The sequence below is a fragment of the Syngnathus floridae genome, chromosome 2, assembly GCF_059516105.1.
Source record: "Syngnathus floridae isolate MCC-2025c chromosome 2, RoL_Sflo_1.0, whole genome shotgun sequence".
Lineage (NCBI taxonomy): Eukaryota > Metazoa > Chordata > Actinopteri > Syngnathiformes > Syngnathidae > Syngnathus > Syngnathus floridae.
The window spans coordinates 22,105,152-22,324,206 of NC_142414.1; the positions used below are offsets into that span (position 1 = coordinate 22,105,152).

Genomic DNA, 219,055 nt, shown 5'->3' on the forward strand with positions numbered 1-219,055 from the left:
CTTGGGTAAGGGTTTCAAATTATGGTCTCGAAATAGAATATTAAACTAGGGTTAGGTTTTCAATGAAGGGTTACACACTAAGATTAGGGTTTCGGTGTAGGGTTTCAAACTAGGGTTAGGGTTTCGAAGTAATAAACTAGGGTTATGTTTTCAAAGTAGGGTTTCACAATAGGGTTAGGGTTTCATTGTAGAATTTCAAACCAGGGTTAGGGTTTCACACTAGGTTTAGGGTTTCATTGTAGGGTATCAAACCAGAGTTAGGGTTTCAAACTAGGAATTCTAAATAGGGTATTAAAATAAGGTTAGGGCTTCAAACTAGGTTTAGGGTTTCAAAATAGGGTTTTAAATTAGGGTTAGGGGTTAGAGTTAGGGGAATAGGGTTAGGGTTAAGAATAGGGTAGGGTTACAATTAGGATTAAGAATAGGGTAGGGGTAGGGTTAGGTGTTAGGGTTAGAAGGGTGAGGGTTAGTAGGGTTAAAATTTAGTGTTAGGGGTTAGGGGTATAAGTTTAGGGATTTGCGGTTAGGGTGAGGTTTAAAGGTTAGTGTTCAAGGGTAATGGGGTTTGGTGGTTACAGCTCAGGGGTTAGAGTTAGGATTGGTGTTTGAGTTAGGGGTTAGGCGGTTAGGGTCAGGTTTATGGTTAAAGGTTAGGGCTTGAGGGTTCAGGTCAGGGTTAGGTGGGTTAGTGCAACCGTTTAGGGTGAGGGTTAAACAAACAAAAAAAATAATAATAATGCCAACACAATCATAACATTGTTTTCTATCTGACCTGCAAATATAGGATCGTATTAAGGATATGAATAATGTAGAAAAACAAACATTTTCCGGGTCCGCTGAATGCCGCAGCCGAAAGCAACAGACTCACAATAAAATAAATGATACAAACGGTGTTGATGCGATAAAACAATTGTTGCTATAAATAAATTAGCGAGTTGATGCAAAATTAATGCATTCAGTAAGAGCATTTTGCACTTCTTTTACAGTTTGCCGTATAGAAGTCCTGTAAACAGTTTTGTCCTACAAAAAAAGGCATTTGGGCTCCCCCTTCAGTTGTGAAGTGCTACTCAACTTTTATATCAGTGCTCAACCTTTTTTTTTTTTATCATTGCTAAAATGACAAACGGTCTTCACTTTTGAAAAATAGAGACAATGCTAGAATTGTTTTCCCATCCTATCATATAAGTGCCAATGTTGGGCTCACTTTAACCCTTTAAGCTTCTGTGGTGAGTACCGTGTTATGGTAGTCTAGTGTGCAAAGAATTAACAATGCTGACATTTATCTAAGGCGCCCTTGAATGGAGAACGACAAGTGGCCATGTCGGAGACGATAAGACGTATGCCAACAAAATATTGAGCACACCTGCAGCCTCCAAGAGGCAGACTAAAACTTTGCACACATTTTCCCAAACAAGCCATGTGATTTGAGTAAAAGAGTTGACCATTTTGTTGACAATTTTTGATAAATAGGCGAACTTTAAAGGCTTGCATTGTCTAATGAGTCTTTAGCACCCACATGCCCATATAGATCAAAAGCATTTAGATACACTTGATGCACCATAAAGTAAAAAGTGTTACCTGACTTTTTCTTTTTTTTTTTAAACAGACTACACTTACGTGCCAACTGATGTGAATTTTAGCGCACACTGAATCGGCACTTTAAACAAACCTTTTGGCCCAGAGTCTTACACCTCCTCCCTGTCTGATTTCCACACATTCAGATAAACACACGCAACAATTGCCATTTCTGAAGCTTTAACAATTGACATGAAAACACCACATTTTGGAGCATTTGCTTCCAAGCACCATTTAAGATTAAAATTGTTCCAGGCTTATTTGGGTCAGGGTAGGGGGGACACCTGAGAAGGAATTTAATTGAAACAGACAAATGTGTAGTCTTAAAAAAAAAAAAATACAAGCTGTAAAAAAGAAATTCTGCTTGCTGAGGCACTGCAACACAGAAATGTAAAACAAACAATTACCTCTCAGAGACATTACATTTTTGGGGCAGCACTCAAAGAATGAGAAAAGACAATTGCGAGAGTCAATCTTGGTAATGCTTTAAATAGAGGCCAATGTGACGATGATGCATTTCTGAAAGGGAAAAACCAAGCCATTAGATGTACATGTATCTTTCCCGCTTGATGGCTCTCTGACATGTGCAATTCTTTCAATCACCTTACCTCAACTTACATGCACTCGCGACTACAATTTGGGTATGAGCACGTTGTTGACCTTTTGCACACTTGCATGCTTTCAACTGAGTGAGAACAGCTTAAAGAAAGCCATTTTCTGGTCCAATGTGACTCAAGTAGTGACGTTTATAAAGGCATTGTAGGGGGGAATTTGGTACGGAAATACAGGTAGTATGTATGTACGCTTTGGGGAAGCATCCATTTAGTTTCTGTAGAGCTTATCCCTATGATTGCAGGTGAGCTTTAACTTTGAGCGAGAGGTGGGGGCAGGTAGTTTTTGCTATCCAACAACTTTGGGATGAACAAATTCAGAAATGGTCCACCCAAGGTCAGTGAAATTCAAGATCACAGACGAAAAACGAACAATTCTGACAGACATTCCAACTTTTTGCAACATTTCCCAAGAAAAGTGGAGGTTGTTACAGATGCAGATTGAGAGCTACCTTCCTTCATTCAAGACAAGTTTAATATAGTGAATCCTAGCAAGTTCAATGGCCTGGTTTTCAGCTACTTTTGCTAAAATATTGTGTATTTTGATGCATGGGACAAAAGTAAAATGTCTTGCGGGAAGATTTTGGCATGCTTTTACCACAGCTTTTCAAAAACGGGGGAGGCTATGTAAATACATTGAACCATTCAGCATCTTTAAGCTGTTTTACGTTTCTGAGGTGCTTCAATCACAGCATGCACTGGGAATGAGTTTGATCACGACTGAGGACGAGCATTCCCGGAATGCAGTAATTTGTCCATCATATTTTTAAGACGCAGCTAAAAAATGCGTCAAGTTGGCTAAATCTATAATTTGGCCGGAGAATCCTTCGGAGCCTGATCGCACAGTGTTGCTAAGCCTATGTGCTCCTGTCAAAGCTCTGGCGTACATTTACAACCGCTTGAACAGATGAGATTTGGGAGCACAGTCTGGAATCGAGATGTAAGATAAAAAAAAAATGCTTACAAGGAGCTTACTTCCTCCAAAAAAGCTGAAGGACACCCTGAGCTTTTCATTTTGTCAAATGCTTGAGTGTTGCTAACCGCCAATAAATGTTCCACAGGAGTAGTAAAGGCTTTCTTTTACCTTTCAAACTTGAGTTTCTTTCTCTACTTGAACACACCTGAAAAGTATTATTCGTATTATTGTCCTCCATTACTGGAATGTGTGTGTGGCAACAAAAGCATCCAGCCGATGATTTTAAGCCATGATTGAGCAAGTGTTCAAATGTGAAGACTTTAGTGAGGCTTCGGCCCTTGTTGGATTTTCTGATTCTGTGGTGGTAGTTTGTGATTCTGCTGAGCAGCCATGGCCTGCAGGTGGTGCCGCTGGGCCTGCCTGGCTTTGGTGTAAAGGAAAACCCCCACAAACACGAGGACGGTGCCGGTGGCGCTGAGCATGGTGATCTGATTGCTGAACACGATGACGCTCAGCCACACAGACACGGCGTGCTTCACGGTACTTGCGACGCTGAAGAAGGGAAGACATGAGAGATTCGTGAGCTCAGTGGAACACTTGCTCCTCAGATGGTACTACAAATTTTGATGGCTAAATTTGCACAAAACCTCAGCATACACTACAAGAGCTCAATTCAGTCAGGAGAATGTTAATTTACTTTGATTTGAGACTATATGCAATCAGAAAACATTACCGTAATTTCCGGACTATAAGCCGCGACTTTTTTCCAAAATTTTGGACCCTGCGGCTTATAGTCAGGCGCGGCTTATATAAGATTTTTTTCGTGATTTTTGTGATGACTTGATCACTTTTACTCTTAACACTATTATATACAGTAAAAGCTACAAAACAAACTGACAAATAACTCGTTTTCAAATCAGACGAGTAAAAACTGGTCAAATATTTTTTAAAAAAGTTATTATTAAAAGTGAAGACAATTTGTAATTCTAGTAATGACACACGAATTTGATGCACAAGTTGTCTTCGCGGGCCACATAGAATGATGTGGCGGGCCGTATCTGGCCCCCGGGCCTTGAGTTTGACACCTGTGCTCTAAACCCTTTCTCTTACTCTGCCATATCACTCAGAGATTACACAAAGCAGTGGCGCTGTTTGGACAATCTGCATTGTAATTTTACTAAGTTCATCTTGTTTTTCCTTTTTTTAATCACTTCACTGGTTTCTTTTAAATCAAACAAGTTGTTTGATAACTTGTTTGATATAAAAGAAACCAGTGAAGTAATCTGCATTGTATTAAAACCCAATCAATCAGCATTTAAATTCAATTCTTCTGACATTTTGCTCACCAAAAACAAGTTGTAATGAATGTGAACGTTTAATGCATTTTATTCAGAAGGTTACTTTGAACCTTAAACGGCGGCGTGGCGTACTTATGGATTTTTATGGCCTCCGGCCTCCAGGGGGCGCTCTAGCAGGAAGCAAGAGCGAGACAGGCGAAGAAGAGATAATGCGCCGAAGAAGACGCGCTAGTTTGTGTTTACATTTCGCGCATCACGCGATCAAGACGGACATTACTGAAAGGAAGCCTTTATACACAAACCGTCATCATAGGGGACAAAAGAAATGCCTATGATGCCGCTTTTAAGCCAAAGGCAGTCGATGTTGAGGACATTATCTTGTGTCTACTCTGGAGCGTACTTATGGATTTTTACGGCCTCCGGTCTCCAGGGGGCGCTCTAGCAGGAAGTAAGAGCGAGGCAGACGAAGAAGAGATAATGCGCCGAAGAAGACGAGATCGTCTCGCGCATCACGCACACACCCGCATTCACACAAAGACAGGAAGCTTTTATACACAAACCGTCATTATGGGGGATAAAAGAAATGCATATGATGCCGCTTTTAAGCAATACGTGTCGCTCGCTAGTTTAATATAATTTAGCGCTTCGTGCATGAATACAATTAGCATGAACAGAACCTCTTCACACTCGAAGAAATGCATAAAACCGACGACGAATGAGAGACTGAGAAAGTGTGAGGCGAAGGATATCTAACGCTATTCCAATCGGACACTAAGGAGGAAGACTTCGATGGTTTCAGTGCACAGGAGGAAGATGAAGACGGCTCTTTTTTTACTTTTACTGGTATGTTTTTTTTAACCAGCCCTGTTCGTGCTGTGCTACCGTGTTGCTCCTGTGTTGCTGCTGTGTTACCGCCGCGTCTCAGTGACTTTGCTGTGTTAATTCCGTGTTGCTGCAGTATTACTGCCGCGTCACAGGCAGTGTTTGGAAAGAAATGTTAAGGTATGTTATTAAAGCTTTAAAAAAACTTTCTGTCTCCAGTCTTTCTTCGCTAATAACTCGCGTGCACACTTCCGCGTTGCTGCGGTACTACTGTTGCGTCACAGGCAATGTTTAGAAAGACATGTTCAAGTATGTTATTAAAACGTTAAAAAGGCTTTCTATGTACTGTCTTTCTTTGTAAAAAACTCGTGTGCACGTGCGGCTTATAGTCCGGTGCGGCTTATGTAAGAAAAAAAATGAAATTTCCCTCAATTTTAGCTGGTGCGGCTTATAATCCGGTGCGGTTTATAGTCCAGCAACTACGGTACTTGTATATATCAAAAATACACATTAAGATTTTTGAAGGACTGATTTAAGTCCTTGCTTTTTAGATTCATGGTTTCAGTGCCTTTTAACACTTAAAATTATCCACAGGAACCCTTGTATGACAAAATACAAGCTTTTCACATGGTGGCCAAGAATGTCAAAACAGTTGACTTGGCTGGGGTACAAAAATGTGAAATATGGGGAGTGGAATAAAAATATTGTTTGAAAACTTTAAAGAGGAAGTCAACGCCCAAAATTTTCTTTTTAATTTTCTTTCTTTCCCGAGCCAGTTGAAACACAATGTTCTGATTAATGATTTTGTGAATGAAACAGGCAAAACCACCTGGTTTATCCACCGCTTGCTGTAGCCATTTTGCTACTTGCTGTCGACAAAAAATGACATCACAGTTGTCAGGTCAAACCAATCACGGCTCACCAGTTTTCTGAAGCTGAGTCTTGATTGGTTGTGGATGACAACTGGCAACTGTGATGTCATTTTCAGTCGACAGTAAGTGGCAAAATGGCCGCCGCTGAGATGTGTAAAAATAACTGAATTTTGCTGCTTAACTCGTATTCTACAAACGCAATATTGAACAGAATGCTGTGTTTAGGCTACAGGGGGCACATACAAGATATTAAGAAATGTTTGGAGCTGCCTTCTCCTTCAAAGCGGTTTGTGTGTAGATTTGTTCCTACAAAGGTGTCCAAGAGTAGTACATTTGAGAAGGCGGGAGGGTAAAATTGCATGATCCCAGAGCATGACGTGAGTAATAGGAACTAGAATGCATTGTACCTGAAAGTAACCGGAGAAATGCGTCCCATAAGAGCGTAGGCAGTGACACTCTGCAGGTGAAACATGCCGCCATTGAAGAGCAGCAACATGATGATGTCCCGACTGAAGGTGAAGGTTTGTCCACTCTTCTCAGTTACTGGCGTTTCCTGAAAACAGAGACAAGTGTCAGGACAAATTTCTTCTTGGGGAATAAGGATGGCATACATATTTATTGATTTTTGATCCTAAGGAGTTTGTCGGCAATCATTGTTTATTTAATTTGGAATATTAGTGATGCATGCATTTTCCTCATTTACTGTGGAGGGGGAAAAAAGAGGAAATGTAATGTGAATTAGAATTTTGTGATTGAAATATCAAATCCTCTTTGTACTGTAACTATTATTTGTTGCAATCGATAAATCAGTCTATTTTGTCTATAAATCTGATGAAACAACATCATGTTTTAACTTCCATTCTTTTATTCAAAACCAGGCCATTTCTTCAACTTGACAGAGCAGAAAATGTCGAAACATGAATTAATTCTGATTTAGTTACTTGTGTGGTCCCTAACATGCTGTAAAATAGGCAAAAATGTTGATCACTATTTTACAATGCAAAAGCAAATGTTTCATCTTCATTTAACAAAGAGATAATCAGTCTGCTTTCATGGAGGACTAGAAAAATCTAAGAATATTTGCTGTTGAAAACTGGAATTCCACTGATTTGAAGAATGTTTAATTTTAAAAAGTATCTAAAATAATTAATCAATTATGCAAAATAATGATTGATTAATTAGATAATTGATTACTCATTTACTTGCAATCATGAACAGAACAAAAAAATTTGTCAAGGAAGCTGTCTCACATTAGGTGTATAAAAAAGTGCAAATTCTGCACTCAAGTCAACAATGGTACGATCTTGAAAATTCTGCACTCAAGTCAAAAATTGGTACAATCTTGAGAGCTGACTTATATTGAAAGAGTTCACATTTAAGCAATTGATGCTGCTGGGTGGTCTCAGGATTTTTTCAAGTGCTGTGCACAAGAGTGTGACTACATACTGTACAGTTGCTAAACTACCTGTATATCATATCAGTTTACGACCAATTCACGACTTGACCTACCAAGAGGAAAATCCAGGCCGGGATGAGCATGATGATTGCTGCCGCACTTGTGTAAAACTGCAATTCTGGAGGGCTGACACATCACAAAAACAAACATAAAAAATTAAAAATATATCATTTCGCTTGGTTTTGCTGTTTACCTGAATTTGTAAGTGTCACCACTGAGTAGTTTCTTGGAGAAGACATTCTGTAAACTGAGATGGGAGGAAAAGGGTTGAGCGGTTTCGGTGAGGCCTTGTGGATTGACAGCAGTGTTACCATACCAGTCCATGATGTTGGTGGAGAGTGCGGCGGAGAAGCCGAGCAAGTTGAAGCTGAGTTCTGTGGCCGTGCAGAGCGCCAGTCCCGCCATGACGGGAAACAGGGAGAGGTTCACCCACAAGCCTGTATTAAAATTAGGGCAGGGTCAGTACATAATACTCATATTCAGTGAAATAAATTGATTTTTAAAGGAAAATTCAGTGGGGCATGGAATCCTTATCGATCCAGCATATAAAAATGAACCACCTGTGTACTCTCCAAGAATCAACCTGGACATGATGACAGTAAAAATGGGTGCAGAGCTTTTCACTGTCTCTGCAAAAGATACAGCCACATTCTTCAGGCTGACCAAGCCCAAGACCACAGTGGTGAACCTGTAAAACAGGCACAAAGACTCTAAAGACGAGGCTAAACGAGTGACATGAAGCTTCTTCTATGATATTCTCTCCACAACTTTTACCTATTTTTGGCTTGTGCTAACTCAGGCCAGCCACTACAAAGATTTCACTGTAGACAAATGGATCATATGAATATTCCCAGTGTAAAATGATTCAATCCAAATTGAAACCAAGACTTTATGTGCTGCTCAAGTACAGACCAGCAGTGGAAAGGCTGACTGAATCAAAACGTAGTTGCGGAACCATGGATAGAAGGCTCCATCTGATGCGAGCCATTTATTTATTCAAGTGGACAATGCTCTTGCGCAGGTCATCTATTGCAGCAGATGCCCCAAATTGTGGATGTACTGTGGAAGAGGATTAGAGCCAGTGAAGAAAAAAAAAAGTGGGGTGACAGGATTCTGACTTTTTTCTCAGAATTCTGACTTTAAAGTGAGAATTCTCACTGACTTTAAAATCAGAATTCTGACACAGTCAGTGGTGGATCGACAGCACTGTTACCATACCAGTCCATGATGTTGGTGGAGAGTGTGGCGGAGAAGCTGAGCAAGTTGAAGCTGAAGTTTAAACTACTCAGTGGTGACACGTACAAATTCAGGTAAACAGTAAAACCAAGTGAAATTGTATGTTTTTAATTTTTTGTGTTTGTTTTTGTTTCAGAATTCTGACTTTAAAGTGGGAATTCTCACTTTAAAGTCACAATTCGGAGGAAAAAAAGTCAGAATCCTGTCACCCCCTTTTTTTCTTCTTCACTGGCCCTAATACTCTACCATAACCGATTGCCACACGTGTGACTGTGAGTAATTGTTCGTCGACTCCACCTTCCATAATTATCAGCGCCGCTGGTAAAGGTGGTTTTCTTAAGCTTGTTATTAAGCTTCTCTCTGCTGCCACAAGACTGCAGATAGCACAATTGACCTTTGCATCTGTCAATTGCCATTCACACAACAGAATGAGTCATGGCTTCTTGCAAGAACCTGTTTATCACCTCTGTGTTCAAATAAACAGGTCTAGCCCAATTGCTGATACAGAAAAATGAGATCATCATTACTTGAGTATGAAATTTTGTTGTTGTTGACATTTTTATTTGGTCACGTAGCACAGGATTTTTCAAATGTAAAATAGCTGATTGGCTCTATGTCTATAAGTTGAGAAACACTGCACAAGGCTGTTCATCTTTTAATTAACTAAAATAAAACCAAGCTTTCTCTTGAACTTTAGAACAAAGATTTTGCAATTGGAGGAGCTCCGTCCTCTCGACATTGTTTTGCTTCATGAATTCACCTCATCAATCCAACGAAGAGCATGATCATGACGAAGTTAGGAGGGTATTCATTCCTGGCCTTGTGCTGGTACAGGCAGCAGGGCACAAACATCTTCAGGAAGCCAATGATGGTGGTGGAGAGCATTTGAACCGCACCTGGCCACAAAAAGTAAAGAGCCATGGGGAAACAGTGAAAGACAAATGGATAGATAGGCCTGAACATCATTAAATTCAAATCCTTACTGTAATGTAGCAGAATAAAATTTTCACATTCCAAAGGCTGCAATTCCTTAAAAGTCATAGTGAATGCTTTAAAGACTGCAAGTCAAAGTGAAGTAGAGAAACTGTCTTTTACAGTAATGAATGGTTCTTTTGCTTATTTTTTAGCTTAAGACTATAAGACCAACATATATGTATAAAAATTCTACATTGTTAGAATAAAAATAATTTACTGCTAGTGTTTAACACCAAACTCAAGAGAACTGACAAAATAATTACAATATAGAGAAGGGCAAGGGGGAATCCTATTAAATTATTTTTCATTTCTCAAATGGCTTTTTTTTTTATAACATTTCTTGGGTCAAAGCAATTAAGGTATTGCTTGTGGTATCCCGATGCCAAGGAATTATGCTGAAATTAGTTGATAAATTTCATTTCCACAAAAGTAGTTTTTACACAATCTTGTGCCATCTATTTTGTGCCTGCAGGAGAATAGGAAAAAATCCACACCTAATTGATGCCCATTATAAATGCATTGAAGAAGAAGAAAAATATGATCTGTTATTCTTTTTACCCACCAACATTTTTGGAGGACAAAAAAACCCAGATATTCCACCATTTTACATGAAAAACACTGATTGACTCCCTCATAAAAAAAGAAACATATAAAAGATTTTAAAAAAATAAAATAAAATAAAAAAAATTGCGAATTGGTAAATCCTTGGTGGCGAATTATAAGCATGCAGTAGACCCGTTTCCTAGAACAGATTGCATTCAAACTTGGAGGTTCCACAGGATGTGAGCCACCCTTACCCAGCATGCTCGGCTGCCCCTCCAGCAGGGAGAGGATGTATTTGTTGAGGAAGAGGTTGCAGAAGCTGAAGAAGTACCAGAGGGCCAGGTAGGTGAGTGAGCGACGGTTAAAGGCCCCCGAGCCGGCCTTGATCACCGTGGTCTCCGTGACGATGACCTTCAGCACCTGGTCACTGGGTAGGCTCTCACTGCGGGCCAACACCACTCGCTCCTGACGAATGTGAAGTGGGAACAGAAAGCGCCACAGTGATTGGCTGCTGGTTTTCTGCCTGGTGCCCAGCATTGCCCCTGTTGCCCAGGCCCCCTCAGGTTGGGAGGGGCTGGGAACCGGGAGATGAATGTTCTGAAATAATGACTGTATGACTAAGGCATCTTCCGATCAGTCATGTCATGTTCTGTGCTTCATCTTGCATTGAAGACATTCTGGCCTTGATGCCTGCAGCACCTGCACCACAGAACAGAGAAGACGGTGAACGCCTGCTGTGTCTCGGCTTTGAAGTGATAGTTGATTATGGCTTTTTACAGTATAGAAGAACGTCTGGATTAAATAGTTGGGACCGTGTAGAGTAAAAGTAAAATTCCTGTAATGCATTACATTTGTAGCGCATCAAGGCTGTTGAATAGAGTTGGATGTAGCCAGGTAGGTTACTGTTAGGGTTTACAGATTATCTTGATCGTATGATTATGTTGGAATGTAACCTGTAATTATAACTCATAATTACCAGCTTCTCCTGTCTTGACAAAAGTAGTAGAACAAAGTGCTAAGATCTTTTGAACTGATTGACTAGCTGCAGAGGAAGCAATCAAAGTTGTTTTGTTTACACAACATCGTAAAAGACCCCCTGCTATGCTTTGATCAGCAGGCCAGGGGCTTCAACCCCATCCTGTCCACTCTCACCCCCACTCTGTTTCTCTCAATAAAAAAATGCTCCTGCAATAGGCCTGGGTCAGACTTTATTCGATCATCGCTGTCCACACAGCGACAAATGGACTCTCCACCTGCAGGTGCTTAAAAGGACTTACTTGTCTCCCGTGTGGTTCTTGCAAAATAAGTTGGAGTGAGCATAACTCTAACATTTACAATTGGGGTTTCTACGAGCACAGATTTAACTGATTATACAGAGAAAGAATCTCCGACGGGTGTTTTTTGTTTTGTCTATTTGGTTATGGATAGTTATATGGCTTTTTACTTTATCAAGAAATCAAAGGACATATATTATTTCAAATGCAAAGACGATTTTGTTGGCTTTTACGCCAAGTTCATGTCAAAATTAAACATTAACCAGAAGTGTAGTGGACTGGACAAAGTATTGGACAAGTGCCTACAGCAATAACGAGCACACTAACAAGTTGGTCAACCACAATGCACGAGTATTAGTTTTATGCTTACATTTTATGAACAATGACGGAAAGTTAATGTAACTGTATCCACGATGGGGAACGATATCGCATCTGCCCTGCGATTGGCTGGCGACCAGTTCAGTGTCTCCCCCGCCTAAGTCAGCTGGGTAGGCTCAACCAATGCCACGACCCTCGTGGGACTAATGCGATTCGGAAAACTGACGGATGAATGGATGGACATATTTATTATTTTGATGGATGTATATTTATTGTATATCGTGACACACTTGAAACGATAAAGCAGGGGTGTCAAACTAATTTTTTTCGCGGGCCGCACGGTAGTCATAGTTTCTTTCAGAGGGCCATTATGACTGTCAACCCAAATAAATGTATGAGCACCTCATTATATACAGTATAAGCTACGAAACAAACTGACAAATAACTCGTTTTCAAATCAGACTGGTCAAATATTAAAAACAAATTTTTAAAAGTGAAGACAATTTGCAATTCTAGTAATGACACACGAATTTGATGCACAATTTGTCTTCGAGGGCCACATAAAATGATGTGGCGGGCCGTATCTGCCCCCCGGGCCTTGAGTTTGAAACCTGTGCGATAAAGGGAGCAACAAAAACCCACAGCGCTTCAGTGTGACATTATATTACGGCAGCCACGTCACATCTCAACATATACCTCATAGCACATTTTCTACTATCTGTTTACTGTTCATCGACTCTGCTCCTTCATTGAAACAACATAGATGCTGCAGTCTAACGTTGCAAACATCAATTCCAAGCCAGTGAGTTCAGAGTGCACCGAGAACAATAAACCGTATAAAGGGACAAATGCACGTTATTAAACAAGGAGGGAGAGAACAAAACCGTACCATGCACACCAACCGCTCCGTTATTGTTTTCACCCGATGGCCCTACAGCACAACACAAAGGGCAATCCAAGCAGGAAGTTGCACGTTGACATTAGCGAGCGTCTTGCTCGTAGGGCTCAAAGGTGCGGATATGAAATGCGTTCAAGGCGATAGTGTGAATGTGAAGCAACACTCACTGCAGGCAAACATTTTGTAATGTGTCACAGAGACTCCTATCAGCGCGCTTGACTTTTGGACGTGGCGGACAACAGTGTCAAGTGTATTTTTTTAAGGCAACTGCAGTACGCCTTCAAAATAAAACATTGAGCGTCAAACCTTTTATTTAACGCGATTTCTAAAGAAATTGGGAACATAATTCAACTGTAATTGTAGATGTGGCATTCAATTGATTATAATCTATTTTCCTCTTTTGTTAGACATAATTTGATTAGCTTTTATTTTCTCAATACATACGTGTATTTCTGTATTAGGTAAACTTGACCAAGCTGTCTCAGCTTCAACTCACGATGCGTTCAATGTCTATCGTAGATTTCAAGACACAATAGATCATCCTTCCGTCCGTCCATCCACCCATCTGAATTTCTAACCCTTCTCTACAAATTTGTACTTTCTGCTACAGTTTATGGGATTTACATGTATACATTTAACTAATGGCACGGTGCAGCACTGGTTAACATGTTCGCCTCACAGTTCATAGGTTGTGGGTTCGATTCTACCGTGTGTGGAGTTTGCATGTTCTCCCCGTGCAGGCGTGGGGTTTCCCCGGGAACTCCGGTTTCCTCCCACATCCCCAAAACATGCAGAATAGGCTGATTGAGCACTCTAATTTGCCCCGTAGATGTGAGTCCGTGTGCGATTGGTTGATCGTCTCTGTGTGCCCTGCGATTGGCTGGCAACCAGTTCAGGGTGTCCACCGCCCGCCTACTCCCCGATGACTTCTCCAGCACGCCCGCGAGTCCCATGGGGACAGGCAGTACGGCTCATGGATGAATGGATAACTAACTAAATTAACAAACTTCTTTCTTATTCCATTTTTTTGGTCAATCATGTTTTCAAAAATGTTTGGGTCTTATTTCTGGGGTGGTGTGCTATGTGCAGGTGAGATGTAATCTAGGGGAAAAAAAAGTCAAACAGTGGTGAAACTTTTAAACCACAACCCAATTTTTTATCTATTCATATATATTTTTTAAGAATTAGATTTTTCATAAAAGCATCTCATTTTTCAAAGCTAGATTAACGGATGAGAAAGTCTTTACCTATGCAAAATTGTGGAAAACATTGCCATCTACAGGCAACAAAGCACAATCGCAGTCTCTCAAGGTGGAACGATGAGCCGAATGAAGGGTCCACCATAGATTCAATAATGGGGTCAATAATCATCTCTGTCATGGCATCAGCAAAATCGGAATGCAATATATATTTATACAAGAATAAGTCGGTTGTTATGTTTCTGTACGGACAGAATCAGCATCAATGTTGGGCCCTCAACTATTTATTTTGTATATTGATACAATTTCTATGGTGTCAGAGGTATTGAAGGTGGTGTTTGTTGAAGACAGCAATTGTTTTTGACAGAAAATGAACAACTCCTTCGTAAGCTTAAATAAAACAAAAATAATGCAAGTCAGTCAGGAGGAACAGGACCCAGTTCACTCGTGACCGTAATGAGGAGTCAGTGTGAAATGGATGGAAGGCTGTTGATTTAACATGTCCATGTTCTGCACAGACACATTGAGAACTCCAAACACGTAAACAGGAAGTTGCCATCGTTCCATGAGTTTGTTTTTGTCAAAGTGAGCATTTCAATCATGCGTGAGCCACAAACTTGACATGCAAGTTACTCAAGGTGTCTATATTCTCTTGTCAAGGGTTTGACAGTTTGATGATAAAAATTGCTTTTCAGGTTAGGGTAGGGTCATCTGTTGGATGCCACTACATAAAACCTTTTCAAGATTTAAAATCTTCGATTATTTCACTGTATGCGTGTGTGACCATTTCACGACATTTTCCGCTTGACAAAATGATGTTCTGTGCGTGCGGCTTCTGTTAGACCTGCAGGCCCAGGGACTGCGATAATTATAATATTGCTCATGAATTACACACAAAATTTTGGGCTTTTTGTGAATTTTTACAATAAACATAAAAATTGCACTATAACCTTTTCAAGTGAACTCAATTTAACGTTCACTAAACTTTTGAATACACATATCTAACTGCTCAGTGTACATTTTACAACTTGCTGTTCTCCAACAAAGAACTGAACAACAAAACTGCCCAATTGTGTTATTTAGGGAAAACTGGGGGGTTAACTTCAAATTAATGGAGAGGAAATGCCTGGCTTGCTGCTCAACATAATGTACAGTAAGTGCTCAAGATAGAGACTGGGCAATATGTATTTAAAAAAAAAACCATTGTGCCACTGAGTCAAAAATGGATGCAATAGCAAACAGGAAAGTAGTACTGTGAAGCGGGGAATACTCAGTAATCGCGATCCAGTCGCCTCCACTCTTGGATTTGTACGGAGATGAAATTCCTTAATCATGTCTGTGTAGTGATCCAGTCGATACACATCAGAATTTTTCAGAATGTAGGCCAAGATTACATTGGGGATTTTTCTTTTTATGGTTTTAATCATGGTGTTCACACATATAGATGATTTATTACCAGCTGTTACTGCTCACAGCTCCTCACTGAGGAGCATTTTCACATAAGTCACACCTAACAAAGGAATGCAATTTGTGCAACTAACCCCTCACTACAAAAAAAAAAAAAAGAAAACCCAAACACTTCCTGGAAACATGAGGAGCACACACCTTTTTAAATTGACAAGCCTGCACACATTCCTTCCTTGAGGGAGGTTTTCAGGAGACTTCAATTCACTACGCTGGTTTAACCAGGTGTGTCGTCCTAGACATGTTTTTCGATAATTACTGACTGGACTTATACACTTCCTGATAGGCTAAGTTGGATGAATGATCCAGATCAGTTTAATGTCATCTTGGCCAAATATATATATATATTTTTAAACAAGGTCTGTATAGGCTCATTATGGTTTCAGGTGGTTAACTGACACCTCCTCCTGAGACCAGGTTGCCCGCTAAGGAGTTCAACATATGAAGCCCTCAGCGGCGATAAGACATTGTGATTTCCTAGGAATGTGGAATAAGTGATCATTAAAAAAATGTAAACAATTGAAGAGCAATTGTGTTGTACATTAATTCTTCTAACTTGGTAAATCACCGTCCTAATACAAACCACATACAAACTTGGTATTCACGCATAACATTTACAAATTCTGACATTGCTCTTACTTCACAGATGCAGAAATGGCACTTGTTGTTTTAGCGACCATGTAATTATTGCCAATTTAAAAAAATAATACACACCCAAAAAGATGTTGAGCTTTTTTCCTAACCCACTCGCAAGGTAAGCGTGGATTTTGAGCAGATTGGGTGAATTATTTTGACCCAGAAGATTGGGGTTTGCTAAAGCCGGTCGCCATTTTAGACACAGTATTGTCCCAAACATGGATAGGAAGAGGTGAGTTGAGAACCTGAATATCTCAACAAGAAGTCACACTCTTAACATTTATTAATAGAAACAAGAGTAGCAGACTAGCAGTCCTGTGCTGTGCAATCTTTGAGGCCAAAAGACTTTTCAGGTGTTTTTTGCGCTCTGAATTGCTAAAAATTAACCTTGTTTTCCTTTATCTGAACTACCTTTGGAAAAGTGTATACAAAAACATCTATCCTTTTTCTATACCAGATTGAAAATGAAGTTCAAAAAAGCAAAAAATAAAAAAAGTACCGGATTTATTTCCCCCTTTGATACAGTGTAAACGGGTTAATGAAAAACATGTTACAAAATACATCTTATTAAAGCGGCACATATATCCAGTACGTACTTTTCAGTTTAAGAGCTCAATTGGTCCTCTGCTTGTCTTTTCATTCTAGACTAACAGTCACGCGGAATGTTGCCATGCTGACAAGAGAAAGTATCTTGGGTTCGGCCAAACCGATGCTTTCACTATGGCTTACAGGTCTAAACAAACAAATTGAATTTATCATATAAAATAGGCTGCAACTACAATTGTGGTTGGCTACTGTCAAAATACATTGATATGATTGTTTTTGTTGTCGTTTTGTTACCCCCGCAAAAATACTCATGACATAAAAATGGAGAAATACTGTTTTCACATTTTCCACCATTAATCATTAGTGTAAGGCACTGTGTGCAATATTGTCTCACACATGAACGATATAAACAAGAGATTTGGCCACGAAGGTGCAACACCCTCACCTTGAAAGAAAACGTATAGTTTCTAACCAAGTAATAGGTTAAAAAAAAAAAAAAACACCCGTTCTTAGTGGTATCATAATAATAACCTTTGAGGTTGTGCATATTAGCACAAGAACATCCCAGAATCTTGATTTGGCGCCTTGGGAGAACAAAGAAAAAAGGATGATCCCGTGCCAACAGTCAGCAATTCAAGTCCATTCTTACATCTTTAGAATGGAACATCTATGCATTTATCAAACATCTGTCTTCCCATTCTAATACGATACAGAACTGGTGCTGGTCTTACAGTAAGAAGTTTTTCAATAATGCTCAAGACCTACTACCGTTTAAAAAAGGGGAACGTTAAAGAGAGCAAGGTGACGTTAAAACAAAAAGTCGGAGTCTCAGAACTCATCGTCTTCTGAGCTGAGGTAGTTCTGCTTCTTTCTCACGTTCCAGTGCAAACACTGGGCCAGGCTCTCGAACCAGTCGTTGACCGGGTTGCGGAAGCAGATACAAGGAACGGGGAAGCAGGAAGTTGTGATGGCAATACTGGAGCAACGAGAATAACAAAGAAAGAGATTCCGAGGTCACATGAGACTGCCAGACTTCTTTGTGAAGCAACACTGTGAATTTGTACAATGATTATGCAACAAGTCAAAGCAGCTAATTAACATCATGGGAGTTACACAAAAGAAGAGTTGCCATTCTTTGAATGTTCAGATTGGATTATGCAAATCAGTGCATTTGAGTGCAAAACTAGTTCCACTTCCAATTCCAAATGGTGTCTGTACACGGACCCACCTGTCTCCGTGACAGATCTCCTGTCGCTGTCTCCCGTCGAATGACACCCATGCCGTGTTTCTGGCATCATGTGACAGCATTATCTAGGACATGACACACGTCACATGAAAAATTAAGCACATACAACATTTGTTTGTCACATAAGAGAAATTATGTTTTTAATTGTTTAGTCATGCATATTTTAGATCAGGGATTGGCACACTTGTACAGTGTGTTTGGGCCATGTTTGATTTTTAAAAAGGCCAAACCATTCAAAGATGCAAAAAAATATATGTAAAAATTGTTTATCTAAAAATGAAAGAACCCATGCACATTTTAAAATCTAGAATTGATTAATTGTAAATATTCAAACAATTACCGAAAACATATTTAATGAGTGGCATATGTCAATTTTTTTTTTTTAAAGAAACACTTGAACCTACAGTTTACGATATCTCTATTAACCCATTATTCAATCTAATATGTACTTTGTTTGACCAAATTTAGTGGACGTAACTATACTTTGGCTAGCAAGTTGTATTGCATGTGCTCATGTCCACTTAAAAAAAATCTCGCAATTGGCTTGAGTCAATTGTGCACGTACTTTCAACTCCACTCCGGCAGGCACCACGATGGGTCTGAAAGAAAGGGAGTGCGGGCAGATGGGAGTGATCATAATAGCTGGCACGTTGGGGTGAATCATGGAGGCCCCCGCAGCCACGGCATACGCTGTACTGCCCGTAGGCGTGGACACGATCACGCCTATGGGAACAAGAAAGGACTTTCATTCACTGCATTGCAGGTTCAAGACTAATTTAAGACTTTGTTGAGCCACTTTGATCAAATAAAACTTTCATTTAGTCAAACATGACAATTAGGAGACTTCGCAATGCAGAAGTTAATTTTTAAGAACTGGTGATAGTTTCTTTTTACTACTTTGATATCCATTTACAAAAACCCCTGTTTACTGTTTACCCTATAGACACAACAGCCACATTATATACTTTACCCCCCCCCCCCCCACACACACACTTGAAATATACGTTAACCACTCTTTGGAGGGAAATCAACAAAGATCTAAGTGCAGGTATCCAACCCCCACGAAAACCTATCATCCAAAATGGACTGAATTGAAAACATGACTACATGCTTTACGTGACTTGTAAAACGACTGCATGTCAGACGCATTAACCTGTTTGAAGCAATTTTGTAATCGGCTCCATGCATTGCTGTTCGTCCATCTGATTGCATTTTCAACTCATTCCTAATGACATGGAGCAGCACATGGACTAATCGACTTGACAAACATCACTTCAGCAACATATATATTTTCATTCGTCAACAATTTTGCAAAGATTGCAATGGTCTGTCAGTGTATGTGTACCAGCTGTCACCCCACTGGAAGCATAGTTGTGACGTGATGTTTACTATGTTGACGAGTCCACGTGCTTTTTTGTGTGATTATGAATAAGTCAGAAGCAATGCGATCAGACCGACATGCGTATAGCGGTTATGCGTTTAGTCGTTCTCAGAGCAGATTACAATTTTGCTTCAACATGTTAATGCTTCTGTTTGACATCATTTTTTTATTACATACATATGTATATGCAAACTGGTTCTTGTTAGCCTTGATTTCGGCGCTTATGAGTCCAAGGGTGTGTCAGGTGTGACCTTTAAAACAATGTGATTGTGACGAGAACCCAGTTGACATGGGCGTGTATGTTGAACAATTAACGTGCCTTTGCTGGAGAACTTACCAAGAACATATTTGCACTTCTTGATTTGAGCCTCCTAAAGCGTAGTGGCAATGCTGCTGAGCTGAAGGTGTTTCTTTATTTCTTAGGGTGACGGTTTCAAATCCCACTCCGCTATTATGGTTTAATTTTTTTACTACATTTACAATTTCTTGCAGCTAGACTGAAGTTGTAAAGGAAGTTTTGTTTGTTTATTGAATAATTGACCTATTGATCAGTTGAAGAATTTTAACAGATAGCGTGTATATCAAACTTTGATGGATGTGTTTGACAAATAAAATAAATTCATGAAATATTGCAACACAGGACCATGATCATAATTAATTAAACAGAGAAATAATTAAATATATACATATTCGTACATACAATCAATGCTAATTTAACTAATGACACATTGACTTGTTTTATTCCCTATTTAATTACTAATAAATGAAACATTTGTTTAATTAATGATATTTTTAACTAAAATTTTAATGGCCAATTTATTTATTTTTAATTGTGGCCCTGTCAGTCCTCCACATTAAAATTTCTCTAATTAATTCAACATTTTTTCTATTTGAGTCTAACCTAAAAATAACAATTACTACTTCTTTGCAGGGTTTTACACATAGTAGTGTTGTCTTTTGATTATGTGATTATTGATGTTTGATTATGACGTATGCAAACGTTTGGGCACCCCAAATCATTTTCAAGATTTTCCTTTATAAATCATTGGTTGTTTGGATCAGCAATTCCAGTTAAATATATCATATAGCAGACAAACACAGTGATATTTGAGATGTGAAATGAAATTTATACACACTTTAGGGATGATGAAATGTGTCATTGCACCGTGTTGCAGCTCGGAAATGTTTTGAAATACCGGTGTCTCAAGAGAAAAAGTACATTGAGCAGACTTTACAGCGTCACGAAAAACACACATCCTTGTTAACTCTAACATAAGTGAAGAGGTATGAACAAAGGCCAAATTCTGTGTGGGAGACAAATTATGTGCTTGCTCACCATCTCCCTGTACGGTGGTGATAAGGTGGCCATCCAGGAAAAGGTCCACGTTGGAGAGGTAGGAGGAGGGGCCTCTGTCCACTACCACCTCATTCAACACCTCAAACATGTAGAGGGACAGCGTGCCATGACATTTCACATCTGTACCTCACGTCAGCGTCTATTAGCTCAAAATGTCAGCGTCTACTAGCTCAAAATGACTTTTGGTGAGGCTGCCACAACATGTGGATTTATTTCAAAAGTCACACTTCCACTGCAACTCAGCTCTGCTCATTAGCTTTCCACTTAGAAAAAGTAAACGGAGCTGTGGGAAACTACAACAACCCATTTAAGGGTAGACTGGGGGCAGCAAGAAAACAGACCCTCGCAGCAAAATGGAGACTCCCGTATTCATGAATAATTTCAATAAATCATTGAATATAACTGCTAAAAAAAACAACCCTGCAACAATTACTACTGGATTCTTGATAATGCGGGCCGAATTACAGAAAAGGGTGTGGGCTGTGTGTGGCTCGTATACCATATTTCACACCTGGGGTAAGATAAAGTCAGCATGTGCACGCATTTCATTTTTCAATTGTCTGTTTTCATGCTTAACGTTAGCCCTCCGGCATCAGATTGACACATTTGGAACAAAAAAAATACCTTAAGGCGTAATGTGCTTTTGTTAATGGAAAAGCCTGAACAGCAAGTTCATCTACAGTCAGCTAAGTACTGCAGGCAAGGTGCAGTGGAAAAAATGGAATGGAATGGAATTAAAGACAAAATGAATATAATAATTGTCAATGGAAATAAATTAAAAATAAACATAATAACTCGCATAACACAACCACAAATCTTATCGGATCATGTTGTAAACTGTTTTGGATGATTCATCAGTCAATACTCCCTGTAGCAGATAATTTTCCGATCACTCTCAAGGAAGCACATCTGAGATAACTTATTGCTCTTGCTTGGTATCGTTTTAAATCAAACCAAACATACCTGCTGGTTGATAATGTTGAGCTGCTGAACTCAAACGGACAGGTGTCACGCAAAGAGCTGACTCGATGTTATCAAGGGGAAGAACTGCTCTAGCAGCTTTGGATTCCAGGTATGTAAACAAGTTGGATTTGAGCTTGTAATGTATCGTGTCTATGATTGTGCAGAAGAGCGGTGTACAATGAGCAGTGCTGACATTACCTGATAGTTTGTGGCTTTGCGGCCAACGTCCATTTCGCCATTGGTCAGAATAACACCCCTTTCCCTCTCCCGGTGCACGCGCACTTTCAAGCGACTTCGTAGCACTATGGCTGCATTACCTAAAACAGTGCTTATTTTAGAAACGACTGTGTTTTTCAGCCTGTCTCTAAAGCTGTTTGTTGGAGCAGCATATGATACCTTCAATAATTTGAGTGACCTGAGATTGATAGGTGTCAAACTTGAAAGGTGTCAGGAAGCCAAGAGAGCCCAGATGGAAGGCCATCACTGGTGGAACGCTCTCCTGCATGGCGATGATAATGCATAAAAGATTGAAGAGTTGGGCTTCACAAAACTGACTGTGATAATACACATAGTAAGACATGTACCTGAAAAAGCGAAGATGCGTAGAGCAAAGTTCCGTCTCCACCAAGACAGATGATGAAGTCCACACGGTTGGAGATGTCATCAAGCTCTATGAAACACAAAGGTACACTATTAATAAGTGACGCGCGCGCGCTCACACACGCACATGCGCACACACGCACGCACACACACACGGTAACATATACAAAACAGGTGAGCCATGCAGTGTGATAGCTCAATTAATATTACACTCTTAAACATTTTAAAAATGTATTAAGGGTGGCGTCTACGTAACAAAAGGGACATAATTTTATGCATAAACATAAAAAAAAATGTATCAGAATTGTGAAGTTGATATTAGTTATTGCTGGTTGACTTTTCCTTTGAAGTGCATGGGACTGTTATATAAGTATAATAAGTATACATATATAATAAGTACAATATGTCAGTATAATATGTAAGTATAATAATATAATATAATAGCCTTCTGTATATTGGTAAAACAAAATAAGACACACACATATTTTGTCCTTATTAAAAACATCTTTTCATGATACATCTTTAGGTTTGGAAGTGCATGGTGCTATGTGGCCACCCAGCCACGCTGATGAAAAATTGTGGCTCGCTTCATTATTTAAAAGTTGTTTAAGGTCTTCATACCTTCTCTGAAAGTGCAGAAATTCTTTGTAAGGGTCTTAAAGTTGTCATCGCCAGAAATAGCTGGGTCGTCCAAAACTTTCTGTTCTACATAAACAACCATGTTTTTAACCTAAAACACAAAAACAGAGACACAAGAGGAGCCATTTAACATGTGCATAACACCAGTGCCAACTGTTCAGCATCCACCTCTCTGCCACACCTCAGTGAGGAATATGCAGAGCTCCTTGAAAGGCTGAAGGAGGGACGCGTCTCGAATCTTTTTGATGACGAGGACACTCTTGGGGGGCGTGTTCCAAGTCAGCCGTTGGGTGGCGGGATCTTGAATGTGCCTGGTAAACATGTAAACAAAACCTTTAACAACACATGAGCCTGGCCTCTTAGGCTGATGTAAGGCCTCTTAAGGAGCTGAAGCGTATGCAAACAGCAGTGTGTGGCCGCGATCCAATTAGGCTTAAGGTCTGCAGTAGAATCTCATGCGCCGTCTGCTGGGCTTCACCCTTTTGCAAACTCTTGACAGCGATTGACAGATATTTTGGGCATGACACAAACAAAGACAGGGCATAGTGACAGCATATGAATTAGAAAGAAGAGGATTACACAAAGCAAATAGGAATTCATTTTTTATTACAATTTTGGGATAAAATGTTGGAAAAAAGATCTGTAGGAACACCACGTTTCAAATTATTATGCAAATGTTTTTTCAGTTTTAGCGCCGCTGTTCCTCCACATTGAGAGGAGCCAGATTAGGTGGCTCGGGCATCTCACCAGGATGCCTCCTGGACGCCTCCCTGGGGAGGTGTTCCGGGCATGTCCCACCGTCAGGAGACCCCTTGGATGACCCAGGACACGCTGGAGAGAGTATGTCTCAGCTGGCCTGGGAACGCCTTGGGATGAGCTGGACGAAGTGACTGGGGAGAGGGAAGTCTGGGGGTCTCTCCTAGAGCTCCTGCCCCCGCGACCCGACCCCGGATAAGTGGAAGAAGATGGATGGATGGATGGATGGACGGACGGACGGATGGATGGATGGATCAACATCCGTTTTTTTTCCATCCTTTTTTTTATAGTGTATGCAAATGGTACTCAGCCTAAATTTTAAGTTTTTAAACAAACCTCCAAATGCAACAGTATTTAAAAAAAAACTATTGTGTGTCATTTGTTGAGTTTGCGGATGCATTATTTGGTATTTTACCAAAAATGTACAAGACCAAACACTATTTGTGATTTGGACAAGTCCTGCTTGAATTTCTTTCCACCCAACCTCAAACATCTTTGCTTGAGGATCCACCAAAGGTTTCTGAACAGGATTGAGGCATCGGACAACATAGGTTTGGACACTTTTATAGCCATAGCAGCCAATGATGCAAATGGACATGAAGAAAGAATTCTTGGTTTTGTTTATGATTTTGCTGGGAGCATCAAAAAAATATACATTCACTGAACATTAAGCCAAATATTTTGGGCAAATGAAATAAGGCCTCCACAAACTCAAAGTCAACAAGCAACTTGGCCTTATGTGATTAATATTTTGACTATCATTTGAAAGCTTAAATTAAACAGACCTCATACTTTCACCTAACACGTGCCTTTTTTTCTTAGCTCAAGGCCATTCGAGCTGTTGCACATTAGTTTCTGCACCCCACTGTGACATTTGGGCTAGTCACATGTGGAAGCTGGTGGGCTCATATCCAATTAAACCTGACTAGCAAAATCAATGAGAGGGTTGTTTTTTGATTTTACATATGCTATGCCTGTGCTGACAATTCCTGGCTCACACCCAAAATCAAATGGGACAGGCTCCAGCTCACCCGTGACCCCAATAAAGACAAGAAGAACGAAAAATGGACAGATGAACAGATGGATAAACAAAAGAAAAATCTCAAATTGCTGGATAATGATGTTTTTGGATACATTAACTTCTGTTCAGATACAGTATTTAAAATGGGGTTACAGCAGTTGTTGGTGTTTACTTGCTTAGGGGTCCTTCAATGAAGGACCCAGCCCAAATGGTCCTCACTTCGACGTGAACTCGACGTGAAGTGTGAAAAGAATGTTGGCTTAGGGCTCAATACAGAAAAAATTAAAAAATTGTTATGAGAGCTGTGGGAACGCATGCGTGCAAACTGTCTTTGTCATGAATCAGGATGCTTTAGAAGATTCTAACAGCTACGGTTTCTCTTAATTCATTCAGGTTGAGGGTCAATTCGACCCATTTCAAAACTTAAATAGCCAGATTTTTTATAATCTAAGAAGTGTGACAAACTCTTAATGCCACCATTCAACAACATTCACATGGGTTTGCGTTCTGATTCTGTTTAGTTTATATCAAAAATTTTATCAGAGGCATTTTCTATTGATATTGATCATGTGTCAATGGTGATTCATATTAATTTTGTGTTAAGCATGGACTTTGCAAGGAAAGATTTTTTTTTATATTGTTTTTCCTCAAAAGAAGAACTGATTCCTTCTCCACCCCAACCCCTCGATGGTGCAGGCACTTTCGAATGCAGAAGTTTAACAACTACAAAACATTTGGAGAACATTATTACGATATACAGTAGCAGTTACACAACTTCCCTTCATTGACCAATGGAAATAAGTAATCAATTAAAAAAATGCAGTTATTTATTTTTATTTATGTATTTAATTATTAATTTCATATTTTTAATATTAGTAAATTTCGTACTCATTTTAACCTTCTGCCACATTGTGCAAGGGTGTCGAACTCTTTTTTTGTCACAGGCCGCATTATAATCATAGTTTCCTTTGGAGGGCCATTATGACTGTCAATGATACATGATATACAGTAGGCTACAGGCTACACAACAAATTGATAACAGGTTTTGAAATGAGAGACAAGTAAAAACTGCTCAAGTATTTTAAAAAGATGCATGGTGATAGAAATTGAGCAATATCTCTAAAAAGTGAAGACAATTTGCAATTTTTATATTGACACATGAAGTCGATGCAAAATTTGTCTTCGCAGGCCACATAAAATGATGTGGCAGGCCATATCTGGGTTCCGGGCCTTGAGATTGACACCTATGTTATACAGTGTACACTCACTATCCACGGGGGGATATGGACTGGGTCGACCTGGGCCTAGTGAATACTTGCATATAATTGATACCTATTGAAATGCAACAATGAGGCAGGGGGGTGAAATAGAAAAATATATTTTTTTAAAGAAAGGGGGGCGGGGGATAATAATATGGGAATTCATGGCTGCCAACCCTTGAGTTTCTAATGGTCCACTCTATACTTCTAGCGCCCATTGGCTGTTGCCATAATTAACAGAGTTCATGCATTACAGATTTCCGGGGCATTGGCAATCTCAAGGTGCATGTGTTAAGAGAAACGGAATTCAATTTGGATCAAATAAAATAAGTGGATAAAATCAATACAGGATCAATGGACGCTACAGCTCATTGTTTACTTTTCAAACTTGCAGCAGACCTGTGCGACGTCATGCACACTGTGGTCATGACGCCTCTGATCCACTGATGAAATGAGACTGATTGTCTCATCTCTAACTGCTTCAAACAACAAGGCATGGGTAGGAATATTTGTTATAGTTGTATTATTATCATCAATATTTGTGATTTATTTTGTTGTGTTATGTTATGTTATACTGTATGCTCTGTAAAGCAACAGCTGTTGTGAAAGCACTATATAAATAATGATGTACTGTATGTGTGGCATATAAAAAGTTATGGTGCAAAGTTTAAGGACCGTATGGATGGAAGAATGGATCACACCACTCTCAACAATAATTGGTTCATCATTAAAAATGAAATGCTATGCGACAAATCACATTGGTAAAGTCACATTACTTTTATCACAAACCTTTTGAGACAGACGGGATCAACAGCGGCTCTGCTGTTGCCACTACTTAGTACATCTTTATTTTCAATTGCAGCACGATGCGATCAAAACCCCAAAATTCAAATTCGCCTTCAATTAGTAACACAGATAAATGATTATGCCAGTCCTTAAATGTAATGCAGCAACTGTTGGTAGTGAACCTCCACATGATTTAAAACAGCCAGATTGCATTGAAACCCAATCAAACGCTGACATCTGTAAACTGCCGCAATTTCAAATATTAGGACCTCAAACAGAGATAACCTATGATCTATTCATCAAGCTCCTCATTGAACACCTCAATACACGCCCCGCTTCAGCAAGCTAAACCAAAACCAGACAGTACCGAGTTGGATATTCCTCACTCACCACTGCAAGGGTTAATCTTTCACTCAGCCTACATATACTGACACAGCAAAGATGCTTAAATAGTCCTCTCACCATTTCCATACTTTGTTCTTCTTACTGCCCGCTGACTCCTGAAGTACCACCTTCATGGCTGTACACATGTGACACGCTTGGAAGTCACTTCAGTCTACAGACAAAGCTGGAGAATGGGGGGATCTCAGAACGGCAAAAACATCCTTGAAGCCGAGAGATGAGCTTCTGTCCACCGTGAGGGCCTCTGCGTATGCGATGAGGGGGTGTGTCGGGGGGCAGGGCGCAGCAAACAACCTTACGCGCTAGACTCACAAGTGCTATATTTGTCCCAGTGAGGACTTAACACTAAACCCTTCGAGTGCGTTCTCTTGCTGAATCAAACTTCTCACTTGTTTTAAGCTTCCTCTCAGCCATGCCCACTCAGCTCTCTGCTGGCCACACCCATTTCAGGGAAGTCTACATTCATTTATTTTTCAACAGGTGTGTTTAACAGAGCTCAGTTGAAGACTGCTTTTGCCCAGCAGCGCTTCATTCACTGTAATGATACGCCGCTTTCAAACAGGAAGAACAGTTCCCGACAGGTCTAATGTGTGCAAGAGCGTTTCAAAACAAATGAAACAAAGAGACAATAGGTTCTACTTTATGCTCTAGTTAAAGATGGAAAGGCTTTAGACCACCTCCCGGTAGGAGGAAGTAAATTACACAAAATGACCTTATGATGTATTTTTGGAGTTTATTATTGCACTTGCCCACTTTGTACTTAACCATTGTTTGTAACATTTAAATGTACCTTTCATGTTATACAAATGTTTGATATTCATGGTATGAAATGGAGTTGGAAATGGCTTGTCACCACTCCACAAAAACAAAAAATGTTATGTGTTTTGTGCTGTCAACAAAGTAGGTCAGGTGAAATCATCAGTCAAGGCGTGTGCGTGCTTTTGTGCGGTAGAACCGCAACAGTGGAAGCAGACCATAACTGAGAAGTCTGCGCATGTTGTAAATTATATTTGCCGCTGAAGGCTTTAAACTTTTCAAAGAACAGACAACAGACAAAACTACAAACTTGCAGCTACATGACCTACGGATGGCGTTGGCCTTGAGCAATGTTACAATTAGGACCATTTTCTACATCACGAGATTATGCAACATCAAGTTTCAAAATAATAAAATCAAAGTGGGAGATCATTTTAAAACTGATTCCGTCACGTAGGATTTCTGAATACTGTAATTTCTTGAGTATAAATGTCCCCCCCTAAAAGAAATCATGAAAAAAAAATCAAGATGGACGTATACATAGAGCTAGGGGGGGGGGAGCGAAAGGCTGAATCAATATGTTGCATCAATCACTGACTACCTGTTATCTTGCAAATGAGTGCCGAAGTAATGAGAAGATAATCGTTAAATTGTTGGGCATGGGTACCAGCTAACTGGAGGAGCATTATATTGCATATACATGAGTAGAGACAAAAAAAACCAACAAATTTTGAAGGGTGATTTGGGGGGGTTACATTTGTGAGCCTATTGTAATGGAGAAAGGACGATACACCTGCAAATGGTTTGTATGAAAACAGGTGAGGTCATGCTCACAACCGCTGTGGAACTTGGCATTATCGTGCATATAAAGCAGAGACAATGATAAAAGAAACAAAGCAGTCAAAAGATTTCATTCCACTGATGATGGGCACATTATTGAAATTCACTTCAGGGTGTGGGCAGGAGATCAAAGGAACCAAGATGAATGCTGGAGCACAAAGTGATGGTCAAAAAATAATAAAGAGGTGACATACAATATTGCCAGTATCACAACCGCACCCCTTCCGTAGAGAGTCAACAAGGGTTTATCATTTCCAGTTTGGCGAAGTGAACAATGCTTCATGAGCTTGACTGGTGCAATACTGAGTATGAAAACGATTTTAAAACATTGTACTGAATAATAATTTAGCCCTGCGAGAAATATTTGAATAGTTAAAAAAAAGTATATACCGTATTTTTGGGACTATAAGTCGCGTTTTTTTTTTCATAGTTTGGGTGGGGGGGGCGACTTATACTGAGGAGCGACTTATATGTGAATTTTTTCACAAATTTTCAAAAAAAAAAAAAAAAAAGTGAAACCGCGATAAACGAACCGTGATGTAGCAAGGGATTACTGTAATTTCAACTTCAAGTGACGTCAGCGGCGCGGTGCGGCGGTTGTTTACATACAGGACAAAGATTCGATCACGGGATGACGAAGATGACGAAGGGCCCCACGTACTACCGGCATCATTAGCGGCTTTGTTTGTAAGTGACACGAAGGACAAAGAGTTTGAAGGATGTAATAATTTGGAGTGACACAGAAGGTTTGAAAAACTATCATGGCTTTTATGCATGCCCGGTCCTACTCTACGGAGCTCTCTTTCGCCTCCGTGGATGGAAGTCGGGGGCTGGCGCTCGACTGGGTGGCTGTCTGGGGACGGTGGATGGGGCTTGGACATGGCTTTTACGCACGCCCGGTCCTACTCTATGGAGCTCTCTTTCACCTCCGTGGATGGAAGTCGGGGACCGGCGCTCGGCCGGGTGGCTGTCCGGGGACGGTGGATGGGGCTCGGACACTGCTCCTACGCACGCCCGGTCCTACTCTACGTTTTCACGTTATTGTGCATTTTATGGCTAATGCGACGTATATTCCGGAGCAACTTTTAGTCTGAAAAATACGGTATATAGATATACATGTTTGACTAGTTAAAACAAAGTATATATTTGTTTGACTAGTTAAAAAAAGCATAAATATATACAAAAAAGTGTTTAAGACATCAGAAAAAATATATATATATCGTTACATATATACGTATATATATCTCGTTACATATACATATATATATATATATATATATATATATATATATATATATATATATATATATATATATATATATATATATATATATATATATATATATATATATATTTTTTTTTTTTTTTCTGATAGCTTAAACAATTTTTTTTTGTAATTATTGGCTTTTTGGGCAAAACTCTTCACACAAATAAAATGTTTAAACAAATTTCCAAAATATCTTCGATCTGACAAAAGCAAATAAGTCTCGCTTAACTCCTTAAACCTTTGAAATTTTTATTTTTGTTGCTAACAATAAACAAATGGCACCAAATTAGCAAGCACACAATGTGCCAACTACACACTAATGGTAAGGATGAATAACACATCAGGCATTTGGTTTCTCTGTGAAGATAGGGTTAGGTCAGGTTGACGTCATTGTCGTTTAGCATAGTTCTGCAAACATTTCCATTGTAACGTCCAAATTTCTTGCTCAAGAATAATTCTTCTGAGGTCTCCCTCTAACTGCCTTCCCTCGGTTGTCCTCCTGACAGTTAACCTGTGGCTTATTTCTACAGACTGATTGGACTGATTAATTAGTTTTGTCCTGTAAAAGTGTGGCCAGCCAGTTGCAGAATAGAATAATAATGCGTACATGTGTCTTGTTTTTGCGAGGAGTGTGTTTACAAGTCTGCAAAATGAGTGTTGGGCAGTTACAAAATTGCAAATTCAGCGCAAAGCAGTGTTTGTGCTTAGAGTTTTCCAAACTTTGTGAGTGGTTTTGTGATAAATACTAATAGTTTTAGACATTGCGATACAAGCATCACTATTAGAGCTTAACCACTGAGAAAAAAATAGCTAATCTTACGTACAATACATTATTTATTACAAAAGAATTGTTGGATACCACAAATCTATTCTTGTAACCTTCTGAGAATAAAACATTTTTTTCTGAGAATAGCCATAATCTTGGACCAGTCATAGCCAAAATCGCCACACAAACAGTTTGTATTGTCGTAATTGAGCAGTAGGATTAACGAATATTTACATAGAAGATATAGAAGGATTTTCAGCATATTGTAATTTCTCTGTAACAGGCGCAACCATTTCCACATTCACAAACGGTAGAAGGTAAATAAAAAACTACTCAACTATTCAATCAACACTGAGATTGAACTCAACCAGCAATGCCTTATGTCAGCTGTTGTCACATGTCAAGGTTCATAGTTAGGATAGGCCCGCTAAATTCAAATGTTACAATAATGCCCTGCTGTACTTACATTACTGTGTGTGGATTCTGTAGCATGCATGCCTTTGGGCCAAATGTAGTCACAGGGCTTGGTCCATGTAGAGACTGGGACCTCCTGAAGGGAAAACAAAGAGCATCAGACAATACGATTATCTTGAAAGAATCAAATATAAAGACTTGATTGGACCTGCGGTATATTACAGCAGTGTTTCCCAACCTTTTTTCATTCACGGCACACTTTTTCGTTGGAAAAAAATCTCGAGGCACACCACCAACAAAAATCTGTTAAGTGTTACACCAGCTTCTATATTAAAATCAGTTATATTACAACGAAAGACGTAAAGTCCTATTCCTATATATGTATGAAGAGTCGAATAATTGAATAAAAATAAATACTAAATATTCTTTTAATTGTACTTTTTTTTTTAAATAAAAGTGAGTTTTTTAAAAATGTTTTAGAGTGTAAGGAATAAACTATTGAAAGTGATTGTGATTAAAATCCAAAAGAATCAACATGATTTTGTTTACTGTTTTAGACTAGCGCTATAAATATTACGACAATAAGAACAATGTCACTTCTAATGACGCTCTGCTGTTTTGACAGCAGCTGAGTGGCTATCACAGTCGAGGTGTCTCGACTTGAGTGTGTATTTTATGTTGGTGAAAAATTAACAATCCAGGTTCTCTGGTTGAACTGCATGCTCTGATTTCCATCGGACCACAAATGCACCACAACCGTCATAGTGTCTATCACTGTCAGCAAAAGCACACAAAACACACATAAACTGAATATGTGCCGATGCATTACAATCAGGCCGACACAACATGAAATCTCAAGATTCTCCGATTCTCCACGCATGCACGATTAGCAAGTGGCTGACCAGGCCTTGCGCGAACTGAGCAGTGGTTTGGCAATCCTGTTCAAAATGCGCTCCGTAATTAATATTGGACAATCTCACGGCACAGCTGAACATCTCTCACGGCACACCACAGTGGTTGGGAAACACTGTATTACAGGAAGAAAGCACAAGCTATCTGTCTTTTATGGAAGGTCAAAGAAGCATTAAAAAACATGAAAATGACAAAGTGAATGCTGCATCACAAAAGACAATCCTATTTATTCTTTCACAATGGGGGTTATTATGGGGCTGAAGAAGCATGCAACTACAGAAGCGCTATATATAATTTGAGTTGAGATACAGTGATATCTAGTGGGTTTTTTTTCGCATAACATTGCTCAGCCAAGAGGAAACTATGGCTCAATCAGCTTGAGTTCATTAAGTTTGCCACTACTCTTTTTGAGATCTTATGACCGAAAATATATTTAACCAAAAGGTTGAAAGGAAGCAAAAGATTTCACTTTTGCTTAACGCATAGTCTACAAAATCTTTTGCTTTACAACGTTTTTGACAAGGTGGGAACCTCCGGCCCTCCCTGTGTGGAGTTTGCATGTTCTCCCCGGGCCCGCGTGGGTTTTCTCCGGGCACTCCGGTTTCCTCCCACATCCCAAAAACATGCTTGGTAGGCCGATTGAGCACTCCAAATTGTCCCTGGGTGTGAGTGCGAGTGCGGATGGTTGTTTGTCTCTGTGTGCCCTGCGATTGGCTGGCAACCGGTTCAGGGTGTCCCCCGCCTACTGCCCGATGACGGCTGGGATAGGCTCCAGCACGCCCGCGACCCCCGTGGGGACTAAGCGGTTCAGAAAATGGATGGATGGCTATATATATATATATATACACACACACGTACATACACACACACGTACACCCACATACACGCACACACACGCTCCTAAAACACTATAACAATGTTGTCATATGCCACAGATGAGTGTCACTGAAAAGGGGTGAATATTGACAAAATGTCAACATTAAGTTATTCGAGTATACAGTAAAAGATGGAAAAATTCAGCTGGACATTGACAACATAGGAAAACAATGTCTTTCAATTTCACTTCCTACACAGAAAAATCCCATTGCAGTTGCTAAAGCACACCCGGATAGATTTTGCAACATTGATGGTGAACAAATGTCGATGACTACATGGGAATTTATGCAATGTGATGCAATTGAGCTCAGTTACTTGTGTTTTTGAAAATACCACAAATGAAAGACAAAAAAGGGTCTGACAGTGAAGCTGCTGCTCTAATTGTGTATCTGTACCACTCCCTTCCGTCATCATTAAATATCTCACCTGAGGACGGCAGACTTGAAAGCAGAAATTTACATACACTTAAAACATATGCTTGATAAGAAACCAGACAGATTAAAATCCCTGTTGTAGATGCAAAAAGATTACCAACATTATTTTGATTTTCTACATGCTGGAATAATAACAGAATCACATTTTTCATGGCTCTCTTTAAAGTTAGAAATCTAAATACATTTATTTAGCATTTGGTACCATAGCCCTTAAGAAGTTGGCAGGAATTTTGGTCCGTCCCCCTCCCAGAAACGATATAACTGAGCCAAGTTTGTAGGATGCCTTATAGCCACTCTAAAATGTTGCCTTTGTTATTCTTTCTAACCAGGTAGGCAGCATGCCTCAGGTCTTTGTCAGTTTGGAAAACCTATTTGCGGTCAGGTTTCAACTTCCTGGCTAATGTCTTGAGATGTTGCTTCAATATTTCTACATAATGTTCTTTCCTCATGATGCCACCCTACAGTGCGATGAAATAGTACACTTGGCTTATTTTTAAAATCTTCCTTTTTTACATACTTTCCCCACTTTATTGGTGAGAATTTATTCTAGAAAATATCACGCAAAGGTAACTCAAGTAATCACTTTATTGATGAGGATTTCTTCTAGAAAATGTCAGGCAAACATAACTCAAGGGTTTTAAATGTTTAAAGAAAAACCTAAAACATTCAGCACTACCAGTTGCTGTGTGAAAAAAATACTTGCCCTGCCTCTTAATATTAATGAAATAAAGGTCTGCTGTTATTTTTGTCACTGACCACACCCAAGCCTAATTACCCTGATATCTGTTCCATCAAGAAACCACTGAAATAGAATCATCCAATGAAATAAATTTGGCCAAAATATCCTATAATGTTTACAAAGGTGAGAACTATTAAAACATGAATGGGAAAAAACATCGAACTGTGCTGAACTTTTCCAGGAGTGGCCTGCTACAAAATGACCCGACCAGCGACAATTCATCAAGGTCACAAGGGACCCTAGACAAGAACTGCTGGCCTCTCTTGGCTCAGAGAAGATCAGGCAATACAAAATTTTGGAAAAAGAACATCGTACCAACTGTTAAACATGGTGGTAGTGTGATTTACTGGGGCTGCTAGACTTATTCGGGACTTGAACAACTTGCTGCGATTGATGGAACCATGAATTCTGCACTTTACCAGGAAATGCTGGGGGACAATGCTCGGCCATAAGTTTGTAACCTCAACCTGACCACGCCCCCTCATACTCTCCGCTGTATTAAAAACAAACCAATAATTAGAGTGATGGTAAAGGCATTTGGAATGGGACTTACTTGTACTCAGACGAGCTGGTGGCTGAGGAAGTGCTCAGGCTGCGGGTCTTCTTGCTGCGCCGGGCCAGGCGCCCAGTAATATTCCCTCCATCACGCGCAGACCAGCAGTAAGGAGCCGCTTTCACTCGCACCTCTTCTCCACCGTCCATCTCAATATCCAACGGGATACATTCATCATTCATAGTCTAACACTTAAAGATGGAGTCAACTTTTCATCGAAGCATCAATTACGTACCCCAAAGCGCTAATAAACCGCAATAATTTGCAAAACCTCAACCAAAAATGAGCTATCATGGGGTGCAATATATGTTCACCTTTGTGGTACTTCATTGGCTGGGTTAGCGATTTGAGCTGAACAAAAATAAGAAAAAAATGGCCATACGCTTAAAAAATACGTAGTTCCACACGAAGGGACTATATTATGTCGCTGGATGAACAAAGTTACATATATCTCCAGATCTACTTCATTATGTAAGTGCGGCTCAGGCAGCTCTGTTGTGACGTACGCTAGTTATATTGCTTAAAATACTTTGACACTGCTCAAACATATAATTGCTTGAATAAATAAGCAATTTGGGGGTGAAGCCTTAATGTTGATCATGAGACCTACTCAGATGTGAGCGATGAGCAACAAGTGACAATGATGACGGATCCAACTGCCCTCGTGCTAACAATGCTACCACGAAGCTATTTTGCAAAATACCGTTGACATACAGTGCAAAACCTAACAGCTTGCACTCTAATACCTGAATTTAGCTTGTCCTCACGATGTTAAAGTCGGCGACACAAATGCGGATCTTACTTCACCGTCGTAGAGTTTGACCCTCGCTCAATGGTCATTACCAATTCACCATCTTAACTTCGTCCACTATCAACAATCACCACTTCCGGGTAGGCACCGACCAATCAGGTAGCGTATAGTCGTGACGCAGCCGGTAATTCAAATTAATTCCAAATGTGGTAAAGGTAAATCACCTTATTGTAAATTGTATAATTCACACAATCTTTATAATTCAGCCGATATATTTGAGCTTTGCTGTAAACTTATCACTGTGTTCATTAACTCCAACATTACTAAACCGAACAAGCATTTTTGGGACGTGATCTCGTTAAACTTGAGCAAGGAGTTCATGTGACTGGTGCATGGACTGCACTGGGTACAATCGGCCGCAGGTCAAGTCATTTCACACTCTATCCATTAGATGGCGACCGAGATCCGAAGTCAGCAGGTTCAACAGGGGTTATGAGGCAGGTAGAAAAGGTGATTTATACTCTGGAACTTGAACAAAAATATTTGAACCCGAGCAGCAAGAATCAATTAAGTGTCACAGTTACACATCTGAAGACAATGCACAGTCAACATGTTCAGATGCTACAAATCACCAAGTAATGAAAAATAAGGACGCAAGTCAGAGGGCTAGGACAGTGAATAAGAAATTGTTTATTTATCGTGAACATAATTACAGGGAAAACCAACCTGCCTGTAACATTCTAGCTTCAGTGGGAACCACTCTAAGTGAATCACACTCAACACAGTATGTCATCTCAAACTGCTTTTTATTACATCTTAAATAACAGTACATTTTAATATAGTTTCTATCTTGCATCCAGCTTTCGGTTGTACACTGACTGACTTGAAAATGAAATACAAATGGTGAAAAGGGAATAGAAGGGGTGCAGAGCTCTATGGTTATTTGATTGAGAATGAGAGAAAAGCAAAGGTATTTAATGTTGCCATTTTTTAAATTCAGTTTTAATTTTTTTGCCAACTCCAGGCCTAACACACAATCACAGCACATCTTTTTGTACAGATTGTTGCAGAGAAAAAAACAATGGCACTACTGCTAAAAGGAAGAGCGTCTTAAATTTACAAGTGAACAAAAAAGTCTGTCATCCAGATGCTGCAAGTTTTTTTTTTTTATTATTAAAGAACAGAAAAAAACCTTTGTGAATTTTGTTTGCTACAGAAGGAATGAAAATTTGCCCCATTGGTATGTTTAGGTGATTAAATGTATTTATGCAAGTGTGTACAATTTACATTTGGATCTAAATAATTTGTGTAATCCCTCCCAAGTATGGACTAAGCAACCTTTCATAATGCAGAGTTTGCTTCTCGTGTGCATAGCTTTGACATTTTAGTTGTATTATGGTATGCACGGAGTAGCAAAAACAAAAGGAAGTCAAAACTGGGGGGAAAGAAAAATAAATACCATTGTATTTCTATATTCAACAGGTTCTTTTCTTAAAGAAAACATCAAAGGACTTAATTCCATATTATGCACCTTTAAGCAATTCTACAGCATGCGATTCTAAGAGATAACCCACCCATTGCAGACAACCAAAATCTTTTTTTTTAGTTTTTAACTTAAAAAGTTTCAATATTATTTTCAAACATTGATTTATACAACATGTCATTCACAGAGTAGTAACTGCATTTCCAAGCAAAGAATGGGCACCTGTTCGAGAAAAGTTCCGGAACGCAGTTTGGTTAAAATGGAGCAACTCCCTACCCGACCACATTCCCTGGTCCCAACCACAGCAACACAAAACTACAGGAGGGGAAACAAAATAAAATAATATATAGAAAGGGTTGGCTGGATTATGATCAAATAGGTTAATCTTCAATTCATTAGTCTAGACTGACGTGAGACCCAAAAAAAAAAAAAAAAAAAAAAAAGAGGTTCAAGAATTGTTAAATGGTTTTGTTTCTTTTTTGTGGTTTTTGCATTTGAAAAACGAGCATTCATTTATAACAGCATGTGCTTGGTTAGTTAATTTTTTTTTTCTTTTGACAATATTTCTATATATGCAAAGTTTACATTTTTGTGCAAACAAAGATTTGCGGACTACGCTGAGGGGGGAAAGAAAGATTTCATGGGTCTAAATATACAGCAGGGCCAGAAGTGGCTTGAGGACTCCCTGTTGAAGCAAAATTCTCTCGCTTTGTTCTCCTGTGGGATAAAGCTGAATTCCCAAGGGTATCTTCAAATTAAAACATTCTATCAAACATGTAAAGATTAGCAAAAAAACAAAGATTTGATCCTCATTTGATCCTCAACAGACAAGCTAAAGATCTACTTCGACAGAGATGAAGGGGGGAAAAAAAACAAAAATTGAAAGATGGCCTAGACGCTATGAAGCGTTAAATAGCTGTCGTGTAATAATCTTTACTCAAGCTGTGGTCATGAGTGGAATGAACAACTTTTCCATTCGTTCATTCAGAGACAACCAAATTCCTTGACCTGCACAGTTAGAGCTGAATGATTGACAGACAATTGTGCTCTTTTAAAGGGGAGGAGAAAGAGAGAGAGATTTTTGCCCTTACTAGTTTTTTGGGTGTTTTGAGTCAGTATCATGTTTTGAAAAGATTGGATATGCAATACAATTAAACATTGTGATGTTGGAATGGTCTTCCACGCAATTTTGGAGTCCGGATATAATCTGCAAATGAACAAACCACTGTTAGTTGCAGATAGAATTACTCAACAAAAGGCATGATGCTCAAATAGAGTGATATGACCACAATGTACTTTGCGACGGCTGCTAGTTAAAGCAGCCACAATTAGTGGGAGAGCGTGAAAACACAGGCCACCAAAATTCCCCAGATTATCAATGACAGCTATTCCTAAACGTGAAATGCAACACAATTCCTTCGGCATCACTGCAGAGTAATCACCTCTGCTCCGCACAAAACATAGCTCCCACACATAGCTCATTTTACAACATAGAAGACGACCGGTTTTATTTTAGGAACCCTTTATAGTTAGTTTTGGAGTTAGGAATCAAATTTGGGTCATTTGGAAAATTGGGGGGTGTTATGTATATAAATCTAATTTTAATGACTAATTATAATTATTCAATGTTTTTATTTCATTTTCTTTACAAGAAATTAGTTAACCAATTATTTTATTAGATAAATAAAACAATATTTTAACCAACACATTTGATAAAAAAATGGTCAAATGAATGCAATAAACCTGATCAAATGTGCTCATGTGGGCCAGGTCAGCAATAGATGGAAGTGGGAATAAAAGAAATAGCCTATTTTGTTAAATTAATGCATTTTCATTTTTAATCACATCATTACAATTAAGTGAATCATCATTAATCAACCTATTTAATTTAGAAAATGTCATGGCTTATTTGACCAATATTTTATTTTTTACAAGACATCCTTTAATCAATTATTTAAATGCTAAATGGATTAAAAACAGCAACACTGAAGACATTTTAGGGGGGGAAAACAGCTGCATGAATGAAACTACTATCATATTTGTGGACTCTTGAATGTAAATGATCAGTGGGCTGGATTACAGAATGGCACGAGGCCCCCGAGCCATTCTCTGCCTGATGTGAAAAAAGCCACAATGTGAACATCCTGGAACCTTTTCATACCTTCAGACTCTAGTTCCAGATCTTGAGGAAGCTATCCCAGGACCCTGTTGCCACTGCCATGCCATCGTCAGTCACACCCAAGCAGCTCACCCGGTTATCATGACCAGCCAGGACGCCTGTGGACACAGTGAATACTCAAGAAAAGCAGAGCCAACTCATCTGCAGCTATGTAAATAATTAGAGATGGCCTGGTCGAGGTCGAGTCTTTGGTTATAAGTATCTGTCAATACCTCAGCCACGCATTTAAAAGAGTGTGAGACCCGCATGCGCAGAAGAGATGGCAGCAGCTCGCAGAACCTAGTAAATGTGGTCCCGTGTGTATCGGCTCATCTTTTCATCATCTCATATCTACAGATGAGCCATGCAAGAGGTGTGAATAAATATTTGGGGGAAATGAAGCAAGATTTTTCTATCTCCAACTACACTTCCCCAGAGGTCTTCAAATTTAATTTAGGGCTTTAATATTCAAGATTTAATGATGGCAAAAAACTGACAAATTGTCTGATTCTATATCCTATGGTGTATTCCAATTGTAGTACAAACAATCCAGAATGTAATATTGTTAACCTTTAAGGTTCGACACACTACAGTCAAAATTGGGCTAAAAATAGCCACAAAACACACAGGTGTGTGTTTGAAGTGACCACAGAGTGGTCAATAGGTATAAAGTATGCATGCCTTCCTATGGGGCTCATCAGCTGCTGCAGGCAATATCTGGTGTTTTAACTAGAAAATGGAAAACTAACCTTCAATTTATGTCATTGCACACTAAAGCTATATTAAACAAATGTGACAAATTATGTCTAAATTTAAACCAACAAATGTTTGAGAAGAAACACTGAAAATCAATCAACAAAGTATTTAACGATCAACAAGTACTGCCTGGCAGAGAAGGCCTAACATCTTGATAGGTCACCTTTGAAATAAAAAAAACCCACAAAAAATTCAGTCTCTAACACAGTGGTAACTCAGCCTACGTGTGACCCAAATTATTCAAGATGACAATCCACAATTGCAAAACGCACTTGACGCGCGAACAAATCTCGCAATGAAATTTCCGCTACTTATAACTCTAAGTAACGGATATTTAAACAATCAGTAACAATAAGAAGAATCGCCTGTGTACAAAGACACAAACGTTTCTCATCGTTCCCTTGCTCTTACACACTCGCAAGTTACAATTTCTTTTTTTTTTTATTTTGCCATGCCAAGGAAACTCAAAAATAGCCGGGGATTTATGCGGCTTGAGAAGGTTCAGTTCTGGAAGAAAAAAAAAAAACTCTGTGCAAGAATGAATTCGCAACTGCCTAACAGTGAATGTGACCGTGCCCAAAAAAAAAAAAAAAAACCCAAAAAAGAAAAACCTCTGCGAACAAGAGAACTTGTGGGTGCTCAACTGCAAGTATGCAGGGGTCCACTGAACATCCACCAAGCTAGCTATATAAAAAAAAAGTCAGCAACATGGCAACATGCACTACGTCAAGCAAAGTTTACCTGCACGATCGGCCTTCAAGGTGTCCCAGACATTGCAATTGAAGTCATCGTAGCCAGCCAACAGTAGGCGGCCACTCTTGGAGAAAGCCACAGAGGTGATACCACAGATGATGTTGTCATGTGAGTACACCATCAGCTCCTGGTCGGCACGCAGGTCAAACAGCCGGCAGGTGGCATCGTCTGAGCCCGTGGCAAAGGCATTGCCATTGGGGAAAAACTGCAGACATTGGCAATTGTCATTTTCAAATAAAGTGTTGATTGTATGCAATGTGGATTATTGGCAGCACTGTTAGGAGAATAATGATTGAGAATATTTCAAAGAACAATTTGGGCCACCGCACATTGCACAATTCTGTCTAATCTGACTCAGACCCGACAATCGGAAAATACAACAGCTGGTAACATTTTGAACCGCCGCTAAGCCAGTGGCCAAGACTCAAATTATCATGGCGATCTTTAGTATGTGAATAATATGTATGAGTAAGGGAGCCTTACGCAAATGGCATTGATGTCAGACTCATGGCCAGTGAAGGTCTGTCGGCACATTCCTTCTCTGATGTCCCAGAGTTTGGCTGAGGCATCGCAGGCCCCAGACACAAACAGCCTCGTGTCGGGTGCCAGAGAGAGGCTCATGACATCACCGGTGTGGCCAGCAAATGTAGTTGTCTGCTGTCCAGTCTCAATGTCCCACAAAGCGCTAAAATGAAGTGAGAGGGACACAATCAAAACAAGGAAAATGGGCGAGTCAATCTCATCAGCTGCAAGAAGGCAAAAGAGATTGTAAGCGCCAGACTGAGGCCAACTTTTAGTCCTGAATCGAGGCGGTCAACTACAATCAGCAATGTAACTGCAAAGTGGAGACAAAATGACATTAAAAATAAGATTAAATGAGACAAATACTATAAAAAAAAGAATAATCTGAATTCCATAGTGTTGAATAAAAAAAACAAAACCAGATCACTAATAGAGTTAAGAAGTGCACAGTGTGTTCTATAATGCTTGAGGCAGAAGTTAATGTGCAAGCTGCATTGGGTGCAATGTAAGAACTCACCAGGTGGTGTCTCCAGAGCTGGTGACAATCTGGTTGTCATCCAGGAAGCGACAGCAGGACAGGTAACCTGGTAACAACAGCATCAAGACCCAGTGTTTATGGCTCCTTTCGACTTTTTCCCCGAAGGGGTCACCACAGCGAAACACCCGTTTTTGTCCAGATAATTCGCATGAGAAGTGTTTGGCACAGTTTTTACGCCGGATGCCCCTCCTGACGCAACCCTCTGCATTTACCCGGGCTTGGGACCAGTACAGGGGAGACACTGACATGTGCCCCCTCTATGGCTGCATATGGTTCCCTGACCGGGAATCGAACCCAGGCTGCGGGCGGTGAACGCTCCGCATCCTAAAACTGGACCATCAGTGACAAGACCCAGTGTTTATTACTGATAAAAACTTTTAAGTGAAAAATAAATCTTGCTTCCTTTATTCTTCTTAAGTTAATCAAGATTGTGCTTCCCTCCCTATGGTGAAGGAACAAGAACATAAATGCTGACACTTCCTGTGTCATGTGACACTGATCAGATGAATTCTTTCCTTCAAGCACAAAACTTTCATTGGTAAAGGCTGTATAGCTACAATATGTTCAACTGCTGCACAACACTCATTAGACCGTAGGATTAGAATATCCCTGATGTGAAAATCAACCAAGATAGCTAAATTATGAGTGAACACTTGGTCAATGTGTACGTATACGGAGAAAAAAAACTGCACTGGAAGTGTCCGCATGACACAGACATGGGACCTTTTGCCCTCTATTCTTGACTTCTTTTACAGTATTTTCCACACCATAAGGCGCTTTGGGTTATAAAGCGCATACTCAATTGCAGGGACTATTCTGTACTTAATCCACACAGGGCGCACCGCATTATAGGGCGCAGGTATGTCATGACTTACAGTAAACGAAGGAAAACGTCACGGAAGCAAGACTGAGTTCGGTTGCACTTTATTCGACTATCTAACCATGTACTGGTAAATTGATATTAATACGCAAATCTAAAGTCCTCATCTTCTCGACAATAAACATGCCAAGTTACGGGCTGTCATTGTCTCGTCGTTGTCACGTTGCTCTTCGGCAATGATCCCGGCTTTCTAGAAAGCTTGAATTGTCCCTCATAGGCATGTCTCTTTATCAATGTCATTTTAGAGGGTCCTTATGCTGTTTGCTTTGCACACACCGATAATATTCATTTATCAATCGCAGTGGAGGTACATACTTTAAGTATTACGTACAGTTCTCTGATTGGTTTACCGCCCCGGTCTATGCATTTTACATACAACATAATGTCCTCTGATTGGTTTATTGTGTCTACATATTACGTCCCCTGTGGTGGCAGCCACACAACATTTAAAGACTTTGGAATTCGGTCCACACAAAACATGCACCTAATAAAAAGGTGCACCTTCGGTTTTTGAGAAAATTAAAGGCTTTTAAGTGCGCCTTATGGTGTAAAAAATACAGTAATTGAGTCTTCGGATCCCTCAACAAAATTTCCAAGAGGAATTTTGACATTGTAAAGAGTAGTAAATTGGATTTTGCAAGGCTGTGGTGAATGGAGATTAAGCAAATCAATCTGGTGTGCAGCCTACCTGTGTGCCCAGCCAGCTCACGGCTAACACGCACATTTCCCTCACGGGTCTTCAGGTTGTAGATGGAGCAGATGTTGTCCAAGCCACCACATGCGACATAGTTGCCAGAAGGGGCGTAGGCGCACGTCATCACCCAAGAGGAGCGCAGCGGGATGGCATGGACCTGAAGAGAGGGACAATATTGAATGTTATAGAGCATACAATGACATATGTTTCAATGTTTACCATTTTGAGGGAACAATATTAGAGGAAATGCTTCTTCGATAAAGAATGAAAGACTCTGAAATTGGGCACGTGGCCTTAAGTACATGTGATTCTCGTCAGGTAGACATGAAATCCCAAATGCTTTATGTGCATTTGACGTCTTATCAATAATCATAGTAGTCACGTTCCCCCTCAGTTTGTGCTTAACATTAAAATGTGAACATACCAAATTTACTTAATTCATTTTAATACAAGCAGTCCTTCCTCACTTTATTAATACCCTTTGCACAAGTAAATAACAATTTAGGTTAAAACTGTGATGACCATACATTTTCACAGGTTATGGAAAAACACCTTTTCTCCATATCTATTTGCTTCCAAAATAACAGGCACTCAGGCCATTGTCAATGATATACACTTAATCAATTTACCTTGTTTGTGGTGTAGCTGTCCCAAATAATGAGTTTTCCATCCTGGGATGCACTGACCAAAAGCCTAAGGAGGGAGGAGTAAATATTGTTTAAATTATTTAGAATTTTGTCACTCACTCTCTTTATAACTGAGGGGAAAAAAAGTGGTTAGTACTGTACACAAATCGGTGGAAGTACGAACAGAGTTGGTCTTGTGCATTAAATTTTGATGATCGAAACACAAGCTCGAGCTCTATGTTCTTATTCGCCTTCTACTTCCTTTCTTCGTCTTGCCGGCAGCCACAAGGACCATTTACAACACCAATGTGTGCAATAATAACCGACCCAGTTTCTACCGTTGGCCACAATGCAACGTGAGATTCTACTTAAGTTGACCCATTTGGAACAAAAAAATAATAAATAAAAGACAACAATAACCCATAGTTGGAAAGTAATGGCTGCAATCTGAGAATTATACTACATTTTCTAATAACTGTATGCGTGGCTTTACAAAATGTTTTGTGCAACGTATGGTGTAAATAAAGTGCTGCACAAGTCGTCTGGAATTACTATTTAGGATTTTTTTCTGGGAAATGGATACACAGACGTTTTCTTTGAACAAAAATGGAAAGCTCTGGGTGACTGGGGCTGAGCTCTGTTGGGCAGGTGAATCCAACAAGTAACTACAGTGACAGCTCCAATGCACAGAGGAGCAGAAGAAGCAGTGAGAAAAGTACATCAAGGCCCACTGGGAGCCTGCTAATCTTAACTACCGTATTTCCGCACCATAAGGGGCACTGAAAAGCCTTTAATTTTCTCAAAAACCGAAGGTGCGCCTTTTGTGTGGACCAAATTCCAAAATCTGAAAAGTTGTTTTGTGTGGGTTCCGTAATATGAAGACCCGCTGAACAAATCAGAGGACATTATGTTTAACGTAGATCGGGGGGGGGGGATGGGAATTATACGTAGCACGGACAGGAGTACCTTCGCCGCCATATGTAAATAAATACTACCGTTTGTGCAAATCTGTAAAGTTGTTTTGTGTGGCTTCTGCCACACAGACGTAATATATACAGGCAACCGATGAATCAGAGGACATTACGTTTTACGTAGATCGGAGCGGTAAACCAATCAGACGACTGGATGTAACATGTAGTACCTACGTACCTCTGCCACCATTGGTAAATAAATACTATCGTTTGATACGAGGCACAATTTAAGCTTCCTGGAAAGCCAGGATCATTGCCAAAGAGCAACGTGACAACGTTGCGACAATGACGAGGGAACTTGGCATGTCAGATGGCGGACTTGCCCAACTGTTTAATTTGGATACAGAAGATGAGGACTTGGATGGATTTGTGTATGAATATCGACTAACAATAATGTGAGTACAGTAGAGTACATGGTTAAACAGTAGAATAAAGTACAACCAAACTCACTGTCTTGCTCCCATGACGTTTTTTTTTTTGTTTACGATAAGTCATGACATGCATGTGCCCTATAATGCGGTGAGCCCTTTGTGTGGATTAAATAAGAAAATAGACCCCGCAATTTAGTCTGCGCCTTTTAACCTGAAGCGCTTTATGGTGCGGAAAATACGATACTATGGCACACACAAAAAGGAACATGCTCAACAATAGCTGGGTTTACAGAGACCTTTTTGTGATTTCGATTGAAATCATTCCAACTGGAGATCTGTGGTCAACTGTTTACATGTGACATGAGCTATTTCTGCAGTGCTGTGCACGAATAAGTCGTAATTTGTTCACTCATTTGATTGGGCGTGGCTTATCGACTTATAATTTTGTAGACTTGGATGCGATGTGTGATGTCACTGGAACTAACATTTTGTTTACATGGCAACTGTTAGTAGCCCTTCTCATCTGTCAACTTGTGTGGGAACTAGCATTTGAGGCAAACATTTGCTTAATCCAAAGAAATATTTCTTCCTACTAATGTAGCGTATAGGAGTATGAGCCTTTGACACAGTAACTTCAGCAATTAAAGGGAATTCGATCACTTGTTAGATGCCCTGAGTGAGCCAACCGGTTAGCTTTGTTCTAATCAGCAAAAGGAACACCACAAGCGGATGGATTCAAAATTAGACCAAAACAATAACCAGTTCAGGAAATAGGTTAGTGTATGATAGGGGATCATGGAGGTTAAAGTTTATTTTTTGTTACCTTAAAACTAACATGTACGATGCAGGCAGGCTGCTGCCGGAACAGACATCAATACGTAGAGCTTTTACGACAATGATCTTTATGTTAACAGGGATGAGAATGGCAAATGTGAAAAAGCACAGAAAAGTAGAAGGGGGGGTGGGGGTAAACACTGTCGCGGCGGGCGGGGAATGCCCGCGAGAGTCGCCGAGGCTAACGTTGCTCGGACAGTTAGCCGGCCGCTCCCCCCCATATATAAAAAAATAATTTTCTCAACGGATTTACACGATTCACGAAAATACTTTTGACGGAAAAAAACACGGAAATCCGCGGATCCGCAGAAAATTCTCATCCCTGTGTTAAGGCCCCGATTATAATATGACACTTGGACGGAAATATGGCTCAAGAGAGATTGACATTTTAACCTGGACCTCAGAACTGTGGGGCAGAAATGCTAACCTAGCTGCTGCCAATATAACTATGTTGCTCAAAACATTTATTTTTAAACCAAAGATCAGTGGTACAATTTTTTAGATGTTTGTAAGGTTAACAATGTTCGCAGACATCCAACTTCACCATTTTGTGTCCAAGGGGCTAAAAGGCGGACACAATCGAGATGCTGGGTCAAAACATGTGACCTTTTTTCTTGGAGTCTAAATCTCAGCTGGTAGTCTAATAAATACCAAAGCCTTCAGGCAAACGCTAGCAGATGAATCAGAGGATAGCTGACACTTTCTCATGGAATTTAGACTGCTACGATGGTGGGGTAACAGTATTTTGTTTCGTTCCCGTCATGGGGCAGTGAAACAATCTTCGCAAAAGTTTACTTTTAAGTAAGAAATACTGTTCAATGAAACTCAATGACCTACCTCACCACCATCTTGGGTAGTTTCCCTACCCACATGCCCAACACCAAAACCATAAACAGGACCCATGACACATAAGACACACTCTAGAGGGGTGTGATTAATGCATGTCCAATAAGCATTCAACAAAAAAACCAAGGATTATACTGTTCAAATACATTACAGTTGACTTGTTAGAACACTTGGTTTATGTTAATCTAATCGACGGCTTTGGGCAGATGTTAAAAATAGAGGAGAGCTTGTGGATGCAAGCTGGAGCTATTGTGTAATTCTAGGACTTGACAAGAGCCCTAAGGAGAAGCACTCAACAAAAAGACATTCAAGTAAGCTTTTATATCTACTTCCTGCATTTAGGCATGGGGATGGGTCGATGGCATGAAATATTTAGTTAATGGACTGACTGCAACTGAATAGAGTACCTTGAATCGGTGCCCCAGTGCATGGCATAGATTTTAGCCAGATGCCCCCTCAGTGTCCGGCGAGTGCGCATCTGAATTCGGCCAACGGGGTCAATGTTAGCTGTGATCTAGACGGGATTAAGAGGAGACATTTTTACTAAAAGGCAACATATCACCATAACACTTAAAAACACTACTGTGTTTCAGAGTAAATTAATATGAAAGGCATTTATTAAATAAAATATCTTGACTACTGTATTTTCCACAGCACAAGGTGCATTAATAGCCTTTAATTTTCTTTAATTTTGAGTGCGCCCAATTCCAAAATCTGTAAATGTTGTTGTGTGACTTTGGTAAGTGCTCTGCTTGATTGACTGCCGGAACATTTCCTGCCAACACAGGGACATCCAATACGTACGCTGGAGCGCTAAACCAATCAGAGAACATTAATTAATACTTAGAGTACGTACTCAGTTCCGCCGTGCCGAGGTATACTGCCAGTATGTGCAAAATAATATGTTTGGCTAATGAGCCCCGAAAATGGCACCAGCGGATCGGTTGTACATGAAAATAGAGCAGTCATGAGTTCAATTTTGATACAGAAGACAAGGATGGATTTGTGGATGAAGATTCATCAAAATAATGTGAGTAGCGTGTACATTGTTAAATAGTAGAATAAAATACAGCCCAACTCACTTTTTGGATACCGTATGTTTTCGCATGTAAAATGCAATGTGCCGTATGGATGGGTTTAGTACAGAACTAGCCTCCGTAACTGACCTTTTGAACCGGAGCGCCTTCAGGTACAGAAAATACAGCAGTTTTACACAATAATTTGAGAAAGACATTTCATTACCTGAGACAGGGTAGCATCAGCACACGCTTTCCTGGCATCCTGAAACACAACACAAGTACATTTGAATTAAGGAAGACAATTGTTTCTATATTTGTAACCCACGCTACAAGTTTTACTGCAAGTTATGTACTGTTGAGCGCACCTTAATATAAGGTGCAACCACTAAATTGAAAAAAGAAAATAATCCTACATGAATAGGTCACACTTGATTTATAACCCTCAGGCGTCCATGTTGCGACATGGGATATTTACAGAAAATGACATTACAAGGACCAAGTTTTAAGAAAATAAACCATGTTACCCCTTCAAAATTACTGTTCAAAAGCAGTTTTTTCTCCGTGTTCATGTATTATGCACTCTCCTGATTTGCTCGTATCCATCCTCATAAAGTGAAGAATTATTGGGACTGGGATTATTGGGGCTGTCTAAACCTGTATTTTTTGTGTGCGCAACAATTTTCCCCCAATGTTCTCACCTCAGGCACACTGTAAACATTGGGGATGGAAGGTTTTTTTTATTTTATTATTATTATTGTTGTTATTTTATTATGATCTTTTGTGACCTCACATGAAAGGGCTTCATCCCACATCAGAATGTACCATGCTCACTCGCAGGATGTATCTAGGAGCTGTCACCACTTTCTGATGCGAGACAAAGCCCTCTGAGAATCGGAACACTTTTATTCTTGTCAATGCGCACAATCGAGGGCTTGGGGTTCAAAAGGAAGATGTAGAATTGGAATTGGCCCTTAAATGTATTGGCAGCAGGAAGCTTGTTATCCTGTAAAAATGCATATATTAGCCACATCATTGTTTAAGATGCAGGGTCTTAGTTCAAAGGATGTGGGGGAAAAAAGCACCCTGAGTTGGTGGCCAGCAAATTGCAGGGCACATATAGACAAACAACCATTCACTCTCATACACATACATAAGGTCAATTATAGAGTGCTCAATTAATCTACCATGCATGTTTTTTTTAGAATGCGGGAGGAAATTTAAGCACCCTTGGCAAAGCCACGTAGGCACAAGGAAAACATGCAAACTCTACACGAGAAGACCGGACCCCGGAATGGAACCCACAGTCACTGCACTGTGAGGTGGACATGCTAACCAGTGCTCCATTTTCCTGTCTAATCTAATTTACATTTAACAGCTTTTAATACTACTTTAAAAAATAAAAATAAAAAGTCCTGTAAAGCAAAAACCTGATGGCGGGTTGCAATTGACTTACTCGGATCTGGTTCTTCAGCTGCTCAGCCTCCTGTCGTAGCTGATCCAGTTCACTCATTTTCCTCTGCTAATGGTGTGCTTCGCTCCGCCGCCTAGATTCTTTCTGATCTGGAGGTGACAAGATAGCAGTAGTTAGTAACTTTAAAAGTTGTAATGTGGCTGTGCAGTAACAGTACTCGAATAGGAAGTGCAAACTTTGTGCAAATTCATCAGAGGATGTGTCCCAAATCCAGTCTGGAGGGGCTAAAGTTGCAGAGTCACACCAGGCAAACAATTTCAAGACAGCTCTTACCATCTTGAAACGATTACATAGTAACAGGCACTAGGCAGACACTCCAAACTTAATTTTGAGATTTACATTAAATGCATTTGTCTTCATAACAGCAAAACACAAGATAGCGGAAAGCCCTTAACACTACAACAGTAAGAAATTATTTCAACAAACAACAAAAACACAGGACTTAACATTACCCAACAAAAGGTCACCAAAAGCAGGCAAGGATCCAACTATTTAGAAAAACAGAAGGCTACACCACTGCAACACTACTTTGGCTTTTGCAGAACTACAGGTAAAACACCGGTGTTCACCGATTGGTGAGATGCAGCTGCTGAAAATGTTGCTGCTCTGGCCTGAAGACTCTCCAATGTCATTCCTGTAATCCTGGGACACAGTTGATTCAGCTCCTCAATCCAAATCCGTTTAAGACAAAACCTGCTGATGATCTGAACAGCAGTGGCTATCCAGTTGACCCCAATCCTTGGGTTGAGGCTCTTAGCATCAACACCTTCACTTTCCATACATACAAGTCATATTAAAAAGTAGAATGCAAACAGTGGGGACAGTGATAAACTACAGCTTTCAATAGACCCAACCACAACGAATGCAGGAGAAACTGTTTATTCACCTTGCTCATCCAAGTTGAAAACTAGCTCAAGGATGAACCAATATATCAAAGGCGACAAAAAGTCCATTTTTGAGACTACCTTGACAACTCCAACACTCAAACGGTCAAATTCTTTGGCGAAAAACAAACATTAGCTGATCCTACCTCAATGTTTCTCTGTACTGCTTTCCAGGTAGTGTTGATGAGTTCTAACGCAACACCTCCTTGAGTGAACAAGCCTCCAGCTACCAGTCAGCTGATTGGTCAGTGTTGGGTCTACATCTCGGCAAGGCGCCTTAACTACCTACGGTAATCTTCCCGCTGAAAGATGTTATCACAGGCTAATTCTCCTCTTATATATTGAGGGGATAAAGGTTAAAGTTGAATTGAAGATACAAATGGAAAAGATAAAAGAGTTCAGAGGACTATCATTCAATAGGTGAAATGTGATACGATATTTGTTCAATTGGAGTGCCGTACTGTGACATCGCACACAAGAACATTGACTCATATTTCTTCACAAATTATTTGCAACTTTTTACTTAGGTTAGTTCCTGTTTGTATTTTGAATGCATGTTTCGCATTTTCATTTTATGAAACCATGACAGCGATTGGTCTCGGAAACAGACTTCTCTATGTGTTGTTGCAACTTTGAGAATGAGAGACATGGGTTTAAGGGTCTCTCCTGGATTTGGGAGCAGAAAAGGGTCAAAATAGTGGGTGTACCTTGGGAACAACCCAGTCAAACAATGTACGACTACAAATATTTACAAGTGATTTTTCTAAACAAGAAGCCCAAAGCAACCGATGATATGCGGCCCTGGCAACCATGGCCTCACAGACCCTTCTACGGTTACAAGAGTATAAGTGCCAGCCCAAGCACAACAGAGATTGGACATAACCTGACCGAGGGATTGCTTCTCAACTGCTTGAACAGGCACATACACGGTGGCTGGTAAATGTATGCGTGTAAAGGAAGTACCGTGGTCCATTAGGGTGTATTGTACCGTGCAGAGCGAACCAAACGGTTCAATATTTTTGCCGTGTATCGTTTCACCACGAGTTGGGAAAATTGTTTTTAAAACTATTCGATCGTGTTTGACAGCCCTAACAAGAACATCAAACAACTACCTACTATTGGAGTTACAGGTGAATAACCTACTGATGTGTTTGAGCTTTTTGCCATTTATTTATTATATACGACTTATTGTGTGCAACAGAAACCCATCACACTTCAAAGGGACAATATACATACATACGGGGTACATTTTAAAAAAAGATAAAGGACCTCAAGGACCGGAACTGGACATGCAGTTTTCATGTCTCAAAATGATCAAATAATGTCAATAACTGATATCAGAATTAAGGCGTGACTGAGGACTTTTGCTGGTGTTGAGGCCACACTGTAGCAGCCGAATAGAAAATGCATTGACTTCAGTGCCTTCTCTTTCTGCCTGCTATTTTTAGAGGTAGAGGGGGAGGGGAAGAGAAAGAGGGGAGTGATGGAGGAAAGCAGACTTCACATTTTCCAGCCACTCCTATCAGTAACGACATCTCGTGCACAGCATAGGAACGAGTATGGAGGAAGTGCCATGCACACAGGAACATATCGGCATTTCTCCTAACTACAGAATAGACCACGTATATCTCTCTCCTTTTCACACAGAAAAAAAATAATAAATCAAGCTGAATCTACTACGGTAACCTAATTATGACCCCCCCCCCCCCACCTTTGGATAATATGGGTGTGTGCCTCCCCAGTAAAATACACATGGTGCAACACGAGTCAAGGAATGTTTATTTTAAATTGGAATTGATTCAGCAGGATTATGATACAATGTGGTACGGTTAAGTTTACAAAGGTATGTTGCAATGACTTTCTTGTCATTTTACAACATGAATGACCTTGTCAGTCGGCTACCGTAAATTAGTCATTTATCTCTGTTGTATCTCTCCATTACAAAATTATGTGATAAATACTTCGATACCCTATTTTAAAATAGAACCACTCTATTTGCGTCGATGCACCAACATCCTTTTGACCAAAACCATTTTTCCAACTCAAATAATTTTTGTTACACCTCTACTGAATATGTTACAATCCATCTTAACTAGTACATATAAAGAATAACACCTTTCAAGCATCCATAAAAACTGACAATCGTGCTTAACTAGTACATATAAAGAATAACACATTTCAAGCAGCCATTAAAAGAGTAAAGGGACTACAGTATTCTTTTCAGGTGCATTTCTTCATATGAGTGGTGTGCAGACGGAACATTTGGGGGTTCACAAGAGGCTTCTCTATGATGACATAAGGGGTGAGCAATGACCGTCTCCGATGCAAAAGAGGATCGAGGCAGAAGAATCAAAAACTGACAATCGTGCTTAACTAGTACATATAAAGAATAACACATTTCAAGCAGCCATTAAAAGAGTAAAGGGACTACAGTATTCTTTTCAGGTGCATTTCTTCATATGAGTGGTGTGCAGACGGAACATTTGGGGGTTCACAAGAGGCTTCTCTATGATGACATAAGGGGTGAGCAATGACCGTCTCCGATGCAAAAGAGGATCGAGGCAGAAGAATCAAGATGAAGGACAGGGCCATATTAAACTAATGCGAGGAAAGAAGGCGAGAGTCGAAACCTCAATTTAAGCCCCGGCTGCACAAATAAGTGTAATGCATCGTATGTATGCAGAGTGGGTTCAAAATGGGCTCCAAAAGAATGCAGGTTAGTACATACATTCATAAAAGACAAATCACAATTCCAACACAGCTTTATTAAATGTTCTTCGCCTTGTCGAGGTTAACTCATTATTTGTCAAATAATTCATTAACAAATATGTTTGCTATTAGCAGGGAATAGGGACCGGTTCGAGGGGGGACACTCCACATACACTGCCTCGCTAATGATGAGGTGAAATAAGGAGTGGTGTGGTAAAATATTCCCCACATTCACCAGTGGCCAATATGTCAGTTATAAATGACCTTATTTAAAGAAAAAAACAAATTGATAGTTACGGGTGTCACTATCAAATATTTTCACTCCAATAAAAGGAATCTAATTATTCACTTGAATGCAGCCGATACGGTACATAGCTCTCACTACATTTTGCCCACAAACTTTTAATTTGACATCAATCCATTCTCTGTAGTACTGACCCTAATCTGTCGGTACCAAATTAAGTACCAACTTCAGTTCCCATGCCTCCTATCCGATGAAAGTACCAAATTCCTTATACCTTGTTTTTAGGGGTGCACCCAAGCCCTAGTCTACCAGTTTGAAAAAAATAAAAAGCAAATCTAGACTGCATACAAATCCTTACACCACCACTGAGTGCTGATTGCAGATGATCTTTGCCAGAAGTATGTCAGCAGCTAACTGCAGTTTCTTCCTGGAATGATGTTTACAAGGTGCCGCAATCTTGAGGATGGAGCATCATGGAACAGGCGTTTCCCCCATTTTTCTGTTTCCTTTGTCAAAACATTCAGCGGATGTGGCGATAAGAGTATACAAGCACACGGTGGTTTCTCTTACTCCAAAAATGCTTGCCTGTGCTCATCCAGGCTTCAAAGAATCATACTGTATGACATTACCAGGTCACAGGATACATCCTGACGGAAGAACTGATGTCAACAGCCAAACATGGAGCTGAAAACATGCCACAGAGGTTTAGGGCTGTAGTCAACTCCCCAATTATTTGTCGACTTTCAGTCGTCAATATTTTCGACCATCCGATTGATTGGTCACTGGGGCATAAGAAAAAAATAATGTCCATTATCTCTAGATTAATTTAATGGGCTACAGTGCACTGACTGGTCCGTAACACAACGCTAAATCAGACCAAATAATGAAATGTGGCAACACACTAATTGGCATTGAATAAGACAAGATGAAAAAGGGGATTTAGCTGCGTTGCTCAGCATCATGACCGGGTTGCGCTGGTGCGACGAGGCACATGGGCCAGTTGACTGGTAGAACATATCAATCCAGACAGGCTCGTCACTCAGAATCGTTGGGTCACAATTTTAATCCCGATTGCCATCCAAATGTTGGCTGGGCTGCCAGCGCCAGCCAATGCATTGGTCTCTCCTGTCAGTTGAAGAGATCAAAACTGTGAAAACTGTGGGGCAGATGCTTTCATGCCTATGACTTTAAGACTGTTATATTTGTGAAGAAAAATACATCTCAATTTTACAGTCTAATTATGTCTCCCGCACCCATAACAATGGTTTAATTCAAAGTCATTTTCATCCCGTGAAACTGACATCAGCGATTGCTGAACTCATAAGAATTTGGCCGGAGAGTGCTTGTCAAACTATCATCCAAACAACCAACCAGCAGACATCAAACCTCGATGGGTTGCACACAGAAAACTCCCCGCGAGTGTGATGTGAGCAGAGGCTGATCATTCACCTGAATTAAGTCGTCGGATGTAGATTAGGCCATTGTCTTGTGCCAACAGAATCAGAATTGTCTTCATTTGCCAAGTGGGGAAAAAAAACAAGGATATTTTTTTTCTCCTGTAGTATGAGGCAAACTCGTATGGCAGTAACAAGATGTGACACAAAGGTGGAGGTACTTAACGTAATGTAAGGATACCATTAGTACTGTCATACTGAGCAACGACAGCTGTGCAAATGATGCGCAGAAACTAAATTGACCAGTTGTGTAAAAATTACACACGATGCAGGGAATCGTCTCATAGTTTAAAGTGACCAGTAGAGTTGTAATTATGATCAAGTCGAGAGTCAATAAAGGATGACTGATAGCAAGATGCTAAGTATAAACCAAAGCTAAAAGGTTTGGATAAATAATTTATGTAAAGGGATGTGGAAGTCATTTGAGATTCATACCAAGAATGGGCCATCACTAATGGCACTTCAATGTGACAAAAGATTTGAACCCTTTGCGCATGTGTCTTTTATCCTCCTCTTCCTCCTGGTTGTTGGGTGAAAGTCTCTCTAAGTGCTTTTAGGAACTGGTGCATATCAAATGTGGCTGAAAAGGAACCAGGTCACAAAGAATGCTGCTACAAGGGACTAGGGGTAGTAGAGAAAAATACTGAAGGGTATTTGCTCATGGGCATTTTATAAAATCATCATCAAGTCAGTCTGACATCCCTGGCAACACACAGCTTGTTGTTGGGACGCACATCATAGTGTAAAATTATTGTGCAATAATTTGACAGGTAAGGGAATTCCAGCTTGAGCTATGTTCATTTCATTTCACAAAAATCCCTAGACCTGCTGCAATGATAACTCATTGATTTCCCTGACGTTTATTCTATTAGTGTCCTACGATGTCCAATGACAGAATCAGACGTTTGAGACTCCGAGCTTAAACGGGTTTTGAGTAAAAAATAAACCACAAGTGTTTAAGGACAAGCCGAATTTTTGTGTCGAGTCCATCATTGTGGTAATGTGATGCTGATAATGTCTGATTACAGCAAAACCTACATGGATAAAGTTGGCAGCAGAAATTGATTGATTTGGGAAATGTTTCACGAGGCCATTAGCACTGACTAGACTGAGTGCAGTGTAGATAAATATGACCAATACATTTTGGCCTCGTTCAGACTGCCAGCCAAAATCAGATATTTAGCCCAACCAGATTGAAATTGACTTTTTTTAAATAATCTGAACAATCACAAGGCACATAAAATGCCATTTTTGCATTTGGATCGAAACCACATTCAGGATATGATTTTAAATCTGATTTGGACAGGATGCATCTCAGGCTGAGCAACTCCAAACATGCAAATTCATTTAGGCTCTCCGTAATGTCACTACACGACACAAGTCTCAACGCAGCAGAGCACTCCAAGCAAAGCAATGGGGTGTGAGTGCTAGTAAAGTAGGGGCAGGTGAGTACCGATACTAGCCTTATTTCAAGGTAACAGTACTCCCGGAAATTGCCATTAATTTCATCAAATCTGAAGGAAAATGACAATATTAGGGTGCATGCGTCTTCCTTCAAAATTATCTCATTGTCTTTGGGGTGGGGACATTTTATGTACAGTGCCGTGAAAAAGTTTGTGAACCCTTAGGATTTTACAATATATTTGCATTTTTTTAAAGAAATAACGGAGACAAGTTCACAATAGTGTTACAGAATGGTGACACATTGCCATTATGGCTGAATACAAATTAATAGGACTATATTTTAACTATAAACACACAAGAATAACAAAATAATGAAAACGCAGTTGTGAATAAGTTTGTGAACCCTTGCCAACAGTCAGAGTTAATAGCTTGTTGCACCTCCTTTAGCAGCAATGACTTCTTGCAATCTTTTCTTGTAAGTACTGACGAGTCTCTCACATCGAGCTGGGGAGATTTTGGGCCACTCCTCCCTGCAGAACTGCTTCAGTTGTCCAAGGTTTGATGGTTTTCTTTGGTGCACTGCTTTTTTCAGGTCCGACCACAACATTTCTATCGGATTTAAGTCTGGACTTTGACTGGGCCACTCCAGAACATTGAATTTTTTCTTTTTGAGCCATTCCGATGTTGATTTACTTGCATGCTTTGGATCATTGTCCTGTTGCAGCATCCAGTTTCTTCTTAACTTGAGCTTCTTTACAGACGGTTTAACGTTTTCTTCCAGAATATTTTGGTAAACCTCGGAATTCATGATTCCTTCTATGATGGTAAGTTGCCCTGGTCCTGCTGCTGCAAAGCAGCCCCATACGAGTACTCGTCCTCCTCCATGTTTTACAGTTGGGATGAGGTGCTTTTGTTGATAAGCTGTGCTTGGTCGTCTCCAAACAAATCTGTTTTGATTTTGGCCAAAAAGTTCTATTTTAGATTCATCAGTCCATAAAATGTTGTTCCAAAATTCTTGAGGCTTTCCTATGTGCTCTTGAGCAAATTTTAACCGAGCTGCAATATTCTTTTTTGATAGTAATGGCTTCTTCCTTGCTACCCTTCCATGAAGGTTATTCTGAGCCAGTCTTTTTCTGATGGTGCTGTCATGAACTTCAATTCCTTTGCTTGAGAGAGATTTCTGAAGGTCTCTAGAGGTAAGTCTGGGGTTATCAGTGACTTCTCTCACCATCTTTCTTTCTGCTCTGCCTGTTATCTTCCTTGGACGACCAGATCTTCGAAGTGAAGTAGTTACTCCATGTTCTTGGTACTTGTAAATCACTTGTCTTACAGTTGAAACATGTAGCTGCAGATCTTTGGCTATGGTTTTGTAACCTTTTCCAGATTTGTGAGCTGCAATTATTGCTCCTCTGTGGTCTGGAGACAGCTCTTTAGATCTTCCCATTGCTAGATTTGTAATGTTTGTGTCCACGCAGGTATAGCTCTACTAAATGACAAGTACATTCAGGTGAGTATACAACAAGTGTGGCTTTAAGGTCTGTCAAGTCACATGAAATTACCTGAAGTCATCTAGTATTGAAAGACATGTCACACAGTCAGTTTTAACTTCTATAGGTGGAAAGGTTCACAAACTTATTCACACCTGTGTTTTGATTTTTTTGCTATTTTCTTATGCTTCCTGTTAAAACAGGGTTTTGCAGATTTGTGTCAATGCTAACTAGCCTTGTGTCAATATCCTGTAACACTTTTGTAAACTTGTCACCGTCATTTCTTTAAAAAAAGTGCAAATATATTGTAAAATCCTAAGGGTTCACAAACTTTTTCACGGCACTGTACCAAAAGTGCCGGTTGACTCTCCAACTAAAAAGCGATCACGGACTTAAAAGGAGACGTACTTATTGCGTGTGAGTGTGTGTGTGTGTGTTTGCGTAAAAGCAAGTGGCGCACTCAGATCACTTGTGCTATGTAACAGATAGAGGCTTACTTCACCTATCTAAGCGCTGTGGGCTGGCTAACAATCTATAAAATTATGGGGGTGATATCACTTTGCTTTGATTACTTCATACTTTTTACAGTAATGTACGCATAGAAATAAAATTATGTGTGAAAGATGCTTGCATTGCTACCGATACATCGGGTCAATATTCCCTATTACTTAATTCATCGGCCGATATCCATGTTTAGTAGCGCTGATTTAAAGTCAGGAACGTCCTTGGGCAGCCTTGTGTAATTGGTGCGGAGGAATATGCTGTTGCCGGCTGCCTTAGTTAAAGAGCTTGAGACTAAACTTTTGGAATATTCATGTTTGTTCTTAACGTATTTCGTAAACTATACTTGTTCGAACAAACTTGAAAAAAACATTTCATGTAAATGATTGTCCTTTTTAATATTACCTGTTTTATACATTTCATACTTGGTCAATTTATTGATCGGTGTTCAATAAATGATGATTTTAAGTTCAGAAATGTTGGGCACCCACTTATTAGTGTAGCATTTTAGTGTGCAAATAAAGCACAAAATTTTGAGACTTCGGCCCTAACAATCGGCCAAAAAATCTGCACCTCATATTGGTCATCGGTTGACCCTGAACTCTAAATATCGGCATCGGCAATAGAAAACCCCACATCGGTTGATCCCTAATTGCTACTTTAGCTGCACCAATTAGTAGCCAATCTGTTATCCTGCTCATCAATTTGTACTGTAATCCATTGTCGATCAAGTCCACAAAATTGTAGTATACAGCAGCCATATGAGTATCGGATCGAAACACCCTTAATAGTGACAAAGTGGTGTGCACCGTAGGAGATTACATTATTTTTAACACTGTCAGCATGGTGTACTTCAAAGTTCCACTGGTCTTTGCCACGATCCGGCTGCTAAAAGAAGAGATTAGTTTCACTCCATAATCACCAGTGTTGCATACCCCCACTTTATTTTGCCTTGTCATCACGACTTCTTGGTTCATTGTCATCTTTATCACTTCCTGTGTGATTCATTCATTTAGATAGGAGACAGAAGATTCATTTTCCAAAGGGTCCATGAGATAAACTGGAATGGTTATCAAAAGCCGTACCAACATGCCAGCCTAAATAGTGATCAATATGAATGTGACACTATATTTTATTGTTATAATTAGGAAATGAAAATATTACAAATTTCATCCATGACAGCAAGTTGGCCAAGGGAGAGTGCTGTGACAGTCTGATTTTCAAATTTCCTTGGCTAGGAGTGCAATGCATTTGTCAAACATAGAGCACTAAAACTGGATTCTAGATGGGTGATAGAACATAATCTTTAGATGTGTGGTGTTCTGTGTTGAGATTATCTGAGCAAAACACAAACAACTTGGCCAAAACTGTTAAATGTCTGATTATCTATCTTTATATGTAAGGTCTGTCACAGATTAAAAAAAAAAAAAATTATGATTAAAATAATCACCATTTCTGTCATCAGTTTTAATGTACACAAAAGCATCCCACCACAACAGGATGATAACTACAAACAAAGTCGGTGCCTTATTCCATGATTATATACTCCAGATTTTTCAAAAATAAGAATAAACAAACCATTAAATGTAGCTAAAAACAGAATGTTGCTAGGGGAAAAAAATCTGAACGATTAACCGACCAAAGCCATATAATCCCACAGAGTGGAACACAGACTAAGAATATAATCCCATTTCTATCTAGCACTTGAAGATTAAAAATACACAATATGAAAATCCTTTTTTTTTTTTCTTTTAAACAAAAGACCCCCATTGCGCAAATGGCTAATAATACTAGCTAAAATAACAAAACGGAATGTTGCGGTGACGCTTGCCATAATAAACACTAAACACCCATGAAAGACAACCTCCTGACAAATACAAGTAGAAAAAGTCATTAAGCCACAAGATGTTGACCCAGGATAGCAATAGTATTGAGAATTGGGCAACGTTTTAGCGAAACACCCGGCCACTTGATTGACTGGAGATGACATTATTTTATTTGTGTCAGAGAAGGAGGAGCCCCTTCTCTTCTGTTGTGGCATTGTATATAGATGAAGCAGCTACGTTCCTATTTCGTAATCAAAGTTATGCAAGAAACGCAGGACCAAGTGACATTTCGACTGTGTTCTGAATGTAGCAAAAAAAGAATGCCTCCTAAAGTAAAAGATAATGTTAGAAAGTGCTTGTCGGGACAATAAGTGGAAGCATATGGTGCGCTTTCTCCTCACTCTGAATCAGTAAGGGAGTAACAAATACTGGATTTGAATTGAAAAGTTGAATTGAAGTTCAAATATGCTAGCGCATTGAATTCATGAACAGGCATCCAGGCTCTTGTGTTCAGTGCATGTTCATGATCCCACATATGCAAAAAATAATGCTAACAAGCTAGAAAGAGTGTTCTGTTTCAAACAAAATGAGATTGGTTAAGTTCAGCACAGCAATTAATTATGTTGAATTGTTACTCAAATTCTTGTCGGTCCTTTTTTTTTTTTTTAATTTATGGGGCCACTTTGGCAATGCAAATCGTTCCAAAAAGGAATGGATCTTGGATCCCATCTGAGGTTTGGTAAAATGAATTGTTAATAGAACAACAAAAAGGCCACAAATTACAAATAGTTATGTTGACACACATACTCTTGAATCTTGAATACTGTCCAACCAGAAATGGATTTGCAATTCTCACTGCTATTCATGCTCAGTCAATTCCCCCACCATGTTGTCATCTGACTGCATATGTCAGGAAACATGTTTCTGAAAACATACTTGATAAAATTAAAACGGGCTATTTTCTAAACAACAGTGTTTTATTGGAGGCTAGCAGGTCCCAGCTACAGGCCCTCCGACGCTCGGCAGCTGACTACGAGTAGGAGAAAAGGCGCTGATGAGGAAGGCTTTGAACGCCATCTTGTTGAGTGCAGCTACACGGGCCCTCAGTACAGGAACCCATTCATTGGAGGCGGTGGAGGGAGGGGACACACTGCCCAAATGAAGCACCACCGACAAAATTATGACGATTATTAGAAGACAAGAAAAAAAATGCACACAAAAATTAAATCGACAAAACGTTCGCGAGTTTCCGGCTCGACGCAGCCCGGCGGGAAGTTGCTCAAAGCGGCATCTTGTTGCCCCTTAGTTAGGGGGAGGCGCACGACTCAGCAACACGTCCAACTAGCCTCTTAACTTGCTAGGCACATTAACCTCCTAATATCATGCAAATGAGGCCACAATAGTGCTTTATCGTCAAGAGAAATAGCATTCGATCGGGTTCTATATCACGGTGAACGATAGAAACCATGAGTCGGCCGGGTATGGGACATGGCCGGTGGAGATGCTAACAGCTCGCCCCGCAACACATCCGAGGTCGAGATAACAGGATTGCACAGAGCCAATTAGGCTAATTTTCTCTATATTACAAAGAGAAGAGCAATCACGACCTAAAATGGAAAACATTTTACACATCAGGGCCCAGGGTTTAAATTTTAACTTGTGTGATTTTGGCTCGAGTCAACAATGTTGCCATAGGCTAATTAAGCTAGTATGAAGTGGTATCCCCGTAAAGCCTGGTCGCCGTTTATCTTGACAGTAAAAACTGATCTAATAGCACCTTCAGATCGGTTTTGCTAGGGACCACTGAACTAAGAAAAAAAAAAAAAGACGAATTTGACGAATATCCTCCGGCCACAACACTACGCAAATAACGCTTCACGCAAATAATCTAAGCGGAGCAAATATTAGCAACGCCCTCCAGGTTTAAACAAACACCGTTCCCAATAAAACCCCCCAAAATCTGGCCTAAATATGACACACGATCGAGCGAAACACACCCATGAGAGCCACGCCAGGCTGCGGCCACCGCTGGGCTAACTTGCTTGGACTCGCTAGAGAAAACAGGGGGTGGTGTCGGCGGTGGTTCGGGTTGGCGAAGAAGCCATTTTTAGACTCAATTCATGCATGATGCTACGATTTGCAGCACGACAGGAAGGAAACACAAATTCAGTAATTTTTAAAAGTGTTTCGCAAATGCCAGAAGTTGCATCAGTAATCTTACAGTTTTCAAGTTTCAAGGGGAAAACATTACCATACGATACGTGGATGAGTTTGGGATATAGCGTAGACATGGAAAATATGGGCCGACATCTCGACTTGTTGGCAACAACTGGGATAGGAATTTGCACTTTAAACTAGCCCCCGTGCTGTACAGGAAAATTGTCTTAAAAGGGTCAAGTTAGTTGGCAGCTAGGGGAACTCGTTAACATTGCAAACTCTTACCTAATCATCTGCTTTAACAGTAGCGCATAGTGGCCACTTGAGATGGGTACATTTAATTAAAAATCTAGACTAATGTCCCAATTACAATCTACTATTTCCTTTCTATACTGTCCTGGTTGGCGAGTGGCAGGCTAACGACAACCAAATAAACTAACTAGCTAGGTAATCAACTAACCAACATAGTTAACCTCTTGTTTTAGCTGAAACATATATGGATTACATCGAGTATGGGTAGAAAAAATATCCTTACCTGCTTTCAAATGAAATCAGCGCTTAGAATCACATTAGCTGGAAACAAGTAAGAGCTCGTCTCTCCTCTCTCCAGCCAAGCGCTCGGATTTAGCTCAGTGAAGCTAGCGAAGAGCGGCACTCCCCGAACACAGTTTTGACCCGCCGAGGAGGAGGGGGGGACACACCGGCACAGTAGAGCAGATGCGAGGTGGTGTTTCACCCCGAGATAGGCCTTCTGAGTCCCACGTGTGTGCTCTCCAGAGCCTCCACAAAATTCCACCTTCACGGCCAAAGAGATCCCCACGTCCTACGGCGTCGTCGTCCCTCTTTACTTCCTCGGCGTCAAGATCTCAGTGGCTTCTTCCTGCGGCCATCAAACAGCAGAGATGGGCGCGGTAACCCTGCACTCAGCTCCGGGAAACCCCACGCTCAGGAGGCGTCACAACGTACGGGCCAAGGGTCGGCGACCACTTCAAGAAATCAGGAAATACTACTATCTTTGGTTAATCCTGTCAGACAGGGTGGCCCAAAATCATTTCATTACAACTTCACGTCTTATAATTAGGTCCATTCAATATTTTTTCATCTTGTTTAGTCATACTGTTTCCAACCAAGATTCAGGTTCCTAATGTCCCTCCCTTGTTTCTTTCTTAAATAAGGAAATGCCTACTTTTTGCCTACTCTATGTAACTACAAAAACAATTTTTAAATACAAGTACCTCTCAAATAATATGCTGTACAGTATAGCATACACAAACTGCACACTTCATTACAAAATTGGCTCTGCCTGTTCCCCTAACGCTACTTACTGTTGCATATTTTCTCAATAATCAGACGTGTCAAAATTCTGTTATTTTAAATTTGTTAAATTAGATTAACAACTAATTGATAATCAAAATGATATATTTTTGATAATGGTTAATCATTTTGAGCCAGTATAAATTGCATCACTAGTCGTGTAAAAAACATGTCATTGAAATGCAGTCGAACCAGAAACTAGTATCCATTTGCATTACTAATCAGTAGCCAACAAGAAGTTGCTCTCAACTTTCAAAAAGGCTGGTGAGAACAACGTCCCTCGCTCTTGTGCAATACTGGCTCAATTGTTGTCTCTGCGGTTTGGTTGCATTTAATAATTAAACAATACTAAATGGAAAAAAACTCTGTTAATTAAGAGCAACCAGAAAAGTTGTATTTTGGTATAAACTAAATCCAGTTATTCAATTTATCACTTTATGAATAGAAAAGCAATGGCACTTGCATGATATTAGGCTAGCAAATGCAGTGGTACGTATCCAGCGTTATCAATTTCTCTGGCATTTCAGTTCAGTAAGAGTGTATCTCACCATTCAGATAGACATGCACACTTACCATGCAGGTCTGTAATTTTTTCTACACATTAGTGTGATTAGCACTGCTACACTAAAATTGTACATAACTGGCCATTCCGTGCAATTTGAATGTTTTTTTTTTGGTATGTGTTGTTTCCTCTCATGATTTGTTTGTCAATGTGATATGGTGAAGAAAAGGGTCAGCTATCTGATTTACATGACCGCAACAACCGTAACTTCCAGTACTATCTCATTTGCAAGCCAAAACAGATTGTGTGGCATACATTTAACGATACATAGAAAGGTTGGGAGGTAGTATTGATGAATGACTTACATTTTTGTGATTTTTTCCCCTCTAAATTTTAATTGCAATTTAAAATGTGAGCAATCAATATATTTGCGAGACGTTAATCTGTATTACAATGAATAATATCAGATGTATGAGACATAAATGCCTTGGCTTTAAACACTTTTACTTAATTTACTTCTTTTAACACTATGACAACTTTACAAAACTCTACCAAACAAGTGTGTCATAAACATGAGTGAGCAAATAATAAATCAGATTAAATCTGCTACTTTATTTTAAAAATGCCATTAAAACATTTGAATCCGAAAATTCTGCTTCGGTGTTTGTTTTTACTTCCTGCGCGTGTTTGTAGAATGGAGACAGAGACCCCTGAGTCATTTTGACCTATAGTGTTCCCAGGAGAGTTAATACTGCAAACTGAGTTGAAAGCGGTACTTGGGAAGATGTTGTCTTTCGGGAGTGTCTTAGTCCAATGGAGGACGGCAACTCAAGTTCGACCGGCTCTGGTTCGGATGTCTAGTGAGTAAAGTTGTGCCAAAGCCCAGTGCTTGAATTGTGAGAACTGCAGTCTTGTGATGTAATTTTAGATGCATATTGTCATGTTAACATGTTGGGGAGCTTTTATGATTTGGCACATTCTCAAAACATGCATTTTAGGTTAATTGGAGACTAAATTGTGCTCTAGTGTGAAGAGCGGTTTGATTATACGTGTCCTGCTAATGGCTGGCAACCAGTCCAGGGAATAGCACACCTGGGATAGGATCCAGCTCACCTGAGATTTGGCTGATTTGGGTGGTGTCGCCCTTTCTTTGCACTTTGTTTGTGGTTCTTGCAGGCTTTGTCTAAAATGTCTTTACTGTTCCCAAATGTGCCTTGCACTTTATTTTGCATCCATTGATAGATTATAGCTTTTAACAATGACAAAGTAAAAATCTTCCATAACTGCAGTAATATTCTAAAATGTGCAAGGTTAATGGAAAAGCTGAAATACCTTGTCATAATAATGTGAATGAACATGGAAGCTTGTTTTGTGCTAACCACTAATTTATGAAGCATTGTGTGCACATAAGCACCTTCTAATCAAGTCCCTGATCAAACCACGAGTTGGAAACACTAACCCAGTGTGTGTTTGCTTGTCATGCAGAGTCCCTGGGTGTGAGTTTCCATTGGGAGTCATCTGGCCGAGGTAACTGCTGCTGAGATTTAGTTGCCCCTGGATACGCTCCCTCCAGTCAACATGCATGTGTTGTGAAGCTGCTTAAGATGGGCTTCAGGCCACTCAGGGGAAAAGTTTATCGTCAGAATTGACACTTTTGATGAGCCGAATGCAAAGGAAGGAAAAGAAAACACATTTGACCATTTAAAAAACATGCATGCACTCACACATGCAATAGTAATCCTTATAATACAGGCAGTATGCTGAGCACATGCACGTACTTACAATATAAGCGTTATTAAACCATGGCCGGCTTTGGGTAAATTGAACATATCAATTCTAGGGTATTTCTTTATTATGGATTTTACTTACTGCTGGGGTTGTCTGGAACAAAACCACCGCGTTAGAGGGGGGATTATTGTACTTGGATTCATTTTATGGGTGCAAAAGGTTTCAGCTACCCCATGCCTATGATTCATTGCATATGAATTTTCTAATATTAATCCAGTGGGTGTTCAACATACAGACACACCACAGTCAGAGGTAATAAGTAGCATCATCGCTTAGCATTAGCGATAAGAGATCACTGCAAAGATTAGATTAGAAAAAGTGGCAAAATAACGCCACCAGTATTTGTCTAATATGATGTTGCACACGCTTCGTAAAAGCCATTGACATTACACGAGGCTAAGCTCATAATGACCTTGCCTTTTATAGGCAGGTTGGAGTGCATTAATCTGCTTTAGAATAATCTCCTACAATCTGTGATAACTGCTTACTACATGTATCTGAGAAGAGGCAACAGAGGTCAATGGACTCCTCTGAGCCATTGCTGACATCTGCTGTTCACATGTATAAACCAGAGGGGCATTTTGTGATGGCTTTGTGGAATTCATTGGGGCCAATTATGGTTTTTGTCAATAGGATTGAGATAAGGGCTTTGTGATGGCACTAACCCCCACTCCCCTCCCCATAAAAAAACAACAACTTTGTTATTTTAGTTCGGCCACTTTGTAACCAAATAAAAATGTCCCTACATAGTTGTTGGAGAAGACTTAAGACCCAAAAAGTTTTAAAAAGCTTGGCACTTGCTGGACTGATATGTCGATCAACCAAATCGCCTCTAGGAGTGAGTGTGAGTGCGGATGGTTGTTCGTTCCTGTGTGCCCTGCGATTGGGTTCAGGGTGTTCCCCGCCTACTGCCTCATGACAGCTGGGGATAGGCTCCAGCACTCCCGCGACCCCCGTGGGGACAAGCGGTACGGAAAATGGATGGATGGATAATTGAAAGAATATATGTATGGGGAAAAAAACCCACCAAAGAATTCGTTACTGTAAAAGCAAATATAAATATAGCAAACATAAAAAAATAAATAGCAGGGAAAAAAACACCAAAGAATTCGTTACTATAAAAGTAAATATAACAAACATAAAAAATAAATAGCAAAATGAATGTGGAAATACAAAAATAAATATATTAATATAATAGAATATCAATTTATATATATTTTAATGTATTTTTATAGATATTTTTTCAATATTACTTTTATTCAATTTTGATTTGGGCAATTTTGGTCCTTGATAATGTCATTGAACGTAGAATAAAGCTTTTGGTTTGATTTTGGACTGCATACAGAAAATGCCATAGAGAGTGGCCAAGACAGACACCAAGTCAAACATGCACTATTTTTGTTGCAAGGCCACAGTATTAAGCACTCAATGACTGTGCTGTTGTAACAATTTCCTTTTTCACAGCTGAAAAGGAATGTAGTTTGGGGCCAACGTTACACAGGCATTGCCCTGCACAGTAAAACTAAGTGCACTAAGTGTTGAGTCAACTTATTAGTCAGACAAATTTTCTGGAAGCAAGATGATACAAAGACTACTTAACTGATTTCTAAGAAGCCATTACTTGGTACAAAGGAAGATTTTTTTTTTTAATATTGCTTGGTCTGGATCTAGATAAAGGTGCAGCGTCAGGAATTTCCTACACATTTGTAAAAAAAAATAAATAAATAAAAATAAAAAAAAAACAATCGCAACTTGTGATGTCTGCTGTGACTAAATTGTTCTACAGGTTGTGCACATGATCATATCCAACAGAAGAGCTACTTCAACATTTACAATGATTTCTTAATGTTTATTATTTTTGTTTCAATCTGCAGTTGTGTAAGATGACACTCCATGGTATTAAAGATTTGTTTCCAATTTCTGGTGTAAAAACACAAGTTGGGGAACATATTGTGGTTTACCGCTGTTCTGACTTTCGCTTCGCCTTCGAAAACCGAGCTACTTCTTTGGAAAAAAAAAAATCCAAGGAATCAGTCCACATGAGTGGAGACTAAAGCCAAGAGAGTGACGCTGTACACACTCGTTTCATCACCTTTTAATGCGAGAGGCGCACACATCTTCACCACTTCATTAGGCTGAAACACAAATTGTTTATATCATTACTACACAATTTTGCTGAATCTGCAGCAAAAATTTGGAATTGTATTAACTTCACTTTGCTGTTGGATGATCACGTTTCATTTGTTAACACCACCCCCCTTTTTGTCTTTGTACTACATAACACAGAAGCAAAATGTGAAAAATGTCTTACCTTGTGTCCACTCTGCGGGGTCCAGGTGAGCTTGATGGTGCGCCTGGTGCCTGCCTCTACATTGCCTTTGCTGGGATCCACATAGAAGCCCTTCTGCTGCAGGGATCCCATGTTGTCCCAGTTAAATTCACTCCCCTGAATGAGTTGATCCAAATAAGCAATCAGGATACAATCAATGCATTGGTTTATTGTATCAAAAGCCAAAATGAAAATCCTCTTTTGTGCCAGAGTTTGGGTTTAGCCACAGGGGTCATTTCTTTTTTGGCACAGGTGCTTCTTTCTACTCAAGAGCAGGTTGGTTGAGTAGAAGCATCTGTAGCTAAAGCCAAAACCCGGCAGGGTTTACTTTCTGGCCAGGATTTCACACCTCTGTCATATCGGAAGATTTGCATTTTGCCTGTCAATATTCCATAATTATGATAATTATTTAACTTTTAAATGTTTTGACGTATGCCTTAAATGCTGCTCCATCAGGGTAATTACACACAGTAGAACAATTACAACAGTGAGGACAATCGTAAAGGCTCTTTATAACACAATACATTTTTAAAAGTTTCACATCAGCCTCATTACTACCTTCTTAGTGGCCCGTATGCAGCCTACTTCCAGCTCTCTAACTGCGGGTCTGATGGTCCCCTTGCTGTAGCTGGCCCGCAGGGTGACTAGTACAGGGATTTCCGTGTCCTCTGACTGTCCTGGTGAGGAAGAGCATGAAATGTTACCTTTCCCCAAAGTTGTGTTATGACAACTAAAGAATATACCAGCTGCTTAAATAAACATCAATTGTGGTATTTGCATATACAATTTGCATGAACAATGTCTTTGTCTCCTTTATGAGGCTTGCTGTGAAACATCATTCCATTGCTATCCACAGAGGAGCATGTACATGGACACCATTAATCGTTCCAGGGCATATTCTCCTGTTTGAGTCAGAAAAAGTGTGCTGCTGTGCTGAAAATGTGTCCCTACTATATTACAATGACAGCCGTATTATCTTAGAAATTGGTGGGGAAAAAGGATTGGCGCAAGCTGATGATTTTTTTTTTTCTTCAGATGTGAGGAGTATTTAACTGACTGAACGCTGATCACAAATACAGTGACAATCATTGTAATATAGTTTTTTTTGTATTTAGATTGTTATTTATGCGCGCATTGTGTTGCTTAGCAACCTGGTCAACACTCAACTTGCACCTTCTCTTAGGCGTTCAGTTATGAGCACGGTATTCTTATTAAATTGCTAGTACAGGACTGTATTGAATTTATTAAAAAGCTAATGCAAAAACATAAAAAAGTAGCTTGTTGATGAGTTATGCACACTGGTAAAGGTCAGTATAAGGGCTCATTTTCACATTTAATGCCTGACTACTTTCCAAATGAAGCTTTACTTAATTCACTTCACATGAAAACTCCACAATCGGGAAACTAGGTCAAACCTAAGCCTTCACCGAATCATGCCTTTTTGGTGGTCGAACTTATATTTGCAAGGTCAGATAAGGTGTATTAGAAGTCTGGATGGAAGAATTGCGGCACCTTGAAAGAGTGCCAACAATTTGACTTAAGCGCAAAAGGGAGAATATGCCCCCTAATGTATTTTATTATTACAGGCTGAGAACAGCAGAGATGAAAGCAGGTGATTACGTATATATATATATACCTTCGAGCTGAGTTTGACTGGTAATTAGTGGCGGAAGAAGGGATTCAATAGGAACTGTCAGTGGATCTCCTCCACACAGATACATATTGTGGGACGACGCTGCGCCTTTCAGATCCAGTACGCATAATTTTCTCTGGCAGACAGAAACAGAACCACACTTAGTTTGGTTTATTTGGTGCAAACTATCAAAATGGAGCACACAGGACCCCCAGGGATCCAAGAGCCGTAGCTTGAGGGTATACTAAATAATTGGTAATGCATAATTATGTTGTATCATTTTTTTAAAATAATTCAGAACCACATATGGACACCAGCATGTGAATTAAATAGTAAACAACTAGTCACTTTATTCATGAAATAATTCACTGGATTTTAAGCTAAGACGAAAGAAATTAAGTGGTCCACCTCACCACACAGCGAAAATCTGCTATTAATTGATAGCTACTATAATTGTCTTTAAAAACATGCAAAACAAAAAAGGAAATAAGTAGAGGTTTCGGTGAATAAGCAACCCATAGGGACCAAAACTACATTTAAATAGGTGAATTAGCAAATGCTTAGCTGCTAATATGGTATGTTTAAAAATACATCATATTTAGGTTACACATGGTAGTTACAGTTAAGATTTCTCCCTTCAAACTGATCTTGTGGCCTTTGTGTGCTGCTTTTACAGACCTTATTGACAAGCTCAATGGTGAGTTGATCAGAATAGTTGACGGAAGGGTGATCAGGGTGAAATGTGACTACAACGTCCTGGCTTTGTCTCGCGGCAATGCTTCCTTCCACTGGCAGAACACTGAAAACACTAAGCCCATTGTGGTTCTGCGTCCCTGCACATAGTCCAACAAAATGCATGTTTTTACCATTGCTGCTGGCTGTCTTTCAACTTATCACAGCATACACAATGTATATTTATACTACCGCGTTTAGCACTGCTATATCTGCTCATTTTACTGATACAGAAGGCTGATGGTAAAACACGTGATTACGTTTGTCGACCACAATTACACCAGATTCACATTTACAGGAAAACTATTACTTCTTTGTCTTGTGAAGTAATTTCACGCAGAAAAACTGAATGTCAGTATGCGATTGTGTATACCAGTTTCCATGCACAACCTTTAGCTTCTTCATCCGTCTTCCGCATGATACCTACTGACCTTCTTACCTACAACAGGCTGGATCTTGGAGTCCGTGTAACCACCCAAGAGGAGGGCCACGCCTTCATCAGCACCCTGAGTCTTGGAGGGTGAAAGGCTGTACAACATCGCCTTAAATCCCACTGCAACAGCTGAGCTGTTCTGGAGCTACAAGTTGTCACGGCGACAGACAAAACCTTACAGTTATGGCATTCAAAGTTGTTATGCAGACTATGCAATGCAAACATCAAAAGTAACCAACATATTCAGAATACCATTTGCTTAGACATTACTGGCAAAACCATTGAAAGAGTAACCCATTTCAGTTTCACATGTTTATTTTATGACCACCAAAATGGAAATTCAGTTTGTGCTGATGTAAATATGCTGGCTCACCTTCAGGACATGTGAGGTGCTCTCCTTCTCCAGCACATAATCAAAGTCCAAGAGCCCTCCAGGGTGGGAGGAGGTGATGGCCGGCACCACGCCCTCCCCACGCAGAGTCACAGCCAGGGTCATCTTCTGACAACGCACTTCCAAAATCTCACAGTACTAACAATCAGGGGACCATATTAGATTCGGCTCAACATATAAATCATTCCATAGAGAGACAACTGTGCTTAATTCACGTTAATCAACTGTGCAAATGACTGACCCAGCAATGAGCAGCTGTAATTTAAATGTGGCACCTTTTTCTCCAACGTAGGACAGAAGGCCAACACCAAGGTGTGTTGCTCTCCGGGTCCTATCCCTCTGAGAGCGTTAAGAAGTAAAAAGGGTCCATATATATCCAGCAATGATGACCTCAACTTGAAAACAAGCACAGAATTGTGGTGACATGATAACAGTGTTTAGGTCTCAACACCAGGAGTTTAAGATTGACGATACTATTTCAGAAAAATATGCATATTTAGTCAGTAGCTACAAATCTAAATAATAATAAAAAATAAATAAAAATAATATAAAAAAATAAATACATATTTGTCATAAGGATTTCATATTTCTTTTTATGTACAACGTCTGGTGTGTTGAATATATACGTAATACTACTAATACTGCTACTAATATTAATGATAATACAATTTTTTGAGTGTCTGTTAGAAGGATGTAAATCATAAAGCTGTATAAAGTATCATTTAGAAAAATCATATGCATTGGTTGACCATGAAAAGCTACCTCTAGAGATTCCGCCGAAATGTTCTTGACCGAAAACTTTTTCGTCACTCTCTCTCCTAAAAATCAGAGGCCGAAAAGCATGGATGAAGTTTAGTGCACAACTCTACGTAGGCCTGGCACATGGGCATTTTGTCCTCACCTACTGCCACTTGCTGGAAATCCAAGGCATAATTTCTAATATTGCTGGATACTACCACTAGAGGGGGCTGTACAGCAGGGCACTGGAGCTTTAAGTAGACTGTATTGAGAGGACTGTTGACATGTTGGATGGGAGATATAAAAGCGTTGACATGTTGGATGGGAGATATAAAAGCGTTACTTGTAAAATGCTTGGCGATGTCACAAACTTTGGACGCTATTTCTTTATTTTTACCTCCACGTTGGCTGAGCTTGCCTGTCCTCCTCGGGAGGGTCACCATCTGACACAAAACACGGGATGGTGTACTCACTGTAGCGTGAGGTGAAGGAGTGTAGCAGAGATGCCCTTGCTTCCTCAAACCTCTGACCTCTAGGAAAATAAATTTCAGCACAAATACATCAAGGAAGATGAGACTGACTTATGGTGAGCTTTATGAATGTATGAATTACAGCCAATTTAGACCCTCGAATTGTAGGGCCTATTTTGACAACGTGACCAAGTTGTAGACTTGGCCAAGCACTTCCCAGATGTGTAAGATGGTTCTTTTAAAAATAATGAATTGAACGTACTTTGGTAGAAGACACGCTTACCCTGCGTCGATGCTGTCGGTCGGTGACGTTGGGCTTGCAGTTTTGGCAGAAATTTTTGATAATTTGCTGCTCTTGGACAGTTTATTCCCTTTGCTGGGCTCCACCTCCCGTTTAGCCTTTTGAAACATCAGTAATATAAATGACATTATTGACATTGAAGTGAACCAAATATCAATGAGGTTTGCGTAGCACATTAGAGTGAACTTGCACCTCTTCTTCAAGTAATTTTTTAATGTCTGCTTCATTGGTCTGCTTGGCTCTGAGGAGACGCAAGGCCTCTTCCTTGATATTGCGGTCTTCAAGTTTGGGATTAAATGTGACCAGGACCAAACACCTCTGGAATAAAGGAACAAGAAGACAAACACTGGTTAATATTGTTGCATGATTAATAATATTTAGTTTTTTGCCAAATAATATGTTGGCACATATATTTTGAAACTCAATTTTCTACAGCACGTCCGTCCTTATTGTCATGGGTGAGGTGTAGCCTATCCAAGCTGACTTTGGGGTGTGAAGCTGGTAACAAACTAAAGCGCATTCAGATGCCACAGGAAGTCTTGAGCTTTGATTGGAAACCTGAACCTCAAAACTGTGAGGCAGGTGTTGTATTCTGCCTGCATTTTGAGAAAGATGTTCACTTCTGTCACAATTCCAGTAGAGGGAGTCCTAACCCCAAAGAAGAGTCATACCCAATGACCTAGCAGCATCCTTGTGGCGTACTAATTTGAGCATGTGCATGTATCTGTTTTTGAAATTCTATTAGCTTATTGACATAATTAAATTTAAAAAGAGAGAAAACTATGTGGTGCAAGAATAACAGAAATGACAAATGAAATTCAGATGACTGCACAAGCACACACACACACGCTATAAATTGCAAGCAGAAAATATGTCACCACTGAATCGGGTCCAAGTACTGATATCTTACTGCATTAAAATTGCCCGTTAAATGTCAGCCTGAACTTGTACGAGGTGCTCCTCTTCTCACCTTGCCAGGTAGCAGGCGTCCTGCAGCAGGAGTGATACTGATGCTGGAGTCTTGAGGTGGGGTGAAGGAAAACAGCAAGGCCCCAGCAGAGGGTCGTTGTTTGGACTGGTTTGGGACAGTTTGGTTATAGGTGAGGTAAAGGAGAGCGGTGGACTGGTCGCCAACTGCCGTGGGTCCAAACTGCACCAGGGAATGGGAGAGCGCCAACGTAGGGCAGACACCCATGGCACGGCAAGCCAGGGGAAAAACTCTGAAGACAATTACAAATGGATAGAATTTAATCATCCATTTGGTGACATTACAATCGAGGGCTACAAGGTCACCTGTTGATTCCTGATTTGCAGCTCAGATGGAAACGGTACTCTTTTGCTTTGCTAGCGCTAAAAATGATATCAATCTCCAGTGTTTCTTGCGGGAGAAGCGTGCCGAAGCCATCATTAGGTTGAACGTCAACAAACTGTAGAGTGAGCAGAATATAAAGTGCGCAAAAGTCTTTTCGTACTTTTGGATTAATTGAGCAATCATTCTTTGGATTTCAGCTTGTCAACAATTTAGATTCTCCATCAAAGTAGATGTGTGTTGAATCAAAATAAAACTTTTGCATTTACTTGGCAAACCAATTGTCAGCATATTCAACAAGTTTCCTAAATGTTACAAACCAAAACAGTAACTGAATCATATTTCAAGTTATTAGTGCAGACAACAGAAATTAAGGTTCTGTTTTTGAATATAGGGACAGAAACAAAAACATGTTTTTCTTCCGTTGTAATCGTAGGTTGTGGCCCTAAATAATTTTCAGACCAATTACAAAGTAAAATTGGATCATTATCCACAGCACATGATAGAACATTGATTGGGCATCACAGGTCTCACCTCTGGCAGGCCAACAAAACCAAACTCTTGAGGTAGAAGAGACATGTTGGTCAGGCGTACACTGCTTTTGAATGACTGGTAGATAGAACAATAGCCAAAATCCACCTCACTCTGGCCAAACTTCAAGTCGGACGAAGTCACAATGGCTTGGACCGTGTAAATGACAGGCTGCACCTAAAAACATCAACATTAACCGTTTTAAACTCTAACCGCTTTTGAAATTCATCTGACATCAGTAACATGCATACAGTATAGAAAGTATTAAGACACCTTAACAAGCGTGTTGTGATTTCAATATTTTAATTTTTTTTTGGGATATACCGTATTTCTTCATACAGTATAATTTTTTTTATCCTTCTCAAATAGTGCTAAGCCTCTATTACTTAGAATGGCAAGCACTATAGCAGTATGATGTTGTTCATATAATTGTAATATACGAGATTTTGCACCAAAATAATTTGCGTTACTAGATAAACAAATATGCATTCTAATATTTGGTAGTACAGTCCCTGTCACTCACTGAAGGCTAGACATCAGCCATTATTGTTTTTGTCTGGAAACTCTTTGGTTGTACTAACACTAATGCCTCCCCCCACATCCACACACTCCACTATAGTCTTGACAGATTTCTCCCTGGGATCATTTAAGCAATCTGGAGAGAGATCTTCTTTTGCATTAGTGCTTTCTATAAAAAAACATAGCATGAACTCCAAGTAGTGTGTGCTCTGGTGAAGACGTCTAGGAGGCGCACACTTGAGGTGTGGTGTTTTCCTTTGCGTGGACGTCGTGTATTTAAGTGGTGGCAAAACAGGAATACGAATCATTATGTCTTGCCATTATGTCACCAAAGTCTTGGCATGGAAATCATATTCCACCAATCCTAATGTCTTATTTTACAATTATCAGATACGAAATGCTGGAGGCTATACTGGCTCGTGACCTTAAAAAATTGATGTGCGTTTGTTTGTGTGTGCATGTTTTAGTGCCAGAAGCTTAGGGCTTGTAGGCAACACATTTGGTGCACCACAGGAACATCCTGGCCTTGTCTTTGGCTCCTTGTCAGGGCTTTGCCTCCCATCCGTGTCCGTGCAGGGAGAGGCAATAATGGCCAGAGAAAAAAGGAAGGAGGCAACAATTTGGCTAGAAGAAAAACATGACTGGACACAGTGCTATACCAATGTTTAAGCACCTTCACTGCATTTTAGAATCCAGGCTTCAGTTGAGACAGTTTCCTTTAGACAATGTAGAACAACCTTTATGCTTGGCTTGTTACCACCCATGAATCAACTGGGCCTTGGGGGTATGAGATAATTTTAGCAAACAAGCTAAATAGGTTACAACCCCCTATGGCTCAGTTTCTGTTTGGGATAAGTCAAAGATGTTTCCAGAATCACATGGAGACTTAAAACAGACCATGCATTATACTCCAGTACGTATAACACAAACCTGCCCAGCAACCTGCACTGTCATTGGAACCTCCAATACGCCAGTTGCACTGTCAAAATACTTGCCAGCATCTTGGGGTAAGGTGTTTCTGGGAGACAAGAAGAGAGTACATATATTCATCATATTTTGCAAAACTCAGTGAGCATTGCAAGGATCCATCCGTCCGTCCGTCCGTCCGTCCGTCCGTCCGTCCGTCCGTCCATCATCCATCCATCCATCCATCCATCCATCCATCCATCCATCCATCCATCCATCCATCCATCCATCCATCCATCCATCCATCCATCCATCCATCCATCCATCCATCCATCCATCCATCCATCCATCCATCCATCCATCCATCCATCCATCCATCCATCCATCCATCCATCCATCCATCCATCATATTTTGTTTACGTTTATGAAAAAAAGTACAACACAGCCATCAGTTTGGGTCATGTCTGATGACAAAAGTTAAAAGCCACAAGCGACCGTGTTTTTCAAAGTAAGATAAGGATTCAGACCCAGAAGACCCATTATTTTACTTTAACCCACAACTGTGGGATCAGCTCGCCAGGGAAAGCAGAAGAGAGACGCAGAGCACGCCTCCACACTGCTGTAGGTTGTAGCCATGGTGATGGGAGACATAAATATGATTCAAAGAGACCTACTAGTGGTGCACATGTAAAACTCCAGTCCCTCAATATCCCTCACAGCCAAGAGCTACTTGCTTAATGAATGTAAGCGTCGATTCAACATGGATGTAAAAGGGAGCTGCAAATCATCGCAATCATGTGTTCAAATGTCAAATCCAGTTCCAAATATAGATCTTACGCCTCTCACTTTTTCTCTTATGAAGCTGGCCGCTGTTTCAACAACCTGCCTCCTCCTGTTTTCCACCCGTTCTCTTAATTTAGGATGAAGGTTTGAGAGCTAATGCTCCAGATGTCAGTTGGTTTCTTCGCCAAATGCTTTACAGGCAAGCCTTGTCATCAGGAAAGCTGTCATATTCAGGGTTTGAGGACAGGCAGCATGAGGACAGGCATGAATATTACAGTTTAAAATGTGTGGTTCTACTCTACGAATCTATGGTTGGGAGCAAGAAAATCAATCACTTCCTAAAATGTCTAAATGAAACGCTGGCATTAACAAAGGGGAGTGATGAAAACTGAGTCGCTGTAGCCTGACCAATGAGTGCACAGGGTGTATTTAAGGAAGCACTCTGCTGCTGCTTGCTAATAGAATCGCTGCTGGAGAGTCACTCTTGAATTAGCTTGGCAGGCCCGAGTGGAAAAGCTTGGCGGGATGTCGTCGGGTCCATATGCTCTGGAGAATTCTGTAGATGGATGAAGTTTGATTTGTCAGTGTCCTTTTCAGATCGATGTATTCTTTTTCCATGTGGCCAGATTATCCACAGTGTGATGCACAAATTATGTTTGTGGTTTATGGAAGCGGAAGCCAATGTGGAGTAAATTTTTTTGACTAGTAAGTACGTTTCCGACATATTTGCGAATACCGAGCGCTGTGCCTGCCCATGTACATACAATGACATCCCACTGCAGCATGGAACCTGGCTCGGATTTGGCTTCACTGTTAAAAAGTGATTATAAAAAGAGTGCAACACGGATTAAGAAATTTAGCGATATTTGACTTTGTACAGACGGATAAACAAAACACAATATGACCTCACAAGGTAGCTGCCAAACGATAGGCAAGTGTGTTTGCTCACATTTGTTCCTTAAAAGTACTACTAAGGGTGGACGCAGCATTGGACTTTGCAATGGCAGGCCTGACTGTGCCCTTCACGTAATCTGTTGCAGCAAATCTGCAGGAAATCATCCTTGTAATCTCCCTTTTATCAGATGGAACCACAGCTGTAGGACACTCTTCCGAGATTAAGCCTAAAACCGCTGATTCAAGGGATACATTTCCAATGACTTTGCCATCGGGTTAACGCCAACAGAGACTGGCTCCTCCGAAATCTGAGGACAGAGATGGCATTTGGAGGAGCTTGATTCTGTGCTGGGTGAACCTTTTCTACAATTTTCAGTATCCTTCTCCAATAAGAGTGTCATTTAAATAAAGACTTTTAACACGTGTTAAGTAGGGCTGCCAATGATTATGAAGGGCACCGGATCAGCAAACTTTGGTTTTCGTTTTCTGCTCAAATTTGTTCACCAGTGTTAATAGGTCTGTTGGCCATTCATCACTTGAGTGAAACCATTAAAATTATTCTTTCTTCTGTGTATGTTTCAATGAAAAATCATTCTAATACCATGAACAGGGTCACTAGCAAATTAACCGCTAACCTCGATATTATGGAGAGGGATTATGGAGAATATGGAACAATACCATGGATTTACAGGTGGGGGTGGATATGGAAGGCGCATGTTGGATGGTGATTAATAAATGTGGAAGAAGAGAGAGATGCAGTGAAGGAAACCTGGTGGGTAGGCTGAAGTAAAACTGTGGACAGGAAGCAGAGGAAGAACCTGCAGGAAAGCTATGAGTCATTCTTGGTTCTAGATTTAACAGCACACTGAACAAGTGTGTGTGCCTGCGCGTGTGCGTGAAAGAGAGAAAAAGAAGACTATGAGTGAAAGCAATGAAGAGCAAGGGTTTGAAATTCAAACATGCCTATGGGTAGGAAAGCTTGGCAGTTTAATTTTGAATAAAATACCAGAAAAGCAACCTTCCAAATATATGCACAGAAGCAGGCCACTGATGACGCATGCCAGAAAGCTGATACGCTAGTCATTTTTCCCTTCCATAATTTGTATTGCGTGGTGGGGACTGCTGGTGTAGTGGTTCTTTACCATTCACTGAAAAATCGAGTGTGTACGGTTGACTGAAGTGTTGTTTCTGGTGACATATTTTAGTCTTAATTTTATTCTAGTCTTTGTGTCATGCTGTTATTTGAATTTTTTTTTCTGTTTTAGTCATGTTCATACTCTTAAATAGGCCAAAAGTTAAATTGACTAAAAATCTGAGAATGTATTATTTTAGTCTGAATTGTCGAGTTGAATCTATTTTCTGTTTACAACTGTAACACTAATTGTCTGTCTCTGTCTGTACATGCCCTGTAATTGACTGGGTACAAGTCAATGGTGTGATCCACCTTTCATCTGAAGTAAACTGGGATAGGCTCATTATGACCATGGTGTCTGAGTATTGTCATGAATACGAAGCAGATATCAGAAGGTCCATTCGTATTTGGTCAATGACTAAAGTAACAACGACAAAGCAACTGAAGACATTTTGAAAGCCAAAGACAAGGAATATTCTTCAATGCCAAAGTCAATGAACTAATCTCAAGACAACAAAGCATTCCTTTCACCCCATCTGGCTGAAGTTTTTCATTTTTGATTTGACATTTTAGTTAAAATATCAATAAAATATTACGAATTTAAAATAAAAAAAAATACAAATGTGTGGTCAATTTTTTTTCTTGTTTCCCCTAAAACATTGCAATATGATTTAGACTAATATGGCTAACAAAATACCTCTAGAAATCAACTATATGCATGTTTTGTTTTGTCAACACGTGATTTACTTATTTGGGAGTGTCTTTATTCACATATAGAAACAATTTTTCAGAAAAGATTGATCTTTTCAATATGAGATCAGATTTGCTAAAAGAGTAAAAAGGGAAGCTTTGATTGAACTGCAAGGGAGAGCTATTGTGGAGAATAAGAAAAACAAATTAAGGAGAAAAAAGGGAATTAATTGTTAGCACAGAGGTGAAAGGCTAAGAAAATACAATTCTGTGTGAGAGAATGGGAGAAGCCACAGCGAGCAGTTCAGAAGCAAACAGAGGACAGAGGGAGTAAGGAGGGGGTGGAGGGCGAGGCTTGTGCTCAACTTCGCGCATACAGCACCAGCAGCACGACTCGCACTCTAATCCTCACATTAAAACCTCTGCTGATTCACTAAAGTAGATTACTGCCATTTCCCCCACTTTCCCCTCCCACCTCGCTGCTCTGGAAAAGCCCCTAACTCTGTCAATCGAATATAATTTGGCATATTGTCATCATAATCCGTAACTTCTTAGCTGTCAATACATTAAGGATGTTAAGATACGAAGAAAAAGAGGGTGGGAAGACGAAAACAAACGCCTACATAGTGCATGCATCTCATATTTGCCCTTGAGGTCTCCTGGTCGATCTCTTGGCATTCACTACCGCGCTCAAATCTTTTCGTCTGTGATTAGTAGTGCTAAGTCTGCTTTTTAATAAATTGACTTCTTTCAAATCACAGCCTATTGCGACTGGGTCACGGCATGTGTGCAAGTCCTTTTCTCCAACTTTTCGGAAAAGGTTAACATTAACCGCTTTGGAATAAAATGAAAATGTGACGATCGCCGCTCCAGTGATTCCATTATGACTGCGTCTACACATGTCATACGTACCTTGGCACAAACTTGAGGTGAGCAGTGAAGCTTGACTGAGCCTGGAGAAAGCCTGTCCTTGGTATGATCTCCATGTGTTTCCTCATCTCCGGCCACAGGTCAAAAGTAAGCTTCAAGGCTGTGCTGGTGCTAACACAGAAAACACACAGATGATTAACATAGGCCTGACAACTGAAAGATCATGTACTATATACATATGTATTGTATATGATATTAAGTAAAACAAAAACACTTCAGCCCCGAGCATTTTCGCAAACACATGTTTTTGAAGTATATTATGATTTATGCACCAGTTATGGAGATGGACAAATAGATCTAATGATCCAAAGCATACCACATCATGTGTCAAACAGTGTTAGGAAAAGGACATGTATAGCTGCTGATGTGATGGATTCACAGGTGTTTAAGATATGTTACACTACTTCTGCTGCTATTCATTTTAAACGACCAGATCTTTAAAGGTTATTTCCCCAAAAATAGTATGGGCATTGGACAGGTAACCTTTAAGGCAAATTAACCTTTGGTTTGAGGAAAACTCCATCTGAAATACATCACATACAGTTACACTACAAATATGGCTTACCTGGCGACATTGAGATGTTTGATTTTCTGTGGCAACAATAACAAAAATACACACAGTATATTATGTACTCTACCTTCAAAAGTTTGGGGTCACTTTGAAATGTCCTTATTTTTCAAATAAAATATATATATTTTTTAAAGAGGGTAACAATAAAATAACCAGGAATACACTCTATACCTTGTGAATGTGGTAAATGACCTGCCTACCTGCAAACGTCTGTTTTTTAAATGCAATATCTACATAAAGACCTATTTTCAGCAACCATCACTCCAGTATTCTAATGCTCCATTGTGTTTGCTAATTGTGTCAAAAGGCTAATGGATGATTAGAAAACCCTTGTGCAATTTTTAGTTTTCGTGGAAAACACTAAATTGCTTGGGTGACCCCAAACCTTTGAATGGTAGTGTATAGTGCTTTGCTAAATGGAATACAATTTCAACACACATCTCAGTATGAGGCAATTTCTGATGCAGACACAAGCACAAACCCACTCACATTAAAATCCATTTCCTTTTTCCTTCATATTCTGTTGCATGTCTTCAGCTGAAATTACCTCATAATGAGATGTGCACCCGAGGTTCATACCAATTAGGTCACCCAGTTTCCAGGAGCTCCAACAGATGGTTGTGCCTGTGGTGACAAGTCTCAGTGAGAGCTTGCTATACAAACGGCTTTCCACCATGAGAATTTTCAAAGACACCCAGCACCCCCCCCCCCCCCCTCACACTTTAAGAATAATGAGGAAAGACAAAACGACTAACTTTCTTGTTTTGATCGCTTTGATTGGATGAACTCTGAGCAAGAGGTTCATGCCATGACAGTTCCTCACTCATAGGTCGCACATATTGAAAGAGGACTCACTGTGGAGGGATAATACGTTTCTGTCATTAATCTGGCCAAGGTCTAATCTACACATTCAAGGGTGCCTCAATGTTCACAATTGTTTCATTGCTCGTACATAACGGAACACTATGAAAGCGAAAAGATATTTCGTAGAATTTATAATCAATATTTGCAATCCTCTGTTTTGACTCAAGAACTAAATATCCATCCATCCATGGATTGATGGATGGATGGAAGAACTAAATAAACAAACAAAATATAACATACCGTGTACGCATTATAAACCAATTATAGATAAATCAAAGATAATAAAAGATTTAACAGAAAACAACAACCATCAAGATTTGTATACATATAACATACAATACATATTAGAAAAAAATAAAGACTGAAGATTTCTGTTGTCAAGGCAACCAACTAGCACCATATGCAAGGTTGTGAAGCATTATAGTGTTGTTATCTGACTTCAATTCAACTTGAGTCATAAAGCATAAAGTGGGTATTTGTAGTAAGATTAATAATTGGCCTGTCGATTAGTGACGATTCCGGCGACAAGAAAACCCACTCGATGCCCACCTCTGAAAGCAAGGATTTGACAAAATGTACCACTGTGCTTCCATTTGCTTAAAAACAAGCGAATTGATGCATTAATTTCTCCATGTCCAAAAGCAGAAATGTCCAACTACAGCCAGCTACAAATGCAAAAATTGACACGACCTGCACTACTATCGGGTGTTAAAAAAGTTGTGTGGTTGCAGAGATGGAGTGAGCCCTCAAAGACAATTTATTTTTCGTCTAATTCACTGGTCGTGCTGCAATGATGTCAAACTGGGATTTAAAATACCCCATGCATTTATTTCTGTGGAAACTCACCCACTGAAGCATACCAAATAGAACTGTACAAGCTGATGAAAATGCGGCTATACTAAAGCTAATTACAGCTGGTACCAAATGTTACTCTACTTTCCTGAAGAACTGAAAAGGAGGCATGTTTGTTTAAACGGAAAACACACCACAATAACTAACTGCGGCAGAGCATCTATTAGAACTGAGGCAACTATTGGAAAATAGTAATGAACAATTCTGCGTGATATCTGCCCATCATCTCAACAGGCATGATAGCAAATGTTGAGATGCCAGCAGACAGCTCTGTCCACCCCCCGAAAAACTGTCAAGACACGTTTTCGCCCAAACTGCTGGAATTTGAGTGACATACGTATTTGGTGGTTTGCTTTAAGAGATGTGGTCCACACTGAGGCTGTTGTCATTGTCATGTTGTCACATGTTGCACCAGATGGCAGTTATCATAAAACAACCCCCCACCCATGTGCTTGCTCTCCCACATGATGTGTCACAATGACTGTATAGGCAGTGGACCACGCGCCTACTCATGTTACTATCTCTCCCTGCTGTGCCTGTAATCTCATATATAATCCATATGATAGTAGTCTTCATTTATGGTAAATCAGTTCTCATCTCATTTATTTTAATGACATATTACATTTCTCGAATTTGGGAGTCAAAGGTCTTTTATGTTGGTTTGTTGGAAAAGCAAGATTGTAACTTTAAAGGGATTTTGAAAAATAATTTTTCTGTGCCAAAAAATTAACGTCTTGCCATAGTATACAATCGTATACTACAAATGGTATGTGAAGTTGTATTTGACACCTATATGCTTGTTCAGAGTCAATTACAAATTACCCACTCATGCATTTTCTAAACCACTTGTTCTTATAAGGGGTCACGGGTGCGCTGGAGCCTATCCCAGCTGACGTTTGGGCAAGAGGCAGGTTATACAGGTTATATATAGACGACAGCCCATTGCGGGGCACAAATAAAAAACTACTTTTCACATTGACATTCACATAACAATAATAATAATATAGAAACCTAAACTTTGTTCCATTCATTTCAGTTACTGAAAACATTCTTGATCAAAATGTACATTCTCAAGTAATAATAGTTTGTGCATTAATTATATATCTTGATCAAAATGTACATTCTCAAGTAATAATAGTTTGTGCATTAATTATATAAACAGTACACAGACCTTAGCATATGCCGGACAAAAAAAAGCTGCAGACTAGGACATATCATTTGAACAAAAGGAAACACTAACTAAATTAACAGCATTGTGGCAACAAGGTGTCTCTAAATGTCACGACAGATGACAGAGTGAGACATCACGATAATGAATTAAATTTCCATATCGTTTGTGCATGTGCTCTCTTCTCAAGCAAGGTAGGTAAAATATTAGCGTTAATTTATATTTAAACGTATATGGGCTGTAAATCAATCTGAGAACAAGGCCAACTATCATATTACTGAGGCATACTGTATCTCTGATGTATTTATGGCTTGAGCTAGTTATTGTGTCGGTTGAACATTAATACATTACAAGATGCAAAATGTTTGATTCTAGCGTTGTATTTGATTAATTCATCATAAACATAATGTGCACATATATTATACAGTACTGTATTAATGTATCACCACTAGTGAGTTACAGTACAGCTGTACACACTTTTGGTAAAAAAAATAAATAAATAGATTTGACTTTCTGTAAGCAAGTGCATCATCTATAGTGAGAGGATCTACCTGCTTTGGAGTGTGACAACCTCTTGATAAAGGCGGTCAAACATGCAGATCTTCATGTCAATGTTCGGCTCCACCACCCACACTGGGAGGCCTGCTCCCTCACCCTTCACCAGGATGGCGATCTGTTGGAGCCAGCGTGTGTTCAGTTGCCATCTGGTAGACAAACAAATCATCCTATAACAGATTATGATGAATATTCTTTTTCTTACTGGGAAGCTTGTTGGATCTGAAAACTTGATGTAGAGGTCCAATTTGACTTCTCCAGGAACAGTCGGGGAGAATATTATCTCTAGTTTGACACTTTCAAAAGGTCCAATATCTCCTTCTCTTACCTGAAATAGAAAATAGAAAACAAAAACATTCTGCGTTAACCATGGTAATGTAACCTAGAATAAAATACATCATGATGATTTCACATCATTTCACTTTTGGAAACAGAAGCGATACTTCATTTAGCAATATCGTATCCATCAAATTTCCTCAGCTGAGCCACTTAAATTGACACACATGCCAACAGCAACAAAGCATGAAGGCAATGATGGAAAAAAAAATGACAAATGAGAGATGTAAGCCATTCGAGCTACAATATCAAGCCATTATTATGAACCCGGGATAGCGTGATGTATTATCCGTCATTATACAGCACGGCCTCCAAATGGGCTACGTGCAAGTATCAGTCAAGATGATGATGACTGAGGGGCTGGCATGCAAGCACATGCAATAATGCACAACCATAACAAATGCAGAGGTCTTGCGCCATTGGCCCTGGCCACAGAGCTGTAATGAACCCCAAACAACTCAAGAACGTTGCACAGGCTACACGTTACATAAAACACAAGTGCTCGGAACAAGATTTGGACAGGCTCACACTCATCGATCATCAGTCCTACAAGGATGACACCTTAGTGTCATCATTCACATCATATCATACCTCAATCAAAAAATGTACAATGCTTTAAGGACTGGTCTCCAGCCAATCCTAGTGCTATTTACAAATATAACGTGATGTACCTAACATAGTCATTTCTACTCATACCACTGACATACGCGTAAATACACTACAATACTTACGTTGCCTATACGTATGTCACAGGCGTCAGACAGGCCCTCCGGGATCTGGGGGAGCATGCTGGAAGACACAGGAGCAGCTCTTGGAGCTGGACTTGAAACCCGTGATCCTGCCGACAAACACGGGAATGCAAAGATTTTTTGGTTCTTGAAATACTAAACCTGCTTGAGGAGATACCTCAATCAATGCTAAGGAAAGTTGAGCAAATAGATGACATGATGGCACAATTTCTCGAGTCAGCATCATTCTGCTCAGGGCTACACCAACATAGAAAAAGGACTTAAAAAATACAGGGCCCTATTTCTAATGCACTTTTCTTTCTTTGGGTATTTACACAGACACATTAGAAACCGGTGGTTGAGCTGTTGTGGGCGTGAACGCTGCTGACTTGCTGGATGGCTATCGAAGCGGCTACTCTTATACCCTTTAAACTTTAAATGCATTTTCAATTAATAGACACAAGTCTGTTTAAACTCATACCATATATAGAGGAACTTTAAATTTATTGTAGTTTTCCACAAAAAACAAAAACGCAAGCACTTGGTTTATGACTCCTATTTCCTTGCCCAAAATAAGAAAATGATCCTAATAATCACAAGTTTGTTTATGCATCCAATTTACCTCGTTGAGATTGCTGGGTTACAGTAGACCTGGTCAAAACATGTTCCATACTGTGCACTTCCCTGGTGATCATGGATGCAGAAGTCTGGCTCAGATCAGCACATGTTGTGCTGACTGTGGATGTGTCCTGTCCAGCCATCACCACCAAAAACTTCATTAGTTTTACATTGACTTCATAATAGATTTGACAACAGTTTGCTACTTTTCCAACATTAATGAAAGACCAGATTTTACTGTCTGTCCAGCCTGCTGTGTGTCGGCCGAGCGATGGGATGGCATCTGGACCTGGTGAATTTCTGGAACAGGCTTTGTAGTATCCAGGCTAAAGCGGGTTGCGAGGGCGCCCTTGTTGGTCAAGGTGATAGTCCGTGAAATAATTTGGCCCACTACATGTGAACCAAAGTCAATAAACTGGTTGTCGACCTCCAACTAGGGATAAAGACAGTAAAATAAGTAAAAAGCATCAACTTGCCAAAGTGCATATTAACCAGTTGGTCAATATGAGACCTGTATAGCATAGCTAGGTTGCAATTTGCCAAATTTAACTATGCTTTAAAAGATATGTTGAGCATAATTTATGTAAATAAAAAATGAGAATGCATTTTCAAGCACCGCATAAAATTGCATTTTTACATTGTTTCTTTCTGTTGCATTACGATGACCAAGGAATGGACGTTTACTGCATCTCAGAACCAACAGCCAGCCTGAGGGCTTGAGCCAGCCGACTACTTACATCACATCTCTTGATGGTGCATCTGACAGGCACAGAGAAGCGACCTGCTGCTGAGGCAAAGTCAACCTCTCCTTCAAGGTCTTCATTGATCTAAAAGGGTCAAAGAGCAATAAGGTGACGCTTTAACCTATTCAGAGGGAACCATTGCAGTGAGATAAGTTGGGCATAACGTGTGGCTTTGAACAACAGTCTAGTTAAAAAAAAAGAAAAAAAAAGGCACAACTGTTACTGACCGAAGGGTGGAAAGTAATGTGCATTTCACAGGACATCCCAGTCGATAAAGGACCAGGAGGTTGAAAGCTGTAGAACAATATTCAAGTTAGTGAACAATGAAGAGCTTGCAAGATAATTTTTACTGTAATGTCTTTTCAATGGATTTCTGTGGTGTATTCTTTATAAAATGGGAAGTCAGTGTGCTACAGTGCAAAAATCCAAAAAGAAATCGATAACATAAGATGCCTGTGCTTTCAAATCAACAAATGAATAAGAGTATTAGATAAAATATCAATATGCTGTAAACCTTCTGAGAGTACAGTACATAGTGTCTATGATGTTAACACAGAGCAGAGGTCATAAGTGAACCCGCTTCTCAGTTCCTGCTAACAACAATTGTGAAGGAAACAGAAGATTCAGAAAGCAGCATATGCATATCTTAGCACGTTTACAGCCAACTTTCAGCGGCCCAAAGGAACACTGGAATCTTTTGCCCTCTCAGACACAGCGCTGATGAATATGAAACTAAATGATTTATCTGCCAGGCAGAAGAAACAGACGATTCTAGCTCCATCTATTTAAAGTTATAAGCATAACCAGCAAAGGTTACATATTCTAATTGATTCTGATCTGGGTTGCACCTTTATTGCGTTCAAAATAACTCAAATTGTCAGGTGAAGAACTCAAAGCTGTCGGCACTGTTGACCACAGTGACCTGGAAGTGTATGAAAGTATTCCACCTGGCATGAGCACTCTGAGGCTAACTTGAAATGGCACAGTTTCATCACAATTCCTCTCTCATTCTTTTTGGGCAATTCTCATTTTGTGTCATTCTTCTGTTCTAGTTCCAAGACATGATGTGAGAAGAGGGGTACAAAGTAAAATAGAACACTTCACTGGGGATTAAACGCTGAATGAGACAAAATTGGAAAAAGCCTACCACAGCACTATATAAAGCGCTGCAAATGAGGCCATACAAGAGAGCATATGTATTGCAACAGCATGATACCAACCTGCTCTATGCATGTTGCTCAGCACACTGCTAGCTCATACATGTAGGCATGCGCAAGTATGTGTATGTAAGTCTAGGGTTGTAACATTTTTAGTGGTGAAAAGTCAAGGAAGAGCTGATTCTGGCATTATGGCACAAATGCACCCACGCTGACCACGGAAGGGGGTGCGGCTGGTTAATTTTTAGAAACTCGGGATGTACAGGGAAGATGGGCCGGTCTGTCTCTCTCACTCTGTCTCTCTGTGTCTCCCATCACTCCCTCTTGATATGGAAAGGCTTGAACATTGTTTATCAAGTTTAATTAAAGTGTAAACAAGCAGCACAATTTAGTAACACAGTCTAAGGGATTAAGGGCTAGAATGTGAAGTTTACTGACACCCTTCAGCCAATGAAACAGTCGTGTGAGTTACGATACGAGTGCAAAAGCTTATATGTTCAGACAATGTTGACAGATGATCATTCGGCGCTCGGGAGATCCTGTGCTATGAGGCAAAAAGAAACCAAATCAAAGTTTGTGGGTGTGTACGCTGATGGAAATGTCACATGCAGTTAGAATCCTGGTGAACGATGCATTCCTGGTGCACCCTGAACAGACCGAGAGTGAAGTAGACTTGACTCACAGCAGTTGAGGGGCTTTAAGCTTCGTGATGTGAGCTGCTATCCGTACGTGGGAGGACAGGCTTGCCTGTCACGTCCACTGCGTTGTTAAAATGACAAGAGCTTGTGGAAAATCGCGGTACATAAGCAGATGTTTCCAAGTGATAATGAATATTCTTCAGCCCACAAAATTGTTTGGAAGATGCTTTGACAACACTGTCAGTGAATGCATTGCGTTACGATAAGTAGTTCGTGGCATGTCTGCGGCGAAGCATTCAAATTGTTGTAAGCCAGAATTTTTGTATGTGATTATGTTCAATTGTACCTGTCTATCTTGTGGGGTCGTATGATATGGACAATGAACACAAACAATGCTTGGGAAAAAAACGCTAAACGAATCAGGCAAATTTGCGGCATGCATGGTCAAATGTCTTGATCTTTAAACACACAACACAGTGTTGCCTTTATAAACAACCTAAAAAGACTGATTTGTCCATTGAAGTATCCACAATGAACTCTTATTAAGTAACAGTACTTAACAGTACTTTTTTAAAATGGATTATAGATTCAAAATCTTGTCATTAGCAAACGTCGTTACCATATTTACCATTGAAAGATTCATTGTTTTGACAATTTTGTCTGTTAACAGAGGTTACATCCGTTTGACAAGTGTGTACCCTACAAAAAAAATTGTGTCGTGATTAACGTTTTTATGATGGCAGTTTGCTGTGGGGCAAAAAAATAAAAATAAAATACAAACCCAGCAGCTTCCCAGAAGTGTTGTGCTTTACATGACGTACGCAATCTTTCAAATGAATAAAATGAAACTGGCAATGAGTCTTGGACTGGACTCTTTGGATTCTGCCCCCGGTTACTTACTTGATCATAATAAAATCCTGTAGTTGAGCAGAGATCCCAAGAAACTTGCAGTGATTAGTAATATAGCTGATGTTAGTCAGGACTACTTTCTTTTTATAGGTTTCCCCCACTTCAAAGTCCTAAAATAGATATTAAAAGATAAAAAGTATTAGACTTAAAAAGCTTTTATAAATAGCCACAATTGGTCCCATACCTTGAATAGGATGACTTCTGGCTTACTCGTGAATGAAGGCCCTTTTATCTGTTTTCCACCAACTTTTTTGGGAGTTGTGTTGACCTTTGGGCAGACCACTGCATGTTCTTGTTTCACATCTGTTGGCGTCAGCCTTGCCTTCTCATTCAAGGGGGGCTGTAAGCACACAAGGATGGAATTAATGATGGAATCATAAATACTGTATAAACCCTGTAACATAATGAAATCAAAGGTCATTGGCATTAAATAAAAAAAGCTGCTTAAAATAAACAAAGCACTTGCTGGTCGAACCTTTATTGTTTTGTTTTTTTTTAACTATAGGAGCAGATTTCAAAGTTAATACACTGAATGGTTGAATGTGATGAATTATGTCACCTTCACTACTTGACAGTTCAATAGAAAAACGACATCAGAGACATGAAATAATTTGTTTTTCACACACAAAGAGCCCACTTGAAGCTAAACGGTCCTTAAGCCTTGTAAAATACAATCTGCGTTACACTGGTTAGAAAGTCTACACGACACTGTTTAAATGCCAGTTTTTTGTGATATTAAAAAAAACATTTGAAAAATCATTTCAAAATATTTCCCACCATTAACATGACTGACAGAGACGTGAGCATGTCATGCTGTACTGACAAAAATTCCACCAACTCGTTGTGTGGTCATTAATAAATGAATCTGAAATCAGAACACAGCCACATTATCTCAGTTGTTTATTTTTACTTGCCCACTTGAAGATATTTCATTTGTTTTCAATTGAGTTGCACAGGTCATTGTAGTTTTTGGTCTATTTCTGTGACAAAAACCTGACATTTAAAGAGGGGAGTGTGGACTTTTGCTATCTACTGTAAGAGGATACTAAATGGATGCCAAAACGCATCATTTCATCTTCTATTCTGTAATTTTGTTGTGTCATTTACGTGGCAGTAATCCATCAATCCACGAGTACGCTCCAATTTCTGCGCTCATCTATTATCGGTCAATAACTACGGAGCTTTTGATGGGGGCACGAGTCAGGTCCGTTAGATCACTCACACTTCACTTGTCACATGCCCAGGCCTCGGAGCTGCACTCTGGCTCGCTCCGAGGCGTCAAAGGCACCAGCACAATGAGAAGTGATGCCTGTCGCCCTACATTTCATGTGTGGGCTGCTGGATGAGCTCGAGAGCCAACGCACCTCAGTGGCAGTGAGCGAGAAGACACACTGCAGTAAGTGCCACGGAGCTGTCTTGGAGCAAAGGATCATACTCTCGTTCAACTTCATTATATGCTGACTGGCCACAAGATTACGACCACTTTAACAACCAAAATAGAAAATGATTCTCCAACGCAAAGTCAGGATTGTTTACTTAATTAACATGATGAACGCAAAACGGCACTTCTACCACAACATCCTAATGTAGAGGTTTAGACTTGTGTTGTTGAGCAGTGTGAACTGTGGGCCTGTGAAGCTCTTTAAGATTATTGCGTGATTAAGGGCAACACAGGTAAACTTGTAGTGTACGCCATTCCAATTAAACGTGTGGAATAAACGCTAGGATCATTTTGTGATTTACATAAAAAATGCTATGCAGCTATTCGGGAAATGATTAATGAGGTTTTCATGTTTGCATTTTGTGTGGACTCTTGCAAGGCCTTTTGTTTCACCTTGAAGTTTTGATCCCACAGCCCACAGAACTCGGGCTCTTCCAGGCTGTCGGGAAGGCTCAGGTGCTGCATTTCTTTTTGGATGATGTCCTCCTGGTAGTCCGAATCTGATGATGAGCCGCTAGCACTCAAGTTTCTTAACTGATGAGTAACACACGTGATCAGTCTCCTTACAGTCATATTACACAAATAGCATCACGCACGAGATCCACCCACTTTTGTCTCTCTCTCTGTGCCTGACGGGTGTACGGAATCCAGGTAACGCAGAAGCTTCTCGCGTATCTTGCCTGGGGAAAGGATCTTGTGACCTGTTTTGGTTTTTGGCAAAGGTGCCTTTTGTGCTTTTCTACTCTTCACCAGCTGCTCCTCAAGAAGCTTGTCCACAATCTCGACTTTCCTCGTCGTCTGTCTCTCCTTGAATTCCCTAAGAGCAGCACAGGATTGTACAGAAATGGGGTCATGTATACCTCGGTACACAGCGAGCGAAAACACCTACACACTGCTCCGTGGAGTGGGAGTGGAGGACATGCATGTGGGAAAGCAGCAGAGAGCATAGGAGAAGAAAGGAGAAGCTGCCTGTTCTTATGCTAATTTAGTTGCATTTTGTGTTTGCTGTAACTCGTATAAAATCAAATTCTCATCAAAACAATCCTCCTTTTTTGTGTCGGCTTGAAAAAGCTCAAATGCAACGTTGCAGCTTTTCATGAAATTACCTTCTAAATTCTCAAGAGAATAAGCCGGGGACAGGGGAGGACTCACTCTTGCTTTCGTTTCATCTCCTCGTCTCGTTTTTGTTGGTATATGTGCCTGGTGCTGTTGATGCCTTGGGCCTGTAGCGTTTCTTTCAGACGCTTCTCTTGCCGTTCTTTCTTCAAGGCGTTTGCTTTGGCTCGGCTCTGTCTGACCCGCAGGTTTTCCTGAAGAAAAAACATGGGCCTCATGAGGCAACACTACAACAACCTAGTACATGTGTGCAAACTTTAAAAACTTTTATACAACCATCTAGTATAGGCAAATGTTGACAATTTATCCAAGAAAACAAAATGCAGGGAGAAATGATTGCAAATATCTTAAATACTTTGACGAAACCAAACCAGGTCCACAATTTAATGTACCAAATTCTGGGACATTGCGGCTCATAAGAACTCATATGGTGACCAGATATGGAAGCATACGGTATGTATGTTGTGTGTACGATTATGCTATTTGTCAGGAGTGGAAAATACGCCAGTACGTCCAAGAGTTGCCCAAAAATTACAGTCGCACAGAATCTCATCGAAATCTTGTGTATTTGTTTTTGTGATGCCGCCAAAGAAAGGTTGCGGAAACACCAAATACAGTAAGAGTTTCGATAATCATAGAACCACAAATATAACATCACTCCCATTTTTTTCTGTAAATTCTACAACTATTTGTCGCGTGACCAGAATGTGAGTGGATTCATTTTAAGCTTTATATAGTGTATGAATGTTTTATCATTTGTAGTGCCAGTTTGGATTTTGGACTGAACGACAAAACAAATGTTGTGAACTTCAAACAAATCAAAAGTCGACCAGCCTTCCATGACTGACTGTTGGACATTCAACAAATGTGCTTTTTAAACAAGAATGGGAGTCTGTGTGGCCACATTATACTTGTTGTGGCTTGCACATTCCATAAAAATGCAGCTAAACCACCTCAAAATGCTGTTTTATTTACTTTAGTTGATTTTAACTCTTTGCGAGGATACACTTCAATTTTTACCATGGTTGCACTGAATCAAAATTCAAATTGATGTACGCTATTTTGCATCATTACAGGGAGAGTTCAGAATAGTCAACACAGCATCTTGCAAACTGCGCACTGCTTCTTTGCTCAGCGTAATATACAATGACAGTTACGGCATGATTTGTGTTTCTAACAGAATATATTTACACAAGATTGTGTATATCACCATTTTCCAAATTGAATATGCTGTATTGGCAGTGAAGAGATTTCTGCTTACTTGAGTTGCTTCAATGTTGGACTTCAGTAACTTGACAGCCTGTATTCTCTTTTGCATTGACTCTCTCTTCTTCTGCTCTCTCTCAGCTTCTTGCTGTTGCATTCTAAATGAAGAGGACAATCCCAAGGTTAATATAATTACAACACAAATAGTGCCCTTGCTTACAGAAGTGGGATTTGTGGGTTATTTCTATAACTTTCGATCAACAAGATTCAGGGACAAAATTCACAATTAAACATTAGTGGATTTATCAGTATATGTGTCACAGAACGTTTGTTTGTCCTTGCAATGTAAAATTAAAGCCACTTTTATACTTGTCTGGGTGCAAACATTTGTTATTACCTTAAGACAGTTTTCCTCAAGTACTTGGCCCCTACTTTGCGGTTTGCCTGGACATCTTCGTTTTCCTTCCGGCTCAGAGTTACCGTTTTCTCCATGATGTCAGCATTTTTCCTTTCAGCACATGGGATCACACGCAGAGAGCACACCTTTTCAGTGTCTACGACAATGATCCTCCTTTTGAAAGTTGTTTTATTACATTGCAATTGCATTTTATTGTAAGCCAATAGTCTTCTCCCTTAAGTACAGTGGTGCCTTGACTTACAAGTGGCCAAACTTGCGTTTTTTTCACCTTTTGAGCCGCCACTTGGTCTATTGTTTTTGTAGTGCTAGCAAAAATATGAATTAAGATCGAGTCGAAAAAAAAAAAAAAAAAAAAGAAACGTGACGATGTACCATTAAGTCGACTGCACAAACACAGGAATGATATACAAATACTACAATGTGTGAGTGACTAAATACATTTTATAAAGCCAACTATTTTATTTACATTATCTTTTAAGGTTTTATTATGTTTCGACATTTTAATTTTGCACTACTGTGCTATTTTGCCTTATTAAAAGAAAACATCCATCCAACCGTTATCTCAACCACTTATCCAAAAAATGTTACTGAGGGGGATTGCAACATTTAATGGTATTTTAATTTATGTTAATGTGGAAAACTAATTTGATATGAGTAATTTGAGTTACGCACGTGATCACAAAACAAATTAAATTTGCAAATTAAGGTACCACTGCATAGGAAAGAGTCATACAGTTCGTATACCAAGATGATTTCTAAAGGCTGCATGCAAAACACTAAGCTGCATTCAAATGTATCAAGCCAAAACAAGAAAGATTGAAACTTTTTGAGATGTTGAATCTTTAGCTGCAGGGTATGGCTGTTGTTCATCTCCTGCTGTAGCCGTTTGACTGCATTCTGATCTTTGTGGACCTTGAAGACCCGCTCTTCTTCTTGCACCTCCTTCCGCAACACGGAGAACTTGCCAACCTCCAGCTCAATCTCACTGAGCTCTAATCTACATACAAGACAAATCCATCATGACAAAATAAGTTTTGGCTGAACCACACAACATCCTGAATCCTATCATGTAGAAAATTTCAGAACAGCTTTGACAACGAAAATTTCTGATTTGACTCTTACAGCTTCTGAACTAAATACGCTCTTGAAGGGAGGTTTGGTACTCATTTTGTTTCGCACAGCTCTACTGCAAAGTGGTCAGACATTTCTCAAACTGCATTTTGCCAGGTTCCTTTATTTTTATTACGCTATCTGTGGTTGCAGACAACTACAGTTAGTCCCTGCCAAAACACGTTTTTCCCCATGGATACTCACTCTTGTTGCCTCAGCTCATTGTTGGTTTGGGCCTCAATTTCTTCTTCCCTTTGCAGCTTGTAACACAGAGTCTTATGCTGAGCCCGCAAACGAATAACTGCCACGCTGTATTGTGAGAAAAACAGTGGCTAGCAGAGACTGAAGGAAAACAACTCATTCTGTGATATTATTAACAACTCTATGATCTTAACATTTGTGATGAACAGACCTGTTCTTTGCTGCTTCTTGATGTTCTATTTCTCGCTCCAACACATCTCGCTGCTCCAATAGACTCTCAATGCTCTGACGCAAGAGGCTGAGATCTTCTCTTGAAATGGAAACAAACACGAGAGACCGACAGCTTGTAAGCGTTGACAGAGAGAAAACAATTCCAAGCTTCACATTCATGTGTGGCCATTGCAATTAACAAAAAAGTCTAATATAGAAACGGTGCTGGGAAAAAGAAACATCGTGACAGAGAGAAGATATTTGCATGAAAAGAAAGTGATGACGCATGGCATGTGTCAAGTGGCACAGATGCTTTAAAAGCTGGGCGTGCTTGAGTTCCATTTAACTTGTGTTTGATCAGAGTGCAGCGTAGCGCCATCATGACTTTGAAAGGTTTTGGTGCTAAAGAAAATGACAGACACATTTGCTGGCTACTGCAGCAAGCGTCATTGGGTACAGCACAACTCACGCACCATTGAAAAAAAGAAGAAAATGGACACCAAATGACAGACTATCTGGAAACTGCTTCGTTGGAGATGACAAAATCCATGGCTACAGAAATATTCCATACACACAAAAGGCTGGTAACGACTGTATGTTTACATTATGCTTTGAGTGGCCACGGTAATCGCAAATCAGGCCACCTTGGACGACCAATCTGACACAATGCAGGCAAACGGGATGGGCAAATGTGTTTGGCCGTTGTCATGGCCTGTCGCGTTTGACCATCCCTGGACATATATAGTGGACATGAATACAGTATTGTAAAAATAACTCTCTTATCAACAATTTAATCTTGTGCTTCTCATTTAGTGCATGGGTGTTCTTTAAAAAAACAAAGTTCCAAGATTTATCTTTGCAAGACACTACGTCAGGGGTGTCAAACTCATTTTTTTCGCAGGCAGCATTGTCGTGATAGCTTTTTTCGAAGGGCCATTAGGACTGTCAAGCCAAATAAATGTATGAGCAGCTCATATTATATACAGTAAAAGCTACAAAACAAACTCACAAATATCTCGTTTTCATATCAGATGAGTAAAAACTGGTCAAATATTTAAAAAAAGATATTAAAAATGAAGACAATTTGTAATTCTAGTAATGACACACAAATTTGATGCACAATTAGTCTTTGCGGGCCACATAAAATGATGTGGTGGGCCGTATTTGGCCCCCGGGCCTTGAGTTTGACACCTGTGCACTAAGTGGAAACATCAAATTGCTACTGTACATGTTACTCAGTAGGTTATTTGTGGGTTACAAAGAAGAGAGTGGGCTTGACCTGACCACATTTACGTATTTTGAAACTGAAAGACCACAATTTACAATACAGTTATATCCTTAATAGAATGCCTTGCCAGAACATGAAAAAGGTGTCAAAAGTTTGATATGAGGGCCCCATCCAAATGTCATTTGCGGTAGACCAGAAGCCGAACCATAGTGCTCCTTTGAGCCTCCTTGACTCAATAGCAGGGGTCACCAAATTTGTCAGCGGGTCAGAATTTTAACCACATTGGGGGCCTGACCCTCAAAAAGGAAAAAAAAAAAAAAGTTGTACTGTCAAATTTACAACTGTTATTTGATGTTTATTGTTTATATATATTTTTTCATATTGCAACAAAACTGCAGGCATTTTTCTGTTCAGTCCTCATAAATATCAAATCTAGTCACAAGCCATTTTGGAAGACTCTGTGGGCTGCCAGTTGATGAATCCAGCTCTAGTGCCTCTTCCCCCCACAGTCCATCACAAATATCGTGATAGACCATAAAAAACTTTGCACTAACTTGGATACAGAGGAAAAAATAGACAGAATCCCACGACACACAGTATTTAGGGCAAACGTGGCTGTCATGACTGCGGGCAACATAGTGTGCAAAAGAAAATGACAGACTGTAGCATTAGGCATCAGTGTGTACCAAACCTGGCTTTCAGGAGCGCACACTCCTTCTGTCTCTGGAAGTTGTCCAGGTGGTGCAGGTTCCGTCTCAGCTTGAACATCCGTGCTGTCTCTGAAAATGTCCTCTGCTTGACATCGCCTTGCTCACTGGCAAGGTCATCATCACTATCATTCTCTCTTTTTTTTGTCGGGCAGGTGGGGGTGGGGGGAACAAAAGTGAAATTGTTACGTGTGAAATGATCATTTTTGTTTGACCAAAAGAATTGATGCAATAACTGCACATTAAAATATTGAGCTACAGTGATTTTAGAATAATTAAGACAATTGTATGGCTTTGCAACGGTCGAGCCCCGCATAAGTAACATGCAAACTAGCTCTTGTGAAAGATGCCGGTCTCTTGCTGCCTTATTATTTGTACAAGGTTCCAACATCTATTTCAAAAGGCACAGCACTATTTTGTGTCCCCTTTTTACACTTATCATGTCTCAATCTTTAAAGACCCTTCATGTGTGTGATCGGGTTTCTCTGTGTGGTGTGCAACACCAACATATATGACAGCGTGAGAGTTAAATTTCCCCTGAAGGGATTATAATGAGTATAATAAATAATGAAGATTAATAATATATTGTGTCATTATTAGAGTAAATCAAAAATGGCCCACTCGTACAATTCTTTTAACCACTCCAGATCAGGAAGCTCATCTGCTTCTTCATCCTTAAAGTCATCCATCTTAAAATCATCCTCTTCATCGCCTTCAGAAACAAACAATATTAAATCAAAATATAATGTCATAAAAGCTAAAAATAACTAAAAATGACTGGCAATAACATTGGCATATAATCTACCATGAACTGAGAGATGTTCATGCATCAATGTTTATTATAGTGGTTAAATAAAACTAACAGCTGTTTCTGACATTTTGTTCTTCTACGAGAAATAATATTACACCCACCATCGGTGTCCTCATCAGAGCTAAGCTGGGTGCCCGTCAGTTCACAGGTGTCAGACGCCATATCCCATTCAGATCCATTGTCTTTCTCCTCCACATTTCCCTGTGAATCAAGAACCTAGAACATTTGATTTGACATGATAGCTGTCGATACAGTAAACCAGCATGGTTTGATAAAACTTCCCATGCAAAAGTATATTGCGTTGACATGGCATGAAGTTAGTTCTTTTTTTTTGTTGTTGCAGCAAATCAAAACTCTTCATGACGTGCATGTTCATCGCTACGGTAATTGCAAATGTGCCAAAAGTTAAAAAGTCACCAAAAACACAAGATTTTTAGCGATCAGTTACCTCGCTCGACTCGTCCATTCTTTCGACTTATCGTCGCTCTTTACTTTTTTGCCCTGTTTGGTGGTTTCCAAGTAACACGGGAAGCGGAAGTAAACAAGGACGACAGTCGGCAAAATTGCATTACGGCTAAACAATGACAGTAGCTTTATGATGTTCATGACATGTAGTTTAAAATGTTTTTACTTTGATTTGGTGGCTACTTCTTGTATTTTATCCGGTTTAATCAAACTGTCACGCATTTTATGTCTTTTAGAATTAAGACAGCACAGTGTGGTTTATCCAGGGGTGCACCAGCCACCCTAATGAGAACATGTACGCGATATTGAAGATGCAAAGATGGATAATTCAAGTACTTAATAAGGCAATGCAATACAACGCAGATGCAACAGAAGATTCAGATATTCTTTGACACATATCTGTGTCGCTACAAAATCAAATGGCAGGACACAATCGAGAATGAAGAATTGTGGGAGAGTGAGGCAGGAGCCAGTGGCCAAGCAGATACTGAGAAGAAAAAGGAGCTGGATCGGACACAATTTCAGGAAGCTGCCTCCACACACCAAGCCCTGACCTGACCATAGTTCAGAACATATAGTTCCATCTTAAATAGTTATAAATTTTAATACAGAAATGCCACCCTAACACTCCCAATGTCATTCTGCAGTGTAATAGCTGATATTTCTATAGCCACATTCAGCAGAAAATGTCTGGACTGGTTCAGAAAGAATGAGAAATCTGTGAGCTATGCAAAATCTTTTGTTACACATGCCAGATACTGTCACTATCAGATGAAGCTCTACTGGAAAAAAAGACATTGACAGCGCATTCTAGCTGATCAGCATTGAAGCTGTACAGTTTTTTTTTCTTTTCATTTAACAGTGTCACTGCCATCCATCCATCCATGTGTTTTCTATATTGCTTGTCCTCATTAGACTTGTGGGTGAGTTGAGCCTGACTGTATGTTGCACAGCATGTAGTAGCCTGGTCGACAGCCTGTCATCATGTGCATCAAGACAAACACGCATCTTCACAAATGTGGACAATTTAAGGGTCTCCTACCTGCATAACATGGATGTTTTCTGAATGTGGGAGGAAGCTGGAGTAGGCCATGCAAGCTGCATCCAGAAGGGCCTCAAACCCAGAACCGTTCGACTGTATGACAGACATGCAAACAATATAATCGAATTTAAAAGCAATTTCAATCCAATTGCTTACAGAGTGGTAATGGAGACAATCTGAATAAAATGAAAATTCAAAGAGCGTATAAGGATGACTTATTTGCCCGCTCAGCTTTGTTGCATCTTGATTCATCATTCATAAATATCCGGTGAGCTACAGGATTGCAATGGTGCAAAACCAGACACCATATGATCTAACGGGGGTGATTTGTCCATATATCACAACATTACATAATGCTGAAATAATCCAAGTCAAGCAGGGCGAGAACAACAGATTAGCAAGTCTCTCTCTCTCTCTCTCTCTCTCTCTCTCTCTCTCTCTCTCTCTCTCTCTCTCTCTCTCTCTCTCTCTCTCTCTCTCTCTCTCTCTCTCTCTCCTCTCTGTCAGCCTGGTGCTGGAGAACAGGAGGTGGAGGCTGCACTGCGCTGCTGTCGGATCGGTTCGTTGCGGTTTGGAGCGGGACCTTTGCGCTTTTCCACCAGTGCGTCTTTTACTGGTGCGCTCTCGGGCAGCATGGTGTCATCGTCATCACCATCAAAATCATGACTATTGCTCCCGTTTTCATCTGCATCAGGCAAGCACTTTTACTTTGTTGTTCCTGGTATCATCGGATGACAAGGAGCGCTCCTTTAAATAACATTTGAAAAACTCTGGGGTCGATTTCCACTGAGGACAAACTGATTTTGTTCGGTTCTTTTGAACACACGTGAAGATGGATCCCTCAAATTTCCTGCTGAGCACTTTGGCTCTGCTCCTTGTCGGAAGAAATCTTTTCACCAGGTGAGTTTATCATTGATTTGACTTTTCCAAGGTATTGTTATATTTGAACTGACTGGTGGAGGATCTTGCTGTTTGCTTGTAAAGAGTTCATTAAACAGGTGAGAAAAGTTGAACACAGCCCAACAGAAAACTACTGCATATGGGATTATTTTGATGTGCGTTCATTAAATCAACACATGATTTTTCTTCTCTACCTCACTGTTAGAGTTTGTAGGAATTCATCCTTCCGGCTGCAGGTCCACATTAATAAAAATATACTATTACGCAGAAGTGAATGTGAACAGCAGCAAAAATTGTCGGCAACGTTGAATGAGGCAAAATAATTACTGATGAATAGGCTAGGGACTGTAACAACTATGCATTAAAAATGTTACTTTGGTTATACATTGTACTGTATGGATACATAAATCCATATACAATAGTATGAATGGGAAGCAAAAGTAAAAATAGCTTTGTACTAGCCTACATGGAAAGCATTTGAGAATGAAATAAACATTAACATAATTAACTCTGGATACACATTAACATAATTAACACTGGATTAACACTGGATTGATGACTACCAGGAATTTGAAACAAAATGAAAAAAAAATTGACAATTTTCCCACGATTGGATGATTTCACTTGTTTTTCCAATTTTAGGGTGAACATTTTTTGATAATTCCTAAATGTTTGGTGCAAACACAACACTGTTCATCACCAAAAGAAGATCAGTGAAGAATAGTGGTGGCAGTATGTGCAAGTCATAGGGACTCACTTGTCACTTGAGTTCAGGTTATACAGTCAGTTGGTCACATTAATGGTGGAAAGGACTAGTTATGATGTACTTTGCTGGCAGTTGAACAGGAGTGTGCGGACCTTTTATATCCATTGTGCATACATGTATGTCATATTTTATCACGAGTGCTATTTGTACATTTAATTTAAGTCACATGCACCAAAGCACCAGCAGCTTGCTTTATTTCTGTGCTGATGGACTCAATGACACAATTTGCATAATACATATGCATAGAAGGAGGTGACTTGTTTGTTATGGAGATGAATGCCAAATGAGTTGGGCAGGTGCACCCGTGTGTAGTGGTTACAATGTCACTTAGACTCACTCACACATCCGGGCCTGGCCAATAGGGGTCAAACATTAGGTGATGGAAGAGAATAAGCCTCTCATGTGTAAATATCTCAGTGGAGGTAACACAGTATGCTATTGGTCTATGCTCGCTATATTATTCAATTCAATTGTTCAGTGGTGTCTTGCGATATGAGCTTAATTAGTTCCGTGAAGACGCCCGTAACTCAAAACAATCTCAAATCATCCTTTCCCAATGGATGCAAATGCAAATTATTTTGTTGCCCCCCCCAAAAAAATTAAAACAGCAGCATTTTTGGGGTGTAATTTATTTCAGGTGCAATTTCCCCAATGATTCAAATAGCATATTGTGTCTAGTTGACTTTTAAATTGAACCTGAAAGCTACCTAAGGTTTTGGTTGAATTTGATCAAAACACTATTTTCAGTCCCCTGGCTCTTCACTGTCAGTTGATTTTTTTTCTTTCTCTCTCCAACTAGTCACTGTATTATTTTCTTCTCAGTACATTGCAAAGTGTAGGCTGTGCTTTTTCCACCTCGCTGTGTGTCAGCTCTCTTGCTCTCGGACACTCACGCTTACAGTTGCAGCCTGCCTGCATCACTACAACCACCCACTCATTCGAGAAAATAATGACTCTTTCTTGCGCCTCCATTTTAGCAAAGTTGCTTGTGGCTAAAGTTAGGACTGTGCCGCCATTTTCTATCCCAGATGTTTTTTGCTGTTGAGCTGTTACCTTTCAAATCATCACCCTGAGTCGGTAACTAATAATAGATGGTTTATTTTGGATATGCAAGGAATAGTGTGGTAGAAAGCAGAATCTGGTGAAATCGTTCAGAGCATCCATGGTAAATCAGTACAGTGCATGATCATGAGTAATTGTGCTGTTGGTTTAAGAATAGCATAGGATGGCTTTTCTTTTACTCATCCTAATAGTCTGTCTCTGGTGAGGACATGGCAGGTTTGACACCTTACAGGGCCAAGCGATGCTTTTGTACACTAATACCGCAAAAATACGAAACAGTAAAGACCATAACATCGGATTAAATATCCATTCAACATTGATACAATCACTGGCAGGTCGTGACCTCACAAAGAACCATGAAAGGCACAGTCAGAGTGAAATACTGTCAGCTATGTAACCGATCATAAAGCTGACTTATTTGATTTTATTTTTAAAAAAGACTATTTTATTTTATTTATTTATTTTATTTTTATGATTATTCATATATTAATTTTTCAGGAAAGGGCTTGTTGAGTCATGTTTGATGAAGTGCATTTTTGTTGTCTGTTGTGTTTTCTATAACACATTTATGTGCCAGTGTTATGGCAATTCATGATCAGTTGAAGGTTCAGTATCAGGGAAGAAATAAATCCCTAACTATAGACTAGAGCTGAAAATGTTGGGGAAACCTTGATGTCCAAAGAACTAAGCTATGTAAGCATGTGCAAATTCTCAATTTTTATATGTGCTTTTAATGCCTTGATCAGTTTTTTATTGCTTTACACAGTGCAGGACACATTTCTACAAAGTTATTTGAGCGCTGGTGCGTGAACTACTGTAGCAACCAATAAATCTGAAGGTGGGATCGGGCAATTAAATCTTTCACTTTGTGCTATTACATTCTGCGTGCATTTGGGCCACATAGACCAGTGACCCATCGGATTCAGCAAATAGAGTTGTGAAAAAGAGTAGCTCCCTATGTGTAGCAAATGGCACCTTCTTTGTAAATCACAATGCTGCCACATACGGTACAAGAGTGCAAACATGTTGCCCAGCATTCGCTTTTTCTATGCTTTTCCAAACCTGTCGAGGATGATTTGGGCTGGGTGCATTTCTTTTCTACCGAGTGTTGCTCTCATACTATAGTGGTAGGTTAGACACTCACAAGGATCCCTCACACATTGGCTCCTTTTAGATCGCATCCAATGTAGCCGTGATGTCAAGATGAAGACTGCTCCATGTGGAAAAAAAATGTGTCAAAAAATGTTTTGATTTATTTTTTACATGATGTCCTTTGGAGAGGACAACGGGACTTGGTTGTGGCAAATGTGAAAAGCCTAGGATGTCGTCTGTAAGGGCCAACAGAAACTAAGACAGTGGCATGTATGAAATACATGTAATACGGAATAAAAACATCAAAACACATGTCCTCTACAGAGGACAAAAATGGGTCTCAGGAGACTATGGAAAATTCAGGTCCAGAATGTAAGATCCTCCTATAGTTTGGATTAAGGCAATTTGTAGGATGATTTAAGGCAGTAGGCGTTTCACAAAATGGAAGAATACAGAAATGGATCTTCGACCATTCCTCTTTGCACAATCTCTCAAACTCAGGGGTCGCCAAATGTTTTGAAGCACAGAGCTACTTCTTCAGTACTGATTAACACAAAAGGCTACTAGTTTGGGATATACTTTTGAAAAAAAAGTTTGCTGAAAATACCTTGAATTATGTTAATTGTTAAATGGCGTTATTAATAATGTTATCATTAATAATTAATTTAAGTGAAGGTTTATGATTTTTTTCCCCACCAATTAGAAAACAGATACATATCAATATGCAGCACATTTCTATTATTTTCAGCCAGTATTCACATTTTCAAGCGATCACTTGCACACCATCCCAAGGAAATGACAATATCTAATTTTAAAAGAGTCCCCTGGGCTACTCCTGTTGTCCATGAGCAACTCTTTGGTGACACCTGCTCTAAATCATCAAGCAACCTGGGTCAGGTCAAATGCCTGTAAAAGATAAATTGGAATGCATTAACATTGTTTGTAACGCGCCTATTTTAATGAACTCGGAGTAAAAGTTAATGCTGACATTTGCAATGTCATCAGAGCACTTATTTAGTGTACAGTTTTAAATGCAAAGCAGGATTTTTATCAACATGAACATCGTATTTAAGGCTGTTTTTTTAATGCAATTGGATAATTTGTTCATTTGCATACTGCTGAACTTAAAGCCGATTAAATTTAAAGAGTGTCTCCAATTGAGGATCAGGGGCCTGCGTGTGTGTTACTAGACGTGCCACTGTCTAAATCTAATTAGGTCTCAAAGCTTTTGCTGCGCATCAAATTCATCCAAAGATGTTGGCTGACACACAGAGACGGGTGAAGATCCGGGCCTTGAGAGAGAGGAAGAGCTGAAGAGAGGAAATTGACTCTCTGAATTGTTTGTCATAGATGGAGGGGTGCAAATGTTTAATACTCCTCCCCTGGGGAGCAATCAAATGTGTAACCCTGCACGTGTCTTTGAAGAGCACATATTCTATTTTCGACAGCTGTACAGTAAGTTGAACAGTTTCTCATGCTATTAAATGAGAAAGTGTCTCCAAATTTATTCATGGGTATACTGTACCTACTACCACCTACTGTACTCTGCAAAACTGCATCACAGTACCTTTCAATTTGACACCACTTTTGCCTTTTTTCACATTGTATTAGGCACAAAGGGAGCGGTGCCAATTTAGTTTGTGAAAATTGTGCTGTTTTTTTTTTTTCAAATTTTCATACATTATTTTGTTTATTTGTGAATAATTCATTCATGGAACAATTCATGTGGAGGTTTGAGAGCGAAGAAATGTCTGCCAAAGACAAACTATGTGGCTTCTCTAATACGGGCTGTAATATATCGTTAGCCTAACAGCATAATTGCCCCAGTCATTTTCAAATACCAATGACTTTGTCAAAATTAGTATTGTTCATAGTAATCTGCAAAAGTTAAATGGAGGCAATTAATTTGTTTGTTGAAGTTGTGTTTTTTTCTTGCTTTTTATTTGATAAATGTTCAAATAGTACCACATCTAGACAACTATGCTATTGAATTAACGATTTGCAGTACGCGAGATGTGATGACTAACTGAAGCCTGTTTGACCTTGTTGTGTCAACAAAATCTCCTGCGAAGGAAAAAAAATATGCCTCATGTCCACATTTAGAAGTGATCATTTTGTGAACACAATCCAGGAGTCACGCAGTGATTAATACATTTGCACAATGATCCCATTTAGTATTTCAGACATGGCAGTTGTGATTGCCAAGCTAAAAATACCGCTTCTGCTCACTAAGGGAATGATGGCAGGAATACTATTTGGTTGCTGCTCATGTGGATGAATAATTTCAAATATTTGCTCTTCATAAGAGTTGAAAGTCACACTTCCATGTAGCTGCAATGCTGTGAAGGTGATTTTCATCAAATGTTATGCACTTTTTGCAAAGGTCACTGTGATGTTTTGTCTTCAATCAAGGTCTCGTGTATTTCTCATTCAATGTCACCCATGGACACTCTGTCCATTATGAATGTCAGCCTCATGTATGCTTCCATTTATTTTCTGCAAGTTGTCCCGTATCAAAGTCAGTCTATGGTATGAGGTCTTTGTATTGAGTGAAAACTCATTATGGAATATGCGCCTCTCATGGCAGGATGGAGGAGACTTGACATTCTGTCAAGTGCAACAAGATGCAGAGTGTGCTATTTATTTGCAGGAGACATGTCGACCCTCTTCTCAGGCTTACCGTTTGAAAATGCAAAACTGCCACCTAGTGGTTTGAGAGCTGTACTGCTGGAAGATGCTATACCCATACCCAAGATGAATGGATGGATAATATAATAAGAAAGAGTGACAAATTTAGGAAAAATATGAAAGTAAAAGGAAAACTGTGTAGACTATTTTATGAATTTGAATTTATGTGTGCCCTGTAAATTGTAAATTCAGAAGTATTCTTTAAAATGAACAAAACATAATTTTTACTTTATCTTTTTTTTTTATCTTGGATTAAATTTGTAGCTATATTTGAGTCCTATTTTACAGCTGACTGACTATGATGACTGCTGTGTTTACTTTTTTGTCTCCTTCAGGGCCATGCTGAGTGACATTGGGGACTATGTAGGTACAGACATTGAAATATCCTGGTTACCTAATCTGGATGAGCTCATGAAGGGCTATGCCAGAAACTTTCGCCCTGGGATAGGAGGTGAGTATGAGATCTACTGCTTGTGGCATTGGTTCACATTTCATCCCCTGACATTTGCAGCCATCCTTAGCATAACTTGACCTTAGATACACTAACATGTTTTTTTTTTAATGTATCATTATTTAGTGAGATTCTTTGTGTATGTATCGGGTGTATATAATAATAAGAATAAAAAGCCGGACACAGTGTTGATGAGGATGGAAAAATGGACTTTGCTAAGAATGGCTGCAAGATGTGACCCATCCAATGACCACACGGATAGAATTCTCAATCTCACAGCTTAACTCAGTTGTGCAAAGGTGCACAATGACCATCATCATGCAGCACCCTGTCCTAAATGCAGACTGATGGATGGAACATTGCAATTTTATGTAAAATAATTAAAGAAATAACATGAAAAATAATATGAAGTAGTGCTCTGACCATTCAAGAATCAAATCTGTCGTGTGCTGCCATTCCCCTCATTCAAGTCGCTTACTTGATATACATTACCTCACAAAGATGGATTTACAAGTACAGTATGCTTTGGATCATGATACTTCACACTACCAACAATGAAACAGTTGAAACAAGGATACGTTGTTAGGATCGTCTATATGGTCTCATGTCATTAATAATATTTTAGTTTTTCGCATGACTCGCACCGCTGTCGCATTTCTGCATTTGTGACTCTCATTTTGATGTTGCGAGTGACTTAAAGAGTGATGTTATTTGTTTAAGGCTTGTTGCATCATCTTTCTAGAATACTGCATGTGTTACAAGACCAGGGCCGACTAACATTTTCATACTGTGGAACCTCTGCAGTTCCCATAGGAACTGTTCCTCTTTCTTCTTCATATTCTCTCGTGATTGGGGATTGAATTTTCCAATTGAGCCAGTGAGAACTGCAGCTGGGGAATTCCGTCTTTGTCATTTTTCAGGAGAGCGATTTAAAGTTTTATGGGCGCAGAAAAATCTGAGAAATGTATATCTTGGCAATTTATATAACAAAGATTATTTGTGCTGGACACAGCCCATCCACGACCCCCACCCCCGCCATCTTTACTGCTTTTTCAGGCATCTCAGTTCAGTTGGTACCTTTCTGCTTTAGCTTCGTCTCAGTGTCTTTCTTCCAGCTGGTGTGAGGCCAGCCTCTCTTTCCCAGAGGGTTACAGGTCAGGGCTTGGCCCTACATTCTCAGCGTATCTGCTTGGCCATTGTTTCCATTCCCTTCCACAATTCTTCATTGGTCTTTGGACATGTACGGGAATTTGCGGTCGCCCATGTATGGGATAAATTGGTGTGGGCTAACAATGCTACCTGTAAACGAGACAAACTATCACCAAAGTATTCTGTGGCAACATCACCCTCGAACGTCCTCAATGAGCCAATATCAGTGGCCACATCTGTCTGCACCCAGCTGTAATGCCTGACTTTGGTGTACTTATTTATTTTTCAAACTTGGTCTTTCGCTTTCTCTTCATGGCATGTTCATATTCATGGCCAACAATGAAGCACTCTAAAGTGGCCATGCCAGCCTGAAGCCCCGGTCCACATGCTGGTGGTCCAGCAAAGTCAGACTTCCCCCTTTGCTCTACTGCCTTTCTCCGCCTGACGTGCATTCACTCACAACTGACAACGAGAGGCTCTATATCAGCCATGCCTGTGGTCTAGCTGGAGGGAATATGCATTTTTGTGGTGTAGACATAGCCAGCTAACTAACTACATGTCACAATAGTTCACCCACTAATAGGGAACGTGAGCTGGGTTTAGACCGTCGTGAGACAGATTAGTTTTACCCTATTGATAATGTGTCGTCGACACACACAGATAATCACCAACAAAGGTGCGTCACTCCTTAGGTAGTATGGGAGGGGCAATTCTTGCAGGATGCCCTAGCGTGTCATTGGGTGTTGTTTTAGCTACACCCCTAAAATCAGGAAAACTTAAACTGTTAAAAGCAGTTTAACACTCTTTCCCCACAAATGTGGATTGTGTAATCTTTGCATATTTTTAAGCAATTATCTTCCGACATGTACTGTATTTCAAAACATATCTCTGCATTTCCTTTACAAAGTATATATTATAAGGAAGAATCCACATTGAGAATGTAAAGCTTCCCAGTTCATTGGAGCATCACAACACTATAGGGGCCTACTCTACTCTTAAAACCTTGATAAGCACAGTTTAGTAAACACGTCATTATAAATAATCCCAAAGCACTCGTGCAATGCATAGCCAATGGAGTTTGACTTGCCATAAACAGTTCCCGGAAAGAAGGTGCTGAATGGTGGGGAATGGCTATGTATGATTCCATAATGTTCAGCATAAATGGCCTCTATGTTATGCATAACTGAGCTCCTCCGCTTATTCGTGACTTCGAGCCTAGCGGGTGCGCTCTATGCTAATCATTTGGCAAACTGCAGAGTGCGAACCCAGCCACGTGTGTGTGAGTGTGTAATCATACTGTTTATGTGAGTGTGCATGAACGCCAGCTGAAGCTTGCCCTGTGTGAGCCCATGAAAGCTCAGTGGTGTTTATGACAGCCTGTGGTGTGATGTGCCACTTAGCAGGGTTCAACTGGATGATGCCTAATCTCTGTGCACCGTAGGAGTGATGGAGATGTGGGAGGAAAATAGATGTGCGATGTAGTAGTATGTGTGTGTTTGCTCTTCTCTTCTCACGTCTCCCCCCGCAGGTCCACCCGTGAATGTGGCCATGGCAATCGAAGTGGCCAGTATCGATCACATCTCTGAAGCCAACATGGTAGAGTTGAGCATTTCTTTCATACGCACAGCAAATATCAACCCCTTGGAAAAGATTTGCTATTTTCGTAAGCCCGATTTATCCCTGTGAGGGCTTGGAAACTCTTAGCTTGGACACGTTTGACACATTGCCACATTGAGTTGTTTCATCACTTATTCCATCGTATGAAAAAAAATGACATCTGTTTGAAGAACCACGTTCATACCAGGCTTTGATTTTGTTGTAAACACGTTAACATGTGTAAAATCCACTGAGAACAATTATTTAATTCTGTGTGAAGACTTGACAAGAGCTGGGCATGGTTTGGTTGAAAAAAAATCAACGCAATTCACAGTGGCACTTTATTCGTCTTTACGGTAGAGGTGAGAATGACAAACGATAGGTTTCCCCCTAATATCAAGTGGTTCATTGTACTCCAATAACTCAGTAATACGTTTCATTTGCCTGCATTTCAACATGTGTCCTTAAAAATTGAGTGAATTGCACTGAAAAAATCTTGCTCGTGGTTTATTTCTCAACAAGGAGTACACCATGACCGTGTTCCTGCGGCAGAGCTGGCACGATGACCGCCTGTCCTACAACCACACCAACAAAACTCTGGGACTGGACAGCCGCTTCGTCGACAAGCTTTGGCTGCCCGACACCTTCATTGTCAATGCCAAATCGGCTTGGTTCCACGACGTTACCGTGGAGAACAAACTGATACGCCTGCAGCCCAATGGTGTCATTCTATACAGCAGCCGGTACGAGCGTAATGTTGCCCATGAAAGCAGCTCAAGTGTTGATAAAGGAGGCATTCTTTTATACAGCCTTCAAATGTTTACACTTGAGAAAAGTGCGCTGATGTCTCCTACTTACTGTGCCTCATTATTCATGCCACAAGAGCCGAATAAACACAGTTTCTATGGTAACCTCTTAAGTTTTTACCTGTTCGTCTCGAAGCGCCAGCAACCTCTGCAGCAGAATTGCACAACCTCACTACTGTCATGAAAGAGGCATATCATTTCTCAATGTTTTTACTAAAACCTGCAAGGCACCAGAAGAAGTGGAGAAAATCAAATACTTTTTGACAATGGACTGACCGTTATTTTTCTAAATGTATTCTTGTGGTGTTCATTCATTTGCTACAAAATATTGACACATTCCTGAAAAACAATACAAGCATGATGAACACACTTCAAGGTTATTGATTCATTGATTTGTTTCCTCCCTGCCCAGAATTACCTCAACAGTGGCTTGTGACATGGACCTGACAAAGTATCCCATGGATGAACAAGAGTGCATGCTTGACCTGGAAAGCTGTAAGCTGCACATTCAATGCTTTATTTTTTCATTTGAGATACTCTTCCTGTACACAGGTTCCAGAACAGCCAAGCACCTAGCATACAATATACTCTATACAATGTATTTTCATGACTTGGCGGTGTCTTGCTTCGCCTACAAAAGAAAATGGCTATGTGAAATGGAGTTTCTTGCCGCATTGCTAAACCAATAAGATGACGGCGGTTTCATGGCCCTGCATTTTGGAATCACCTCAGAGAAGGTTCTGAGAAGCAGTTACATTGTAACTTGAAAAAATGTAATGGAAAAGCAACCGCACAGGACGGAGCCATGCCATTTTGGGTTACAGTGGAAAAGCAGTTTTAGACAACTTAATCAGATAAACTATAGTCTGCATTTATTTCATGGCTTACTTTTGAATATTATTATTATTTATCTTATTTTATATCATTTTTTCACGGGTGGTGCGGGAGAAGCAAGGTATGAATCAATTATGGTTTAGGTTGTTGAAGGGTGTGTGTGGCTTAGTTGTGGTACTCGTTTAAAAAAACAACACAATTTCAGACTGAAGGTTAAAAAACCCTGAATATTGGATTGGTAGACCCCACATTCATGCAATCCGTGCTTAACTTTGGTTGAAAGTATTGCACTTATCACTTGGCCTGGAAATAGCCTAAACTGTGTTTATATTTTCTTCTGTTTTAGATGGTTACTCCTCAGAGGACATTGTGTACCACTGGTCGGAAAGCCAAAGGCATATTCACGGCCTGGACAAACTGGAACTCTCACAGTTTACCATCACAGACTATCGGTTTGTCACAGAGATGCTGAATTTCAAATCTGGTGAGTTTTCCTTTCAGTCAAAGCTCTTTTTTTAAAGTGCATTGTGTAGTGCAGTTGACTTCCTCCTTTTGAAGCAAGATATTCTTTTGATTGAGTCCCCTTCTGTGGTTATATTCTATGCACAGAAGGAATGCATGAGGGCTTTCTTGGTGCTGAGCCACACGGAAGGATTAGGAGATGATAGGAGCAACAGTGAATAGCATGCATGTTGCCGTCGACAACTCTTGTTAATGTCTAACAATGTAAAGCTTCAACTCCACTAACTCACACAAACGGCAAGGAAGAAAATTCCCCAAGATCATCATGTCTGAAGAACAACTGAATTTCAATTCACAAGACATGTTCATAATTGATAATTACACTCTTTAAAAAAAAGCAATTAACCACTCACTGGTTGTCCTTTTCTTCTCAGCGGGAAGATTTCCAAGGCTCAGCCTTCGCTTCGAGCTGAGACGTAACCGAGGGGTGTACATCATCCAGTCGTACATGCCCTCCATATTGCTGGTTGCCATGTCCTGGGTGTCCTTTTGGATCAGCCAATCAGCCGTCCCTGCTCGCGTGTCCTTAGGTTGGTATTGGACAAGTCAAAAAAAATAAAATAATAATTAATCAATAATTTACTGGTAGGTTTAATTATTCAACAATTCACTGAGAACCCCATTCTGTAGAATGACTGTTGATGACTTGAATCGAACTCTTGTATAGAAAAAAATATGCACACTTCTTGGTGGCAATCAGCAGAGGCACTGCTGATTCAGTTGCAACGAGTTTGGTCTCCTAAAACGTGCCATGACATTATCTATGTAGTGGCGTGCATAACACAGTGGATGACCAGGGTGGCAGGCCAATCTTGATGCTCCTCGAAACACAATTTGTCACTGGGGTTGGGGGCAGATCGAGTTTGACTAACTCTGTCACATTGATCACAGCAGGCTGCCCTTCATCCAGTCTGCCCCAGATGCTGCACTCTTGGCCCCACCCACTAGACACCCTTGCTTTGAAACACTAACCTGAGTTTGGAACCCTACTTTGAAATAAAACCACCGTTTGAAGCCCTAATTTGAAACCTTAACTTTTGGAACCCAACTTTAAATTGTAACCATAGTTTGAAACCCTTCTTTGAAAACCTAACCCAAGTTTGAAACCTTTAGCCTAATTTAAAAGTCTACGATGAAACCTTAACCTTAATTTAAAAACCAAACTAAAATGAAGCATTAAAATAAAACTAACAGAAACTAATAAAACCACCCAAAAACTAGCTAAATTTAAAAAACCCCGAGATGAAATACAAACTAATTATAGTCAAGATGAAATAAAAAATAATTATAGTGTAAAGCAAAATGTTTCTCAAACTGACCCTACTTTAGATGGCTCACAGCAGAAATTCCAAACTTGTCAAAAAGTCTCATACCCAGAACCTCAGTCCCATCTTCGTAAGTATCGACATGACACGTGTGTCCCAACAGGCATCACGACCGTTCTCACCATGACCACCCTGATGGTGAGCGCCCGCTCCTCTCTGCCTCGCGCGTCAGCCATCAAGGCCCTGGACGTTTACTTCTGGATCTGCTACGTCTTTGTCTTCGCTGCTCTAATCGAGTACGCCTTCGCTCATTACAATGCTGACTACAGACTCAAAGAGAAAGCCAAGGTGAAGGCCAACAAGCTCAGCTCGGAGGTGAGGAATCCGTTACCGTTCTGGTTTGGCCTCTCGGCCGTTAACTGCTGTGGGCGATGTTGTGAGTAATGAGTAGGCCTTCCCAACACAGACCTGCGCTGGCTTTTGAACCACAGAGCTGACGAACATCGATAGTACTGACCTTGGGCACAGCTATGGAATTCCATAGCATATGAAGGGAATATATAAAAGATATCTTTACAGGGAGTAATGGACATTTTATCATTCTGTTCCTCTCACTGGGCTAAAACACCAACCTTCGCCATACACACACTCCAAGGACACCACATAAGGTTTAAAATGGCATGATCTAATAAGATCATATGCAATTTTAGCCTTTTCGTAGAGTTAAAAAAGGTAACCAATACAAATACGGGTGTCATTTTTTTGTTCATTGTTTTATTTTTTTAAACTAATATCAATATAGAGGTATAAACTTTTTGTTGACTGGCATCACAAACCCACTGTCTAAAAATGCACAACTTTCATTCAATTCCACTTTTAAGTTGAATACATTTACTTTTATTCTGGAGACCGTTTTTCCTCTGTCTCCTTTATAAACGGAATGTTATCATTTTCACTTTGATATTAAGAAGAGCAAAATGACAACAACAAATACAAGTTTTGTGCAATTTTGGGGCATTTTTTTTTCTTGGAATTCTAGTTGAAATACAAATTTCATGATTCCCAAGGGATTATTAATAGCTATAATTCAGAGTATTTTTTTTCTTTAGAGATTGCTTACTAACCTCTCCTTGTGTCCTTGCAGTCCATCGTGAAGAACGGCAAACAGGCCATGGTTCTGTTCTCCCTGTCCGTCACCGGCATGAACCAGGGCGTGGTCATTTCAAACCGCCACAGCCGCACGCAGCGTTCCAGCAACGAGATCCCTGGGGAGGCTGTCTTTGAGGAGTTCGAGTCTAGGAGGAGGTCCAGACAGATGAGAGAGAGTGAGGAAGAGAAGAAAAAGTGTTGTTCCAAGTGCGTTTGCAAGCCCATTGACGCCGACACTATTGACATCTATGCCAGGGCTGTGTTTCCTTTCACCTTTGCCGTGGTCAATGTGATCTACTGGGTAGCGTATACCATGTAAAAGGGAAGAAAATCATGGATGCTGATGGCTTCTGTCCAGGATGGACTGTATATATACGATACTGCTGGATCTGTGCCACATTAATGTTGGCAGTCTTATGCAGCTGAAACACGCTGCAGGGAACAGGAAAATAACTTTAGAGGGAATGACTTGTTTCAGCCAATGAAAATGGCAAATGTGACTTAAGGACAGATGGGACCTTCAAATCTAAACAGACACGGAATGCAAGTATGCAAGGTCACATGGTCCTGGACAGCTTTAATGAGTGCATCACCCTGCAGTAGTGACCCTTCCCCGACCACACGCACACGCACGCACACACACGCACACACACAGTACATCCTGCAAACTGTTGTTCGCTTAGACCCGCAAGTTCGAGTTTGAAGTAGGCCATGTGTAATTGTAGCACTCCTCGAATAAGGACAACAAGATGAGGTGTTCCCACTATTTTGCATGGCTGATAAATCTCTTATTCTCTTTCATCGTCATAGCTGTCAGGCCCTCTTGCACCTTATCCTTGTTGTGGAGCGCCACAGGTTTCCTTCCAAATTAAATTTTTTGTTTTGAAAATGTCTGGAGGGTCTCCCTCCAGTTCTGTCATTTTCCTCACCATTAAAAGACTTCTTTGGCCACTGGTCTCAGTGTGTGTGCCTGTGCGAAACTGTCAAAAAAGATTGCGTGACCACTGAAGAACTAAAATTATTATTCATGTGAAACAAAATATGTGACAGTCGATTCTTTATACCATGATCACATTTGGGGGATTTTCAAAAGCCTAAATCAAAGTAATTTCAAGTACTAAATAATACACATCATGACAAGGCCTTTTCCCTGATCATTTTGAGTTATACAAAGGCTAACATGTCTTATGTCATCATGAAGTCATCATTATGGATATTCTGGTCACCGCACGGTTTCCATTTCCTTGGAGCTACGATCCTGTCATCATGTTGGATAATTAACAGTAAATATGTTTCTGCACTGCTAAAGTGCGGTCGTAATGTATAAGGGCAGTCTTTTGAGCACAAGGCTAAATGAGCGAGGCAGTTGCATATAATTTTGCAATTCTTTGCTTCCTTTCACATGTGCAAGTCTGTCATTCGCTGACCATTTTGCATAAGTTTAATTGTTTTACAAAATGCTATAAAACTGAAAAAGTCTCATTCTCAGCCGTACATGAAACGAATATTTAGCTAATGTGTGAAAAAACTATTATGTTCTATGCAGTTTCTTTTGCAAACCATATGCTAAACTATTCGTCAGCTAGAACGTCGGCCTTCCAGAGAACACCACCTTTCACTACCACAGATTGGAGCATCTGCTAGAGTTTAGCAATGAGAAAGAATGGACAAGAATTAAATAAACAGCACGCTCTTCTCGCACATGCTGCCTCATGTCTGTTCACATGATGTGAACGAGTACAAAAAAAACTCTAACCCAAAAATGTATTTATGTAAAGTCCAGTAAAGAAAGGCTGTCTTTTCATTTGTTTTACTTAAAAACTAGTAGACCATTCATGCGCAATAACATTTATAAAAAAAATATTTTTTTAAATTAAAATATTTATGTCAGATATTTCATTTTCCTATAAAACCAGTTATTAAATTTAACAATACACATCCACTTAAGTGGCAAAATCATTTTATGTTAAGCAGAATGTAGTAAGTAATTATTGTGTAATGTAATATTATGTTCAGCAGAGTCTAAATATTAAACTAACTTGTAATCTAACTCAGTTACTTTTTAAGTAAAATAATCATAAAAAATTAAGTTACTTTTGAACCAAGTAATCAGTGAAGTAACTTAATACATTTTTAAGGTCACTGGCAATACTGTTCACCAGCAATTTTTCTTACTGTACTTTTTTGTGTGTGTGGGGTCACGAGGGGATTTGTCTTGAGTAAAAATAAACCGAGGCTAACCTCCATGATGCAAGCTTCTCAAGGATGAGTGTTTAGTGTCCCACACCTGCTCATCGAAAAGCTGAACGTTCTTCGACGCACAAGCTTTCTTCAGACCTCCCGCTTCTTTTGCGAGTATTACTTTGAAGTTCTCTCCTCATGCAAATGGCTTTGTGCACTGTCAAGTGGGATTTGCATTTATGATGAGAATAATTGCCCCTCTGAAAGAGGATACTTTCAGAGGGAAAAATGGACCTCTCTATTGTGTATTGCGTGACTCTTGCCCTTCAGAGTTTTAAGTCTACTGTGTTGCAGTGTCTAATAATTTTCGTAACATCTGTGAGCAGACCGACATTTACAATGTTACTAACAGTAGTCACACCACGTATCCACAGCAGTGAGCCTGTTCATTTAGCATAGGAGACCATGTGCTAAATATTAAGCTACCTCCCTAATGTTTTTGACACATGATGTGGTTTGCTTTGGATCATGTAGATCACTTGCTCCTCTCTTTTCTATGTTCCTCTTCTGACCACAATACAAGTTGATCTTGATATTGGTTTCTGTCCAAGGAATGTTATGACAGACATTTTTTTTAAGCTGTTAAATGCAACCAATGCGTTATACTTAGTGTTTGACATTTATAAAGACATCTCTTGGATTTATTTATTTCTTTATTTTTTACAATGACATATACTGCCTCCAAAGTATTCTGGGCAAATGTTGAAATCATGCAATAATTACAAAATCAACCTCCTCTTTTAGGGTCTCCCTAATGGTTCTCCTCTCCTCCATTTGGGTCATGGAGCTGTTGCAAGAGCACACGAAAAACATTTTTTTAGAGAGGATCCACAATTTCAAAGGGATACATGTGTCATTGGTAGGTGTGCTACCTCAAAAGTACTTTCTTGAACCTCCACCCTCCACCATTTGGTCTAGCAACAGCATTAGCAAGCAGGCAGATTAATTGCCGGAAATGTGTTATTGAATAGAAAAATAAATGCACATTGGGGTCTGGGGAAAAATGATTTCCATTCTTCTAGGATGGTTTTATTACTTTCTTTCATGCGGTATTCTGGAGTTTATTTTCTCAATGGCTCTGTTGGAATTTATGTGGCAGCTTTGGATATTCAAGAAGTATCAAAAGTGTATCATTATAATAATATAATATGATATACCGTATTGGCCTGAATATAAGACGACCCTGATTATAAGACGACCCCTTCTTTTTCAAGACTCGTTTGAAAAAAGACTTTTTGAACACCAAATTAATTTTTTATACAGAAAATAATTACAGTGCATCTGAAACAAATGACTATAACAATATATTCGAGAGAAAAAGCATGTTATTTTGCTTCATTCAAATAATGCAAAAACGGTCCATCACATCTTAATATCTGAACATTTAAATATGTTAACTAAAGTGCAATCACATTTGTAAATGAATGGTTTTTGAAATGTAAATAAACCAATCTACCGTGATAAAACAACTAAACTGCAATAACTACATTAACTATCATAGTGAAGTCCAACTGTAACTGTATTCTTGAAACAAATCTGAATAAGGAAAAATATTGCAATAAAATAATGCAAATTGCTACCGCTATTTTTATTTTTCGTCTTCGTGACAGGGGTTCGCTTTGGCCTGGGGAGTTGAGTTCAGCATTCGCTTTAAAGATATCCGGCGCCATCTAGCGTTGTGAATGGGGATAATGTCTAGACCCCGAATGTAAGATGACCCCCACCTTTTCAGCCTTATATCAATGCAAAAAACACCGTTTTATATTTGGGCCGATATGGTAATATGATATATGATATAATATATAATATAATATAGTAGATGCTGAGCAACCACAAACATAGTTTCTTCACAATTATATTAAGACCTAACTCTTTACACTATCCCATTACCTTCATGCCATATTGGACGGATGATAATAAAAACTAGATGTATCAAGTGTAGACCTCCAAGGTTTATTATCTATCGGTTTATTTAGCCCGATTAGCACTTTAGGCTCTGTTGAGTGGCACGCTCAAGAAAGATGCTGGAGAGCGCAGGTTTTTATTTCCATTGCCATGAGATGGCAGTGTTGCCAAGACAACCGAAGATAACAGAAGCAAGACGTTAGAATCAAGGGAGCAAAGCTGTTTGAACCTGAACTGCCTCTTCCGTGATGCTACAAAGCATAAGAAAGTGCCGGTGATGTGACAACTGCAGCTGAAAGATTTAAGCACCTTCAGGCAACGAATTCTTGTAATCAACAGCCTGAAGACGCCCCAGTAACAAGTGCTATGAGAATGAAGTCTGCTTCATTTTTAAAGATTCTCATTTCCCCTGAGCCCGATCAGCCCATTTGAGTGCTCCATGCATTTTTATGATGTCTGAAAAGGCCCACTTGCGATTATGTGGGAGAGGTATTCAAGTTCGCTATGATTTGCTCTCTTTTTGTTTTTTTGAGAGTTGGAATGAAATGTGCTTTGGAAGAATTCCTCTGCAGCTCATAAAAGAAAGCAGGAGGCGATGGCTAAGAGCCTACGAGGACAGATAAGTGTTTGAGCCACTCTTGCATGGGGATAAATGGTTGCAGCGCAACCTTCCGCCTCCTCTTAGCAGACAATGCCGCTCCTTTCAAATGAGGGTCTGGATGTAGCCCTCCTACGTTTATGGATGGCACTCACACCTGTCTTCTTTCCCTCCGCGGGGTGTGTATGAAGAATGGCAGCAGCCGTGAGTCGTCAGTCGTCACACGGCCCCTCGGCTGCTGCCCTGCATCCTTCTGTATCAAATTGCTCCACTTCACCTCAAAATGGTAGAGGAAGCCATTCTCTCAATGAGGTAGGAGGAAATAAAGAAGCAGACAACATGAGTGAATGTTCCCCCTCAAAACAAAATTGAGTGAGCACCGTTTTCTAACGGCTTCCTCAAGAACACTACAAATGGGCTTCCAAATGTAGTGGCGGCAAATTCACCAACTTGAATAGAAAATATTCCTGTTAATCTATTCCACAAAAACAACGGCTAAACCTTTAATTAGCATGCAGAGATTTTTTTCATGCATTCTTACTGTGAAAATTCACATTCAACAATCTGAACCACAACAATATAACAGTGAAAATATTTTCTCGGACTAAATTTTCAGATAAATCCGAGTTACTTTAAGTTTCTTGCTGTATTTACTCAAATTGCCGCTTTGGATCTAATTGAACTTATAAACCCTGCACCATACAGTAAAAATATGCCATCAGGTTGCTGTCCTTGACTTGGACTCTACTCCAAACAGGAAGGACAGAGCAGACAATCAGACCCCATACGTGAGATCTGTGACGATGATGTGCTAACCATTAGTCCACCGGGCTGTGCCCCCCCCCCCTTATTATTTATACTTGTCTGCCAATAATTTGTAGTTTGCCTTTTTCAGGCTTCAGCTCCAAACAACCTAATTTGGGTTGAAAATTGGACCGACCCAGGAAGTGGTTTTGCCCAACACAATTCATTCTTTTGTAAAACCCAACAAATGTTTTTATTTTTTTGTATAACAACCCAAAGTTAGGTCAAACTGTGTGCCTCCAAGCTGTAGTAATCAAGCCGGGGATCTTCTTGTTTTTCTGCCACTCATAACACTCTCGCAATCTTTTTTGTGTGTGTCTTTTTAAGTGGCAACTTGTGCCAGTGCGTTTTGAAGTAAAAATGTTGAACTGTCGCGCAAAGTCTTGATCCAAATGACACTCCCGGTGGGGAAAAGGGGCACCATAGGGAGCAATGATGAAGGGAAAAGTCATCCCAACACCTGGGTTTAGGACAAACATGAAATCTTTTGTGACAACGTGATGAAAGAAACACAATGGCATGATGAAAGAACGACTTGGTAGCAAAGAGAAGCCTTTTCCTCTTCAGATTAACTGCATGCTTTAACAAGATTGTGTGGGCATGTGGGAGGATGGGGATGTCAGCTGATCCACAGGCTGCCCTACATAGATAGAGTGAGAGGAGGATCGCATGGAAACTGAAACCCTGCGACTCCAGTGTGCATGGTTTAAAAAAAAAAAAAAAAGTTACAAAAATTGACGTTCACAAGCTCTCATCTGTTTGTTCACATGAAGAGAGTGATGATGCCTTCAAGTGCTTCCTCTGTGTTTCTCCATGCGCTTTTCTGATTACATACATGAATAAAGCCCTCCAGAAAGCGTGGTTTATTTTCCCATATCATACAGAAATATATATTTTTAACATACATTAAAGACAGACCTGGAAGCATCTCAGCTGAATAGGCAATATTCGGATGTGAAGAATTCAAATGGTTGAAATTTACTGTAGTGTACTGGGTTTGATTCTTAGCCGTTTTTTGCTTTTTTTACTGTTTGCCCCCCATCCTGTCTCCATTCCAACAAAATGCATGTCAATTCATTGAAGACTGTACATTGTCCATTGGTGTGAACGTGAGCATTAAATGCTTGCTTGTCTTTATGTGCCCTATGATTGGCTCACACGCTAATGAGGATAGGCGCTATAGAAAACGGATACATCGATGATTAGTGAATGTTGTGTTTTTGTTGGAAAAAACAAAAAACAACAAAAAACAACCAACAAGCATTGGTTGGCTTCAACGAATTACTAAAGTGATTTATATGTACTGGCAACCAATTCAGGGTGTACTAATTGTCTTCTAATCGCTGCTTCTTTGGATGGATGGCTGCACAGAATTTAAGCACCCAATCGTTTGTTAAAATAATACAATGTGGAGTGAAATATACAACAATTGCCTACGTCATACTACGTCATGTTTCTTCTGTCATTTATCGTCTGATCCACCAAAGAGCTGCTTAGTGACGTGGGGCACATTTTCAGTGCTGGCAAGCTACTTGAAAATTGTATTGAGGTAAGCTATAAGCTATATTCTATGTTACATTTACCTTAACTACACTGAAGCTAAAACCTGGAGAAATTGTGAAAAGTAGTTAGACTAGATAAAAACATCTTAAGATGGGTGGAGTGCCTCCAAAAGTACATATTAAAATGTACATTGTGAATGAACACTGAATTCTAAACTGATTTTTCTTTCTTTTTTTTTTTTTTTGACTTCACTGGCCCCCGTCAGCTATTATTTTTTATTATTTAGATTTATTTAAGGTCAATATACAAAAATAACACATGAAAATAATCGATGACCTGTTTTTTCAGTCAAAGATTAATAGAAGTTTGTGATGAAATTATTTGTGTCGTTTGGGGACATGACAGTGGATAAGTCACTAATCTGATGTCAGGCTTGCATTGATGGGGTATAGCTAAGGAAGTTATATATCATGCATGTTTTTTCCCTTCTCCATACTTAATCAGAATGGAGTCACTATATATAGAGAGCAATAAATCAGAATTGTGTCACTCACTTGAAGTTAGTATCATAACTCCATGTCTGTACACAATTCAAAATTAGATCCTGCCATGAACATATTTGGAAAGCACCTTCCTTCTCTCATGACAGTGGATAAATCACTAATCTGATATCAGGCTTGCATTGATGGGGTATAGCTAAGGAAGTTATATATCATGCATGTTTTTTCCCTTCTCCATACTTAATCAGAATGGAGTCACTATATATAGAGAGCAAAAAATCGTGAATTGTGTCACTCACTTGAAGTTAGTATCATAACTCCATGTCTGTACACAATTCTAAATTAGATCCTGCCATGAACATATTTGGAAAGCACCTTCCTTCTCTCATGGCAGCTGTTGCGAGAGAACTGACACTTTCTCTGTTAATAGGGCTATACAATGAAAAGGCACACAACAGCAGCAGTTGAGGCAGTCAATCCCAGGCCACAGAGGATTTCTTGTTGAAATATTAATTGGTTGCCTCCTTTGCCATCCACTAGTTTTCTCTGAGCTGGGAGAGCTGCCATGTCATTCATTTCCAATTTACAACAGGGCCTGTGGTCATGGAGCCCAGGCCATGTCGGAAGACCAGTCCTAAAGAGGAAACACAGTCAGCCGTCTGACGCGATCGCTTAATAAGGACAGTGAAGAGACTGCTCTGAATAAACACATATGTGAAATTAGCTCAAGTATTGTTTGAACCATATGCCTGCTGATGGCTTTGCAGTGAGATGGCCATGTCCCAATTCTGTCCTGTTCAAAAAGTGTTGGCAGCTCACAATTTTTTTAACCAGCAGAAGCCCACAGCCTTGTTGAGCCAAATGGGCAAGCAATGTTATTGAATAAGCGTTCCAAAAAACTGAATAACACATGGTCCGATAGGGGTTTTCACCAAATGAAGTTTTTGTAGTTTTCTGTACTTACTATTGGAACCTCATTCCGTTGAGCCTTCAATGGAAACACCATTTCTCCATTATGGTCACATGTCACAGTTTTAGAAAATAATTTACCAAATTGCAATACAATTGTGAGTGAGAGAGGCATTTGGCATATTTGGAATGAATGAATATCACAACTAAAGTATGAAGCACAGTTAACGCTTTTTCTTCTTTCACACAATTCCAAACCGTCACGCTACAATATAAGTCAGAGTAGTTTACTATCAATATATAAACACAATCCATTGTACTCAGCAGAGATGCTGATAGTTATCCTTTCTTTGGTCCTCAGAGCTAGCAAGTCAACTGTGTAGCTCAAACTGCTACTCTGCAAGTGCCAAATAAATCATATTCCGTGTCGAAACAAGCCAATCAGCAATAAATAATCAATTAATGACTTTGTCGCATTTTTCGCACTACAATTAAATAAAACCATACAATTTAAGGTAAAAAAAAAAAAAAAAATGGCCGGTGGGTGAAGCTGTGTTCCTCACCACTGCACCTACATTTAGCTGCCTGGCAGGTGTCATTGTCCAGTTGGCAAAAAAAGAGGACTTGGACAACCCCATAGTGTGAGGATGCAAAAGCCTTGGGTTGTTTCTTGTTTTATTCAGTATGTCCATTGTGTATTTTTAAAATGGCTCAGATCCCCCTCAGTGTGCTTCTTCTTCAATTTCAGTGTCTCTGGAAGATTGTTCCATACTAGTCCCAGGGATTTAGTCTCTTTCTGACTGACTTCTGGCTCAGCATAACAATGCCAGTCTGACAGGACTTTCTGCTTCACAGCTTTGGCTCATAAGAGAAACAACAAGAGCAAACACATCTGGAAACACCTGTTAGAGACTATTCTGTTGCAGGATAACAGCTTTGTAGAGAGATTTGTAGAGATTTGTCACTCTGCTTATCCCCTGGCTGGCCTTTCTTGACTTAATAGACATGATTGTGTTACAATATTGATTACTTTGCATAATTGGACTCATCATTAGGCAGTTACTTTACTTTGATTACAATATACATCCATTTTCATCAATGCTTGTATTCGTTAGGGTCAAAGGTAAACTACAAGCCTAATCCATCTGAGATACTGTAGACTCTTGAATGGTGATAATATCAATGCATTAGCTCTACCCCTTGTACCTATTAGGATCACTGGTAAGATGGAGTCTCTAGTTCACTTAACATGTAAGATGTTGGAATGTGAGTGGAAGAACATGCACATGCAAAATCCAAATGGGAAGGCTGGAGCGTAGAACTGTGAGTAAGATATTGTAACTACTACCATTCCCTGGTGTTTTTAGACTATTCTGGATTAGTCATTGGTCAGGCAAACAACAGTAAAATAAAATGAAACAGAAGAACATGCATGTATTTTTTTTCGGATGCTTGAACAGATTAATGCTATTTCCTTTCATTTCGACAAGGAACTATAATTTGATCTATGAGTTTTTTGGGTTACATGTATGGTGTGAATGAATAAATCTCGTATCTCAAGTCACGGTTGTACAATGAAACAAAAAACTAATCCATGATGTAATGACTTAAGGAGTGAACCCCTTCTGTAATGGCACAAGTGTGACCGAGCGGGCTGATATGATCAATGAACACAACACAGATGGAAAGTGAGGGGCCTGTTAATGGCCGAGCCAATGAGCTGTACTAGCGACATGCTGCAATATACGTAAGATAAGACATGAAAAGCTGTTCTTTCACCTCGAGCCATTATCGTTCCCTCTTTGACCGGCTTCAGTACCCTTCCTGCATTTGGAATTCAATACTGGCGTGGAGTCTAAATCACAGGTGTCAAACTCAAGGCCCAGGTGCCACATATGGCCCGCCACATCATTTTAGTATGTGGGCAACGAAGACAAATTGTGCATCAAATTCATGTGTCATTACTAGAATTGCAAATTGTCTTCACTTTTAATAATAGATATATATTTTTTAAATATTTGACCAAGTTTTACTCGTCTGATTTGAAAACGAGTTATTTGTCAGTTTGTTTTGTAGCTTTTACTGTATTTAATATGAGGTGCTCATACATTTATTTGGGTTGACAGTCATAATGGCCCTCCGAAAGAAGCTATGACTACAATGCGGCCCGTGAAAAAAAATGAGTTTGACACCCCTGGTCTAAATTGAGGAGCATATGCTATGATGCATGTGCACAAACTACTGTTGTGCAATAGCCACAACACCAGCGGGATGCACGCGAATGCTTCGTATCGGTGAAAATTTTCTGGCAGAGCCGTAGTCTACCAATGCTAGCGAAAACATATCTGTCTCACAAAGCAATCTAATCGGAGGACGCAACGGACACGATCACGTTACAGAAGTCATGAGAATTTGTCTTGCCAATTTGATAATGGAACCCTCAATGTAACATGAAACAATAAATTTGATTCTTTTTTTAAATAAAGTCAAGAGCATGTGGATCAGTGTGAGAAGAAAATGATGAGTTTCTCAACAAAACACATCTGTAGTTTGCCATTGTCTTAAAAGCCTATTTATGTAACATTCAGCTATATGGTGAAAAGAAATGTCTTAAAAGCTCTTTATCATAATGACATGCATCTACATATCATTGGTACAATGGTGAGCTAAGTTCTTCTAAAATGGGAGTTTTTTTGGTGGCTCTTTTGCAAACCTGGAAGTAAGATGGGCACCTGTCCCTTCTTACCTGCTGGTTGTGAAGGTCTTACCCTAATCCACCCCCTTTTTTTGTTCTCCTTCGTTCATCTGCTTTAATTCAGAAGGTTCAAAGTGTCAAAAGCTAACACAGCTCTTTTGGGGTTGAAGGAAGCAGCAGAATCCAACAAAAAGTGCAGCCACACTTAAATTGACTCGCTATGTTTTCTTGTAATATTTCCTGAGAGAATATTTGGCCCATAGTGCGTTGGATGAGCTTCCTCACGGCAACATCTGTTCCACAAGTATTCACAGCCAGATTGGCGTATTAAAGAGCAGTTTGGGGTATAATCATCTTGTAGAGGGAAAGTTATTAGGTTGTACCTGTGTGTTTGACTGTGAAACCAACCTGGGATTGAAATAATCTTTATTTACACTTGGTATTATCTCAATGTTATTTTTATGCTATGTTATTTTTCAACTATTTTCAACTATTTTATCTTAATCAAATGATCATTACCAATCAATTAGATATATAATATATATTTCAGACGCTTGGCGATGAAGTGCCGCCTCTACGCAAAAAACAATGAGAGCAAGTGCACTATGTTGCGTGAGAAAGGTTACTCAGCACAGTTGAAGTTGATCTGCCATCCTGAGCAGAGCTCAGAAATACAGGAAAAGGCATCATTAGTTCTGTTTGGGTTAATGTGCCTGCTGAAGATGAACACAATGGATAAAAACAGATATCACTGTCTTCTACCATTACAGTTGTACACTTCAATGCATTTTTGTACATTGACAGCTTGACAGCTCTATTTGGATTATTGATTGCTTGGCTGACGATGACAGAAGTGATTGGGATGGTGATGATGATGTAAAGTTTGGTGTCTTTTTCTTGTTTTGGTTTCAATAATTACATTATGTAGGACATGGGAAGCCAGAAGGGCTTTTTTCTCTCTTTGGAACACTTCAGAGAGTGAATAGAGCTGATCTATTTCAGGAAGTGGGTTAGTAGCTAGGCGAACAGACTCCATTCAGGGAATAAACATATTTTACAAATTAAGATATTTGTTATTGTACCATATAGCCCTTGGTGTCACCAAGATTCATAAGAATTAAACAACTTAAGCATTACAATAAGTTCAGGGGTCACTGTTTATATATGTGTATATGAATATATATGTATACAGAAAGAAAGATTCAATCCCAGTACCCATATCGGTGAGGCATACTTACACGTCACATGTTCAACTATGCTACACCATTTTGTAAAAACAAAACAGAACAAAGCAATAACGTAACAGGTCAATTAAGTCATGACAACTTCAAATACGGAACTTGGAAGAAGTATCGTCCCTTTTGTGTAAATTAAAAAGCAATCACTAGATTGTATTTACTTGATAATTTTAGCAAACTCAGCAAACTATCAACTGACTGAATCCATAGTCGAAGGATCCTTAGACTATGGATTCAGTCAGTTGTATCGATACACTCCATTATAAAGTAGCTCAGTTTCCTCAACAATTTCACAGCACAGACTAAATGTTTAACACTCAATTATCATGGCCAAATGTAACTAATCATAGAGGAAAACAAAGGAAAACAATCTTAGTAGAGCCCACGCCATCAGATCGCTCAGAATCGTCCACAGATATCTAAGAATTGAGCTTATTCTGACTTTGATTGAAATGGGAGGAAAATGCTCAGAGCTGGCCTTGCTTCATGGGTGTGCCGTGCTTTACCTGAATATGAGCAATTATTTTTCATGCCATACTCAAAACCTGATTTTCATTCCTATTGTGTGCTACCACTATGGATGCCCTTTGCTCATCCAGAGCTGTAGACAAGCATCAAAGCTCACCGGAAACAAAATGACGACTAATGGACTGGAGAGCCCTTGTGATCTATGCTTGTATTTCTTTAACGTGACAACGCATGGAGGGAGTGCACAAAGTTGCTATGATGATTCTGCGCTGAAATCATGACATTCAAATCCAAATTGACAGACACACTTTGATGCAGGTGTGTGCTGGAAAACAATGCTTTGAAGGCAGACTCCCTGCAGATATTTGCCAGCAGTAATATGCAAAAATGCAGAGTACTCGTAGTGGGCTTCACCTTCTATCTCTCACTGTTTCAGGTCTCTACACAGACAACCACTGTCACATCTGGCCCGCATGACTCTTATGTACTGCATATGCAGACATGACAAACTATGTTCCAACAAATTATTGGCTTTGGATAACAAGCAAAGAGGCTTAGCCTGCACTAGTCTGTCATTAGCTTTCTATACACTGACAACATAGTGTACCTATATGCAGCTTGAGCTTACAATGTGAATCTTTCCATGACATGATATGCTGTCGTATGTGCCTCACAGCTAAAAGATTACTTAATCCAGACAGAATCCTTTTTTGATGATCCCTTGTTTCTCAACAAATAATTGTATTCGCCTACTTAACGCTTTGGGGATTGAAAGAAAAAGATGGGGAGACGCATCAATATAATTGAGGCTATAAAAGGATGGTGCAAACTCACCGACACTGCTGGCAGTCAGACTTTCAATCAGTACCTCGCACGAGGATAGAGATAGAGACAGTCAAAAGGAGTCGAAGAGGGATCAGCAGTATAACAATTTTGTTGTGCAATTGTTTTTGCAAACTTATAAGACCAACATAAGAGAAATATTTAATACTGTGTTGAACTGAGATTTCTAGGAGAAAGCCTTAGGAAACTTTGAGTATAAGTCTTATCAAGAGGTAAATTTAAGGTGACAGACTTGCGAGTGGTGCGTAATTGAGGAAACAGAAAGCAGCTTACAATGCAAACTTTGAAATCAACAACAACAAAACAATTTTCCAATCAATGAAAGTTTCCATTAAGTATTGGTCGGAATATATCAACATTATGATGCTGCAGGACATTGTTGCCGAAATTCACAATCTAATATGTGTGAACATTCTCAAGCACTGCAAATTAAACCTCATTGAGCACCTTAACCATCAAAAATAATTAAGTCTTTTATTATTATGTTGCTGTACACTGTTAAGTCACCAGTAACCTTAACCTTTCAAGCTCAAGTTCTTGGGGGACTAGAAATCCTTATTACTTCAAACAAAACCACAGCATGCAAGCGTTTTCGACACAGAATATGTAAAATTTCTCAATAGTAATATATCTCTCAGAGACTGCAGTTAGCCTCCATTGAGTCTTTTGGACATTTAGTATTCCGCAGTCGCTCGCGCTTCATGTTGCTTCTACTAATTGGATGCCGCACGCCTGCTGTCCTTCGAATTTAATGTTATTGTGTTTTTGCTTAAAGAATGACTCAAGCTCGTATGCGTTGTCTAATATTTACTGAATCAGTTCATGCACGGCAGCGGGTGTTGATACAGGGTTCAACAATTTGTTACCTACTGCTTTATTAGCCCCTGTAATGGGCTATTCAAACTGAATCAAAATTGTAGAAAGCCGTGGAAAATTTTGAACTTGTGACACAAGTTGTTTGTTTTTCTTGTCCAGTTTTTGGGACAGAGAAAAATGTATCCAAGCATAGGACTTAAGTGATTCATCTTTGCAATCTACTCTGCATCAGTTATCCTGTCAGACCCACGGGTAGATGGAGCTTATCTCAACCGACTCCTTGCAAAATGCGAACTTCACGTTGAACTGGCTGCCAGTCAACCACAGGGCACGGATTCTTCATTTAAAATGCTAATAGTTCAACCTAGATTTATTGGTGCAACATTTCTCTTTGCTGTTAATATCATTTAAAGTGGTATTACTGTACAATGGTCAGCGTGGTGCCATAGTGTTCAGCATATGTAACCTAAACGTAGAGGTAGATATGTCATATGCGAGGTGACTGAACAACCTTATTTCTATATTTTCTTTCAGTTTTTATTTTCCAATCCCAAGAACATAATTAAACTAGGCAGCATATTGAAACAATAAAATGTACTGTTTACTGTCCATCCATCATGCAACGGGAATAGAGGATCGAAGTGTCGGGAAGCAAGGATGCGGGGATGTGGCTCAGTCAAGAAATATTTCATAGCAAATAAGGCACTACTGGTCAAAACGTTTCTGAAGAAATGAAAGAGTAACAAACAAATACCAACAAAAAAGACCTGAACGTGATTTGGGGAGCACAAAAACAAAATGCATGGCATTGCATGAGATAGGACAAAGCGCATAGGACGGATGACAATGGACAATGATCCAACAAAGACTAAAGAGAAAGGAGGGAACTAAATACAAAGAAACTGATGAGATAACAAGGAACACCTAGACAAAACAAATGGCGGAGAGAGCTGATTCGAAGACTCAAGGGGCGGGGCTAACGAGAACAGGTTGAAACAATGATCTAATGAGATATACAAAGAACCCCAGGAAAACAAAACCTACAAAAATAAAAATAAACCAAAGTCCAAATCAAAACCAACCAAACAAAAAACATTGTTCATCTGTCCATCCATCATCTGAACTGCAGAGAAATCACAGGCACAATGGATTGGTCAATCAGTCTACCATGCATGTCTTTGGAATGTGGAAGGAAACCACAGTACCTGGAGGAAACCCACACAGGCAAGACCAAAGCCCGGATCTGAATCCACAATCTCTGCTCTGTAAGGTGATGTGCTAACCAGTTGACCACTGTACTGTCCCAGTGGTAACAGTATAGTATATTTTGAAATAAACGCACTTTAAAAGTAATAGAACTCTCTCACACACACACACACACACACACACAGACCCACGCACATGTACGCACGTATGCACACACACATGCACGCACACACACAGCCTGAAAAACTTAGACACTATGTCTGTCACAGGGCTACCACCTGTATCCTAATTAGATTCAATAGAAATATTTTTACTATAATGCAATATTAACCAAAGCTCGAACATGTCAGGAAGGAAGGGGAGTAGGATGAAGAGACTGCCAGAGGCTTATACAGTGCAATAAGGGAGTCAGTCCGCGTAAATACAATTTGCCTGACGGCTTGACATCACCCTCCAGGATTCTGCTGGGGAACGATGAAGAGTGCCATCATGTGCCTCGGAATATGTCTGCCAAATGATCTCCATTCTCTTATTATTTCCCCATGTTGGAATTCAACTAGGGCAGCATGGTGAGCTAATGGTTGGCTTCTCCCTCTGCCCGCCTGGGTTTTCTCCAGCTACAATGACTCCCTCAAAAACCCCATATGCAGCAACAAGACCAAACGCACAGTAAAGGCAAACATTGAACACACAAATTCTAAATTTGTTTCCTTCACATTCTCTTTTAATGTTTATATACACAATACTCTGCTACTTCACTTTATTAAAAACATGTTTCAAAGTGATGGATTGATAGAATGATTCAATAAAACACGACAATATATTTTTTCTTGAGCTCTTGCCCTTTGTTGGTTTAATAAGAGCTGCAAGTGAGATCATTGAGCCATTTGAAAATGAGTTTTCCACCTTACCAATCATCTATAAATTGAAAGTTTTGCTTTATGGGGCAGTAAATGTCGAATATAAAATCAGAAGCAGCGCATTCTTAATGTTGTCGACATGCTATCGTTGACTAGCAAAGCCCTCCGGAGACAAATAAAGTCTTCCAGCTGACAGATAAGGTGGGCGCAGACCCGAGTTAGGTGTTTGATTTGTTTCCCGTGCTCTTCTCCCAGCTCGTGCCTTGCTCTGGTGCACATGACCGCGCTCTCGCTAGATGATCTAGTGAAACGCTTAAAAGTCGGCCAACTGGTTTTATAACCACATTAATCTTCAGGTGCTCCGGTAGCGCACTTGGCCACTTGAGGAGTGGAAGAGCCCGGTCAAGCTTTTCATGAATTCACACTCAAGCAGAGAAGTAGCACATCCCCACTGACTTGCATGAATTTGCCGTGACGCCTCACTGAAAAGCTTTGGCGTGAAGCCTGATAACTGCGTTTGCCTTCTCATTACTCATGTTTAGTATACAAAATGTGCACAATGTATGGACAAAAAGCACAAAGCACAGAGAATGTTTGACTTTTTTTGTCTAATCTGAATGTAACATAATAATATTATCTGCATGAAGTATTTTTTTCCAAAATTAAGTTTACACAGCTTTGCAATGCAAATACGGCTCTTAACCCGGTACAGTTACAGGTGTTTGGGAGGGTATGCGAATCAACATTGGACTCTGCAATTAACAATCAAACTGTCATGCTCACCCAACAATTACAATTCTGGTAAATGGCTTATCACTTTTATAACTTCAGTGGTCAAACCACGTCACACTGACTCCGATTATATTCAGGTTAAGGTCAAAATTCCCGTTTTGAAAACATTGGTAATATCTCGTTTACATGCCTGAACGTATATCGTCAATATCCTAATTAAATGAAACACATGGACGTCATGACGTAAACAGATGCTTGTTACTTTCTACCGTCAACAAAACACATTATATTCATGTCACTCGCCACAGGAACAAAGAGGTCTGTTTGCCCCATTGCTCCAAAAATGGGCTTTTCTGCCACGTTTTCTGTTTCAAATTTGCTAATCTTTGAAATACAGAACTAGTGGTTGTTTGTCTGTCCCAAGAGAATGCATTCACAAGTCATTTTTGGATCCGACAACATAATATATCTTGCTTCTCTGTTGGGTGATTGTCATTATTGTTTCCTAGTTAACGTCCCTACGGTGCGTTGCTGCGGTCGCTGTTTTTCTGCTTTTCTCCTGCTTTTTTCCTGTCAATTAGATCTCAACTGTGGTGTTTTTGTTTTTGAAAAAGAGACAGCCCTATTTTGACAAGGAGCCAAAACTACACATATATGATTTCCATGAAAAATAAATGCAAAGTTATCCAAAATATAAATAATTCAAATTAAGTACAGCAAAATGAAAAATCTAGTTTAGTACAGTGAAGAGAAATTTGTTTTGTTGTACTTTTTTGCTTTCCACCACTGAAGATGAACGGAGTAGACATTCAGTGCTATTTATTGCTTGAATATGGGACGCAGCCATAAAACACATCTGTCAAGCCCATATTGCTAGTCTTTTGCTCACTTTAAAACGGAGTAGTTTCCATCAAGAAGTGCAAACTTGTGAGTAGCACAAGCAAAATTTACTAAACCACAAAACTATATTAAGTGGTTCATAAATGGTGGCAAGTGGGCAAAGAAGACCCCTAAAATTGTGTATTTTGGCTGTATAAATCACTATCATCATGTGAAATCACGATATGCTTTATTTGAAGGGAAAGCAGTAAACATGTTACCAAAGGAATCCAGAGTCATTTTTGAAGGCAGCAACAAACTATCATGAGCTTACTGTTTAGGCTCAGGGACAATCATGCGATGATCATATGATGCAAATCAAAATAGCCCTGACTGGATCATAGCGTTGACACATCTTGAGCGTTCACAAAAGTACACCCAAAGGGGCCCTGCATCCTGTGAGTGCGACAGAGTGTATGGTATCTTTGGGTATTGTGAGCCCTGATGTGCCATTCTCTCCTCCAATTTGCCTGCTCTTTAACTGTTCTTCTCTTTTGTAGGCCTGGAAATAAAAAGGCAACAAAATCCCAGCCTGCCTCAGCCATGATTGCTTCTGTTTGTAACTCCCACAATGCGCATTGCTCGCCTCCAAAAAGATTTCGCAACAATCAGGCAATGCCTACTGCACTCCGCATGAAGTCGACAACTAAGGAGCTGGATTGTCGCCTCATTTACACAACTAAATGGAAAAAAGTGAAGGGAACGGCATGGATGGACGCGCATTGAGTGAATGTCTGCCACATTATCAAACAAAGCAGGGCGCATTGTTTGGCCAGCCACGGGGTTGTTGACCATAGGGCGAAAGCTCAAACAAAGATATAATTTATAAAATAATTGTCTCTGGATGTGATACATTAAGCATCTGAGAAAGTGTGTGTATACTGGACACACACACACATATTAATATATATATATATATATATATATATATATATATATATATATATATATATATATATATATATATATATATATATATATATATATATATATATATATGTGTGTGTATATATATACGTATATATGTCCATGGGCAATCGTTAATTTTTTTTTTCTTAATTAGTTGCATGGGGTTTTGGAACAGATTCAATCAATCCTATGCACCCGATTTAACAGCTTCAAATCTCATTGGCTCAGGAAGATTTTTTTTAGTCATGAAGGGGGGTTTGATAGCTTCAAATATATGCTCATCTCTTCTGTAACAAAGTGATCAAAATGTAATAAAAGCTGTATGGACTTCTGGCAGGTGACAGATTTTCCCGCTGTGGCTGAGGTCTGTGCGCTCTTGGTGTTCTTCATTCATTTACTAATGTTTCAATCACAAAACGTTACCCAAACTTTCTAATGGCGCCTGACCTTTACACGAGTGTATGAATTGAAAAGAAAGGTTTGTTGCAAAACAAGAAAGTGAGCAGATGGGAGCAGCTCTGTCGAACGAAAGGTGAACTGTGACCAATTAAGTGGGGAAAGTTGTCATGAAGCAAACAAGGAGCTGCTGTCTAGTGAAAGCAACAAAGCACGTCTACACCCGCACTCTTGACTTGTACACGCGTTGTGCCTTTTTAATTTTGAAGGAGAGCAACTGAAAGTTTGCTCCTTTGGTTTTTGAACGTAGGCGTTCGGAAGTTCTTATGTTCGTTCAACTAACATAAACACTTCAAAACTATTGTGATTAAAAAATATAAATACGTATATATTCTTTGGTGACCACAAAATACTGCTGGAGGGCTGAGACTAAGAGATTTTTTGGGGGCTGTCATCACATTTGCCATTTTTTTTGCAGGTTAATTCCAAGGACATGAAGCGAGGGTTGTTAAATTTGTAGCGTATGACGGTTTTGGATGTAATGTGTTCGCACTGAGCGTATGACAATGAACCATAGTAGCGGAGTAATTGCACCACTTTTCGACACAACAGAAATTGGAAAGTGTGAACTCGACATAACCCGACGAAGACCAAACCTACTTTTACACCTCAAACACCTCACGAACACAATGATGGAATACATAGCTTCGATTTGAAAGGAAGAGGCTCTTTCACACACTGATGATGTAGCAGTAGAAGCAATTGGCAGTTGAATATCTCTTTAAGGGAAGGAGCGTGACAATGTATTGCTTGTTCCAGTCAAAACTTTTCTGCTTTGCTCCAAAGACCAAAACAGATATATTTTTCCTCCTAAAGATCTCAGTTAAAAATGCATTATTTATCCACACTAGACATCAGGAGGAGGTAGATATCAATGAAATTGTACTAGGTGTCAAATTAGGATTGTTTTGTTTCTGATAGTTATCGATTTGACTTCTTGTGTGCTTTGCAGAACCATTCCTTATATATTTAGCATTTTCTATTCAGCTTGTTCAGAGTGATGTATCACATCACCTTTTCGTGAATTGAAGCCCGAGATGATCAATTATTCATTCAAAATTGCCCTTAAACAATGATTCATGACAACATATTTTGTCTGACAACCTGATATTAAAACGTAATACATGAACAATTTCCGAGAGCAAGTGCCATCCCTTTGGTCATTACATTTTGAGTTTGAGCTAAATTTGATGTGATGGGGGGCAAAAAAATCCAGCAAGCTGCAACACAATGTCAAACTTGCTTGAGAAATCTGTATTCATGAGTTTGAACACAAATAAGGAAAAATTGTACTCCGTGCCCATTTTTAGACATTAATGTCGAGAAGCTAAAAGACAGTCATCGCAAATAGTTGGTGATGTTTCCCAAGTGAAAAACAAGTTTTTTTTTTTAAGACTATAATGTGGCTAAATTTGCTTCAATTTATGTTATTCTACAAAAATGTATTGTCGTAGTTAAAGTGCACATTCCTTTTTTAAATATATATTTTTTTCTATTTGACATTCATGCTTTTATTTAAAATTAAAGTGGTTCACCAGCTGTAATTCATTCTGACTCCATGAATGAAAATCCAAATGATCATTTTAGGGTGTCTTTGTGTTGGCTCACTTTAGTGTGCTGTGATTTTTAGGTCTGGTGGTGTTTGGACAAAAAGCAATCCTTCGTATGTTATTAGCACACCTGGGAACTGTTTTTTAAACTGCAAAAAAAGTGCAATATGCTTCCTTTAACACCTTAGTCCAGAGAGTTGCTGCTGCTCATAATGATCATAGCAAATTGTCTTCTGCATTGGTGACAAAAAGCACTTTGCCCAGTCAGCGAAGGGTAAACGGTAGCGTACATTACCGTTGGGAGAGATTCTCCTTCTGCCCCTTAACTGAGAACGTATTCCGTTTGCTACCCCAGAAAGCAGATGTGATGAAATGGTGAAACACAGCAGAGACTCCTGCAATAACAGACGGGCTGATAGTTTTGGGGGGCGGGAGCGTCGTCAAGCATATGGAGAGCCTCGTGTACATTTGCCTTGGGCCGGCAAAACATTGTTTGCCACTGGCTGCGCTGCATCTTTTATTCAGCAGCTTGAGGCACCTTGCATGGAGCATTTTTGGGGGAGAGCTTTGAGCATCCAAAATGTGAACTACTTTGATACTTCAGATTGTTTGTTGGTCTTTTCTTTTGGTTCTAATAATACCGTGACAATGGCAAAAAAGTTTTGTAACTGCTGTCGCATTTAAAGGAATGAAAACACCCAAAGTGACAACATAACACAGTGTGCTTCTGTAACCAGTATGGGAGGAGACCAAACGCAACACAGAAACTTCCCTGCCCAACTGATACAGATTTTCAGATTTTTAAAGCACCAAAGACAAAACCAAAATCACTCCAAATAAATGCAAGCCCTCTGTGCAAAAGACAGGACAATCATTTGAATAGAAACTCAAATTCGAGCGACAACTTTCAGTCGGATGTTTTTTTTTTCCAAGCCTTGCGAGTCTTTGGCCATATAATTAAACAGCTGCACACCATTCCTTGAATTGTTTGTATCGTTAATAGCGCCCTCATTAGGTACCCTTATGTTATAGTAGAGTTATATTAAAATTGGTTTAATTATTTAAACCATGTTCATACCATTAAAACACCTACTGAGATTCTCAAAATTATTGCAGTAAATGTATCAAACGCAGACATTTTATAAGAGTAAAGTAAAAGAGTAAGTAAAAACAACAAAAATCAACAGGGAGACAATCACAGAAAAAAAATACTTTTTGGATTCTCTTTCACAGCTAATAAATATTTCAAATTACCGAGTGCAGCGTTCTTAAATTGATTACTTATGCTCTCATTGTTCCATCAGGGTCAGCGATTCAAAACACTGCCAGTGAAGGAAGTGATAGAGAAGCTGCAGAAAATTAAATAATGAATAAAAAATAATCTGCCCTGGAGCGTAGCACCAAACTCAAGATGGTCCGCCGACAGAAGGCAGGACTGTGACATCATGTGACCTGGGCAAATGTAGGACTATGGCAATGCTCTCATGAGAATTTAGCAGACACGTTTACAAAAAGGTAAAGCTAAACTACTACGTCTCTTCTACTACTATAATTCTTATTATTATTATTATTATTATTATTATCATACAACAACAATAATAATAATAATCATAATTTTGATTCATTTTCATTGCGCCTGGGGAAATAAAGAAAATTCAGTTAGCAAATAGCATGAATCCTGATTTTTTTTGCTCCACTTTCAGCTATGTGTCAAGGTCATCTGAGTAGGGGCTGCATTTGTTTTGATTGTGAATGCTGCGATGTGATTCTGCTCCGGCTCAGAGCACAGGATCTATGTACTCCCTACCACAAAATCCTTGGCGTTTTGCTTCATCACCTAGATGTTTATTGAAGTAAATGTTATTTTATATGTCAGCCGGGGACGAGATGCCCATAAAATCAAAAGTATACAAGTTTACAGTATTCAGTATTGTTAGTTGTATTTGTTGTCACTATGTAGTACAATAGATTGTTAAATGTTCTCATAATCTATCTGATAAAAGTGCTTTAAAGCCGAGTTAAGTTTTTAAATTTTAAATTAATTTATTTATTCATTGAAATTAATATAGCTTTGCTATAGGGACTTCCGTACATAAACCATTCAGAAATACTTCAATTATAACTTTGACACTTTTCTGTATGTCTCTATTTGTATGTAAACGATTTTCATGAAAGGATTACATTTATTGTGAACTGTAATGTGAATTTTGGGCCATATAAACCAGCCTTAGTTCACACTGCTTTATTTCTAAAGGCAGATATCTGTCCTTCTGGTGATTTAATGTTCTATAAAAACCATACAGGTTGACAAAAAGCACCTCATCAACAAAAGAGTTATTTCATATCTGTAAACAAGGTATGTCCAAAACTTGAGCATCTTGCTGTGCAGCAAAAAGAACAGATGTGGAGAAATTATAAAACAATTGCGATCGCTCAGAGGATGAACAAAACAAAATGGTTCTGGGAGAAGTCAGCGTTTCTTCCAAATATTGTGCCCTGGAGCAAATGAATGGAGAAATGGAGCCCCTCATAGGACGATGCAGTGGATGCGTTATTACTTTTTTCTTACAGCTCAAACACATTTAGAAGTTTGTACTGCGTCACCCAGCACCGAGAAAATGATATTTCCCCCTCGCCACTGCCATCTGCTACAGGCCCTACAGCAATCAGTACAGGATGTACGACGTCTTGGACTTTTATGAGGCTGTCATTACAGCAAATGTAACCCCAAGGTTGACTCTGACTGTCAGAAACCTCACAACCTTGTGCCGGGATCAAAGTTAATCTAGTGTGCTTTTTAAATCATCCCCAAAATAATAATGACGTTGTCATGTTCCTGTTAGCTTTCTATCACTGCTGTGTGTTTTGGTTTTTATGAACAGTTGGGCTGGTGTGGATGGCAATGGGAAACAAGCAAACACCAGAAAGATGCTGGACTATTGTTTGCTCGCTCATTGACTAATATCCAGTGTCAAGTTTTTGTTTGTTAGCTATTTGATCCCTGGCTTTGTACTAACTGTTGTTTCACCTGTGTGTTACTAAGTTCTTCTTCTGATTACTCGTACTGTTTTCTGCTGTTATTTTAATTTTTTTAAATTCAGATTCTGTTTCTGTTGAGGTAAGCTAAGGTACACACGTCGGGATTTTTCAAATCTTTAAAGTATGTCAGAAAAAAAAAAACGCCAGATAGGACACATTTGTTTATATTTACTGCCGCTATGTTCCTCAGTAAGGGCACTTATTTGATTCTTAAATACCGTTCCACATCACAGTTAAAAAATTCATGACTTGGGAAGGCTTTCCCCACACACATGCAAATCTTTTGGCCGTAAATATTCAATATTGATGATTGTTGGCCCAGTCAGCCCCTGATCCTATTATTGGGACAAATTCATTCTTGACACACCTCAGACCAAAGGATAATCTATCCGCACACTAAGGTCACATGTGTGTTGGATCTTATCCCAGCTTTCTTTATGTGATGACAGTGTACAACCTCAACTGGTCGCCAGCCAATTGCCGCCAAAAGATTATAAGATAATTTTATAAGATGTCTGGAATTTGATGTCCTTGCTTGAGGTGCAAATCAGGACAGAAACAGAATGATTGAGATTTGGTTCTAGTTCACTTTGGTACCGTGGCTCCCGCTATCTCTTTTAGTTAATTTTCCGCGATTATCTTATTTGTCTCGTCAACCTTTTTGTCATGGCAATTTTTCCTTAGCTATTTGTTTCTCACGCTCATCTGCACCTCATGCTAAGTAAAGGTCATTTGCTCACACTTTGTTGTTCTGCTTTAGAATTCAGTATCCAGAGTGTCAGAGTTCAAATTCTCTTATACCTAGGATGTGGCTGTGTGCTGAATTTAACCAATAACATTCAACCCTAAGCAAAATGGGAGTCATCATTTGAAGTGCCTCTGATTGAGTCCAGATCAAGTTTAGATGGTCTCGTAGTCTTTTTCTGACATTATTTTGCATTTTAGCAGAAGCCTAAAGATTTTATGCAAACACACTCTTCACTATGCCCCAATCGTGTCAGGTAAAAAATGACCCCAAACCAGGGATGGCCAACTTAAAAAATGCCATTTTAAATATGGACAAAATACGTGCATCCGTGCAAATACACGCTCTTCAGTATTTACTTTTCATAATACACTTCTCAAAGCATGTATAAATCAGGCACTATGGAACAACAAAGAGTGTGAAGAAAGAAACAAAATAACAACTGACAGCAATTTTTTTTCCCACAAATACAAAGGGCATAAAAACAACAATGCTAGGGTGACACAAAACTACTGAACAGGAAAGCAACATTAAGTGCAAAAATTGTTTGGTGTATTTTTTCAAAAAAATCAACTCACTCAAAATTTTAAGATTATTGAGTTACTATCGTTGTCCACTAAATAATTCCAAATACACGAAAAATTATGAGGAATATGCATGTAGACACAGTCGACCCTTGCATTCTAACGATTTAGCACCTGTGAATTCACATATTTGCAGATTAAATACATCAATAATTTTTTTTTAATATTTAGAATTTTTCCATTTTTTCAAGATTGCACTTCTTAATTATGTCAGTGTTGTATTCTCTGCATTGTCTGTTGACTGTCTTCAGTGTTTTAAATGCTAAGTATAATGTCTTAGCAATTCCTTTTCACCCTTCTCGTGACAGGCACCTTTGAAAATGAGATGGCTTTGATGTTATGGAGGCTCTCTGCAATCCCTAGCTTGTGCCTTAAGATGTGACTACAAAATGGCAGGAAACGACAAAACAAGAGCTGAATTTTACCTGGGGTAAAGAGAGACACTTTAATTGGGAGTAGGTGTGTGCTGACGCACATTTAACATAACTTTGAATGTGATTGATCCCCTTTTAAAAGTGGGCATGCATACAGCTGCAACCAGAACATCTCAGTTGCTTTTGTTTTACCCTCTCTAGAATATTTTTTTTTCTCTCAAATGAGTTCTACAGGTCAGAGGTCACATTAATTATAACAAAAGTTTGAAACGATTTATCTTGGTTTGATTTCTTTATATTATAAAAACAGGACATTTGAACAGCGGGGTATGGACGGCAGAAAACGGATGACTGGATGTATACAATACTGTGGCTCATTTGTATGCTAGGACAGTGGTGTATCGCACAGAAACGTTTGATTCATATTTGCGCCAACATTTTAAGCTTTTGTGGGTGTTTTTATGTGATCCTATAAAGAAACAAACAAGCCTTTACCCTTTGTGACTCAGCAGAAATGAAAATACATTTTCACTTTTGTAACAGCATCGGGTGAAGAAATGTGGATTCCAAAACTTTAGCTTTAACTTACGTTGTATTTTATTTGTTTTCATGACCACCCGTTGTGAGTCAAAAATAGCATAGACCAGTTACACTGATAGTAGAGACACAAAGAAAGGTTTCTCAAAACGACCCTTCACATTATATTATCAGACACGGTTCTCAAGTATTCACGTGGATTAGTAATTGTGCTCTTTAAGAAGGCCACTGTTTAATGTAGCGACTTGCTCTCACAAGCTGGTGTCTTCGGTCTGATCAATCTTGATCAATTGATGACTGGGATGGACAAATTTATCTGGGATAATGAAGACATTCAAGTGCACCCCAATAGCGCTCGAAAAAATACTGCTTGTCTGGTAACTTATCTAATTGCCACGAGGCGCCACCTCTGCGTTAGATTTCCCTTATTAGTTTTCCAAGCCCAAACGAGGCTCATTAGCCGGCCTTCTCTAATTAGAGGACATACATCAGAACACTCTTGGGTTTCCCGGCATCGCAAGAGGGAAAAATGAAATGCCGTTAATCAATCTGGCCTCCCGTTTAATGTCCCGCACGCTTGAAACTAACCAAATGCTGATGGAGTCACCCGTGCTGAACGTGGATCTGTTCAATGCGCACACACTATCGTAGCCAGTGAAGCGCAGCAAATGTGCATTAGTGGAAAATCTCTCCGAGGTCTTGTGAAGTCAGGCATGGTTTGGTTTGTTGTATCAACACTAGTAGGAAGGAGTTTATTCATTTATTTAATTATTTTTTATAAAGCCTTGTTAATTGGCCATTGCAATATATTACCCTCAAAAGATGTCTGACGTACTTAATGGGGTGTTACTTTTTTTCGTTTTTTAAGGCAACTAGATCTAAGCTTGTACAAATACACTGTCTAGCAGAATATACTTGTACATATACTTACATACATGTAACACATAGCATAATGTTAGTCTTGTATTTTGTAAAGGCCATCATTCGCAAGCTGCTGTCGATAATAATTTTTTTATGGTGTGTCTGTTGTTTTTCTTCCAAAAAAGCTTGTCAGGAAACATTTGTTTTTATAGATCATTGATACATTTTTAAAGGGAGCTTTGTTTCTACTTATCAGCTTGACAAGAGAAACATTTCATCGGTCTCTTTTAAGCATCAGAAGTTTCTTACTCTTGAAAGAAATATGTGCCACTAAGCATAAAAATACAATACAAGTGAAAGAAAACTGTTGGAAATTGTTTACAAATGCCACAGGTTTGCACCAAATTGTATTCATATTGAAGGAATGGGGTCGAAACAATATGAAAAAAAACCACGACTTTGCTTAATGATGCATTGAAGATCCTGATTGTGCTCCCTTATTCAGCAGCGTTGTAATAAATGACTTCTTCCAAAAGCAAATATTCTTGTTGTTTATACAAATGCAATGCTCGTAAATCACCAGCCTGTGTGAGGACAACTTTAAGAATGGTTTGCATCCGTCTCCAGGTCGCTGGGTGACAAGATTAGGAGCGATATGACACCAGCTGAGATTTTGCCATCTCCCAAGGTTCATTTACTTCAGCACTGCAGTAGAAAGGCTGCAATTTTCCAACCCAGTTGATCCCTAGTTATTAATGCATTATCTCAGGAAGGCACTCCCGCATATACATTTCCTGAGGAACTTTTTTTTTTTTTTTTTGTTTTAATGGCAGTTTACCTTTCTATCATAGATGGTGCTGCACAAACTCTTAACCTCATTGTTACAACATTATCAGGTCATACACACTGCTCGAATAAGGGAACACATTAATCATTACACTGAGACGCTAGTCAGTCACACCTCCAGGATGCAATTGTTAGAACTTTGTGAGGGTCTCTAGAGATTTATCGATCGCAAAGTTATCGTGTTACGAAAATAAAAAGCAGGAAAAAGTTACAATACATGATAAATTGGTCCCTTCTAGTAGCGGTTTCTTATACATCTAATTAGAAGGGTGTCATTGTAAATTATGTAGATTGTGTTGTCACAATCAAGAAAATGGATTCGAAATGGCTGCCTGGTAAATTGGGGGGGGAGCTAAAATATTTAATTGTCACACATCGCTCACCTGTTTTTGTCAGAGGGCATCATCATTTGTCAACTCCTATGGACCTCACTATTTGGCGAGCAGTAGATCCCTCCCCATTCTTAGCTAATATGGGTTTATGTCAGGTTGAACTGCATAATACCCAATCTATAGCTATCCTTCTTTTTAAGAGGCAACCATGTACGTATCCGCCACCTTATCTATTGCCACACAATGGCATCTTTTGTCTCAGTGATCATTGACTAAGGATTGGAGGAGAGGGCTGGCCCTTAAAGGCGCCTTGCAACCTCTAATGCACTGCAACTATTGAACAGGCAAGTGGGGTTGTATTGACTTTGATCTGAATTGAGTGACTTTCATGGTCAATTTTACACGGGCCGCTAGTTCTGCGCATCAATTCACCCCGAGCCGTTTGGCATGGGGAGGAAATAAGATTCTTTCTGCACTTGAGGATCTAGTGCAGTGTGAAAACCTGATACACACTGTCTCACATGACATGATATTGTCCGTGGAAGACACAAACACACACACAAACTTACATAATGCGAAGTTGACCTTCGAGAGATAAGCATCTATTAGATTGCTTGTTGCCATTTGATGCATTTTCCACATGTAGTATTCTATGCAATCAGCAATAGCATTATTCCGCTTTGTGATTGTAATTTTAAACGCCCTTGTTGTTTTTTCCACTTTGAAAAATTGTGATCATTTCTATTATTCTCCACACAGAGGAAAAATGCAAGCAAAAAGGCAACACTTTGCATGCGTGCAAATGTTCTTGATTGTGCTTGTTTTGGTTCGATGTTTTGGGGCGGAAGCAAGAAACTAAATCCATGCTCTGCTGCATCCCAGAATGCAAAGCACATCTGGCTACACGGGCTGTTTAGCTCGAACTTTTAGAGGATACCAAATGTTGGCTTGCAGAGTTTGGATCACAACAAGAAACAAAAGACAAATTCAGGGTTGTTCAGGTCCTTTATGTAAGATAAAAAGTTTGACTTTATTATTATGCACACATGCGCAGGCACACACACGCGCACGCAGGCACGCACGCACGCACGCACGCACACACACACACACACACACACATACACACACACAGGGGTGTCATAAATATTTTCAATCGGAAAGTTGTTTTGGATGTAAATGATGCGAGTATGAAGATTTAAGTTCATTGAATTGAACCAAAGCAAATCGTTCCACTTTAAAATGTATCTAGATACATATCAAAATGTCTCTTATTGGCAATATATGTATTTGACGGAAATGCCACAGTAGTTCCAGTACTGACAAAGCAATTCATACGTATGTAAAATGACAACAAGAAACTCATTGTATGTCATCATCACATCATACTAACTTCTCATCTTGTAATCCTACTGAAACGAACCGAATCGAATTGTTCCAATTTATTAATGGGACCATCTTTGCATCGCAACCCATTCATCGACATATGTATTGAAATGTCTTTTAATGAAGAGATGCACACCACCATGTGTGGGTACAACATACCCAACTGCAATATTGATCACTATCTGAATACTTTACCATTATTTTACATACATTACTATAACACGCGACTAATGAAATGTTAATTAGAACGAGAAATGTCAGCATATGAAGATGATTTGTAGTAGCTGTAATTACAAAATGTTTTCTACAAAAATGAGCCACTCAAAAATCCTGATGAGCTCTCATTATTTCGTGTTGTTTTACATTGACTTATTTTTTCCTGATTGCTTTTGTTTTCTGGTACTTCTGGAAGGTCAAAATAAAAACAAAGATTTGAAAGGTCCATAAAGTAGAAGAATTTTATTACGGATGAGCTCCAAAAGGTCTCTGCTCTTAACAGGTTTCATGGCCTGCTTATAGCCGGCAGACAAAGGTTGGGGATAATATAGTATAGGGGGAGGGGGTACTACCTCTGAAGATGAGATGCCGCCTGCTGAAAAACAACAATAAAAAGAACAAAAAAGAAAACCAAAAAAATCAACAACAAACCAAGAATATTTCCTTAAAGTTGTTGTCAGCAATGCCGAGTGAATGACATTTTACAGTTACATACTCAATTTAAGCTGAGCCTTCAAACTGGCCAACCCTGGAGGAAAGAACACGGAGGGTAAAAAAAGCAATCTAAAAAAGTAGTAAAACAAGAAAATGTTTTCCCTTCAAAGCAGTCTTTCTTCGCCAGTGAGGAAAACTGGGAGAGGGTGACCAAACACAGTTAACAAATCTAAATCAATACAGTTCTTCATTTTGTATCAACTTGACCATTGCAATCATTGCATCATGTGATCTGAGATTTTTTTGGACAATGGGGAAAACCTAAATATACAACTCTGACAAAGGGGTTTTGCGCGTCGCGAGGTAGTGTTTGAATTTCGGCTTCCTGTGTGAGTTTGTACTCCAGCTTCCTCCTATATTCCCAACACCTTGAAGTTTGGCTCATTGAAGACTTGTGAGTGTGCATCGTTTGTCAATATAAGCCATGCAATTGACTGGCAGCCAGTCCAGGGTGCCTCCCACCTCTTAGCCCAAGGTCAGCTTGTATAGACTTCAGCTCATCTGCAGAGCACAGTTGTGTGCAGTTTGTAACAAGTGAAACTCTGTTCTGAGCTACGATTGGCCAGTCTTTGTTTAGGGGAAAAGGGTCAATTAGCAATTTGCTAATGAATCTGGGCTCAATTTTTACGATACATGAATAGATTTGCAGCTTCATCTCAGCGTGCATTTTGTGGTACAAACACAATGTTTGTGCGTGAATCCTCATGCCAATGTACAAGGTAGAATGTGGATTTGTCAGTGAGATGGGGAAAAAGCTCTTGTCTGCTCTGTCTGTGATATGATAAAACATTCACATTACTATTTTATGCAAAGCTTTGATTGTCTGTGTTCAGATAAGGTCTCCATCTAGTTAGTCAGGCGGTTAATGGAATTCCATGGCCTGCGAGGTAAAAAAAGAAGGAGAAAAAAATGCAATTTCAACACAGTTGCGTTTTAAAACCACCCAAGCATATTTTTGTCTTTTAATGCACTGATTTTCACAGAAGAGCTGTAGATGATCTCACACACATATGAACACACACACACGCACACGCACGCACACACACGCACACACACACGCGTATAGTTGCTCCAGCGGGAAGTGGCAGTGTCATCTTCAAACTTTTTCATAAGCTTTGCGATGCAGTGTGTCTCTCCCAGAGCTTCTCTTGTTAAAGAGTTCGGGAGATGCAAGCGGGGGTGAAGTGTAAGGAGAAATTAATTAAAAATGCAGTAGAACATCGGCACACTCTTTTCACCGAGCAGACGTTCTCACGCTCTCTTCTGGTGTGTGTCATAAAGTGCATTTTCAAATACGTACATCATCGGTATTACAAGTTGTTCACGCACACACCAATGTGCATTCTGTGTGAAGCAGGCGAGCGAGTGGATGGACACTCTTGACAAATCAAGTTAAGTACTTCGCAATGCTCACCTGCTTTAAAAAGATACAAGTGAACATGTTTTCAAATCATCACCAGAAGCTTTTGATGTCAATTTACAATGGAACTTTGGAAAAGTCACCTCTCTTAAACAATGAGCTTGACTTTTTTACTCTCGACTAAGACTACCACCAACTTTTCTTTCAATTACAGGAATACCAAAATGATCCAGAAACAACCTTGTCGAATCAGAAATATCATTTTCCACGTGACGGCCCAGTTGTCTCTAGACAAAATAAGGACCACCTCTGCCTCAGTTCAGAGGGTTCGATTCCACCTCCGGCCCTCCCTGTGTGTTCTCCCCGTGCCTGCTTGGGTTTTTTCCGGGCACTCTGGTTTCCTCCCACATCCCAAAAACATGCATTGTAGGCTGATTGAGCACTCCAAATTGCCCATAGGTGTGAGTGTGGATGGTTGTTCATCTCTGTGCACCCTGCGACCTGGTTCAGGGTGTCACCTGCCAACTGTCAGATGAATGCTGGGATAGGCTCCAGCATGCCCGCGACCCCCGTGGAGACAAGCGGTACAGAAAATGAATGGATGGAGTGTCGGGGCACTAGAGTCATACCATTTAGATTCAAATAGAATTGAGTTGCCGATTTTATGACTTGTGGTGATTGTTTCAGTGTTAAACCATTATCCAAGACAATGCTGATTATTTTTTACCTCCACACAACAATTTTTTAGTCTTGGACCACTTCTCTGTGATTTTAAGCTAAAATATTTATTATAAAAAACTTTGGCTAGCGTATGAATTTTGGGCGCAACGTGTGGTCCATACGAAAAAAACCTAAAATGTTTTTCATTTGTTTTGCCTTGTTTGTGGACTGTATTGTAGGAGGACTCAGTTGCCGCAAATAAATAGTTACATATGCATCAAATATACAGTAAATATGCATCGTGTCAGCATTATACATTCCACAAAAATATTGCAACCACAGTCTTAATTAGAATTGATTGCCCAAAGCTAGAGTTGCCTCATAGGAAATGCAGTTTTCATTCCTACATACACTTTCTTTTAACCCCAACGGCTACTAAAAATGATAGCTACCTTATAAAGGCTGTTGAATTATTTAGGAACGAGTGTAGTTTGCATGAAGAAAAGCACATTTACCATCATGAATATTGAAGGGATGGGTGAAGTTTAAGGAGACAACCAGACGTTAAGTATAAGCACTGGGTACTTGGAAAAAATACAAAATCAATGCCGCTGTTTTTCACTTGTACTCATTCTTCCAAACATTTACAGCAAGTTGTTTGAGTACAACACATTCAAGCATCATATTGTTAACAAGTGCACCATTCAAATTTTAACATCCACCGAGATGAAATCCTGAAGGAGAAATAACAAGACGGAACAGAGGCTTCATTTCATCTCACTGAAGCTCTCAATTCAATCAATCCAAAGGCGATTAAACCACCAAACCCCGAGTTGCCCTTGGAGATAAAGTTTCGTTAAATATTTCATCAACTCTGTTATGAGAGAGTCGGGCTGTACAGCTGGATCACCGAGGGATGTACAGTGGCCGAACAGGGAGCTTTTCCTCTCGTCATGTGTTACTGTTGGCTTTGCAAATGCAATCCTGTCATTTGATAGCCAGTGTCCTGGTGCACATGCAAACTAGTTTGTTCCGACTGTTCAAAAACCTTAAATGTAATCCTGGTGGATTTCTTTGGTTCCTAGTGCCTGTGAGCCTCACAGCTCATAAAATCAGAGACTTCATTGCTAGGCAACTAGTCTCTGCACAGAGATGGGGCGGGCGTTCAGTGTTCACCATTAGAGATATGCTGCTAGTGGGAGTGCAGCCTCTCCAAAATAGAATGAAAATGATTATTTTCCATGAAAGATAAAATGGATACAAGTCATTTCTGCTGACCTAAAACAATTCTAAGCCATTGCCGAATCCCACGAGGACCACACACACACACATGCAAGGACCTTGCTCACATTAAAGGTTCGCTTCGGTATTGAAGTCCCATGTCGCGTTTATTGAGCGGAGCTAAGAGAGAGCTAGAGCTCTCTGGAGAATGGAACTGATGAGGTAATCATTCACACTGATCTGAATTAATAAGGCCTCATTAGTCAGTCAGAGACACACTGCAGGGCTGAAAGGAACCACAGTGCGGACTCATCCCGACAAGTTGGCTTCGGCAGGCCGCCGGCACGAATGTTTGCAAGAGAACGCCACGTCTCAATCCTAGCATTGGGACCGTACAGTAAATCAAGAGAGAAGCTTGAGCGTTAAACCTTTCAAGAGGGTACTCATTGTAATAATTGAATTATTTGACCACAATACGTTTTTTTACACTGTTGTGTCTTCTGCATATCATTCCATTACTGTGAATTTTTTTCACGTTATATTTCATTATAATACACATATAAAATAATGTACATATATTAAGTAAAACTAATATATATTTTTGGAAACAAGCATGAATATGTAATTATTTGTTATTCAACCAATACTTTCAGATCGATTCAAAACACATACAGTAGGCTACAAATATAGTGACATATTAAAACACTTTAGAAGAGAAATTAGGTATAAATTGACCTAGTGAAAAATAGTGTCGCTGAATCTCTACAATGTATGAAATTTGCTCTTTGAAAGAAAGTACTGAAATAAATAAAATTTCAAATTTCTTTGATACGATTCATTGAGATGCAACTGGAGATGCTATCTCTCAGTTCATTTTTTTGTGCAAGGTCCACTTGAAACCTCTTTCCGAGTAGAAAACTCCTTTTCTCCCTTCTTATGACAGCTGTAATAGCCTTAGAATGAGGACCTATCTGAGATGATAACTATAAGACATACACCTAATATGGTATTTGAATTTGGCTTTGCAAATTTGCGCATACGACTTTAGATTTGGCCCACATGTGTCAAGCTTGTACGACGAAAGTAAAACTACCCATACTGTTTTCTATCCATCAACTAGCGATTCTCCTCTACATTTAGTTGAACACTAGTCTAGATTATAGGGCAGCCGCCACAGAAAGTGAAGTAAATTAAATTAATTTAATTAAACTAAATTGTTACACTGAATAACAACTTTGCCAACTTTACTTTCAATATATTTTGTTCATTTTTGTGCATGTGGCCTGTGAAAACCTCTGAAGCCAATATAACTGAAATAATTTTTTTCCCCCTTGTAAAAAACAATTTCGATCTCAATGGGTCTTTTACCTGGTTAAAGAAAGGTTATATAAATAAAGGTTTCTGCTGTCATGCAGCCCCCACGCATATTTGACAAGAAACCTACGTAAATACGTACCTAGACCTAAATATGTGGGCAACCACCCATATAAAAAATAAAAAAAAACATCTTCCTATCCATCGATTAAGTGGTCCTGAGGCTGGAACAGACATGCATGCACGCACACACAGTCACAGACACTTCAATGTGCATAAGCCTCTATCTTCCTGTCAGTCACATTCAGGTTTGAAATGTACTATATTGTTGTGGCATATCTCAAAGGATTGGCAGAAATAATTGTTTCATGGAGTGGAAGCTTGTGGTTTGTATTCTCTGGGAGAACCTTGGGGAGCAATCTGAAGGGCACTTTGGTTCAAAAAGGCAGCCCACCTTGACTCAGCCAAAATGGTTGTGACAGGAAGGCATGAACCCCCATCCCCACTCCCGCCCAAACCTGAGTCCATCATCCCCGACACCAGAAAAAAAATATATAACAGTGAAAAAAGTGACAGAAAACCTTTTGCTTCCCATCCATTCATCCATCCATTTTCTGAACCGCTTTATCCTCATGAAGGTTGTGGGCGTGCTGGAGTCTATCACAGCGGTCTCTGGGCAGTAGATAGGGGTACACCCTAAACTGGTTGCCAGCCAACAGCACGGCACACATAGACAAGACACTCCAGGGCAATTTTGGCCTACCCTGCATGTTTTCGAATGTAGGAGGAAATCGAGGCACCTGAAGTAAACCTACGCAGGTACGAGTAAAACATGCAAACTTCATACAGGTAGGATGGAGCCAGAATTGAACCCACAACCTCTTTTCAATTTTGAGGTAGACGTGCTAACCAATCAATTAGCGGAGAGACCAGGCAACCCCTACAAACTTAAAGGGCATCAATTTTAAGTCAGTAGTAGTTCATTTGAGTCTGAAAAAGACAACACATTCATTTGAGGAGAATAATGTACAAATTGTGGACAGAATGGGCTGCTGGTTAGAAAAAGAGATGGCTGTTTTCTTGATCCTGCTCAATGCCAAACTAGAAAGGCCCGCCCTAAACGCGGGACAAGTGTGATACCATTACTTGAAGTCATCTTACAACAACGTTCTCTCTCTCCCAAAGATTGTCTCAGACGCTGGGTAAAGTGGCCTCTGAGGAGCAATTTGCCACAAAGCAGACAAATGGCGCAAAATTCACCAGCCACCTTGCAACAACAGCAGCCATTATGTGACCACGCCCTGGGGACACACCACCAAAGTCATAAATAGGAGAACTCCACATCAATGGCTTAGGAAAGAAGAATACTTTTGTATTCAAGATGAAAACATCTACAACCACCAAGAACAGACCAGTTTTGGTTCAACTTGATTCGCATGACCTGACGACTGCAAGTTCACATAGACAATATCAAATTAAGTAGGTGTGTGAATTCAAAACAGCATGGCCTTAATTGGCCTCAGGTAAAGAAAACCCTAATCCACAGGAGGAGCATCCAATGCAAATAAGTACAGTTTGGCATCCAAGACGCACAGACATCCATGACAAACAGCATTAACGGCAAAAGGTCGCAGAGACACAAGGCATGCGGCTGTGCATCAATATAAAGCCATTAGTCAGGCCCCTCTGGAGATTTCTCACTTAACTGTAAAGCTGCCTATGCGACAAGCGGCCTCAACAGCCCCCCCCCCCTTTAAAGCTGATGCGTCTCTGGTGATACATGACGCCCACAGTTTGCGCAACACAGTGCAAGGGAAGCAGCGGGCCATTTTGGCTCTTGCAATTTGCTCTAATGGTTTTACATACCTCATTCAGTGGAACAGTCACTTTGATTTACCTGAGTGGTCCTGGCAGCTGAGTTTCCAGCGAATGTGTGCCATGTATAACAGCAATAAATTATCCAGAGGATGTGTTTAACAGATATATTGCTTTTTGCTTGAGTGCAATCTCTCCTGGAGAGACTGCATCAGTGGCACCCTGCTCAGTTCATGCACAAGTCTACATACAACTCATCTAATGTGCTTCACTAAGTTAGTTGTGTCCTGGTAATTCACTTTTACTGTCAATTAAATGGTTCTGATTAATCTGTTGACACCTTAATTACATTCTTTAAAAGTGGAAACAAGCAATAATTTTCACATTAATATGCTTTTGGTTCAAGTATTCTTTTCTTTGTTAGGTAAATTCTACATCTCACCAAATAACTCACCAAATATGCTTCACTGAGTTAGTTGTCCTGATAATTCACTTTTACTGTCAATTAAATGGTTCAGATTGATCTTGTAATACCTTAATTACACTCTTTATAAGTGGAAAAATGCTAGGCAATACTTTCACGAAAATATTCTTTTGGTTCAAGTATTCTTTTCTTTGTTTGGTAAATTCTCATTCTCCCAAAATGAAACTTTTGAACTTTTGTAATGTTCTACGGTCAAACTGACACTTACAAACTGGGCGCGGAACATAAGATGGTGCCAAAGCCCCGACTCATAAGAAAATGGTAATTAGTGTAATGTTTACTCCACATTAGCTTTTCCATGCTCCCATACTTCAGTAATTGAGGGAATAACTCAACAAGCCAACAGTTGCGTTTAATTAATAAACTAACATCTACCCTTGCTTTTAGATAGTATGTACATCAAACAGTAAAAGTAAATAGTTCCTTTTTCTGTTGCTACATACAATGCCACGGACTATTCTTGCTGCTGTTCACGTTCAGGTCTGTTTACAGAATGAATTTATTCATGTACTGTATAGTTTGCCATTCACAGCCGCATGTAGTGTATTTGTTATTCATTCATTGCTGCTGCCATTATACTCCATCTCATTTCCACAGGTTTTACTGTATTTATTTTGTTTCCCCAAGCCTTCCCAATTTGCATATTCACAAATAGTGAAATAACAAACCTGTTTACTAAAATCCTCTTCCTTGTATGCCTGTTTGGTGACCTGTTTGGTCCTGACAACTCAGGACTGAATATCTTTTTGACTCAACCAATTAATATGAGTATGTATTTTGTGTCTGACCTTGTTCAAGTTGCGGTAGATGTACGTATAGCGACCCAGTCGTAGCTCTGTAGCTTTCCCAAATCATGCATTCAATTCATCATACACCATCAAAGAACATATATAGACAATACCAACTTTCTGAACCAAATACTGTACCGAAGTTTGGGAGAAGAGTTGCAGTTGAGTAAGACGCAAATGAAGGCACTGAATAATGAATCAAATTCACATCTGACATCAATGGACGCTGTCAGAGGAAGCAGCCAGCAATAACATTATTTTTGCTTTGCGCTTTTCTTGCACTATAGTCAGCATTAACAAGTTGAACTTTAATTGCTGAAGCTAAAGATGACTAAAGTGTATAACAGAATACGGCGGGGTGATGGTTTGGTCATTGATTAGATTGATTAGGGTGACTACCTCGATCCATGAAATTTAATCTGGTGTAGAAATAACAAGGTACAAACTTAAAACTGGAAAACAACTCAATATTTTAACTTTTTAACTTGCAGGGAATGCAAGGAAATCACAGAGTGACAAATCTCCGGCTACAATTCATTGTGGGAAACTTAAATCTCAATGTAATCTACACCTATTTAGGGAGTGATGATTTTTTTTTTTTTTAGCTGGATCACAATCTCCTTGATTTTTGCTGTTCTCTGACTAGATTGTTAATGTGAAAGATGTATTCATGGAAGCATTCACCATTTTGAAGGTGCTTTATGTTGTTGCCTCTTTTGGTTTCGCCACAAAGCACATCCCTTCTCACGCAATAGTGCTTGCAAACTAACCAAATGCTGAAGGTCCTCATAGGGGAATGTTCCATGGTATATTAATCCCAATTTGCTCATTCTCTGACCCCCCACCCCCCTAATCCCACATATGCATTAAAACATCAATGCAAAAATAATGAAGACCTGTCAGACAAACTGCAAATAATTTCTAATGACTCCCCTGATGTTTCGACACTCCCATTAGACCCACAAAGCATATTGTTCCACAATATTGAAGTGTTGATGGGGGGCTCAATGCTGTTTGTTTTAATGGGGCTCAAAATGTCCAACCGTTTGTTTATCAGTTTGATAGAATGAACTCTAGTGACACAGTGGCTATAAATGGACAACCTCTTTTATTCAGCGAAACCTGTGGGACCTTTTCGGCAGTGAAAGATGCTCAAACCATCAAGGCTCTGGTAGGCACACGTTTGTCCAGTATTACCAAATTATTCCGTGTAATGGTCGTTGATAATGATACCCGGTAGCAACGTGAATGTTAACTAAACACAGACACCAAGGAACCCAGAAAAAAATTATATTCTGAGAGAATAAAGACGTTTGTGCACTGTGGAATAGGTGACAATAGTGCAATAGGTGATTATCACCTCTCGAAGGGAAACATCCGGTGAAAGGACCAACAATATAGACGAACATAAGGACATTGTGAGAGCAGGAGCATGAATATTTAAATGCTTTAGATGTTTTCATTACATATGCTGGTAGAGAAATGATGGTAATAAAAATGTTGGAATTGACCTTGGATATTCACACTGGAAATGGCTTACTTGGGCCATGGCCTTAACTATTAATGCTGTTAAACTGCAGCAACTTAACATATCTGTCCTCTGTGGATAAAATGGTATGTTCAATTCTTCATGTATAATAGGAAGGCGAAGCATATTCTTCTTGACATCATAGCACAGGTATGTGACCAGTAAAATAAGTGAAAAGCATTTCCATTCAGACAATCAAGGAGAATATTAAATATTACTGACCCAGCCAGACCATTCTCAATGAAAATTGTGTTGCCCTTAAAAGAAGAGGTTACATTTTCTGCAGCAATTATAAGCAGACACAATTGTAGCGGTCACAAGGGTCATAATGCGATAAGAACATGTGGAAAATGCTGATATGATATAACATACATTTTCAAGGTTATGAGGCCAAATCCCACCGAGAAAAAGAAACAAATGTACCAAGGTGAATCCATGCTTGTCATTACACTATATATTAAAGTCGAGAAATAACATAGGATGTACACTGTTTATTGGCTGTTTCGGAACTGATGTGTGTGTTATGTTCAAAGAATTAATTACCACCCACGGCTGACAAGGCCACATTTGAAAAGTGAAGCTGGCAAATAAAAGGCTTTCTGTTGAGATGAGGGTTTTTATGGGGCTTTAAAAGGGTTGCAAAGCAAAAACTGGCTGTCCTTATCAAGAACAAACAAAACAGAAACAAACTTCTCAGGGGGCCAGACAGGCCTTAGAGAGGCCCTCAAGCTTGTTTTTGCTTTTAGCAAGCATGTACCTTGATCAGGAATTATGTCATGATTGCATAAGGTATTCCTGTGGTCTCTCTGAATGCAATTAAAAATCAATCGATGTTAAATGTGAATATTCCAACTCTTAACAAAAATATCATCCATGGGTACTTACTCCTACAGTTCAAAAAGATGTACTATACACTTTTTTTAAAGAACACATTGCAGTGTGTGATATGTATCGTGGCAACAAACAATAAAATGATGTGGTAATTTTGTTAGTCTCCTATTTTTTCTATAAATACCTGTACTTAGCCCACCTTATAAGTTGGCTGGATATTCCAGTGAAAACATCATCCCTTTCACAACTTTAGCCGGAAGATGTTAACCCGAATTAATGAAACTCGTGACATGGATTGGTATATTTAATTATAAGAATAGGACTTATTCCTGTAAGCGGATGTCAATACATCACAAACAACTGAGTAATACAGGTCACTTTGATTTAATTGACTTTCAAAACAAAGCTTCCTGTTAAGGTGTCACATGTTTCTCGCATGCCTGCCTCACAGCTGAGGAAGTGTGAGTTGCAATATCGGCTCATGCCATTCTGTGTTTTGAGTTGACATGTTTTCACTGCATGTTCAATTATTTATTATAGTGACACTAAGGGGCACACCCCCACTAGGCTATTTGAACGGTGCTTGAGCTCTCTTGACATGTTGTACCCGAGTAGTCCTTTTGCCCTCCTTTCTGTGGGCGTTGGCCGTGCACAATTGCTCATGCACTTACGCATGCGACAATGTGTCATGTAATTACTGTAATGTGATATATTATGGACAAACTGTCACCTTGCATAAACTAAATAAATACAACATCATAATTTAAGACAACAACATGCTTGGGTACTCATGGGTAGATGTGAACCTAATGCAATGGTTCCTCTTGACAGTGATCCATTATAATCATAATAGAAATAAACAAGACTACTAAGTGACCCTAAATTTTGAAATAATGGCACAAATCAAAGGGCAAAGCTCAAATGCTTAAAGAGCAGCATGTGGCCAGCAAGGGGAAGTCGCCCAGCCAAACTATGAGGAGGTCCTAAATTGTCCATAGGTGTGATTTGAGAGTAAAAGGCTGTTTGCTATATGCCCTATGACCATTGACAGACCAGTCCGAGGTGGTACTCCAAGTCAGTTACAGGCAAACCCGGATCAGTTCCAGAGTCCAGCAATACAGTCTTATCGGACAGTAGCATTTTGACCATAAAGAAATAGCATCAATAATTGTGACACTAACATCACTATTTGTGCAGAAAAATAACTGACCGTGAACACAAAATATTATGACGTGTATATGGGAACTGTGCAACAGAAGCAAGAGGGAGACGGCAGCTTCCAGGAATACGAGAAGCACGTATACTGATGTCACACACATGCATGGTGAAGGTGGTTTGTTATGAAATGTCGGTAAAAGTGTTTTCATCAATCAGCATAAACCTACAAATCTTAATCGGAATGGGCTTGATCCAATCAAAATATTCTGCATATTTATTCAGATCAGGCTGTTCATTTGAATAACTGTGTGCATGTAAACGAAGCCAATGCTGGCTAGGAAATAATGGACTCAGACTAATTTTAAACTGTGGTTTTCTGTTCTACGCATATTTGAAAGGCAGCACCTTTTCATCTGTCCCCGACGTGATGACAAAGATTATGTAACAGTGGTTTAAAGGTTAGGAGATTTCATTCTTAGAGCGGGCCTCCTATCTTGTTTCAGTGCTCTTTCTTGTCAAACAGATGGACTTAGCTCATCAGAATATTAATATTTTTACTTCTCGTAGGTGTAATGTCAACATGACACCCTATGTTTAGGGTACAGCATACATATTTCAGGAGTCGATTTATTTGTACTGCGCTGTTTTTTCTTGAAATTGAATTCATGTGCAAATCACTGCTAAAACGATCTCACCCAAAGCGTTTTATTTTTGCTCTGCCAAACATGAAGCTGAAACCAAGCGTGATGTATAGAACATGGTGAGCTCTGCCAATGAATCAAGCAGCGGAAAACAAGGACGCCACAGCGCACGTTCCTCCACGGTTGGCGCTTCCATGGCTCACGGCCCCAGCATACATCTGTTGAATGAAGGAAGATCTAATACGGAGCCAATTACTGGGGAGGAACACAGCCTCTGGTCAGTGTGTTCTCAGGCCATTTGCGGTCAGCTGCTGACGATTGCAGCTGGCCTCCGTCTTCCTCGCTCCTGCAGGCGTGATAGGCTTAGTCTGGTCCAAGGACGACCATGCGCAGAGCGAGAGCGGCAATAAAAAGCCGACTCGTCTGACTCATGCTGTTTATAAATGAATTCCTGCTCGAGTGGGTGTGAGGAGGTGGACCTCTTTGTTTATGTGGTGTTGATATTCTGGCACCTATTTAACGTCATCATATTCATAATCAAATATGTGCTTCCAACCGCTGGGGTGCTTTAAGAATCTTTTATAGGTGGCTTGATCTGGAAGGAGGAGGCAATTATTTTTGATTGGCTACAGATAAAGAGATTTGCCGTGCGGCTACATGTCAGCTCTTCCCTGCACTGAAGTTGGTGCTTCCGTGGCATTCACACTTGAGTGAATGACAGCAGAACCTCAGATAAGAGACAGTTATGCCGTCCTTGTTACACCCCTTTTATAGGTTTTGGAACCATGAGGCTAGTCCCTTTATTTGTTCATTTATTTTTGCAGTAAAAAAAATTAAATTTGACATCAAAAGATGCAAGAGACACAAGATCAAGATTTTCCTCTTTCAATTTCACTTATTTACAGTTGGATGATAGCCATGGTAAAACCTTTTATTTGCATTCACCATTTTTTAATTCAAACAAAACAAAACACTGCCTCCTTTCGTAGTCCTGTCTGTGCCATGAAATTACAGCATTTAGTTGCCGAGGAAACCAAAGTGTTCATCTGAAAATTACTTTTTCAAAGAAGCAAAGAATGTTTTCCACTAATTCTGCCACGCAACAGTAGTTGGTTTGCGCAACATGCTAGAAAAGTGCATCACAGACAAAACCGGAATGATGGAAACAGGGCTGTCATAGCTAACACTTTTAGCACACCAAAGTGTACCTTTAATACATCTCCACATCATCTCAAGTAGTTGCATAGTCAGCCAAATCTTCATTTGCAAATCACATACTGTACTGTTTACATAGATAAAGAGTATTCGAAAGAGTGATAGAGAAAACAAGCAGTTGCAATGCGACATCATGTGCGCCTGGCCTGGCATGATCAGCAGTGTGATCGGTTTTACTGCATGTTGTTCCATATCTTGCTACACCTTCGATTTTACATACCACCTACATTTGGCCTCTTAGGCTGGCTGTTTCAGTAGAGTCATATGGTTTTCTCATCTCTTAAGTGTTGTTATGATGTGCAAAGTAAGTCAGTCTCTCTACATGCAAGCCTTCCACAGACCCCCAGGTGGCCTACCCGATGTCTCGCTCTATTTGTCTCTGCAGGCTGTTGCAATATCACGGCAGCAGAAAACTATGACTGCCTCACTCATCGGTTCTCACAAGACAACAGCGACTCAATTATAGGATGAGGCTTTTGAACTTGCAGTCCTTGCTTTATGACGCTACATGACCTCTACAGCAATTCCTAAATTATCTCACTGCTTTTCCCAGAAACAATTAAGAGTTTAAAAGACTTTAGTATTATATATTTAGTATAGTAAAGTATTTTTTATCCTTGTATTTATCTTCCTATTTTCCTATTTATTTTTTCTCTTCATTTATTTACTATTGATTTATTTATTATTTTAGTTGAAAAACAAGAATGACAAGAACATTCTCAGTTTTCACACATCACTGATTACGATTTAGTACTTTAATTTAACAACTATCAAGCTGACTACTAGTTTCCAATTTCAGCAACCTAAAACCAATATTTGAATTAGTAAGTAGAATTTTATTCTGAGTGTCGTTATTTGATAATGATTGGGGTTTCTAACAATCAATGGAAACCTCACAATAATTTTGTACAAAATCCTATGAGTTTATTCTCGGAAGTTGGTCAGAATGTGGAGAAGACAAGGAGATTGTTGTGTCAGTTGATGCACTGACAGAGTAACGCCTTTTTGTAAAGGCAGTGGTAGGGTGTGGGGAAGTATCTCAATCATTGGAAAGCCTTGCGTTATTGAAGGCAATGTCGATGTAGACGGACATTGGGATGAGATTCTGAAAGTTCCAACTTTCCAACACCTGAATACTTGTGGATCAGCTTGTCTGTGATGTCCACTGAAGAGCAACTCACTACAAAATTGGCTCAGGAATGAAATGTCATTCAACAGCTGTGTGTATTGTGAATGCACACTATTCTTTCGCATGTTACTGACGCTGCTGTTTGATAAAAGAAAAACTACTAAAATCGCCAATGTCTTTTTTTTCCACGCTCTTAATGAAGCTTAAATCAACCAATAATACAAAAAAAAAAGTCCTACTTATTCTCACTGGGGTCGTAGGTCGGCTAAAGCCAGGCCCAGCTGACTTTGGACGAGCGACGTGGTACACCCTGAACTTGTCACATATAGACCAACCATTCACACATATAGACAATTTAGAGTCTTTAGAGACAATTTACCATATGACTTTGAATGCGGGAATACTCCAACTGGGCCTGGATTTGAACTGCCAACCTAAGAACCGTGAGACGGCTGTGCTATGTAATTGTCCTTCTTTAGCTAGTGGTGTTTTTTCTATGGAAAACTATTGTGATTCAAACTTGGAGCTGTTACCGTACAGTAAATGCTACGCCGCCATCACCAACAGCATATATCCAGTAAAGCCAAATACTACACCAGAAAGTAATTTCACACCAATTAAAAGCCGCAACAATCTGTTATTGCAGAGCTTGTTAATCCTGCCTGCAGCTCTGACAAGATGATGCATTGAGGTCAGTTCCATTCTGGGTGTCATGATCATAATGCCTCCACTAGTACCCCCACTCACCCAACAAGATAAAAGTAACATAACATGGTCAAACAACATTAGAGAACTCTACATGACAAAAGTGGCAAGCTGGGATGGAGGGGGAAATAGAGTAGAGTAGACTTCAGTAGAAAGGCAAAGCTTTCCTTCAAGTGTGAAGAGAAATAAACAGAGAGCATCTGTTGAAAGCTGTTGGTGAGAAAATTAAAACTGGCACAGTACCTGTCTTTGCCCCATTGGATTTTATTGCCAGTGTTAAAGTGATAGATTATTTTTAATGGGAATTGGGTCGTCGCTGCGAGCTGATGGCAAAATTAGCACAGGTTACGAAACCTGCACATTTGCACAGTCCTGATCTATTGTCAAAATCCTTGTTAAAAACAAACACAAAGGAACATGGATGAAGGCATGTCTTCTATCAATGACTTGACATGACAACCCTAGAGGCTACTTTCATCTTTTTTGTGGTGTTCAGACAAGGTTTTTTTATCAACTTGCTCATCCAATTGGATTCATGGGGAATTTTTTCAGCAGAAATCATATTATGAATGTTTTTTTTCGTTTGAATAATTTTTCAATAACAAGAAAATGAATTTCTGCGTCCCCAGACTGCTTGCATTAGTGTGGACTGTCATTTTCTAACAGCTTGCCTGTGGTTGTTGTTCCATTACTCTGAGCAGTTTGGTATCCTCAGTAAATTGTGTCAACGTGAAGATAATCTTCACCTAATTTGGGTATCTGTGTTCAATTGTTACGTTAAATTGATGTGAATTTTTTTCCGTTACTGAATGAAACTTTGAACACCTCTGTCATGCTCTATTAAAGCTAAAAAATTCAACTGCAGTTCTCACACCATGCTTCTGCAGGTATAATATTCTATGACATAGACTACTACTGTATGGGTTTCAGAAAAATGGATTTTTTGTAGTAGACAGTAAGTTGGGCGAGGGGGTAAAATTGAGTTGAGAGCTGGGTGTATGCTAAATAAACCAGTTAAGGTCAAGTTACAAATAGCCAATTGTCTGTCAAATCTAATCAAAAGAAGTGGCAACAAGACAGAGCCCTGGTGAGACTGGTAAAGTGGGAGAATGGACAGACTTGAAGTTTAATAAGTGCGATCGGAGATGTACTACTGAAGTGATTTTGGACTTTATGATGTTCAACTGCCTATCAATTAGGATTAAATAGGCTATGAATCCGATCAAGAATGAAAACAGGCTAAAGTCAAGAATATCTGTCCATATTGTGATCAAATCACAAGAGAAACAAGATTTGATTTGCTTTTGCAGGTTATTGCTTTAGAAAGATGAAAACAGGAAAACAAGGCACTACTGGTCATGGCAGACCTCAAGAAACATGAGAATAAAATACCAAGGTGTGGCATAGACAGCACAAAGCACAGCACATACAACAAAGGACAGTGACCCAACAAAGACTGAAGAGAAAGGAGGGAACTAAATACAAACAAACTGACGAGAAAACCAGTACAAGACACAAGTGGCTGAGCGAGCTGATTAGAAGACTCGAGGGGTGGGGCTAAAAAGAACAGATGGAAACAGTGATATCATGAGACATCTAAAGAAACCCTGGAAAACACTGACAGAAAGTTAAGTAAACCAAAGTCCAAATCAAAACCAACCAAACAAAAAACATGGCAGTATAGTCCTGAATATATCATAATACTTAGTTCAAATCAACCTTCCTTTCCTCAAAATGTCTCAACTCTTTTTGGAAAACAAACGTTTCATTCAACTTTTGACAACTGTAATATATGCACCCAGCAAAAACTAAATGTCTCATCTTTGTTTGTGTTGGAAGCTTGAATTTGAACACATTTCCTTAATTAAGCAAACAAGGACGGTGGGCTTCACAGTTTGTCTGACGTTGTTTGATCACTCCTGTTAGGTTGGAAGCACGTAGCTTCACACCAAGTCACTCACTGTGTATTTGTATTGGCTAATTAGATTTTGTCTCTTCTCTAATCACTTGGAAGCGGTTGGCGCATGGACAAGGTGTCCTCTCACTCTTGTCAAAATTTTACCTGACTTCACAATTGATTTTCTTTTTTCCTTCACAATAACAAAAGAGAAATCATCGAAACTAGCAGAACATTTGACAAAACTAATTTCAGGGTCTGTCAACACGCTGACTTGCGTGAAACAACATTGTGGATCAAGTCAGCACAAAATGACAGATAAGACTATTATCACGACCTTCTGTCTGGTCTATTTTTCTGCTGCGAGCAGGGAGTGTACACAAAGATTTGTTGTCTGGGTATTTACGTGGGCTATTGACAAAGCCACGGATGAAGGAGGTGTCTATTAAAACACGACAGGCACTGTGCTCGTCATTGTTGAGAGTGAAATCATTTATCCTTCTGCTGTGGCAAGGGAAGAGAATCAATGCAGGTAGAATGGCCGACATCACTGATCCGGTACATTACCGTTCAAGCTTTATGATGTGTATCAAGGGCAGACTTAAAAATGTGTTTTGAACTGAAGGAAGAAACACTAAGTTGGACCAAGAAAATTTGTGATTAAAGGATTGACCCTAAAACAGTAAATCTACCATTAAACTTGACCTTAAGAGTATAACAGAAGTGGATGTAGTTTCTGGGCTCAAGGTGAAACCAACATTGCATAAACTTGAATTGTCTCAGATGGGAAGTGATTGTCCCTTGCCTTGTGGGCAACCTGCTTGGTAAACGTGACAGTTTCAGAGCTAGATTACACAAATGTAATTCCTAATGTTTAAAATGGGTTAGAACAGAGCCCAATTGTGACTAAGTGAAATACTATCATGATTTTATTTACAAATTTACATTGAATTTACCACAGTATGTTACTGATTCTTATAAGAATTGTAAAAACTGTTAAATATAGTACTTAACCATAGCATCAGTATTAATGGGCAGACTTTTGTTAAGCTTTTATACAATATTAGCCCTTGAAGAAAAAATTGTTAATAACATGCCTAGACTAAAATGAAATGAGGCTTATGAATATTCCAACAGGGTTAGGTAGAGGTTTTGAAGCATGCTTCCACTAGTTCAGACTATTTTCATTCCAAAGATGATATACAACAGTCTCTGTGGAGCAAAGGAAAAAAGAAATAGACATATCTTCAATAGAATTCCATGCAATATTTGAAATATCGCTGTGTTTCTTTGCTTTATGCTTGGATGTCTTCTTAATATAACAACTCTAGACAAGTGACAGAAAACTTTTAACTTTTGGATTAAAAAATAGAGAAATCACTGGGAAATTTAATACCTTTTGTTTAGTATACAAATAAAATAAGATACAAATACAAATAGATAAAAATACATTCATCATAGGGGCAAGCTGGAGCACTGTTAGCATGTCTGCCTCACGATGCAGAAGTTGTGGGTTCGATTCTAGCTCGGGCTTCAGTATCTCTCCTTATCCAGCCCAGTGATGATATTCTCATCTTAGAGGGCCGGCAGCTCAGGACATTGTGAACAGGAGCTTTGTTATGGTGAAGCAGTCATGAGTTGTATTGCACCTATTCTTGCAGGTAAAACGCAACAGGATCTCTAAGTGAAGATTTTACTTGAGTGTCTGGCCTCATCAACACTGAGTTTGGACTTCTCCTGTTTATTTGAGTCGTGGCGACACCGGCACTCTTCCGCCAAAGGCTCTAGAGTTTTGTCTGCGGGTTGTACTTGAAGATCCATGACTCATGACCAGTGATGACTCTATTGAGTCTGATCTCATTGGTCACATCCTCAGTCGCACTTCTTATCGCTAGATGACATGACACAGGATATATGTGTATCAAAGCATTTTGAAAAAAGTTCAGTAGCTGCAGAAAGCTGAAGCTACAGTTGTGCGGCTTACTCATAGTTTGTAGTTTGGCTTTGATGTATTTTACGACATTAGTCCATGAACTTTTCACATCTCATAAGACAAAACTAGTCATATACTGTAATTTCTGGACTACAAAGTGTACCCGAATATAAGCCGCACCAGCTAAAATTAGTAGGAGATCCTGTTTTGTTCTTTATAAGCCGCATTGAACTATAAGACACAGGTGTTTTAATGTTTAATTTCCATATTTAAGAGAATATGCACAGATCATACAATATCATAAATATCTGAAAAAATCCATAGATAGGACGCACTGGACTATAAGCCGCAGGGTTCAACGCTTGTGCCAAAAGTAGCGCTTATAGTCCAGAAAATACGATACTATGTCAAAAGTCTATAGGTCCTGACAGTAGAATATTATCTCAACAGTCATGTGTCAAGTTTTCTGGCATTCGTTAAATAAGTTAATTGATAGTCGGCTGGTAGTTTATGCTAGTGTAGCAAGCATTAAAGATAACGGATCAGCGAAGTTCCCTTCAGTGTCTTATTAATATGATCCCTATTGTTATTTCATTTCACATTCAATTAAATGACTACTATTGGCGGGAGTAAGCTCTACTAATTACAATACTAATTAAAGCTGCAAGTGTCGATGAATTGTTCCAAGTACCACCAGCACCGTCGGGGGCATTGGAAACTTATGAGATATGGAACCCAATGTGCATACACAGAGTTTAAGGGGAAAGGGAGTGACAGGAGTGGAATAAAAGTCAATAGGGGCACCAATGAATCTCTTCAGGTAGCACCTTCATCCCCACACAAGACGTTTGGGAGAGATCTGACCTTGAGGAACTGAATTGGCCAGTCGTCAAATTTCAGGACCTTGCTCTGCACACATAGGCGAGTGAGAATGGTTATTTGTCCATGTGTGCCCTGTGATTGGATGGCAACCCGTTCAGGGTGTACCATGCCTACTGGGACAGGCTCCAGCATGCCCTCGACCCTCATGGGGATAAAGATGGGTCAGAAAATGGATGGATAATTTTGACCAGGAGGAACACACCTGCCAAATGTGCATACCGGTACATTTTATGAATGGGTCAGCACTCGGAATGTATTCAACCTAAGAAAAATAAGGTTAGGAGGAAAATGCCATTGACTTGTCATTGGCTGGTGACCATTCCCAGTGTGCCAAAGTCAGCGAGAATAGGATCCAGCTCTAATGAGGACAAGTAGAAAATGAATAGATGAACGCAAACAAAAGAAAATAGCCAAGCACAAACCCTTATTAATAGTCTTACTAATGCCATAGTGAATAATCCAAACCGTTGATGAGCAAATCTGTAAAGTGTTCAGTTGTGCAACTATGTTAAATAGACAGAATGCATCTTTGTGCCCTGAACAGAAATGCTGTTCCAGAGAGGCCAGTTGTTGCCACAGAGACATGCAGGACAAACGTGCAGACGTGGCAAAGCCATACCCGCTAAACGGGAGGGCCCTCTCGCTCTGCTCACATCATTGATTGATTATTCAGCCCAAACATCTGCCAGATAATTTGTTTACAGGTTGCTCAGGGCTTTAACCTTCATTGGGAAGCAAGGAAATGAAGTCAAATGGGGACATGGATTAAAAGTGGAGTGATTCAAAGTGTCACTTACAGAAAAAGTGAGGTTTTACTCAAAATTTAGGATAAGCTTTGAGTCAAAACACACAAAATAAATCACATGACCTCTTGTCACAATGAAATATCAAGTGTCATCTCCACACCCTCTGCACTGATGATTTGCTGCACAACAAGGTCACCATAGCGATATATCCCATAGGCAGCTTTAAACGTTTGCTGCCGCTAGGTTCCTGTCCATGCCATCATTCAAAGGTTAAGGTAGATGGAGTGAAAACTGATATGGTTTCATCAAGAGTCTGCCCAGAAATAATTTGAATGAACTGCAATGTTGAAAAATGTTAACGTTAAACTAAAAGTACATTTTAAATACAACACTCCGTAACACTGTTGCAAGTTCCAACTCTCATCTGGTCAACATTCTGAACATTTTTTTCCACTGATCTCATTCGCAATACAATACAATACAATACAGCACCTTTTTCATGGTATAGGCTCAAGTTCACCCATGATCAATTGTAGTCAAATGGTGTAGAAATGGATGAACATTAGAGTCCAAACTGTCTCCACACAAAACTTTTTTTTTAGCTTTAAATTAAAAAAAAAAAAAACTGGAGGCACTCACTTTACCAACTTTTTTAAGTAAACTGAACCAGTGAGAAATGTTTCATCAATTTGTCTTCTATCGTGGTGTTTTGAAGGGGTTTATGATCTTCCTGGTCATCCACCACAATCCCATCACCCTGCATTGTCCAATGACCATCCATTTCTGTCCATGCTGGTCTGTAACAGGGTTTCTGTGGCTGTCCACAACTTAATGTGAATGTAGCCTTAAATATTTCTCTGATCTTGAGTTGTTTAAAGAAAATCTCTATTCTATTCAAAAGTGGGCACATCATAATGTCTGCCCCCTTTTAAATGAACATAGGCCAGCTATTATTCTTTCATGAATATTGCTCTTGGCCTCCCTGACCTGTGCAGAAATGACATGGTGGTACTCAGTCACACAGGGACACTAATGAACATATTTAATCACAGCTTCCGGTTATTCTCAAAACAGCAGATGGGAATTTTATTAAAAAACGTTTGGGGGGGAATACAAGTGACTTGGAGAATTTGAGTTGAGCAGGGTAACTATTTTTAACATCGTAACCAAAAAGAGACCCCACACGTGAAAGAACAAAACAGTGTAAACAGTGTATCAACATGTGGCCAAAACAACACTTTATAATGATGTTTTGTTCAGTAGCACCTGAGATAAGCCATTGGGTGTGCAGGCCTATGCATATGCAAGCAAATAGTCAATGCAATGGGACTGTTTGCAATAGCTCATCAATGAGAAAGGCTTTAGCTAATCAATTACCGTATTTTCTGCACTATAAGGCGCATTGGATTATAAAGCACACCTTCATTGAATTTTTTATTTTAGAAATGATTTCATATACGTATAGGGCACACCGGATTAAAAGGCGCATAGAATAGAAGCTACCGCATCAAACTGGGGTTGACTAGAGTTGCGGTATGCATCCACTAGATGGTGCAGTGCTAAAGGGAATGTCAACCCAGTCAATGAGGTAAAGTCCAACTCCCTTTCCGTATGAAAGTGATACGGTTTGGCTTCTTACTTGGTCCAGCAGCCCCAATCATTTCTGATGGTCATAAACTTTCTTTAGTTTAAAAGAAAAAAGCGAGTGTGTGCGTTGATGCGTAATGCGTTGATTAGCTTGTTAGCTTTGGTGCTGAGTTTGTCTATGTGCAGCCAAACTTGCTTCGGTGAGGGGGTGTGGTCACTGTCTATTGCGCATGTGCGGTTCACTATGATTGCCTCCTGACAGGCTTATCTGTATATCAATCAAGCGATGGAAGAATGTTTTATTTTTTAAATGTCATGCGATCGACAAGTAGTCGCTTCCTTCGGTGACGCCCCTGACTATGGTTGCCATAATGCTGAAAGCGATGCGTACTGAAACATTTTGGCAGAGCGCTGTGGACAAATAGTATGGATCAACAAATTCATCAATTGTTCCATATAAAAGGCGCTCTGCATTATTAGTCGCACTGTTTGTTTGAGTAAATTTTAAGTTTTTAAGTGTGGTAGCTTATTTTATAATAAAATTTAATCATTCCATCAATTAACTGCAGTATTTTCCGCACCATAAGGTGCACTTAAAAGCCTTAAATTTTCTCAAAAACCAAAAGCGCGTCTTTTGTATGGCCCAAATTTCAAAATCTGTACATTTACAGAAGATGAGGACTTTAGTGGATTTGCGATTAATAATAACGTGAGTACAGTACAGTAGAGTACATGGTTAAACAGCAGAATAAAGTGCAACCGATCTTACTGTCTTGCTATCGTTTCATTTTTTTGTTTATCGTAAACCATGGCATGCATGTGCCCTGTAATGTGGTGCGCCCTATGATTAAGTACAGAAGAGCCCCAGAAATTGAGTCTGCGCTTTTTAATCCGAAGCACTTTATGGTGCGGAAAATACGATAGTTTAGGGATTTAACTGGACAGCAGAAGACCTTTAATAATATGTGTATATATGGAGTATACAGAAGGTGTGTCAGAAATGTTTCATGACTGGTGTCATTAAGTATATATTGCAAATCCAAATTAAACTATGACCAAACATGGACCAGAGGGTCAACAAGCATTTGTATGAAGAGATTTTGCAGCATGGGTCATTCAGTCTGTAAGAAGAGGTGAGAAGGACAGGTGGAAGGACAGCTTGTGGCTTTTTCACTCTTTCAACGCATCTGCTCATGATGCCCTGAGCATCTGACAGTTCCAGGCCAAGAAGAATTTCGCTATGCTGGAGCAAGCGCCCTCCTTGCTAGACTCTGCTTTGTGTACGAGATTAAAATGCATTAATTAACAATGTCATTTGGGAGTCTTAATCACGAAAAAAGATCACTGACCCATTCTTTGTCCAATTTCCTGATTTCAAATTTTAATATACTATCCTGATAGGCACCATCGTCTGAATAGTATATACGTCAACTCTTTCCATTTGTGTTAATAAACAGGACCATGAAACAAAAACCACCAAGAGTGATGTACATACATGCTATATGGGCTGTACATCACTCAAATGAGTCAACATTCACAAATGATTAAACACTTAGATAAGTGTCATAAAATGACAGAATACTGAGGTCTAATTTTGAATGACAGGAGAAACCTGAGAAAGAAGGACTACCGGAGCAAACCGTGACAGTTGACATTTATTTTGCACAAGAGTGTTATATTTTAAGATTATTTCTACATATCCAGTTGGAAAGGTTTGGCAGCACTTAAAGACTTCTAATTATGCTGTGAAACCGATTGATTGATTGATTGATTGATTGATTGATTGATTGATAGAACTTTATTCATCGGGAAATTCACTTGTCACAGCAGCGCATATGAGTGCAAGAATAATACGAGTGCAAGAATAAAACAAGTGCCAAAATTTCAAAAAAGGGTAAATAACAGACAAGGACACACACAAATGCCGCTAGTTGAGACGAAACACATTCATTTTATCAGGTGCCACGCATGTTGTAAAGTCTGACAGCAGAGGGAATGAAGGACCTGCGGAACCGTTCCTTCCTACACCGAGGGTGCAAAAGTCTGCCGCTAAAGGAGCTGCTCAGGGACCGCACAATCTCATGGAGGGGGTTAGAGGTGTTGTCCATGATGGATTTAAGCTTAATCAACGTCCTCCTCTCACCCACAACCTCAATGGAGTCCAGGGGACAGCCCAGGACAGAGCTCGCGCTTCTGACCATCTTATTCAGTATCCCCCTGTCCCGGTCAGTACTGCCCCCAGCCCAGCAGACCACAGCCATAGAGGATGGCTGAGGCCACCACAGACTCATAGAAGGTCGGGAGGAGAGCCCTGCACACGCCGAAGGACCTCAGTCTCCTCAGCAGGTGGAAGGAACTCTGGCCCTTTTTGTACATGGCGCGGGTGTGATCAGTCCAGTCCAGTTTGTTGTTAAGGCATGACATAAAAATATATGGTTTTTTATACACTATTCTAAAAGCAAGGGCTCTGAATAGCGTAGGACTCACGCCATTGTGGCATTGTCATAAATTTGGGGTTGCCACTTTGAAGTCCATTTATTGCATATAATTGCTTAAAATAGATGTTTTTGACATTTGACGCAGCTCTCAACTCTAACGTTCTATTGTGTGATATTGAAGCAATGACGTTGAAATATGTCGTGTTTATCAATCATTTATTTCACTGTAAAGACATAAAAAGATGTGGCCATCGGCTGTATTGAGAAATTATGTAAATCTATTTCGCTCATTAGAGGTTGCAGAAGAATAGCTGCTTGATGACTTCATAAATCATTTGAGTTGCACTTGAGGCATCCACCAGATTGGGAACACAGTACATTCTTTGTCTCTTCAACATCAATCCCTGGAATGCCGACCGTACAAATCCATACTACACTCACGCATCAGACAATAAATCATAACTATTACTTTCTCATTTTTTATTCAACAGTTTGTCAATAAACATTTGTCCTAAATGCTCTATTCTGTCCTTTAAAACACAATACAGCCTCATCAGTTGCACAATTTGTTGATCCAAACAGTCCCACGGTCCAACTCATATTTCACTTGTGTGCACAAGTAAATCAAGTAAGACTGAAGGCCAAGGCAGTTGTATGTAGAGGCTTAACATCACACTTTGTGATTTATCTCGTTTACCTCCTTTCCAGAACACTTCAATGTCTTTCTCTCTCTCCCTTCACAATTATCTCTTATGGCCTGTGAGGTGATTAATGGCTTTCATTTGATGTCCTTCCCTACCCTTCGCAGAGCACCAACAAATAAAACCATGACCCAACAAACAAATTGTCCCTCAGAAGAGCCGTAAAACTGCAGCACCGCTGTTGGGGGTATTACGGGGGCTGCAAAGACAATGAAGCGGAGCATTTTGGCATTTGGAAAGAAAAGCGTTTGCCGAGGAATGGCCTGGAAAGATTTCCTCTGTAGTCCCTCTCCCGAGAGAAATCCCCCTACTACTAATCTACAGTTATTGCTACCGCCAACGGCAGACTCCAAATTAAAGAAGGGGGTTGGGGGTGGGATGCTTGGACCTCACACCAGTTGTTCCTGGTAACACTATTTAGTGTTTTGGTGAGCATTCCACGTAGAACAATTTTGTTAGTGCAAAGCTCACTCTTCCCACTTGGCCTTTCGGTATAAAAGAGAACAGACTAGAACATGATTTATTCTAAGACCTCAAAGCTGGGGTCCCTATTTAGTGGTGGGGGCGACTACCAAAGGCATCCATCCATCTTCTGAATCGTTTCTCGAGGGTTGCGAGTGTGCTGGAGCCTATCCCAGCACTCTTTTGGGCAGTAGGCGGGGTACACCCTGAACTGGTTGCCAGCCTATCTCAGGGCACATATAGACGAACAACCATTAATTTTCACTAGTACGGGAAATTTGGAGAGCTCAATGGGCCCATCATGCATGTATTTGGAATGTGGGACAAAACCAAGGCACCCTGGGGAAACCCACGCAGAAATTAGGAGCAAGTCAATTTAAATGTTTACCAGTTGTTAGTTTATTGCACCAGGGAAGTCTCTGTTTTTGTATAGGGAGCGAAGCATGACAATTTAAATGTTTACCAGTTCTGTTAGTTTTTTGCACCAAGGAAGTCTCAAAGTGCTGTATGACCACACTTTTTTTTTCATTTTCCGTAAGTACTGTTTTTGTATAGGCAAGGAAGCAAGACAATTTCAATGTTTACCAGTTCTGTTAGTTTATTGCACCAAGGCGCCGTATGACCACACTTTTTTTATCTCTGTAATTTCTTTATATAAATCTCCTTCTACATCACAAAATGAACGTTTCTGCACCGAAATGGGCCTTTCCATTCTGCTTAAGGCCATTTCTGCAGTCTTACCCACAAGGCATAGTAGGAAATGCCAGGCAATGACATTCAGCTCAGAAAAGGGTACATCACTCCATCTGCTTTGTAACTCGCAGCTGTCTGTCCACCCTGTCTCGGCATCATTACCGTATGTTCGTTGCCATTCGGACAAGTAGACCCCATGTGAGAGAAATACAAAGGGAGCCCCGGGGTCATCTTCGAGTGGATTTAGCGGACAGAAAAAGGACAAAACAAATGTGAGGACACGCCAGGCTGGCTGCTACTTGGCTGCTGGTGGCGATGCGAGTGTCCTTGCATGTCTCCAGCATGACATCTAATCGTTTGTCTTTCTTGCGCTGAGGAATGATCAAAAGCCCACTGGGAAGCAAACGTGATACAAACGCTGTTAAGTTTTCCGCCAATTAGCAATATGTGCAAATGTATTCAGTGGAAGTGGCTCTCAAATCAGGAAAGCGGCACACTCCTCTGGTATTCTGTGCTGTATGTCGGCAGGCAGACTAAGACAATGTGCAACTGAAGAAGATAATAAATCATTCAAATCAGTTGTCATGAAGCATGAGGAATATATCACGAGTGCGGATTGAAAGGTGATGGCAAGATGGCAAAGATTCCGGGTAAGCTCTATAAGGCTCTCAAACATCTTAACAAATTGGAGCCATAAAGAGCCAACTGATCTTAAATCAATACATTCATGATTAATTAGACCCCATAGCGAGGGCTTGAAGTGAGCAATAAAAAGAGAAACTTTATATAAAAGGTGGATTAAACTAATGTCGGTGTTAAAGGTTGATGTGCAAGGGGAGAGTGCTTATCAAAGAATTGGAAGGAACACATCATTCACACAGAATCGTTTCCTAAATTAAGTTTGATGATCGTGGAATACTCTGTCGCTGACAACAGTGGATTCTCAATCGTCAAGGAAAATTCATTCTGGGACTCAAGTCCAAATGGAGAAGCTATTTGATAGGAACATTAGCACAACATGGGCAGAATCAAATGAGTTTCACAAATTTAAGTCTTCCGCTTTTCGCGATTAAAATTTGAAGAAAACAGAAAAAAGCTTGGTCTGATCAATATTATCGAATAGGTAGAGGTTAAGGCTTTTATTTTCCCACAGAAGTGGCTCTCTCTAATGCCCAAGACTGGATTAAACTAATCTGATTTGAGCCTGTGATGAATTTTATTGGATTTGCGACCCTCATGTCACTGGCAGTGCCACAGCCCGCAGACGCAGGGGAGTACTAACGAGAAAAATAGGTGTAGAGATGAGTGGCAAGACAAGCTCAAATAAATAACACAACCCCGATCGAGTACTCCCTCAAAATCCTGACTGCTGAATGTGAACTGAATCACCCACAAGAAGCAACAAAGCAGAGGACAGAAAAGGCAAATTATTATGTTGAGGGAAATCCTTTCAATTGCAGATGAAAGCAAGTGCAACCTATTAAGGTCTTCGTAATATGCTGGCGGGATACAAGCATTTATCGCTATTGTTCCGCCTGTGGCAAACAATGCTTGCGCTGTGGTATTGCCTGATGGCTTACATGCGTGATAGCATTTGAGCTGCATAAGCTTTAAGGGGCTCTTCCAAATGTCAAATTGTGTTTATTGCACAATTTCTTACTCTTTAGTGTACTGCGAGGTGACCACTGAAGACGAGAAATTGTTCTATATTGCCTTACCAGGACAAATAACAGTTGAATAAAAAAAACTAATAAAAATTGACGGGAAGAGGAAAACTACTGTAGTTGTCTGGTCAACAATTCATCGTTGAGCTGTATTGTGATTTACAGCATTCTGCTGGAGTAGCCTTGTGATAAATACATTTAATTTGCACGGTAGATCAAGACTATGCGATCGTGTCGATTTAAAGCGTGTAAAAACAAGTTATTGTAGTTCCAAGTACGACAGAGAATGTCCCAACAATCCATTACATTGCCCCATACTTTCAGCAAGCACAAAAAGCAAAATGAAATGCAAGATAAGAAACTAATGAAGATAATAGAAATTAAGTTTTTTCAATGATCTGGGTAAAATCTCATTTATTTATTCTCATATTTGGCTATTTGTGTTTATAGTTTAGTACACCCCCTCCTCCCCACTGCCAGAAATCTATAAAGTGCACTCCGCTATTTTCCAGTACAAGCATGACTTCATGAAATGAGAGGCAGCGCACTGGCTGAATGAGGGTGCTGCATAAATATACATGATAATTGACTGATGGTTCTTTCATGTACTAGAAGAGCCCGTGTACAGTATATCAGTCCATGTGGGTTGTATTCAGGAAGAGCCAGTGCCATGTTCTGTACATTTAATCCGTTTATCTGCAGCCTTCGCTGCCTCCCTCGCTCTTTGTAGATACCTCGCTCTTGTTAATGCCAAAGTCAACCATGTGTGATATTGGCTTTGCTGGGTTTCCAATCGTCATGATTCAACCTCTGCGCTGCAGTTGTGAGTGGTGTCATCATCTGTAAGGAAACTGTGGGTAATCTACCTCAAATCGCTTCAAAAAGGGACAGGATTTGATCCAAGTATGTGCGTGCGTGCATGTGTGTGTGTGTGTGTGTGTGTGTGTGTGTGTGTGTGTGTGTGTGAAGGATGTTTGAAGCCTGCTGTTGATTGGAAAGACTCCGATTGTGATTGCACTGAAAGGCAAGTGGGGCAATGTCCCACACAAAACAGCAGATGGAGCTATAAGGTAAAATGCATGTTTTGTGGGGCCAGTGAATGTGTGTGTGTGTGTTTTTATCTACACTTAGCTACACTCTGTTTGCTCTCCTGTGTATTGCATGGAGCCCTCTTATAGGTAGGACTGGCTTGTGACATGTTTTCCTATGCGCTTTTCATGAAATTGTGCTCTCAATGTGAATCAGTTTATCATTTGTTCATGTGTCCTTGTCAAATGAGCCAAGTAACTCAACCTCAATGCAGGTGAATGCAAGGGAATCCTGCCGGTTAAACATGGTGAGGCTCCCATTTTTAATATAATAATAATAATAATAATAATAATAATAATAATAATAATAATAATAATAATAATAATAATAATAATATAAAAACAATAGAAATAATAAATTGGGAAAATAGGTTGTTTGTTTTAGTCTGTGTTTGTTTAAAATAATGAATGATCTACATCTTAGTAAGGCTCATTTATGGTTTCATTTTTACCCTACACCTCGATTGAATTGTGTCTACATATTGATCACAACATTTTCGGGACAGGGTGACAATCACATTCCTCCCATCATCAACCATTGTTCCCTCAGCACCACAGTTTGTCATGAATGCCTCTGTCAGTGTTATCCTTGTTTCCATAGTGATGACTCCTGTGCTCCCACGCGCTGTGCTTCCAGGTTAGAGCTGCCTGAATGACAGCACTTTATTTCAAGAATTTCTTGTCTTTACAGCTCCTCTGCAAGACTGACATCGCTAGTTGAGTCAATCGTCCTTGAGCATTCTCTGGTGTTGTCAACAACAAGCATAACATAATGGCTTTGTGACTCCTATATTGTGCCCTAAAAGGGATAATAATAGAGGAAGCCACAATAGGTTATTTTTGCCTTGGGATAGAGTTAGGGGAAAATGATCAGGCATCAGTTACCACAATTTAGATTTATATCATGTTATTGTTTTGTCATTATGTCATATCGAATCATTTCTCTTTGCTACATATCAATAGTTGCCATTGTTGTCTCCATCCTGGATACTGAGCTATTTTGTTAGAATCCAGCCCACCACCATCAGTACCAATTGAACATTCCTTCAAGGACAGCTCCTCACTTCAAAACTTTCTTTCTTCCACGGGCACCGCTGAGCTGACGCAGCTCAAAATCTGACTGATTCATCCGCCTGTCTTTGTGTGATTCAAGCCAATGACAAAGCACAGCACAGATCTGGAGTGAAGTATTGCAACGTGCAACATTTCAAGCCGGACGTGCCTAAATACTAAGCTCCTGACGTCGATTCCATAATTTGCTTTTTGAAGAAAAAAAAAATGATATGAGGTGAGAAATATGCACTGGGATAATAGACTCATAGCAAGAGCATAAAAATGGTATGAGGCCAATGTGCAAGCCACTAACCCCCCTGTCTGCATGACCCTAAAAAAAACATCATTAAGATCAATTATTTTAGAACTTAATTTTTCCCAGAGTGCAAACTGTTACCATAAGAACACCACAAAGTAACAGTGTGTAGGATGATTTTATTTTTCTCTGTCCTTTCATTTTAAACCCTCACTATTAATTTCCGTAATATGAAAAAATATACACGTTAACTCAGACCTCACACATCTACTGTATGTTTTATTTTTTGTCAAAAATATAAAATGAAACAAACCCTGCATGTAGAATAATTAAAATATTCTTAGAACGTGGAACCGCTTTAATTTTTGATCCCAACTACCTAGCATATGGCAACAAACCATTCTGGTGATATCTAAATTCACTGTTCTGGTAAAAGAGCACTAAAAGATTGACTCAAATGCATTACAGATCCATGCATGCACGTATGTATGCTAATCTGACATGTCGTGTTTTCTGGCAAATTTTTTGCTTGTTTGATGTTTGGAGCCTATTTTACACCAAACCTTTTACCAAACTCCAATTGGTGCAACCTCAACTACCAGTGCATTCATAGAGTACTGTGCCCCGCATCATTCATTCATAGTACAAAGTAATGTTTCCATTCAGAAGTAGTGCTTCGACAACCATTGCTGCACAAGAAAAAAAAGATACCCTCCAGATACAGTAAGTTTGCAAATACTAAATGTTGCTGTGAGTTTAAGTGTGAGGTAGCCCAGGAGCCAAAAATAAATACCATAAATCAACGAATCAATACTGCCGCTTTGCTCTTGTGTCAGGCTTTCTGAACGAAGTAGCAAGCGGCAGCATAAAAACACTTTCATGGGTTTCCATACATATGTACATGTGCATGTAACCACGTTGAAGATTTATTGAAACAACCTTTCCTTACTAACTAAAAGGCTCTCACTGAGCGGGCCTTGGCACTAACCCAAAAATATAGACATAGCGTATTTTTCGCACTATAAGGCGCACTGGATTATAAGGTGCACCCTCATTGATTTTTTTTTTATTTTAGAAATGATTTCATTTATAGGGCGCGCCGGATTAAAAGCCGCATAAAATAGAAGCTATACCGCATCAAACTGAGGTTGACTAGGGTTGTGGTATGCATCCACTGGATGATGCTGTGCTAAAGGGAATGTCAACCGAGTCAGTGAGGTCAAGTCCAACTCCCTTTCTGTTTGAAAGTGATATGCTTTGGCTTCTTGGTCCAGCAACGCCACTCATTTTTTTATGGTCATAAACTTCCTTTAATTTGATTTGTATCACGATAAACCAGTCAATGAGTTATTCAGTCAAACTTTATATACAAAAATTGTGCAATAACCAATAACCAATGAGCACCTCAGTAAACAATCGCGTTTCTCAAACTATCTCCTACAAAAGTGATCAGAACCGACTATAGTTCAATCTAACACATTGGTACCGCTTACTTATGTTTCCCTTCCATATCGATCCGTAACTTTACTCGAAACATTAACGGAGCAGCCTATTTTGAAGAGCCTCGTGCGCATAGCAGCTATCATTATAGCATTAGCCACCCGCAAACCCCCATGAGCCCCAGCTCGCAGACTCCCATGAGCCACATTGGTGCTGCTTATTTATGATTCCATTGCATATTGATACGTAAACGTACTCGAAACATTAACGAAACAGCCTATTTTGTAATGAAATAGCCTCACGGGTACAACTGCTATTCAGTGACGCCCCCTGACCACGGTTGCCCTAACGCTGGGAAGCGATGCGAACTTGTAATTTACTAGTCGTACTAAAATGTACTGAAACATTTTGGCAGAGCGCCGTGTACAACCAGTATGGATCAACAAATTCATCAATTGATCCATGTATAAGGCGCTCTGCATTATAAGGCGCACTGTGGTTTTTTGAGTAAATTTTAGGTGCGCCTAACAGTGCGAAAATTACGGTAGTAGTCCCTTTTGTGAGGATTATTATAGAATACAATAAAGCAGCGAGTACACACATATTCATCCATTATGCATCCTGATTCCAGTCGGACTCTTACATATGAGTTCCGAGTTTAAAAGAGCCGGATGACATTTAATCAGTGTTGTGAGTCCAAGCTCAGCCTCTAACAGCCGACTCCCTCACACTTACTCACAATTCATTTGCTAACAGACAAATCATGTCGCACAAATCATGTCAAATGAGCTACCCTAAATGGCTTTGAATAACTTTCTAAATATTGTATGTGATAAATGGAATATGGACTACCAATTTAGGGACTGAGAATTCTCTAAACGGATATATCCGAGAAGTCAACAAACGTAATGTTGAGCTTTTAATTTCCCAAAACACTGCACATTAGTGTTGTTCAATCAAGAGTGCATCAAGCATTTTCATACCAACTCAAAATTGCTCATAAATTGATTTAAGGATGAAATTGGACGCTGTGTGCATTCAAGCCTTTTCAGTATTTTTAAAAATCAAGTACAAAAGCCCACAATTAAAAGACGATGTTTTGTGATCACACGTTCTCAATAGAGTCATGTTTCAAGGAAAAAAAGACAAGAAAAGGAGTGTTTGATTTAATGTTTATCCATTGAGAAAACATGCTGGACTTCAACATGTCAACAGACATATACTAATTCTATTACAAAAAAAAAGTAATTGCATGGCATTCATTAGCGCTGCCGGCAGTGCTTTAGCAAAGCAGAACAAAACTAAATGTAAACTGAATTTGACAATTGTTGGCATTTTAGCTGAAATTGTTAAACTTGCCTTCACATTACAGATTTTGACTTTGTTAATTTGGTTGCAACTGAGTAAAACTTGATCAAATTCTGACATTTTGCCCATGGCTACTGTGATTTATTTTTGTGGCCTTCTCAATTGTGTGGTATTCTCACACAAATTTAAAAGTATCTTTCTTGCAAGAAAGCCAAGCCTCCATAAAAAAAGGTTGATTTATCAAAAATATTACAAAAACAAACCCAGGGCAAAGAAAATCTACTTGACAGAGGTAATAATTCATAGGCCGAGGGAATCAACTGGCTTGGGAAAAATATATAAAAAAATGAATCAAAACAAAAGTTGTCCTCAGAACAAAAGTGAAGCAGTAAAATCTCACACACCAACACTGTTAGCATGTGAAAAACATGAAAATGCTCTACACTTTCCAAATGTTCCTCAGAGCCACGAGAGATTGTTTAAGGCTCGACACCCATCATCATACCTACTAACTTTTTACGGTTGGCTTTAATCTTCACCAAATGCCTGCGTGCTCACTCCTCACATTCAATTCCTTTGATTTTCTAATGTGCACATGTTCTCCAGAGGGATAAAATGTGTACAATAATACCTGTGCTAACCAAAGTTAATAATACTGAATTTAATAAGGCTGACGACAATGAGATGGTGAGTAGAATCTTAACTCTTACTGGTATTACCACTCACTCTCAAAAACAATTATAACAAGCATAACGGTGTTGTTGGCTGAAAGTAATAGTGTGTATGTATATATATATATATATATATATATATATATATATATATATATATATATATATATATATATTAGATTATATAATATATCCTCCTCAAAACAGATGGACGGAATGCCCAATTTAGGTGACGTCCTGTTAACTGCATGAATAAAATGAAAGAAAATCACGGGAACTAACAGGGCTGACAAGGGTCTTTTGTAAAGAGATGACAGGATTTGTGGTTTTAGTTATATTTATATGATTTCTTATACCAAGAGGGAGTTGCATCTCAGATGGAATACATGATGAAAGGAAAAACAAGCATTATGACTTTGAAGGCAAGCGAGACAGCCTAGGGGGAATATAAAAAAATCTCTTTATTATGAAGGAGTCTACTTTATTCAACTGTCACTGAATCAACAAAACTGGGTCTCTTAAAGGTGAGTGAGTGGGCAGAAGATGATGCAGGTTATATTGCCTGCTCTAATATAAAGCAAGAAGGAAGGATCTTTAACATGTTAAAACAGTTCAAATGGAAATATCCCTTTTAAAAAGAAATGTTGCCTTAGGTACAGTCAGCACACTGGATTAAAACAAGACCGGACATTGAGCACAATGTTTGGTTAAATTCCTTTAGTAACAATTCAGAGAATTAACATTAGTTTTAATTATTAAACATAGTGGTCATGTCATTTGCTTTCTTTGTGAAGTCTTCTGTATTTTTTTCGAGCTAGAAATAAATTGTCACTAATAAAAAACTGACCTATGTTTCCTCAATGACTTCTTGTTGTAAGTAAAAAAATAAAAAAAGATCCTTCAAGTTACAGTAGTATATTCGGCCCAGCTGCCTCTGTAATATTCATCCAAAACTGATGTTGTTGCTATGGCTACAACATCCACTTTTTATGGACTGAGTTGTATCAGAGATAAACAGTAAGCTTATTGTGGTGGAACGGGACTCGTGTAGAAATGTAGTCTACATGCTTTTTAGATATTGAGTAATTGCATTTTATGCGTCATAAAATTTGTAACCCAATACAAAATTAATAAGTTCCCATTACTCAGTATGACACCCCATATCAAATAACAAACAATCTGTTGGGAATTGCTTCAAAAGTATAAAAAGTACCCTCATGCAGGCCCTGCTGTGATTTCATCTCGACTGTTATGTTCCAACGCTATCACGTTTAAAATTAAGATGGGACTACAATACAAAAAAAAAAAGTTGAATTGTCTTGTCAGCATACAACAGATTTCTAATTGGAAGTTCAGAGATAACAGATACCGTACCTTCTGTTAAAACAGGGATTTCTTTTCCCCACAGAATAAACAATATTAAATTTGAAGTATCTCTTATATTTTCCCCCATACTAAGATGGCTTCTGGTTGTAGATTAACAGAACATTCCTGCTTCCAGCTGGAAACGACACTCTTAGTGCTTCATATTTATACACAGCGCAATTGAGCTCGAGCATAAAAACGGGCATATCCTGATTTTCATGCCGATAAAAGCCTCGATGGCCTTGCCTGCATCGAATCCTCTGAATCATTGCAGAAACAATTATTGTTATTATTATATCATTATATATCGTTCAGATCATCGCCCACGAGGTCGAGCAAATAGGGGTGTGTGGGTATAGACGGACATGTGCAATCAGAGTAGAAAGCAGTCTCCAAGTTTCCATTCCACCAATATATGATACCCCTGTCCAACTTTACACGTTGGCCTGCTTGCACTTTCTTATAAACATACTTTGAGCACACCTCCTGTATTGATTCTAGCGAATCAGTTTCTCCAGTGCAAAATGACAGGGCCATGCTGTTGTGCGAAATACCAAAACAAAGTCTTGCTGGCCTCTGTCCAGATCGTGCCTTGTGCCAGACTTGCATCGGCCATGAAACTGGCGCCCTTAGTGTTGTATCTACAACAATTTAGTTTGGTCTTAAACTAATTATTCTGGACTAGAATGTGAACGATACTATTACCTGATTTATTAACTGTCAACAAACTGTGTCACCTAGATCTGCATAAGAATAAATGGTGTTCATGATCTGGATGTCTAATTAGTTATTAATTCAATCAAGGCGTAAAAGGCCCCTTAACAAAAAGAACGTGCACACTACTCAGTGACATTAAATTGAATTAAATAAAGTATTTTCTGATTTGCTCCACACAAGGGAACGCCATCTGCAGTAGGAGGACGATTCCTAACCACCTAAATCCTTACAAAGAAAAACGCGTAAGAAGTTATGTTCCTCATAACAACATCAAAGGCATTCATGAATTCAAGTCTAAAAACTGCATGGGATAATCTTCCAATAATAATCTTGGATAAGATTTATTAAAGTTGACTTTATAACAGTGGGTCCAAACTAAGGCCTAGATGCCATGTACAGCCCATCGTCCATTTTCAGTGGCCTGCGATATACACAAAAAAGTAACATTTGACATAGCCTGCAACGCTATAAGGCATGGGTGCTGAAAAAGTGAGGGGGAACTTGTGATACTCCTGATAAATACTGCAATGACGACTACTTCTAATTTTAAATTAGTGATGTATAGCACATTATTCCCCTTATAGTACCAGATTCTGCTTAACACTACAAACTACACCCAAAATTCTGCAGCGAGTGACTCACTTGAGTTTAGCAGATACAGAGCTCTTCTCAAATCCCTCATCCTTTTAATTCGCACTGCCATGGTGGGGTGTTAATGACTTACACAACAGATGTTTGCTACCGCGTGCTGCGTTTGCGTCCATGCGAGCTGAAGTGAGTTGCTGTCACACACGTAGACATGCATGACAACCTGTGACCGTGTCACTGGGGCTAAAATAAGCCTGGTCACATTGTACTGCACTGCCGGTTTTTGCCAGTCATTCAATAGATGGAGGCAAAACATTGGAGAGGAGGAGAGAGTGTGAATGAGAAGGGAAGAAAAGGAGGAAGTGATGGAGAGAAAGCGAATGATAGCTTTCATCTCCTGTGGAGCCCGAGAGTATTTCTTCGCAGATACTCACACAGAAATGAATCGGTATGAAGCAAACCCTCCAAGGCTGCTAAACAACCATAGAATTTGGGGAATTTCATAAATATAGTTCCCCAATACAAAAAGTGAACCAAAAAAGACTATATGATATAAACAGTTGTGTTTGATCTCAAGTTTAACAAACTTGCCTTTGACATTAGTGAGCAGCTTTCTAGCTTACTAGCACATCACCTGGCATTTTAAAGTCCATCTTTAACATTCTTACAAGTTGAAAAGTTATTCCATCATTGGTGGTTAAGATGCAGAAACAATGATTACCAATGACGCTTTTGGTGTCACTGGTGAGCTCCTGATTTGAAGCTGTAATTCTAATTCTAGTGCTTTAACTCCCAACCCAAAGGCAAAATTTGAACTTATCTTGGTTACAAAACCCCTTAAAGTTGCATCTATTTGAGGGTTTTATATTTAAAGGTATGACACCCCACACCAACTTCAAATTGTAAATTGAAAACCTGAAGGGCATTTAATGTAAAAGGTGCCAACGTCTACTATGTATTTCATCACGCAAGCAAGCAATGATTACAGTAATATGGTTGGTTGTTGCCCCCCCCCCCTTAAAAAACATGTTTAAAAAAGTCAGTCTCAGAAAAAGCAGCATTTAATCTGGCAAAATCTATGACCATCGTCACTTTGATAATCACAGAAAATAAATAAATGGAAATTTCATCACTTCACAGTCCAAAGGAAGTTCATTTTAAATTGGAAAACGCGAGTGGGTTCCACTGGTGCATCCATCCGTCTGTCTCCTATCGCTTATCCTGTTCAGGTTCACAGGGGAACTGAAGCCTAACCTGATATTTATTCTTCTGCCCAGCGCAAGTTTGGCACAAATTTCAGTCCAATTGTGTGGATGGAAAGTTTTCTTGCTTTGGTATTTTCATTGATGAGCACAGTTAAGAAAGGAGTGTTTGTGCCGTTGTGGGATTGAACAATAACGAGATGAAGCGGCTCCCCTCATTCCCTTTCAATTCAGGGTAGGACGGGATGAAGCTCATACTGGAAGCATAATTGGACTGACTGGAGCTCTTGCAGAAGATCTGGTGTGTGTGACAGCCCCCCACCCCCAAACGCACACAAAAAATAGCACATCTCCTCTCACTGGAACGTAGTCCAAAGATCAATGTTGCATGTCTTCATTTTTTGAGTTTTTAAGTATAACAATAAAAAAATAATGAGCTGAACAAGATATAAAACGTCCCAGAAGAAACTTCTCTCATATTTTTTACATGACTTTCGGTAGTTGATCTTATTAGATGCAACTGTGTCCAGTATTTTGGGTCAAAAAAATTGCAGCAGATTACTATGCATTGCTGGGCCAGATGAGAGATGTGCAGTCTGATCATAGGCCTCATGTCAAAGCCAGATGGACACTTTTGTGCTTTTAAACTAAATACATAATGAGTATTATGTAATGTAATATTCACAGTTTGTTTACTGGCTGTTTGCTCACAATAAAGCTGAGTCAGCGAGAGAAGGAGGCAGCCGTTAATGTCGGTGTGGGACTCAAAAGTGCAAGAAATAATTTGTACGCAGGTTGAAGCCTCCGCTGCTTCAAAGGTCACGACTTTGTGCAGGTTTTGGTGGGTCCATAGCTAAAAATAAAGGCCTGCCAAGTTCAGTGAACACAAAACGCATCAAGAAAGAGAGTAACATGGAGAAAACCCGGAATATGTAGTGATGTCAGACTTTGGGAACACTTAGACATCAGGATCAATCACATCATGCTAAGCAACGTCTGAGTTGAATTTTAAGAAGTTCGTAATCATAACCAACAGAATGCTATAGTGAAATGGACTAAACTTGGGAGGGTTTCCTATTCTACTACATATGCCTGCGTGACATGAATGCAGCATTAAACTGTCACCTCGGAGGCTTTTGGACATCTCTGTACTACAAGATGTCAGCAGTAGGCAGAATCCATTACCTTACAAACACGCACACAAAAATCACCTATGACAAGATCAACTCTTGCGTGAGAACAAGAGAGAATGCGGCGGACTCTCTTGTCAACCTCCGGGTCAAAGCGTCAAACCGGTGAATGCATCACACCTGCTTCAGCTGTTACGACTGCTCTAGCCTTTACTTGATGCAAATGTATTGCATTTTTAAACCTGAGTACTTTTATGCTTATGTCCGTCCTTGCTTTTGCACAAAACCTAATAAATTATACATAGGGCCTGTCTTGAAATGTTCTAGGTGGCATGTGGAAGTTATAACTCCTATTGTACAATTTGGTGTATATATATATATATATATATATTTCTAGCGTCTTAATTGGTAATCAAGCGCATAGAAATGCTATTATACTATAAAACCTCACAACTGTAATGAAGATGTGCTCATCACTCGTAAATTGTTCTGCCCTCGCAGGAAAACTGCACTAACGAAGCCCTAAACTGTTACAACTGAAATCAAATTTTAGCTGGGTGCCACACACAGCAATGTACTAGATGAGCAGCATTTTTCTGACTTTTATTTCCTGGTCACGTCACATCTCACAAGGCGACATTTTTCTAACGATCTTACCAGGGCTCAGTATAGCCCTCCCGTAGGCCGACAGTTTTTGCCACGGCACTGGGTCAGAACAGAGAGCTGACATCGACACACTAAGGGAAAAACGGCACTACATCACTGTGAGACATCACTGCTCTTTATTGACTATGAAAAAAAAAAATAGCAGCATCTGCTGAATTTAATGGGACATTGCATGACATTTGAGGAGGTCAGGGTGCAGACCTTTTTGCGGAGATTGCATGTTCTAGTGTTTTGCGTGTTCTAGAGTTACCTCTGGAATTTGAGGCTAATGTGCAAACCACTCATCCAGCATGTAGCCCTCTAGACACTCATTTATTACAAATTGAAGTGTTAAGAACCGTGGTCCAATATTTTTAGGCATCTGGCACTCCTCGTGAATGAGTAAAAAAAAAACAAAGCAAATGCGATAGTTTAGCAAAGTGTTTCTCAAGCTTTGTTTTGCTTAACGCAAAAATAATCAGTTAGAGAATAACATCAGATTTTGACATTTTCACTTCTTGTCTGTTCTGTGTACATTAAGCTTTTGGGCCAGATGAAGTTTGATGGAATTTTTGTATCCAGTGTTGCCACTGGGTAGGTATTCAATTATCTGGCTACTTATGCTTTACTGTCATTGTGTTTTAACTCAACCAGAATTTGAGAGTTTTCTTTCATCCTCTGGCAACCACAGAGAGGTTGTTTACGAGAGGAGGCTAAAATAACTAACTAACTAACTAACTAACTAACTGACTAACTAACAAATAAACAATAAATAAATAAATAAATGTGCAATAGCTCATTTGGAATGATTCGGGCTGTGGAATTAGAGGGTCACTGTTTGTATCCTGCTGCAGACAAAATGATATCAGGGAGAGAGATGAAATTCCTGATGACTATTAAAAGTGCCCTTGAGCAAGGCACTGACCTCTCACCCAAACTCAAGCGGCGCGGCACGATTTGCATGCCCCTTTTTCTTTGACATCTGTACTTGCATGCCAGCACATGTTTAGTCTATGTGCATGCACTCTGTGTAACACAAATATACAGCAGTGTGTGAGTTGAATTTAAACTCAGGAGACGACAATGAGTACAGTAATCCCTCGCTACTTTGCGCTTCACCTATCGCGGCCTCTCTCTATCGCGGATTTTTTTTCTAAACAAATATTGCGGACAGATTCGGTGTGTCGCGGATTTTTTTTTATTTTATTCTTTTATGTCACACTCACACACACATTCACATCGCCATGTGCAGGAATGAAGCACACAAGACAGGCAACAAGACAGGCAAGTGCAAAAAAATCCTCCTTAATAAGCGACATTCGGCGTCACTTGGAGCGCGCAGCTTTGTCTGACCAATTGACACGAATGGCCAATGGGAACAAGTTGAGCTGTGTCCTTGCAGCTGATTGGCTTAGCAGTTCTAACTACAATTAAGCTCAGCCTACCGCACTGTCTGTGTCAACATATCAGACTTGCGCTTCATCACGGAAGGTTTTTTTTTACTTCGAGACTTTAGTGAAAATGTTTACAAAAGTGTTTAAGTAGTTAGTTAGTAAATAAGAATGTCTCTGAAAGTCAGCTTGTCTTTAAAATCTTCACAAAAAATGTGCAAAAAAGTGTTTAATAAACAATAAAGTGTTTAAAACTACACTTAAATAAATAAAATAAAACTTGAATAACCTTAACCCTTGCCACTAACTACTGCTACAACAACTGTAAATGGTACATAAGGGTCAAGTACATTAAGGTAAAAACAGTGGGAAAACAGACATACGATTACTTTTCAAAGACAAGGAGACAGCTCTTCCAGCCAACACTCTGGTCTGCCGCTATGTCCAGCATCGACTCTGTTTTGAGTTTCAACACACTTGATTTTATTATATATGCGTTTACATGCCAACTGAAAGTCTACTTAAACTGCACACAGAAATATTGCGTGCATCGAGCCTATTGCTGAAGGGGGCCCCGAGAGATGGCGGACATTGGCCAAAATCAAAAACAAAACAAAGGCACTACTTTGGATACTGCAATGATAACCTTAAGGTTAATTAATAATGGTGCAGGCTTGTTTACCTAGCAGGCATTTATGACAATTGTTCAATTTGCTTATCCATCTTGCAGGTTCTTTCTTTTTTAGGAGGGGTGTTCATTGTCCTCCTTAATTGGGGGCCCCAGGGTTTCAGGAAACGTCCCTCATGTACCATGTTGACGTGACAGGCTCAGGCGCATGACATATTCGGCTTTAAAATGACGTCAGGAAAGCGCGAGCCTCAGCAGGCAGCTCGTTTGTCAGCGGCAGAGAAGACGAGCGGCGGGAGGAGACGGAACTGCCTTTCTCTCTCTCCCTCCCTCCCTCCCTCTGTGTGTGTGTCTCTCTCTCACACCCTCCCTCCTATCTCGCTCCATTTCGCCACTGATCGACACGCTCGCATCCTCTTTCTCGCTCCAACTTCACGCAAACTACCGCAACCATCTCCTTCGTCATCCCTCCACAATATTTCTTTCTTATCTCCTTTTTTCCCCCACTAGCCTTTATTTCTTTCCCTACCTCTCAACCAGTGATATCACCCCAAGCAGAGATGTTACCTCCTCGTTAGAGATGCTGGATCCTCTAACTCGACACGACTTCTCTCCAGCTGTATGTCAACATTTCTGGACGCTGATCAGCCTGACTACGATGTAGGAGAGAGAGCAGACGAAGATGCCTTCTACAGCTTCTGTTTTTTTTTTCTCTCATAGTCTTGTTCGCCTTGAGAAAAAATGAAGGCAAAGTTTGAGGGTTCCTTTTTTGGCTTCCGGTTCACCTGCCCACCTACACGCGCCCATTAACCCCCTCACATTTTTTTCATCCCGTCTACTCTGAAGATTATTACCAAGTAGATTAAGTTAGAGTTTTTTTTTCCTGGCATCGCTGAAGGAATTATACGTGCGCCACCTCAGTGGATATGTCTTAAATGATGTTGGCGTCACCGTTAGATGGAGAAAAGTCGGTCACTTGAGTGGCATTAAGCACTGTCGACTTTGATTGAACGCGTTCAATCTAAATGGGAGGATACCCGGTGGACTGATTCGGCATCTGAGAAGGAGAACATGTGGATAAAACGAAGTGTCGCACGCAGGTAAGACTAAAAATAGATAAGATACATAAATAAACAAAGTAAACATGTCCGTACTGAATGTTTGGGTTAATTTGGAATATGTGCGCCGTTTTTCTTTCACTCCTCTCCTCATAAGGGTTTTTAAACTACGTCACTTCATAGGAGAGACTGATACCAGTTCATTCTTGTTAGCTACAGCTTTTTTAATAAATATTCCGTAACTATTTTCAAATCAGATGTGGCTGTTATTGTCTTATTGTTATTATTATTATCATCATCATCAATCATCATCATTATTATTATTTTAATAACAATTTGTTATTATTATTAATTATTATTATTATTATTATTATTATTATTATTATTATTCTTATTATTATTATTATTATTATTATTACGTGCTACTATTTTAAGGAGTCTCGTTGAGTGAACAATTGATAACCTGAACGCTGGGGGGCGCCAATGTAACGGCGCAAGCAGCCCTTTTATACTCAAGGCTGGGTCTACTCCCCACCTGTGAGAGCACACGCACCCACACACGCGCAATTATCTGGCTTATAATTGGGTGAAAGCAACAACACCAATAATGGATGATTTTTGTTGCCGTCTAGAAAAAAAAAAAAACTGAAGGGAGGCAAATGAAGACCAGACCAGACATTTCCACTTCATTAAGTGTTATGTTCTTTTGGGTAACACAGGTTTAAATGCGATACCTGCAACCTACCAGCAGTTGAGATACTTGTTCTCAGATCAAATAGCTCGTCATTTGCATGCATGCATGAGACATACTGAACATCTAAAGGTTGACCTCACGGAAAAATGGTGTTCGCTGGAGATGTAAAAGGGAACGCGCAAATAGGCCTACCATAGTTTTGTATGAGCTGGTGCAGCTGTGCAGATCTGCCAGTTTTCAGTTCATGAAAATGCTTCGATTATTTTTCTACTTCACAGGATGTACTCCTTTCAAAGTGAAGCCAGTCATAGTAACCCAGTTTGTCTTCATCAACATTAGATCCAACTAGTCCTTTATTACTTGTCAGACAGCTGTCAATAACATGATGTCTAATAATGAACATATTCAATGAAGCAAGCAAACTACTAGTTCCTTGTTCGGACAGACAAAAAAAAAGGTTGTAGGTGTTAGGGGAGTACTGCTATTAGCACCCATGGAGATGAAGAAAAGATTACATCTAAAATATTGTCAATGAAGCATTCTATGCCTATCACCTTCTACCAAACTTTTATTTAGCAGTTGGAATTAGATCAAACTCAAGTGCACTATAAACAACCATCGCTGCATAAATAGTGCTGTACATGGAAAAATAAGTGACATGACAAAAAGCAGAGGTAAACTATAAAGAAAAATACAATAGCATTAAAAACAAAAGCATGTCTCATGCTGATTGAGTCAAAATCCAAAGATTAAGAATTGGCAACGAGGTCCCTTCCCTAACATTTAGCGGTCATTCCAAACGCATGACCCTGTCTAAGCCTTTCCTGAGCCCTCGGTAACTCTGATAGCGTCTGGTACGCTGACCTAAGGCAGGAACTCAGAGAGGTAAGGTGGGGTGAGGCCATTTCAAGATTGGGAAACAAATAACAGACTCTTAAAAGAACTCTAAAATTAAGGGGCCAATAAAGAATAGGATAAGAGTTATGTGCTCCCTCTTACGAGTACGAGTCAGGTGGCGAGCAGTAGCCAAAGACAGATCATGTATTTAAAAGGTATCCTGAGAGGTAGGAAGGGAGTCATTCAGGAATCACTATGTGCCGATAGTAAGAAAATCTTCTTCCTTATTGAAAACATGCAAAACAAAAAGACTGGTTGACAAAGAGAACTCTCAACATGTCAAGTATAGAAGTGATGGGGGGAACCTGTAATTAGCTTGATTTTTTTATCAGCAAAGATCATTCCTTAGTATTCTTGTTTATTCTGTGGTTAATATTCCCCGCACCAAGCTCTCCTCTCACCAAGCCACTGGAAAGAATATCCAGCATGGTACAATGGCAAAAATATCCCTGGCAGAGACACGAGTTGCCTTTCAAGTGGGCGCTGCACTTCACATCAAAAGCATAGTTAAATATAGGAAATGGTTTAGGTGTACGTAAGAACAAAAGAAAGCTGGTAACCTCAAATTAATGATTTGGGTGCTGCTTTGAATGGATGCTCAGCCTCAGGTTTGACAAAAACATGATGGATTTCCATGCACAATTATGAGGACCGATCGATACTTTTGCCTCGGAAAGAAAGCGCAGTTTGACTTCTGTTCAGCTATTCAAAAACATGTTTGGCTCAACAACTTTGAAATTGTTGAAATGATTCACCGGTTTCATTGTTCAATATGTTTTAATTCCAACACATGCACAATTATGAGGATCGATCGATACTTTTGCCTCGGAAAGAAAGCGCAGTTTGACTTCTGTTCAGCTATTCAAAAACATGTTTGGCTCAACAACTTTGAAATTGTTGAAATGATTCACCGGTTTCATTGTTCAATATGTTTTAATTCCAACACAAAAAATAATATAATTGGTCTAATAGACTACCTCCAATTTCTCATCAAAGCTGTTTCTGCAGTTACTGATTAGACATGAATTATTTTTGATATGGCTAGTTAAAATTTTCACAGCCGTAAAGGTGGCATATTACTGACATTGCCGTATTCATGTAATTCAGGTGCCACCCTAATAGTTTCTATGAGGGTTATTAGCAAGGCCTCTCTGGAGCATGATTACCCTAATTTGCAGTGAAATAGGCTGTTGCTTTGCTCAGATTCTATCCTTCGGAGATGTCTGTGTGTCTGTAAGCTCCAGTGTCATAAATACCCGGTGCAGAAGGACCAGGACTGGTCATGCCTGTGACAAAGCATCAACGCAAAACATGCATGCGATATCCTGCTGGAAACCGCACTGTTGCCAAGCAGTGGAGTGGAGGAAAAACAACTTGCACAGAAATGACAAAGCCACTCATGGGTGATCATTAAGTTTTGTACATGAATCCATTTTCAACAAGCTCATAAATAAATTGTAGCTATCTCAAAGGCGGAATTATATTATTGATATAATACTGATTTTTAGTATTGGTGCATCTCAAAGCAAAGCGAGATTTATTCATTTTGCCTTTGAGACAAAATTCGCAAAGCAAGACATCACCATCTCTGTAAATGCTTGTTTACGGAGCCATTGTAGCTTCACACGAAGATAATTAGGTAAACGCGGACTACACCCTGAACCGGCCACTGCTCACTCTCAGTAACTTATGGTGATAGACAACCATTCAGATTCATATTCACACCGTCACTGAATGGGAAGTAAACCCATAATTCCTGACCCAAAGTACCACTGGCAGCTTTTCCAGTTACTTCAACTTTATGTGACATTACTTATGAAACCACAACTTAGTCCTCCAGATAATAATAACAGTCTCTCTGAATTGCAGTTGTAGTTGGCTGAGCCTTGCAACCTCCACAGCATTTCCATTAAAGAGCAGTTGCGTGTACCGTGGGTGATGCGAGTGAGCAGGACATCAGAGACGGATCATTTCTACTCAGCAAGCACATATGCAGTGACTCGGGCTCGGGGCTGCGACAACCTGGCAGTCATGCTCCGTCATACCCTCACATTCACATCTCAGCGTCCAGGTTCTCGCCATGTTGCTCGCAGGAGTCAATGAGTGTCATTTCACTTTGGTCAACTATACATATTGTGTGCGTCTCTCCTGCTAAAGCACGTCCATACTACAGAGGGAAGAACCTAACAACACAGAGCCCCCCACCCCCGGTTTATATATTGCACTTTGACTGGATCAATACAGACTCTGCAACAGATCCGATTTATTTGTCATGGACCTTGCCACTAACTGGGTTTCTCTGGGCATTTCTCAATGCGCCACATTTCACAGAAATACTTTGTAAATCATAACAGCATCTTTGAGCCACCGCACTGGAATTGAGGTGAATTGAGATTTGGGCTGCAATAAAAATAGATATGAATGTAATGGTCTTAACGTATTGGATCGTTATTCTTTTTCACCCTGTTCCCATGCACTTTGCAGCCTTGCGTAACGTTTTGAGCATGAGGGTCATTCACACTGTAGCGAAGACCTTGCGCACAGAGAGTAATTAGAGCGATGCAAAATCCATCGCACCTTAGACTCTTTATAATACCCCACATATGCCCATTATGATTGCTTTTGTTTGGCTTCACTCTGAATCAAGGTTCAACTTCACAAGTGTAACAAGTATCTTGTTAGACTTGCAGCTGCTCAGCCTTATTCATATTTTCACATATTTTTATTATTACTTAGTATATTTGATACTTTTTACATTTACATTTTATATTTCCTATACAGAGGCCATTCAACTGATATTTACTTCCCAAATGCACACCTAGTATATTGAGGCTAACATTCAGCCCAATGTGACCCCCTCTGTTGTCAGAAGCAGGAAGCAATTTTGGTCATTTGCGATTTGACATTCAAGCTCACCACTGCAAAGACATTTGTGTGCCTGTGTGGCTGTGTGTGTTTATACATGCTGGGTTCTGTTTTCCCAGGTTGCACAGTCAGAGATTCCACATCAACAACAGGCTACAAATGTATCGCAGTTCCACATTTAGCAATGATGTTGAAATGAAGCATTGAAGCTTTCCATCCAATTGCTTCACTTATAGACAGAAATGTCACAATGCTTCATTTGCTCTACTGCGCCAGCAAGTGGATGGTAAATGTACAATGGGGAGTGAATAACGACACAACAGCTTTGTTCATTAGTGAGTTGACATTCAAGCTCACAACTGCAGAGACATTTGTGTGGCTCAATGTGAGTGTGCATTTATACACGCTGGTTTCCCCTATTGCACAGTCAAAGTGATATCTTCAGTTTCAACACACATTAGGCGTAGTAAACGGGCCGGGCGTGCATCCAAGCTCAACTCTTTAGTGCTGTGTTTCCCAACATTTCTTGAACCAAGTCACACATTGTATTATAGGTCACGACACACCACGGAGCACAAATATCTCAGCTAGTAGTTATAATATTTTTATTTAAATCTTAAGTGAAAGACATGAAAAGTGCTTCCATCGATTGTTCTTTTAGCGTGGCTGTTGAATAAAAAATATAATTCATGCAATTTATCCTTTCTGGAGGCCACCTTTCACTCCCTTATTTTACATCCTTTTCTTAAAAGGAGGACATAATCCCTCTATTCAGCAAACTTTGTAAAAATGCTTTCTAATTGCTTAATGGGCTCCTGGTCCCCACAAAAACAACCAGATAGTAAATTCCGAGTGACTTTAGCCGTCAATCAGGCGATGATGATGGATGCCATCGTTAAGTGCACAGTTAGTTTATAGCAATGACTCAAAGTAAAAAAACAACAACCAAGTAGCACCCTCAAATACCTTTCACCCTACTGATGTGAAAAAGCTTTTGCACATCTCCCCACTCCTGTTGACAAAAGTGTGGTGTGGGGCCCTTTATGACAATTACGTATGGGGGCCCACACTCTGGTGCTATGCCCCTGATTGCATCTAAGAATTGATTATTTCCCCCAACGCATTAGAAAGCTCAAATTAGTATTTGAATATAATGAAATACCATCAGTTATATACTTTGTAGCTTTCGTCTAGAAAGAGACCATTAATCAAGCCTGAGTATAAGCCAGCGTACACCTCTTGACAAAAGTGATTATTCTGGGTCACGTTCCCTTAGAGCTGCTTTCCCAAACTAATAGCGTTGGCAAGGGCAGAGATTTGCCCTCATTTTGTGAACAGACTGGCTTTCGGCGTGAAAACAAATTCCCATGGCGATTTTATTAAGGTCCGAAAAATTTCCACTTGATATCACTGTATGTTTTCTATACTTAACAGGACAATTAGGGTTTTTTTAAGGCAGCAATTGGAGTGATTTTAGAAGAATACATTATTAATCATTACTTATTGTTATTGTCCATTGTTTGTGGATTTTTTGAAGCAGCAAAGAGAGTGATTTTAGAAGAATACATTATTAATCATTACTTATTGTTTGTTATTGTCCATTGTTTGTGGAGTACGTACTTTTAGATAGAGCTGTTTACCTCCAATGTGCTCGTAATTTGACTATTGACATTATAGCATAAATGAATGGATGGCAATATCCAAGTATTATAATGGTCTGACAGTTTTCCACTGCCCTGGCAGTGATCTCTGGAGTAGAAGGTGCATATATTTCCTGGACAATACAAGTCCATATATGCGCTTACTCCAGTCACAAGATTTCACTTTATTGTCAAGGCTCAGCAGTAAATGTCGGGTTGTCAGCATGTCTGTACTGTTTGATGGACCAAACAATAGCACTATCAGAGCCATGTAGTATTTACGAGAATTGAGCTGTCATTTTGGAGTCAGACACGAAGGCCATTGTGATAAACACACAGTGATGGAAACAATCTAGTGCAATTTGACCTGAAATCTAATTAATTTACAAGTTATACTGACTGTCGAGGATGGACATGATAATTAATCAGTCAAACGTTAAGTATTGTATGAATTATAATTATTGGTTGATGACTCATTTCTTGTAGCAATTAGGGTGACATGAGTGCAGTTCTCACCCCACCGGGGTCGGACCAAACTGATTCTTAGTTGCATCACGGGTGTACATGATTCTGAATCGGTGATTTCTCTTAAGTACTCAAATAACGTGTCTGCAACATCATGGAGCAAAACACTCACAAAACAAAACACTCACAGCAGCTTATTTTAAAGTGCTGTTATGATGTTTTTTGGCCACACAATCGAATGTGCACACATCGCTGAGAAACATTTGTTGCTTTTTGATCATTGAACGCCAGGTCACTATAGGTCATTACTGTTTTAAAGATAAGTAAGTAGTCATCAGTCATTGAATTCAGTCAGTCAGACACCCATCCACACCGAGTCTGCCTATAGTGCATATTTCTGTTGGTATGCCTGTATATTTTCAGTATTCACACTCGTGGGGCTATTGTTAGAATTTGATGAAGCAGTCAAATGCAGCTTTCTTAGCCGGCTGGTGGAGTCCTATCTGCCCTCACAGTGAGCTGTGAAAGGGGACGTGCCCTTGTTCTCTGGCCTGGATGTTATCAGAGAATTTTCACACACCCCACGAGAGGGGAAAGATTGCTGCCTCGCTCCTTCCATGGTCTCTCTTTTCTTTTTCAATCGGTTGCTCTGTTTGGGTAATATAAATGCATGGTCTCCCTCCCTCTATTTTAAGTCTTCTCCCGTGTGAACCAGTTGTCCTCGAGGCTGGCAGAATTAGGGGAAGTGGAATGGATGGAACTACATTCTATGAGCTCTCACCAGCATCACTTGATGGTTCCTGTATATGCTGTCTTTCTTTATGCACCTTTTGAATTTGCTCAATCAAGCAAGACAACTTTCGTAGATACTTAGGCATATGTCCTCGAGTATCAGACTTAAAAGGGAGCCATAATCCTCACGCTCATTCCCCTGAGGCGTTTTAAAAAAAACTGTGTTTCAAGGTTTTGCTGGGAAAAAAAAAAATCTTGGCTATAAATAAAATACAACACAGTCATTTTCAATTGGAAAAATATCTCCCAGGCCAAAGAAAAAGATGATTGTTACATTCTTATAGAATTTCTGTGTAGAAATTGATAATCGTCATAAATAAATATTATGCAAACAAAGGATCCTTGAGGGCTGACCGCGATACATTCAATATGGTATCACTGTTTCTACAGACAGTAAGGATATGTTACTAAATGACAAATCTCTGACCCAATAGCATTATTTTGAATAGAGGTAATATTGGCTGATGAAATCATCCAACTTTATTGGTCAGGCCCCTATAGAGTGTGATCTCACTCATGTAATTTAATAAGTACAGCGGTTTTAAATTAGGATTTTGTGCAACTTAGAGAGTTTTTAAAACATTTGGTTGAACCTCAAAACATCCGTCAGATGAATTCAAATTAAGAAGTTACATATCACCGGCTAAAACAGAAACTTTGAGTGCACCATCACAGTCAGAGAACAAATATAATCGTAATTTGCACCCAAAAAAACCCTGACCTAATTGCTATCTAACAAACGTTTGTGATAACAAGATATCTGTTAATATGTTCAGAAAGTTCCCTTCATACCTGCACTGTCTGCTTGGATCCACCAGGGAAAACCACCCACTGTAGTTTGAAACTTCCTCAACTGAAGCTGCAACTCTTTCTCTTTGTGGCTTTTTTGTAACATTTATAGATGTGTGTGTGTGTGTGTGTGTTTGAGAGAGTTCACATGTAGATGCACTATCAATTGCTAGTGCTCCCATGAATAACAGAGCTAGTTATGTTTCGTTCACTGGAAATGTAGCAAGGGCCTGAATACCTAACACAAAACGGGACACGGGAACGTCCCACTGAGAGATAAAACAAGGCAGCCATTGAACCATTGATTCAGTCTAAATCCTGTCTAGCACAGAAAATCTGCTACCACACTTGCCTTTTACAGGATTGGAGTCACCTTCATCAAGGGACCTTTCAATGACTGTGTGGGTTACAAAATGATGTGTACTCAGTGGTGAGGCTGTCAAGACCATGCTGATAACGTTTCTAGCAACGGCAGCCTTGGGATGCAAGGCAATATGATGAAAGAAGAGATGCCTTTTTCACCCCCCTCAAATGGGAAGACCACCTATTGAAGCATCACTTCTGCAAACTCAAGTTCCAACTAAGACTGGTATGACTCCACACCAGCGATCAGTGTAATATTAGACACTAGAAGTCAATATGGAAGTCAATACGTATGGTCCAACTGCACCCACAAATGGGTGTTCCTATTTTGGATGGTTTTAAACACCTGAACGTCCCCTAATAGCATACCAAGGGCTCAAATACGACTTAGTTTTTTAATTTGGTTCACAAGGTCAACAGCAGTAAAGTCACTTTATATAACCAGTTTCTGTTTCAGTGTTAAAGTGTCACATTCAAGAGTATGTCCCGATTTGTTTAAGAATACAAAAGGACAGTGAATGCAGTGACGTCACTTGATGGTGAGCTTCCGTTCCCGAATGAAAGTGCGCCGCTCAGAGGAAATGAACTGAGAAAAGGATGAATCAGTTCAGGAAGTGATCTGTTCAGTCACTCAGAGGGTGTGTTCTTTGAAACATTCGCAACCGACACAACATTATTGCACCCGCCCTTTGCCTCAAAGTTAGCTGGGATAGTGTCCAGTTCACAGCAACCTACATTTTAATGCAGTGACGAATGGTGCTAAGACCAGAACATGTGGAAGCTGGTTCATAGTGGCATCAGGTGGTTGCGCAATTAATCTCAGCTGTTTTGACAGTTCCAGGCCACAATTCTCTCTCTTCGGAAAAATACCACTGTCAGTTTATCATACTGTATCTATATGAAATCCACGAGGAAGTGCTGAAATGAAGAAAAAAGAATGTCTGTATAATACATTTTCTCAAGTGTGTCAGTTCCCATATTTCCAAAGCTCTCAACTTCCATTCTGAGTCATTTCAAATCTCAAGAGAACAGATTAATGCTCACACATTAAAAAAAGGTTACGAGGACAATCTTTATCCTAAAAGCTGAATAACTACAGAGTAAAAACATTCATACGCATCCTTCAGTCTTCATTTTGTTCAGCATTTTGTTGTGAAGCTAACTATGAAGACCATCCTTGCTTCATTTGGCATTATGTGGGTCATTTGATGCTTCATGGTGCTTAGGACTTGGAACGTTCGGCTAATTAGTGAGTCCTCACTGTTCGTGTTTGCAAAGCTGCGACTGGGAAAAACAAACAAATGAGAAAAAAACATCTAAAAATGTTTGCAATTGAGGCACTGCTACAGTATTGGATGAAAGTAGTAGGCGTATGGCTATTGAAATTTGGAATGGTTACATCAAAGTATGAAATCAACTTCCTGTGCTAAGGTCAAGCTTTTCTAATCTTCCCATTCTTGCTATTAACATGAACAGGAATCCTCCCCACTACACCAGAGTTTCTAATCGTTTAATGTTCAGCTCCAAATGTGGCTTTCAAATAAAAATCCATCTGTCTTTTTCTCCATTAAAAAAAGCATAGACTGCCACAATTCTTTGTGACCCACCCAGGGCTCCGAATCAGGGAACATCACAATCTGCACTAAAGGGATTTCCAGACGTATTGTTTAGGCTTAACTTTTCACTTAAGTTGGTAATGATGCTATGATGGAACATGTGGTCTTAAAAAAGAACCCATTTCCATCAGAAAGCAATCCGGTATGCTCACATTGCTAATACAGTTTTTATCTGCCATCTGTGCTGCGCATTTTTCACAGTGTAGGATGTCAAAATTTTAGACTTTTACATTGGCTGTTGAATTCTTTCGGGGGGGGGGGGGGGGGGGGGGTTATTAAGGCAGATGGCCTGGTCTTGTTTGTTGAAAACATCTCCAATTCAAAAGTCTTCTTCAGTTCTTTCAGTCTGGTATCCCCCCCTATTTATGTCTTGATGGGTATGTTACCCGGAGGTGTTAAAAAATGGGGTGTTGTTTTTTTCCAATCTGATTGAGTAAATGTCCATCCTGCTTATCAATCAATTAGCTAGTAACCTTGTTTTTCTCTCCATAATTCATTACTTTAAGAACACTGCGATTTTAATGCACCATGGTTTTTTTTTTTTACACTGCCAACTTTAATTAATGAATAAAGGAATGGGCATTCTAAAAATGTTTATTTTCATCCCATTCATTAGTTAATTAAAAAAAAAAAACACTGCATCATATGTTATTTTCTATGAACAGAGAAGCCACTGTATTTGAATTTAGCAGAATAAATTCTCTATGCCTCTTTGCTGTTGCCACAGCCACGAGCAACAGTGCAAAGGCAAGGAAGGTGCTTAGCAAACAGCCATAAAAATAAATCCAGGCATTGCAATATTCTACCCTGGAATCGCCTCCAGTGTGATGATAACCAAGATCTCAGTAGTCATGGTCAAAGTTCTTGAAATACTAACTTCACCTGTCAATAATGTTGTACGTCGACCTTGTCACTGCTGTGTCATGACTACATCAGTTAACTTTTATGGCTCAATTAAAATGCCACCCTAAATTATTTCGCAGCCAGCATACGTGTGCTTTCCTCTCCACGCTTTATATCCGGAAGCAAGTTTCATGATCTCCTAATGGAGGCGTTTCATGCAAACATCCCTTAGGGTCAAGATTTCTTTGATATACGTCCTGTTCTCGGTCTACTGCAACTCAAGGAGTGCTACCGATCATCACAATGCACTTAAGAGTATTTTAATTAGCCTCTGGGAAACATATGCTGTTGTGTCTGCAGTAACTAAGGCATGAAATGAAAATTATTCATAGGATATGTACCCTTGTGTGTTGCTTTAATTATTCTTGGGCTCATAGGCATCTGTAAATTCAAGTTCCAAATTCTAAACGTAAAAGGAGAAAGCCATAATCGTTTCATATTGTGCATTCACTTTTGGCTGACCTTTACACTTTTAATTCAAGTGGGTATCAGTGAAACTCATTATTATTATTGCCCCTTAATTGAGTAGAAGTTATGGAGTAAAACTTGGCCAAAAGTTTAAATGGAGGGTAAATACAGACATTAATCGAAATCATAGCCCCTTACTTATCAAATTTGTATGGTTTGAATAAGTAGTGCACAGCCTGAATCTAAAATGATTTTCTTTTCCTTTAATGTCTTCTTTTATCTGCAGTCCATCTGCTTTGAGGCCAGGCAGCTGTGTGGGGCACCGGGTGTGGATTCTGCTGGCAATGACCCACATGACCTTTGACTTCTCCGACTGCAGCCCCCTCAGTCAAGGTTTGGGGCTCAAACTCATGCCTAAGGCGGTGCCTCGCTCAAGACCTCGTCTGCAGCCCGTTTGGGACACGCCGAACAAGATCCACTGGAGAACAGTGAGTCCTCTGGCGCGCAGGCTTTTGAGCCCTATCCCTCCGCCACAAGACAGTAAATTAGGGATTGGGCCAAAAGTTACGGTGCAAAAGCCTCGAAAGCCCGTGCACAAACGACCGACACCGTGTAAGGAATGCCAGTTGGTGTACTCTGAAAAGGAGATGGGTGATCCGGTAATAGCGGAATCTTCAGCAGCTTTTTCCAGAAGGAACAGAGGAGGCGAAGCAAGGTTGCTACTTAGAGCCAGAAGACAGCTCAAATGGGAGAGCTTTGACAAGTCTCAGGAGGGCCGGACTACTACAGTGGCCGGGTTTATTGACTGGGGACCCACAGGGACAGATAGTGTAGATGAGGATGGTAAACAAGAGCCCAAAGTTAACCTTCCCACTCGGGCCTCAACTACCACAGTGGTTGCAACCACTAGCACTAGTACAAGGCTCTCCCAAAGGACATTTATTATGGTGACTACACCGGACCCCAAGAGGCTAAGCACCACCAAGGCCACAAACAGCTTTGGGGAGACTGTCAAGCCACCAAAGCCATATGGGGATACATCAGGTAAGATATCGGCATTGATTTGGTTACCAGTTCATCTATCACTGCCGCATGGATTTATTGTGCGGAGAACAAAGATTACAGTCTTGTTTGGATTGCTTTCACATTTTTCTCCCCACCAAACAAGATGAGAGGTTGTTTTCATCCATCCTGGTTGTTTTTGTGTGATTGAGTTACATTGTTTGGCTTGAACAAAAATTACACAAATGATTTGCATTAACTTTGTGGATCGATAACGTGCAGAGCATGCACATTATATTTTGGTGCATAGCGAAAGAAAATTGTAGACTGAGACTCCACCTTGCCACAGATGCACATACAGTACTACTGTTTCACTCACAGTATATCACATTATGAACCATGACTTCACTTTGCGAGGAAGAAATATTTTTTATTAATGTTCATCACTAATATTTATTTGCGCTTTTTAAAAGTTCACTCTATGTGCCACTCACCCCTACCTCCAAAGTTAGTAAAGTCAGTTTTTTTGTTTATAGATTATTTATAGTTTCTTTGCTTTTGGATAGAAAAGTATTATATTATTGATTCATTATTAATAACAGGTTGACTTTTTGGTGGGTAGCAATGTAAATTAAAAGATTGTGATAAAATGCTTTTGCCAGGTATTTTTTGTGTTGATATATAGACTAAAACCTATTCTAACTTGGTGCACTTCTACACCATCCTGATTGGCTCTTTAGTTTGTGTGTGTGTTCCAGTACTTAACATACAAAAATTCTCCTGTAGGGAATATTAGTAGATCAAGTTCCCTCAAGTCCAAAAGACGACTCAGTATGGAGTAATTACACGTCATGTTGAACAACATTTCAACATGTGTTGCAGCTGTATGCCAGAAGACAATTGTCTTGTCAGCATTGTTTTGATCTCTCCGTTTTTTCATGATTGGGAGGTTAGCAGGGGATTTAAAAGTCTGATTTAATAATAACAATGTGAATAACTGCTAAATGAAAGATAATGGGAGAATAAAAAGGTCCGATTTTTCCAATTGGGTGCGTGTTACTACATCAATGGACAGACTCATCAGAAGACATGAATAGAATCACTTTGCATGTCAAGGCCCAGGTGACTTACTGTTGCAGAAAACCTTACTTTGCTTTCCCAACACATTAAGACATGTCTGCTCATAGTGGCCCTGAGCTAAGATATAATTACCACACATCCATTAACCGCACAAGATGGCTGATTAAATACAATGTGGATGGAGACAAAGTTCCATAGGAGAGCTGAGTGTGTGTGTGTGTGTGTGTGTGTGTGTGTGTGTGTGTGTGTGTGTGTGTGTGTGTGTGTGTACGCACTTTTTTTTCCTCAACCAATTTTTTTTTCTCACATGGGCTGCACACAGCCTATTGTATTAACTTAATCATGCTGTTTATGTGAATCATGCACCTCCTTCAAACCACAATATTATCAGCATCTGCAACTAAAAAACAAAGAAAAGTTGCACTTTATTTTTCAAACACATTTAACATCAACAGCACTCCCTGCTGAATGTAACATTGTTGACGTATAAAACACATTTTCCCCCAGATTCAGATGATTAGTTTAATTGAATACATTCAAAGTAACTGCAGTATACTGTATAACTTTTTTAAATACTTATTATAACTTTACATAAGGCTTCTGTCACTGCAGATTAGGAAAAAAGTACTTATCATAATTAGACAGGCTCTCAGTAACTGTGAGATTACAGTATGTGCACTCACCCTTGCACTAAATAATCTGCATGAGTCAAACTGACTCATGAATAACGTCAGCAGTCAGCACAAATGAAAGCCATTAACGTGCTTTGTCTGAGTGAATAAGCATGCATATAATATGACCGTTATTATCGCTTGTGCATATTTATATTTGTCGAGAATATACTTGGTGTGCGGGTGTTTAGTGCACAGTCCTCTAATTAATTCTGAAAAACATCCCACTGACATTGAAGTAGTTGGTGAGGAGTAGACTTCAGTTGACATTTCTGTGTATCAAGAATTAATACAATAAACTTTGAAACGCAATCTTCTGAGCATGCTATAAAAACACTGTCAAGATTTTTTGTCTACCAAAATGAAACGTCTCTGTACATTACATCAAATGTTCTTGCTCTTCGGTATACACACAGGCAATCCTAATTGAACTTGCTATGGACGTTTTGTCTCCTCCATCCTGTTGATATAGTCATTACTACAAATCGACTTTTTTTTTCCCCTTGCATTGGATAGGCTCCTGGAGGCCCATGACCCTCATGAGGATAAGCGGTTCAGAGAATGGATGATGTAATTCAGAGCCTCATGCTCTTTCTTGACACAATAGTGCGAGCAAAGCAGTATATCCAATGACCGCAACATGACATTCCCTCTGGCCCATTTTGCAGACCAATACCACTCATACTAGTTTGCTCAGCCAAAACAGAACATGAAAGGTAACCCATTGCTTAACCAAAGGATTCAATAGTCGTAGTATTTTGCAAATACAAAGATCAATGTCAACTCACTCATCACCACACACACAGCACTTTTGTCACCAAATAACGCAAGTGGGCGAAAACAATAGAACTGATCACTAAATTACTTACTATACTTATACCTATTGTAAACAAGAGAGAAACTAAAAAATATGAAAATTATTCTTGATGTTTGTTGGTGTTGTTTAAACCGTCAACTCACTCAACAGCACACACGCAGCGTTTTTGTCACCATTGTATAGGCTATAAGAGATGATTGAAAACGCAATCAGTAAAAGCGCTTTCGACAATTTTGCCCCCAACAAATTCCAGTTAAATACTAATATAAATGCAAATAAAAGCATTACGGGTTTGTACAATCTGGGACATTTGTGATATACTGTGCTCTCCCCCAACCAAAAGTGTAAAGGTGACTGAGTAACTGGAAGGTTGAGTAGGTAAGTGAGGTCAATGAAAAGAGTCAATAAATGAATTTTGTATTCGCAGGAGCGCAATGCGAGGACATGTAAAATGCGTGTTAAGTATCTCAGGAGTTAAAGTTTAAATTAGCACATTCACTGAGCATTGAAATGTAGCATTTAAACTTGTGGTAAGACAACTAAAGAATCCCCTTGAAAAACAGCACACAGAGAAAAGACATGGAAATACAGAAACTACTTTTACTATCAGTAAACCTGGCAGTCCAATTCATTTGCCCGCGATCACTAGTGACGATTGAAAGTGGATAAAAATCAATCTTCTTCTCCTGGGTATTTAATCTAGACTTAAATGCTGATGTCTGCTGACAGGCGAGGCAAGGTGAGGCACACCCCCTTTTCCACGATTTACACCCAGCCAGGAGGACATGAAGAGACTAGAATGTGCAGATGCTGTATGTATATGTCCTTTGCTCAGCAACTTCTTCAGGGTTTCACATATTCACCTTAAGCAAGAGAGGAGCAGATGCTGGCCATTTCTGATCCCACTATTAGACGGGAGATAGTCATTTGAAATATTTGAGATGGATGACATGCTACCATATGTCTGATCATTTCTTTTGGCTGCATTATACTGCCTGATACAACACTGCCAGAGTTCTCAACACCCAGAGAGAATTCCACCATTGCAATAAAATTTTAAATAATTGTTTGTTAAATTCCCTCTTTTTCCTAACAAACATTTACAGGATGTGACATATTCAATAAATGTAATACGTGTACAAATGCACAAATCTCTTATAAGCGATGCCACCATAGTAGCAATATGCCCCAGCTTCCTCTTTTTGGCCTCCTTTTGAGAAATTTCCATCCAGACTAACTAAATTATTCAGGGATGCCTTTGACAATGACAGCGATGCATTGTAGAGCAATTGTTTCTGATCTCTCCTTCAACCTTTCCCTCATCTCTCTCTGCCCCACACTCCACTTTGCCTCTCTCAGCACTCTGTCCTTCAATAAGTGTTTTAGATTGCCTGGTGGCTCAGTGGAAATCAGTATAGATTGACACTTTGACACCAACGTTAATTGCCAATTCCTAACTATCAGCAGTCCGCCTTTGACGGAAGTCTTCCCCTCACCTGTCCTGTCAAGGTTTCTGGTTCTGGCAGAGGTGAGCTTGGATGAGTTACAAAGGGTTAGGGTGTATCAAATATGTCTTTGTGAAGCACAGCTGGTAGTGAGGTCGCCGTATTTCTTTAAGCTCTGTCGCTGTTTAACAGATAAGAGGCGTTCCCCACATGATTCAAAGGCGTTATGAGCAAAAGCTGCGTGGGTGTTGTCTCCATTAGCTCCACATGTCTCCTATGCCAATTGCCTGCCATACACTGATGGCCAGGCAGACGCACAAAATGAAAGCTGTTTGACACCTAGCAATTTCACACTCCCTTCCTATTTAGTATACATCCCATTAATCAACTGTTACGTCATTTATTTTAGCAGATAAATAGCCTCTAAATCCTTACTCTTTGATAGTTTGAATTCATAGCTGTTTTCACAACAGATTTTCATGTACGGTAACCGATTGCTTAAAGTGCCCTTTTACCTGATTTGTAGTAGTTCTAGTAACTTGTCACATAAAATTCCAAGCATACAAGCATAACTGTTTTTGGTTGGTCATTGGTCGAGCAGATTTGTCATTGCCACGTCACTGACTAAAAATGACAATACGTGGTTAAAAATTAAAAAAATAAACACATGATCACGTTAGGGGTTAAGGACAAAACCCAGACACAAAGAGAGACTTTTTTTTTTAATATATAGAGTATATCAAAAAGGCTCTTCTCTTTTCTTCAGTTTGGCCTCCAAATATTACAAGTTAGTTGTGACTCGCTGATCATCTGTTAACTTCCATTACTGTGGGCATATTTCTGCATCATCTTGAGAAGTTTACCGCCTTGCGTTCTCTGGCGTCAAATCCACAAGGAGCCTCAACTGCCCGTCGGACCAACACTGGAATATTTAATTACATTGCTGTTCCCTGTCAACCCTGGCAACTATAGCTCACGCTCGCTACTCTGCCGCTAATGTGGAGGGAGTTGGCCATTTGGGAGGAATCTTATGGCATGACAGAAAGCGATTTTAGGTGATTTCTTTTTCGATTAATAAAATGGTTACTAAGTCCCTCAATTGAAAAAAAATAAAGTAGTGAAATACGGGGTTTACTGTATTGATTCTCCACCTACCCCTTGTTGCAATTTTTCCTTCTTTTGCTTAGTTGATAGTTTTTAATTTTTTATCCACTGTTAAGTTTTTTTTTAATAGATAATGTGTGCACAGTCATACAACCTGCACTGGTGTAGTTTCAGATTACCTTTACATGCAGATTTATTAACATGGCTCAGAATTTTTATATAAAGCTCCAGATCTTTTATTGAGTAGCAAGGGGGCATAATCCATTTCACCAATATCCTTTGTCGTGTACATCAAAGCATCAGGAAGCCATTAGTAGAGACTGCATCGTTTGCTTTCCAGAGGTCTCTTCTGTACCCTTCATCTTTATCTACTGTACTCTATCATCTTCTCTACCTCTTTTACTTGGCAGCAATTTCACCAAACTGAGTACCTTTAAAGCTAGGTGCCTGCCAAAAGTGATTTTTCAGCCTGACTGCCAGCACAATGATTTAAAACATACTCAATGCAAATGATCCTTCTGTTTCCTCCTCCGTTTCTTCGTGTAGCTCCATAATTGTTTTCTTAGTTTCACTTAACACTTTTACTGTAACATATTTTATTTAAGCATCATTATTTATTAACTCACTCACTTCCAGCTGTTTTCAAAGCAGTTTTTCCCATATTTAGAGCATTTTGACAGATGTTGTTCTATAAATGGACTCAGTCATGTCGTCAGTCATGGCCAGAGAAGCTATGAAGGAAATGCAAATGACTTGTCAAAAGTTAATCTGTCTTTTCTGCGGTAAAGGGCTCCTGATTGCAGCGGGAAGTTAAGGCTTTCCCCTGCCAAGTATAGATATAATTTATCCAAGGTTGATTTGGACCAGAGAAGTTTATAATCCGAGAGGAGGCCGTCCAGCCGGGCGGCAGGCGGCTTTTCCAAAATGACTGAGCTGCACTTCCTTTTGGGCTTTCCAAAGACAAATTAGCTTGGATCAGTCCCACTAGACAGCTGGTTGATGGAGAGGTGAGATGTATAAGGCCCACTGAGGCCTTTTCATCATGACGGCTCTTTTCTTTCTCCTCTTGAAGCACGTCACCTGCTGCAATATATCAGTCCAGTCAACTTTCATGCACGGTCACTCACACAAATGGCATGTTAATAATGCTAAAATATGAAACAATGAACTTGTGTAAAAAAACATAACGTCATGGTTTTTGTTGTGGGTTTGGGTTATCGTCTACATTAGTGTGGGGAAAAGAAATTTAACCAGTATCTTGCACAGACTTTGAACTAAGGGTTTGATATACGTAGTAAGCCCATATCAAATTTAGCAAGCCGATGAGTAGGACTATATGATTAATTTACGAAAAGTATAGTGAAGTAATTTTAAATAAGAAAATATTGTTAGTTTTCTGATGTTAAAAAATGAAATATTTTATTATTATTATTTCAATTTCAAAATCTTTAAAAACTTGTGTTTGGTTTCGGGAGAAGTCAATATAAATAAGGCCATATTGCCCAGCCCTACCAAGAACACTGAGCATTTTCTGTTTTTCAATAGATTTGGGGGGGCTTTCAACTATTAATTTTATTTGTGTCTTCTCGTTTCTTGACTGTATTTTAGGTTTGGCAGTTCACCAGATAATCACTATCACTGTGTCTCTCATTATGGTTATCGCAGCCTTGATCACAACACTCGTCCTTAAAAACTGGTAGGAAAGTCTCTTTTCTTTTTAGTCTGACAAAACAATGTAGAGAGAACTTGACAATTTTCCTCAGATATGTCTAGAATTCTCAAGCACAAGGTATGATTTTCTTTTGGTTTCTTGTCTTTGGTACGTGTTTTTGTAGCTGTGCACAGTCAGGAAATGGCCGCCACAATAGCCATCAGCGCAAGATCCACCAGCAGGAAGAAAGCTGCCAAAACCTGACAGATTTCACCCCAGCCAGGGTTCCCAGCAAGGTGGATATTTTCACTGCCTACAATGACAGCCTGCAGTGCTCTCGTGAGTGTGTTCGGACGGCGGTGCCCATCTACACTGATGAGATGATCCAGCAGACGCCCGTCTACAAGTCTGCTTACAATGGAAACAGGTACACTTGACAAGGACACAGCACACATTTCATTTCATGTGCTTCATACAGAATGTGTGTACTATTTATTACAATGGACTTCTTGATGTTGCACAAGTTGGAATTTCATCAAAAATTTTGGTCTCAAAATCGCACGTTTTAGCTTCCAAACCACCAGGAAAAGTGCTGTATATTTGTACACTTGTGATAACAATACTGTAAAGTGTTACATTCTTTCTATTGTTTACTATTAAAAATATACTAGACAGCTGTTTGATACCTTTTGAAAAGGAGCTAAGGTCTGTGACATGACTCGCCATCCATTACTCTTTATTAGTCATGAGTTAACCTTATTCTATTTGTGTCAAAAAGTTTTTTTTCTTTTAAACCAGAAACACAGATAGAGACAACAATTTTGTATGGCCGGAACAATTTTAACCAGGAACAGATTATTTTAGTTTCCATGGCAAAAACTGTTGTGAAATTGGTCGACCGTAATGCGGGGCAGATTATGTTTGACATTAAAGGTTCCTCTGGCTATATTGATTATTATTTAACTGTCAGGCTTTACAAAGCGGAACAACCGCAATTGTGTTTGCAGACTGAAGATTGTACTATTTTTTTCCTGTCAACTATAATGGAAACACACTCGAATGAAAACCATTGAACCAGCTACTTAAGGCTAAAAGGCCCATTTCTTGTCTTAATGTTTGAGGAATCCTTGCCCCCAGGCGCCACGACTGCTCTGCAATAGTTACATGGTGCACTTTTTAATCCTAATTAACTGATTTAAACCAAAGCAAATTTGCCGAGCCACAAATCCAGGACCCTAGAATGCTGGATGTGCAGCATGCCTTGTACATAAAGTCGCACACAACTGTATGACTGTAATCCACCAGGGGCTATCGCTGCTGCTGTTGTTGTGTATAATGAGTCGGCCAATAGATGTGGTGAAATGGGCTATGAAGGCTCTACGGGGATTTTTCTGCCTGATAGAAATTGCAGACAAGTATATTATTTTTGAAACGTCAACTTCTCCTCCCAGAAGGCTCACAATGTAATATTTGACAAGGCAATACGTCCAAGTCAGTTTTAATAAAATAGTCACCACTGCAACTTAACACTTAAATCCATGTTTACATGTTCACCAGTGGGGGATCCCAAAACACAAATGTTGGTAAAGCATTGATGCATTTCACGCCAATAAAGACAGCATTTTGCAGTGTGGACGAACATGGCGGGCAGGGGTACCATGTAAAAATCTCCTTTTGGAGTTTTATACCTTGAACATTGTACTCGTCGCATAATGAGAAGCTTCTTCATTTTAACAGCATTGACTGTCAGAGTGGATAACAGTTTGTGTCATCTGAGCTGCTGGGCATGCAAAGATGGTCACACTTACTTATTGTATCCAAAGCCCGCAACAGATTTATTATGCTGGCAGTGAGGGAAGAGTAAATCATCTGGTGCAAACAGTCCAAAGTGTCTTTAATATTTGAACAGACTACCTACAAAGTGTTCTGCTGGTGCACATGATTTTTGTAGGGTTGCAGTGGCACATTACACAAATTTTATTATTATGACAACTGCCCATCAATACAGTTGCCGATAGATAGTGAACTTCATTACAATACAAACTGTTCATTGTATCATTGGATGAGGTTCTAACATTTATACTTCACTCACAGGCCTTCACCCTCCGAAAGACAACTGATTCCTGTCGCCTTTGTGTCAGAGAAATGGTTTGAGATCTCTTGTTGACAAGCTGAAGGCCTTGTTCACATCCCTTGGGAGAAAGAGGCTTCCCGAATTCATGCTTTGGTATGTACTGTATGTTTATGTGCCCCTTCCTTTTCTCTCTTCCTGTCAATAACATTGAGGTTGACATTATCAGCCATTGAGAATGTTGTCCACGACATAGACTTGATTGTTGATTAAATATGTCTTGATGCAATCAGTGTAAAACAGTTGGCACCACTCGAGCAAGGGTGCTGTTTGTTGTCGATAGAGAAGCATGACAACTATAGTTATTTGCGAATACGCCAAATCTTCAACCCTAAAGCAGCCAAATAAAGTCCGAGAAATTAAACAGAACTTTATTGCACAAAGGCAGCAGAGTAACAGAACCACTAAGTATACTAACTGAAAGCAACAACAAAAACGCCAACTTGCAAATGAAAATCAATGGTGAACAAACTAAAGTAACTCGAGAGAGCCACAACTGTCAGACATTGGGGAATGAGGACCCAAGTATAGGGAAGCAAGGAAGTGGGGTTGAGGTCAAATAAAAAAAATATTTAATCTAAATGAAGCAAAAGGCAAACAAGGAACTGTTGTTTGTGGAAAAGCTAAAGGAACAGAAGCTCAAAATAACAGACAACAAAGTGTCAAAATAAACACTTGCTAAACACACTTGCACATGGCCAGGGGATCATACAATAACCAGGCGTGACATGAACAGCACAATGCACATCACATAGGACACTGACCCAACAAAGACTTACCAGAAAGAAGGGAGCTAAATACAAACGGAGGCAACGAGGAACACCAGGACAAGACACAAGTGGCTGAGGGAGCTGATTGGAAGGGGGAATGGCTAACAAGAACAATTGGAAACAATGGTCCGAGATTAAGGAAAGAAAAAGAACACAAGGAAAACATAACACTGACTTCAGGGACATGAAAAACAAATCAAGTAACCTAAGAACATGACGACAACAGGATATGTAAGACGCTAAAGTGAAAACAAGAATTGCATCATTTCGTATGGTTCGTCTGTAAAACAGACAAATCATACGAAATGGTTCTTTGATTATTTCCAGCACTAAAGAGACGATATCACAAGACTTGACATTTTTATACATTATACGCCATGCTAATAATCGCCTGAGTGGGCAGCATTTGAAATTCAAATTGTGAAAGTTAAACAAGTGCTTTGGTCCCGCAGGTCATCCCGGGGGAAGGTATTAGGTTTGCCTTTGACTCTTATTTGAAAATGAATACATTTCCTGCAGGTCGTGTAGTCAGAGTAAAGCATCTTCTTGATCCTAGACATACATTAGTCTCAGTTCCCGTTGCTACTTTCCTAAAAGGCTCTCATTCCTTATATTGCAGAGATTATAAGGAATGAGTGCCTTTATATATATATATATATATATTTATTAGGCACTATAATGGAAAGGCAATAGTTAATGCATGATAATGTACTATATGCTTTGGGGGCGCCGGGGTAAGAGACTAACTCCAACTAACAAATTTTATATAACAAGAACAAGAGTTTTAATCAGTTGTTGCAGTGACATTTTTTTTTTTTTTTAAAACCGAGCTCCTAATCAAGTTTCATTACTTTGTGCTTTATATCTCCGCAGGATCCAAATGTCCAAATGGACAGAGCGGCTTCTTTTGTAACGTAGTGTGATCTCTCTTTGGACACTGGTGAAGATATTTATTTTTCTAGAGATGACATCCAGAGCAGTCACAGTTCATACCCGGCCCATATTTCATCATCAAGACGTAGACTATATACCGTATTTGGTACATTCACAGGATATGTGGACAAGACTGTGAAAATGACTGATACATCTAATCATTGATACATGTATAAGATTTGACCAAGGTACCCAAAGAGGCTTCTGCGGGTGGAAGATGAACTCAATTTCTGAACAATGTGCCAATAATGCCACTATGTGCCACAACCTGGATAGAAAAAAGTTGTAATGACAACCAATGGACTAAACAAAGAGAGTATCAACATTGGGTTTTTTGTTTGTTTCTTTTCTTTTTTCTTGTTTATTTTTTCAAGAAATGTCAAAATGCTATAAATGTATTTGGATATGTAGTTTCACGAAATATTTTGAAAATGGGTCGTGAAGATATTTATTTAAAACTAATAAACTGGAAAGATGGAAGACAAAATATAATATAAAGTCCCATTTTAAAAATAAAACTGCTATTTTTTATACAGAAAAGTCGACCGCACCCCCTGACAATGATTCAAAGCCCCTTGGATTTTCCACTCTTATGAAATACTTCTGTTTGAGATTTAATTCCCTGATTTGAATGACTGGGAAAATTGAATTTTTTTTTTTAAGTACATTTGCTTGCTGCAACATATCTCACAGCTGCCCATGTATGAATGGATTCAGTAGGGACACCTATATAACAAACTGCGTACAGCTGGACAGGACATTTGTCTGCCTCAGGTCTAATTTATTATTACCCTCAAAAGCAGTTTTGAGATCAGTATTATATTTGTTCATGATTCAGTGATCAATCAACAAGCCTAACTAGCGAATAAGTCTTAATATAGATGTGACTATTCCTATGAATGGGAAAACAAATACAAGATGAAACCCTCTTGAGTGACATTTTACCAAGTTTATTCCATTTATGAGACAATAGTTTCACCACCTATGAAGCTGGTCAATATTTATAAAATCTGAAAAAACAAAACCAGTCTAATGAAACACAACATAATAAAATATAACTAATACAAACTAAATCACTTTTACGTGTAGACTAATTAATACAAAAAAGGGGTAACTCAGGATCCAGGTCTGCATAGAACCAAAATTTAGACTGACCCAACAAGTCAGTGACTGGGGATCATGCGAAGAATGTTTTTTACCCAAGTTAATAGATAAGAACAACAGGAGGGCGGGCTTTCATACTTCTCCTTTTCTGGTCCTAAACAGTTGAGTGCTTTGTATATTCACGCCCCCCCCCGGCTTGGTGTCACATGGTTTAAAAAAAAAAAAAAATCTGAGCACGTCAACACGAGTCACCCAAATCCAAAAAATTAATTCAGATTTTTTTGTATGTGCGTTTTCACTTAAACGCGCCATTGCAAATAACTTAACTTTCACACGGCCACTTTATACATGAAAAACTGAAAGCTAGTTTGCCAAACCCCTTATCCCTCTCAGCTGCCGACAATTGCGAGTGTTTTCAAAGGCAGCAAATATTGTATTCTTGTCACGATTCGTTTAATGTCATAAATAATCACCAAACAGAAGCTAGAGCCGTTCACTCCAAAAATTTCCTTGCGACAAGCAAACACGCCAAAACTGTTGGCAAACATTTTGTTTGGTGAACCTTTGCGACCTTGAATGAAGCCTGACAAACTCTGACAATGCGTATTTTTCGACCTTTACCAACAGAAATGTTCGCCCACTCAGTGGGATAAGGGTGCAAGTCTTCCTTTTCAGCTATGATTTATTTTCATTATCTCACTGTAATATACATTTATTTTTGTCAGCTGCAGCAGATTTTATTTTTCAACACAACACCGTGCCAAGTTTGTTTGGAAGCCACCACTTGATTTGGTCTCCACCTGGGTTTTTGACAAAATAAACCTCACCAAGGGGGTATACAAACACACGATGGATCGAAACGGACCAAAAGGTGCTAGTGTGAAAGCACCCTAGGGCTCTCATGAGATCCTCTGAGCTCCAATAAGTTCCCAATGAAACACAATTTTTGAAAGAATGGATTATGTTTGTGCTTTTAGGAAGCCACCGATGGGTCGACTTTTTGTATGTACTGTCGGTTTGTACAAAGCACAAATACATTTCTGCAATTATAAATGTTTTTGGCTGTAGATAGCACTTGACAGATGTGGACTTAACTGCATTGGTCACCGGAAGTCACCATGGTGATTATGGTTTTATAGTCATTTCCTTCCGATACATCGCAACAGGTTTCCCCCCATGAGATCATCATCATAAATGCAAGCTATTAAGGAGGGACCCAGATGGCCTGGGAAAAAAACACTGTGGCGCAAAACTGCTTTTTGCCCATTTCCGACATGAAAACCGAACTCTCATGAATGACATAGACCAGTTCAGCCTCACTCGTGTGTCAGGCTGCTGAGTTGCTTCTTTGACATAACATATATATTTTTGAATGAAGAGTGTTATCTTAATGGATAGAAGGTTATGATGAAAAAAAAATGTATATTATACATGTGTAAATGTATTTTATATATATTTGCTTCTATTTGTGTACAGGTGTGTAACGTTTTGGGTTTTTGGAGGTTTTTTTTGCCCGTTTTCGGGACAATTTAAGCTAGGTCTGAGATAGTGTCTTTGTTTACATGTGTAATTACGGTATTTCTTTCAAAACACAAAACTAACCTTGTGCCAAGCTTCTTACCCGCACTTTCAAGCAGTACATGTATGATATCTTTAGACAACCAGTGTAATACTTCTGTAGACGCTGCAATTAGATCAGAAACTGGAACTTAATTTCCGGGAAAAACAGTGACGATGAGACATCTTTGGTTCTTCTGTATTCATGTTCGGCTGGGAAACCAATGACTTACTGTCATTTACGTGGTAATTATTATATACCGTGTTTCATCACATGAAAAATAAATGGTACAAACCTTACAGTAGCTGCTAGGAAGCCAACCAATTGGTTTTGTACAAGATAGTGCTACATTCATTTGTCACACTTTTATGTTGTAACATATTTTGCCAAATAAGATATGATTTACTACAATATTTACAGCAATTATGGCAATAGGTTTGATGTGTAAATGAAACAAATTGAAGCCGACTCCAAAGGCCACAATTTGAGATGTGCCTGATGCGATATGGAAAATTGTATCAAAGGATAAACTTGTGTTATTTCAACTTGGGCCTTACCTTAAACTCCGTGTGTGTCTCTTGAGTTGCAAGTCACAGAGATATGATGGTCGGTCTTGTGCGTCTTAAATAATTCATAAGATAACTGAAATATTTAAATATTGGATGGCCTGTCAAAAAGCTTCTGCAGAAACAGTCTCAGTCTTTTGATGAACCTCACCACATCAACTTTTGATCCCCTGATTAAACTATCAGTGCCACCAAGAACTTTTGGTTTGTCACGGAATGCATCTGGTTTTCCCCTCATAACGTAGTGAAAATGCAAAATATCAAGTCAACATTTACATGACCATCACGTCTGTGAGCATGTTAAATCTTTTTTATCTTTTTTTTCAAAATAGCAAATCAGCTATTTGTCAAAGGGGCTATCTCCACTACATGTTGCATGACTGGTTTGTTCCTAATTTGTTTTCCTGCCTTGCATGTGGGCATCTTGTCATTCAGTGAGCAAGTAAAATTGGAGCATGTTGACACCATATGTGTATTAGGAATCATTTTTTTTACCCATAGGCATATCAGCAAAACTTTGAGTTTTACTCAAGTCAAATTGTAACTGTCACACAGTAACACCTTCAAATTAAAATATTTAACGAATTGGAAAATATCTATGATGGTTGCATGAAGTCCCTATTGCAAAGCTTATGATTTTGCCCTCCTGCCAATGAAAACAAAACTGATGAAATGATAATTATGTTCCTTGTGGAGATACAAATTGCTTGTTTACAATTCCATGCAGTGAGTGGTGGCTACTTGTACTAAGATTACTGTTGATGTTATGCTGGGAAACAATGAATCACAAACATAAAACCCAAGTTGCACTAATCCCAAATCATCACACACAAAACACGTTGTGAAAATATGTACTCAGAGCCACATAGACTAATGTTCACCATGTTTAGGCTCCCAGAAAGACTGTGAACATATTTTAATTGTTTCTGACTTACTTTCACTGTATCTGGCAACTGCAAACCCATTTAGTGGTGAAAATTGATACCACTTTAACCATGCCAGAAAGTTTGAAACTTGAGCAAGTTTACTCTGAAATTGTTTTCATTACGACTAGAATTTCTGGAACTCAATCTGGCATTCCAGAATTACATTTAGTTGGGTAAAAAAAAAATCATAACTGATATATAAGAAACTAATGCTCGTGCTTTGCTGCCTTCTTCTTTGTATCTTGTAGTTGTTGCCTATTAGATTGGTGTATTCTAGTAATGATCTCAAAAAAGAAAAAACAGGCAAGTAGCTGAAAAGTCTTAACGAGACACCAAAGACTAGACATGCCTTTGTGACAACAACCGGATATTTTCAGACTATTGTTTCCATTTCCTTATCTCCCCATTCAGTTGAGCTCCTCTCAGCACAATCAATCCAACAGCAAGAAATCCGGTCAAGATGGGGACACTGCATTGCCATATCACACTCGTGTTAATTAATGTTGGCAATTATCTATACCCTAAACAAAACTACACTTTGGTAGGTGCTGGCATTTTTCATCAGCAGAACTCAAAAGATCTAAGACATTCAACGTATATAAAAGAACAATTTCCTCTTAAAACAATTTTACAATGACAAATAGACGATGAACTACTCCAACAGATTGAGACCGATTTGTGAACAATATTGAGAGAAAGAGGATTATGAGTACAAGGCAGATGGTGGGGCAAATTCAGTGTACGAATTCTCTTTAATTACCACCACTGTGTTCTCGCTTGCGGTGAGATGGAATTGATTTTACAATCAACACCAAAGGAATTACTTGGCGAAGAAATGGCTCATTTGACTACTAAAATGTTTGAGTCAGGGAAATGAGGAGACATGCTTATCTTGGTTTGCTAAAATGTGAAAAAAGAGCTTTTTGTCTCCATTTTAGTTAATTTTGCCCTGTCTTCTCCTCCCAAAATCTAAGGTCAGCAGTTATCCATCCAATCAATAATTTTTCATCTCAAAACTTTGCCACCCGAGTCAACCTCGTTGGCTGTCCTGTGTGTAAGCCATCAAGGGTTGAATTTGACTTGTGAATTTGCCAGCTTCCATGCAACCAAAGTCGAGTAACACCTCACAAACTCTCTGCCCGTGGCTCTTTGTGTTGGAAGCAACTGTCACCATCACAGTCACTGGCTTTGCCGTGTATCTAATTATCTAAATGTGCAAACTTGCAGCCCCTGTGTAAAGACAAGATCCAGCTTTGACAAATTCAGTCCCACATTTATAGGTAAACAAATGTGGGCTCTGCAGTCATAACTCTGACGCAGCAATTTGCAGTATCAAACAGGCTCTTGAAGGAGACTAATGCAAACATGACTTTTTCACCCTTGCCCAAAAAAACAGGTGGCGCTGCCAATAGGTATCTTACTTTTTAATACAACCACATTTTTAGGCAGTGCGTGACACAATGTCCTGATTTAATTAGCAGTTCCACCACAGGCCGGACCTCACTATTGGATTAAACTAAAGAGGGGAAAAGATGGAAAAACGTGACACATTAAGGTGCTATAGTATCTTCTCATTACGTAGCATCCCAAAGTAGCACACAAAACTAGAGCGCTGCTTAAAAAAAAAACTGGCTTTTTGAACAAACCAACCCTGGGGTGTTTTTCTGGATAGATTGTTTCATGGTATAATCCATATATGAGACAAAATACTGGGGTGTTTTTCTGGATAGATTGTTTCATGGTATAATCCATATATGTGACAAAATACACAATAGAATTGTCTAACAGCCATGCAGGAAGTGGAGAGTTGAATTGATACTACTTAACACCAGCTCTCCTTCCGCAGAGCCTTTCAGACAAATTCTGCGTCAAAATACACAACATGATTAAAAGGAACCAAGAATAGAAGGACACACACAGAATCTGTCAATCCAGCCATCAAGATAGCAACCAACCCAATTAACAGCTCAGTTCCAAACTACAGATATAGAATCAAGAATGCATTGACAAATGTTCCGATCCACAGACGGATCCTGAAATCACATTGGAAGAGGGCTTTAAAATAATTATTTAATACATTAAATATTTAACTATGTGTAATTATTAAATATACTTTCAAGAGTAAAGTTGAATAGGCACATTTTCTTTGGTTGAGAGGGACACACTGTTCTAAAGTACAATCACAATTCATAGCTATCATGAGAAACTTGACTCAAGTTGTGTTGTTGCCATAAAAATGAGAGGTTTGTACTTTGTATCGAAACATTTTTATATTTGTGTTTAATATATACATGAGTACCTCTGTGAACTTTTGTACAAGACCTATGACTTTATGACCTGTATTTACAAACACGTACAAACAACACAACTCACAAAGAAGTCTGTCTCCGCGACGGCTAATTGTTGTATAACTAATTTGTTTGTTTTGTCTTGAGAAACCGCACCTCTTCTTTTTGTAGGTATCGGTACACATTACAATTTTCAAGTGACTTTGATTTGGTTACTCTTGTACTACTAAGCTCTGTATTTGCAAGCACTGTAAATGCGATTCTCATTGGATTCTTCCTCTGTACATTTAGTACTCTGATGTTGCTCCTAATAAAATGTAAAACAACATGAGCTTGTTCTATAATAAATTTGTTGACATGAATCCCAGTGAGAAGTGTTCAGGACAAACTGCACAAAATAAAATACTTAAATATCCATTTAAGTTTGATTCTTTATGCATTTGTCTTTCCTCTTTTGCAGCTATATAAGCAATCTCCTTTGTTCGGACAATAAAAAAAAAAATTAAGTTGTTACCTGCCGACAGTTTCGACTGATTCTCCAGTCTTTCCTCAGAGCCGTCATCCGACGTGTCATTTATCCATTGGCCGGCTCGGCAGGCCTGTCAACGTCCGTCGAGCTGGGTTAGGGTCTTTGGAGAAGGGACTCCCAGGTGTGCGATAGGGTGTACGCACCCTCGTCCCTGTTGATGGTCCCGCTTGCTCGCTTCCTTATCTCTATGGCATCCTTGATCCACCGCTTTAGTTTGTTAGATTCTGTTAGGATTTTTTCCCTGTCCCAGTCCATGATGTGGTTGTTTCTTCTGCAGTGGTCTGTGATGGTTCTTTAACAGCTGCATCATACTGGAAGGCATGCCTTGCTGAACATGATCCACTGTATTAGGATTGTGCTGTCAACAAATTAAACCAGCATTGGATTTTTAAATTAAGGTAACAAACACATCCCTGCTGTGAATAAAAAGTTACGTTTTGTGACCTGTCTCAGCCACTGCACAAAGCTAATTGCACCATTACCAAAAATGAAAACTAAAGCTACAATTAGACTTCAAGGAGTGAGCTATTATCTCAACTGTGACAATTTTCAGAGGGGATTCCATTGCTTTGCATTAGGCTTGATGTTGCTCCTTGCTTTTCAAGATGCTCTCCTGGTGACTTTAGTTTTAGTTTGTGCTGCTGTCATTAGCTCTGCACCTCTCCATCCAATTCATCTAATCAGCTCCTTGCGTGCCCTTGTCCTCAGCCAGCTGTGTCTCACACGGCTGATTAACCTGTGCCTGTTGAATTCATTGGTTTGTGTTCCTGTCTTGCGCAAGTCATGGTGCTGTGTCAGATGTTTTTTTTTTTTTAGTGTTGCAGTGGTTTTGTTTGCTTTTCTGTGTGTTGCATTGTTTGTATGTTGTTGTACATGTCATGAATTGCAAATGCTTAAAAGAGACTTTTTAAATGTATTCACTGCCTGTGCTTATCACGTTACATCTGGTATTATTATAAAATGTGCCATTGCTGCTGCCATTATAATTATGGTCTGAATGCTCTCTGCCTGCCCCAACTCATCATGCTTTACAAAACTGTTCGGTTGGCAGTACACTATAATTTATCAGGATAACATGGCATAAATGAGCAATGACATATGTGCTTGAGGAGCCATAAATGCTGCAGTCCCTATTTTTCTACCTGATTAAGGTGTGAAATGTCTCCAAGCTTTGGCTTTTCTTCTATCTTGTGCAGCCAGTCAGTAATAATAGCTTTTATTAAAGTTTTCTGAGCTCAGAAACTATTTGTTTAGTATTCACTTTGCGATGGTGGAACATATGAGACAGAAAATGTCACTCAAGGTAACTAGCACTCTTGATTACATTTCCAAACCCGTTGGCTTTTTTTCCAAACATGTTTGTTGTACTTTTTGTGGGGTCCTCAAATCAACATGATCCCTTGGGAATCAGTATTGATAAAATGGTATCAGTATTATTGCATGGTTGAGTTATGTCAGTGGTGTTTGGTAGTTAAAAATCTGTGCTGGCTTAAAAGTTTACCTGGCCAGCGTATGAGGTCTTTTGGCACATCAGCACAGCGGATCGGACAGTTATGGCTGTCACAGTGACTTAAAAACATGCAGTATGATGTTTCACCTTCACGGGGTTCTGGTGCACACAAGAGAAAAGGTACATAAATCTTTATTTAATCTGCATTTCCATCAAAACGTTTCTGATTTAGCTGCCGGGAGAATACAACCCTAGTCATTTTGAGAATTCAGACTTGAATGTATATGCAGTGGGAAATAGACAAGCTCATATCGAATAGTTACGGTAAATATGATTGTAAAGTTGAATCGTTGCCATGAGAGAGTGATGCGCTTTAAGTTTGGTTTATATTAACTATCGTATTTTCTGGACTATAAGGCCCACCTGGATATGCGCCGCACCAGCTAAAATTAGGGGAAACTCCTGTTTTGTTCATATATAAGCCGCACTGGACTATAACAGATGTTGTAATGTTTCAATTTGAATTACGTCACAGGGTTCAAAGCTGGTGCAAAAATTAGCGGCTTATAGTCTGGAAAATACGGCACTTACTTTGACAGATACACAGCACTGTTTTTTTTTTTCCCTCATAAACCTTGCCACAAACTATAATCAAGACATTTCAGTCACATCCATTAGCCTGATCAACATGCTTCTTATGATCAAAGAAAATATACTTGGGTGTGCACGCCTGTCAACCAGCGTAACCTGATTTCTTTCTTTTTTTTTTTTTTTTTTTTATATACTCATGCTGTCTAGGTCTTTTAAGAAATAGTGTTCTCTTGTTTGACAGATTTGCACGGGCAGAATGAGTACTCCCTAAAGCTGGGCCCTGTCCTTGTAGACCGATTGCTTGGCGGCATTAGAATGAAGCCAGATGGATACGTCCACACTGACTTTGACAAGCCTACAGCACCCCCTTGTTCCTCATACATTAAGTAGAATTATGCAGCCCTTCCCACACAGGCAGTCCGGATCAATGGGGTGGACAGCACATGC

At 39.6% G+C, this 219,055-nt stretch overlaps 6 protein-coding genes across 18 annotated transcripts; 2 read left to right on the forward strand and 4 right to left on the reverse strand.

Moving 5' to 3' along the window:
- Positions 1–1,738: 1,738 nt before the first annotated feature.
- Positions 1,739–13,044, reverse strand: LOC148402608 (solute carrier family 35 member E2A). The gene is made up of 9 exons (XM_088369332.1): positions 12,786–13,044; positions 10,559–11,003; positions 9,547–9,682; positions 8,111–8,238; positions 7,867–7,987; positions 7,744–7,797; positions 7,604–7,676; positions 6,502–6,647; positions 1,739–3,654 (listed from the first exon to the last, which is right to left on the reverse strand). Exons 2-9 carry the CDS (start codon positions 10,839–10,841, stop codon positions 3,423–3,425), a joined length of 1,173 nt encoding a protein of 390 aa, XP_088225458.1. The 5' UTR covers positions 10,842–11,003; positions 12,786–13,044; the 3' UTR covers positions 1,739–3,422.
- Positions 13,045–15,804: 2,760 nt separating this feature from the next.
- Positions 15,805–35,510, reverse strand: nadka (NAD kinase a). 2 transcript variants are annotated; one of them, XM_088367873.1, is made up of 12 exons: positions 35,353–35,510; positions 34,607–34,755; positions 31,145–31,228; positions 23,007–23,136; positions 22,808–22,916; positions 22,171–22,256; positions 21,983–22,085; positions 21,785–21,903; positions 20,603–20,702; positions 18,451–18,608; positions 17,868–17,950; positions 15,805–17,615 (listed from the first exon to the last, which is right to left on the reverse strand). In XM_088367873.1, the coding sequence occupies exons 2-12, from the start codon at positions 34,753–34,755 to the stop codon at positions 17,468–17,470; spliced, it is 1,269 nt and encodes a 422-aa protein (XP_088223999.1). In that variant the 5' UTR covers positions 35,353–35,510; the 3' UTR covers positions 15,805–17,467. The 2 variants fall into 2 exon arrangements, with proteins under 2 accessions (XP_088223999.1, XP_088224007.1); XM_088367881.1 differs by lacking the exons at positions 31,145–31,228; positions 34,607–34,755; positions 35,353–35,510 and adding an exon at positions 27,110–27,440.
- Positions 35,511–36,024: 514 nt separating this feature from the next.
- On the reverse strand, positions 36,025–67,968 carry LOC148402610 (guanine nucleotide-binding protein G(I)/G(S)/G(T) subunit beta-1). 5 transcript variants are annotated; one of them, XM_088369380.1, is made up of 11 exons: positions 67,861–67,968; positions 49,262–49,368; positions 48,032–48,070; positions 47,197–47,303; positions 43,771–43,834; positions 43,136–43,298; positions 41,547–41,613; positions 40,991–41,192; positions 40,496–40,712; positions 39,002–39,117; positions 36,025–38,047 (listed from the first exon to the last, which is right to left on the reverse strand). In XM_088369380.1, exons 2-10 carry the CDS (start codon positions 49,316–49,318, stop codon positions 39,011–39,013), a joined length of 1,023 nt encoding a protein of 340 aa, XP_088225506.1. In that variant the 5' UTR covers positions 49,319–49,368; positions 67,861–67,968; the 3' UTR covers positions 36,025–38,047; positions 39,002–39,010. The 5 variants fall into 5 exon arrangements, with proteins under 5 accessions (XP_088225506.1, XP_088225501.1, XP_088225503.1 ...); XM_088369375.1 differs by lacking the exon at positions 67,861–67,968 and adding an exon at positions 62,481–62,884; XM_088369377.1 differs by lacking the exon at positions 67,861–67,968 and adding an exon at positions 50,310–50,444.
- Positions 67,171–217,191, reverse strand: cfap74 (cilia and flagella associated protein 74). 7 transcript variants are annotated; one of them, XM_088369368.1, is made up of 42 exons: positions 216,553–217,191; positions 113,620–113,790; positions 111,584–111,755; positions 99,365–99,457; positions 97,959–98,058; positions 97,674–97,758; positions 97,031–97,183; positions 95,113–95,211; positions 94,905–95,009; positions 94,414–94,587; positions 93,570–93,680; positions 93,228–93,330; positions 92,003–92,160; positions 91,460–91,667; positions 91,244–91,384; positions 89,594–89,749; positions 89,401–89,519; positions 86,933–86,999; positions 86,700–86,789; positions 86,201–86,395; positions 85,967–86,093; positions 85,348–85,454; positions 84,486–84,608; positions 84,277–84,398; positions 80,253–80,381; positions 75,866–75,953; positions 74,420–74,593; positions 73,870–74,003; positions 73,547–73,796; positions 72,769–72,894; positions 72,559–72,674; positions 72,203–72,337; positions 71,969–72,081; positions 71,830–71,885; positions 71,343–71,462; positions 71,050–71,205; positions 70,683–70,821; positions 70,190–70,344; positions 69,515–69,647; positions 68,437–68,555; positions 67,861–67,995; positions 67,171–67,684 (listed from the first exon to the last, which is right to left on the reverse strand). In XM_088369368.1, the coding sequence occupies exons 4-42, from the start codon at positions 99,413–99,415 to the stop codon at positions 67,580–67,582; spliced, it is 4,977 nt and encodes a 1,658-aa protein (XP_088225494.1). In that variant the 5' UTR covers positions 99,416–99,457; positions 111,584–111,755; positions 113,620–113,790; positions 216,553–217,191; the 3' UTR covers positions 67,171–67,579. The 7 variants fall into 7 exon arrangements, with proteins under 7 accessions (XP_088225494.1, XP_088225493.1, XP_088225491.1 ...); XM_088369367.1 differs by lacking the exon at positions 216,553–217,191 and adding an exon at positions 114,574–114,680 and having other exon boundaries at positions 97,959–98,073; XM_088369365.1 differs by lacking the exons at positions 111,584–111,755; positions 113,620–113,790; positions 216,553–217,191 and having other exon boundaries at positions 97,959–98,073; positions 99,365–99,718.
- On the forward strand, positions 99,861–114,595 carry gabrd (gamma-aminobutyric acid type A receptor subunit delta). Of its 2 annotated transcripts, none has more exons than XM_088369372.1 (9): positions 99,861–100,264; positions 106,208–106,323; positions 109,001–109,068; positions 109,591–109,811; positions 110,287–110,369; positions 111,055–111,192; positions 111,605–111,760; positions 112,659–112,870; positions 113,640–114,595. In XM_088369372.1, the coding sequence occupies exons 1-9, from the start codon at positions 100,197–100,199 to the stop codon at positions 113,961–113,963; spliced, it is 1,386 nt and encodes a 461-aa protein (XP_088225498.1). In that variant the 5' UTR covers positions 99,861–100,196; the 3' UTR covers positions 113,964–114,595. The 2 variants fall into 2 exon arrangements, with proteins under 2 accessions (XP_088225498.1, XP_088225499.1); XM_088369373.1 differs by lacking the exon at positions 99,861–100,264 and adding an exon at positions 102,587–102,785.
- Positions 185,705–216,453, forward strand: ajap1 (adherens junctions associated protein 1). Its single transcript, XM_088369374.1, has 6 exons — positions 185,705–186,602; positions 198,279–199,036; positions 205,720–205,807; positions 205,947–206,189; positions 207,857–207,989; positions 209,537–216,453. The coding sequence occupies exons 1-5, from the start codon at positions 186,574–186,576 to the stop codon at positions 207,927–207,929; spliced, it is 1,191 nt and encodes a 396-aa protein (XP_088225500.1). The 5' UTR covers positions 185,705–186,573; the 3' UTR covers positions 207,930–207,989; positions 209,537–216,453.
- Positions 217,192–219,055: the final 1,864 nt, after the last annotated feature.

What these genes read in the sequence shown, in the direction of transcription:
- LOC148402608 (XM_088369332.1), bottom strand. Translation starts at nt 10,841, where the DNA reads ATGCTGGGCACCAGGCAGAAAACCAGCAGCCAATCACTGTGGCGCTTT. An exon ending in GATTCTTGGAGAGTACACAG is followed by an intron (nt 7,988 to 8,110) that starts GTGGTTCATTTT and finishes ATTTTAATACAG; the next exon opens with GCTTGTGGGTGAACCTCTCC. An exon ending in ATTTCTCCGGTTACTTTCAG is followed by an intron (nt 3,655 to 6,501) that starts GTACAATGCATT and finishes TCCCTTCTTCAG; the next exon opens with CGTCGCAAGTACCGTGAAGC.
- nadka (XM_088367873.1), bottom strand. Translation starts at nt 34,755, where the DNA reads ATGGACGGTGGAGAAGAGGTGCGAGTGAAAGCGGCTCCTTACTGCTGG. An exon ending in ACCAGCTCGTCTGAGTACAA is followed by an intron (nt 31,229 to 34,606) that starts GTAAGTCCCATT and finishes TTTTCCCTTCAG; the next exon opens with GAGGTCCCAGTCTCTACATG. An exon ending in GAGATCTGTCACGGAGACAG is followed by an intron (nt 17,616 to 17,867) that starts GTGGGTCCGTGT and finishes TCGTTGCTCCAG; the next exon opens with TATTGCCATCACAACTTCCT.
- LOC148402610 (XM_088369380.1), bottom strand. Translation starts at nt 49,318, where the DNA reads ATGAGTGAACTGGATCAGCTACGACAGGAGGCTGAGCAGCTGAAGAAC. An exon ending in ACAGCTACACCACAAACAAG is followed by an intron (nt 43,299 to 43,770) that starts GTAAATTGATTA and finishes CCCTCTCTTCAG; the next exon opens with GTCCATGCCATCCCGCTGCG. An exon ending in CTTGAAGGCCGATCGTGCAG is followed by an intron (nt 39,118 to 40,495) that starts GTAAACTTTGCT and finishes CTGTGTCCACAG; the next exon opens with GCGTCCTGGCTGGTCATGAT.
- cfap74 (XM_088369365.1), bottom strand. Translation starts at nt 99,619, where the DNA reads ATGATGAATCAAGATGCAACAAAGCTGAGCGGGCAAATAAGTCATCCT. An exon ending in GCACAGAGAGAGAGACAAAA is followed by an intron (nt 91,385 to 91,459) that starts GTGGGTGGATCT and finishes GTTACTCATCAG; the next exon opens with TTAAGAAACTTGAGTGCTAG. An exon ending in CAAGATCCAGCCTGTTGTAG is followed by an intron (nt 70,345 to 70,682) that starts GTAAGAAGGTCA and finishes GACTATGTGCAG; the next exon opens with GGACGCAGAACCACAATGGG.
- gabrd (XM_088369372.1), top strand. Translation starts at nt 100,197, where the DNA reads ATGGATCCCTCAAATTTCCTGCTGAGCACTTTGGCTCTGCTCCTTGTC. An exon ending in GATGCTGAATTTCAAATCTG is followed by an intron (nt 111,193 to 111,604) that starts GTGAGTTTTCCT and finishes TTTTCTTCTCAG; the next exon opens with CGGGAAGATTTCCAAGGCTC. An exon ending in CCAACAAGCTCAGCTCGGAG is followed by an intron (nt 112,871 to 113,639) that starts GTGAGGAATCCG and finishes GTGTCCTTGCAG; the next exon opens with TCCATCGTGAAGAACGGCAA.
- ajap1 (XM_088369374.1), top strand. Translation starts at nt 186,574, where the DNA reads ATGTGGATAAAACGAAGTGTCGCACGCAG. An exon ending in AAACGAAGTGTCGCACGCAG is followed by an intron (nt 186,603 to 198,278) that starts GTAAGACTAAAA and finishes TTTTATCTGCAG; the next exon opens with TCCATCTGCTTTGAGGCCAG. An exon ending in TCTGCTTACAATGGAAACAG is followed by an intron (nt 206,190 to 207,856) that starts GTACACTTGACA and finishes CTTCACTCACAG; the next exon opens with GCCTTCACCCTCCGAAAGAC.